Source organism: Emydura macquarii, unplaced genomic scaffold, assembly GCF_026122565.2.
Source record: "Emydura macquarii macquarii isolate MOO-44397 ecotype Brisbane River unplaced genomic scaffold, CSIRO-AGI_Emac_v2 contig_1363, whole genome shotgun sequence".
In the NCBI taxonomy this organism is placed as follows: Eukaryota; Metazoa; Chordata; order Testudines; family Chelidae; genus Emydura; species Emydura macquarii.
The window spans coordinates 2,087,876-2,376,233 of NW_027131500.1; the positions used below are offsets into that span (position 1 = coordinate 2,087,876).

General features: G+C 40.4%; 3 protein-coding genes and 2 long non-coding RNA genes across 19 annotated transcripts; 2 read left to right on the forward strand and 3 right to left on the reverse strand.

Moving 5' to 3' along the window:
* Positions 1-24,863: 24,863 nt before the first annotated feature.
* Positions 24,864-154,558, reverse strand: LOC137155422 (storkhead-box protein 1-like). Of its 9 annotated transcripts, none has more exons than XM_067551670.1 (3): positions 154,205-154,558; positions 153,443-153,827; positions 24,864-25,374 (listed from the first exon to the last, which is right to left on the reverse strand). In XM_067551670.1, the coding sequence occupies exons 2-3, from the start codon at positions 153,789-153,791 to the stop codon at positions 25,307-25,309; spliced, it is 417 nt and encodes a 138-aa protein (XP_067407771.1). In that variant the 5' UTR covers positions 153,792-153,827; positions 154,205-154,558; the 3' UTR covers positions 24,864-25,306. The 9 variants fall into 9 exon arrangements, with proteins under 9 accessions (XP_067407771.1, XP_067407768.1, XP_067407774.1 ...); XM_067551673.1 differs by lacking the exon at positions 24,864-25,374 and adding an exon at positions 38,390-38,801; XM_067551671.1 differs by lacking the exon at positions 24,864-25,374 and adding an exon at positions 40,340-40,591.
* On the forward strand, positions 53,760-56,537 carry LOC137155423 (uncharacterized). The gene is made up of 3 exons (XR_010920457.1): positions 53,760-53,807; positions 54,151-54,301; positions 56,443-56,537. It is a non-coding gene; the product is annotated as an uncharacterized lncRNA (long non-coding RNA).
* A 19,423-nt stretch (positions 154,559-173,981) lies between the features above and the next one.
* TRAPPC11 (trafficking protein particle complex subunit 11) lies at positions 173,982-217,324 on the reverse strand. 2 transcript variants are annotated; one of them, XM_067551678.1, is made up of 30 exons: positions 217,250-217,324; positions 215,523-215,746; positions 214,187-214,356; positions 213,655-213,725; positions 212,364-212,478; positions 209,176-209,275; positions 208,091-208,164; positions 206,275-206,371; positions 205,226-205,359; positions 204,006-204,153; positions 199,690-199,783; positions 197,955-198,034; positions 197,783-197,861; positions 197,635-197,689; positions 195,605-195,750; positions 194,435-194,496; positions 194,207-194,339; positions 193,310-193,440; positions 192,551-192,706; positions 191,833-192,020; positions 190,985-191,133; positions 188,971-189,092; positions 187,694-187,813; positions 186,238-186,303; positions 185,973-186,129; positions 181,121-181,232; positions 180,387-180,478; positions 179,694-179,827; positions 178,617-178,784; positions 173,982-174,974 (listed from the first exon to the last, which is right to left on the reverse strand). In XM_067551678.1, exons 2-30 carry the CDS (start codon positions 215,724-215,726, stop codon positions 174,930-174,932), a joined length of 3,402 nt encoding a protein of 1,133 aa, XP_067407779.1. In that variant the 5' UTR covers positions 215,727-215,746; positions 217,250-217,324; the 3' UTR covers positions 173,982-174,929. The 2 variants fall into 2 exon arrangements, with proteins under 2 accessions (XP_067407779.1, XP_067407778.1); XM_067551677.1 differs by lacking the exon at positions 217,250-217,324 and adding an exon at positions 217,186-217,244.
* A 149-nt stretch (positions 217,325-217,473) lies between these two features.
* On the forward strand, positions 217,474-227,402 carry RWDD4 (RWD domain containing 4). 6 transcript variants are annotated; one of them, XM_067551687.1, is made up of 8 exons: positions 217,474-217,736; positions 219,527-219,607; positions 221,765-221,874; positions 221,979-222,123; positions 224,059-224,176; positions 224,362-224,474; positions 224,633-224,838; positions 226,233-227,402. In XM_067551687.1, the coding sequence occupies exons 1-6, from the start codon at positions 217,578-217,580 to the stop codon at positions 224,379-224,381; spliced, it is 633 nt and encodes a 210-aa protein (XP_067407788.1). In that variant the 5' UTR covers positions 217,474-217,577; the 3' UTR covers positions 224,382-224,474; positions 224,633-224,838; positions 226,233-227,402. The 6 variants fall into 6 exon arrangements, with proteins under 6 accessions (XP_067407788.1, XP_067407787.1, XP_067407786.1 ...); XM_067551688.1 differs by lacking the exon at positions 224,362-224,474 and adding an exon at positions 219,732-219,954 and having other exon boundaries at positions 217,478-217,736; XM_067551686.1 differs by having other exon boundaries at positions 217,475-217,736; positions 224,059-224,474.
* On the reverse strand, positions 224,031-255,953 carry LOC137155430 (uncharacterized). Its single transcript, XR_010920458.1, has 3 exons — positions 255,797-255,953; positions 229,180-229,372; positions 224,031-224,535 (listed from the first exon to the last, which is right to left on the reverse strand). It is a non-coding gene; the product is annotated as an uncharacterized lncRNA (long non-coding RNA).
* Between the last annotated feature and the right edge of the window lie 32,405 nt (positions 255,954-288,358).

Here is a 288,358-nt window from a genome sequence, read left to right on the forward strand (position 1 = left end):
TGACGTGGGTTTACAAAAGAGTGTAGACTTATCCAAAGAATCCTCATGTTCCCAGAGTGTCATGGTGACTAGCTCCTGTGCAGGACAAAATGTGTGTGTGGAGGGAAAATTTCTTGTGCTCTTGCCCGTCTGCTTAGGCTTTGTCATAATCTAGCCCATAACTTCTTGGGAAGAAAATACATATATATCTTCTAGACACTATTTTTTTCTAACTGTTTCAAAGAATTTAAATCATCAATGCATAGAAGAGATGACAAAATAAAGAGGTTAATTTCATTAGGTACTGGGGATGATCTCCATCTAAACCAAAACCAAAACCAAAACAAGTGGCTGGAAACAAGAGAGGTTTTTGGGTGATTATTTGAACTATATGCTGAGAGAACAGCTATAGGTGTGGAGGAGCACTCAGTTCAAAATGTGCTAGGGATGGAAGTAAACTACTGTACACATCCACTAGGAACGAAGAAGAGTGATCAAATAATGAGTTTTAGTAAACGATGAGTATATAAAAGTGGCATAATATTATAAATACAAATGCCAATGTGGGAACCTTCAAAGCAAAAAATGGGTGCTCAGAATGCCTGGCATTAAGAGGAGAGCAACATGAAAATAACATTTCTCCTGGGAAGAATCAGTTGCATATAGTAAGTCCTGCCTATCAGCTTGTGGTGGGGCTTCTGTCCCGCACTGGCCAGGAAGGGGTTAAGAGGGCCTTGGGGAAGCAGCCAATGAGAAGGGGCTGCAGGATAACCAATCTGGGCCCAGGAGCCCGGTATAAAAGGGAGTTGCAAGCAGAGCAGAGGCAGTCAATCTCAGGAGCTCTGGGAGGGAAGGCTGGCTGCCCTGCAGGCTATAGGAAGGCTGTGGCTGACTGTTGCGGGCTCTGCGTGAGCTGGAGGCCCTGATACAAGGGCAGAAGAGGTACTGGGGCTGCGGGGAAGTGGCCCAGGGAAGACTGTTATGGAGCTGGGGGAAGAGGCGGTGCAAAGTTGTTGCATTCAGGGTGCCTGGGCCGGGGCCCGGAGAAGCGGGCAGGCCCAGGTCCCTCCTCGCCTGCCCCAGACCACCAGTGGAGTGGTGGCAGACTGCGGTGGCCACTGAAGTAAGTGGTAGAGCCAGGACTGTCGAATCCCCCGGAAGTGGGGGAGGGGAGAGACAGAGACTGCAGCTTGGCCAGAGGGCTGGGTCAGGAAGAGGACACTGTGGGTTCTGACGGCGGCGAGAAGGACTACTGATGAACCCCGGGGAAGAGTAACAGAGCAAAGGCCACGGACGGGGGAGAGGGAGAGGAGCTGCTTGAGCTAATTCCAAGACCACCAGCAGGAGGCACCAGTCCAGCGGTGAGTGCTGCGAGTCCATCACACAGCTATACAGAAAAGATAGATTATTCATACTAGTGTGGGAATAGTGCTATAAAAAACAGTTACTAGCCTTCCGTAACCGTTGTTCTTCAAGATGTGTTGCTCATATCCATTCTAAGTTGGTGTGTGCACATCCTCATGCATGGCTGCCTTAGTGGTATCCGAAAGACTAGCGCTGGCGTCCTCTGGAGCCTCACGTTCATGCCACGGTATATGAGGTGCCACCAGTCCTGAGCCCCCTGACTTCCTTCTTGCTGTCAAGTATGACGGTGGGGATGGAGGGCGGGTTATGGAATGGACATGAGCAACATCTCGAAGGACAACAGTCATGGAAAGTTAGTAACCATCTTTTCTTCTTCAAGTGCTTGCTCATGACGATTCCATGTTAGGTGACTCACAAGCAGTATCCCTGGAGGTGAGCTCAGAGTTCATGGATGTGACGCTTGCAATACTGCTCTACCAAAACTGGCATCGGCCCAGGCCTGCTGAGTAACAGCATAATGGGACGGGAAAGCATAAAGGGAAGACCATGTAGCAGCTCTGCAGATGTCTTGGATCAGCACCTGCACCAGGAAGGCTGTTGATGAGGCTTGTGCTCTGGTTGAGTGAGTTGTTACAATCACTGGCACTTTTGCTTGTTCATAACAGAGCTTGACACAGGCGGCTATCCATGACGAGAGCCTCTGGGAGCAGACTGGCTGACTTTTCATCCTTTCTGCCACTGCGACGAAGAGTTGCATTGACCTTCGGAAAGGTTTATTCCTTTCAATGTAGAAGGCCAAGACCTGACTAACGTGAGTCTAGGGTGTGCAACCTACACTCCTCACTGGATCTGGTGAACGCCATTGAGAAGGGCCTGGTGTCAGTGGGGCGCTCTGCACCGATGCTGAAACACTTGGCACCAAATCCGAGCAGGAGGGTTCAGAGGCCATTCTCAGTGCTACCTCCATTAACAGGGCTTTCAAGCGAATGTCCCTGTCTTTCTTAGTCCATGGCCTGAAGTCCCTGCAAATCTTGCACTTATCCCTCCTGTGTGTTTCCCCTAAATACTTTAAGCAACTGTCATGAGGGTCAGTAAGCAAGAAAGGCTTGTGTCAAACACAACATGGTTTGAAGCCCGGGGACCGGGGCATGCCCCCTTTGCTGGACGAATGTCCCCTATGGGACCACTGTCTCTAACTTACTAGCTAACCAATTACAAACTATTTATAAGAACCATCAACTAGCAATAAAAGAACCAGTAGGCACTTGCAAACGAAAGAGAGAAAGCCGTTCCAACAACCATCATAGGCGGAAAGAAGGAACAGAGGGGGCGCAGCAGACACCAGAGGCAGCCCTACGGATACCACTAAGGCAAAAAAATCTCCTGCAGCTGTGCACGAGGGTGTGCACACATGTAACATAGAATTGACATGAGTAAGCACTTGAAGAGGAAAAAACATTCCATAGTCTGTCAAGAGAATATTTCTGGGTGGAAAACACCATCACACAGAGCCTGTATGATACAAATACCAGCTCATGAGAACAAAAATAAAGTCATGAGGGTTATATAATTGGCCCACTGGATCAGTAAGATCACAGTGAAGGCAGAATGCTGAGAAGGATCAGATAACAAATACAATACAATGTAAACCAAAGCAATAATAATGAGCACCTCCAGCTAATATAAAGTAGTTGTATGCCATGGCAGGACATAGTTAGAAGAACAATCTCTCGATCTAAAAAAAATATTCTCGAACATCTTCTTCTTGAGCATAAAGCAGGAGAGACTACTGATCATTTATGCCTAAGTAACACATAAGATCAGGAAGTAGTGTGTGGAACCACTAAGAAATAGTAACCACAGCAGTAACCATATAATTAAGATGATCGACATTCTCACAATGGAACATACCCAGTGGCAGTGTTTATCCCCCGAATTTGATTGTATCTTTCAGACTCAATCCGCACTGGGGATAGTAGTAGTGTCACGCTGCCAGACCAGGAGCTCCAGAATGCACAGTGCCTTTCAGCAGCTCATTACAGCATTGATTATATACAACCGTGTTTCAGGGTGCAATATATGTACCTGGACAGCCCTTTTGAGACGCTAGAACTGCTGTGGGTGCTAGCCTTCTGAAAGTTCTGGGACTGGCTCTAGCCCTGATGCTGGGGTGCAAATGAACTGGTGAAATTTCCTTGTACCATCTATCACCTTACTAGTGCAACACCCAATAATACTCTGGCCTGTAGAATTACACTGGAGGTTGCTTAAAAAGAACTTATTTGTAATTCAGAACATACAAATGAGATAAAAGAAAGAAAACATGAAAAAATATGGTGGTGTGGCTAACCGGTAAAGTAGAAGGGCTTATTTGGGCCAAATTAATTCATTTTAAAAATGGGAAATCCAGCATACATCATGCTAATAGACTGGAAGACAGACCAGTAAGAACAACAATTAAAGAAGGCGAAGAGGGAATGTGAAGAATAACCAAATAATAAGAAACCATTTTAGTACCTCAGAAGCAGGAAGGCTGTGAGTCCACTAGATCACTGGGGTTGGTGAAGCAGAAGGAAGGCAGGTTTGAGTAGCTGAATGGAGTAAAGGAAAGAGCAGGAGCAGAGCTACTGTGTGGGGGCAAGAAAGCTAATCTATATGCACTGCCTGTACGTGGAGTGAGTGTTTTTGTTTTGTTTTCTTTTTTGCCCTTATGCACCAGACTGACCTTCACCCTCCAAATAGCTTATGGCAGCATCACTGCCATATAAAAGATTCAATAAAAGCCTCTGTTAAAAGTCTCAGTTAAAAGCCTGACAGAATAAATGTGCCTTGTACCGCACCCGGAAGCTCAAACTCTAGTGCTAATGAACCGTCAGAGGGAGCATTTTCTGTAGGCAAGTCATTCTAATGAAAATGCCCAGCTGCTGCTCCTAGCAAGTATTTGTTCTCCACTGACTTTCAATGAGTTCTTACGAGCGCTGGAAAGGTGTGAGGACAGGATGTTTCAAAAGAAAATATCCAAACTGCTTCCCCAGTGACTTATTCCCAAGCTTTCAGGACACATGATCAAAGCTAGTACAGGAGGATTTTCTAGGAAAAGTAAAGAAATAAACAGCATGCATACTAATAATCACTTGTTCAATGACACTACATTCAGATAGCATGCAAAAGGGTTCATCAGTTTGTACAAACACCCAAAACAGCAAAGGAAAAAACCACGCAAGTTGTATTGTAACAGGACATCACCAAGACTGCCTTTAAAAGTCCACTGATTTGTTTTTATTAAAAACTCTTCCACAGAATGGAGGCATACTCCCAAAGGATCTGAAAGGGCTGGAAACCACAGTAAGATGGAAATTGACCTCAGGACTTGTCCACAAGGGGAAATTTACTGGCATAGTTATACCTGTATAACTCTCTGTGTGAACACATTTTCAGGATTAAGTGTGCCTTTTTTCCCCACTGTTGTTCATATCGCTTTGGAAGCAGTATAAACTAAACTGAAAAAAATATACTCTTATTATTCTGGAATAAGAGTATCCACACAAGGAGTTTTAAACAATATAACTACAGAGATGTAATTGTGTTGGTAAATTTCCTGATGTAGACAAGCCATCAGATGTACATAAAACTGGGAAACCTAATGAGACTCAGAATCCAAAACCATAGTTACATACAACAATATAAATGATACTAAATGTATTAGTGAAGAGAAAATATTTTCACTTGGTATGTTATACCTTCTATCAACATAACAGAAGGGAAAGAATAAAAAAAGTATATAACTATTATTTTCCTCCATTTATACTTTCTCCTGATTCATTGCAACTTCTGTGTAGAGTACTTAGACTTTAACTTTTAAAGTTCAAATTAAGTTCCATTTTTTTGGAATACTTTCACTAAGGCCAAAAGCAAGATATTAAAAGACAGGAGTCTAAAAGGTAGGAACCTATGTCCATAGGCATATGTATACACGACCCTGATTTTCAAAACTACAGACATCTGACAACTCCCATTAATTCTAATGAAAGCTACTGGAGACTCAGCACTTGTGAAAATCAGGTCATTTATTTGGAAGCCTAACTTTAGGCATTCATTTTTGAAAAACTTGCCTAAAATATTCAAGTCTTCAAAGTCAATAGGATTTGAGTCCCTAAGTCACCTAGGCACATCTGGAAAAATCCTACCATGGATGCTTAAAGTGAGGCACCTATGTTCATATTTAGATTTCAAAACATGGATTAAGTGCCTAACTTTAGGTATGCAAGTTTGAACATTTGATCTAAGTTTCTATTACAGAGAGGGGGAAGAGGAGGTTGTCTGATCCTGCGATGTGGATCAGGCCTTCAGTTCACACAGGTGCATTTTAGAAACTATTGGCCTCATTCTGAGAAACAACTGCATTCCCAAAAAAGAAGTCAATGAGAATTGTGGGTGCTTAACTTCTCTCAGGATCAGATCTGCTAAGCAGCATAACCACACCAAAAGTGACCTTAAGAGGTTTTTTCACAATTATTTTATTACTGGTATTTAACCAGGTATCTCAGCAAAAGCCATATCGTCAGGAAAATTAACTGTACATCTTTACAATAATACCTGTTTTAATAACAGACAACTCCGCAAACATGTAGACTAATCAGTTAAGAACCCATGGTGCTGCTTTCTTGGGTGGCAATCAGAAAGTTGACAGATCTGAAAATTCCAGTCAGAGAGACCATAAAAGGTGCTTATGACGTGTTACTGTCTAAAACAGAAAATGAAGTACTAGTTTCGGACTATGATGCCTGTAAATGCGAGCACTGAAAATGCATTGTGCTTGTTCTTAACAAGTCAACACATGGCTGGAAAGTTTCACTGCATGTATGTTATCGCTACCTTTCAGTTAGGCCTCCTTACTAAAGAACAAGTGCCTCAGAGTTTCTCCTGGGATTGTCAACCACTACCACTTGATCAGCATAGTCTTAGTTTCAATTTTGAAGGGACTGAACAATGTACATACAATTATTTTACAATGTAAATTTCCTAAAATACAAAAAATTCTTCAGAAACCCAGTCAGCTCCCCTAAACCTGAAAGGCAAATATGTTCATAATAGGACTTTCATTTATAAGCTGTCAACCTTAGCAGCACATTTTGGCTAAGCAACACCATCCATCAATGTACTAGTTTCATTTGAGGCCACTGGGAATTAAAGCATAATATTACCATACTTGTCACTATCTCCTAGTGACAATGATATACCCAAAAGCATAAGATACTAACATCAATCATAAAAGAATTGATCCACCCTGAAGCAGTAATTTAGCTTATTATTGTGACGTACACAATGAAGCTAGTTGAAACATTTGGTCATTACTTTGGAACTATGTTAAAGGAAAATTTTTCATACTGCTGAAAACTTTTAAATGTAATACATTTCTTAATCTTTTTTGCCATATTTTATAACTATCTGTGATGGGAGAGTTAAGAATAGTGTCTATGTCTCTTTTGTTAATAAATAATAATTTTCTTTATCATTTATTTGATACAGAGGAGTTTAAATTGAACCAAGTTTGTACAGAAAGATTGCACACCTGGGACATATTTCTGAAGGGTATCCTTTATGATTGCACTGATATATTGTGTTTGCACAGTCACTGCAAATCTGGACATTCTGTACCAAGATGCCTGATTTGCATATGCAATCACCCAAGGTAAATGAACATGCAAACAATAACTTTATGAAAAAAGACGTCTTTAAGAATGCATCTCCTGTATAAACACATATGGAATAACAATTTAAGATATCATGAAGAAAATATTTTACTGTCCATGTGCAGCAAAATATGTAACATCTTAATGAGATACCAAGGAGTTTTACTCAGAAAGAAGAGAGAAACAGGGAAGAGAAAAAAGGACTCGCATACATTTTTCAGACATCTCATTTGAACTGGCTCTTCTTGATAGTGTGATCTTTTCCATTCAAGTGAAGGATCAACCTGGTAGTAATAACGACTCACTTCACTCTCTCATGTATATTAGCGATATAAAATGGCATCACTATCCCATTAAGTAAGCCTTCTTGCTGCATAGGAGGAGACTTGAATGGCTCTCTACTGTACCTTAGGAAGAGTCTGCTGGTGGCATAAGGCCTATAGCAGAACATCAGAAATACACAATTTCTCCTCCAATCAGACAGCAGCTTGTCTCCCTCAGCTCACTGCTCCAACCTACAGTGAAGTCACAATACCAGCTCTGTGATATCACTCTATTTTCCATAGCAACAGACTCTGAGGTCACAAATAAAGGATTATGACTTTACTGCAGGATTAAGGAAAATGAGAAGCTGGCGTGTCAGGGAGATGGGTCTTATTCAAAATAACAGGAGCTAAGGGAATGCTGAAAATAAATGGCTTAGTAAACTGTCTTTGTTTGAAACATCCCCCTTTTTCAAGGGCACTGTAGAAATCAAGTGCTGCTTTCATGGAAGGCTTCCTAGGGACCCACTGAATTGGCAGCTGTCTCCAGAGCTCCACATGGAAACTGATTCTGGAGCAACTTGCAGAATTTTTGCCCCCTCTGTCATTTGGTTTTATAAAATGTTTCACGGGTATCAGTCACACTGCTCTCCTAGATTCCTTTGCTGGTTAGTTTATTCACAGGCTTCAATGGCAGTTCAGAGTAGGCAACTAATCTGAGGAAGTGGCCCAAGATTCAGAAAGGAATGGGAAATCTGCAAGCTCTCTGCCTCAACAAACCTTTATATGCGGGAGCAGCTTTGTGACACTGACACTGACACTGACACACACACACACACACACACACACACACACACACACACTTAAAATGCAAGAAACACCGACAATTAGAAGGAAATTGGAGAATGCACTGCACTTTTCCTGCAGTACCAGGAAGCCCTATTATAAGAATTACTGTTAAAGGAATAAAATGCTTATAAGAATCGCTTCATTACATGCCAAATGACTTGATTTACTTTTCAATGATAAATGGTTTGCTGCTCAATAAATACTATTACATATAAATGGTTTTTAAATAAATCACTATTGATTCAGTTCTTAAATTTGTACAAACCCCAACTAAAGATCCTCTCCATCCTGGGGGAGATATAGAGCAGGAGAGTAATAAGCAGACAAGCCAAATTTGGCACTGACTTGTACACTGTGGAAACCTACTCAACTCAGTTTATTAATAGTGATTTTGGCCTATGGCTATATGACAAAACCAAAATATATTACAATAAAAACAAACTAAACCCAGAAATTTAAAATATTAAAATACATATACATACAAATTAAAAGAACATAAACCAATTAAACCACATATAATCACTGTGCCACTTGCCTTCTCCTTATTTTAACAGCTGACCATGCAAATAGGACAACCACTCAAATCATAGATACACTGTCAGTTCCTAATAAATGTTCTATTTTCTAAGAGGGCATAGGAAAAATTCACAGAATCATAGAAGATAAGGGTTAGAAGGGAAAAAGTCATCCAGGACAAAAAACACAGAAAACCATTCTGACCGCAAATGGCAATACAAATGACAATATAATAAATAATGCGACAGGTCTTCCACCTGCGGAAACCTGAAGACTTCCATGGAATTGCACAGACTGCAGGACAGTGAATTTGGTCTTGGGCTTTTAACGGCATCTAGACACCAAATGAATGTTTGATTCCTAGTCATGGTAAAAAGAAAATGGAAGGGAAGGAGGCTAGAAAGACTGGTTTATGAGCAGTGACCTACGTTGTGATGCATTCTTCGTGGAGTTTTATGGTGTGAAAAGGTCTTGCAACTTCCCCAGGATTGGGAGAAAAAGTCTATGGGTTGGTCTACACTACAGAATTTTGTCAACAAAAGTGGAGGTGTACACAATGAAATGCTCCTCCCACCGATGTAGCTCTCCTGCTATGTCAACATAATAAAACCACCTCAATGAGAGGTGTAGGCTTACGATGGTGTAGGGTATAATTAGGGCAACACAGAATCAGTGTAGACACTGCGTTCCTTACATCGGCTGTTGGCTGTCATTCTTTTGACAAGGAAGACAGGCAGGGAGACCCAGCTGCCCCCCACTTCCTTGGAGACCTGAGCAGCTTCCTCCAGCTCCCAGTGGGGAGGGGAGAAGCCACAGAAGCCCCAGGCAGGAAACGGAGGAGCCCCAGGAGGGTTCCCCCAGCTCCTGGCAGGGAAAGAAGGAGGGCAGTCCACCAGAAGCCCGGGAGCAGGTGGGGCAGCCAGGCTCCCAACAGGGAGCTTGCCAGCAGAGCTGATAGACCAAGGTCTCAACTCCCCACACTACCTCTCTTAGGTCAGTGGAAGCATTCCTGGTGAGGACACGCTCCACCAACCCAAGGAGAGTAGTGTGGACAGCAGGCACCGCAGTAAATAATGCAGTAGACAAGGCCTATCCGTAGCTTATTCCTCCTCAAAGGAGTGATTTTTCACCATTACCACTTTAGACACTAGTGCCAATTCCACAACTGCAAGAGGCTGTGGGACTTTGTAGTGTCTAATCAAGACTTCAATGGGAATTCCAGGTATGAAGGGTTAGTTGACTTGGCCCATTAGGTAGTAACTAGCTGATCACCAAATTTCTTCTCTTCACTTCATTCTGTTTGACAAGTTTATTTCATGGTTCTAAATATATTCTGCAATTTTGTAACATGTATCAAAGAACATATTTTGTGCTTTGATCTCCGGCAGTGCATTCAAGGATCCAGAGTACTGCTAACAAGAAGTTCCTAAACTGCATCAGAGTTGCTTATTTCGCCACTGAGACCTAAAACTTTCTAAACCTGCAGACATGCAGACAGGGCTAAAATTCAGCTCTGCTGTAAAGAGGCAAATTTCTGTTGTCTTCAACTACGGGTATGTTTTCACAGCAAAAGCTGTGCACAGGCTAGCTATCCTAACTAGCTTGAATCCAAGTAGTGCAGGTCACAAAAGCAGTGAAGACAGCATAGCACAGACTCTTGGTATATACTCAGGTTGCAAGCCTAATTTGGAGCCAATGCTGCACTGTCTTTATTGATATTGTTACCCAGGCTAGCAAGACTCAAGCTAGCATTGGTATTGTTAGCCCATGCATGGCTTTTGCTGTGTAGACTTATCCTAAGTTGTGTCTGCTTCCTCCAGAGCTGAATTTGGCCCAGAGCATCTACAGTAAACCAACTGTAAAAAAAATCCTCAGCTTTTTACCAAAGGGACTAATACAGGGTTCAAATAATGGACAACAATTAGGAAAGCTAGTGTTAGTGCCAGCCTGCACACAAAAGCAACAGGGTTATTTAAACTTTCCAGTAACAAAGAATAAAGAATTGCCCTGTTCAGTAGTGTCATCATCATCCTATAGGGTGCTGTGCTCCTTTTCAAACCAGCCAACGTGCAAGAATTAAATGAGTAAATTGCGTGACTGCAATTCAAATTCTCCACCCTCCCATAACAATCACTCAAGGCTAGCCTTTTATTATGAGTTAAAAAGGGATTCAGCACCTTAACTTCACTCTCAGTATTACAAGATTATGCTAAAAGCAGCTCATCCAACATCATATCAGTCATTCTGCCTGCAGATACAAGTTAAAATGCTCACCTCTGATTCTTACCTCCTATCACATAAATAGAGACTGTATAAAGCCAGTTATAGTTATAAAACTTCTTAAATATGCTAGAGTGGGTAATTAATTTAAAAAGGTATGAAAACACTCTACGCTGCAGCCTTTCAGAGATCCAGTTCATAATCCCAAAAGATTCAGAAGCATTACCTCACTCCAGCCTTGAGACAAATTGAGCAATCACTCTGGGTCTTACCCAGCATACCCCAGTCTACACAAAGACAAGAGAGGCGTGACCAATCACATTGTGGCTAGCAGGCACAGTTTGAAAGCTCCCTCCCTGCATTGCCCATTGAGGTGCTAGCTGGCAGGCTGCTGAACTTGTTGTCATGGCAACACATCCCAGCTGCTCTCTGTGGAGGCTTGTTACATTACTTTTTTTCCTTTTCACCACTTGCTCTAGCTAATTAAAAATTTAGACCCATGTTTTGCATGTTGGATGCAAACAGAAAAAACACAGTCTCCTTGCCTCAGCAGAGCAGAGCTGAAAAGGCACTGCAAAGAAAGCAATTTGAAGGACAGTCCTATGAAGTCTCATTATAACCAATCAACAGAGAGACAGCTGGGTAGAACTGGCCAGATGGAACTTGTTGCTAAAGCTAGTCTGCTAAAAAACAAAAACATGCATATAGCTGCTTCACCCATAATTCCACAATGTAAACACAATAAAGAAGGAAGATAGATAGATATAGTTTCTATCTATCTAATCTAATCTCCAGATTAGATGGCAAGTGCATCCAAGAGGTTAATTGAGGGAGGGGTGGGGGCATGTTAATTTGCATATGCAACCATCTCAATGGCCAGTTAAATTACACACATTTCTTTTACTGGGAACATTTTGCCTATCAGTTCACTACCTCAGTAAAAACTAAGATCCTAGGTTCCTATGAATCCAGAATCCTTAGAAAAGATGCCAACATTTCTGGACCAAAACAAATACCTAATCCCACATCCCTAATACAAAAATCGAACACAACACATTATAACTTTGCAATTCACAGTTCCATCACTAGTGATAGTGGGCCAGATTGATCCTGGGTGTAACTTGTAAGAAAGTAAAGTAATGTTCTTTGCTAACATTCGGGTGGATTTCTTCATCAGCACTCTACATTCATGAAAACATGCCATTCTCGCTACTTGAGGCAAAGTTTTATGTAGATTCTTCACACTTCAAAATGCAGTAAAGACAGGAAACTTTTCTCCCTGTCTGTATCACTAAACCAAGCAACGTGACAGAACATGCATTGGAGACGCAGCCGATGATGGTTGCCAAACAGTTTTAGTCATAAATCTAAGTGATTACAGAAATCAAAACCACCCCCTCTACCCATTAGCTAAACATAAAATATTTTAATTAAAAATACAGCTGACTTTTTATTCCAATGACTTCTTATTTATTTGGCCTATTTAAAAAAATATTTAAATAAAGTCACAAAATGCTGTCCCTAGCTGCAGTTAAGGTAGGATCAGTGCTTGCATTAACACTGCCTGATTTTCCCTCTTTGTTTATGTTTATGTTTAAAAACAGGCAAACAGAAAAGTAAATATAAATATTTTTACATAAGAAAAGCTGAAACACAAACCTTTGAAAACCAGGTAGACCAAAAAGTTACATCTTTATCTTCAACTGACGTGACTCTGTCCTTAACACACTTGGTAAAAACAGTGGCAAGTATGCACAGTCATCCATTGAAAAGCCTGATGGTATGACAGAACTAACTAGCATGGCAGGACCGCCAACATTCTGGCTGGCATGTTGGAGTCACTTTCCTGCTCAAGCATGCTGTGACAAGTGAAAACAGCATTGAAAAGTTTCAAAAACGAATGTGAGAATGCAAGAGCTGAGGGTTTGAAACTTCTCAGTTCACACGATGCAGATATTTGTAAGTGTCATGAGGGTTCTGCTAGACTATGTCTACACTTAGGGTTTTGTCTACACATGCAGCACCGCAGGGGGTGAGGTGTCAATGTGATAGCACTTCTTTCTTGTCAACTATAATTTTACCCACAACAGTTTATTTTAAATTGCTTTTAAAAAGCCTCACAATGATTTAAGTCAGTTTTTCTGTTTGGCTTCGGTTTCAACAACCTAATATTCCGTTGTTGAACATTCACGCTTTTTTCCCCACTCAGGTGCATAAGGAGGAACCTGGCAAACAACATGAGAGCACAAAATGATTGGCAACAGCTTACAGCTAAATTAACAACTGCTCACCAAAATTGCGTAAGTCCTTGAAGAAAAGCCACAATGGTTAGCTTAAAGATAATGAGCCTACCGTCTGAAAAAATGGTTTTTACTTGGCATCACTTACTGTATTTGAAAAGATAATTAAGGAGGGAATTGTTGCACACGTATTTACGTAATGTCTGAACACAAGACATCTCTTTTTGTCTTTTCACTTTAGGGAGTAGTGCTTTTAAGGTACTCATTGTGTAGCTGGAAACCTAGGACAATCTAACTACTTCTACATAAAGGTCTTGCCCAAAACAACAGTTACTGAAATCTTGGTTCATCTCTGGAGGGTCACACAAATATTCACATTTTTGTTTTGCTTCATGTTCTCTTCTTTCCCCTGTAGAAAGACTATTGCTCTGACAGTTTGACTATTGCTTTGACAGTTTGACTATTGGCAACTGTTCAGTCAAGTACTTCGTTTATTCTCTCTTCTCCATCCCAGCTGGGTCCGGAGATCACAGACGATGGCTCTGATCATTAAGCAATTATCGATGCTGAAATTATTGATGCCGCTGAACCAGTGTTTGAAAACTGTTTAACTACAAGTGTAGACAGGACCAAACCATTTAGCCCCATTTCAGAAAGCATGGCTGAGCCCTGCTCAGGAGACGGTTCAAACCATTCAGCACCAGTTCAGCCACATACCTTGCTGACATCCATTGTCAGTAATGGGTAGATTTCCTAGTGTTGACAAGGCTCTAGACACAAAACCACTCCAGCCTGCCCTACGTTAGAAACAGAGCCATTGCTAACAATTATTTTCAGCAACAGGCTCTCCCTCAATTAATATTGAAGATAGTTTAAACACTATTGTAGACAAGACAAGACAAAAGCAATACCATTTCAGAGGGCATGTTTAAAATTGACTACGGTAGAAACATTTTGCAAAAATCCCCCTTCATTGCTAACACAGTTTTAGCTCCATCACTGTTAGCAACATTGGCAACAGGTCACCCCTTGTCACTGACATTTTAAGCCCAGTGTCATCTAATGTAGCTGCTCACAGCAAGTTTAATCAACACAGTGTTCAACACCCTATGCTCACCTATGCTACAGGTGGAATTTTCAAAGAGGCCTAAAGGAGTTTGTATCTAAAGCCCATTGACTTTCAAACTTTGAAAAGACCCATCCCTAGGTCTTCCAGCATTTGTCTAAGCAATGGTGGGTGGGTAACTTTTGCAAAATCTCCCTATATTGGATAAGGCTAATCATGGTAACAAAACTGTTTATCCTGTCTACCAGGCCATTGAAACTGACTGAATCGAGCACAAGTAGCTCAAATGTACAAGCATGTCAATAGAGAGCCACGCTTTCTGTAAATATGTTTCAACAACTTTATCCTGACTGCACTAGCACATAACCAGCTTCAGTAGTAGTTCAAGGGCATTTGGTGAAAACCAAGACCAGCAATGATCAAATTTCCCAAATATACAAGGTGTTAAATATGTAATATTAAATTATTAAAATGGGGACCAATATCAATTAACAACACACAAAAGAATGAGGAACCAAATCCTGCATTTTTGCTCAATGAGAACTTCCAATGATTTCAGGGCAAGGAATACAGGATCACACTCCTAAATACACAAGACTATAATGGGTCGGAAAACTTTGACAGAAGTTTTCCAGAGGAAATGCAGTTCAGTTGAAATCAAAATGCTTCGTAAAATCATACTGAGTTCATTGAAATTTTTGTTTTGAAGGGAAAAAAGGGAAAGTTTGGACAATGTCAAAAAGTCCCGTTTTGGCATTTTCAGAACCATATGTTTCGATTTTTACTTTCAAAATGTCTTTCTGTTTAGAAATTTTTAAAATTTTGTATTGTATTTTATAAAATGTTAAAAGGCAAAATCAAAACAAAATGTTTAAATTGTGTTGAAACTAAAAGTTTTGAGAGATCCAAAATGAATTTTTGTTTGAAATTTTCTTTCACAGATAATTTAGGTTTTGTTCTGAATTAGAACAGAAACAAATTTTGAAACCTTGAAATCCTCTGCGAAACAGAATTTCTGTTCTCAGGCCAATTCCATACAATCCACAGGTTTTTATGAGACCTAAATTTCAATACATATCTTAACAAAGTAATCTACCACACTATTTCTTGTGTGAGAGGGACAGGCTTAACATTTTAATTCTAAACTTCCATTCTACAAAAATACAATTTGTGGTTTCCCAGTTGTTGCCATATTTCATAGCCACATCATTTGAAGGTTCTTGTCCCATTAACTTTCTCTGTGAACTGAATATTCAATTCATTTGTGTAAGTTTAGAAACGTGTATGCAAGTCATGGAGTAACAAGTCTGTGATAACATCAGATCAACCTAAATAGCTATCTATCGTCTCTCTCCTCATTAATTTCTGAATTCCAAGCTTTATAAGCTTCATTTATTTCTCTATCAATAGCAGAAGTTATTTTAAATATGTTTGACAAATATATTTCCACCATGGCTGCAGCCACAGAGCTTTAATAAAAACAGTGGAAATATCTAACAAATATTCTTTTAATTTTTGTAAAGCCATTTACCCTGCATGCGCATTTGTGTGGAAAATGTTTAAACAGCTCCATTAAAAAAAAACCCCTACAGTCCTAAGGGAGCTTTTACAGTTATATACAAAACAGTTTCACAGAGATCGCGGGCAGTAAGCACCGCATGCGTGCAATAAAAAAAATAAAAAAGCTTGAAGAAATGTTCCAAAAAGAAAGCAGGACTATTTTAAGTTTGAAACAAAGATCTCATACCACACAGTCACACTGAAAACAAACTTAGAAGAAACGAAAGTAAAGTTGATAAACTACAGAGCAGATTATTTCCAAAGCCTTAGTCAATATCTAATATACATGATTGCGATAGGAATTTTGTCTTCTAATCTAAAACGATGGTAACCTGAAAAAAGTAACAAACCACACAACTTCTGCCGTTCTGCATTAAACAGGTTTGTCCGGACCTTTAACAAAGTCGACAATATCATTGTGGGCATTTCACAAAAGTTGTCCAAAACTTGATTTGAAAGTGTTCTTTTTCTACAAGCCAGCAAAATAAGAAAAGAATGAAACTAGTAAAAGTAAATCCATAACAGAGCTGAACACTTCTGTCATGAAGAGAATGGGCTGCCCATTAAGAGTCATTGAGGTAGTCACTCAGGGCAAAACTCGCTGTAGAAAGAGTGGATGTCATGCAGATAACCACAATGAATATCGTTAGGGCACTGCAACAGAGCACTGGGTCTTCAAGTGTATGTATATGGCCGAGTGCTCCCATTATGGCTAAAACTGGGAGCTGTAGTTGTAGGTCACATCCCTGCTTCCAGTCATGTGGACAGGAACTTCCTGCAGAGAAGCAGACAGCAGAAAGACAAACCGTAGGGTGTGTGAATGGGGCGGCTCTCCATATCTGCCACCTGAGGGATACAATTTCAGGGAGCAGGAGCCAGCTGGGAAAGAAGCCTCAAGTAGGGAGAACTGTGAGGTCCTGGAAAAAGGCCTGTAAGAATGGTTAAGACAAGACTCTCGGGAACTTGAGGCTGTTTTCGGTTGCTTCGTTTTGAATCTTGGTTTTAAATTACTAAAGAAAAGCGCTGAGCAAAGGAACTGGAGCTGTGCCATTGTTTGGAGCATGATTTCATCTCTCCCAGATAATGGATCAGCTGAGCAGCTTACAGGAATATTGTGAGGCTAATGGCCCAGACCCACCTCAGGAAGACAGATAGCCTCAGTGGAAGACTGTGGAGCTAACAGGGGTTTCCAGGTTCCAAATGCAGTGGGTGGGGATTGGAACAGGGCTGTGTTTAACAGACAGAGTGAGCAGAAAGAGTCTTTGTGGGTCTCTGGAGAAGCAGAGGCAAAAAGAGAGCTGATTCTTGGGAAAAGGGCTGGCATGCCTTAACTGGGATTACTGCTGAAGAGGGCTGCTTGTATACCGTTTGTTCTTGTTGCTGTTCATGGAATCAGGAAGGGTGTACATTTCTGCAAATAAACAAGTTATGCTAAGAAAACATCCTATGTCACCCATTTCTCATCCAAATAAAAACACCCTGCAAAGACCTGAATTTTGTCTACCCTGTGGACAAAGGGACGATAGATTCCAAGGCCAGAAGGGACCACCATGATCATCTAGTCTGACCTCCTGCATAACACAGGCTATAGGGGCTTCCCTAAAAATTATTCCTAGAGCAGAGCTTTTAGAAAAACATCCAATCTTGATTTTAAAATAGTCAGTGATGGAGGATCCACCAAAACCCTTGATAAACTGTTCCAATGATTAATTACTCTCACCGGTAAAAATTTACACCTTATTTCCAGTCTGATTTTGTCTAGATTCAACTTGCAGCCATTGGATCATAGAGAGCATTTCTCTGCTAGACTGAAGAGCCCATTATTAAATATTTGTTCTCCATGTAGGTACTTATAGTCTGTAATCAAGTCACTTCCTAATCTTCTTTGTTAAACTAAATAGATTGAACTCCTTGAGTCTACCATTATAAAGCATGTTTTCTAATCCTTTAATCATTCTCATTCTCTTCTCTGAACCCTCTCCAATATATCAACATCCTTCTTGAATTGTAGACATCAGAACTGGACACAGTTTTCCAGCATCAGTCGCACCAGTACCAAATACAGACGTAACATAACTTCTCTTCTACTATCCGAGAATTCCCTGTTTATGCATCCCAGGACTGCTTTACCTCTTTTGGCCATAGCGTGACACTGGGAGCTCTTGTTCAGCTGATTATCCACCACAACTCCCAAATCTTTTTCAGTCACTGCTTCCCAGGATAGAGTCCCTCATCCTTTACGTATGGCCTACATTTTTTGTTCACAGATATAGATACGTTTACATTTAGCTGTATTAAAACACATATTGTTAGCTTGGGCTCAGTTTACCAAGCAATTTGAGTCAATGACCTGTCCTCTTTATTATTTACTACTCCCCCAATTTGTGGGTTATTTGCAAACTTTATCAACGATGATATTGTTCTCTTCCCGGTCATTGATAAAGATGTTAAATTAGCATAGGGCCAAGAACCAGTCCCTGTGTGACCCCACTGGAAATGGACTGATTCCCTGTTTCAGTTAATACAGAAATACAAGTGGAAATAGAAAGAGTGTAAAACTATACGAAAGAAAAGTGTATTATAAAAGCAGTCTCAGACCTTCCGAAATACAGTTACACCTCCTGAGTGGCAAAACACACAGGCCCTTTTGGACTGAAGCTTCAATCCATGTGGATATCTAATTGAACCTCACATCTTATAATGTGTTGCTGCTTCTGTAGTTACCACAGAACTACTGAAATCTATAAGGCATCTGTGGAGTTAAAAAGATCATAAGACAAGACCTTTCCAAAGAGCATCTAATGCCACAAACAATTGTCCTCAGGAATGCTCTCTCTAGTCTTGGGATCAAATTCTGTGCTTACCTGTACATTTCCACTAGCTTTCATAGGACTTCATGAGTGAGAGTCAACACCGAATGTGGCCCTAAATTAATTTTGCCAAGGTAAACTGACAACTGTTTAGATACCTTGGCTCCTTCCATTTGTTGATGATATAGCCTGGTTCTCTGACAAGAGGCAAAATTTTGACCAAAAAGAATGAAAGTGTATCAATGTGACTCAGACCCGATACCAAAAGACAGAGTTAAATATGTTTGAACAATGCATTTAATACCCACATCCCATTTGCTTTCCTATTCAACTAAACTTCACAAACAAGTTCAAAAGGTAAGTATGTGAAACTTACAAAGGGGGCCAGAGCTTTCTAATTCACAAGAGATAATGAATCAAAAAAAGTTAACTTTTGGCTTTCAAGAGGCCAATTCTGAACTGTTGCTTCAGTGAGTCTGCTTTCAGTCTCACTCTGTCCCAATCCTGGCACATACTGCCACAGAACACACATGGAGATCAGAAAGGGTTCACTTAAGATTCAGAAAAGGAGATGAAAAGTAAGGATGATTAACAGTGTTTTCTATCAAGCTTGAAGAGAAAAACAGGGAGTGGAGGAGGTAGGGGGAACAGGCATGAGAGAAGGCCAAGAACTACAAAACAAAGGAAAAAAGAGAGTAGACGGTACCACGAGAAAGGGAAAATGTTGTTCCAAAATGAGAAGGGAAGATGAAGAGAAGAAAAAGAGATCTGAAGGACTATGAAGAAAGGAAAGAGAAGTGGCAGCTTTTGAATTTCTATGAGAAAAGCAGCTAGATTATTAGGGAAATAGAAAAGGTATAAAAAAAATTAAGCTAACGGCGGAAAAGGAAAAGAAAGAATTACAGAAGGAAGTAAGGGATTCAAGCAAAGTTTTTGTTGAAAAAATTCTTAGCTGCGCCATTGACCCCCATGCTTTTTTTCCCATGGCTGCAGGTAGAGGCCCTGCAGTTTGAGGGGGTGGAAATGTCTGGGAAGACTAGGAAATATGGGGAACCTAACAACAAACAAAATAATAACTGTCCATTTACTTACATGGATCTTCACATTTAGGAAAGTGACATAATTGTTTAGATCTGCATTTGAATGCACCACTGGCGCAATGGCAGGACTGCACTCACCAGAAGCTCCTGTAGGACTTCTCCCAGCGCAGCCTTGCTGGGCTTGCCAGTGTGCAGCAGGACTGGAGCCATGATCTCTCTCACCTGCCCACACCCATCTTTATCTGGGCTACGGAACACTAATGGCTGCACTAGCCAGCTCCCATTGTGCTCAGGTGGTGCAAGTAGCCAAATTATAACTGCCCCCTGCATGGGACCCCCTGGAGGAAGGGGGAGAGAAAGAATCTTCTTGTACTCGCAGAGTGTTTTCCTGTGCAGAGATGCTCTGTGCTCGTGCACGCAGGACTGCCTCATGTATAGTGCACAATCTATGCTGGGTCAGCCATAATTTGTCCGTATGCTTCTAGAACAGAATCCTGTTTAGTGTGGGTGCTGGGTAGATTAATACGAAGCCATTAGAGAAAGAAAAGTTGACCTAATGCTAAAAACACACAGACAATTCTTGCTACAAATAGGACAATACATTCCACATTTTATTTGTTTTAAATAGTGTTTCTTCATTAAAACATGGGCTTTCATGGTCAGGACAAAGATTTAATACTGAGACACAAGAATCTTTCCTTGCACATTTCTTCTTTTAATATTTTTTTTTATTGGCGAACAAAATGGTTTGAATTTCATCTGAGTATATCTGCTCTGCAATTGAAGGCATGACTGCAGCATATGTAGACCCTGAGCTTTTATCTAGCTAATATGAGCACCAAGAGTAGTGACTCCATGGCAGCTCAGACTTCAGTAAGGACTAGCTGCCTTGTCATGTCCCGGGCAGGTTTGTATGGCCCATGCTGCTATGGTTTCACTGCTATCAATACTCCTGCTAGCTTAGAGCTAACACAGGTGTGTCTACATGTTCTGCAAGGAACCTTTGACAGCGGCGCAGACATAACTAAAATGCCACCCTCTCAACTGCCTAGAGAAGAGTTTCACAAGAAAGGATTTGTAATGGCCCATTTGCAAACAAAGGAGGGAAGTTTTAAGGTCTCGATTCTTCATTCCTGGGCAATCAAAATTCTGAGTGAAGGTCTCTCATTTGAATTTTATTCAGTGTTCTGGGTTTTTCCTCTCCTTTGGTGTATTATTTCACTAACAAAACGTACTAGCACTACATATGAAAAGCTGACAGGAGATCCCAACATCTACATACTAACTGTAGAAACAAGACATTTTTTAAAAAAGCGACTGGTGCCCATTAAACACAGGACTCTTTGTGCCTACTGCAGGACTGCAATTCCAGTTACTCCAGAGTCAGGACAAGAAACCTATCTTAAAGAAATCATGGAAAATATTAAAAATGAGGGGATAAATTACCAAAAAATACTCCGACTTCACTAAACAGCAAAATCAGATTGCTATTTACTAGAGTGACTAACATGGACCAAAAGGTGAATGGAATGGAAGGGTACCTGAGAAACACCAGAGAGGTGACAAAGAATGTAATCTCCTTAAAAGAAAACAGTAACATAGACTTGTACATTTGTCACTTCAAGGTTGTAGGGTGGTTATACACTGTATCGGGGACTGGCCCAAGAAGCTACCCAGAAGCTGTAACTTGTGCAGTATACAACAGCTCATCAGCTGAACAGGACAGACCAATGGGAACATACTGCCCCTGTGCTTTCTACATTGCCAAATCAATTCTAGTCTATTCTGCAGGTCCTCATCCTTATTTTCAGTGTCCTAAATGGATTAGAGATATTCTATCCCCCCCCGGGAAGTACTAGGACTGATATGGCATCCCGCTCCTCAACTCTCTGAACCGTGTGGGCTTGGGAGAGAAAGAAATTCCAGGGAGGCGCCAGCCCCAGAGAAACTTGAGCTAACAAAAGCAACAGCAACGAACAGCCTCCGCAGGTATCTCCGCAAGGACAAGCAGATCCTGATAATGTCATAAAAAGTGCTTTCTGCAGTTTACTCTCGGGACATTATCTCTCTAAATCTCATCTCTCCACCTCAGCCTCATTCACCTGCCCTTCCTGCTCCACTCCCTATTCTCCCTTCCCCCACCATCCTTTCCCCTGCCTTTCCAATTACAGAATCCCGCCCTGACAAAACCCACCCCAGGGTTTGTATTTATGTATTTAACAAAAAGAGGGTGAGGTTCGGCGTGTTTTGCTTATATGTCGCTCTTGTCTATTGAGATAGCAAGCTCTTCAGAGCAGGGATTGTCTATTATTCTGGGTACCTAGAACAATGGGGTCCTGATCTTGATTGGCCACCTAAGCACGACTGAAATACAATAAATAAATAAATAAATAATCATCTCTGCTCCACACACGCCAGGCCTGCTAAGCTCAATTGGAACCCCTTCCGCTTCTGGAACCACGTGGTCATGGCCAGGTCCTACTCAGTGAAGGGTCACAGTCAGTTTGTGGCACTCACTCCACCAGAGGTTAGGCTGAGCCCACATCTCACCATCATTAGATAAACTGCAAGTTTAACTTGTTTTGGTGTTTTTCCCCGTAGATACCCAAGCTGGCTCTTCTGGAAATTACCCACCACCATCTGATCACTTTAAGCAAGTGTTTTAAGATGCAGACGAGAATAGTTTTTTTTTTCCTTTAAAGCATAAATGAGGTATCTTTACATTCTGTAGGGCACCCGGATGCTATGGTACAGGCTCATTATATGTTTAATAAAATAAAGGTCCTAGTTGCAAGGTCCTTATTCAGCGAACTCCCACTGGAGATCTTTACAGCTGCAAGGAGCCGTGGCCAGTGCTGGGAGCCCAGAGCAAAGGCTGCTTTGGCCCTGCAGGCCGCGAGTGACTCCAGGGTGGGTGGAGGGGAAGCATGGGGCCGAAACATGGGCAGGGTGGACAGACTCTTGCTGAGAGGAGCAGGGGCCTGTCTGCCTGGTTTGCCTTCTGCCCCGGGTCCCTGAGAGGCACAGAGCCAGAGAGGCGGCTGGCCAGGACTGCAGGGGCAAGGGCTAGCGAGTGTCTCAGACTGCCAAGAAGAGCAGCCCCTGCTCCACTGTTGGTGTGACTGAACCAGGGAGAGGCTAGGCTCAGAGACCTGCAGGCAAGGGCTAGAGCCCAGCTAGCTTGGAGTCCAGGCGGAGCCCTGAGAGTGAGTGGATGGTCACAGCTGGGGACGGTGTATCTGGCAGGGTTCAGAGCTCGGGCTCTGGCATGAGAAGAATGTCTAGAGCTGGGATTATGGGGCTGCTTGTGTTTCGGGGGGAGTGGAAGGGGGAAATTTGAAGCTGGGACTTTGGGGTGTGTGGAGGGATTCAGAACTGGGAGGCTTGGGGGAGTACTTGGTTTGGGAGATCCATGTTCAGATCCAGCAGCTTGGGTATGTTGGACTTTGGTGCTGGGAAATAAAGGAATATCTGAAGCTGGTTGTTTGAGTTGCGGGTGGGGCTAAGATATGTTTGGATCTGAGAGTCTGGCGCTGTACCTGTGTCACTTCACCCTGGGGCCCTGGGTTTTCTCTGGAAGACCTGGTCCCCCTTTCACCATGCCCCTCTATTTGGTACTGGTGCAATCGTTGATTGAATACAGTCTCCAGTTCGGATGCCTACAATTCAAGAAGGATGTTGAGAAACAGGAGAGGGTTCAGAGAAGAGCCGTGAGAGCAAGTAAAGGATTAAAAACAATGCCTTATAGTGATAGACTCAAGAAACTCCATCTATTCAGTTTAACAAAGAGAAAGTTAAGAGGTGACGAGGTTACAGTCTATAAATACCTACATGGGGAACAAACATTTAATAAGGGGCCCTTTCTAGCACAGAAAGGTATAACATGATCCAATGGCTAGAAGCTGAAGCTAGACAAATTCAGATGGGAAAGAAGGTGTAAATTCTTAATGGTGAGAGTAATTAAGCATTGGAACAATTCACCAAGGGTTGTGGTGGATTCTCCATCACTGACCATTTTTAAATCAAGACTGAATGTTTTTCTAAAAAATCGCTCTAGAATTTTTTTGGGGGGGGAAGTTCTATGGACTGTGTTATGCAGTAGGTCAGACTAGATGACCACAATGGTCCCTTGTGGCCTTGGAATCTATTACTGGAAAAGAAATAATTCATGAAAACAACGAAGAGGAGGAACTTTTTTAATGACAGAATGATGAGAACTGAGCTGCTTCAGGAATGAGTCAGCGTGTGGGGGGTACCTGCTGGATCAGAGGACTCAGACCCAGTAGTAAAGTTGCCAACAAAAATACGGAGACTATATACAGTACCAAAAATTGCAGTAGATCTACAGGCATACCAGAGGGTTTTTTCCTATAGTGTGCAACAAGATAAGAGAGATAACCTAACTTCAAAGAACACAACGTACTTATTATCCTGATTTTGAACACCCTCACAGAGGCTCAAATCAAGGAAGTGACACAAAGAAAGTTTTTAGCAATCTAAATGTGTAAATCTTATTTACATACCATACCCCAAGTTTAAGTTGTTTAGAAAACCAGCTCATGTGTTTTCTGGGACACTGCCTCAGTCAAACACCTACTACAAAAAGTGTGAGAGAAAAATGAAGTGGCTGACTCAGTCTTTGAAGAATTCAGTACTAGTATTGGAGAAAAAATACTGTGAAAGCATTTGCAAGCATTCATTTGAATAAAAATGCAAATTTTCTTTTCTAATATTCACATCCCACTTTATTAGATTTCCGAGAAAATTAGTGACTAGATTTTGTTCACAAAAATGTTTGCAGAAAGAGAAAATGTGGTGAACACCTGTGCAGATATGTATTTGCATGAGTATTCATAATGGAAGTGCTCACAGGCCCATCATGAAAGATTTTGTGGATTTGGGAGTCACTGGCAAGGAAGCCAAAACATATACTGGTCAATTTTTTGGGCCAGTCAGCACAAAAAGCAAAATAAAGAGGTGTGAATATTCAAAGCAAGTCATGGAGATAATTAATGAGCTAGTTACAGGCTGAAATATGCCTGCAGAAGCCATTCATATTTATTTACATACTTATTTAGAAAAAGGTGCCTATCCAGGCTACCAGCACCTCTCACGTAAAACTGTGAAATCCAATGAAACCTAACAAGCTAGTCCACATTTAGCAGCCTATCTATACCACAAGGCTCAAAAGAAAGACACCTAACCAACCACAATGCTAAAAGAAATTAAATTATTTAGAATAAACATTTAATAAAAATCAGAAGTCTGTGAGTGGTTCATTCACTAACAGAAAAAAAAAAAATGAATTACATTTGTTGAATAAGTGTTCATTGGAGACAGCTCAACCAGGTATCTCCAGTCAATGTTGAGGTTTTTTGCGAGGGCCAGAAGGATGCCACACAGATACTTTGTTCTGTACCATTTCTAACAATGGCTAACAATATAGTGCCTGAATATAATGCTAATGATGTCGCGCCCAGTAATTTACAGCTTTGGGTGTGATAAAAAAGCGATGGCATATATGACAATAATGCTAACATGACAGCTTAGCAATACATTTCACTGTGAGATACATTATAATCAGTATAGTCATTATATACAGTAGTTACCTTAGTTATGCAATGAAGCGAATTGCCTTGGCTTTTTTATATGAAGGTTACAAGTCCAACATGGTATCTACATTCTTGCCCTTTTTGCTTTAATGTCTAAAGAGTTTCCCATAGGAGCAGTGACATCTGGCATCTTGGGAGATGCTCCTTTTTCTTCTCCCTGCCTGCAAATGGAGAATGGTTAATATTTATACGGGCTGAGATTCTGTGCTGCACCTCTAAGAGACTGCACAAAACTCACAGCACAGGAGGAGGTGGGCTAAGCTGGGCTTTAAGCCCTTCAGCCACCTTTGCATCCTCCCAACCTCAGGCTGTTCTGTGGCCCCCAGCGTATGGTTTCTGCACTGAAGGAATCCTCCCCCAGGCAGATCTGGGGATTTTAGAGCCCCTTGACACCACTCCAGTCTCTTTGCTCTATATCAGAGTCAGGATGAGGACCTCTCTGCTGTATTTAAAGGATAATTAGAAATGACTTAAGTATTAGAGGTCTTAACATTCACACCTTGATATTTTCTATCCATGTATTTATTTGATTGGAGATTGTTTGAAAGTGTTGACTGTCTGGATATGTGATCTATCAAAAAAAAAAAAAAAAAAAAAAAAAGTATTGACTTCAAGGGCAATTTATAAAATAAGAATGTAAACAGCCAAAGGTCCAGGACTACGGCTGCATTATTAGATATCCCTATAATAAATAAATGAAACATCGTATTCACTAAAATGTATTATGTCCTTCAAGTCTTGGGGAGGTAAAAACACCCATGCCTTACATGTAAAAGATGTTATTGGGGTGCTACATTTAATTGCCTCACAACTCCATCCCATCATTTTTAACATGCAATCCTTCCTTCAGCTATAGAAATGACCCTATGTAACACCTTAGAGATCAAAATATCCAGTCACAGTTTGCATTTATGTAGCAGCCATTTGCAGCTGTAACAGTGTAAGGGATGGTAATACAGAGAGCAAAAGAAGCTGTGGACTGATTGGTGATTTTTTTTTTTTTTTTTTTTTTTTGAAAACAGGTAATTTTTATAATGAATTACCACACCATAGAAAACAATATTAACAAATTTGCCGTAACAGTCATAGGTATGTGCTTTTAAGAACTGCATAAGCATCATTCTCTTTATGAAAAATGTTTCTTCCTGTCTCTACCATCCATGGCCTTGTACAAGCGAAGCTGGAATGTTGTCTCCTAAAAATGTAGTACTTTAAAGACGATGCTGCACAACTCAGTCTCATTTATGTTTTGAGACAAGGAGCCCTCTTTTTGCTATGGTTTCTACAGCTAGATAGGGGATGGAGATGTAAGCACTACTGTTTCTCTCACAATGCCTCTCTGCAAAATAAGCAAGAACGCAGCAAGGTGACTGAAAATTCTCTTGTGACCTGAAAACAATCTATTAAAACTTGCAGCAAAGTTGATAGGGAAACATGTAAGACTGAGATACCAAAATGAGATAGAAATCACACCCCTTCTACAGACACGCCCCATTCCACCTGGGAGCATATCAACAATTTTACTCCTGTCTGGTATGTCAGACACCCTTGTTCCATCTCGTATCTGGTGATTAATTACTCTCAATAGAGCAACTCATCCAAGACCAATCTTGGATACAAAAAAACCACAGAGGGAATCTTACACCTAACTGGGAAATTCTTTGCCCTATCTGTGAAACTGAAAGTAACGCAACAAATTGAGTGGAAACGCAAGGCAACATTTCTAATTTTTGAAAGTTTGCGCAGGTATCTAAGGATTTGTAGCAGGGTAAAAGAAAAAACGAAAAAACTATTATGCTGGTTATATTAACTATTTAAACAGCACTGAGTACACTTTTTGCATCATATAAATTATACAATAAAAGCAATTCTGATGGAAATGAAACTTCTTTTGAAATCAAATACACAAAGTGTTCTATGAACAACATGGTATACTGTGACACACAGTTTTGCTATCCAAGCTTAGTCAACATAATATGAACGGGCCCCTCCACTGTTCTATTAGTTTAAGTTGATAGAGTCTGTAATTTGTTGCACTGCTGTTATCACTATGTTGTTGTCTTACTTCACACTATTTGTGACAGCTATGATTAAAAACTAGCCATGCTGTAATTCTAATTTAGAAGACTAAATTATCAAGCTAACACCAGATATGAATGTAATCACCAAACATCTCTTGGTAAGATCAATTAAATGTACTGTAGTAATAAAATAATGAGAAGCATTCTATCAGGCATATGCAAAGTCTGGGAATGGTTCTGATATATAGAAAAATTTAGTACTAAGTTATGGATATATGGATATGTTCAGTACTATTTCACCTCTAGAAGAAAAAAATAGGATTTGGGACTGTTTTTCAAAAAGCAACATTTCCTTCTGCTTCTCTCATTCCTGATAATTGAGATATTTCTTTTCTTTACATATTTTATTAATTGGACACAGAATCCTACACAGATAATAGGAGTAATAGTACAAAAGAATAAAACAACAACATTAGAGCCATTATTAAAATAATAAAATAGAGGAACTGAATGGTTCAGAGGGCTGCTAATGAGATACATTTCTAGATGACCTATTCAAATTTGGCCAAAATCAGTAGTGTCTGAAAGATGGGTGGACTCTATGAATTAAGTTGGCAGTTCACACCAATAAGTGGCCCAAAGAGCCCTAACTCATGGCCATATGTCATTTGCACAACACAGCCCTTGATATGCACCAAGACTAATGTACTGCTAAGGAGAAAAAATTTCTGGTAACCATGCATGGAGGTGCGCACACACCTAGAATGAAATCGACATGAGCAAGCACTCAAAGAACTTCCTTTTTTCCAGTGGGCAGTCATGGAGTTGAGGGAGTTAAAAAAAACAACCAACCAAACCAAACCAAATGTATCAGTGGTTCAGATTTTCAACTGGATTTAGATTCTGGGGTAACATTTCTTTGTTGTCTTCTGTGTAAACTTATTTAAACAATGCAAAGAATACCACGATGAATTGGCCACCAGCTCTCTCTGATGTGTTACACTGTCAAGTACATTTTTTAATCTAAACTTTTAAAATGCGACTTTGGAGAAATCTGTTTATATCACGTGAAGCCAGCATATCATGTTGCATTTGGAGGACATGAGTGATCATTAATACTAAACCTACTAAAAACAATTATTATTGGACTGAGGTTCTATTTACTAGGCCAGTGGTTCTCAACAAGGGGTATGCATATCCCTGGGGGTATGCAGAGGTCTTCCAGAGATATATCAACTCATCTAGATATTGGCCTAGTTTTACAACAGGCTATATAAAACACTAACAAAATCAGTATAAACTAAAATTTCATACAAACAATGACTTGTTTATACTGCTCTATATACGATATCAGTATTTCTCAACTTGGGGGTTGCGGGATGCTTTTAAGGAGGTTGCAAGTGCTGGGTTGGCGTTAGAGGGTGACAAGCAGGGCAAATGCCTAGGCCCCACACCACAGGGTGCCCCATAAAGCTAAGTGACATGCTTCAACCACTCCATCTGGAGCTCCAGCCCTGCCACCAAGGCTGAAATAAGACTGCTGAAAGGGGTACAACAGTCTGGAAAGGTTGAGTATCACTGTACTAGATATAGCAAAAAGTTCAGAATGGGAATACTGATGGGCACTGGTATATTTCATGTGTGTGGACACACATGCACACATACGTCTACCATGCTGGTGAGAAAAACAAAATCATAAACACTGTTTTTGCAATTTGTAGTATTTTAAAAATAACTACAGTGATCAGATATCTTCTGTAGCCTATAATTTAGCATCTCAACAAATACCTTGCTTCTGCTGTAGAGTTAGGACTGAACTTTGATTTCCATTTTAAGACAAGTTTTGGCTCCCTTTCAAAAATCCTCAAAAAAGTTAATTCCCACTTCAGATTTTGCATATGTGCTGTGATGTCATTAGATAATATTTTGGCAGTAATACAAACATGTTTTTGAGATCTTGGATTTCACTCAAATAGGCTAATCAGGTTTTGGATATTCTTCTAATACCTCTTTTTTTTTTTTTTTTTTTTTTTGGCCATTTATCTCAAAAATTTCCTATGAAATTATTTGAAAGATCTTCCTGAAATGTCAGGAGTTGGGGAAAGGCTTACTTGGGAAATTATTCACTGGTGAGTAAGGAAGATCAATAAAAGCATATTGGACTCCAGTGGTCTTTAAGAACAAAGCCTTTAGCTCTTGTAAATAAAATCTCAGAAATGTAACCTAAGCACCTGGGAGGTTTGCTAGTGAAATTTCTATGGTTAAATAATAAATAAATAAATTGAATCACAGGCTACAAGCCCCCTTCCCCTCAGCAAAAGTCCTTCTGGGTGTTTTCCAATTAGCTTCCTCCTGACTTCTCAGCCTACAAATTCCTTCTCCGCCTCCCCACTTCTCAGCCTCCTACAAGTTCCATAACTCAGTTTCTCTGCCCAGTCTCAGGTCTGCCTCTTTATAAACATGTTGTTAAATAGTTCTTCTAGAACCACAGGCATGATGAGAACTTTTAAAACACCATATTGGGCCCACAATTCTGGCTGACTTACTAAGTAGTCCAATACATTTTAGAAGGTATGCAGAAAAGTGAAGCAGGGAAGGTAGTACAAATCATGGTATGGCGACTGTGCTGGAGCATAGGGAGGCAGAGTAGTAAAGTGGAGCTGATGCATGGAGAACTATGGTCCACAACAAGCATTTAAACTCCACAAAGTTCCCTACCTCCTATCACTCTGCAGAACTAACTGCGCCCCTTGCATCCTCTGATTGCAACATTGATCGAAAGTTAGGAGCTCTGCTATGTATCCTGCTATTTACCTCCCAGTGCACGTGAGGGGAAAAAAAATTCAAGACTAGGAAATTCTCAGACAAAAAAAGAAAAAGAAAAAAGAACTCTGGTAGGTTAGGTTGTGAACCCTAAGAAACAGAGTTGAGTTTAAACTTAAAAGAAACCCAAACATTGGAAAGCATGGATATAAAAACTATATTAAAAGAAGCTAAACATTCATTAAATACTTTCCTAATATTATTTTTCCATGTAAACAACTGGGATGCTGCAAACAGGAGAAGTGTCTGAACAATCATTGATGGGAGGGGGAGGCGCCCATGTGACACATAAGATGCAGTCCACACAATGAAAAAATTTAAGAATCTCTGCCTTGCTAAACCACAAAGTGGTTGCTCCAGTCATGATCTTCTTTATAGCTACACGGAAACTACAGGGGGAAAAGAACCATACTTTACTGTTGTGTCTTTTGTTCTTCACACAACAAAAACAATATGAAGAACTCACATGGGCCTAGCTGGGTCTAAATAACTGGGTTCATTAACTATAGACAAACATGCCGAGCCTCACTACATACATGTAGTGTGAACCTGAGGTATTGTCTGTGACTTGGTATGATCTAAGTGTGGAAGTACACATCTTGGAGGTTGAGGGCTGAGAACCAGTTTCTTTTTTCTAACGCTGAAAAAATCATTGATAATGTGACAATCTTGAACTTGTGAGCCTTGAAAAATTTGTTGAGCACTCTGACGTCTAGTATGGGTCTCCAACTTCCCTTTTTCTTCCATATCACGAAGTAGCAAAAGTAGAAGCCTTTGCCTTTTAGATGTGTGGGCACTGGTTCTATAGCTCCTATGTTGAGGAGATGGTTTATCTCCTGTCATAGTAGGCTCTCATGAGAAGAGGGATGGGAAAGGGTGTTGGGGGAGAGGGGAGAGCTGAAATGGATGGATTATCAGATGATCATCAGCACCCATTTGTCGGAGGTTATCCATTCCCAGGTGCTGTGGAACGAGGTGAGATGGCCTCCGAAAGGATGGGTGAGGTTTTCCAGCATTAGATGATGATGAGGAGGAGAATGATCGATGGGCACCTTGAACAACCTGTTAAAACTGCCGCTTTGAGGTGGAAGGTTGAGAGGAAGTGGGCTGAGATCCTGACGGTTTCCTTCTGGGGAATCTGGGTTTCTTCTTCTGAGGTTCATATGATCTCTGTGATGAATACTGTGATGAGGAAGGTTTGAATGGTGGCTGAGGGCTAAACTTTCTCTTGTACCCAGGTGTATAGATTCTGAGGGATCGAAGAGTGGCCCTGGAGTCTTTTTAAGTGTGGGGGGAGGAGTCAGTCTTTTCCACAAATAATTTTATCACTTCAAAGTGAAGATCTTCCACAATCATTTGAACCTTCTTCAGAAAGCTGGATAGGTGAAACCACCAGGCCCATCTCATCACAATGGCAGTAGACATAGAACATGCCGCTGTGTCCACTGAATCAAGTGCAGACAGGAGGAATGTCTTCGCCACCATTTGGGCCTTCGTTGGCTATGGCCTTGAATTGTTCCTTATGTGAATCAGGAAGATGCTCAATAGAAGAATTGAGTTTTGTGTAGTTCTGGTAATCATATTTTGCCATTAAATCTTGATAGTTCGCAATGCAAAACTGGAGAGTAGCTGAGGAGTATGTTTTCCTGCCAAAAAGATCCAGGTGCTTCCAGTCCCAGTCATAAGAAATGGATTTGAATTGGTGTTGGCGGCCCCTTGAGTTGACTGTGTCCACTGTGACGGAATTTGGAGAAGAGTAACTCCGTGTGTCACTAGCACACAACATTGTGTTGGTGGGACTGACGTGGGGGGTCAGCCATATAATCTTCATAGGGTCCAAGAGTGCCTTGTTAATAGGGAAGGCTACTATGGATTAGGTAAAAGAATGTAAAACATCCACTAGCTTGTGGAATCACTCGGTCCCCTCTTGCAGTGGTATCTGTAAGGCTTCTGCCACTCTCTGTGTCAGGTCCTGGAACAGTTTAAAGTCATCTGCCATAGATGGAAGAGGGGGCATCACCATCTCATCTGGTAATGATGATGAGAAACAGGCTTGAGGGGTAACTTCCTCCTCAACTTCAGCCTCCTGTTCCTCCCTTGCCTGTTCAGGGGGTTCAGAAGCCCCCAAAGCAGCAGCTTAAGGAGAGCATCTCCTTGGTACTTCCTTGCCTATTCCCATCAGGTCCTTAGGCAACCCAACATACTCTTTCAGGATGGTACTGCGCAATCCCTGTTTACCGGATTTAGACAGCTTCCAATGATACTGATTGAGCCAGAGATAATTTTGGGCTTGCTGTGGGGATTCATGACCTTTTCTTAGAAGCCTTACATGAGTGGCTTGTGGGCATCTCCTAGGGCTCACCTCCCTTGGAAGTAGACGATTGTGGTGAAGTTTTCTGCCATGGCTCCGGTAGTTGAAGGGCCGACTCCATAAGGAGGAGTTTGAGCCTCAGTTCTCTGTCCTTTCTGGATCTGGGCTCCAGTTGCTGACACAAGCCACAGTTCTCTGGGATGTGCTTCTCTTCCAGGCAGCGAACGCACTGAGTCACTGTCATCAGTCACTAGCTTAGATTCCTTGCAACTGAGGCACTTCTTGAAGCCTGGGGAACTAGGCGTACCCTATCCAGGTCCCCCCCATCCCCAGCAACAGAGGGTTGACGAAAGTCCTTTTCTTTTTCTTCTCTTTTTTTATTTAGCCAACGATCAAATAAAAATGTAAAGGAAGAAAAAAGGCTTTCTAAGGAAGCTAAGGATTAGCAATTCTAAAAAAGTTAATCTGTGAATGGACAGCTGAAGATCCATTTCTAGACGGGGTAGTTGAGAAGGAACTGAGGAGAGTTGGCCCATGCACGCTGACTAGCTTTATTGCAGAGCACGAGGGGCAGTGCACAGGCTGAATGGACACTGCTCTCAAAGTCCTCCAGTCAGTTGTACAGGGACTCAGACACACCTACAGTGGAGCACCCAGAGGGCCACTACTCAAAGCACCACCTGCCCCTTTGTGCCCCCACACACCTAAATTCATACATTCAATATGTGGATTTTAGAGAGAAAGATATATACATAAATATGAACTTCAACACTTTGGAAACTAAATCTATTAGGTTTTGGCCTTTTCAGTTCTTTTGACTACCTGTTTGTGTGTGTTGTGTCTTCAAAAGTAAAAGTAATCAGAACAACAACAACAAGTCCTGTAATTCTAGGAGCTAACAGTTCAGAACCTCATGCACAGAAAAGCCATCTGCTTAATACATTTCACTCCAACTAGCTTCCAAAAACGCAAAGGAATTTAAACATGTAAACCTCTCAGCTTTAGCTGCAAATATGCACATGCAATAAGACAGGTAAAATAGTTCACAGTAATATCTTAGTGAAATCATTTAATGTAAACATTTGCTAACACTGCACTTTAAATAATACTCCATTTCAGAGTTGTGTAATTTCTACTGAAAGTTCCAACGTTTAGACATTTGCTTGCTTTGTGATTCATTCCTTGAATATTTACACACTCAGGATTATCACTAGTGCTGAATTAATCAAGTTATCCTAACACCCAAAGTATTGACTAGGCAGTTGCACTTCTCCATGGATATCACATCCAAGGAGTTGCTATAGGATACACAAGCTATCCCCTTTCACCACTAAAGAAGTGGGGGGGGGGGGAAATCTCACAGAATGTTCTCACACACAGTTTTTCTGTTGGGATTAATAAAATAAACTTTTTATTTGTAATTATGAGGCTTTGGTTAATATACCACAGTAGTTTTACCACAATCTAATTGTTTAATAAGTTAAATGCCCTAAAGTTAAGGCTCTTAGAAACCTACTTGTGATTTTTTTCTTAACTTTAATAGCTGCATGGGAATAATTATTAGGGAACAAATCCTGTAATCTCTGCTCAGAACAAACTCCCACTGAACACTGGATTTAGCCTTGATGGCCTCCAAAACTACACAGTTACTCTCATTTTACTCATATGTTAATTTCTGGTTCAACCCACCCCTGCAAAAAAATCTCTATTGAAATGAACAGGTAGTTTCATGTACTAAATCAATGGCAGGAAATGGCTCATTCATAAGATGGAAGTGTTACCACTGTATGTACCATCTACTTATTTGAGGCCAGATTATGATTGAATAGTACACTACCCTGACAGCAGTACCATTCAATTTAGTGGTACTACTCCAGGAGCATGGTACTACTCAATGTGAGTAAGGATATCAGAATCTGGCCCTTACACAATTAAGATAAAAAAAGATAAAATCCTACACATCTTTAGCATTAAGAGGCTGATTGCAGTCTGCTGATTTCAGTGTTTACAGTTGATCTTTGATTTTTCATAGCCAAATGGCCATGATCATATGAACTGTGAATTTGCTTTCTGGTACTTTGTCTGGGGAAAATATTCTGCACTTGAAAAGGTATGAACTCAGTGAGCCTCATTCTCTCATCACACTGGTATAAAGTGGGAGCTACTTCATTGCAAGCAATGGCATTAAATTGGTGTGTGAGTACGAGGAGAATCCGAGCCAGTGATCTAATAGGTCTTTTCCATCTTTAACTTCTAATCATAGGGCCATAATAGAAAAGCCAATATGCGGAAATAAAAGATTGAAGTATTAACCCATGTTTGGTCACTTTTAAGGTCAGCTGCTGAATTTATGACTCATTTCACTATCTACAATTACAGAAACTTAAAAAATTATCAGTAAAACACATGTAAGTAAGTTTATGGGTATATTCTTAATAAGAACCAGAGCAGCAAATATATTAAAAAACTTCCAGTATGTATCAGAATGATGCAGACTACAGAATCAGAATACATCTATGTTGGAGTTATTCTGTGTATTTAATTAAGTACATCCTATAAAGACTCTATAAAGAGTTTTAAAAGTAGACAGACCTGAAACAGGAACATACAGAAGTCAGCCTCATGTGATTAATCTACATTTTATCATGGTGGTTAACAGCATATGTACAGGTCAAAGAAACAGCAGCTGATTTTCAGATCTTTGGTTTGAATTCTTGTGTTTTTCAGTTAAGCTTATTTTTATGTAAATCACCTTCATTTTCTGTGCCTTTTTTGTACTTTGTTTTGTACTCTGCGTATGTCATACTACTTTCACTATTTTACTGAATAACATTCATATTTTTCTTTTGCTAGGAAAATATTGCTACAACACTGACTATAATTACTGACAGCAACGATGTCTAAATTAAACACCTGTGCATATGCACAATGCATACATCAACAGAACATATTCATGTCAATACATAAAGATTTCTTTTCCACATACAGTATTTGATACACAGGCGCTCAGATATTACGGTGATGAGCATGATATAAAAAACTAGACAGCCAACATAATGGTGCAAGTTAAAGAGTGGTAGCCTGCAATTTTAACCTTAAAAAAGGATAAAATTATATGTGTATATATAGCATCTTTACCTCTCATATGAACTTGCATTCAATAACACTATTTACTTCTCAACACTGTTGTGTATTTTGTATTTCTCCAAGTTACTCACCATTTTAGTCATACAAGGAAAGTCTGTTTCCATTTGATGTATGGTTGTCCAAAACTAGCAAATTTGAGTTTCCTCAGTGGATTGTGTCCTCAGACCAAAAAATGGCAAGTTCAATTCCCGTGTCCCATGCAGAGTTTGAGTTTTTAGGTTCATGTTTACCAAAGGGGCTTTTTTTTGGACAGGTGCGTGTGGGGGAGGCGGGGGAGCATGTTGAAGACTAGGTAAGGTCATAGCCATGACAGTGTGCTTAGTGCCCAAGACTTCCTGAATACAGGAGGAGATTGGAAGAAGAATTGCAAAATCATGACTGTGCAGGGGTGGGAAGAGCCTGGGAAGGGAGGTTTTATTTTCAGATTATTACTCCCTTATTCCCAAAAAGGCACCTAAAGGTATGAGGGAAGTCCTGGAGCCTGCTGGAGGAAATGAGTCACATTTTTGGGTGCACACTGGGGGAGGGCGTATAAAAAAGAAGAGAAGGAATGTTTAATAATTATTAGCCAGTAGCATTTTTCCATGAACAGATTATGAAGCTTTCTACAATGGTGGGTTTTATTAGCATCTTTTGACAGACTATAACTAAAGCAGAGAGAGAGGTTAAGGCCAAAATCAAATGTAGGCATCCACAGTGAAGCCCCTAAAATTTAAATCTACATCGAGACAAAGGTGCTGGTTTTTTTGAGGTGCAAACACCTGCAGCTCCCAGTGAAGTCAGCCCACCTATTTAAACACATAAACACAGTTCCAGGTGTTCAACCCTAGGGAACCAAGTTCAGCAGTCTGGGCCTAAGTAATATGGTTATGATCACACAGACTCCATGAAGGTGCCAACAATTATTATTATTATTTGTATTCAGGTGTCCTGATTAACCTTTGCCCTCAGCTTACTAGACCATAATGGCCCACTAGCAAAAGTTTTGGACTGATCCAGCACTTTTGTGAAATATATGCAAACCTCACTGTATTTATGATCTCATTAAAAGATAAAGCCAGGTAAAATTCACCGGGGTTTCACTGCAAAGCTTTGGCACAACCCCATAATCAGTTTCAGATTTACTCTCTCATGCATTAGCACAATGTTGTTGTATTTGGGTTGCACCCGCTGTAGGAGAATATTTAAATACTGATATAAAAATCCATCATCACACTATCATCATTTATGCTTTGTAAAAACTTATTTAAAAATAACAAGCCTTATATTCTGGACTTAAGCAACTTGATAGTGTCCCTTTAGCCATTAATCTCTCTGCTTTTGTGGCTTTAAATCAGACATGTGATGTTACTTTAAAAAAAAACTTTTCTTTAAAACAGTGGTGATTTTAAACTATAATTTACAGTATAAAGTTAAAAAAAAAATCAAAATAAGTTTCTGCACCACTAGTCCGTGTACCCAGTGGGGATTTAAAAGTGAGGAAGGCATTTTTGCAGCAATTTTCTAGATGGTATTGGATGTCCCGTTAGACAGGTCTTTGTCTATTTTGGTAGTACCATTGTTTTCTAGGTGCAAGTCATACATGACAGTTCAGGATTTGATGCAATACTTTATGGCAGTCATTGCCAAACCTTAAGACAGGCAGGTATAACAACATAGAAACTTGGTTTTTAAAGATGCAAAGCATGCAGAGTTCTCCCTTTACTTCATCAGAGCTGTGGGAGTTTGACATCAGTCAAAGGCAGGGCACTTTAGGCACATAACACAGCATTAGGTGCCTAACTTTAGACACCAGTGCTGGAAAGTTTTAGTCTATGCGCATTGAGGGGAATAACAGCATCTCTCTAGGGACCCGATCCTGTGAAGTGCTGAGCACCTTCAGCATAATGAAAATGGTTGCTCCAGGGAGGAGAAAGAACACAATCTTCCAATCCTTCAGTCTTTTCCTAAGCTTCCTAATTTTCCTAAAATTTCCTAAGCTTTCGAAGGGAGTTTTGCATGAGGACTGATGAAGAACTGGGAGGAGGTGGAACCTGGTGTCATCCTGACACCAAACCCCATGTCCAATATGAATCAAGAGCAGGCATTATACTTAACTAGGAAACATATGTTTATTTCAAGCCTTCCCTCCAAGATGAGACCCAGGATCCTGAAAGATGGGGAGGGGGAGGATAAGGGAAGAAAATTGGCTGGAGAAGGGGATAGGTGGGAAATGAAATTGGTGATAGAAATAATGAAAATACATGAAAATAGAACATTCCTTTGGCAACGTCACAATCTGCAGTGCAAACGGAGAACGTGTGATGATCTCCATGCTATTAATATGTATTACAAGATTCTGGAATGTTATGTGAAGTATTTGAGCGGGGGGTGATAGCAGGTTATGAGTTTAAGGTGTGTAGAGCCTCAGATCTTCTTCAGCTCTGCATATTTTCCATATCTCTGATGAATGATCTCCAAAGGAGGTGTGGGATGGCAACCAAAGCAAGCAGATTCAACAGAAAGTAACACTTAGAGTTGCCACTCTGATTTTCACAGGATAGTCCCAAATCATGCCAGGCTAGCCCTTCCACTCCCCCCTAATGTACACAAGTGCCACAGAATTTATTTCTGGTAAAAGGGAAAGTCCCTCCTTTAAAGCTATCACATCATCATCACAGAATTCCCTCCTTTGGGTCCTGGGCTTCCACAAAGAAGTCTCCTAGCTCTTAAAATTATGGCCCTCCAAAGGACTAGTAGGTATGTTCCTCCCTCTTCCATTCATTTAACCTGCAGCATTCAGTCCTATTTCAAACCTTCCTGTCAATCCTCCTCTTTGCTTCGAAACACAATTCATGCAGCGATAAAATGTCACAACATTAACTTTCAGGGGGAATAAAAACCAATTTTTTTAATTTAAATTAAATACATTTTTAATGCTAAAGACAAATGTATTTAAAATTAAATATTAAATTATGACAACCTATGTTAAGGCCAAAGCTTATTATATTCTATGAACATCATTTAAATTTAAAAAATTATATATTTAGCTGTACACATTTGCTGCCAAGTTTTAAAGGAAGTCAATCCACTGAACTGGTGGAAGTCACTGGCTGGAAGCACCTGGACCCAGAGTTTATTGGAAGTGCTCAACCAGCTCTGGACAGAAGCGGATTCTTCTACCGATGCAGAGAGAGTATTTTCTTCATTTCAGTTTATTTGAGTACTTTAGTTCCATGACTAGCTCATTCAAAGTTGAGACACTAGCTGGGAGTTGAACAGGCAGGAAGCTCTTTTTCCTCTTCCACTGTATTAGTAAAAACAGGGTGAGAGGATGAGATCTAGTAGATCTCAAATCTTGAAGACCATGGCGACCAGAAATAATCAGTTCAATTCACTAACTTCAGATAATACTTCCTTTGTTTAATAAATCATTTTGTTTTAAACAAAACATATTTTGATAAACTAAACTTTGTTTTCTTATGTAGCCAGCATATTTAAGGTAGCTTTATTTAAGTAATAAAGACCATTTTAAACGGATGCTTTTATGCATGTATAATTAAATTCCAATTTCCACCAAAAGAAGCTGGACACAATTGAGTAAAAAAATTAATCATCTAGTAATTAAGAAATGCATCATTCACTTTTCTTTCAACAGAAGTGCAATAATTAAGAATCTGAATGAATGTATGTTAAGCTATATAGTTGATTAAATAAATGTGTATAGATATAATGTATCCCTCTTGGTTAGCAAAAAGAAATACCAAATTATGCCAGCCAATAAGAACTAACCTCTCTTTAGAAAAATAACTAAAAATTACAAATGAAAAAAAAGATTAAAATCAATTGATTAAAGCAGATAACCTTGATTTTTAATCAAGCCACTGCCTGCTTATGTCGATCCTCATGACAAAATAACAACCCTAATGTTACCCCTCTCCCCTACATTAATATAATACCCATGTTTAATGCCTCTGATCTGAAACGGGCAGATTTGAAGCCAGTGTACTGAGCATAAATTATAACTGAATTTAGGTAGAACATGTTCTTGAGATTCCTCAGGCATGTCACCGACAGGGAGCAGTCTGTCGACACTTGGTTGTATACATCTTTGGTTTAACACCAAGCCAAATGTAAAATGCAGCAGTGAAAGTCATTGTGTGAATTTGTGACATTCCTTGAAAGACTATGGCCCCTTCACCTCATGAACCAATGAATGAATTAGGACGATCCATAAAGACAAAGTGTTTTTTTCTTGAGTTCTTTTAAACTAATTAATTGTCATTTGAATATAAAATTTTGCTTTAAAAATTATCCCAATATAATTGAACACAAGATACGAAATTGAAGCATTTTTCACTTTACTTACTCCCGTGCATTTCTTCAAGACAGAAGAACAATGGAAATTGTTTAAATAAAATGGTGTCATTCATAATGGTTGGGTGTATTGTATTGTCAGGCTATATGTTTCTCTGACTGCAATAATCAACGTTAGGGTACAATTGCTATCCCATCTGTCCATTAGATTGAAGGGTTACATTACTTACCACACTTTATAAAATATTTAGAGATCCTCCGATGAAAGGAGCTATGGCCCTGACACAGAACTGACAAGTGGCCGTGGTTAAATCATTTAGGCTGAAATCTATAGGTGAGCTAGGCAGGCAAGTTTTCCTGGGGCCAGGATGCAAGGCTGCAATGCTGCTCCCACAGCATCATTAATTCTGCTCTGGACACTTCCCTGACCCACTCACATTACAACCCTGCATGCCAGCCTTGTGCCGGCCCTCTACACTAAGGCTGAATATCTCTGCCTTGCTTTCTCTATCTGTCCTCCTCCAAAAACAAGCCTTCTGAATTTGAGAGGAAAGTTACTCAGGCGTTCTGTTCCAAACAGTATTAACACCCCTCAGCAGCTTTTATTACCACCGGGAAGACCGCAAGGTGCATATGCAGAAGAGAAAGCTAAGGTCTATGGGTGAGGCAACAGCAGGGATGCAGTTCGCTTCCTAGCCACAAGTCAGCCAAAAGTTTACTTGCTCGCTCTTCTTATCAAAGAGGAAGAAATTGGTCCTTGGAGGCCTTCACTTATCATTTCTGAAAATGAATCAGAACACATCCACATTTGGCAATGTATGTGATTGAAAACAATTTCTTAAAATATATTTTTAAAATGATAAATAGGTCAGTATGGCAAATTATAGATCTGCTGAACAGCTACTGCACATGGTTTTAAAATTAGCATTATTTACATAGCTATTTCAGTCTCTTGTGTAAACTGATATTTAAGAACATGTCTACAAAATAAATTTCCAAAAGATTTAATATTAGGGACTATGAAATCACATTTTTGCACTAATTTAATTTCTTAGATTGAAGCTAGGCTTGAATCAAATAGAGAAGGAAAAAAGCTAAAGAAAATGTGTTGCTAAACATTTAGTAGAGCTGGTTGGAAAACAGAGAAAAATATTCATGGAAATATTTCCTTTCCTTTTCTGTCAAAATTTTCCAACCACGTCTACTTTTTATGGTGAGCTCCTCTAAAGGAACAAACTCCAGTCCTTCAATCTGATGCAGGAGGGAGCACCCTGCATTTGTGGGCAGTGCCACTGACTTCATGGGACCCCAGTGACATAAGGATCTCTCTGCAAGGATCAAGTCCCAAGTTTAATCAATATAATACATATAATATTGATTTAAAATTGAAATAAATATATATTGCAGGGCTGGTAGCACTACCCACTAATTTTAAATGTATACCCCAAATTAAAAAACACAGTAAGGGGACCAAAAAGTGCCACCATGGCTAAACAAAGTAAAAGAAGCGGTTAGAGGCAAAAAGACATCCTTTAAAAAGTGGAAGTTAAATCCTAATGAGGAAAATAGAAAGGAGCACAAACTTTGGCAAGTGAAGTGTACAAATATAATTAGGAAGGCCAAAAAAGAATTTGAAGAACAGCTAGCCAAAGATTCAAAAAGTAACAGCAAAAAGAATTACATCAGAAGCAGGAAGCCTGCTAAACAACCAGTGGGGCCACTAGACCATTGAGATGCCAAAGGAGCACTCAAGGAAGATAAGGCTATTGCGAATAAACCAAATTAATTCTTTGCCTCGGTCTTCACTGGTGAGGATGTGAGGGAGATTCTCAAACCTGAGCCACTCTTTATTGGTGACAAATCTGAGGAACTGTCCCAGATTGAGGTCTCATTAGAGAAGGTTTTGGAACAAATTGATAAATTAAACAATAATAAAGTTACCAGGATCAGATGTTATTCATCCAAGAGTTCTGAAGGAACTCAAATGTGAAATTGCAGAACTAACAACTGTGGTATGTAACCTATCATTTAAATCAGCTTTTGTACCAGATGACTGGAGGATAGCTAATGTGACACCAATTTTTTAAAAAGGCCCCAGAGGCAATCCCAGTAAACCTAACTTCCGTACCAGGCAAATTGGTTGAAACTATAGCAAAGAACAAAATTATCAGACACATAGATGAATACAATTTATTGTTTTTTGTAGAGGGAAATCATGCCTCACCAATCTACTAGAATTCTTTGAGGGGGGTCAACAAGCACGTGCACAAGGATGATCCAGTGGATATAATGTAATTAGATTTTCAGAAAACCTTTGACAAGGTGCCTCCCCAAAGACTCTTAAGCAAAGTAAGCAGTCATGGGATAAGAGGGAAGGTCCTCTACTGGATTAGTAACTGGTTAAAAGATAGGAAACAAAGGGTAGGAATAAATGGTCAGTTTTCAGAATGGATAGAGGTAAATAGTAGTGTCTCCCAGGGGTCTGTACTGTTCAACATATTTATAAATGATTTGGAAAAAGGGGTAAACAGTGAGGTGGCAAAATTTGCAGATGATACAAAACCACTCAAGATAGTTAAGTCCAAAACAGACTACGAAGAGTTACAAAGGGATCTCACAAAACTGGATGACTGGGCAACAAAATGGCAGATGAATTTCAATGTTGATAAAAGCAAAGTAATGCACATTGGAAAACATAATCCCAATTATATGTATAAAATGATGGGGTCTAAATTAGCTGTTACCATTCAAGAAAAATCTTTGAGTCATTGCAGATAGTTCTCTGAAAACATCCACTCAATGTGCAGTGGCAGTCAAAAAAGCTAACAGAATGTTGGAAATCATTAGAAAAGGGACAGATGATAAGACAAAATATCATAATGCCTCTATATAAATCCAGAGTACGCCCACATCTTGAATACCGTGTGTAGATCTGGTCGCCCCATTTCAAAAAAGATATATTTGAATTGGAAAAGGTACAGAAAAAACAACTAAAATGATTAGGGGTATGGAAAAGCTTCCATATGAGGAGAGAGTAATAAAACTGGAACTTTTCATCTTAGAAAAGAGACAACTAAGAGGGGATATGATAGTGGTCTGTAAAATCATGACTGGTGTGGAGAAAGTAAATAAGGAAGTGTTATTTACTCCTTCTCGTAACACAAAAACTAGGGGTCACCAAATGAAATTAATAGGCAGCAGGTTTAAGACAAACAAAAAGGAAGTATTTCTTCAAACAATGCACAGTCAACATGTGAAACTCCTTGCCAGAAGATGTTGTGAAAGCCAAGACTATAACGGGACTCAAAAAAGAACTAGATAAGTTCATGGAGGATAGGTCCATCAATGGCTATTAGCCAGGATAGGCAGGGACTACTGTTTGCCAGAAGCTGGGAATGGCTGACAGGATGGATCATTTGATGATTACCTGTTCTATTCATTCCCTCTGAAGCACCTGGCATTGGTCACTGTCGGAAGACAGGATACTGGGCTAGATGGACCATTGGAATGACCCCGTATGGCCGCTCTTACGTTCAACTAAGTTTGTCTGACACTTGCCACTATAAGAGCCTGTTCCCAGTTGCTTATAACTTCCAAACTTTAACCGCTTGTCCTGAAATTTTACATGCTTGGTGTTTGCTTCAGGCTGAACTACTGTTTTTTTGTTTTTTTTAAATTTCAGCCAAAACAGTTCATATGTTTCTGAGAACTAAGTTAGGGGGAAATATGTTGCTTTGCCCATAAAACAAAATTTTTGGTGACCTTCTCTTTGAAAAGTTCTAACTTCTAACCTATGCAGGGACTTGAAACTTGACAGGGGTTGGCCTTTGGTCAAGAAAGGGACTTTTGCACTCCCAACTCCAAGGCTCAGGTTGACTTGCAGCATTCCAAGGCCTGTAGCATCATACAGGCTACTGCACAAGAGCCCCTGAGCTCAGACCTTCTTGCTGATCCATCCCCCAGAAGATGGGCTGATGCCAGATCCATGGGAAAGGGCATTTCTGCTTTAGTCTCAGCATATTAAGGGTTATGACAAGGCAGGGAACCTGGTTCTCTCTCATACTTAATTCTTGGTTTGAATCTTTATTTTAATAAAATAAAATTAATACTGATGATAGGACTTTGGCCTGAGTTGTAGTTTAGAACTTTATTATACACCTTTATCAGCTGGTGTATCTACCCACAAACTTCCAAAGGGTAGTCCTTTGGCAGTAAGAATGGCCATACTGGGTCAGCAGAAGCATTGGATTTGAAGCTGGCATTGCAGGTATTTCAGACTTGATATTTAGGCCACTAAATTAGTCTCCGCAGCTTTAATTCCCCTACAGCAATGCAGCCCTCTTCCTTATGATCAGTGTTTAGGTAAGTCTTTTAAAAATACTTCAGTTTCAGCCCAGAGCAAAAAATTATTTATACATACACCATGGATGGTGGAGAAACGTCATCACAATATCCAAGAGTACAAATTCCCAGTCAGTAATCAAGGAAACAGAATTTAGTATATATAGGCTTCGACAGATTAGATTTTTATCTGTAAATGTTGATAAACATTGATTTCACTGTACACACACAGACAAAAATCTATTTGCATTGATGATAATCAAACTTTACAGATAGGCAAAATAAGAAAAATGCTGTTGAGAACTTAAGAGTTTGATTTAAGAATATTTACTTTGTCAACATCACATGTCAAAATACACAATTTGTGTTTTAACAGTTATAAAGCTTTAACTTTTTGAATTTCAACACCTACTGCCATAAAGTAATTATTGTCTGACTCCCCCTATTGTCTGACCCCTCCATAATTTCCTGCAACTGTGAACATTTAAATAAATGCTTAAAAACAATCAATATCTGTCAAAATTATAAAAATAAAAATCAAATTCAGCCAAACCTTACTATAAAAACAAGATTGATATTTCACTCAAATGCTGTAGAAATTTTTGACAGGCAAAATAAGCATCACAACAAAGTTTTGTACATCACTTTTACAAGACAAAGTGAAACAATCCAATTTATGGTATTTGGAATGTTATCTCATATGGTCAGTGGATCACTTTTCTGAAACTAGATCACAGAGCAACAGCAGGAAAATTTTAGGAAAATGGGGGTGGGCAAGGAATGAAAACAACGTAAGTGGGCATGTAAATTAATCTAGATAATACAGCATTCCAACTTCCAAAAGGTGTGTTGTGATGAACTCAGATCTTTGCCTTTTCTATGCTAGCATTAAATCAATACTTATACATTGTCTATTAGTGTCTTTACAACCTCCAATTTTACAGACCAAACTTTTCTACAAAGGTCAGTACCCGAAACAGTATGAGATGCTTCACAGCCAAACAACCAGATCATGTCTCTGCCCTGAGGAACATACCTTCCTGCGGGATATATCAAGAAGAGTTTCAAATTGCTTCACCTTCAGCATCTCAATCAAATCAGTAACTGCACTTGTGAGGTTTGAAAATGGTAAGCAATGGGAGGAAGGAGGTCAGCTTCAAAGAACTTGCTCCACTGATAGTCACACGGATGCGCTCTTGACATAAAATCCAAGGTTATAACAGAGGATTAGAGCTAATTAGGAATAAGGCACTCTTATTCCAGAATAAGAGAGTGTCCACCTGGAGTTAATCAGGAATAGTTAATCCACTATAAATGAACACACTAGTTTACTCCAGATTAATTTTAATGTATAGCCGAGCCCTAAAATGTCCCTCCAAGCTCACCCACTCAGCGGGTCACAAACAAAAATTAACTGAAATAATTTGAAATATACAAAACACCAGATAAAATGGAATTTTCCTGTTTCTTTGGTCTCTGAGACTTATTTTTGTTTTGCAGGACCTTGCTTCTTACTATTCCATTTGGTGGAAAAAAATAGAATAGATATAACAATTCTCACATGCAGGGCCTGATCCCAATCCTATGTTGGTCGATAGGGCCTGATTTTAATGGGAAATGCAGATGCTACATACCCTCCAGAATTTGGCCCTTGAACTCCTATAAAGAAAAAAGAACTCCATAAATAAGAAACTAGGGTTGGTTTGCTATTCAAATACATTCTCTTTTATTTTCAACTTTCAAATCCTCTCATATCCAGCTATAAAACTATCAAGATCTATTTGTTTGATGCTCCTGGAAAATCAACTGCAGATTAAAATTTCAAATAAATTATGAATTTGCAACTATTCCCAGGAGTTAATGTTTCCTGCTGAATTAATAGAAGCCCCTCCCCACTCTTTTCAAATTACCAGAATCACAACTTCTACAACCTGATAAAAAACAGAGCTATTTTTGGTTTGTGAAGAGTTGGTTGACATGGTAAAAGTGATAAAGGTACTTAAGAGTCATTTCACATCATTACTATTGGTATTATGAACAAGTAGGATTCTTTTTCAGCTAGCATGAAGGAGAGATGGAAATTCCTAATGTATGCTACAGAATCCAGAAGTTGTTTGAAGGATTCTATTTGCAGAACCTGGATTTTTCTCTGCACATTAAGAAAAACATTCTGGCTGCTCATTATTATTTATATTACAATATCAGCTATATGACCCAGATGAGAACAGGATCCCTTTGTGGTAAGCACTGTATAAACACATAAGAAGAGTTCTTGCACCCAAGAACATACTTTAATGGACAAACCGAAATGGTAGGGAAGAGAAACAGACACAGACAGGTAAATTTTTTTTGCCCCAAGTTACAAAGCCAGCCAGTGGAACAGACAGAATAGAACCCGATCTCCTGACTTCCAATCCTGTGCACTATCCAATGGACTATGGTGCCTCTAACATGAGGTCTTCAGAGTTAGGGGAAGAGGATAGGCATAATGGCCCTTCTTTTCCGAGTCTCACAATGTCCCTGTGCAGGGGCAGCAAAATCCTAGTGTTTATGCCCAGAGAGCATGAGGTATGGCAAAGTGTTAGTATTCCTAACAGGTTAGACATCCCAAAATGGATATAGATAGAGAGAAAGCTAGCCACGGCCTTATTCCTCTTCCACACCAACTGGTGGCTATTGACAGCCCCGGAGAAGAGTACACACTGGATCTTTTTAAAGGGTGGGTGTGTAGTTGCCATCTTGGAGCGTTCTCCCTCAGAAGAGCTACCTTTGTCTTCAGCCAGCAGAATGCCACCAAAAACTACTTCAAGAGCACATACAGAGGTACATAGCGTTGCTGTAGTTTTAAAAGCCACAACATAACCCCAGTTGTCCCTCCACGTTTCATCTCTCTGTATAAAAACATCCACTACTACAGGAGTTCAGGGTAAGATTGTGGAGAACCAGTTTTCAGTGTCAACTGCACAATTGTTTAGAAAATTAAACCCAGCAAATTACTCCATACAATATTGTTAATCTCTCAACTATTTCTTACAGCAAAAAGGCATCCTTCGTTTCTAGATTTACCTCCACTCCACCCAAACCAGATGTTATCCAACTCTGATTATTTTTAAGTTATTGTAATTAGTAATCCAAAATGATCGTGCCCCCTCCCCCAAGATTTATGTATATTATTCTCTAGGCTGGAGAAGTTAATCTTGTATTATTTTAAATTCCAGGCATGCTTTAGTTTCCTGGTGTCCCTTCACTTTAGGTCTTTGTCCCACACAAGCCCTAAACTAGAACACAGTTTCTCGACAGGCTTTTAATATTGCTTGGCCTCGTCCAGCTAGCCAAAGCATGTTAGATAAGGATTCAGAGGAAGTCAGGTTTGAACTGTATTTAAACATTGCTATCAAAAACTGCTTGCTTCAAACATGGACTGGGCTGCTGTGTCCCAGATTTTGGTATCAGGAGATTGCGATACCTGGAGTGCAATCAGTAGAGGTAAACTGCAGACTTTTACAGACTGAGGAAACCTGCAACTCATCTGTGCCATTCTACAGAATCCCTCCCATAACACTGGAGAAAACAACAACAACAAGGGATGTGTAAGAATGCCACCATCTTAGCAAAGTTCCAGTATTACAACCATACAGAGAATTTTGCAGAAGGTGGTTTAAGCCTCCCTCTGATCCCCTGTGCTTTCTAAATGATTGCATACATGAATTAATTCTCATTGGTGGTGGTAATTAATCAGGGTATTGGGCTGGACCAAGGTTAACAATGGTGAGTCCTCAAACCTCAGCTTCCACCCTCACCATGCAACACATTTTGCAAACAGATGTGATTTACATTCAGTTCAGACTGGCAAGATATTCAACCTCTTTCAGGTTTATCAAATCAACTGCACAGATTTAGTGGGCATTAAAGAGAGAAAAATCTTTATTATGAAGGCAGAGTATACTTTCTACCTGTGACGTATTTGGAGCTGCCTGTAATAATTTATTAATATAATGTGTTCCGTATTTGTGTCCAATTCTTGTGTGTGTGGGTGGGTGGGGGAGTGTCTGTATCTTGACTGGGTTATTGTGATGTTTACTCTGTGCATATATTGAGTTAATTTAATAGCAGGATTGAGAGGAAATGCACTTAGGAGTGGTGTGGAAACAGATATACACTTCCCAGCAAACACTTCAAAAACAATCCCAGAACCATTTATTTGGATGCCCTGGCTCCGAGCCCACCCCCACCCCAACCCTCCACCGGCTCCGACCCCCTGCAGCACTCATTAAAGAGGTTTTGGGGAGTGTGAGCTGGGAGAATGAGAACTTTGGCTGGTTTAAAGAAAGGCCCTCAAGGACAGGGGCAAAGGGAGTTAAGAGAAACAGACTGAGTCCCAAGACCCCCCCCCCCCCCCCAAAGGTTATGGGTGTGGGGTTAGATAGATCTGTCTAGTACCCTAAGCAAGCCAGTCATGCATGTAGACCATTTGTTGCTTTAAAATCCTTTAATCTTAACAATAAAAACAAAGCATACCTTAAAACAACACTTTGGCTTAAGGCGGCTGTTTTCGGTCACTGTATCCACAAATGGTCACAAGCTTCTGAAAGGAAGAGCCACTGATACCCAAATCCAGTCAGACCTGTTGAGCAGGCATGGTTGATACACAGGGTACTATAGACTAGGATCTGGTCTAAGAGTGGGAGAATTCACCCTATCAGAGGTGAAGGCACGAAGTCTGAGATCTGAGAGAATGCACTCAGAGAGACCAGAGAAGGGGTCAAAGATACACAATGTAACAGCGACATTGTGTATCAGTGTTGTAGGATGGTGATGGTGGAGAATTTCCAATAAATGAGCACAGCGGTAAAAATCAATAGAAGGAAAAACTAGAAAAAGGAAGAAACTAGAAAAAAACTAAGCTTTTTCCTTCAGAAGCAAAAAGAAAAATGATCTATGAGCAGCTCAAGAAAGATCAGCTAATGGAGTTATACGAAGAAAGGAATCTTCTCTAAAAGAACTGAAAAAGTTAGAGCTGATGACTATTGTTTGACCAGAGGCAGAACGGGTACCAGGCCAGACAAGACCAGTATCCAGGTCTCTTACAGGGCAGGTGGTTCCCCAAAGGACAGAATGGATGGGTAGGGCCAGGAGCTTTGAGGACAATTTTCAGAGGGAAATGGGAGGAAGTATGACAGGAGTGTAGGCAGTGACTAGAGGAGCAGTTAGGCCCCATCCAGACTGGGTTCACCGATTCAGCAGCAGAGGAGGAAAGACTGTAGTTGGAGAAAAAAGCTGCACCTTGGAGGCCAAGCAGCTTGCTGTTCAGAAACCGGAGAGACCAGAGTTGAGGTCAGAGGTGCACCTGGACCTGCAACCATAACACTACATGGTTCAAGATTTTTACTGGTCCAGTAATGGGCCCAACCTAAATCATTTCAGAATTCACAGAGGTTGGTATACTGCATCACTACAAAGCAGCTGGGCTGGAAAGTGTCTCTTAGCTTCAAGCTGAGACAAAATAGGTGATGTAATGCTGTTTATTTCACTAACAATTACAGTACAGCAACTTTCAAGACAGCACATGTTCCTTCAAATAATCAACTGACGGGAGACACCTAAGCGAGCCCTAAAGCTTTCTGTATAGCTGCAGTTCCTCTGCTACAGTAACTGGTGTATTTTTTGACCACCAAACCTCTGTGGACATCTCCCATATTTTATTAATTTGGGAGGTCAAGTTTAAGAAAAGATCTAGGATTCTCGGATTTTCTCAAATGACTTCCAGGCTCCCTCTGTTAAATGAAGCTGAAGAGCCAGTATTATGCTTTGTGTCAAAATTTAATCCCTCAAAGATGTAAAGAGAGCAGCAGGCTTTTTCCTGCAGAAGCAAAGTTCGCACTTGGTGAAAACTTTGAATTTCTTGTCCAAATGTATTTATTTTTTTGCTTTTTGTAAAGGCAATGGTTCATAATGGAGCAATGATTGGGTTTCACCCAAGCTACATTTCATCCACTATGCCATTATTGTTAACTTTTGAGCTCAGAACTAACTGCAAACTTTTCAGAAAGTAACCTTTCTGTGGCTCCAGAAGGTACTCATTTAAGTCCTTCAGACATGCTCTCATGCTGTTCACATTAGACTGTTTCTTTATGGTGAAAGGGGATAAGTTTTTTCCAACCTCAAATTAGTAAGCTACCTGGAACCCCAACATCTTTAATTAAAACAGCACAATGAGAGTTGGAATGGTATTCATTTATAAGAATATGAAAGCCAACCCAATCCAATTTTGGTAACACAATTTAATAGCTGTGTAGACAGGCCACAGCACATGGATCATCCCTCCTGATTAAATGAAAACCCAACAACCTCTTTCTTTAAATAAAAAAAAATAAAAAATAAAAAATAAAAAAAAAATAAAAGCTTCTGACACTTGATGAAGTATTTATTTTGTCCGGTATGGCTTTTCAGAGCACCTGTTCTGAGTTTAAGTAACTTTCAGTCTGCTTGGGGTTTTATAGGACTTTCTTTATTTTCCCTTCGATTAAGTAATAAGCTATCAAAAATATAAAAAGTACAATTTCTCTTTTTTTGTTGGTGTGCGCAAAATTTATTGCACCCATTTGTTCAAAATCTCTCTCTCATGCGAGGTCAAACACCTTTATTGTTATAGTCTTCTTTTTCAGCAACAGAAAAGCTTTTTTCCTTAGTCAGTCTTCCATTGGGAAATTAATATTCAGCATAAACAATGAGCACATTGCATGGCCTTTGAATCCGGTGGTTGGTTGCTAGGAGGCCTGGAGAAACTCTGGATTATAGCAGATTAGATGGGGTGCATGAAAAGATTATTCAACAGTTAACTGTGAGATTTTTCTAGATTTATATATTTTAACTTCATTCCCCATTGGTCTGCCAATCTCTTCGTGGGCTTCATCTAAATTTCATCCATATTTTACAGTTTACGGGCAGTTTGCCCTGAAGGTAATGAAAATGCTAATGCTAAACATCAATGCTTCTTACTATAAATCAAATTTCAAAACTGGTTCTTATTCATTACTAGTTAAAAGACTGTTTAAAAATGGTGCACCCGTCACCTCTCTAGTACAGAGCTTACACTTTTGCTTTAATAATAAACTAGATTCAGTTTAGAGACCGTATTGTTCCAAAGCTTTACTTGTATGTAACACATGATATTTATTTTCATAACACCACATAGTATTTTGTACTGTTTAAAGGAATAATGTGTACATACTGGATTTTCCGCAACCAATCCAGAGTGTATTTTTACAGTGTTTATTTGTTTAAGATTTTTAGGGCCATACTAAAGAGCCATTTGCTCATTTGCCTATCTCATGTCCCTGAACTAAAGCAGTCAAGCCAGAAGACAAGCTTTCCCTCCCCTTTCCCCAACCCAAACAATGCAGCATTTAATTAAAAATGACTAGAACAATACTAATGGTGATTAGGTTAAACGACTTGACAAATAGAATCAGAAGTCTGAAAAGCCTATGTGTTTCAAGCACTTTCTCTTGTACAACATTTTGGGTGACAAAAAATGTATTTGTAGTCACAGTCACAACTTTTATGCAAGACGACTTCCTATAGATTTCCTGTGAGGAAGAGAGTTTCCTTTAAATAGCTAGAAGTGTTTAGTTAATGTACCCATTTCCTCCCAAAACTAATATTTGGAAGCGCATTGGACTGGGCTCATTTTTAAAACAAAAACAGAAAACAAAACAAGCTACTCACAAAAAGGCCACAATTACATTTCCAATTCTACCTTCTTAATTTTTAAAAATCTTTCTGGTTTTCATTTCCATTTTGTTATGCCTGTAATTACTGCAGTAGATTATTTATACTAGATGTGACACCTGCTTTTCTCCTGCATTGTTATGCAATAACATTATAAATAAGTCTCCTGTATATATTCATACCCGTACCATCACTTTTTGGGATCATTTTATAACATTTATAATGGATGTTACCCTGCCACCCTCCATCACACATGGACACCTACTCTAAAGTACAGACACATTTAATCCTAAAGAGGACACAGATTTGATCATACAGACCCTGTCAAGCTAATGCTTTTGTGAATTCAGACTGTTTCCAGGAAGAATGTATCTGAGTTGCTCCCATGTGTTACAAAAAACAAAACAAAACAAAAAACCCCACCAACTGCCACAAACACTACTGAAAGCTCCTTCTGTTTCACTACTGGTTTCCATACTAAAAGAAAAGCTTAAAAGTATTGTCTGAGCCAAAACTGACATGGTACATCTCAAACTAAAAATATCAGAAAAGTCATAAAGAATAAATGTTTAGATTTTAGAAGTACATGTTGGAGTCGGATTTAGCTTAGATTCTTTTCTAAATCTGCTGCAGCATCAGCATCCAAAAAAAAAAATACCAACCATTATAGCTTTCTTCAGCTGCTTAATCATAAATTATACTTGACATTTTCCCTAAATATGAGCCGACCCATGAAAGAGAAAATCAAAAAGACTATTGCCAAAATAGCACAATATTCTTAAGCAGGCAGATTTGCAATATAACGCACATTATTTCCTTTAGGTTTCGGGGTTAATTACAGAAGAGTCACAAGACATTTTTAAAACATGAGAAACCACTCCTGGCTAAAGAGACATGTTTATTAGGGAGAACAAGAGTAAAGTAAGAATGTAACTGAAAACCACAAGCTTTGGTTCAATCTTTCCAGCATAGATGCGAATGGAAATATTTTCAACTATGCATGGTAAATACCTTCATTTTCTCTCTCCCTCCTCTCTCTTTCCCTTTTAAAGGAATCTGCCTACTCAACCTAAATTAAGTCTTAGAGGAAAAATGTGCCTTCATGATAAATTGGTATTTGACATCATAGTAATGAAATGTTCTGTCTGATCATCACAATAACCAAGCTGTGGAACAACAAAGAAGGTTTGCAGGATTCTTTCCCCCTCACTTCCCCCAGCATTCTCTCAAGTATTCTTCCTATGTTTATTGAATTTTTGAATTACAAGGCTGATAAGATACAATTCAAAAGGGATAGCTTTCATTTAGAAATACTGAGGCTTTTTCTTTTACATAAACACTGATTTGAAGAATAAACCGTTCCCTTATTTTTGCCTCTCTGTGTTTTTACATTTTTGTGATTCTCTTCTGACATGCACAAACATTTTGATGCGGTTTCCATTATTTCCATACAACCCCAGTTTAAAACAATGAATAGATGAATAAACACATGTGATGCGCATGCATGCACACACACTCTTTATACACAAATATTGCATTTATATTCATTTTCACTACGGATACACTTCTCTGTTTAGAAATATGCTTCTGAAACCTGAAGAGGTTGTAACAGGGCAAAAGCATTTAGAATTACAGGTGACACTTCTTTAGCAAATGCAATATAGATATATCCCATTGAGATAATTGTACTTAACTGGATGGAAAGGGAATGTTTGGTTTGGTAGTAAATATTCAGCACATCCTTATTCATAAAGCACAAGAGCAAAGTGGCTGCTCTGATCAGGACTCCCAGGTCATTTTTATCTATCCTCAGCTGAAAATATAGATGTGAAAATTACTTCTTTTCCTTTATTTTATTCTTTTTTTTTTTTCTAATAGGTTTTAAACACCATATTGAGAGGGCCCTGCTGTGAATCTTGCTGAGGTACAAAATGGTGGATGTCTGCCTGTTTTTTTTTTTTTTTTTTTTGCATTATTCATAACAACTTATGCCATCAGTCATAGGATACCCTTTTACCTATCAACACATTATTAGTGAGCCAAATAAACACCCAACATTGAGCATTGTAATAAGCACAAAAATGCTGTTACAAACCTGATGTCATGTAGCCCCGTGATGCCTGGGCAATAAAAGCTGGCGGGAAGTGTTTGTGCAGTCGGTAGTCCTTTTCACTGCGGGACCTCATGCGGTCTGAGGCCCGGTCAGAGAAATCTGAACTAGGCCAGGCTCGCCGTAAGGTTGTACTCCGCGTCTTCTTCATTTTCAGGCTACCTGCAGTCTAATCCTCCAGCAGCAGTGGCATGAGTCAGGCCTCACGGCGTGCTTGAGATGCTTCGTTTCATCAGTCCACTACAGGCACAGCTTGGGTAGAATCTGCAAACATTTTGCCACTACCTCTTCTATGAAGCAAACTGCAGGTCTGTTCCTTTTTTCCCCCTCGAATGATCCAATTTTACACACGTCCCACAATGCATTACACTTCATTTGCAATCAGTCCAGCTTATAGCTTCCAGATTCATGTGGAGGAAAGGCACATTATGTGGCTTCTCAGGCAAGGGGGGTGAGAGAGTAGGGGATTGCAGCGTGAAAAGCTCTGGGATCCCAAACAATAGCTCAATTCAGCATAGGAGAGCTTAGCCAACTGTGAGCCAGAACACAAAAGACCCAAACAAATTAGGAAAACCCCACTGGCTTTGGTTTTGACCCGAAACGCAGAGCACCCAGGAATTGTAGGAAGCAGTGTCAAATCTCCAATGGCACAGGATTAGAATGAAGCTTTGATAACAGTGAAAGTCATTCTTCTTCACCTATCAGAATCCGAGCAAAGAATCAATGGAAGCAGCCTAAACCATTGCAGCAGTAATCATTCAATCAATCTTCCTGTCCCCACAGCTTGTCCATACACACTGGATATGCATGTGTCTCATTCACACATCGAGCACATATGACCTACAAGCAGCAGCAACTGTATTCTTGCAGAATCCAGGAAACACAGATGGTCATAATGGCTGAGGCTTCTCTGTCTTTTGCCCTCCTTCAGCAGTTAGTCAGTTGTTTCTTTTGTGTGTGTGGTGATTTGTTTGAATAAATATATGTATATTCCCCTCTAATGCACTAGCTCCTGCAGGCTTGCGAGGTTAGGTGGCAAATTAATCCAAACATTTGCTTTCAGTGAGTCCACCTTGTACAGTCTGCTCAAGTTGCCACAGCTCCTCTGCTGAACAGTTCTCCGCCTTTGAAAACAGTGAATAGCTATTGAAGGGCAGGAAGCAAGGCAGCCACCCAGTCTCATGCTAATCAAGAAGCTGTCTTAAGTTAGACGCACTGATCCTGTCAAGCTTCACATTTTAATGTGAAACACCCTTGGGCTCACTCAATCCTTGGCTTGTGCCCCAGCCTATAATCAGCTTGCATATATTTACATACAAAGCGGTATGTTTTTAGGATAGTCCAGCCCTGCTGAGAAGGAAGGAAAGAAAATCTTTTGTTTGGAAAGAAAATTTGCTGCAGAACTTCTCCGTCTGCACAAACCCAACGGATTGCAAGTCAAAATGAGGACAGCGGGGATCGGTTCATCTGACAGCTGCAAACGCATTCCAGGGCAGAGGACTCAAGCTGTCTTGAAACTGAAATGGAAACAGCCACTTTGCTCGCTCTTCTCTCTAGTCCTTAACCACTACCAACTGGCTAAACTGCAGGAAGGCCTGCAACCTCTTTACAAATCAAGGCTCAATACAGCTGTTTCTAGTCTGACAGCCAATCATTATAGGACACAATGCATGCAGTGGGGGTGGGGAGCAGAAAGACAAAACAGATACATTTCAGCTTGGGCTACAAATCTGGAAACACCCAGAGCTGCTGCTGCTATGCAAGAGTTAAAAAAACCCAGTTGTGAGTGTTGTGGTCTTCTGCACTGTGCACTTTTTAGCTATCATGCTCAGTGTTAAGAGTTTAACTAAACTTAAAATCTTTTGTAATCAGAGTGAAGGCAGTTATACACACAATTATGGCCCTTCCTAGACTGCTAGGCCAAAAGGGACCATTGTGATCATCCGGTCTGACCTCCTGTATAATACAGGCCACAGAACAGCCCCAAAATAATTCCTAGAGCATATCTTTAAAGAAAAATATCCAACCTTGATTTAAAGCCTGTCGGTGATGCAGAATCCACCACAGCCCTTGGTAAATTGTTTCAGTAGTTAATTACCTTCACTGTTAAAAAATTACACCAGATTTCTAGTCTGAATTTGTCTAGTTTCAATTTCCAGGCACTGGATCATGTTATACCTTTCTCTGCTACGCTGAAGAGCCCATTATCAAATATTTGTTATCTATTGTTGGATTACTCCACCTATATTTTTAAATGAACTTTTATAAACAAATGATTTGCTTATAAACAAACTGAATTCAGATGTTGTTTCTTTTTGAAAGGTAACTTTTTTTGCATGGAACCAAAAGGGTTAACTTCCCACCCCCCTCCTCCCCCTCCACACACACCCCTGCCCCACCTACAGAGTAATCAATCTTTCAAGTTTTCTTTTCTCTGCTGTGCTTGCAGGTCACAAGAAAGAGGCTTCCCAGTCCTGGTGAAGAACTACACTACAACACAGATGGATTCCAAATGATGCACCTTTCCCCTCCCTGCCCCAGTGCTGTTTCCTGTAATGTAACAAAATGATATACATTCACAATTAAAACAATGTATCAAAGAAGCAGGAAATGCTCCAATAGTTTCCTATTTTATACATTACATAATACTCAACAAATAAATGCCAGTTATCTGAATTCCAGATGCCATCTTGAAGAAATATCTAGGCTCAGATTTCCATTTATTTCAATTCAATTCAATTTATAGACTTAAAAAACTATATTAAACACCACAGAATTTCTTCTCAGTGAGGCTTTTATAATGGACATATTTGTAATGGAATAATGTGACGAATCTACGCTATCATTTTAAGTTTATTATAATGCAGTGTTTTAAAACATTACTTAAACTAAACTCAAACTAATAATTTATTATTTCAACTTACATTTATTTCTTTACTATAAGTTACCCTTTCCTGCTAAAACTTATTTCACATTTTCAAAGGGTAGAAAATTGAAGGTCTGTAACTTTGAAAGCAACTCAAATAGTATTTTAATGGTATTAAAACTGTAAATCCTGGAAGAACAAACTGAGCATTGGGAGTCAGTAAATACTGAATTAAAATCCCACTACTGACTTGTGTGGCTTTGGGCAAGTGACTTAATCTCTCTCTCTGCCTCAGTTTCCCTATCTGAGCAATGTGAATAAGAATTATTTGTGGTTATATGCTACACTCCTCTTGACACCAGTAGATATTACATGACTAAAACTCCACATATAGCTTTGAAAATGAAACAGTGAGGGATTCTCTCACATTCACCCTTATTTCCTAACAAATACATGTAAAAATGTAAAGGACTACATTCTGATCATTTTTCTGTACTGCTACAAAGATGCATGTTTCCTTTGACATTTCTCCTTTGTGAATTGAAGGCAACATGAAAATGAAGATCAGCAAAGATATGACAGAGCTCCACTTAAAGAACGATTGAAGAAAAGATTTATTTTAAGTACACAATTTACTAAACAAGCTGGGTTGCATCCCCTATAACTATATATATGATGGTTTTGCTGGCCAGTGTTTTCAACCTAAAACAGAAGCTGTAATAACAGAATCCCAACCTTAACCCGGTCACTTTTCCTAGTTACACAAAGCTTAGGAGTTCTGGGGAGAGTTCCTTTTGAGTTTGCTGGGAGTTAAGGAAGATCAGTAACTTGCAATTTGCATCATGGTTTCAGATGCTTTCATGAGTTGTGTGTTTTGGTCCTCCATGTTTTAAAAAAAATGAGCAAACAAGTATTATTAAGCATTTCTATTGTATTTTTGATCATCAACGTCCATTATAAACATTAAATAATCAATCCTCCTTGACAGAATTAACTATTACTATCTCTGTTTTACAGATAGTGAGACAGAATGAAAAGTGACTTGCCAAAAATCACATAGCATGTCAGCGTCAAAGCTGTGGGGTAGAAATCTAGAGTCCCTGACTTCCAGGTCACAGATACCACCTTTTCCTGATTTATAAAACATGTGATGGCACCAGTATGATCTGGGGTGTCAACGTGTTAGCAAGTTGCAAATTTTGAAGTAACATTATGATCCTCTTTTAAATTTAAAAAGTAACAAACCAGTTTGCAAATAGAAAACTGACAGACCTTTCAAACAGCAGGACAGGGGGGAGCTGCCATTTTAGCATTAGAAACCTAAGGATCAGTTAGGCTCAGATTCTAAATGAAATGAGAGTTTACACTGACAAGAGTCCATCTGGACAGTAAAGTGAAAATGGGGAAATAATCAAGACACATAAGAACAGCAGCTTTACCCCTCATTTTAGGGGAAAATGAACTTCAATCCTAAAATAAAAGTTTCTAGATCTGTGTGCTCAAGGGTTCGTTTCTGCTTCACACCCTCCCTTGCCTATAGTGAGTCAGATGTCTTAAAAGGAGGAAATTAAAGCAGCTTTGCTTTATTACCATTGGCTGAGTTTGGTAGTTGACAAGCTTCCAACATAATCACAGGAATCAATTTTGGTGTGGTGCTTAATTCCCTGCAAAAAAATGTTGAAACTTCAGTCTCTATATTGTTAGCATGTAATGAGAATCCTTTCAAAGACTGTAGAAATAAGCAAGGAAGAATATGAGAGTTTATGTTCATATTTAAGACTAGTAAAGAAATCTTCATCTCAGTGAAGACTGCATTCCTACCAACCAGGTGATATAGAATTAGGGTGACCATGTGTCCTGGAAAACTACGAATAGCTCCAATTTCCAGGGGCAGTCCTGGCCTCCTGGTTGCATTTATAAAACTAGGGACTTCCTAAATATTTCATGCTGGGCTGTGGACTGGGATTGTCCGAGAGTTACTCTGCAGCTGCAGCACAGGAGCTACCCAGGAACCTCTAGCTGGCCATTCCGGGTGCTACCTTTCTTCTATATCTTGGTGGAAATGGAAGAGACATCAGACACACACAACAACAGAGATACCAGGAAGCACGAGGATTGTGGAATGCTCCTTGGGCTGCGATTCCATGTATCCTCTTTAGGCCACTTCTTCCCTTAGGCCCCCAGAAGAAAATAGGCTGCAGCAGGGGGATGTGAAGCAAACACAACATTGAGAAATAGACATGGACAAAAGAGGGAGAAGCAAGGGTGCAGATGAGACAAAAGAAAAAAGGGGATGGAAAGGAGAAGGCTGAAGGATAGGGAGATACAACAAGAGAGGCGAGCAGAGGACAAAATGAGGAAACAAGAGAAATCAGTACAGGCAACTGAAAGCAGAAAAAAGCAAGAAGGAGGAGGGCATAGTTCAGTGACAGAAGAGAAGAAAAAATAAAATAAGATAGGACTAAGAACAGGGGAGAGAAAGTAGTAGAATCATAGGACTGGAAGGGACCTCAAGAGGTCTTCTAGTCCAGTCTCCTGCACTCAAGACAGGATTATTATCTAGACCATCCCTGACAGTTGTTTGTCTAACCTGCTCTTAAAAATCCCAAGTGACAGAGATGCCAGAATCTCCCCAGGCAAGTTGTTCCAATGATTAACTACCCTAACACTTAGGAAGTTTTCCCTAATGTCCAACCTAAACCACCCTTGCTGCAATTGTCCATTGCTTCTTGTCCTATCTTCAGAGGTTAATGAGAACAATTTTTTCTCCCTCCTCCTTGTAACAGCCTTTTATAGTATTTGAAAACTGTTATGTCTCCCACCCTCAGTCTTCTCTTCTCCAGACTAAACAAACCCAATTTTTTCAATCTTCCCTCATTGGTCATGTTTTCTAGACCTTTCATCATTTTTGTTGCTCTTCTCTGGACTTTCTTCAGTTTGCCCACATCTTTGCTGAAATGTGATGCCCAGAACTGAATACAATACTCCAGCTGAGGCCTAGTCAACATGGAGTAGAGTGGATGAATTAGTTCTCGTGTCTTGCTTACAACACTAGTAGAAAAATAATACCATAGATATCTGTGATGCTACCATCCCACTAGCTCTCCAGTTGTACAAACTGCCAGCCAGTGGACAAGACCTGAATTTCCAGTGGGTGGACAAGACCTGAATTTCTAATGTAAATAAACATACAGAAAAACAGTTATTTAAAAAAGAAACTTTTCAGGCTTTACACACACACACACACACACACACACACACACACACACACACACACACACACACACACACACACACACACACACACACACACACACACACACACACACACACACACACACACACACACACACACACACACTTTAAAGATAGTTTTGTGCAATCCCTTCTTACATAAGAAAGTCTGCTAACAGGTTACAATTGTCCTTTGAATTTAGGAAGTAGCCAGGTTTCTCCTTCCATATTTTAGCACTCAGATGCACTAACAAAAGTAAATCAGAAAACATACACTGTAGCATGTCTCCTTTTCACATCACTAAGACTTTCCATTGCTAATGTTCTTAACATGTCACCTTTCACAAGTACTCATCATTCATTCCATATGTGAGGGGTATGGAGGGAGGAAGAAAAGCACACATTTGGCCACCCAGGCTCGTAATCCATATTACAAAATAAGGCAGCTTCTGCTGATGGATTGAACAGCTACAAAGGAGTTTTAATAGCTGTGTTCATTCAAAATATTCTGCTTGGGCAAACTGTTTGAGATGCTTTACCAGAGGGAGAGAAATAATCCAGAAGTTGAATGTGAGAGAGAAGAAACTTTCAAATAGAAGAGGGGAAATATTTCAAGTTTATCACAAGGGAACCCTACAGCCTAAATCCAGAATGATATCAGGTTATATTATGCTATGGTAATAATCCTGGCTTAAATACAGTACCTCTTAAGCTAGTTTCAGATCATATTTCTCTCACTGTTATGTTTTGGGAACATGCGATGACAGGAATGCAGTGCTGCTGCACACATGCTGTATTTCACCAATTAATTTTTCTATGTGTTCGCTTATACAGTCCAGTATTTATTTTAGCAAGCACAGCTTTTAGGTAAATCCTGCCTTCCCTCTTCTCTCTTCTAAGGGAAGAAAGGTCCTCCTATATGTGTTTGCTTTCCAGCCTTTTTGATTGCATTTATAGCTTCCCCTGTACAGAAGACAATTGATAAGGGAGTTTTAATCTGGGTACACAAGGCTACCCAAAAAACACATCTTGGCACCAAAGGAAATACATTTTACAAATTATACTATTCTCTTGATATATATTGTTATCTCCCATTATCACTGAGCTGTGAAGCATGTGAATGAAAGGTAAACAAGATGGGATTATGCCTCTAAATACAAATTGGGCAAGAAAAAACCTGAATACTGCACAAACTTTTAAACAGCCAAGTACTTATTAAACCTCTCATATACAATAAAAATAAAAAACCTGGAAAACTGGAGTTATAACAGTTCAGTTCATTCGTTGACTGCTTGCACAAAAAAAATAGTAGTGAAGGATGTGCCAAAAAAGTTGACCTCAACTTTCTTGTTTTCCACTGATGTCAAATATCTTCAGTACACTGATATTTAAGTAACAAATTGATATGCAGGAGCCAGCTGTATTATAAATTAGACACAACCTAACCGTCTGGTATGGGATGTTTAAAAAAAAAAAAAAAGGAAGATAAAAATAAATATCTAATAAATCTTTACTAGCAGTAAAAGCCATTACACGTTATCTCCGTTTTCCAAAGACTACTATGCATATATCTCTTTGACTTTTTTCCCATTCCCCCATAAAGAAATTTGTTGGCACTTCGAGTTTGTGCTTTCATGTCCTTTTAAACAAAAAAAATTCTGAAATAAAAAAAGCATGAAGCTACACCTGTATTCTGTATTTTTCAGCAGTTACCAGCCATTGGCATGCTTATTTTTAAATTCCAAGCTCCTGTACACAGGAGGGAAGTATTACTCTTCTACACACACAAACCTGAACGAAACACCAAACACACATTTGCAGATGAGCCAACAAATATGTTCGACGAAAGTCTAAAACTTAAACAACGTACTAAGGAAATTGTGTCTTAACAAATAACAGCTAAAACTCCATGAAGCATTTGTTGAACTACCAAGCACCAAATTCACCTTAAAAATTCTTGCTTATAAGCATATACAATATAGTAAGTATAAAGCATATAATTATATATTGCATGTATAAAAAATAGGGGACTTAAAATCTTTAAGAGGATGGAGAAACCTACATGTTTGAAAAAAGGTCTACTACACACTTGCTAAACACCTTCAGTCATGAATGCTCCCAAGTGTACTTGAGGTTCTTCATAGAGTTTTACACATGTAAATACCTCTGTGTAACACTGAAAGTACTTGATTTCCACATAAGATGCTGAAGGAAGAGAGTAGGTATATCCCAGACATAAAAGAATCTCCAGAAAAAAACCCTCCTGTCATCATATCATGAGGGGGTCAGTTAATCCTTGAATATTTCGTCAACGGTTCAGACAAAACATAATTCAATTTAGCATCTCATGCCATTTCTATGTTGGAAAAGAACGATGGGCTGTTTAACACTAGCACAGCCACAATCTTTCTATCAGATTAATTGGTCTCTTATTACACAGCAGAAGGGACTAAGGAAGAAACATCTCCAATATCATGGATTTGCCTCACTTAAGCAACCCTAAGCTATTCTCAATAAAGCACACCAGCCAAGCTTTACCCTCCCATTGATTCTGCTATCACAAAGATGAGAGGAAATGATGAAGCTGTACCAAGCAAAGGGGGAAATAAAGAGAAAGCTACATGCTGAACCCAGCATTTATACTACACACTAATCCTATCATTTTTATTATGGTGGCAGCGTATAGCTTCAAAACGCTGCCTATATACATCAAACACCTGGGGCGAACCAGGAAATGGCCCTAGGCCCAATTGTAAGCTTGAATGTTTCCCTGCTACAGTGGAGATGTTGGAAATTAAAGCAGACTCTTGAAGCCTTAACATACACATCTAGAAGGAGCATGGCCCACAGAAATGAACACTCACTAGTGGTAATCACAGTCCCAGAGATTGTGCAGTTGGTCTATCCCCACATAAATACGTTCGTGCATTGCCTGAAAGTATTACAAAGTACAGGGACAGCAGGCAGGCCACTTACCATGAGCCTGATCCAAAGCCCATTAAAATCAGTGGAAAGATTCCTATTGATTTCAATAGTCTTTGGATCTGGCCCCATGGTTGCACATTTACTACGCCCCCACACTGGCTGATTGGCATTATGTGGCTGTTGTGAGTGCGGCACTGTGATTTCTCTATTACTTTTTGATGCCACAATGGCATTCATGAGGGGGAAGAGGGAGGACCTGTGTATCACTGGAATGGTTATCGTGTGTATTCTCCATTACCCATGGTTTGTTGCCATTCTCCACTGTGTTCTAATTCATTTTGTAGCACTCACATTACCTGCCCATATACCCAGAGATTATTCCTCATGCTGACTGCACTGTTGTGTTTATGGGCTGTGCAGGAGATGCTGGGCACAACTTGTGCTTGCATATTTGAACAAGTTTTTCTGCCTACTTCTCCTCAGTACATATGTTTTGCATTCAAGAAGAGAACAATGGACGGGCATTTACCAAGAGAGCAATGGGGTGTATTCCAAACCTACATCTCCTCTATGCAACATTTTTAAATTCCTCATTTTGAAAATATTTATCCAAAAGAAAGAAAATTGTTTTCATTTTCCATAATGCAAATTGTGACAACAAGTGCGCCAGCCCAGGGAACTCTGCAATACACAATATACAGCTTCTGTTCTTTTTTTAAAAAAACACACCAAGAAAAAGTGTTATCTAGTATATCAGGGTTATCCCCTAACTTGTCTGAAGTCTGCTATGGGATTGTTAACTGCTACCTGGAGTTGAGCAGAAGGAGCCTAGATATGATGCCGTATCTGAAGCATTACACTCCTAGCAGAACAGCACTAAAGTGTCACACTAGGGTAGGAGGACGAAGTCTGGTGTGAATTTTTCAACTTACAATCTTCCAACTAAAATCAAGAGTGAGAACAACAGAAACTTGCCAACACTCTGAAGTGAAAGTCAATTATTACATGAGAATATCATTGCAATAGCCACAGAGAAACAGTGACATTAAAAGCATAAAACTAAAAGGCACTTTTGTTCTGTAAAATAAAATCCTCAATGCTTCCGTGTAAAAGATTACTTACTTCATCCATTGTAGAACAAAGCATATGAACAGGAACAGCAAAGGATCAAGTTTCTTCCAAAGTTAATGCTTTTCACATTACAGTACATTTGTGTGAAGCCCAGGAAACTACTTATACTTAATAGTTCAAGAAATCTAAAACAAATCCTTTAAATAAACAAAACCTAAATGAGGTAATTTTAGAAGAAAGTTCATACCCCGCATTTCTTAGCATAAAAATTCTCACTCAAAAGAATTACACAAACACTGGAGTCCTCATTCAAAACTGACCACTTTTGAACTGAAATCAGTACCTTCATAGACAATTGAGGAGACTCCCATTAGTCATGCTGATCTTCCTATAAACTCTTGAAGGAATATCAAACTCAGCTACTCAAACTTAAATGCTTTTTTCTCCAGTTATTCTAAGATTCAACACACACTCATTCTAAGCCTGTCTTGGGTTCTGTGATAGAGTAAAGGAAATTCCATCAGCATGCGCTCACACCCTTTTTCCTGATCATTTTCTTGATGGGGAGATGCCACCTACCACTTTCCTCTCCCTCCCCCCACCTGTAAGACAGGTCAGGAGATTGGCCTTGAAAACCCATGGATCCTGGAGATGTGTGAGAGTACAAAACCAGTGCAAAGTCTTTCTATTTTCAACAATAGTCTCTAGCACTGTGCTGAATGCTGGAGCCAGTACAAAAAACACAGATAGACCCTGCATTCAGAAATGAAACAAAGGTAAAATGATCAGGAAGACATTTAAATATCTTTGCTTCAACTGTCTGTGGAGTAAGGAGCTGTGAGCCCAAGCACCTGTGTTTTAGTATCCTGATCCCCTAAACATTTCAGCAGTACTTTAAAACCTCTATAGATTTCCACTCACTAGATAGTGATCACTGAAACCAAAATGATAGGGGGAAAAGTATTTCCAAAGGCTGATGCTATTATTGGAAAAATTTCTGTTAACACCCCTTAAATATATCCCTCTGTGTTCCTAATCTGAACACAAAAGGTTGGGCTTAAAAATGCTGAGATTAAAACTGCCTGTAGTTTTCAGCTTCAGGGCCAGTGATGACAATAGTTTAAATCCTTGGCTATTGCTTCTTGGAGGCACAGCCTACACACCGTCCTCCAAAGTTCTTTGAAATGTTAAATACTAAGCTGCAAGAGGTCATAAAGGAAATATTCTTTATAAAAGAACAGATACAATGTACAGCTTTTGAAAATTCATTCCTCAGTTGCTTTGCTTTCAACAACCAGCATGTTCTCAATTTGTTATTGTCTACAACTCTAAATTCTCTTGAAATGAAACTGAAGAATGAAATAGCTGAATTAGAGCTGGAAACAGCTGCCAAAATATGCATGCTTTACTTTTTAGTGCTCACCAGTCTCTAATAAAAAGATATCCTGTTTCTTAGCTGGAAATACTAATTCCTTATCTAATCAACTGTCCTATTCTGATTATCCAAATCCCACCCACTAACCAAAAAAAAGGTTCTATTGTATTCTGGATTCCAGAACCAGACTGCCTGCACCAATACAGACCTATATTGTTGTTCTCTGCTGCTCTGCAAATCCAGATGGTGAATTATCTTTTCACAAACAACTTGATCAATAAAAATGGCAATCTGGAATTATGGGACACCTGCTTATTACCTCCCTTCTTCCCATAAATTAATCAACTCTTTTTTGTTGTATTTGTTGTGGATTAACATGGGTAATAATATACCAAAAAGAAGTATGAGGAGAGCCAATCAATCATCAATAAGGGACTGGAGAAATCACCACTATGACATGTCAACTTTTTCCCCAAAATATATCACCAGCTGAAACGGGTAAAGCCACTTCCTATCTCCTCAGCAGTAAGGCAAAAAAAATAAAATAAAGCAAAATTAAAAACGTTGCTGTGTTAATGAAGTAGTGATATGGGGCCAAGCTGGGGATGTGATGAGCCAGGCTTCACAATCTAAAACCCTATGAAGTAGGCTTCATCACCAACAACAATTCCTCCAAATCAAATAATATTATGTCTGCTTAGGTTCTTGTAACAATTCCCATTACAGTAGAGGTATCTGAGCACATCCTAGGAGTTAATAACCAAAATCACAGTTGACTAGCGACCACATTTTCCTCTGCATTTCCATCACCCCCAAAGCACAGGGATTTTTGGGGAGGTTCTTCCTCCTGCCTCCTCCATTTCATACCTTTCCATCCTCTCTTCTTGCCTTCGCCTATTTTTCTTCTTCTCTTCTTTGCAGTTTTAAAAGCAAAATCTGGGAAAGCTAAGCTGAAAAAGTATGTTTTATACTCATTTGGATAGCTGAGAGATTTGTCGTCACTCTTATCTCCTCCAGTAATGACTTTCAAAGCCATAGCCCTATTACCAAGAAAGCTGCATCTCATGTTCTCACGGAATTCAGTTGCATAGTTCATGAGGAATATGACTACTGGGGGAGGTCAGTGTCATAGAGACACATACACACATTCTTGGAGGTATTGTTGGCCAAGGCCATGATGGGCTGTGAAGATTACCGGAGATCTTGAATTTGATCAGGTATTCTAGAGGGAGCCAGTGCAACAAAAAAAGCACCAGAATATGTGCTCTTGGTTTTCAGTGATTCTAAGGAGCTGAGCTGCTGCATTTTGGACCATGGTGGAGTGTTCATAGATAGTGATAGCCCAGTCCACTGAAACTAGGATTACTGTGCCAAGATCTGTGTTTGATAAGATGGATGCTGTCTTCTGGCAGCCTGAAGATGGAAGACAGCATTCTTTGTGACTGTCACTGCATGTCCAGCCAGGGGTACTCCTAGGTCCTGAGCTGGTTTGACAATCAGAGGTCAGACCTGTTTGACAGAGGGTGAAATGTAAGCGCTTGCTAGATGTTGAACATAGTACCTCATTTCCTACAAACATCATCTCCTTCTTGCGCAAGTTCATCCTATAGCAGCCAGCTGCCTTTCATGTAAGAGGCAGCTCAGAAGAAGTCCTGAAATTTCCTGCAAGCTTGTCCACAGAAATATTCTAGCTGTATACGTTAATACAGAAAAGGCCTGAGTATGTCATCTTACATCTAGAACATTATACTTAGCGAATCCTTTTTTCTTTTTTATAATTGGCAGTTGGCCCATCTAGCATTATTGGTTCTATGAGTCTTGGCCAGTGACACATTTTAAAACATGCCAAACAAGCAGGTGAATGCTTCTTGTCAATCAAGTCAGAGTGATTCGAGGCCTTATTCCTTCAGAGCCTAGAAGCTATTGGCACACTATAGTCTAAGAGCTATTCTAGTGTGGTGTCTTCAGGACTACAGACAAACACAAGCAAAGGCCCTGCCCTGATCCTCTCTTTTAGCACCACTCAAGCAGTGCAAAGGTAGGGGGAAACACTGGAAAGCACCCAGCTAAAGAGTCCTCACTGGGCACAGAGCTGGCTCCTACCATTCCCTCCCTACAGCACGTGGCTCAGAGGCCATGTTGCGCAACAGCCCAGGTTGCCCTAAACTGCACCAAGGCTGGAGCAGAAAATCAGGGTGCCATAGTCAGTGGGTGCAGCAGAGAATCTGCACCACAATCCTAGAACTCTAGTGGTTATTTTTGCTCTATTGTTAGAGCAGGGTCAGATTTGTAGGCTTTGCCTATGAACAAAATCACTGCCCCATAGTCCAAGTTTTAGTGTGTCCTGATATAAGAAGGTATCAATGACGTTCTCCCCTCGTGTTGTAAAAAAAGATTCCATGACCGTTGTAAAATATTTTTGACATTAATAAAAGTATATATTATTTTAAATATTAATTTACTACTGATAATAGAGACTTCTCCTTATGGTCAATTTATATATATTGCTACCATTATATTAGTTGTAATGGATTTCTTTTGAAGAACGGGGCTTACTAAATATACAATTCATTTGCATTTTTGGTATTTCTTCTTGTTTCAGTGTAACTGGTTAGAGAAATTTCACTAGATTTTCATTTTACTTTTTTTAGTTTAAAAAATAATCTAAAATATAAATGCAAAAAGAGAAGCAGATTGGATTGCAAGAATCCAAGAGCATGTCTACTGTTTTCTATATCCACAATTTAGCAAATTCAGATGTTGACCTGTGCTCTTCAAAGTCAGAAGGTCTTGCTTCACAAGATATATGAATATCTTCCCATGCAACTTTAGAAAGCCATATTTCCTTGATTACCGTAAGTGTTAAATGTTAATACAAACTCCAGGGTTTTCAGAATAAATAGTATGCTGGATAGTAAAGCTAGAAACATGAATTTTGCTTTGTTTTATCCATCTTTTAAAACACTGCACAGCGAGACAAACCAGGAATGATCAGATATAATTTAACCCTTCTCATTTCTGAAAGAACAAAACAGAATAATTAAAAAAAAAAAAAAAAAAAAAAAAAAAAAAAAGACATGAGTAATTAACGGAAGTTTACATATTGAGAGAAATTCTAGCAGTCAAACTAATAGGTCCATATGAAAAAACAGGACAATGGGTTAAGTACACCTCAGACATGTCCCACTTATTCTGACTCTCCCAAAACATAGAGGCCACACCATAAGCCCTACAGGAGCTGCAGAGAGGACCTCAGGAAATAAGACTGCACATTTGTACACTGATGCAGAGGTGGAAACTATCCAGATACCCAAATGCATATTATTATATATACACCCAGAATATGAATAATTTGCCGGATAATAGGGAGGGTCAGTTAAGGAGACAGCCAGCTTGTCATGATAGAGGTGCACAACTCTGCTTTTGTAGCATAACAGTGTATCTAGAGTTGAGCCTGTTATCTAACAGGTCAAAATTTACTCATAACGAAAAGGATTAAGATTCCCTTTAAATTCAAAATATTAATACAGATATTCAACCTGTCACCTCAAGAATTTGTGTATTAAACACACACACACACACACACACACACACACACACACAAAGCAGGGAGAAAAATGATGTTTGGGGAACAACAAAACAGATGGCCAATTAGTTATCACTCTTGGTCTGATGATTTACGTGGGCTAAATTTGTTTATTTACTCTCTTATTTGCAAAAAGAAGTATGCTTTATCTTAGCAACAGCCACGTTACGTGGTCCTTAAATTACCTTAGTTACACTGTGCATATTGCTATCCCCAAAATCGAATATCCATGTACATTGCCCACAAACCATTGTATGCCCACCTATGATGAATGGAAAACATGCTATCCAAGATCACAACTTATTTTCTTCTCTCTTCTCCAGGCATGCTTTTTATTATAAAAAGCTTCTTAAAACTATGTTGAAAAGATTGGAATTTTGTGTGCGCATACGCCATGATATTGATCTTTGATCACATTACCATCCTTTCTACAACAGTTCTAAAACAAGAGGTGGCTTCCTTGGTTAATCTGAGTCATCCGCTGAACTCTTCCTACATCTAACTCTGCTACTACATGGTGAAATTGACTCATCAGATTTTCACAAGTAAAATTTACAATCTGTGCCACTGGGAGTAGGATCCATAATGAGAATCATGTTTAAAAAAAAAAAAAAAAAACATTCTCCCGCTCATGTACTACTACATGGACCATGTCCTTTCCCATTTAAAGTTGTGTGTAACACCTCCTCCTGTTTCTGAGCACATTAATCATAGCTACTATGGTCATGCTTAAGGGCCAACCAAGCACTTTTCTGGACAATTTTATATTTTTTTCCAGCAGACAAGGCTGTTCACAAAAACAGCAATATTTCTGTATTGAAACTGAAGTGACTGGAATATTTAAAGTAATTAGTATAGTTTTACTTAGTGGCAAGAGCACTGAAAGTAGATCAAGACATTTTTCATGGTTCAATAACTTTTTCAAATTAGCAGGATTTAAATGCAAGTCAGGAAGTGCTTATCAGAAGCATTACAGACAGAGGCATGGTCTGAAAAGAGGCCAGCAAGGGAAAACAGAATCCTCTTGCTATAGATAGACCTCAATATTGTAGTAACATACGAGTCCTCAGAGATCTAGTACTGGGGGGAAGCCATTTTGGGTAAGTTATAGAACCACAGCACTCCAAATACTAAACCCATTTAAATCAACTTTTTTTCATGTCCCTCAGGACCTACACTTCTACTCCTGGGACAGCTCTTACTACTCTAAGTAGTCCCATTGATTTCAGTGAGACTGCTTGCAAGGCGGAGTACTACATCCAGTAAAAGATGTTTGTAGCTTCATGCTCTAGGTAAGGAGGTAAGTAGCCAGGATGGGAGGGAGAAAAGCCTCTATGTATAAAGATCTCCAGTTTGACCCAAGAGCATCTGTTTGTACTATTGCAGAACTTCTCCATTTTTGTTTGTCAATATAAAGAAGTCTACCCCCATCCCTCCACCCACTTACTGGTGTAGGAAGTGTTATACAAAGAGAGAATCATGAACACCATCTGCTTGCCTGCAGAATTTGATGTTTTTCTGGCAGAGAAGCGATTACAACAGTACAGAGTGCACAATCAGAAATATGCAACACTAAATTTGCTACGTAGTGAACGACCACCACAGATAAATGTACCTACTTTCTCTCACAATATAGTTTGTTTTCCTAGATTAATTTACCTGCAGTATTTCTTTCTAAAAGGAATTTTTGCAGGAGCATGAAGTTTAAAAACATGACTTTTTCCCCCCCAATTAAAATGAATGGATGCATGCACATTATTGATAGGTGTCATTTCTAGACTCAAAGCTGAAATCTACAGTAGAGAACAACTTTTAAATGTCATTTTATTCATTCCACATGTCATATATCAATGCATACAATAATATTGTGTCTGTTTCAATACAATTCAATCCACCAAACAAAAACTCTCTCTCCTTTTGTCACCAAAAATGTGAAATGGGAGAAACTGAGGCAAAAAATAACCCTATTTTTCTAAGCTGTCCAGTGGTTTTGGATGCCTCCATTGTTATGGCATCCAAGCTGAGATACATGCTGATCAGGCCTTAGAGGTACTGGGCACCCACAACTTCAGCTGAAGTCAATGAGAGCTAACTGTGCTTTACACCTCTGAAAAATCAGGTACAAGAAGACTCAAGTAGAGAATCAAAAAATGGAGACACCCACAGTTACTGTTTGTTTTATCTACCCTGTTTCCTGTTGGCTTTAAGCAAGCCTTAAAATAGAAAACAGGGTGGATAAAAAAAAACTCAGACCAATAACATGGTTAAGATCCAATATCTATAATCCATCAGTGCTAGAAACTGGAGGACTAAGTCTTTTGCCATATCACTATATATTCTCTCCATAGATCAGCATTTATTTATGCAATTAATATTTATCTCATGTATACATGATTCTGTGGAATAGTGGTATTTTGCACTTGTTTGAGACGACTATATTTCTCATGAATGGCAAAAGGGATGGAAATCTCTATAAAGACATATTAATCAATGGCTTCAACACTGATCTTGAATTCAAATGCAAGATGCAGAGGCTGGGATGCAAGGTCACCATATGTGCTTCCGTTAGGAAAGAAAGTGTTTCATAGAAATTTAACAATTCTTTGTCTCTTTGTAACAAGAGAATTTTTCCATCTAAAGTGTCTTTTGTTGGTGGATTTGGATGTGTTACATGAACATATAAATGTACCCTGGGCTTATTATCTTTGAGAAAAAGCAGACAACTTTATTGTATCATCTTAATTGCAGACATGAAGATTGGAGCTGGAGGAAAAAAGTTCTGGTGAAAATTTTTCGACATAAAAAAAAGACGTTGTGTTTCATGGTTTTGATTAACATTTCCCTGGGTCCAACCTTTGGCAATTCAGAATCAGAACTTCAACCTGGGTCTCCCACATTCCAGGCTAGAGTCCTCCCCCCCCAGGCTATTGGCTTCAATTGGAGAATCACCCATGAAGACCTCATTGCAGGATCCCAACCCATAGATACCAGTGGTCCTTATATCATTCCCATCACTATAGTGGCCTAAACACTCACTATGAATTGTAACAAGGCCAATCAACAGTACGGGTGAAGTGAGAAAATTAGTACAAAACTACTTTTTTTTTTTAAACACATCTTCTATGGTTTACTTGTCCACATATTTTCTCAGTCTCATGAAGCGATGACTGAAGTGAACCTCGCTACCAAAGCAAAATTGTAAACAATATTTTAGATGGTAACTGAAATAGGAAAAAGTATTTTGAAAGGCAATTTTATAACCGATGAAAATAAAGGAATTCAGTTCTGTTTGTAACTTTTTATACCATACAGTGCCCTCTACTGCATAAACAGACAATAATCAAGAATGCTGCTTGATAGTGGCACTGTTCTATATCAAATAGGAGAATGTTGTGTGTATATCAAGCATTTTCCTCCTTAATTATTAGTATTTTTAAAAATCAGAGTAAATTCTGCAAACATATGCAGTATTGGCTTAAAACAGACTGTTTTACTCTCCCCCTCTTCTAATCCAGCACTCTGTCTGGAGACAATTGTCAATTTGCCACCCACATCTAAAATAGTGGTACATTAATGCCAAAAGCAAGTTTGAGACCCCAGGCTGATCAGACCTAACCAGTACAGGAAAAGGAAGGGGAGACTATTCTGCACAGTTGTAATAAAACAATCACAAGACAATCATTATTGCCAAAGTAATTGAATTAATTAATCCACACATTGCTCTCAACACTCAATCAATAAACCCTGATATTAAGAAACACTTAGGAATCAATTAATACTGGAGATGCATATTTGCATATTCTCAACTAAAAGGGACATAATATGTCTATATTAGGGAGTCAAATATTTAACATTTTTCCTTGCAATGGTCTATGAAAACTCTTATGCTCACAACTTAAAAGAGCTAAACATAGACTGAAGGAACAATGAATCTGAGAATAATGTACTGATTGTGAGACAGAACCAGGGAGGTCTGTCAACATGGAACACAAATATTTAATCTGATTCTGAAATCTTATCTGCTGCCTTTAAGAAGATTAACATATATTCTCTTACAACTGACTATGAATTCTGATTGTCTGATGAACTAGAAATATTTTCAAGATGTAGGACTTGCGTATTTCCCTTAATTTTTTTACTCAAAACTGCAATAATGCGCTCAAGAGTCAAGTCTGTTCAAGACAGTTATGCCACAAAAACATGACATGTTATGATGTGTCAGTATGTACAATAACAACTTATGTGCATACACACAAGAAAACCTATACAAACGTGTGCACAGTCAGCATCCTGGCCACAAATAAAAATATTGTGTATAAATTACACATGCAATAATCTCTCTAAATCACCACACAGTTTTTCCACAATTGGCAGATTCTGCTCTGAACCGAATGAAAAGAAAAGATGATGCAAGGAAGGGGTCAGGGAAGTAGGAATTCCCTTTTTTGCATAGCTTGAAATGGAGACAGATCATGGATATCAGTTAAGATAACAAAAACTTGTTTAGCTAATGAAGCGAGTTTAACCTGAAAATGAAGGTCACAGAGAGAGCACTGCATACACTGAAGGACAAATTCTTGTCCTGCATGCAATGTAGGCCTGGTTTACATTTAAAACTTAGGAAAAGAGAGCTACGACGCTCAGGGATGTACAAAACCCACACCCGAGTGCCACAGCTATGCCACCCTACCTACCTCCCCTCCCCGCCCAGTGGATGAACATGCTTCCATCAATCTAGCTACCATTGCTTGGGGAAATGAAGTTCCTACAGTGATAGAAAAACCCCTTCTGTAACTGTAGTCTACGTCTGCCCTATAGATTCAAGCTGCATAGTAACGGTGCCGGAGCTCTGCCACTATAGCACACATAGCATGACCCGCCTTTCTACCATGCAGTAGAACCTTCCTTCACTCCCTCAGGATTTGCACCCTTATGCTGAGTTGGGTAGACGGATTTGCAGAAGAAAACATGGTTTAAAAAACAGAGTTAACTAACCCCATTTGAATTACCATTTGCAGCTGAGAGAGAGAGAGAGCAGTGAGACAAAAGCTGCTTGATGGTCTGCTCAGCAGACACTACAGGGCATGTCCCTTGGGGCCATGAGCTGTAATTGCAAGAGCCCTCTCTAGCCCAGCTGAATGCAGAACATCCAAGCTGGTATGCAGGAATGCATGCCATGGCTGCCACATTTAAAGCAGGGCTACTTCCTCCTTCAGTCTCGAGAGACCATGGGGATGGCGCCTGAGAGGTAGAAAATGTACTCATTTGGTTTTATGGCAGCCGCTGCTGTGGCTGAAGAGACCCACTCAAGAGAAAGAAAATCTCTACCACATGTGTCACATCTAAAAGGTGGTGTTTCAACCCTTTGGGCTCTGTTTCTGAACTCTTTTTTCCTCTGCTAAGCTGGACTGCTTCCTCTCATAGCTTTGGAGACCTTTATTGAGCTCGTTTCCAAAGGCTGCAGTCCTGAGTGTGGTCTTCCCAGATATCCATATCTCTGCCCATTTCTTTGAGGTCTCGTTTGCACACATCCTTGAAACACAATTTTGGACGCCTGTTAGATCTTTTCCCAGATGGCAATTTGCTGTAGAGGACGTCCTTTAGGATGTGCCCATCATTCATTGGGCACACATGCCCAAGCCAGCAGAAACATCTCTGTTTACGGAGTGTTTGCATGATGAATATGCTGGCTCACTTGAGCACCTCAGTGTTGGTGACCCTGCCCTCCAGGACATCTGAGCAAATCTGCAGGAATGCATGCCACAGCTGCCAAATTTTAAGCAGGGCTACTAAGTGTCGCATATTTCACCACACCCACACATTTGGCAGCCCTGCTTTAAATCCAGGTTAGCTGGCTGGTGTTGACCCTAGAGATAGGGGTTTTAAAGATGCTGAACTATATTTTAACACCAAGTACTAAGAGTTGTTTCAAATGGCAATAGCTAACAAGACTAAGAGCACCAGGAGAAGAGACATCACATATTCTCTCAGTTTAGACAAGGCCTAATATCAAGGATAAACCAATATAACTCCATAAACTCAATCAACACTCAAATATAGAGTTATTTTTGGTTCTGTTACTATGTTAGAAAGTAACAGCGCCTCTGGCACCATGTGCTGGATCTGGTGCGTGGTTGGGGGAGCTGCCCTGGCTCTCTCTCTCTCTTTCCCCTCAGCTAGCAGGTGGGGAGGTTCCTGTCCCATGTGGTGCCCCCAAAGCAGGAAATGGTGCGGTGGGTCATGTATTGGTTCCAGGGGAGCTACCAGTCATTCCTAGTGCTGCTGCTTTGATTACTGCATGAGCCAGGCTTAGAAAAGCCAATGTTATTTCGACAGAATGACAACCTTTTCCTCAGGAACACAAGCCACAGAAAGGAAATGGTCATTTGAAAACAGTTTATCTATCACTAAACCTTGAATAGAATTTCGTGAGACAAAGAAAAGACACTTCTCTAACCCAAGGGCCTTCCCCGCCTCAATTTTAAAGACCTGCTGCAAACCATGCATGTATTAGAGCCTCTCAGAAAAAGAATCTCTTATAATGGAAAGTATTTGGCAAATGATATAAAGGGCTTAATAGCTGCCCTATAATGGTTATCATTATAATTTAAGAGTAAGAGAAAATTATTTGATTTTCATAATAAAGAGCAGCCTGGAGCAATTAATCTGTTAATTGCACTAACACACCTTTCATACTATTAATTGCCAGACACAGGTTTCTACTGGGAAAAGTTTAGCAGCTCAGGACTAGTGAAAGTAAGTTCTCACCTTTACACCTGATGCAATTCACTTGGGAATACAACCGTCTCAAAACATGTGTGCTAAAGATTTAACGCGTTTTCCTAATCTTATGTAGGGACTGCTATGGTGTTGTACCCAGCGTAATTCTGATGGAATTTATGTCCCAGATGGGTAAAAAGGAAAGATTGTTCTACTTTTGCAAATTTGTTGAGTTACTCTGAGAAACATCTCTGTCTCCCTTTGCCAAGCTTCTTGCTTCTCACACTCCACTAATTAACATATAACATTCCTTATCTTCTTTACAAGTGTGGATATATTTTTAATGCTCCATTTAACCTACATCAGGATTTTTAAATACTTACAAGCACTATGTGGGGCTGTCTACCCTTCAATAAAAATTGCCTCTATGTCTACTTTTGACCTTGGAGTGCTCCTTTTCTCCCTCCCTTTTCCTCTACAAACCCACACATGTAAAACAGACATAGATGTTTTTTGTCTGCTGGAGCAGTAAAGGTGCAGACATGCAGGAACAGAGGGGAAATCTGAGTATTGGAGAGGCAGGTATGTTTAAATCAGTTTTCATTAACTTTTCACCTGGGCTGATGGAAGCTGATTGTGGCTGCAGGGGGACTCTGATGCAACAGGGAACAGGCTGGGTTAGCAGGTTTGAGTGTGGCTGGGAACGGAGTGAAATGGTGAATGAGAATATGGACAAATTGGAAGCAAGTGTACAAGGAAGAGAATATTAGAACGGATGGTGTGGTAAGAACTAGACTGGAGGGGAGAAATTACAATTTGGAGAAAACTCTGCATGGCGACAAATATTCTCTCCCACTTTGCCTTTTACAGTAAAGTGGTCCAGTCTTTCATTCTGAGAGGGAGGGGGCATGAGAAGGAACCAGGGTGCCCCTTCCTAGTTCCCCACCAGCTTCTCCTAGGCTCCACCAAAATGCTTCTCTGTGATACCTGTACTCCACTATGGTGTCTCGGATTTTTCACTTTGAAAATATGGTCAACCTGCAGGGGAGACTGTGTCCATGTGTCAGGATTTATATTCCTTGCTACCTGCAGCATCTCCCACTACTGGTACCCCTCCTGGACAAGTTCTCTCTCTTTCTGTTGTAGCCAATATTACTTTCATCAGTACTGCAGCTGCCACAACCACAGAAGTCCTGAGCTTGCCACAACTATTATAATGGTATAAGAAATTCCCAAAAAGCCTGAGGTAAGGCAAATAAAATAAATGCTCTCTGATCTAACCTCCACATTACAATTTCCAAACACCCCCCTCCTGCCAAAAAGAAAAAGAGAAAAGAAGACAACTCTAGCCTGGAATTTTGCCACAGGAGTTTGCATCAGAACATGCCTCTGACTGTAACAATAAAGTTTTATAATTATAGGTTGACTGCAAGCACATAAAATAGATGAATAGCTGTGGATGAAATAAAAAAAATCTTGAAAGTAAAACTGGAGATGGATCAAGACCAGAATCTCAAATCAGACCTCCTTTGAATTTTGAGAAAGAGAATTTAGACTTAAATCCATGGATTCAAACCCAACCAGAGCCCCAGCTTGCTTTTCTGGGCTGGATCCAAAACTGGAAGGGGCTTAAATTTCCAGATGAGATGTAGCTGAAACCTCACAAACTCATTAGAATTCACATAAAATAGTTGGCCCAAGATAACTGAAATCTTGTGAAAACTGCTAATCTTACATAATTAATGGAGCTCAGGGTATTTATTGCATCTTTATCCAAAATATTGCAGGGTCTGCTTGTGAGACTTCAGCGCACCGAACCTCAAAACTATAATTGGGGTAGGCTAAAGGCCTGGTCTACACTGGCGACATAGGTCAACGTAAAGTCACTTATGTCGACCTACGTACACCTGAGTCTACACTGGCACCACTGTTAATTTGAATTAAGTTGCCTCGAAAATCGACTTAAGAAGACCACCTCTGCAAGTGGCGTAGTGCCTAAATCGAATTTGTTCATTCGATTTAGTGTCAGTGTAGACACAGCTTCACTTAAATTGAATTTATTGGCTTCTGGGAGGTATCCCACAATGCCCCGTTTTGACCGCTATGGACAGTCGCACTGTGCTGCTCTGTGGTCACGCTATCAGGAAAAGTCTCCTCCTCTCAAATCCCGGGAAGATTTGAATTTTCATTTCTTGTGCTGCCAGCGTGGAGAGAGCTTTGTCACTGTTCTCCGCATGGCTACTGCAAAGCCCAAACGCACTCCAGCATGGAGTCGACCAGAGGTCTTAGACCTCATCAGTCTCAGGGGCGAGGAGTCCGTTCCGGCTCAGTTCAGAGCCAACAAAAGGAATCTGGACATTTATGGGAAGATATCCCAGGGCATTCTGGAGAAGGGACACAAGAGGGACACTCAGCAGTGCTGAGTGAAGATCAAGGAGCTGCGTCAGTCATATCAGAAAGCCAGGGACGCTAACAGCCATTCTGGCTCCTCGCCCAAAACATGCCGCTTCTATGATGAGGTGCATGCAATTCTCAGTGGTGATCCCACCACAGTGTCGCCCCACAGCACCGATACCTCTGCTAGGTCACAGTCCATGGACAATGATGAGGAATCCATGGACGAAAAGGCGGAGGAGGCTGAGGAGAGCAGGGTGCATGAGAGCGGGGTGTCCGTTCTCCCATAAAGTCAGGACATATTCCTGACCCCAGAGCAGTCCAGCAGCACACAAGACAGCACTACTGATCCTGTGGAAGGCACATCTGGTGAGGTTTTTTTTCCCCTTTTTAGCAGTTCTGTCCTTTTACATTGGTTTGGAGGTGGGGGGGGGCACAAAGGGGATTTCAGGCGTTTCAGTGACTGTACTGGGGGGTTACCCAGGGAACAGTTTATTTATGTGATGAGAAATGCTACGTTTATCACCAGTTGATATCTCAGAGAAACTTTCATATAGTAATCTGTTATCCTTCGCAAAAGTTTTCAGGGGAGGGCTGCCTTGTTCCTCCCTCCACGGTAGGACACTTTGCTGCAATCAAGGGAGCCTGCATCTTGGCGGAACACTACTGTTACCCCGCCGCATCCAGCAAATCTTTGTTTTAAGCAGAGACTTCCCCCCGCTCTCTGCAGCTCCTCTCTGTAAGAGTTTAAGATACCAGCAGAGACTCCCCCCTCCACCAACTGTCTGGTCCGCAGTGCCTCTCTGTAAGAGCACACTGCTCATGTTTAAATACCTGCGCACACACACACACACACACACACACACACACACACACGCGCGCCCCGCCATGGTCTCCGCAGTTCCTCTCTGTAAGGGTTTAAAATACCAGCAGAGAGACCCACCCCACCACCACGCTGTCCTCAGATCCTCTCTGTAAGGGAATAGCGAGCAGACCCTTCTGGGACCCGTCAGGAATGGAATGAGGCTCTGTGTTTGCCTTGTGCACTGCATGGGGATTATCGTCTACATTGTTACATTTGCATCATTTTCTTCACTCTGCTAACAGTGGCTACCTTGTTATTTTTTTTTTCATTCTGTAGAAATGCTGCGGAAAGACTGCCGCAGATTTGAAAGAGGGGGGGAAAAATAACCCATGAGATGACATGTTTGGTGAGCTCATGAACGCCTCAGCGGCCGCAGAGGCAGAGCAAAGAGCGTGGCAGCTCACCTTGTCCCTGAATATGGACATGGACAGGGAGACTTGCAGAGAAATGACGGAGCATGATCGCAGTACCACACAGGAGATGCTGCGAATCATGCGGGACCCGGCAGACATGCCGTGGAGGCTTGTGGAGCTTCAGGAGGAGCAGAGGAAGGACAAAGTCAAGATGGAGCCCCTCCATAATGCTCCTCGACCAAGGGCTTTGATGCCCACCCCCTCCCCCGCCCCCAGCCGGTCTCTGAGGAAACTGGCCAGGCTACAGTATGTGCTCGCCTCCACCCAGTGGAGGTGAGCAGAAAGCAGCATCAGCTACGCTGACAGCTGTCCTGCAAGCTACCACCCTACCCCTTGAGACAGTGAATGAACATTCCCCCCCTTCCCCCATGACTTGAATGTTCATAAATAAAGTTGAGCATCATTCCAAAATGTTTCTTTATTAAATCATATCTTGTTCTGGAGGGATTTGGCGGGTACAGATATCAATTGGGCGACGGGGGGCACGTTCATTAAAGGCAAACAACATACAGGAACAGGAATCACTCCTGCATCTCATTGCAGAACCTGGTTTTCAAAGCTTTCCTAATGCAAAGCGCTCCGCGGTTAACTCTCAGCGTAGTGCTGGCATCTGGCTGCTCATAATTGGTGGCCAGTCTTTCTGCCTCCACTGCTCAACCCTGGGGGAACCTCTCACCCTTCGCTTCACACACATTATGAAGAACACAGCACACAGATATCACAGAAGGGAGGTACTTCTCAGTCATGTCCAGCCTAGTGAGGAGACTCCTCCATCTGCCCTTTAAACGCCCAAAGGCACATTCTACAACCATTCTGCAAGTGCTTAACCTCTTATTAAAACACTCCTTGTTGCTGTCAAGGTACCCGGTGTATGGCTTCATTAGCCAAGGGAGCAAGGGGTGAGCAGGATCCCCCAGTATCACTATGGGCATTTCCACACCCCCAATTTGAATTTTTTGGTCTGGGAAAAAAGTGCCCACCTGCATATTAGAGAACAGCTCCAAATTATGAAATACGCGTGCGTCATGCACCTTCCCAGACCACCCCACATAGATGTCGGTGAAACGACCCCTGTGATCCACAAGCCCCTGCATGGAAAAGTACCCCTTGCGGTTTATGTACTCAGTTGCTAGGTGGACAGGCACTAAGATAGGGATGTGTGTCCCATCAATTGCCCCCCGGCAGTTTGGGAACCCCATCGTGGCAAACCCTTCCACTATGTCCTGCACATCTCCCAAAGTCACTATCCATCGTAGCAGTAGTCTATTGATGGCCCTGCATACTTGAATCACGGCAGTGCCCACTGTAGATTTACCAGCTCCGAATTGATTCCCAACCGAGCAGTAACAGTCGGGGGTTGCCAGCTTCCACAGAGTCATGGCCACTCGCTTCTCCACTGTCAGAGTTTGTCTCAAGTGAGTATTCATGCGCTACAGGGAAGGGGCCAGCTCCGAGTTGCCTTTAGCGTACGAAAGTTTTGCAGCCACTGATCATCATCCCACAGCTGCATAACAATGCGGTCCCACCAGTCTGTGCTCGTTTCCCTGCACCAGAACTGGTGCTCCACGGACTGCAGATGATGCGTTACAGCCTGCAGCAATCGGGAATTGTTCTGCTCGATGGCTTGTAGCAGTGCAGCCTCGGTGGCATCGCTGTTGCCTGTGCTTCGGCTTCTTGCTCTACTTCGAAAATACTCGATGATAAGCCACGACGTATTTGTCATGCTCACAATAACAGTGCAGAGTTGAGCTGGCTCCATGTCTCTGCAGCAATGGTGAGCGCGCGGAGTAAAAAACCGGCATGAAAATACTTTTCCTGTTTGGTGGGGGGGGGGGGAGGAGTAGGGAGGGGGAAGCAACGTTGCATCCTGGGACGATGACACTCATCCCAACAGCCACCGCGGCTAGTTGCACTGTGGGATAACTACCCACATTGCATTGCTTTGCTATTTGAATTAAGAGTGCTCAGTGTAAACGCAGGAGACCTGCGCAAACAGAGTAGTGTATACACGCTGCTGCGACTTCTAAAAATCGGCTGCTGAAAGTTGACAAAGTAAGTTGACTTCACGCGGCAGTGTAGACATGGCCTTAGTCTGAATTGAAATAGTACCTCCGCAGCCCAATTCCAAGTAAACTTAACTTTGCTACAGTCACACCAACTAGATTCATTCTCCAAATCCCAGGATTATTTTACGATGAAGTCTTCAATGTTTGTTTCTGACAAAATCATACGAGGAAAAATATCAGCCCACCTCCAGTTATTTGTGTCTCTGCAAACATCAACAAAAAGCTATACCAGCAGCCTTTGTCCAGTAAAGTGTCTTTTTTCCCCCCCAAACCTATTGAGCATTTTCTTTCCCATGCACTGGCTGGCACAAAATGCCTCCTTAACTTTTGTTTTAACATCTCATCATCTGCCACCTTCACAATCTGGGCAAGAGAATAGCCCACAAAATGCCCCGACATACTATGACCGCCCTCTTTGTTCACATCTCCTCTCCCAAACGTGACATTCCACTTCTCTCAGTAGATTGTTTCTGCCTTTTTGTTTTCTTTGTAAATAGCAGTTTGCCTGAAAGGTACTTAAAGGGAACATGTCACACCCCCATTCTCACTGCTCTCTCCAGCAACATGCAACAGACCAGCCACTGCGCCTTGCATTGCACATAGAGGCATAACTGCAGCTCAGTGTTTGGGACTCAGCTTTCATGTTAATGACTGGCTTATAAGCATGTAGTGCACTGCCTTGCTGTGGGTTGCACAATTCAGGGAATTGCTGGCTGATTTGATATCACTGTGGCTTACACTGTATCTGTGATTCAGGTGCTTTTTACTGGCAAAAGTGTACAACACATTTTGAAGCAAACTGTGTCATTCCTCTTGCAGCTTCTAACTGTGCAGTCTTTCGTGAGTTATTTTGGTGATTTCAGATTACAGATCTTACCCCAGAAACTGATAATTGACATATGAGGTCCACAAATCTAGAGGAGAAACAGCAAATAAGTTTTTAGAAACCTTTCACACCACTTCTTGGTAACAGAAGTATGTTATGGAGTACCTTGCACTACACCTCTACCCACATAGTATCTATTCTGCAGATATATAAGAGGACTTCAGTTTCTTAGCCTGCCAAGTTGCTTTGCTTAACAATTGTGGGATTATGCAAAAAACTTCTACATAATTGCATGTTTATAAACATGTTTTCTGAAACTCCCCAAACCTTAATTCTACTTGGGAATGACTTGCAGATACCTCATCTGGAGGGGAAATGCGCATCCCCTTCTCCCAGCAGTACAGAGGGGCATTGTGATAGTCTGTGACCAAGAAGGGCTTGGGGCACATACTGCAGCTTTTGAAGCCAGGGATCCTTGGCACAATCCCTGCAACCACTGGAGAGTCAGGGGAGGAGCGAGTACAGTAATGACTTCTTGCTCCAGAAACAAGTACCAAGATAAGGAACCAGACCCCTATTAAACTAACTACATTAAAAACTAACTAAGAAACTTATTATTTACAGCAAGAAGCCATATAGCATGAACACTGAAGCGCCATCCTAGACCACGAGCAGTAAGAAGGAATTAAAATGGTGGCAGTCCAACAGCCTGCTTTATTCTCTTGGTGTGGATCATAAGGAGAGCAAGGGCACATGCATGGAACACATGGACATTACGGAAGAAAATTCTCTGATCCTGAATGCATGGAGCATATGCACAACTAGAAGTGCACTATACATAGGGACAGTCACTTGAAGAAGAACTGGATGATTTCTGCAATCTGCCATCAACTGCTATTTTAAAGAAAACACGAGCTATTCCCAATGCCACAGTAAATTGTGTAGGATGCTTGCACTTCTCAAACAGATGGCCGATATATACTATTTTAACATGGCAGATATATACTATTTTAACCAAAATCCTTCTTCAAGAACATTGGTCCATAAAATGACAGTGCTTGACAACCAGCCAGAGAGGCATCAGAACTACCATAATCTCATCTCACATTGCCCTTTTAAACATGTATTAATAAATTATAACAGATGGGCCAGGTAATCAGCCTGGATGACCTCATTACCAAAAGGTAGGTGTTTTTGTTTTTGTTTTTTTTAATAAAAAATAAAAATTAAAACCTTAGTCAAAAACCCATTTTCAAAAGTACAATATACTTTGTAAAAGTGGAAAATAGGCTGTTCTTCTCATGTGTTTCAAGCCAAACTCTCTTTTGAGTCAATCAGAAATAAAGTTGTTCTATAATGGTACCAAGTGATCAATTCATTCTGCTGTACAAATATGCATCAGGAAAAAAATGATCACAGCTAGAATGCATCTTTTTTCAATATGATACAAATAAAGCTATTGAAAAAGAACCCTGTCATGAGAGCAACGTCCACCAATTAACAGATATATTATTTTCATTGTTATTTACATAGCAACAAGAGACCTCTCTCCTGTTCTATTTCATTGACTTCTCTTACAAATAGTTGCAAACAATAGTACAAAGTAAAGATTACTCCTTGCAAGAGCAGAAATAACAATAATAATACTGTCCGTTGAAAGTAGTTCTGCTTTAGTCAGGAAACATTTCCTCTTTTTTCAAATGTAAAACATTTTCTGTACCTGACCAACTACAGCCTCAGCTCTCTCTCATGCACGTTTTCTGGTTCCATACTTACATTCTGTATGAGGGTCCATGAATTCTGATTTTTGCAATTGAGCAAGAAGAGGTATAGACTGCAATGGTCAATTGGCACAGCTTAAATAACCATGGGGATCATTGTTTTTCCTCTTCTCTCTTCAATGACAAAGATTCCCTTATATTCAGAGTTAATCTGAGTGGAACAGAACTGCTCCCAGAACAGTCAAAGATACAAAGTTTCAGAATTCTCAAAAACTATTCCAAATGTTTAAAAGTAACTGCATGTATATTTAATCTGTACTTTTCCCTCTTTCAGGTGTATGTCCACATGTAAAGATATCAGACTCTCTTTACATTTCACATACATATAGAAGTAAATTCTTCCAGAATGCTAAAAAAAAGTTACATACTAGTTCAGCTCCAAATGCTTAACTGCACAATCATTTTTCTCCCTTTGGTTGCTCTGATGGAGTTATTCTCCCACACACTGCTGTTGTGGTGAATGACTTGTCTGGGCAGGTAAGACAATTCTTTGGGCAAGAGATTAAAGACGTACACAGAATCTAGTAAGCACTTACTGGGCTGGGTCCTGACTGGTATGGCATGGCTTTCAAACAACAGTTAACATTAAAAGCAAGCTGAAGGGCAGAGCTATCAAAAATGCTCATATTTTGGAACATGAGCACAATTACAATTTGTAGTCTGTCCCCCTGATAAGGGTTGAAATGGGTTCCCCTTCCCCTCCAGGAGGGTCAGATTGACTTCTGATCTCTGATTACAAGAAAAACTGGGGCTCAGCCCTATCGTTAATTTCAGTTTTATACAGAATGGTCACCAATTCACAACAGACCAATCTAAGGGTATTGTACTGTAGGTTAGCGAGTGGAGAAAAGAGGAAACCTCATCCGTGGCAACCAGGATTTAGATTCCATTTAAAAGGCGTAGAGATACATAAGTATGTATCTGAGACAATCCAAAATATTGAAGAGCTCTGAAAGACCTCTGAGAAATTCAGAGCATGGACAAATGCTTATGCATGCATATGCTAGCATGCACTAACTACAGCTCAGAACGCAGAAGGTAGGTCAGGATCGTTCTGCGGCACCTGATTCGCCACATCCCACCAGACCCAGAGGGACCCACATTGTCTCAATGCCCAAACAGTCTCCCTTCTCCTACCTACCCCTTCTCCTGGTGAACAGCAGCAGCTGGGAGGAATCTTCAGACTCCTGAAATCATTCACTTATATCCAGAGTCCAGTTTCTGGGTTATTTATTCCCCGCATTTGCCTTATTGCCACTTTTGAGTTGTTCACCTCCAACTTGACTGTCTTGCCACTGTGGTCCATCCTCAGTCCCTACCCATTATGCTTTCCACGTCCTCTCCACCACCTGTTTTCCCTCACTTTTTGCACTCCTCTCAATTATTCCAGCATCCTCCCTCTCCTTAAAACAACCTCAAAAAGCAAATAAAAAACCCTACAACTATGTTTTTGTAATACAAATAATATGCCACACAAAAAGATCCCAGAATGGCAGAAGAAAGCAAAATCAAGACCTCAAAGGTTTTTAAATGCCAGATTTAAGGTTTCCCATGCAACCCTAATGGAAAGAGTTTCTAAAAGGAGAGAATAATACTTTCTTGCCTCCTAAGTCAGGGATCAGAGGACATGTGCTACAACGGCTGTGAAATGCACGGAATTTTTTATGTCACTCAGTGGAAGAGGAGGGACAAGAATTCAGTCTAATTCACCATCCTGAAAGCCAAAGGGGTCTCTTGATGGGGGAGAGTGGACAGGCAGGCAGATCAGCAAGGATCAGGAACACGCATTGAGGCGGGAACATTCAGAAAATTAATGGGCAAATATTGAAGAAGTCCTAGTCTGCATGTGCAAGTGGCAATTTTAGTAATAGTTTCACTTACATTTTTTTTTTTTTTTTTTTTTTTACATGCAGAGCTCTGTTCCCTGCAGCCTCAAACATTCACTCATCTCCAGCAATATAATACACCAACACACACTCTCTGAGTTATACCACACCCATCATTGAAGAGCATTGGAGCAGGCAGACTTTTTTTGAGGTAAAGGGACAAGTGATATCCATTTCTGCTACTGTACCTCGTGGGCCTGGAAAGGTCAGAGAGAGGATGGCACATGGGTTCCATTAATAGTTCAAGCACAGCTTGAGAACTCCAGCTATTTAAATCCCTCTGAGATTTAGCACACTGCCCATTCTAGTCACGTACCCCGGAAATGCACTATGTATTGTCCAGTTCTCCTCTCTCTCTCAGCAGCATTCCTTTCGGGTTAACCACAACCAAGTAGTATGTTTTTATATTTGACTGTCTTTGTCTAGACCAGTGGTTTTCAACCTGTGGTTTGCAGACCGCTGGGGGTCCAGAGACAACATCGAAGATTTCCAAAGAGGTCTGCACCTCCGTTCGAAATTTTTTCAGGGGTCCGCAAATGAAAAAAGGTTGAAAACCACTGGTCTACCCTAAATGCTGATTAATGATGCATTAAGCAACATGTTTTAGTTTCTCCCATTCTAGACAAAGCCACTTACAACTTCAAATCAGTGCCCAAATGACCAGTGACTTATCCAGGGCAGTCAGCTCTCACACCTGGGTAGTTCATCTCAGGTCTTTTGTCATCTTAGTCCAAACAGTCTGTGGCTGTCGTCTGAACCTAGATGAAAAGTGCTCTCTCTCTGTTGGATCATCTGCAAGCACAAGAGACTGCCATCAACTCAGGAGGTGGTGGGTGCGTGACAAATGCAGCATTCACTCTTCAAACAAGCCCATCTCACACTCTGGCTGTTCACAGATACTAACAAAATCTCCTCCATTGTCGGCCACTGTCACCATCTCAGATGCCTCATGACTACTCTTCAGTTGTTCCAGCAGAAATGTTTCCTGCTGAGCAAGGAGACAAAACAGAACATTCACCTGGTCTCCGTTCTGATACAAATGACTAGGAACGAGCACCGTCTCCAGGTAATTTATGACGGCTCTCTGGAGAGTTATGGGATTTTGACATCTTCTACTGTAAATCCCCTCTGCTGCTTCTGGGAGCTATGTCAGGAATTTTTGGGAAAGGAACCCAGAGGGCAGTGTGACTGCAATGGTGTAATACAGCACAACCAGGCCACAGAGCAAATTTAAACAGCATGACTAGTGAGAAGGCACTGCACTGTTGGTAGCTAGCCAGTGCTATCCCACTGATCTAGTTTTTAGTGGCTCCTTTGTCTAGGGAAGTGTTTTCACACCAGTGCAAGAGAAAAAGGTGCGGAAGGGGAAGGGAGTTACTGAATATTAACAATTGCACTACCATTTAATTAAAATTGACCCTAAATCTAACTCTGTGTGTGGGTGTATGTATACAGAACAAAGAAAAACCTGTGGCTGGCCCATGCCAGCCAACTTGGGCTTGATGGGCTCCATCTGCAGGGCTGTTTCATTGCTATCTAGACTTTAGGGTCCCAGAGCCCAGGCTCCAGCCCGAGCCCAGAAGTCTAGACAGAAATGAAACAGCTCCGTAGCCTGAGTTGGCTGGCATGGGCCAGCCATGGGTTTTTCTTTGCTGTGTTGGCAAGAAATTCAGATACAAAATGATTGTACTGGGAACAATGATTTTCTGGTATTTTGTCTTCAGTTGCTTCACAGTCTTTATATTTCCGCATTTAAAAAAGTACTGTACAGATCATGACTTTATTTAGAATAACTGTGCAAATTTGTGACTGGAGTTGGAGTGAATTTTACAAGTGACAGTAATGAAACAATGCTACACAGTAACATCCTGACACCTCCGTTTACAGGATCTGGGCTAGAAATTATAATTATCTAGGTACAAAAAAGTAGCTAATTCTGACATTTTCTTTACAAAATTATGTCTTTGTAATAATAATAATAATAATAATAAAAAGCCTATGTCTCTTAGCACTAGAGATGGGCCTGAACCAAAGAGTATGTCTTCAGGGCAGAGTTAGCCTGGGTGATCGAGTTAGCCTGGGTGATCGGCGCCCAGCTCTAAGCACTGGCATTAGCCTGCTTGGGTGTAAGCAGCCATGCTACCATGCCAGAGCAGAGTTACTGGGTCCTCACTGGTGCCACTCTCCCTCTGTGTGTTGCTAGGACTTCTGGGGACACATCCCATGGCTCTTTGTACTGCAGTAAGCTGAGCCACTCTGTGATTCTTTCCCGGTGCACTGTGGGAGAACTCATCTGTCCTTCGGGGCACGTAGGGAGAATTATGGGAAGGCACCGAAGGACTAGCGGGACTTGAGAGATTTAAACTGTGACCTCACTGTAAAGTGAGCCAGTTATCAGCAGAACCCAGGCTATAACCCAGGGATGTCCAACCTTTTCATGTGAGGGGCCGCACTGCAATTTTTTTTTCCACTCAGGGGGCCAGTGAGCTGGAGGGGGCTGGAGGCGAGGGGCTGCTCCTCCACTCAACCAGCTGTGGGGGGGCTGCTATTGCACCAGGCCAGCTTTGCGCTGGAGGGGAGGGGCTGCTCCTCTGCTCCCGCCACTGGGAGGGACGGCTCCTGCTGCACCCAGCTGGGGCTGGAGGGGAGGGGCTTCGCTTTTGCTTAGCGGGCCATAGGTTGTACAATCCAACTATATATACACCCTATACCTCCAGATGGGGCAGCTAGCCTGAGCTGAAAGCATCACTATACCCCAGGGAGAAGAGATTTTGTGTATGGACTGAAGGGGAGATGGCCTAGGTTGTTACCTGGGTGTTGACCCTAACTCTGCAGTGAAGAAATACGCAGTCTTGGATCCAAACTTCCCCAAACTTTGGAAGAATTCAGATCTTTGGAACATACAAACTTTGTATTTTGGGCTCAGTTCTACTTGACACTAACACAGTTGCATCACAACTGTGGCGAGGGGGAGTTACTTTTATCAAGGGGAAGATTTGACTCCCATTTAAAAAATAAAACTACCAATCTGGATCAGACAACTGTGTATCTCCACCCATTCTTCTTAGAGCAAGATTATTAATTTTCTTCTAGTGCCCACCCCAGCACCTCCTATAAGAGGCAGTTTGGTACCTTTAAGCTCCAGAAAAATACTTCTGTGGCAGACAGGAAATTATGAAAAACACCACCAGAGACAGAGGGACATTCCAGATTGCTGGATGTCTACTCAATGACAAAAGCAGAATGCTAAAGAGTCAATCAATCAATAAAACAGTCTTCTCCATTTGTGTTGATTAGATTGTAAAATCTTTGGGACTGAGAGTCATTTTCAGCACCAAGCAGATTATTTGCATTTATCTAGTAAGTATGCAGAACAATAGTGTTCAGTACAAAAATATATAAAATTAAAAATCAAACCAGTTTTCCACAAATACAAACAAACCTTTCCGCCCCCCTCTTGCTGACTAATGCAGATTGAACAGAATGGAATGCCCTCCATAAATTTTTCCAGTGGGACAGAGGTTTTCTACAATCAAAAACATTACTTTTTAAAAATACATGATTTTCCATCAATTCTACAAGCATTGAAAACCTTTCCCATACCACAACCTTTCAGGCCAAGACAGCTAAGCCAGTGACAAGACTGGAAGCTGTGAGACCAGGAGACTCTATGACAAAAACAGCAATGGATAAAGGAAAACCAGATAGAGGAAAATGAAAGGAAAATCCACTCATTTATTTTTTCTGACAATTCTCTCTACAGGGTTTTTCCCCTTCCTTCTGGTCTATGGGAGGGGCAAGTTAAGAGAAAGCCAACAGTCTGATTTACGTCACAGCAAAGACTGTCCATTCTGGCTCCTAACAAAGCTTGTCACTATCAATCAGTATAAGAGAGAATGAGAAAAACACAGTACAGCTATGATAACTAACTTAATATGTTTAATGTAACAATCCTAACAACGGTACTCACTTTTATTTCCTAAGAAAATGTTGATTTCTTGTTATTTTCTTTGATAAAGCTGGGCTACCGGAATGGCCCGTCTGATTCAGGTGAATTTTTTTTTCTTCTGCTACAGCATATTCATCAGCACCCATCAGAAGCAATTACCCGCAAGAAATATTGAAGCGGTAGATGATTTGATTAAGCAGATTAGAAGTAATAAAGCCCCACCATCCATTAATACCATTTGTTATTTTTCAACTACAGTTTGCACAGTTCCTCTTTAAAGTGAGGAGGCCATTATGTCCAACTTCTCAAGCCTGTTTGGAGAAACTACCATTGAGCTGCTTGCATGTTTCTGCCATAAAAGCTCAGCACATGCCCATGCCTCCTGCCCACCCCCCGTCACCCCAGCCATCATAAAGCTATGGCCAAGAGGGCAGTGTTTCCATATAGAAGCTTGTTTCTCCCATCTATTTAATATGAAATTCCTCTCCACTCTTTTCCGACTGACAAAGAAATAAGAGTCCTGTTCCAAGAACAGCCTCCCACCTTCTTCTACACTGACTTCTTCTGTGACTGCTACCATATGGCTACAGGATGTTGAAGGGCTTCTTACATATTCTAGTGCTTGATTCCACATTTGGATGGAGGTCACAGTGTAAACCTGGACCTTAAGTTGTTTAATCACCTTTAAAACAGATATTTCCTCTGTATCATCATTAGTGCTTATTCCTTGAAATGAAGTGGTTGTCCCCTCTCACAGTATTTGACCCTGATTGAGGCAGTCTCTTACAAGCCATTAGTGGAGGGCTGGTTTCCATACCTGCTATACCTCTCCTGTTCCTGCTAAGCCTTAATCCCCCCACTGCATCCAAAGATGTTTTTTGTCTATTTGAAGAAAACAAAATCACAAAGGAAGCGTATTTTCTTTATCAAAAGTAAAGCATCCTTACTCTGCATGTTTGAATACTGCCATTACAAAAATGGGCTTACCTCCTGTAATGTTGGCAATCCTCGGCATTTGATTTACTTGCCTGACACAGGCACATCACAACTATCTCCTACATTCAACAGCCCTGGGAACTTGTAAGGAATAAGTGGAGAGGGACGTTATAGCCATAGGGATTTCATGAAGAACAGACTGAAATTAGTTCTGTGGCTTGATTTCTCCTCCAGGCTCATCACACCAAACTAGCAATGATGTCAGGATTGACACAGATGCTTGCACAGGAGCTGCTGAAACTTCTAAATTTCTTCTTAAAGATTTTGTTTATCTCCATCAATCTAATCTCCTTCAGAAGGAATCACCGTGTCTTTGGCTAGAGAAGAAATGGCTGCGTCACCTTTATGGAACTGTTTGAAACACATCTTATCCTCAAGAACTCTGTAATGTTACCTAGTTTGCCTAGTAAGTCTCCTTCTTTTGTTAGGACATTCCCACGCAGATCTAATAATATTCTCAACAGATGAGTGAATACGGATAACAGTTTCTTTCTTCCTACTTCCAGGAAAACACTTCCCCATTTGTTACTTGTTGTCTTCCTGCTGTGGTTTCAACTCCAAAGTTTAATGACCCATTTAGCCACAGGATAAAACAAATCTGGGAATAACTTGTCCTAGGGCTATGCCACAGGCTGCTCAGAACTGAAATTTGATCATTTGCCCTGTTCAGTAGAAATATTCTGGGAATAAAAAAACCCAATTCAAACTCTTCCCTTGGAGAGTGAAATGAAGAAGCATAGCTGTAACAGGGCGACTCACCTCTTAGTGGCTGGAGGGCCTGGAACTAGCCAAACCTGATTACTAAAGGATGTACATAGGCGTGGGAGAGTAGCTGTTTTCCTATAAAAAGCACCAAGTGGCCACAGTAAGCTGGGGGATGCTCAGAAAACAGAAGCCTGAGAAGATATAGCTGGCTTGAAGCTGCAACAGCAAGCAAGCAAAGCGATTGCAGAGACATTGAACTGTGCTCAGGTCTGAAACAAAAGGGAACTCCCCATGAGAGGAAACACTGAACTAGTGTTGGTCTGGAAGGCCAGTGTATACCTAGAACTGAGTAAAGTGGACCCCAGCTGGGGAATATTCAGTTTCTTTAAAGACTCCTGATGAAGAAAGGGAAAACACAGGCATGGGCCATAGAGTGACCTCTGGCCACAACGGGGTACTCAAGTGGCAGCTGACCCACTACAATACACACAACTACTTTTTTCTAACTCTCTTTTTCACAGATTTGGATGCATTCATTCTCATAATGCTCCAGAGAAGGGGTCCCCAACTGTGGGGCAGGCCCCCTGGAGGAACGCTGGGGAGAGGGGCACACAGCGGGGCCTGGACCAGCCCCCGCAGGGGGGCAGGGAGGGAGTGCCACCCAACTCCGCTTGCCCCCAGTCCAGTTCCTGCCCCAACTGCAGCTTCACTTCGCCCCCAGCCCAGCTCTGGCCACAGCCTGGCTCTGTCCTCATTACCTCTCTGCCTCCAGCCCAGCTCTGCCTCTAACCCCAGTTCCTCTGCCATGCCCAGCTCCACCTTCAGCCCAAGCTCCTTGGCTGAGACAATTGTGCAGTAATGGATTGGGGATGGGGGGCATGGGCAGATTCCACTACTGGTGGGAGGCGGGCGTGACAGGAAAAGTTTGGGCAGCACTGCTCTAGAGGATAAAGATCCCTGGGAATCAGGAGATCTAGGTTCCAGTTCTTGCACCACCTCTGACTTGCTACATGACTTTGCACAAGTTGTACCTTCTCTAGGCCTCAGTTTCTCCTGAGAGATATTTAAACTGACTTCTCATGTAGCTATTCTAAGGCTTAATTCACTTGTTTCGCAAATGCCTAGAGTGCTCCAGTTGAGGGTGCCACAGAAACGCAAAGTATCTTTTTTTGCTTTAGCTTTGTCAATATGAACCTGGTTTAACTCTTTACTCCCACCTGCTGGTCAGTAACATGCTGTTTATCAATCTGAGTTACCTCATCCTGAGATTAATCCCAATTTTCTCCCCATGGTCATAAAATACCAGAACTATGTAAACACTGCAGGATTCAGTTGTGAGGGGTTTGTGAACTGGCCCTGGAGCACTGCAAATCAAAAAGGCTGGGGATGAGACGACCAGGGAGGGCTGCCCTGCTATTGAATGGAATGAGAGGAGGAAACAGACTTCCATCTGCTTTGTGGTGGGCAGCAAGGTGGGAAGAGAACTAGCAGAGGAGGATGAGAAAAGGGTCAGGGCAGTGGGAAAGAACCTGTCACTGAAGAGGATTGACCTCAGAGGGTTAAGAGAAGAGATGGAAGACTGCCACTGATAGATGAGATTCCCAGCTCCCTTTAAGAAAAATGGAGAAAGAAAATCTTCTGCTATAAGGAGAAGTTAGAAAGATCAGCTTAGAAAAGAAGAAACTAAGAGGGGATCTGATAGAGATCTATCAAATCATGAATGGTGTGGAGAAAGTGAATAAGGAAATGTTATTTACCATGACACAAGAACCATGGGTCACCCAAGGAAATTAATAGGCAGCAGGTTTAAAACAAACATAAGGAAGTACTTATTCACACAGCGCATGATCAACCTGTGGAACTCATTGCCAGAGGATGTTGTGAGCACCAAAAGTATACGTGGGTTCAAATAAGAATTAGATAAGTTCATGGAGGATAGGTCCATCAATGGCTATTGGCCAAGATGGTCTGGGACACAACCCCATGCTCTGGGTGGCTCTAAACCTCTGACTGGGACTGGATAACAGGGGGACAGATCACTTGATAATTTCCCTGTTCTATTTATTCCCTCTGATGCATTTGCCACTGTCGGAAGACATGATTCTGGGCTAGATAGACCATTGGTCTGACCCAGTATGGCTATTCTTATCTAGGGGTGTCTGAAAAGACCCAGAAAGGAGAGACCAAGGCAGGAGGGAGAGAATACCTCAGAGCACATGTGGATAAAAGTCCCTGCCAATCCTTGAAGACGGGGTCGGGTGGACGAGCTAGATGGAAAGGAGTTGAAGATATGCCAACTCTCTCAGGCAGAAGAATGTTAAGGTTGTTATTGGCAGGACACAAATAGTGTGGAAGGATTTAAACAAGGAAAGGGAAAAAAGGGATAGATCAAAAGAGAGAAGAAAGAGGGATGTAAGGATGGAGAAAGACAACAGAAGATTCTAGATAAAATAAGAGGAGATTAAATGAGACAGGGAAATTGGGAAAGAGAGAAACATAACAGGGAGCAGAAAAACAAAGACTTGGGAACAAAGAAACAAAAGAAGTGGAAACGGCAGTGTCTGACCAGGGCTGTCACTGGATCCAAAGTAGAAATCCACAACCATATTACCCTTCCACCTCCGCTGTTGTGTATTTTAGTATGTGGGTCAACAGATTCAGCAGTTTCAAAATGAGCACTGTTCCTGCCCTACTACATTCTCCCCCACTCCCATTCTCTCCAGAAATTGTGGTTTGGCCCACCACTCCACTGAAACTGCACTGGAAGACTCTGGCACTGAAGGTAGCACTACATAAACTACCTCCCTCTCATATTTCAGTTTTCACAAGTTACCACTTGACCTCAGACAGACCTCGAAGACTAATTGCAAAGAAGACCAATATGTAAACTTGAAACTAAAATGAACAGAAGTCGGGGAGAAGAAGAGAAAACACATACTCCAAAACCCTTAAAATTGGCCAATGCATATTTCATACAAAGTTTAAGAAATGATACTGCTGTTCAGAATACTTAACTTCAATAATGTTTGCTTATGAAAATTCTTCTTAAGAGGGCAAGCTAATATCTCAAATGTTTTTTTTAATTTTTAAAGTTGTATTTCACTGGGAGGGTGGTGGTTGTTTATTGTTGTTTTATTGTCACTGTTTTCATCACTTAGGGTGACCAGATAGCAAGTGAGAAAAATCAGGACAGGGGGTGGGGGATAATGGGTACCTATATAAGAAAAAGCCCCAAATATTGGGACTGTCCTTATAAAATCAGGACATCTGGTCACCCTATCCTCACCTCAAACTTTCTGCATTAGATTTTCATTGCACCCATTTAGATCTGACATACACTTTTAATTCTGTTTTTTTTAAATATCTGAAGACAGTGTGCAGTTGGGACAGAGACAGCCAGACCTAAACAATATAAAAGAGACACAAGACAGGCAGACAAGTGAGTTTTATAGACAAACATTATATATTATTGCAACATGTTAGCACACAGTGTGCCAGCATCCTCTCTCTAACCCATTATTTTTAAAGGCTTAAAAATTCATCCATAAAAATTCACTTTGAGTCTGAAACTTGGGAGCAAAGGTTTCAGCTAGCAAACATATTCCTGGTTTCACCATATTTAGATTATAAGAGTAATGTCTGTGTATTGAAATAGCTGTGGTTTTGTACTCCTCTAAACGCAAAACCAGCTTACTTTAAAACTGAATTTTAAAGATCTATTTAAAAAAAAGAGAGGGGAAGATATTAGGATATATATTGTACAGTGGATGCATATCACGTTACCTTAAATAATTACTTCACATACTTGCATGTGAACAGGTACTTGTAGCGCACAAGACTGTTTTCCCAAAAATTCAATAAAGATTCTTAACACAGGAAAGTAAGTTTAGGTAGTTCGGATCAATCTACATATTAAAGCTTGGCTTTGTGCGTCTTAATACCAGCAGAGTTTTGAAATAAAAAAATATGTATTTACAGAATAGACTTCAGTAACTACAAAATCCATGTCAAGCATGCTATTCACCTGTAAAGGCCTATGCTTCCCTTTCTAAAAGCACTGACATTGGGAGGGAGGGAGGGTGTGTGTGTGTGTGTGTGCGGGGGGGGGGGCGAGGGGGGTGGAAAGGGCAATGGTTACTAACACATGCAAAATCAAGGTTAGAATTCCTGTCGGACTGAACCCCAGTAGCTCCAGGAGGCCTAGTGGGCCTCATCATGAAGGGCATCCGGTGAAACTACTTTGGCAGCTGCATTCCAACCATGGTGGCTGTAAAAACCAACAGCTTTAAAATGCAGCTCAAAGAAAAAAGCAGTCACAACATTTTTAGTTTCTCTTTATACTGGCACTGCTCATCTCTGCATACTGCATCTTGTGTTCTGAAATAGGCACGGATAAAAAAAAGAGTTAAGTCAAAGTTGTCGCTATTAACTCTGAATTGCTTTGTTTTGACAATTTAGGTAATTAATTAGTGTTCCTCCAAATCTGACTATGAATCACTAATAACTAAGCCATTTTGTCACTTAGCTCTTTTGTAAAATAGTGGAGGGGGGGAGGGGTGTGTGTGTGGGGGGGGGTGTCCTCAAACCTACAGCCTGCTGACTGGACTCAACCCACACAATGCAGTTATGTGGCTTGCATAACATTTTCAGCTTCTCCAAAATCTCACTTGTCATTTGAAAGAAAAAAAAATAAGGTTGTGTTGAAAATCTTCCAGATGCGATGAAAGTGTAAACCAGCACATTGTATCCGCTTGAATATGCAGACAGCCCAATACAATAGATGAGGTATGTGAACTGTCCTGTTCCCCAATTATCTCACGGAAGTGTCAGCTTAAAACCCAATGATACACTTCAGTGTCCACATGAAGTGCAACACTGCTGGTCATTCTAGCAGATGAAATGGGGAGTGAGTGGGAATGAAGCTCTCAGGAAGACAGGAATTGGGAATTGCTGCAGGAAAGGAAACACAAAGGGAAAAAATAGAGGGGACTCACAAATACAAGCAAAGAGGGAGAAAAACAGAGAAAGGGGGAAGGAAGTGAGGAGGCAGAAGTAGCTGTTGCCTAAGGAGGAACAGAATTTCTCATTGAGGGTTGTTGATTGCAACAATAGGGGACTGACTAAATTAAAATGCAGTTATTACATAAAGGCTGTATTTCCTTGACCTCTGTGTGAATCTTCCACTGACATCAGTGAGAGATCCAGTGTGCACTGAAAGGAATATGAAGTTCTGAATGCATATCCCAACCCGCAGATCATAACTGAACATGGAACCTACTCATCGATCTCCACCAAACGAGTTTAATCCCCCTGTTTTAGACATTCCATCTCAGCCGCATTTATCTAGCTTGCCTATAAGAATATCACACTGAACTTCATCAACCATCTTATGAAAGTCAAGATATACTACATCAACGGGATTTTCTTTTCCACTAACGTGTTTTTCTTGTCAAAGAAATAAATGCAAGTGTTTATGAAAAATGTCTGACAATGTCAGAGTTTTGTCTGAATTACTCCATATTAACCTACCAATCCTGCAACATTCAGCTTGAGATCTAAAAGTCAAGTTGGGTCCTTTCTGCATTGCTACCAGTAGTAAAGATTACTCAGTGCCAATTTTACCCTGTGTGTCACCAGTGCAGCCACGCTGTTGGCAAACTCTGCCCTCTGCACACCCATTCCTCTCAAGCCCTTTCAAAGTAGAGGTAGCTGAATGACCTCATGTTCTGCTTTGTGTTTTAAAATTTATTTTGCACCTTTCAGGGAGTCAATGTCAAAGTCATATAGCAAAGTCTCAAATGCCGCAAGAAGTGAATAAACGTATTGATCTTTTTGAATAATTAAAAGCAAATCCACATGTACAAATACTCAGTGCTAACACTTTAGAGGAAATTCCTTCTCACAAATCAGTAGTTTTATCAAAATAGGGAGTGCTGCTCAGCCTGGTACTACAAGCAGATCTTCGTATATACAGAATGGATAGTATTTAATTGTTGCTGCGTCTAATTCATTTGTTTAATCACCACAAAGCATTAAATTGATTTTGAGCTATCCTGAATTTAAAAGCTACCTGCAAACATGCCAAATCTTCAGCAATTTACTACCGCTCACTTACAGTACACTGGTAAAGAAGCTAAATACTGATTAAGTATTACATTCGAAAAGGACTAGAAATTTTTGTAAACGATGTCTGTAGCCACACTGGCTTTTCCTTTGTTTGTACTGACCTCTAGTGGTGTAAAAAGTGCAGTGTGTTTATTTTAAACCAACACTGCAAGGAAATTGTAAAGATTAGCTGCCTTTTTGCACAAGTCCCAGTACCATTTGGAGACAGAAAATACTTTTGCCTCCAAACTGATGTAAGCATGGTCTGAATGAACTCTCCCTTGCCTAGCTGGTATTTGCATGAGCCTATTAACCCTGCTTAGTTGCTCAGCATGATGGGACTGCTTTGCCCAAATGACCCCTTTGGCTGGTGTTGGGTTTCAAATCACTCTAGTGTTAAATGCAGGGGTAATGAAACGTCGTTCTCCTTATTGTTGAGCAAAGGGCAGCAGAACTGTTCTGATACAAGGGTCGCTATCATCTGAACCAAACTAACCGCTTAAGCAAGGGGCTTGGATGCCAAAGCCCTGTGAAGATTGATAGGGGGTGGGAACAGGTATTCCTGCCTGGAAGTGTGGGCTCTGCTTAAGAGCCCCAGACATGGTTTAAACCTCCTCCCCCCCTCCCTTTGCCCTCTGAACCGGCTGCTGGTGCCGGGGCTTCTGCCTCCTTGGCTTCCGCAGGGGAGGACCTCGTGGTGGCAGGGGGACGGACAACTTCTCCTCCTTGATGGAGGAGATCGACGCCCTGAGCCTGACCCTGGCCTGCTCGGGGGCGGACGACCGTCCCCACCTGGAGGGCTTTGCTGGAGGCAGCCCTCAGCCATCTCCCCCTCTCCCATCCCTCCCTCCCCAGATGGCTAGCCCTGCTCCCGTTCCCCGGGCTCCCCTACTGGGCTCCTCTGCCAGGCTGGCCGGTGGCGGTGACCCTGTCGCCGCCACCACAGCCCTCAAGGCGATGGCCCCGTCCCCTGCCGTGGGTCGGCCACCCCCCCTTCCTCCTGAGGGTGCCAGCCCGGCTGCCCGCTTACAGGGCCCCAGAGTTGTGGGCACTGAGACTCCTGAGCCCATCCTCATAGAGGTCACCCCCACCCTGCCTGCCTCTCTAGCTCCCGGCCCCGACCCGGTGGCACTACACCCCCTGACCCCATCACCAAGGCCGTAGATCCCATACTCGATCCCAGCCCTGACCCTTCCCCGCTCCTTGCACTGACCCTTCTCTTGCCCCGACTCCTGCCCCTCCCCCTGCTCCCGACCCCCCTCCAGTTCCCACCCCCAATCCTGACCCTTCCCCTATTCCCCTTGCCACCTGCGCCTCTGCCGCCCCTGGAGTCAGTGCCTTTCCACTTGCGAGCTCCCAGGGAGCGGCCTTTCTCTTCGCCTCTCCCAGTCCGCTCGGGGCTGCTGTCTTCCCTCCGCCGCCACCCCCAGTGCCCGTACCACGCAGCCGCCGTGGAAACGGGCCAGCTTGCCCTGCAGCACTGGGGGGACTTCCACCGTGTCCTCTGGGCCGTGAGGGCCACAATGAAGGATGGGAAAGGGACCGGGCAGCTGGACGCCACAGCCTACCAGCGGGTCCACGCCTTCCCTGATGCCCTGATGGCTTTCGGGACCAGCCACGGATCTGCTTCAGAAAAGCAGACTTTGACGCCTTAAGGGAACTGATGGGCAGGATCCCCTGGGAGGCTAATATGAGGGGAAAGGAGTCGAAGAGAGCTGGCTGTATTTTAAAGAAACCTTATTGAAGGCACAGGAACAAACCATCCCGCTGTGCAGAGAGAATAGCAAATATGGCAGATGACCAGCTTGATTTAACAGAGAAATCTTTGGTGAGCTTAAACACAAAAAGGAAGCTTACAAGAAGTGGAAGCTTGGACAGATGACTAGGGAGGAATATAAAAATACTGCTCGAGCACGCAGAAGTGAAATCAGAAAGGCTAAAGAACAATTGGAGTTGCAGCTAGCAAGGAATATGAAGAGTAACAAGAAGGGTTTCTACAGGCATGTTAGCAACAAGAAGCTGATCAGGGAAAGTGTGGGCCCCTTACAGAATGGGGGCGGCAACCTAGTGACAGATGATGTGGAAAAAGCTGAAATACTCAATGCTTTTTTTTGCTTCTGTCTTCACAGACAAGGTCAGCTCCCAGACTACTGCAGCACAGTATGGGGACGAGGTGAGCAGCCCTCACTGGTGTGAAAGCAGGTTCAGGACTATTTAGAAAAGCTGACCATGCACAAGTCCTTGGGGACGGATGCAATGCACCCAAGGGTGCTGAGGGAGTTGACTGATGTGATTGCAAAACCATTGGCCATTATCTCTGAAAACTCGTGGTAATAGAGGGAGGTTCTGGATGATTGGAAAAAGGCAAATATATGCCCATCTTTAAAAAATGGAAGGAGGAGATTCTGGGGAATTATAGACCGGTCAGCCTCACCTCAGTCCCCAGAAAAATCAAGGATCAGGTCCTCGAGGAATCCATTTTGAGGCACTTGGAAGAGAGGAAGGTGATCAGGAACAGTCAACATGGATTCACCAAGGGCAAGTCATGCCTGACCAATCTGATTGCCTTCTATGATGAGATGACAGGCTCTGTGGATGTGGTGAGAGCGGTGGACATGATATACCTTGACTTTAGCAAAGCTTGAGATATGTTCTCCCAAAGTATTCTTGCCTGCAAGTTACAGACATACGGGGTTGGATGAATAGATTATAAGATGGATAGAAAGCTCAACAGGCTCAATGGGTAGTGATCAATGGTTAGATGTCTGGTTGGCTGCTGGTATCGAGTGGAGTGCCCAGCAGTCAATCATGGGGCAAGTTTTGTTCAACATCTTCATTAATGATCTGGAGGAGGGTATGGATTGCACCCTCAGCAAGTTTGTGGATGACACTAAGCTGGGGGTGGGGTGGTAGATACACTGGAGGGTAGGAATAGGATACAGAGTGACTTAGACAAATTGGAGGATTGGGCCAAAAAAAAATCTGATGAGGTTCAACGAGGACAAGTGCAGAGTCCTGCATTTAGGATGGAGGAATGCCATGCACCACTACAGACTAGGGAGCGACTGGCTAGGCAGCAGTTCTGCAGAAAAGGACCTGGGGATTACAGTGGACAAGAAGCTGGATATGAGTCAGTAGTGTGCCCTTATTGCCAAAAAGGCTAACGACATATTGGACTGCATTAGCAGGAACATTGCCAGCAGATGAAGGGAAGTGATTATTCCCCTCTATTCGGCATTGGTGAGGCCACATCTGGAGTATTGTGTCCAGTTTTGGGCCCCCCACTACAGGAAGGAGGTGGACAAATTGGAGAGAGTTCATTGGAGCACAACAAACACGATTAGGGAACTGGAACACATGACTTATGATGAGAGGATGAGGGAACTAGGCTTGTTTAGTCTGCAGAAGAGAAGAATGAGGGGGGATTTGATAGCTGCCTTCAACTACCTGAAAGGGGGTTCCAGGGAGGATGGAGCTAGGCTGTTCTCAGTGGTGGCAGATGACAGATCAAGGAGCAATGGTCTCATGTTGCAGTGCGGGAGGTCTCAATTGGATATTAGGGAAAACTTTTTCACTAGGAGAGTGGTGAAGCACTGGAATGGGTTACCTAAGGAGGTGGTGAAATCTCCATCCTTAGAGGTTTTTAAGGCTTGGTTTGACAAAGCCCTGGCTGGGATGATTTAGTTGGGGGTGGTCTTGCTTTGAGCAGGGGGTTGGACTAGATGACCTCTTGAGGTCCCTTCCAACCCTAATCGTCTATGATTCTAATGCAAGACATATCAAAGGCTGAGCCAGGGTGCAGGAAGGGGCTTCCATTCACCTGTTGCTATCCTGTGTTGTACCTGGAGCATAAGGAAGAAACAAATAATAAACACACTTGGTGAATGTCACCCAATAGACTGCATCTGCTGTATAATTCGCCAGGAGGGCTTACTAGCCATTGTTTGCAGGAGATGACGGAGACAGGACCTGTTCACAGCCTCCGTTTCAATCTAGAACTGGAATACTGAGAACAGGGATGTAACTTTACATTGTATCACCTTCCATTTAATTCTAAGGACAAAGCACCACTACTTAATGGAAAATGTACTGAAGCATGTTACTGAATGGATTGCAATACTTCCTGGTATTCGATAGGAGCTACCATTAAATGCTGAGATTTTGCTAACTAAACTAAAATAAACCACTCTTCTGGAATGACATACAGCTGTCTGCAGCAACAAAAAAGTTAATATGGCTTCATGTTTAAATGGGAGGCAGATACTGGGGGGGAAATTCTCTGGATGAATGGGCATACACTCTTCAGTGCTGTATGCAATGTGATTGCTCTGTTGGGTCCAGGATATTAGAGGGGGTTGGGGGGAAGGTAATACCTTTTATTGGACCAACTTCTGTTGGTGGGAGAGAACCTCTCAAGATCACCCAGAGGTTGTCTCTCTCACCAACAGAAGTTGGTCCCATAAAGATATTGCCTCACCCACCCCGTCTCTCTAGACATTCTTCAAGGGAGCAAAGAGAATCTAGTTATTGATTTCACAAATCAAGACTCAATATAATACTAACACAAATGTACTTAACTCCTTTAAAACTGAAATTCTTAAAGAGATTCCTGTTTTAGAAAAGAAATGGAAGCTAACTGCTTCAAAGGCAGATTTCTGTAATCAAGGGTGAGGGTGGGGATAAAGTTAATTTTTTGTGTTACAACTTCAAGCTTATTGAATACTAAAATCAGTCTGTTATTCATCCAAAACACTTCCAAAATGCTGCAAAAATATTTTAAATTCTTAAGTCCAATTTGACTTATGATTGCATTCCAATTCACATGACTGTGCCCTTTCTGGTCAAAATGAGTATAGTTACTGATTATTAGCCAGGCTGTTTGAGTTTTCCAGCCTTTGTTCATTTCCATCACAGACTTACTACTTTAGTCTGAATACCTACTAGCATGTATTATAAGACTATTCCTTCGTATCAACTCTTAATGTAAAGGACATTTACTACACTTATGTTCTTTTGTCTGCTATTTGCTGCTTTTTCATTATATTGTACATGACTATATACAAAAAAAACTTGACTCTTCCAGCTTTATGACAATTCAAATACATTCTATTATTACAATGCACTATATCCTTGAGATTACCACCATTTCAATGGATGCTGGTGCCTAAAAGATAAATAGAAGTTTTAACTGAGCAGGAGAGAGAGTCAGAGGTGGAATGCAGTAAATATTTAAAGCTAGGTTTTAATAGTGACATCTATTTCCTGTTTTCACAGCTCAATATTATTTGGGGACTTCAATAATTCAGTCTTAAGTTAGGGGTCTATTACAGGAAAGGGTGGGTGAAGATCTGTGGCCTGCATTTTGCAGGAGGTCAGACTAGATGATCATAATGGTCCCTTCTGATCTTATAGTCTATGAGTCTAATATTTAAGGAAAAGCATGTGTACACACACACACACACGCACACATGCGAGTTTTCATCCAAACATTTTTTGGGAGGTTATTTTTCATTTTTTAAATAACATTCATTGTGGCTTTGGCTTGGCTGACCAATTCTATGCTACCATAACTACCAGATTTTAATTCTCTGACTAGGCTGAGAACTTCTATACACTTGAAATATATATATGCACCGCTGTACCACTTCAGTTCAGACCTTACCTATGCCAATGAGAGGGATTTCCCCATCAGTATAGGTAATCCACCTCCTTGAGAGGTGGTAGTTAGGTCAACAGAAGAATTGTTCCGTTAACCTAGCATTGTCTACACAGAGACTTAGGTCAGGGGGTGGAGCATCATAGCTAGGTTGATCTAGTTTTCTAATATAGACCAGACATTGGTCGCTCCATGGGCCACAACAGAATGATGCCAGGGAAAGCAGTGATGAGGGAAGGAGATGGCCTATAACTGCTATGAAGTGCTTTACTTTCACCATGCAGCATTTTTAGATGCAACTTGCAGTAGGTAATTAGGCCAATCTAGACTGAATATCAGTAGCAAGAAACATTTCCCAAAGGAGAGATCTTCAAGGCTCTGATCCATCAAAGCACTTCAGCACATGCTTAACTTTAAGAACATGAGTAGTCCGCTTGACTTCAAAGGGACTACTCGCATGCTTAACATTAAGGATGTACGTAAGCGCTTTGCTGAATCAGGACCTAAGTCTATGAAATCACCTCCCAAGGGCAACTGTTAAAGCCTCATTGCTAGACAGTTTTAAACCCCAGCTGCAGAGTCACATTATACAAATCCTGTGCACACATACCACATACATAGGTAACAGGATTTATATCGTAGTAGAATCCAAAGTGCACTAGTTGCTATCAAAAACAGATAAATCATCAGCAATGCTTGTGAAGGCCTTGCACTCAATTTGAAAGCACTTTGTTTGCTTGTTTGTATGTATGTATGTGAAATACATTTTGAACACCATGGCCAATCAATTCCAGAATTCCAGGGAATGTTCTAGATATCAGCGGCCAGAAGCCTATTTAGGGTGGAGGGGGGGGAGGGGGACAAATGGGGCCCCTGCCATCTGATTAGCAGAGAGACAGCTTCAAGTACCTCTGCAATTGTCTACAGAGCAAACAACTGGTTGAAGGGGCCCATTAATACCTTCCTGCACATAATACTCCTGTTCATCCTCCCAAGAGAGTTTCACATGTTGACACTGTGAATGATTTATAACCCAGACAAAAAGAAGAATAATTGGGGGAGGGAACAGAGGAACATGGGAAAACAAACACAGCCCCTGGTGTGAGGAAAATGGCAAGCCCAGAGACGGAGAGAATGGAGAGTCACACAAAGCCTCTGGTGGAGATTGGAGGGATCTGGTATAGGGGAGAGGATAGGACTCAGGGCCCCTGGCATGGAGGGCATGGGGGTGCACACAGTCATGCTGATATGGGGGCAGAGAGAATGAGGGAAGTTGCCAGGAGTCCCTGCAAAAGAGGAACAAACAGGAAGTGCACAGGGGGTGGGGGGAGATGGAGGAATGCCAGGAGACCCTAGTGTGTGCAATGAGCTTGGCCTGCACAAGCTGCGGTGTGTGTGTGACTCCCTCCCATTAATACTACTGCCAATGTACATACTGTGTGTGAATGCCAGCATTTTACAGTATATATTATGCAAGCATACACAAAAATTGAATACCACCTTTGTATGTCTATACTTATGCGCGCGCACACACAGAGAACGGAAGGAAGAATCCAGTCCTGGCATGGAAATTATCAGCATGACCTAATAGGAATTTTCCATTCCTAACTTCCATGATCTTTGGTAGCCTTTATTCTACCATTTTATTATGTATTATGTACTTTGGATTTCTTTTTCATCCTGTTTTCAAACATTCATAACAGGAACATGTAAGAAAAAGTTTCCAATATTCTTTCATTCACAGTTAAATGTTTGCAGTTATGTGTGCGTGTGTAAACAGGAGCTCAAAAATGGAAATACATCTATGTTGTACATAGTTGTAGTAATCTGCAATGTATCTATTATTTTCTTTTAAAAACAAACTATTGTACCTTAAAGTTTACAAAAAACTTTCGGCTTTCCAAAAAAAACTAAGAAAAGGAGAAACTCCTCCCTTACCAATATTTCTCACCACTGAAAAAATTGCTAGCATTTAATGTTTTACAACACCATCACCGCAGACATGCATGTCACTTTGCAAAGAGAATCCAGTTTCACCTAATGCATTTGTGGGGGGGCCAGTGGAAAAAGAAAAGGGCAGGTGGCGCTCCTTGCCCCATCGGTGCTTTCATCTGGTAGATTATTCAAGTGCAGAGGGGAGGCTCACTTGAACTCTCTTGTACCAAGGAATAGAAGCTAGGTCACAGCCACCATTCCATCCAATTCCCCTGTACACAGTCTTGTAGCTGGAGAACTTGGCAAGTTGACAGTGCAAAGAGTGGATGATACATTGTTTCCAGAAATATAACAAAGGCAGCCCAGTGAATATCCTTCCCCTTCCAGTTCCTCAGGATCATTATGTCCTGCTCCTGTCTCCCCCATGCATTAGGTCCCCAGACCCCTCCCCCAATATCCTAACATGGCTCCTGATCAAAGAGCCGTAACTAAACTCAGAAGTTTGCAAGGAGTGGTTTAATGGTTTACTCTGTCCACAGAAGTGAAATCAATAAGGCAGGGTAACTGGTTCAACAAATATTTGTTTCAGTAACATTCAAAAGGTATCCAGTGCCTCCCTCTACAGTCATTTTGCCTCTAGGTTCCTGTGTTAGGGCAGTTGTCTTTGAAATATAATCTGTAGCTGAAATAAAACATATGATGTAGTACTTCATCAAGTAGCACCTACCCTGAAAACAAACTGCCGTCAAATACCAGGGCACATCTCCGGAGTCTGTCTAGCCCCATCAAGATGGTCAAACCACTGAAACATCATTTGAAAGTAATTTTTTTTTTTTAAATCAGCTAATTAAATTTATAAATAAATTCTATTCAACCAGAACTCCAAATATATTTTCCCAGTCCTTTCTTGCTCCTTAGTTAAACTCAGCTAAGGGTAAATACTGCTCTTCATTACACCAGAGCAACTCCATTCCCTTTACAATAATGTAAATCAGGACAGTATATTGTACTAAGTCAACACACTATTCTGGAGTGCAAGAAGACTTTTCATTAACCGAATTTTCTTGGTTTCCACACAGTGAGGAGGAAGCGACAACATGCATTTCCCATTGACTGTCAAGAATGTGGACACGTTTTTTAGAACTTCCATGCTGAGGAACCTCAATCTGCAGCAGTCCAACAAGAATTCATTTGAAAGAATGACTATATTCAGCTTTGTCTGCCTCAGGCAAAGCAGCTGAGGTTAGCTACCACATTGTCACTAACTGCAACCTTCTTCCTGGCATAGACATAAGTTTACACCTTCATCCTCAGTTTACCCAGCCATGGTAAAGCCTACAATGTCTTGGCTAACCTTGAGTACTTTTCATGTAGACACAAATAGGGGTGTGTATGCGCAAGGGACTGATCATGGAGCGAAATGGCTGCACCTGGGAGGTTGGGAAGCTCTAGGAGTAACTGCTTCCTCAGGCACAATCCCTCCTACAGTGGCACAGCTCTGCACCACACCCAACATAGCACAGAATGTGGCTCTTTGATAGCTGACTTCACAGCATACCCATTCGTACTCACAAAAATAAATCTCAGCCTTTGCCTTAAGTTTACCAATTTTTTTTCTTTCCTTTATAGAAGTCCTTCAAAGTATTGACAAAGCCAATGCTTCAATGCATTTTTGCTTAACTATCTATTAATAAAACCGATAGGCCCAAATTCTGCTCTTAACTTCCAGAGTACAAAATTGGGAGTAACTTCGTCCAAGACAACAGAGTTATTTATATATTTACACTGAAGTAACAGACAGCAGAGTCTGCTGGCCCATTGTCACTCATTAATATATCCTTCCCTGTGACACTTCAGAACTGTATCTGAATTTCATTTCAGACTTCTCCACTAAGAAACCGCTGACACTAGACAGTCATTATTCACTATTTTTAAATGCTGTCAGAACTAGTTCTAAAGAAATAAAACCTAGCCATAACTTAGGTGTTTGACCATTAATTTAGACATAAAATGCTGCTGGAGGGTTCTGAAGTAGGGTTCTGTTGGTGCAATACATTCACCAATCAACTTTCAGCAATCTAAGAACCTGATACGGTGTTTTGATGTGTCTTTAATTCCTCCCAATGAAGAAAATAAGAATTCTAGAATTTTGAAAATTGTTCTAAACTAAATCCAGAATGCAGAGCCTCAGAAAATGTTCTGACCACCTAACCAGATTATTATGTTTCTTTTTCATTACAAATAGGAAGCTGACCTCATCCCTAATGCTACTTTAGAGAATGGATCTGTAGGCTCACTAAATCGGTCTAAAACAACAAGAGTTCTGTAACACTTTAAAGACTAACAAATTTAATTTCAGCAGGCATAAGCTTTTGTGGGCTTCAGCCCACTTCCTCAGATGCAGTTGGTAGAAATAATACAGCAAATACTGGCAACATATATAGGAGGTAACATATACATATCCAAAGGCATACACAACAATGGGGTAGGTGGATGAAAGCCGGGTACTTGAGGCCTAATGACAACCATTGAGTATTGCTTTGGGTATTACAGATTGTTACTATACTGAAATTACACATTATTGTTGAAATTATCTATGCTGCAATATTTAACTGCCCAGACAAAATCTGTGACGTTGTGTATAAAATAGTCAAAGGGATCAGATGATCAAGTTTCCTGTCATTTCACACTGAGCAATGCAAGCTGAGTGAAAACATTTTTTGTACCCATTTGTTCACCTCTGCTGCCAAAACCCAGAATATATATATTTTGCATGATCTGTTTCACTTTTTCTGGACATTTTTGCCACCTGTTTCCTGGTAGCAGATTAAATTTATCACAGAAAACAGCAGTGTTCAATGTTCAAGGTAACATTAGTGACAAATGAGTTAGTGCAAAACAGCAGAGCCAGTTCTTTTAGTTCTATTCCAGATTTTTCTTTAGTTTGTTACAAACGTGTTTGTTGGGAGGTGGGCAGGGAGAGGAGAGGAAGGAGAGTTCTTTGGTTTGAGATGTCTCATTTCTCCTTCACTCTCCTTTTCAGGGCCCTTACCATGGCCCCACTCTCTCTCCACCAAGAAAAACAGGATGCAATTCCCCCTGAAAGAAGCTGTTTTGAGCATAATTAGGCAAACTAACTCTATGAAAGGGTCCCACCCAACAATTAACTGTCCTAAGAGAAGGAGAGAAAATAAAAAACAAAGAAAAACAAAGAGGGGCTGGCTTTAATGTAATTGGGTAATTATTAGTTATCTTAATCAAATACTGTATGTAACTACAGAATTTTTAGTTTTTCTCCTAATTTCTCATATCTAACTTTTATTACAGGTTATTATCTTCAAAATATTGTTTCAGACACTTAGTCCAGAAGGACATGCTGTAGACTGGAGCTTTGCCAGAACTCTGAGGTAACTCTAGGCATAATCTTACTCCAAAGATCTACCAACAATAAACACAGCAGAAGCAGCACCGGAGCCAGCAGCACAGGAGCCAGCAAATAGAGCTGAAAATAGGGGAGTTTGAGTGGGAGTTTGGGGAGGGAGTGTGTAGTGTGCTGGTATTACTGGGGTGCTCATTGGGGATTGTTTTGGTGGGGGGGGTTGGTTCTGGGTCTCTCACTGACAGGAAGTAGGGGGAAAGGCTATCACAGATACAGAGGCAATAGTGGTAGTCACTCAAGCAGTGGAAGAGACAACGAAGATGACCGGAAGCGGAAGCTGCAGGATGTACATGATCCTAGAGGGGGTACCTCAAAAGAGTTTTGTCTGTATAAAGTGCCGCCTCATAGAGCTGATGGAAGGGTTGGAGATGCAGGTGGAAACTCTGGTTGAGTTTAGAAGAGGGTTTGAGCAGATGATGGAGCAAAGGAATGAGGAGGCTGAAGGGAAAAACCCAGACCTGCAGATGGAAGCAGGATCAACGAACTCTGAGGGGAGAATGCTGAGTGAGGAAAGTGGCCAGTGGAAGTATGTGATTGCAAGAACCCAGCAGAGGAAGAGATGGGCTAGTGAAGGAGAAATAGAGCTCAGAAATAGGTTTGTGGGGTTGGAAAATGAAGAAGGGTCACAGCAGGTAGTTATGAAGATGGGAGGGCAAGGAAGAAAAGAAAAGCAGCTAGTCCTATACAAAGAGTGGATGAGCCAATGGAGATACCACCAAATAAGAGCTCCAGGAAGATACAGGAACGGTTGCAGAGGATTGCAAAGGAGAATAGTAGACGCGATGACTTACAGCCAGAACAAGGGATAGGCTGGAGAATCACACCATCACCAGGAAAAGGCAGGTCTATGTGATTGGGAACTCAGTGCTGAGAAGGACAGACAGGCCTGTAACCAGAGCTGATCCAGAGAACAGAAGGGTGTGCTGTCTGCTGGGTGCTAAGATACAGGATGTGGACCTGAGGCTGAAGAGGATCCTAACGGGAGCGGGAAAGAATCCACTGGTTGTCCTTCATGTGGGTACAAATGATATAGCTAGATTCTCGCTGGAACGTATCAAAGGAAACTATGCCAGGCTGGGGAAGATTCTAAAGGAACTCGAGATGCAGGTGATCTTCGGTGGGATTCTGCCTGTCCCTAGAGGAGGACAACAAAGGTGTGATAAGATTCTGATGATCAACAGATGGCTCAGGCAGTGGTGCTATAAGGAGGGCTTGGACTGAGGACTGTTCTCTTGGGATGGACGTCACCTGAGTTGTGAGGGAAATGCACTTCTAGGATGGAGGCTGGCACAGCTGATTAAGAGAGCTTTAAACTAGGAAGTTTGGGGAGATGGTTGGGAGATGCCCAGGTAATTGCCGCACCTGATTTTAGCATTGAAAGGGAGGAAAATGAAGTAAGAAAGGACACAACAGTGGGAGCAGAATGGACATTAAGAGAAAGGGTAGTGTAGATACCAGTCTAATAGGCAATATTGGCAATAGAATGACTGTGCCAAATCAGGTAAGGAACATGAGTGAAGCCAAACAGCAAAAATTAAGATGTTTGTATACCAATGCGAGGAGCCTGGGTAACAAAATGAAAGAAATAGAACTACTGGTAAAGGAAGTGAAACCAGATATTATAGAAATAACAGAAACATGGTGGAATAGTAGCCACGACTGGTGTACAAGCATTGAAGAGTATGTGCTTTTTAGGAAAGACAGATATAAAGGCAAAGGTGGTGGAATAGCATTGTATGTCAATAATGAGGTAGACTGTAAAGAAATTAGAAGTGATGGAATGGATAAGACAAAATCTCTGGGTAAAAATCACACTGGGGAAGAAAAATACTAGAGTTTCCTCTGGGATAATGCGTGGGGTGTGCTAAAGACCACCGGCATCTGATTTGGATACGGATAGAGACTTCTTTAAGGCTTTTAATTAAGTAAATACTACTGGGACCTGTGTGATTATGGGAGACTAACTTCCCAGATATAGACTGGAAGACAAGTGCTAGTAGTAATAATAGGACCCAGATTTTCCTGGATGTGATAGCTGACAGATTCCTTCACCAAATAGTTACTGAACCAACAAGAGGGGATGCCATTTTAGATTTGGTATTGGTGAGTAATGAGGACTCATAGAAAAGCTGGTGGAAGAGGACAACCTTGGTTCGAACGACCATGAGCTAATGCAGTTCAAACTAAATGGAAAGATAAACAAAAACAGATCTGTGACTAGGGTCTTTGACTTCAAAAGGTCTAACTTTAAAAAATTAAGGGAATTAGTTGGAGAAGTGGACTGGACTGAAGAACTCATGGATCTAAAGATGGAGGTGGCTTGGAATTACTTCAAGTCAAAGTTGCAGGAAGTATCTGAAACCTGCATCCCAAGGAAGGGGAAAAAATTCATAGGCAAGAGTTGTAGATCAAGCTGGATGAGTAAGCATCTCAGACAAGTGATTAAGAGAAAGCAGAAAGCCTACAAGGAGTGGAAGATGGGAGGAATCAGCAAGGAAAGCTATCTCTTGGAGGTCAGAACATGTAAAGATAAAGAGAGAAAGGCCAAAGCCAAGTAGAGTTGGACCTTGCAAAGGGAATTAAAATTAATAGTAAAAGGTTCTATAGCCATATGAATAGGAAGAAAACAAAGAAAGAAGAAGTGGAACCGCTAAGCACTGAAGATGGGGTGGAGGTTAATCTAGGCATGGCCAAATATCTAAACAAATACTTTGCTTCTGTTTTCAATTAGGCTAATGATGATCTTGGGGATAGTGGTAGGATGGCTACGGGAATGAGGATATGGAGGTAGAAATTACTACATCCGAGGTAGAAGCCAAACTCAAACAGCTTAATGGGACTAAATCAGGGGGCCAGATAATCTCCATCCAAGAATATTAAAGGAACTAGCACATGAAATTGCAAGCCCATTAGCAAGGATTTTTAATGAATCTGTAAACTCAAGGGCTGTACTGTATGACTAGAGAATTGCTAACATAGTTCCTATTTTTAAGAAAGGGGGGAAAAAGTGATCCAGGTAACTACAGGCCTGTTAGTTTGACCTCAGTAGTATGCAAGGTCTTGGGAAAATTTTTGAAAGATAAAGTATTTAAGGCTCTCGAGGTTAATAAAATACAACATGGCTTTACAAAAGGTAGATCATGCCAGACCAACCCAATCTCCTTTTTGGAGAAGATAACAGATTTTTTTAGACAAAGGGAATGCAGTGGACCTAATTTACCTAGATTTCTGTAAGCATTTGATACGGTTCCACATGGGGAATTATTAGTTAAATTGGAAAAGATGGGAATTAATATGAAAATTAAAAGGTGAATAAAGAAACTGTCAGGCTGGAAAGAGGTTACTAGTGGAGTTCCTCAGGGATCAGTCTTGGGACCAATCCTATTTAATCTTTTTATTACTGACCTTGGCACAAAAAGTGGGAATGTGCTAATAAAGTTTGGGGATAACACAAAATTGGGAGGTATTGCCAATACAGAGAAGGATTGGGGTATCATACAAGAGGATCCGGATGACCTTGTAAACTGCAGTAATAGAAATAGGATGAAATTTAATAGTGGAAAGTGCAAGGTCATGCATTTAGGGACTAATAACAAGAATTTCTGCTATAAACTGGGGACGCACAGTTGGAAGTGACAGAGGAGGAGAAGGATCTGGGTGTATTGGTTGATCACAGGATGACTATGAGTCGCCAATGTGATGTGTCCGTGAAAAAAGCGAATGCGATCCTAGGACACATCAGACGAGGTATTTCCAGTAGAGATAGGGAGGTGTTAGTACCATTATACAAGGTGCTGGTGAGACCTCATCTGGAATAGTGTGTGCAGTTCTGGTCCCCCATGTTTAAGAAAGATTAATTCAAACTGGAACAGGTACAGAGAAGGGCTAATAGGATGATCCGAGGCATGGAAAACCTGCCTTATGAGAGGAGGCTCAAAGAGCTTGGCTTGTTTAGCCTAACCAAATGAAGTTGAGGGGAGATATGATTGCTCTCTATAAATACATCAGAGGGATAAATACCAGGGAGAGAGAGGAATTATTTAAGTTCAGCGCCAATGTGGACACAAGAACTAATGGATATAAACTGGCCATCAGGAAGTTTAGACTTGAAATTAGAAGCAGATTTCTAACCATCAGAAGAATGAAGTTCTGGAACAGCCTTCCAAGGGGAGCAGAGGGGGCAAAAAAACCTAGCTGGCTTCAAAACTGAGCTTGATAAATTTATGGAGGGGATGGTATGATGGGACTGACTGATCTTTGACTACTGGTGGTAGATATGCCAATGGCCTGTGAAGGAATGTTAGAGGTGTTGGGTTCTACGTTATTACAGAGAATTCTTTCTTGGGTGTCTGGCTGGTGAGTATTGCCCACATGCTCAGGGTTTAACTGATCATCATATTTGGGGTCGGGAAGATATTTTCCCCCAGGACAGATTGACAAAGGCTCTGGGGCTTTTTTGCCTTCCTCTGTAGCGTGGGGCACAGCTCACTTGCTGGTGGAGTCTCTGTACCTTAAAGTCTTTAAACCATGATTTGAGGACTTTAATAACTGAGTCATAGGTTAGAGGTTTATTACAGGAGTGGGTGGGTATGGTTCTGTGGCCTGCATTGAGCAGGAGGTCAGACTAGATGGTCATATTGGTCCCTTCTGACCTTAGAGTCTCAAGCAACAGTCACTTCTAATTTGTTCACTGAAAGGGCAGATTTAGACCTCCTCCTGCACCCGTGCCCCTGCCTCTTGCTGAGTTCTACTTATGTGAGGTTTGTCATGTGGCTCAGCAAGAAAAAGACAAAGGCTTTAGGAGCAATTTTATGGGATGCAACACAGCAAAAATTACACAGAAAACAAATAAACACTAAGGCCAATGTGAGTGAACATGAGAGTGTGTAAAGGAAGGCATGAGGAGACCACTGGGCGGAGAAAGCGGGAGACAGAGAGACTGACAGACATAGTAGAGAGGTAAGTTGTAGAGAATGAGAGGGAGGAAAGAATGGAAAGAGGCAGAGGGAAAGAGACAGAAAAAGAGAAACACTACACACATGCATAAAAGAGACAACATGATCAGTCAACAATAGAGACCAGAACTGGCAGTGGAAACAGGAAAACAAAAAAGGTGAAACGGAAACACAAGACATAGCATGCGTTAAAGTTCATTATACAGAAAGTGATTAAACTGTAAGAGTGTGAAACCCTGTAAACAAACAACACTGTTTATTTGTTTGACTTACAGGCTTTTGAGGAGGATGGCACCAATATTTTCACCTGGTCTAGCAAATTTAGTCCTTGGACTTGTTTTAAAGCAGCTTCCTATAATAAACAGCACTAAAATATGACATACTTCCAGACAGTATTTTGTCATTCTTTTCTCTTCACCTTACAATACTATTTTCTTCTTATTTAAATTAAAGTCATGAAATCGGAAAATGTCACCTCTTCCCTATTCAAAGTAAAAGGTGTTATCTTCATTCTCTGTATAATGTTCCCATAATTTGTGCCCACAGTGCAACCTACCCCACTGGCCCAAAATTATCAAAGGCTATTAGATGCTTGTTAGATGGACAGGTTATGAAGTTTCACTAAGTTGTGTATTCAAGATTTCCAAGTTACCAAAAAACCCCAGTGCACATGAAAAAAAGACACAATACACAGAAAACACAGAAAAAGTTCAAACAGTCAGTACTTTATATATCAGTTATATTCGTAATATTTAGTACATCATAATGTTGAACTATTATTAAAAATGCCTGTAGTCTCATGAAGAAAAACATATAATGGTCCAAACAGACACAAGAAGGGAAGAAATTTTTAAAAAAAGAGAAAGAATAGCAATAAGAGAAATCCAAAGGAAAGATAGATGCACAATACCCCTGCATTCTACCTAACATTTAAACTACAATCTCGTGTTGTTTACATGAATTATTTCTAGGAAGTCTCCTCAAAAGCTGCCATTCACAGGGTGTATTATCTTATAGAGAGAAGCTATTTCATCCATTTGCTCAGGTCCTGATCCTGCACTATTAAAGATCCCGGGAGTATTGCCATTGATTGCAATGAACGTAAGCTCAAACCCTTAAAGCAGAATTTCAGGGCTGGTGGAAGTGGGTTTCACCATCTAGACAGCAATAATGGTTTTACACAGAAAATAGCTACTTCCACCAGTTTCTGCAATTCTGAAATATTAATACAGCTGTCAATTATCTAGCAAACTAAATAGTTTTTGCATTTATACTCCTACAATCCTAAAGATAGACTACATTTTATAGTGGTTTCACTTAAGCTTTCTTGACTCAATAGGCCTCTGAAGTTTTCACCAACCTCTTATTCTCAGTTTTAGACCTGCTTTGAAGTGACTAGTTATTAATGTAAGTTTTTAACAGTGTTTTAGGTCATGGGCCAGCCCAGTGACTTGGCTGCATTACTATGGCCTATAACATAGGAAGCACAGGTTTTGCAACAAACAGGGGCGTTCCTGTCTCAAAGACAGGCAGATTTAAAATAAGTAAAAAGGGCCAATTAAGGAAGTGATAAAGCCCAATAATTAAACAACGACACTTAGCTCTTTTATAGTGCTTTTCATCTGTAGATTTCAAAGTGCTTTATAAGTCCCAAAGAGCATCACCATCTTTTTTGAACATGGGGAAACTGAGGCACAGAGCTTAAATGACTTGCTAAAGTTCATATAGCAGGTCCAGGCAAAGCTAGGAAACCTGCTAGCACAAGTATGTACTTAAACAGTAAAGCAAATGAAGTTATTATCTGCATTCCATCAACTGCTGTACCATATAGTTACACGTGGGCACAAGTCAAAACCAAGCACCTAAACCAATTCTCTGGTTGCTCATGAAACAAACATACTACAGAATTCACAACTTTACATTAACTAGTATTATCATTCAAGCCTTGCCTACATTTGTGCTGAAGTTACACTACAAAAACTAGGTTTAAACATAGTTAAAATTATAAGAGATACATACGGAAAAGCTCTATCAGATGAGATCTTTAATGCTTTGGCCCCCTTCCCTCGTATATATAGTAGGAGTTTGTAAAATGATTTATTACATAGTTCAGCTCTGTCCTGGCTGTCTAGAGAAATCACAGACCCAGCTACAAGAACTGTATTTAAAATATGGCTTTTGTTAAGACAGATTCAATCTCTGATTACACTTTACTGAATCAAGCAGATAGGTAGAATCATTAAAATAAAATTAACTTTCAACAATGACAACAGAAAATCTTACAGCTGAAAAGATAGCTGTTTAAATGCCAAGATGCTCTGTTGTTCCTTGGAATCTGAACTGAAAGATACCAAGATTAAACTAAAATCCTGCAGACACCAGCAATTTGATATGTTAAGAAGTGAAAAATGAATTAAAGATATTGATGCTTAGGAAATCAGTGTCTGTACTATGTAAAGGCTTGCACACAAAAAATACTTATTTTGTGTTTGAATATTATGCAGAAAGCTTATGCCCAAATAAATGTGTTAGTCTTTAAGATGCCACAGGACTCTCGCTGTTTTGCTAAAAACAGACTAACACGGCTACTCCTCTGGAATTCAGAAGGTAGCTTGCTCTACCCCTCCCACCCTCTCTGGTGGAAGGTGGCTTTCTTCTTTCATATACTCAAGGGAATGACAGCAGCATTGGAAGAAGCATTGGTTGGAGCCTTCTCCTGGTATCTCCAACTTCTAACAAAGTTAAATGTATCGATAGATTTGGTCTGGCACCTGTATTTTAGGTTCCATTGGGAAGTGCACATATTGCATACCAAAGTTTCCAAGAGTCTCAGAATCACACTGCAAAGACCATAAAATTGCAGGTATCCGCAATGCAGTAGATAAAATATGCATGCGACTTTGTCACCCTCTTGTGGCTGGCCCATGGATGGTAGTATACAGGCTTTTATCCTAATAACTATTAGTTTGGAACTGCAGACCAGCTTTGGGTAGTAGCCAGAATCCTGTTACAGGATTTGAATATAAATATTCTGATTTATATTGATGATTACCTGTTCTGTTCATTCCCTCTGACACTGGCCACTGTCAGAAGACAGGATACTGGGCTAGATGAACCATTGGCCTGACCCAGTATGGCTGTTCTTTTAGGATGGTCTGAAGTCAACTGAGCCATAGTGATACTATCAATATTTGATTCATGTTCATGCAAGGTAAGTGGATATAAGAATTATGTTTTTCTAGCAACATCTAGTTTCTTGCTATGACCTCAATACATTCACACCGGTGTTCCTGTGAGTTTGTTTCCAAATGCAGGGCTTTTTCTGTGCATGGTGCTGCAAGAATTTTAAATGCACTGGCAGGGAATGTAACTGAGTCATAGGAGTTAATAATAAATATTTTACAATGCCCACCTGGATTCTAGGAACCTTACAAGACAACACTGCCCTTAACCTTAACAGCTTTCTTTCCAACTTTAAACAGACAATGCCAGAACTAAGGGAGCAATGAAGCAATAGGATTGATGTGTAGAAGAAGGACAAGGGTTCCCTCTATAAAGATTACAGGGTAATCTTTACAGATTACAGGGTATTCAGAGAAGGCATGTAGATGAAGGTATTTGAATGTGCAGACAGTAATGACCTTGTAGGCCAGCTCAGGAAGGATGTTCCATGCATCGGGGTGGCACAGAGAAGGTTGCAGGAGAGATGGAGAGAAGGAGCAAAGAGGCTGGTATCTTTAGGTGAGCAGAGGGGAGGCAACACTGTGACCAAGCTGGATAAGCAGACAGGAGTGGAGTTATGCAGGGACTCTGAAGGGGAAGACCAGCAGTTTATATTTGAGGAGTGGGAGAGGGAGAGCCAAGAGAGAGTGACAGTCAGTGAGACTGATGGTTATTTCCTATTATATCCTGAAGGAACTTTATTGAATTAAATTAAAAGTAACTGAGTTAGATTTAATGCCTTTTTAATTCACTGGACCGCAAAGTGTGTGTGTGTGTGTGTGTGTGTGTGTGTGTGTGTGTGTGTGTGTGTGTGTGTGTGTGTGTGTGTGTGTGTGTCTATAGGATTGTATGCAATTTTTCTAGGGAGGTGACTAATGTAAATGTTTGGAACGTCAAAGAACTATTTGGGACAATACGTGTGAAGTGGGTTTCCTAGGAGATATTTGAAGCTCACCTGGGGAGAAAAACCCACTGTCTGATTGCCTGCTCCTGGAAACTCCAGATCAAAGACCCTTGAACTGTGTAAAGGAGGGACTACGCATTTCATGAGTGTACTAGTGCTGAGCTGTGGCTGTTATGAACTTGTGACCACCGAAAAGACCCCTTGGGGGTTTGAAGCACTCACCTGCCAGAATCCACATTGGTCACAGTTGGCTGAGGCCGTGGTGGGGACCTCTAGTAAGTCTATTAACATATGTATGCAGGTTCTTTTATATGTTTTTTTCTATAATGCTTATACTCTAAGAATAAATATGCTTGCATAGGAAGTGCTATATGGTAACTTATAACTGTTGCAATTGCACTGTTATCAGTCTCTGAAGGCGAGGGGCGGGAGGGGGGGGAAGCAGGCCTGTTTAAGCAATCTGATTTTGCTGGTGAATTCACAGTACAATCAGGGAACTGTGCAACCTGGAAGTATCCGGGTCAAGAGGAAGCGAGACATGCATCTCCGCCCAAGAGGTGATGGCCAGACGCTTGAGGGTGGGTGCTCTTGCAGGACTACAGAGGGGGGATACAGGTGCAGATGCCCTGAACTGTGATGGCCAGATTCCCAAGGAAGGAAGTTGATCATACAAAACACTGCTGCTAAGAATTAGTAGAGGACTTTGTGTGGGGAAGAAGAAGCTGCAGTAATGAAGAAAGGCGGTGATTGGAGCCTGTACAAAAGTTTGAGCTGTGGAGGCTTGTGGAGGATATAGCAGCAGATCTCAACGTAACTGGATATGTGGGGTGAAAGAGAAGTAGGAACTGAAGAGGAACACCAGAGAAGCCTGAGTGACAGCAAGGATAGTGTTGTCGACAATGAGTGTGAATGGGGCAAGTCAAGAGCGTTTTAAAGGGAAATAATGAGGCTGGTTAGTGAGCCATCAAGAAAGAAGTGCCACAAGCCAGGTTCCCATGAAGGATTACATGGAGGGAAACAAGTCAGGAGTGAAGAGGTAGACTTGTGAGATGTCAGTATGGAAATGGTAGCTGAAACCATGTTAGCGGCAATGTGGTGTAGAGAAAGAAGAGGGACAGCTGATGAGACAGCCAAATGGAACCTTCATGGAAGGCAAGAAATAGCAGGAACATGCCAAACCAGCTGCTGGAGGAACAGCTAGAGAGTACAAGAAGATAGAGGAGGGAGTCTTCAGTGGTAAAAGCAGGGGAGGCCAAAGAGAATGAGAAAGTAGTAAAGATCCCGAGATATGACGACCATAAAAAGGTCATTAAAAAAACTGGTGAGAATGGGTTAAGTGGTCAGAAGCTAGACTGGAGATCAAGGAGAAGAGATTTGCTCACATTTACACGAATGAGTGGGAAGAAGAAAGTAGTGTTGTTGAAAACAAAACCCTGAAGTCAGGTAGCAGGTACGGGAAGGAAGAAGCAAGTTTTAGTTTGGCTTCTTTGCTTTAAGGTGTGAACATAATTGCCTACATATGTTGTGCTAATATCACTAGAGCCTAAAACATTTCAACAAAAACAAACCACACCTTTGCAGTTCATCTTCAAAACTTCATTCACCTTCTCACCCCTCTCAAGAGAAAAATCTTCAGGTTACATCCCTTTTTTTTTGTACCATATTATGATTTCCTCTCTCAATGTGACATTTAATACTGAAGCCTGAAACAGTCTAGTGACCAGATTTATTGTTCATGTTCAACCTTTCCTGCAATTATTACCAGATTTCACACCCCTTCCTCTCAGTTCTGAGAAACTGAACCCTTTCCCTTCCTCACTAATATAAACTTTTCTGCACTCATAGCTGGTTTCCTTCCTTGCTGGAGACATATACAGAACAGATGCTCTTCGGGTTTCTGGTTCTATCTTGAAAATTCCAGTTCTCCACCACATTGCCCAAGGAAAGGTTTTTACGTGTATTTGTGATACAACTTAGTCCAAATCCTTTACTTTTTTTAAGGAAAATAATTCACAGGACGACTGTGGAGTTTTTATGCAGATACTATAACTACACCTCTGTAACATGCCACTTTGTTGAATTGTTGGATCACCATTGAACACAGTAGCAAGGCCCAGAATAGCTAGCCTGCCAAATTATGCAAACAACTGATTAAAGCAACTACCAAATATCAGACAGAGTCCAAAGACACTTCCTGCCTCACATGACTTTTTTCCTCTACACATTAAGTTAGACACAATACCCTGGCCAGAGCTTGCTTAGCAGCTTATAGACACTTGGTATTTTTTAAAATAATTAGTAAAACTCTCTTCTCCTAAAATGTGATCCTAATTTACATATTTACAGACATGTGACCTCATTCAGAGTCAAAGTTTCATTCTTTTCACTAAGTCTTTACTAAATTTTGGCAAAATGCCACTGTTTCCCCATCACATGCAATAGTCTTTACCTTTTTGCGGATACTGAAGGCCCAACTCACACTCTCTCTCTCTCTCTCTCTCTCTCTCTCAATAAAGGAGGTTTTATTTTAATCACTGACTTCTTGATAACTTCAGGATGCTAAAACATTTATCATCCTTTTGATGATAGGACAAGTGATTTTTGCAGGATGAGTAATTTCATCCATGTGGTTTCCATTATTTTAAATCCACTAACCAGAATAGATAGGCTTTTCCACCCCTTTCTTAATACTACTTTGCATTTCTATGGTGCCCAATCAGAGATCTTAAACAAGGAACCACAGAGTGCCACTGATTTTTAATTAGTGCTCCTCATTAACTCCCATGTGGAGTTCTTCTTTTTTTTAAAAAAAAAGAACACAATGATTGAATACAAATGAAAGAATTAAGTACTGTCTCCATTTTACAGATGGGGGCAGATTGCAGCACAGAGAATAAGCGTGCAACCATGAGCATATCAAAAAGTCTGTGGCAGAGCCAGAAGGAATATCCAGTCTCCTGAATTCCAGTCCTTGGTTACAAGACGACCATTTTTCCTCCTTAATAAATCCATCAAACCACAAAAGGGTACATCTACAGGACCAAAGAAAGAAAGAAAGAAAGAAAACCATAGCAGAGAGTCTCAGAGCCCAGGGCAACTGACTCAGGCTCACATGGCTGTGCTATGGGTCTAAAAATAGCAGTGTAGACATTCCCACTCAGGCTGCAGCCTAGGCTCTGAAACCCAGAAAGGGTGGTGGTCTTAGAGCACAGGCTCCAACTCAAGCAGGAAAGTCTACACTCTACACTGCTACATTTAACCCCATGGCATGAGCCCAAGACAGCTGAGCCAGGCTCTGAGACTCACTGCCGCTGGTTGTTTATTGCAGCGTAGACATACCTTCAGGCAACTAAGAGCCCAAAATTTAGTACCCAAGTTGGAACCAACCTTTATGATAATCCCAAGGGAGGACAAAGGTTTCAGAATATTTTAAGGTTTGAGGAGATTCCATCCTGACAAGAACAGCCTTCAGTGGTCTCTTTATGAGACAGAATCTTAGTATAATCCAGAGAACAAAAGGGTTGTCCTAGGGGCAGTAAAACGGAGGGACAACCACTATCTTTGGATAGACAGCAAACCCTGAGAATTTATTTTAAATCTCAAAATTATCTGTTAGAATGTCTTCTAGAAATCCTGGAACAAAAACCCAAGGCTCTGTATCAGAAAAAAGCATTGCCTCCCAACCCCAGTGCCCCCTTCCCCCAAATCTCTAATTTCATGCCTCCCAAGAGTGAAGAGCAGAGGAAACATAATTCAAATGTTCTCCCAAAATAAACACCCCACCCTCCCATCCTCCCTCCCATAAACACACACACTTTTAATGGGAGAGATATTAGCCCTGTGAATGTAACCATAAAATATTTCTGTCCACTACACTGAACAATTAAAACAAAGAAAGAGTGAAGAAAGAAATAATGAGTTCCCCAACAAAAATAAAAGTAAACAAATAAAACATTTGGGGGGGGGGGGTGAGGGGGGGTGGCGCGCACATGCCGGGACACGACACGACACACCAGGTTTAATGCCTTCCTCTTGCTCTGGATGAAAATTTGTGGTCAGCCAAATATGTATCAACAGACAGTAATTACAAACAGCAGAGCTGCAAAAAGTTAGTTACCAGCACATAAGAATCTTTTAAAAGGCCAATATTCTCATTCATGACATCTTTATGCCATGTCTACACTAGCACTTATGTCAGCAAAACTTTTGTTGCTTACGGTTGTGAAAAAAACCACATCCCTGTGCAACATAAATTTTGCCAGCATGAGCGCTCATGCATTATGCCGACTGGAGAGCTCTCCCGTGGACATAATAAAACCAGCTCAACAAGCAGCAGTAGCTATGTTGACAGGAGAGCTCTCTCCCGTAAATACAACACATCTACATGGGTGCTCTTACAGCAGCACAGCTGTGCCGCTGGAAGCTTGTAAGTGTAAGCGGCTTTAGAAAACAGTATCTTCACTAAAGAGGTTAAAAGATTTCCCACAATAATTTCTCACTACAGGGCTGTTTTTGAGTGGGGAAAAAAGATGGCATTGTCCATATACTAGAGGCCCAGAAAGCCTGTGAAAGGGTCCATGAGGAACACTCAAAGGAAGTTATACTATGGGTGTTCTGAGTCAGCTATGGAATGGCAAGACTTTTTCAAACGAAGGCATAAATTGTCTTTGAGGTCAATAAACAGTATTCTTTAGGATAAAGGCACTGTGATTGCTAGCAAATTTTAAATACTATTTTCTTTGCCAGATGTTAACTTTTTCACAGGCCCAAACATATTTGCCTCAGTCTAGTTTCTTAACTCCAGCTTCCTGGCCCGCCTATTTTCACTTGATTCCAGATACTCTAGACAATTATAAAGAGAGAAAATAGCTAATTGGCCACTAGCAGCGGTACTAATGGCAAACATACCTACATCTACACTTTTAGAACATTACATTGAAAATTGTTAGCCTCGCTGAACCTGCTAACCTATCTTCGCCAGGTCTTAAACAGGGTATACATGAAGGGCTTGCTTTCAATAACATTTTAGGGCTTTTACTGTTTGTGGACAGTAGTTATTTCCCGATGTTTTTCATTTTGTTTTTAAATTATGGAATGGGTATCCAGAGTACTGGATGGAAATCTCCAGTTATAAAATCCAATAAATAAAGCCATGGCTCTCCGCCTGTATTTTATTTCCCTTTCCCCTCTTCACTTTGTCTTCTCTATTTATATTGTCATCTCTTCAGAGCAGAGAGTGTCTCTTACTCTATGTTGGTAAAGAGACTTGTACAACGGGAGCCCCATTCTCGGTTGGCTTCCAGACACTACCATAATACAAAGTCTAGAGTATGACCTAGAGTGCCTTTCTAACAGTGCTGCTCTTTATGAACTGATGGGTTATAAGGCCAAAAGAACCCACAATGATCATCTAGTCTGATTTCCTGAATAACACAGAACTTCCGTGAATTAATAATTCCTGTTGGAACAAAAGCATTCATACCCATGTGCATTCCTAGTGCTTCCTACTCACTTTTCACTGTTTTCTGTTTATGTTCTGTACTTCTGCTAGTCCCCCTATCCTTCTACTGTAGCACTGTGGAATTGTTTCAGCTTTTTAAAACTTAGAAATGTATTATACAAAGGTATGTTTTCTCTGTTACTGATTTATCTGGCTGGGCTCATGCTGAGGAATAATAGCTGACATTAGGATTATTTTCTGTAAATTCTAATTTTCTTAAGAATTAAAACCTAAAATAGAAATAATCCTATGGCATGCAGTTCTTGTGTAAATCCTTTTTTATTTTATTTTAATAGGATATCACCTTGCTTTTGTAGGTACCAGTAAAATAAATGCTAATATTTTTTAAATACAGGCATGGCCAAAGTCTCTCTGTTGCATACTATCCTGCAAATCTAAAGATGCAATATCAATGATGAACATACTATTCATGTTAAAAATCTTGAAGTGGGGAGCTGCATTCAGAGTAGTCTGGATAAGCCATCGAGATGGATATAAAAATTTTGAGAACAAGGAGAGTGGCTACAAGAAGGACAAAGTGATGTCACAAACACCACAGCTAGCAAAGGGTAAACCACAAGAGATTCAGAGGGTTGGTTAAGAAGCCAACCATTAGATACTCATCCAAAACCTTTCCCCAACTCCTCAAACCTGCACACACCTACCCATGGGCACAAGCTGTATTCACCCACCACAACGTTAACAACACTATCTCCCTCACACACCCTGCAGAGCTAGAATTTCTGCTGGACCTCAGACCAGCTTCTCCTTTTGTATCTTGCACACCCCAAGATTTCTTCAGAGGTGTCCCAGTCAGGAAGTCCTCAGAGTGTGGTGGAAGGAGATGAGATAGTCCAACGGACAATAGGGACAAGATGAGCTGATGTTTGACTCAAAGGTAAGATAAGATTTGTGGCCTGTGGAGAGAGAATTAAGGGTCTGTCTGCTGCATAGCCTGGAACCAGGCTATGAGGAAGTGAGGAAAGCTTATGGGAATGCTATAAGTTTCAGGTTCAGATCAGAGGTTGAGCCAAAGTTTGTTTTTTTTCAGAAGCAATCAACTCAGTCATCTGTAAAAATTACTTCAGATTAATTCAGTTTCTCGGTAATTTTAGAGTATTAGTAAATTTAAATAAAAATCATTCCGACTTACAGAAATCACTTGATAAAAAAGTTCCCCATATTACAATACACTAGTTAAGTCAAAAGCTCAAGCTCCTAATATGAAATTATTTGTGAAGAAAAACTCGCAAGAAACAGGCATCTTCAAACCACTGCATAATATATTGGAACAAAAAGGCCTCTCACCAAATACTCCCCTTTGTGATGTTCTCTGAATTAGCTACATAAGATTTGGACATTGTTATTATTTACTACACTGAGCATAATACACTATTAAGATTGGCAAATAATTGCAGGGCTGTTTGAACTGAGTGACCATTTTGATTGGTTGATTTTAATATTTACTTGAAGCGACTGACATTACTGCAGATTACCCAACTCCAGCGAAATTGTCACCATTTGATGCCAAGTTATTTTCCAGAACAATTTCCCATTCCATGCTGAATTATTCCAATATAAACAGAAAGAGAGGATGCAAGAGGTTAATAAGAGTCAACTACACTCTTGACTAGACATTGCATTCTTTGTTAGTTCAGCGGGTAGCTTCTCTCTTGCAAACCAGACTAGTATCTGGGTTTATTGGTAGTCTTTAATTTTGTTCCATTTGCATTACACAAACTGGTGAAAAGAAATGTCATCTCAATTTTTACTAGTGAAGTACAATAATAGAGACTCAAATGCTGCCCTGGGTGCTTACATTTTTAAGGCCTTGATTCAGCAAATATTTACATAAGTGCATAACTTTATTCAAGTGAGTAGTTCCACTGACTTTAATCTGACTATTCATGAGTAAAGTTGTAGTAGTTGCATATGTGTATACAAAGATTGGGGCCCATGGGTTCAAAGTCAGTCAGATGTTCAACCAAGGGTATTCTAAGTAAAAATCTTGCAATCTAAATTCAGTTTTTTTAAATCAATATTGCAATAAATAACTCCTTTTGTAACGTGCCTTCAGTTACCACAAATCATTGGCTTCCTGTAAGATCTTGCAAGTTTATAGCTCTTAGGAGGTCTTATTATTTTTCTTTTAGTGACAGATACAACTTTACAGACTCATTTTTCTGGTCCTTGCAACAAAGTATCTGATGGAAAAAAAAGATGGATTGGTAAAAGGAGAGTGAAGGCAGTACAATAGCTGGCATACCAGTCATGACCCCATGAAAACTGACAATGGTGAATTCAAACTACAGCCTCTCAGGGGCAGGGAGAGGGGGAAGCCAACACATCAAGCTAGCTGGATTTCAGTTAGAGTAACTGCTGTACTACCAACTACTTCTGCCCTCCCTACGTAATGAAGTCAAAATGCAGATTGGCACACTTTAATCACTTGTGACCTGGGAAAACTGGTGACATAACCCGCCCCAGGAAAGACATAATTGTATCAAACCTAAGGTTTCAGTGATTCTCTTAGCTATGTGGTGCAACTAAGAATAGATCTCAGAGTCTTCCTGGAAATTCTTGAGGAATTCTTTAGATGTAAAAACTGGTTTCAAATTAGTCATCAGAAGGAGAGCAGTGAAACATCTGGTGAATACAGAGGGAAATTATTTGTATGACAGAACTATACACACACATACACTCCCTCACATATACCTACCCCCATTATTAGACATACTGTAAATTAACCCAAAAAAACCCAATTTTAAATAATATTACATGTGAAGAACAAGCTGGAAAACACTAGAAAGTTGTAATTTAAGGAGGAGGCCATTATTTAAGCTCCTTAGAGGATAATTTGTGCCAGTTTCTGTTTCAGCCCCTCCTCTTCCAGTTTTCATATGTTTGTGTTTCTACCTTTTAGGCTGAAATTTGTGGGTTCTTGGCCTCAGCCTAGAGAAGTCCGAGCAAAGTCCTTCTAGCTACTAGTTATGAAAGAGTAAAAATACATTAATTCCCCATTGTGAAAAATCAGACTTAAAAAAAAAATTATATTATATATATATATATATGCCACAAAGTAACTCAAACCCTTGTACATCAGACATAAGTAATGAACAAGTTTTTTTCAAATATAGCAAAGAAGTTTTGATTTTATTATTAGTTGAGAATGCTCAACACTGTTCAATTATCATTATTACAAAATAATTTATAGAGGCCCTTGCCAAGGAGCTCTGGATGCTGTACAACAGAACAAGACCATAATAAAATGGCACACTTAAAATACAAACATGTAAAACAAATGAGAAAATAGGACAAACTTTTTAAAAAATGAAGGAGACACAAGATTGAAGGGGAGGAAATAAACAAAGGGTCATGAATGTCCCTTTAAAATTATGTTTGCAAGATGTCTTTTTCTTTCCATGGGGTGGATGGCAAATTGAGAAGTATTTGAGGGTGGAAGAGTACCACAGTGAATTCAGGGTTGAAACTTCCATGAAGACAATGTTCCTACTCTACAAGGAGTTAACATCTAACAATGCATGGTGACTTGCCCAGACATTGCTAGCTAATCAGAAAAAAAAAGAGCTCCCAGTGACTTGATCAAAGGGCAGATTCTTCGCTTAATACTATCAGTTATGCCCCTACCAACAAGTTATAAACAAACAGACAGCTGTTGATCCTAGATTTAAGAAGTCTTAGACTTAACTGTCTGGGCTTGCAAATGCTAATGTCTTGTATTGATATGGATACTCTGGGAGACATCTGTTGTATAAGTTATACCGTCAAGAAAAACGCAAAGAGCTGTGTAAATATACTTTTCTCCAGTTCCTCACTCATCATACATTAAACTTTACACATAAAACACACTGATTTTTTCCATGATGTTCTTATAAAAAACTTTTCTACCCAGTTATTTTAAAGATTTGAATAATTGGAAGACATCAGCAGAGGGTTGTTTTGATTCCCCCACACCTTTTATAACCCAGCTGACACAAAGAGCAGGAGCCAAAGCTAACAGCAACCCAAAAGGCGAGACACAGCAGTCCTGCAAGCAAAAAAATCCAATTGTGCTCTTCTTCTAAATATGCATTGTCTGGGAAAGGTGCACTTGGGAATATGCTCTACTTTGCCATCATGTTGCAGCACTTCAAAGAACAAGAGAAACTCCACAAGATGGAGGAAGAGGGCAGGATGCAAACAGGTCAGCCTGCACTCTGACCATTCAGATATTAATTAGTTCTTCTGGAGAAAGCTGATGGAGGTAATTAGCCAACCAGGCTGGCTGCTGAGCCAATTATCCCATAAGCCCAGGACTGATAAGAGATGGCACAGGAAGAAAGCGCAAGGGAAATAGGGAGGACCAGGGCTAGTTGACCTAGCCACACAGAGGTTAAGAGTAGGGAGACCTCTGTTCCCCACAGGCCCTGGTGAGAGGGCCAAAAGCTAGGTTAATATTGTAAATAGACTGTTGCATGGGGATTGTTATGAAAAGGGTGGAGGGAACTTAAAATAAAAGGACACGGTGAAGGCACAACCATGACAGCCTATGTAGTTTCTTCAGGGAAAAGGCAGGAGAGGAGCCACGCCCTGTGACACACCCCTAGGTCTAATGGTGGTCAAGGTTCTGGTTGGAAAACAGAAGTGTTATCCTAAAAACTCCATGCACTTGACACACCAGCATGTTAGGTTACTCCTAGAAAATGTGCAGATATTCATAATATGATCCTTCCTCTTTCTGACATAGTTTTTCAACAGTGAAATAAGTAACAATATTGACATTTAAGATGTCATCGCTGGGCTTCAAAGTTAACACCTCCTGAAGTCGGGCGTGCTAGGTAGGTCACACCTTCCACTATTATTGTCTACAGACTCAAGCCCACATCATTGTACCACTTTTCACCCAGACCATATTTTTAAGATTATTTTCACAACCGTAATGCCCAGGATTTCATGTTTTTTACATGGCAGCTTAGATTCTGGATGTCAAGAGGGATGTCACTAACGAAAAGCATCTCATGGTTTGGCTGTCATAAGCTGGCCCTCTCCACACGCAACACCAAGAAGTGTGGGCAGGGGGAAATCTCAAGCCTTTTTAGCCTATCCTGCACTCTTACTAATGTAAAATAAAAACAAAACAAAACAAAAATAGGTCCTACATTCTTTCCCTCCCCTTCCCCTAAATCTGCTGCATCTTTCCTTCACTTCACTTCCCAATCCAAGTCTGATGGTCACAGTGAAAAAATTCCCCACTGAGTTAAGTTAGAGCTGGATCGCCCCACAGAATGGGGAATTCAGCATGCATCCAGCTTTGCCTCTCCTGCAGCCCACTTTTCAGGGAGCAGCTCCCCGAACACAAAGGCATTCTGGCTAGATGGTTTTGTCCTGTAACTAAAGCCTTTCCAGATTAATCAAGCCATAATGTGGCAAGCTAAGCAGGCAGCTTCTTATCCGTTCTATCCCCAAGTCAAGGGACAGTGAAGAGATATGCTCTATTACAGACTCTATCAACTTGACAAAATTAACAGGTTTAGTTGTCTTTGTGGTTTTTACAGAGTTCCAATACATCCTTATTCATGCAAAAATTCATCTCCAGTTTTTCTTGTTCTTAAGATTAAGTTACTTCCTGCAAATAAATAGTTCAGTTGAGCCAACAGAAGTCTGCAGCAAGACATAAGATCCATATTAAAAGTGTGAATGGTCCTGCCCATCATGAACTGAGATTAACTTCAAGGCATGTATCTTTTTTTTTATATCACCAGCAAACACTTAATAAGGTTTGAACACTGGATAAACAGAAGAGCAAAAAAGAGAGTAGACAAACAAGAAACACTCAGTAACAAGAACAGTTGAGGAGTCTAAAGTCAGATTGAGCCAACGTGATTTAATGAACTGAGTAAATATTGCCGTTGCCTAGAGAGCCGTTCAACTACAGAAAGGACAGAAAAGATACAATGCGCAGGAAAATGAAGTTATGACAGAAATAAGAAATATGCACACTTAGCTGTTAATTTGTTTTCTCCATCTTCCAATTCACCAATTCATTATGACCCAGCCTCTCAATATTTAAAGCAGGGAAAAGTCAGGTTTATTAGTCATTTCCAATGTCTATTCTATTGCAGCTGTTTAAAGAAGCTGTTGTTGGTACACTGAAGCAGAAATTGAAGCTATGGAAGTAACTGTCAGAAGAAAGATGTCTCAGAAAACACCACCAGAGTAAAAGGAAGTCAAAGACCCCTGACAGGTCCTGCCTATATTAAAAATACAACAAAATATGGCTGAGTCAGGGCCCCATGGATGCTCTAAGAAAAGCTACAATGTATCACCAAGCTTGAGAATCCAGACCTTCTGCAATGCCTATCCATATTTGCCTCTGTGCATTTTGGAAAACTATCCCATGTTGTTCAGAAATAAGTGTCCAGAAACCTGCACTAAGAACAGCATGTGGGTGGTGCATGCTGGTTAGTCCTGCTGCACAGAGAAATATAAGGAAAGAGAACCAGTCAGCATGTTACATAGGCAGTCAGGCACAGTTAAGCAGTCCTGTCCACACAGCACAACAAGTATTAAATGAGTTAGACAATCGCCAGTATGAAACTGTTGTTAGTTGCCATAGCTACTAACCAAGTATTAACAAGGTTTAGAGCTTGCTGTACAACTAACAAGTGACAATTGGTTAAAAGCTAAAATGCAGGCAGGACATGGGGGAAAAAAAAACACTGATAAATTCTGAAAGAGATAGAGGAAAAAGAGAAACTGAATAAAATATAAAAACATGAAAAAAAATAAGCAGGTGATAAAAAAGTTTTCTGGAGAAGAGAAGCAACAGACTGCTTTTTACTACTATCTTACTAGGATGTAAAAATACCATTTGAAAATAGACATTTTCCTCTCTTGCACTCAGGTGACACAAAAAAATGGGGGACAGAAAATGGAAGACAGGAACTAGCAAAAACCGTGGGCAGTCATTTTGGTAATACTCCTTGAGAACAACCAAAGGTGGGGTCCATATAAGTAGATAGATTCAAACAGGTAGGAAGACTAACAACAGACAGATAGCAGACTGAAAAAGGATATCCCCAATTATGTAGGGCAAGCATCTTATCTTACATTTCATCAGACTGCAGTGTGGCCCTGGCACAGAGCCACCACTGGAGTGAAGATGAGCCATTACATGTATTAACAGGCTTTTAAGGTAAAACATAAAATTGAAGAAAGGTTTTGTCTTGATCCATAATTAACCTATACTACTTAGCCTCATAGCAAAAAGGTATTTAAGAGGCAGGAGGTTAAAAGGCCCCTGGGGAGTCCCTGTAATAGCAGGAGTTGCAAAGGAGGCTTACTTTCTGAAGTACCACTTCTCAGATGATCCAAGAAAAAGCCAATAGCCTATTGAGGACAGAAATCCGTATCACCTGTAAGATAGCATCTTAGGTTTCAGAAAATACCAACTTTCCTTTTTGCTTTCAGTTTTCCAGGACAGAAGTAGATCTATTTCCTGCATGTGTTAGTAAGGCATAGTCGTGCACACAGAACAGAAATAGGTGCTGTAGTTAGGAATGCACTCTACTGCTGGATACAACACTTTAAGTGAAAGGTGCTTTGTCACCTTGGGGTCCAGATCTCATGCTCTTCCTTCCCTGCCCAATTAGGAAAGGACTGAAATGCATGAGAAGTTACATTCACAGTACTAGACTGAGTCACATCATATAATTATAACTTGCCGTTTAGCAAGAGGAAGGTATGATCCATTACCAGTCCAAGTTCCTTTCTGTAAAGCACTACTGCAATTATTGCTGGTGTCTACGTGACACATGGCCAGCTGCAATAACTCAAACTGAAGTAGTACAACCCAGCTCTCAGCCTCCTGACACAAATCAATCCTGTGGCACTTTTTAAAGAATAGCCGCCCAGAGAGAAAAATAAAAACAGCAATTTGCATTGTATTGGGTGTATAAGGGCTACATACTCAAACTGATGTATACCTGAAAATGCACATGTGCACGCTACGAATATTTCTAAAGAGTCAATTAGAATTATGCATGTAATGTATATTCAATAGGGAAGCTAATTCATGAGTGCAACGTTAAATGACTACTTCAACCTGAGTTCTGAGAAAACAGAAAATGCAAACCTACAGGGCATCTGTGCAAAGATTTAATAAGATTGTCTGGGAGTATGGTTTTTGTTTGTTTTCATTTTTTTGGAACAGCTCTGTCACTATGAAGTAATTTTTTAAAACTAATATATAAACTTAATTTAACTATTTATACTGGGGTAGTATGATATGACCTCAACCGTGGATCAAGAGCCCACTGTGCTAGGCACTGTACAAATACATAACAAAAAAAATGGTGATTTCAAACAGCTTTCGAAACAAATAATAGACAAGAGACAACATGTGTATGAGAAAGACAAATTGGGTGAGGTAATATCGTTTATTGGACCAACTTCTCTTGGTAAAAGAGAACTCTCTGTAAGCTTGAAAGCTTGTCTCTTTCACCAAGAGAAGTTGGTCCAATAAAAGCTATTACTTCACCCAACTTGTCTTTCTAATATCTGGGATCAACACTGCTATAACAACACTGCAAACATCAAGTGGATACGATAGACGGAGAGCACAACAAGCTTACAATGAGGCAATACAGGTCGGCCTGACAGACAATTGTCACAGCAAACCCTCTGCTTTAGTATAATCCGAGAAACATTAGACTAATTTCAATTAGTGAAAATTAACTATTCTAAAAAGCTTTAAAGGTTCTTATTATGGCTATTAGTAAAACAATAAGGTTATAGAACTGCCTAGAAACCAAGAGAGGAAGGGAGTTAGGTACTCTCACTGGTAATTAGAGATAGGGATGTGGCTAGTGGGTGAAATCAACTGTCATAAGAAGATGACTAGAATGGCATGAATTTTTAGAAGACTTGTTTTGCTACAATCTAAAAACTTCTGGAAGGTAAAGAACTGCCTGCAATACCAATTCTACACAGATTTGGCTAGCTCAGTGGTTCTCAACCTTTTTGGCTCGAGGGCCACAGATATATTTTTTACTACCCAAAGGGCCACCAGTCTCTCCAACAGCAACCCCCCTATACCACCCACAGCCAGACAGAAGGAGTTCAGAAAGGAGGCTCTCCCATCCCCATGGCTGCAGCAGGGAAACTGCATGCATCCTGTAGCCCTGTGCTCCACCTGGGTCCCTAGGCAGTGGCTCCCTTCTCTAGCCAGGGGGAGTGGAGATCAGTGCTCTCCTCCCTCGGGCTCCAGCAGGGACCCCAGCTCCTAAAGACCCAGGCAGAGTGCTTTGCTGTGCTCCCTGCTACAGCCAGGGGGAGCAGAGCGCTGATCTCCCATCCCCTTGGCTGCAGCAAGAAGCCTGCACCAGTCTTTTAGCCCCTTGGCAATGCACATCGCCTGGGTCCTTAGGCAGCCCCTCCCTTCTTCAGCCACAGGTAGGGGAGCAGCGGGCCACTTTTAGCTCCCTGACCACAGGTTAGGAACAACGGGGCTAGCTCAGCTTATTTTTCAGTCTTTGCAGTGTTGAATTCACTGGGTGATTATTTCTCATTCTAATGGGAACAAATGCAAAATATGCCGATCCATACCAGAAACAGGTATATAGGCCAGTCATCGGAACCACTGGGACAGGAGAGGTGAACAACACACAGCAGCAGCAGCATTTCAATCCCTTTCATCGGATCTCTCTTTTATTGATTCATGAATAAAGGCAAACCCCTCAGAACGGTGGGTCTCAATTGCCAGAGATCTTTCCAGGTGGAAGGGGAAAGAACACGCACGTCTCCCTTAGCTGCCACTGCAAGAGCCATTTCCCTTTCACTTTATCTGTCCACCCAATCACTCATATGACAAACCAGGGTCTGAGTTAACCCCACATACACTGGAGCTTGCGAATCTACTTTCTACCTTGTCACAAGGTGATTAATGTCTAGTGATCACCAAGCAACAGTGTAGGAGTTTCTCTCTCTGACCTAACATGCCTAAAGTTACAGGAAGATGTAGGAAACAAGGTAGTGAATGGACTAAAATAATTAAAACAATGAATAAGTTGTATAAAGTAAAGATAAAGATTGCCAAAAGTAGCAAGATGGAAAGGGTTCATGCTCATCTCAGAGAGTGCAGGTACAAACTGGTTTTCAGTTCTTGAAGAACAAATATCCCCTTGAATGAAACCATCTATTAAATCAGAAGACTGATGAAATTGCTGATTCTGAAAGCAAAATATTTTCTTCTGCCATGCTGTCTCTGAAATATAATCACAGAGAACATCCTTGCAGGCCTTCCAGCAGTTTTTCAAACTCGGCTTTATTCAGGAGCAGTATCTATTCATCTTTGACACTCAAAAAATTACAAATATCAATTGGTAATTATATTATAGAAACTGAAAGTCAAAGAGTGGACTTGATAAGAAAGTTGCTAAAAATCTTCACTCTTTCACTATAGCACAAAATGAGTAACCAAAAGAAATAATGGAGGCACCTAGTTATGGATATGCACCTCCCTAGAGTTTTCAAATTTGCAGGTCCACTGCAAGTGAAGAAATGCATGAAAAGTTAAAGGAAGAATTTTTTAAAAACCCTGCAATGTTATTAGTGTAAGATGGTTGGCTGAAGGTGAAAAATGACCCAATCATAGCTATAAATAGTCATACAGTGAAAGGATCTGGGATAATTGCAACTGAAGTGGTAACCTTTTATTTACTCCCCCTTCCCGCCATTGTTTGAGTGGAAAGAGCCTCATCACACTTTTCCTCATATTCTTAATGGCATCTTCAGCACCCTGAACACAATATTCTGCTGTTTAATTTTCAGAAATGGAATCAACAGCATTGAGCACATCAGAAATGAAAATATTAGAATACTGGTCCTGATCTAGCAAGTCCTAAATGGTCATGGTTACAGGGCTAACTGCGCTTTGGAGCCTTCTTCCATCTCTCTGAGTGTACTCCCTGAGGTACCAGGCCTTGGACCTTCACCTCTCTTGGAGTAGTTCACCTCTCTTGGAGTGGATTCTCTCCAGGCCGTGAGCTACAATAACCTGTGAACCAGTGCCACTCGCCCAGCAGGTCCAACTGGGTTTGGTATCTGCAGTTCCTCCCTTTGGGAGCCCAGTGGTGAATAAAGACAGCCTTCGGAAATCATAGTATTGTTTAATCTTAACAGTAAGAACAAATAATAATGTATGAGATAAAGGTTTTCTAAACCAGTCTATATATAGATTATCTTACCTAGATACTTGCCATCCCTTGGCAGATGCCTTAGGCCTTGTCTACACTAGAAAGTTTTGTCGACAAAAGTTTTGCCGGCATAGAGCCACCGCTGTAATTAAATCACTGTTGCATATCTTTACTGTCTCCTTCTGTCAGTGGATTGCATTCACCCTATCAGCTCTTCTGTCGACAAAGCGAGCAGTGCACTGTGGGTAGCTATCCCACTCTACAACTGCACGCAGGGTGCTTTGGGAAGGGCTTGCAACACCTCACGGGACAGGCACAGCATCACACGATGGAAGGTTTCTGAATCCCATCGTTCCATGGGCTTCCTACTAGTTTGACAGCTGCTTTTAAACTGCCCTGTCAGCCAAGCTGACACTGCTGAACACAAACACAAGAAGCCCACAGAAGCGGGAAGGGAGGGGGGGAGTGAGTGAATGTGTATGTAAGAGAGAGACACACACAAACAACACACACACCGAGACAGACAGCAAGTGCTGGGGGACAGTGAGTATGTCTGCACTCGTCCTGTCTCTTTAAGTCCAGACAGTAGCAGCTGGAAGCAAACCAATCCCAAGGCACAAGCTGCTACAGACAGCTCATAACTGGCATCCCCTGTTCCCCTATACCCCTCAGTAGAGAAAGGTCCAATACACCTGCAGGGGCGGGGAGAGGGACACAGCCCCCTCCTCCTTCCCTGGCTCTGCACGGCAGGTCAGGAGTTACACTCCTCCCCTGGCAGACAGGACTGTGTTTTCTGTGCTGTGGAGTGAGCTCTCCATGGTGAGTTAACTTGAAAATTTCCTCAGGCTTTGAAAGGGGAGGGGCAGAGGCGACCAGCAGCAGAGCTCAAACCGTTTAGCAGAGTAGCACGCATGCTGGGATAATCAGGAGGCTATTGTCAGTGATTTAACCGAAGGGCAGTGTCTACACATGCGCTTTTTCGCAAAAACTTTGCCAAAAAAGACTCTACGCCTCTCGTCTGGGTGGTTTTATTTTGCCCTGTTTTATTTATACTGCCCTGTTTTGTCGACAAAAGGGTCATTGCAGTGTGTACACCAGGATTGTTTTGTCGACAAAAGGTGACTTTTGTCAACAAAACTCTCTAGCGTAGACCAGGCCTTAGGCAGACCTCCCTTCCTTGTCTCTCCCAAACAGCTGCTCTCTCCCTAGTAAGGGAGTCACTTATTTTTCCCCCTCTCCCCCCCCCCCGCTTTGTCCCCCCCATTCCCCAAGAGTCCTTTGTCTCAGTTCCCAGGCTTCTTTGGTTCTACTGTGTTTACAAACTGGGACACCACCACCACTTGAAAAGATTGTTCAATTAATTCAGCAGGGGACTGGAGGTAGGACATCAAGTGAATGGATCCTGCATTGTCTCTTAAGTGTTGGCAGGTGGATGGCTATCTGAAGCCATTGAACTCTTTCCTGCCTAAGTGCAAACATCCTCTTTTTGAATTAACCCCATCCATTCACACAGTAAACAGACAAACAAAAAGAACATATGGGATTCATAAATGTAAGCATGTGAGTACACCCAAAGTCAAGGCATGCTGAAGTTATACATGTGCTTAACTATGTGGTGATTTAGGGTTGTTGCATCCAAGATGCTGAAAATGTCATCCAAGAGTTCAGGAAATGCATAAGAAGGTCTCTGCTGTTTGCTTGTCTTTAAAGTGACCATGCCAATTTTAAAAAGTCCTTTCTGTCTGAAAGTGTTTTGCCCAATATTGTTACAAGGACTGAAAGATTTCATCCTCTCTATTTTTTCAATTTGTTTACTTTGTGCTTTTGATAGCACTTTTTGCATGGTCTTTCTCATTGTCTCTCCTGGAGCAGAGAGTCGGTTTCCCTTGCTGTTTCTGTGAGTCTTTTCATAAGACACTGGGAAGATTACATAATAAAAAGGAAAATTTGTCAAACCATGAAGTTGGCAGGGGAGCTCCGGGGCAGTGAAGCTAATTTTAAACTCAATTTTGAAAACTAACCTAGTTTAAGTGTCTTTTCTGAGATTTCAGCAGCATGCTAGCAGCTTTAAAACAAACAAACAAAAAACTAACAACTCAGATGTCAGTGATGCTCAATATATTTTGGATGCTGCCTTCCCATTTGCTGTATATATTTAATAAAGACCTTAAAATCGTGGTCTGCAGCTTGTAACCTTGTAGCTAACTAGCATTCCTGTAGAGTTCAGACGGCTAGGTGACCTAATCACAATCTTAACACAACCATAGATCAATGTGCCAAACAACTGAGGAGCATCACCAATAGGCCCATTTTATAGTAATTACATGCCTCCCGTCCTAAGTCATTTTTCTGCTCTTCTTTTTGGCTTAGTGTCTTCCAAGTGCTGTAGAAAAACAACAGGCTATATCAATGATGAATATGGGTATGGTGGCTCATGACCACCCTCCTTTTTTCCCTTTTGCTCAAGACATCCTTCCTGTTCTTTTGGCTGCTCAAGTCTCCTTGATTGTCACTCTAGGCTGTCTGGCTTGTACTTTTCCATTCACAAACACCATCAGGAGCTTCATAATGCTGTGCTTGTTCACTGAAAATGAAAATGAAATTAAATGGCTAATCCAGCCATATGAGTGTTTGGCAGAAGGAGGCAGGAATCCAAACATCTACAGACACTGCATAATAGCATGTCAGGGTCTTCTGTGGTCTCATCCTCTTTAGCAGATGTGGGAAGCCTGCACAGCAATATTGACTTCTGATCATAGCAGATGTAGCTCCTTAACACACAGACATAAGTGAGATGTGTTTCCATGAGAAGAGGGAACTGAGACAAAAGGGTGTTGGAGAGAAGCCCTAGAAACAGGTTAGCTTGGAGGAGAAAGCTTAGGTTGATCTTTATGTTGTGTTATTGTTATGTCAACAGAGAACTCCACAGTGTGTGTGTATATGTGTGTGTTTTCATGCACACGCACACAAGAGCACATCTGGGCTGTACAGGGGAGAGGAAAGAACTCAGACCATTTAAAATGGGCTGGGGTAGTGATGGATGGCCACATTTAAGGGCAAGAATGTAAAACTCTACATTAATGGGAAATAAAGCATGAGAAATCCTTTCAGTGGAAAAAGTCACAGAGACTTGTATCAGGAGCAAGTAGCTTTTATAATATATGGTTACCATTTTTGGAATTTGAGCAAAATAAAGACAGAAATCGTGATAAGAGGTTGACCAATCACAAATCGGTCTTTTTAAAAGAAACATATATAGAGTTTGAAGAATATTTGTATGGAAAGTTTGTTTATATTAAGATAAAATGAGTATAAAAATGTACTATTCTACCTGTAGATGTTAAAGGAAAGCAGACAATAGCAGCCAAAATAAATTTTTCATATTTAAACAGCTCCAAGGAGTTGCATCTCACATAGGAATTAAGAAAAAACTCTTTTGTAAACGAAATGCCCATTTTATCATCCCAATAAGGTATTTCAGATGGTGCTGTTTAAACACACACCTTGAATGTATTGGAAGCACTTAGCATCTAACGCTTCACTACATATTTGAGGTTTGCAATAGTTAGTGTTAAACCACGGTCATAAGCATTTCATTGCACACTCATTTGATTCCATAATTTATGGTTTATTAAATTGTTTGGTTTAACGTTACAGTACACGAACATTCAAGTAAACCATATGAGCTACACTGGCACCTTGCAATCTGCCCTGGGGGAAGGGGTGTTGCACAGTTGCACTGCCCCAGAAGCACAACAGGGACCAAATAGTTACTTAGCCACAATTTGGTTCCTGGCTCCCCCTTGCTCCAGGAAGGAGAAGTAATCCGCAGCAGCACTTATCTTGAAGCAGTTTACTCCCTGCTCTTCACCAGCCTAGTTGGGCTGGCATGCACATTTTTGGAGGGAATGGGGGGGAAGATGAGGGCGGAAGGGGAATGATAGGGAGTTGAGTTAAAATCTTTTGGCAGCGCTAGCTGGTCTCCCCACTTTTGTTGTGACCAATGGGATATGATAGCCTGCATAGGAGCCTTACTCCCTTGAACAGATGCATAAGCCAGCTCATGACTGAGCCCTCAAGTGTTATGTGCAGTAAGAAATTAATTTAAAAGTCTACGTTAATGAAATCACAGAAACAAAGGTAAACTACTGAAATAAGAATAGCGTATGGATATTTCTTTGTCTTGACATATAACTCAATTATCTAAGCTTTGTAAAAGAAAAGTAGATGTGTCCTGGATACAGTTTATAAGAGCAGCAAACTTCTATACAGGAAGTGTTCTCTGTGTTAATCAATTGCTAGCAGAATTCAAGGTTAAGCTAAAAGGATACAGTGTTTGAGTTGTGTGCTTGGAATTTTGCTGTGTTTTATGATAAGAAGCAAATAAAAATAATTTCTCCATAGGTTGTACTTTGGGAATAAATAATTGCATGGCATGGCTCAAAGAGGTATCTTCATAACAAACAGCTTTTATACTAAAACCTTGACAAACCACTTATCCTTCTTGAAATACATCCAAAGACAACTCAAGTTCGCTTTACAAAGATTTAGCGTACTGTGTACACTCAGGCACACTATGTTTATAATCCAAATTCAAACACAGGCTCACTAGAAGCCCAGAGGCATAACTAGAATCCTGATTCTAAAAAAAAAAAAAAAAAGAGGGCAAGAAATGGATTATCCAGATTCTTTTAATATTTTTTACCTTTTGAGAGTACAGCAGTTGGGTCAGAATCATTTATTGTTATAGTACGTATACATATTATGAATGATCTGGCCAACCATCATCAGGACAGTATTTATTATCTTTTATTTTCTACATGTATAAGATGTGCCAACCAACCATCTGCAGGTGAACTAACAAACAAAACAAACATATATGCCACCAGCCTAGATCTCATATTGAATTCCATATCATAGGCTGATGGATAGAGTGCACTGTGTAGAGGACAATGCAATTACATTTGGGGTGAAGAAAAAAAGTGTAATATATTTAAATATATTCTCAAACCTGGCCCATCCAGGGAGCATGTTCAACATGGAAACTGGATACTGTGGTAATACTGTAGTAGCCAATATCCATGCTCAGTAAAGAGGAAATGGTTTAAAAAAATAAAGAAGATAAAATGTAAAGCTCAATCTAATCTTATATACTTGCAAAGCAGCATTTAGCCTTAATTGCTGTTTAAATTGCCCCTCAGTCCATATGTGTTTACAGCCCCGGTTGCCCATACACTCACCACCACCTATTGCTAGTATTTTCCTTTCTGTAAGCAGTGACTTTTAACTCACTTCAAATAAGGGCCTCATCCTTCATCACTCAAAGCTCTCACTGAAGTCAGTGGAAGCTGTGGGTGTAGAAGGAATGCAGGGCTGAGCTCAAAGTGTGTTTACTGGAAAGACAGCTGCAATTTCTGAGTTGCATCTTCTGTGTTTCTGCTTCTAAACTGCTATCCTCAGTGCACACAATAATGTGGTTAAAGCTTTGGAGTTCCCTGCAACTGAAGCAAACTAATTCTTCTGGCCAGTATAAAACCGGAGAGAGTTATAGTCTGTATGAATAACCTGAGGTGATAACATTGTAGCGCCTCAGAAAGGATCCCTATTAAAATAAATAAAAGTACTTATACTTCGGTATGATTTGTGTTACCAAGAAAACACTTATTCAAGAGCCCCCAGCTCAGTTCCTAGTAGAACAGTGCTTTCATGAACTCCCCTACCTACACAGAGCCCCTCTAGTAGATTATAAACCAGGGAAAGAAAACGAATGGAAGTTCAGTAGATCTATAAAGAAAAAGTATAGACTTTACTTCTTTCTATAGCTTCTTCCTCCTATTGCATTGAATGGATTGGGTACGGACAACAAACAATCAAAGCTGTAGACCAAAAAGCAGGAATTCTAGCATACTTTAGCGGAATACATACATGGTAACAAACATCCCTGCATTCCTATGCAGCACAGAGAGATACCATACTTATACATGATTATGCTGAATGAAAATTCACTCTGCTTCCTAGAGGTACGTTTATGTTTAGAATTGGCAGAATTTGATTTTATTTTTAAGATTTGTTTTCATTTTAACTTTATTTTTACACATGCTGAAAATTAAAGGGGGTGTGTGTGTGGAGGACTGGGGTTAGAGTTAGAGTAGTGCAGACAGCAGGGGCTCTTAGCACTGACAGCGGGGCTCCTGGCATGGCCAAGGAGCCTGAGTCACCAGGGCGCAAGGTTCAGGGGAAGCTGCAGTCGTGGCCCAAGGGAGCAGAGACTCCCGTCAGGACTGCAAAGAGGAGGATGAGCCCCCAGCTGCAGGGTGCTGCTGAATAGCTGCTGCCTGGTGATGGCTCTCACATGCTGACTAGTGAGTGAGAGAGCAGGGCTGTGACAGAGGATCTGCGTGAGGCACCCTGCATGGTCGTGGGGCCAGAGACACACCATCGCCCCAGGCACAAAGCATGGGGAAGGCTGCAGTCCTGGTGCGGCAGACCACAGATCCCTGGCCAGGGCTCCAAAGAGGATGGGTCCCTGGCTGTGGCGGAGGCCACCCACAGCTGAATAGTTCCTTCCCTCACAGCCAGGGGCTTGTCCTTCTCTTCCTCCCATTCCTGGCTGGAGGTCTCTGCTCCACCCCGCCAAGACCGCAGCCTCTCCCCACACCTTGTGCCTTCAAGGATCAGGTGCCACCAGCCCTGTGACAGCCCAGTGAGCCCTCTGCAGCCCTACAGTGCACGGTAGAGGGAAGGGGGACCAGAGGAAGTCCATGACAGCAGCAGGGCTGCAGAGGGTTGGCTGGGCTGCCACAAGGCTGGTAACACCTTGCCCCTGCAGGCGTGAGGGCGGGCGGGAGGGAGGAGGGGAGGAGGCTGCACTCCTGCAGTCTGTTCCTGATCTATTTCTTTCCCCCCACCAATCAATTTCAGGGTCAGCTGAAATCAACATTTACACACCTCTCTCAATTTAAATTGAATTCTCCCAAGCCTGTTTATCTTCTATGCACAGTTACAGAATTACTAACTGTAGTTTGATAAAAGCAAAAAGCTTAATTATAGGAGGGGAAGTACAATCTTAAAAACAAGTTTTAACAAAACCAACTGTTCAGTGTAATCACTCTGCAATGCCTACAGTAGGCCAAGAAAACAGGAGTCACTTCATACGTTAATTATTTTGAAGTAACCATGAGTTAGAATACTAGTGCTTCCCTCCTTCCAATATTGCCCACCTACTGTTTGCACAGATACACAGAAAAGACCAATAGGTCCCCCAATTCTTGTGACCTCTTATGCCACAGGAAGTGTCAGGAGCTAGTACGCATCTAGAAATAGCAGTAACCACAGAATACAGACACATATATGCCAGTCCTTGTGGGAGGGGGTATGTAATAATAATATTAAAATATATACAATAATAAATAAATACTAATACTATTATAACTGCCATACTTATCTGATGAATCCCTGCCTCATTGGTCACACACACTCCAACTTCAGCAGTGAAATAGGCAGAGGTATAGACAGAGAATCAGTCAGGGATTCATGGTGTCATGCAGGGTGGAAGCTGAATGGCGTATCATAAATAAGGCAGAGGAGCCCACACTAAACAGTGAGAACAATACTCGACAGTTTCTTCATTTATTGTGCACCATCCAACTAGGGATGTAAGCAGCTAAACATTTAAATGGTAAGCAGCGGTCTTTCCGTTTAGTAATTCGTTTAAACGTTGCCCTGGGGAGAGCAGCGTGGACTCTAGGCTAGAAGAATTCAGCAGTGCCCACTCCCTGCACAGCATTGCACCTGCCTGCGTTTGAGCTGGTGCAGGGGACTGGCTGCCCAAGTGCTGGGCTCAGCGCCTCCCCGCCGAGCGAAAGCTGCCCAGCTGTGGCTGACAGCAACCTTGAGGTAGCTGCGTGGAGGCTGGGGCCGGGCCAGAAGGAAGTCAGCAGCACGGGGAGGCTGTGCACATGGGAGGCGAGTGGGACTGGGGATGGGGTGTTGCAGGGAGGGACAATGGGTGAGGGGCTGGAGGGGGGCTGGGACTCGCGCATGCGCAGGGGAGAGCCCTGGCAGCTCAGGGGTTTAGCGGTGGCGCCAGCTGAGCTGAGCAGGCAACAGTGAGTGAGCCAAGACCCTCGGGCGGCAGCAGCTGAGGTACACCCACGTGAAGAGTCTGGGAGGTCAGGCGGGCACAGGGGGCGTCCCTGGTTCCGAGGCAGGGCCAGGAGCACGTTGGGGGGTGGATGGGCTCGGGGGGTGGGCAGGGCACGGAGTTGCTTTATTGCCCCACCCCCACGGGCTGGGGGGCAGTAGGCCCCACGCACCCGAGGTGAAGTATGACTGGAAAGCCAGAGCAGAGGCACCTCCCCACTCCAGCCAGAGCATCCATGGCCCCGTCCTCCCTGCCCCCAGCACCCACCTCACCAGACAAAGCCTGCACCAGCTGCCGGAGCATCCCCATCTCCCCGCAGCCATGCTACCGTGAGGACCCCCGCACCCTCCCCATTCACCCAGGTGGTGCAGCCACCGCTGAGCACATGCAGTGGGGGGTGTGCCGGTGTCCTCCTCCCCACGCTGCGCCCCGGGCTGGCGCCACTCACCAGGGAACCACACAGCATACTGGTATTAGATTGTTTAAATGACCATTTTATTTTATCATTTAAATGTTTGTTTAGTTAAGTTTAGGTATTTTATATCCCTGCATCCAACCTGCAAACTGAAAAGACATGAGGCCAGAGGAGATTTATGAATTATGGGGATAAAGAACTACGGTGGGAAAGTGTTAAGGCTGCCTGTGCAACTTGCACTTTGGCATATCCTGACCTTTGAGTGCTTCACTTGGCAATGTTAACTCTCTTTTGATGTCATTTTTTCTTTAGAATATAAAGAACATTTGCTTAACTAAAAGCTTGGACAGTATAGAAAGAGTTTACTACTAAATTTGTTATTGCCACCAAGTATTCTTTAACATACAATGGTGTTCTTTGTAGGGGGAAGAGAGGTGGGGAAGGGAGAGAGATACAGTGCTAGCTGTCTATTAACCTTCTAAATCCTTTATTCATGTTGCACAACGAATACAATGCACCAGTGTATTTGGCTTTGCTTCTGCATCAGGAGCTGCTTTGAGTGAGAGAAGAAAAATGAGGTTGTATTTATTTTTCATTCATGCTTTTTATTTTCCCAGTGAAGTTTAGAAAAAGTATTGAAAACCAAGATTAACTATACACACCTTCTGTAGTTGCTTACTGTAAGTGGGGGGGACGGGACAAAGACCTAATTTGTATTTGTATTACTTGGCTCAAGGAGGATTCCAGGGCCAGGTGATCAAAATATTAGCGTATGGAACTGTTTCTGACAAGTGATACATAGCAAACACCTGTAAATCTTTCTTCTTCCTCTTCCTCCCCCACTCTCACTAGCTACTATTTCAAGATACATTAAATATCAGATCCTGCACTTCTTCGTAGAAGTATCGTTTGAGTGAGGAGAATCTTACTTTCTACAAATTTATAAGCATCTGCATCATACTGTCAGTTTAAAAGTTCACCCTAATGTGTTCCTCTTTTGTTATATTCTTTTTTTTTAAGACTCCTAATAAATGCTTAATGGAAATAAAAATTATTTGGGGATCACTACTCAGTTCAGAGGAGTGAGGGAAGGGAAAAGGTTGCCAAAATCCCCTTAGTTCCCATGGCAATATCAAGAGGCATAGAAAAGGTGCCTATATGTGTAGTAACCTCCTCCTCAGGAGGTTTTATTACTATGAAATCCAACCCAACCCTCACTGAAGGAAGTTTTCACAGTTTAAAGAAGATAGTTAGAAAAAGAAAATACATGTTTTATGACTGGGTATAAATCAATAGCATTTAATGCCCAATAGTCTACACATCTCTACAGTCAATGACTAGAAAACGACCGTGAAAGAATTTCTAAAGCGAAATTAGTGGAGTGTTAATTTTTTTTTGTTGGGAGGAGGGAAAAGCACAGTGGGAAGAGAAGAGAATGGGAGCACTTAGCTTCAACTCAAAAAGCTGCATAATAACCTCTTCTCTGTTATGCCTGGTAGCATATAAACAATGGACAATACTCCAGTAGAGCTGACTGTGCAAATCAATAATAATTGGTGCTATTTAGTTTAATTAGTTCACAAACAATCTTGAAAATTAAGTTTCAAATATTAGCTTCTAAGTGGGGAGAGACTACTTTGAGGCATGACCACAAAAGTTATTGTGAAGTTTGGTAACTTCTTTTTAACCCACTATTAATATAGTGCTTATAAAAAGGCATGGCCTTTCCATAAAACATATGGAAACCTTTCAAGCATGTCTAATATCTAGGACCCAAAGATCAAGCATGAGCAATAAAGGAGGAAGTTACAGACAGGGAATGCAAGAGGAGATGAAGACATGAAAAGATGTGTGCGGAGGTGGAAACACCCACAAACAGCATTGCTGAGGTAGCAACAGGCTGATTTGTGTTGGCACAAACGACATGAAAGGAGAGGTCAGTGTCAATGATGACAAAGATTAGACAGTGGAGGCAACTGAAAGGTGTGTCAAATGGAGTGTTATTCTATCGTTAATTTTATAACATTCATTAAAGACTTCAAGTTACAGAACATTGCAAAGTTACAAGAAAGCTTGCAATCAATTCTACCAAACATGATTAACTCCATGCCCCAGTACCTATTGGTTTACATAAGGTAACCATTCTCCCCATCAGCACCCGTAGTAGGCCAGCCCTCAGTTTGGTCCAAGTCTTCAAATGTTTTCCAAAATTTTTTCTCCAGCCACGGCAGAAATTTAGACACACCCTACAATTTCATAACACCAGAGTAACTCATCATTAGAAGCTTCAAAATGGAAGCATGACAAACTTTTACAATATAATCATTTAGTATAAAAAAGCTACAACAGAAGCTGAAGCTGAATGTGAAAGGCCACACTCCTAAGAGACAAACATTGCAAGTATTTAGCCATCTCTACCTTTTGCTATTTGTTCTCATCCCACCTGCACTACACTAGAGTAGGCTAGGATCCTACATTACCACACAGACTAAAATACTTGGATATTACAATCTTACACACCTTAAACCCATTTACTTTCTGGTTCACATGCACCAAGCACAGCAATGACAATATTACAGTCACTCCCAACTCTTGAACTGGATACTGTGTTTTCAGAAACACGTGAAAGTTATTTCGTTTTAAATCTGGGTGAGTTAAAGGAATTATTTGGACATTATAAATATCTCCTCCTGTTCTGTGCATTTTCTGTTAATTTTATTTACACAGACACACACACAGTTTCTGGTGAATCATGGTCTCCAATCCCTGATACCTTATGCCACAAGCCAGTCCTGGACCTCAGACCACCACCACAAATCTAATCAACATCACCTAAACCCTAAAAACAAGGGTGCATCTATAATTACTACATAATGTTAGCACTTACCATTATACAAGAGAAGGTAAGTCTGTTCACCTGTCTGGGCCTCTCCAGCCTCACACACACACCTGTGCATGCCATTCATGTGAGCACAGAGGTGAAAGAAAGGAGACACTTCCCGCACATGGTAGCAAAGGAAGTGAGGGAGGGAATGGGGAGACACTTCCCCTCCTACTGGGACAGGAAGGATATAGCTCCAACATTGCTCCCCCCCACCCTCCGAACCCTCGCACACACATACACCAATCTTGGTGTGGGGCAGAAAGTTATAACCCTCCTCAAGTGTCCAGACATGCAAAAAAAGTAAAACTACTACTACTATAATACAGCTAGCAGGAACTGAATCCAGTGTTCCCCACAGCACTACCTGGCTATCCTGCCTACCTGATTTGGCACAGAGAGAAGTAACTGACAGCACAGACATCAACCACAGCAATAGCGTTCAGTGCTATTACTGTATCATAGTAGCAGCACCAGTAGCTGCTCAGCCTGCTGTTCTTATGATGGTCTCTGCACTATCAACATTTCTAAAATAATAGACTAGCTGTAGCCTCAGACCCAAAAGCCACTGAAGTTCCAGCTAGAGTCTTCCATTCAGTTCCCAAATATCCACTCACCAATTATATAATATATTATTTGTTATGTTTATTCTGCCATTGTTTTAGAGTATGTAAAAATACAAACACATTAAAATTTAAATATTTTCAGTTTCAAATCTACTTATAAGTGCTTTGATGTGTAAAAATGGAGAACAAAGCATCAGAGTTCTTTTAAATAAATTGCAATCATTTACACTTTAGGCACCTAATTATGCTGAAAATGAAATTACACATTTAAACAGATGATCATGTCCCAGGGCTAGTCCAGTTGATTTGCCTCTTCTTTAGCAGTATAGCTTCTTTGCTCTCAAACTTCTAAAAGCATTACAGTACATGCAAGTGTGAATCTATGTACAAATGGTCTGAAATGTTTACATACATGCACTGGGTGAACATTTAGCCCTTCCCATCTTATTTACTACAACTAAAAACATAGCCTAATGCAAGCAGCCTTATGCATGCCAGTTGTAGCATCATAGTTTATATCAAATGCTGAGTTACGTTTTGTTGGTAGGGGGTTTTTTTTGTTTGTTTGTTTTTTTAATCAAATGCAAACTTTAGGTTCTGGTATTTTGTAAATGCAAAAGAACATCAGCTAAAGCCATGAAATACATGTTATTTACACTTCAGCAAGGCTATTTGTTATCAAACTTTTGAACCAGAGTTATATTTCTATATTATGGGAAGGATACAATTACCGTTTTACATTCCCTTTCTCATTCTGTGTAACCATAGCATCAAGTTAGAGTCATAGGACACCATCCAACAACCCTTGGTGCTATGCAGGCTGAAGTTCCAGACACCCCAAAATAGGATAGGATTGTACAAGCACCCCAAAATAAAAAGGAAGATGCCATCATTACCCCTCCTGTACACAAGCCCCATTAATCCCTAGACTTTGCTGCCTTAGGTAAGAGGGAATTTCTGTCCAATATGAAGTCAAAAAATTGACTTTTAAGATGTAAAGCTTGCCAGAGGCTTAGTTCTCAGCAACAATCAGTGATTTTGCCATGTCTGAAAAAGTTCACTCCATCATTATTTGTAAGCCAAAGTGTTTTAAAATTACACAGGGCAAGACTCTACATGCACACACACAACATGTATATATTATATAAACCCACACAAAAGCCATGCACTCTTGATCTTTCCCTTCCTCAATCACTGTGCACAACCCCATCATCCTGCCCATAGCCTGGGCATCAACTTCGGCCTGGACATCTCTCTAGGTCCTCACATCCAGGCTATGGCTAAACCTTGCCAATGCTGTCTGCATAACACCTTTTAGAAATGACCTTTGTTATCCATCCACACGGTTAAAATTCTCATCCAGGCCCTCATCTCTGTCACTGAATTCTCAGCCCTTGACAAATGCAGTCTTGCATTGCTCATATCCATTCAGAATGCTGCTGCCAAGATAATTTTCCTAGCCCATTGGTTCTCAGCCAGGGGTATGCATACCCCGATGTACGCAGACGTCTTCCAGGGGATACATCAACTCATCTAGATATTTACCTAGGTTTACAACAGACTACCTTAAAAAGCACTAGCAAAGTCAGTACAAACTAAAATTTTATACAATGACTTGTTTATACTGCAATGAAATGTAAGTACAATATTTCTATTCCAATGGACTTATTTTACAATTACATGATAAAAATGAGAAAGCAAGCCATTCTTCAGTAACAGAGTGCTGTGACACTTTTGTATTTTTATGTCGGATTTTGTAAGCAAGTGGTTTTTAAGTGGGTACAAAAGACAAACCAAACTCCAGAAAGGGGTACAGTAGTCTGGAAAGGTTGACCACCACTGTCTTAGCCCATCGCTTTGACCATGCCACCACTCTCTCATCATCCCTCCACTGGATCCCCTTTCTCTATCACATCAAATATAAGATGCTCATCTTCACTTTCTGAAGGTCCTTCACAGTCAATGCCCATCTTGCATCTCTCATTTGCTATTGAGTGGATGACACTTGCCTGCAATCAGTCCATGATGCCAGCCTCCACTTCCGACTTGTTACATTTTCAAACAAGCACCTTCGTGCTATCTCCCATGCTGACCCTGATGCTTGTGAGGAGCTCCCACTAAAAATCTGCAAAACTGACTCATTTTCCTTAAAACTCTCCTTTGCCATGATGCCTACAAAAAGATTGGCAGCGAACAGCGAGGCTGCTGGTGTGCTGAGACCACTGCCTGTCATGTGATCAGTATTGTTTCCTTGTACTCCCCCATCTGACTGAATCCATCTGTTGTCTTATACTTAGATTGTAGGCTCTTCGGGGCAGGGGACCATCTTTCGTTCTGTGTTGTACAGTGACTAGTACAGTAGGGTCCTAATCTATGATTAGGGCTACTAAGTGTTACAATAATAAATAACCACCACAATTAAACACTCTAAAAAGGGGGAGGAAAGGCATTAAACTAAACATTATATTAAATCAGAATTGAGGTTGAGATTTTAAGCAATAAAAAACAAGATATTTAAACTTTGTTCCCCACAGTAACTTTACTGCAACTGAAGAAAAGAAAAGAAATGTCCTATTTTAAAAGATACACAGTTTTTAACCTGACAGCATCCCCATAACTCTGTAAGCTGGTTGGGGGGAGACCACCTGTAAAAAGCACAAGAGGTAAAGAATTCCGAAACAAAAGAAAAAGTAGTTTGTTTCACAGTCAACCATATAAACCATGCAAACTGATAGAACATTTACACCTGTAAATAAAACCCTGAAACTAGGTCTTCCCTTTGGAAGTGAAATTGTGAGAGCTACAGTTTGTAAATTACCCTACGTGGTAGGTACCCATCAGAATTTCAGTTCGAGTCCTTTTTCACTCCCGCAACACACAGTGGCAAGTCACAGTTTATAATTCCTCGTACTTTAGCAAGTTAGAACAAACACTAAAAACAAAATGCTCTCTTTTTAAACTCAGGATAATTCCTATCATACAGGCAGAAATACTGCATGAATGCAGGATTTTTCTTTTGGGAAAGGCACTATTATTTCAATCTTCACTCATCAAAACATGATACACATGGCCTTTGAAAGAAACAATAACTGATGTCTTGAATTGCAAAAGAAATTCACTTCTAGGCAAACCCTTTTTGTTTCTTTACCATGAAAATATCTATCCTGGCACACACAAGTTCAAGCCACCAAGAACACTCAAATTACAATGGGTTTTTTTTGTGGAGGTGCAGATTATAAAACCCTGGAATATTTCTGTTGTAATTAACTGACTACTACTCTAGCAGGATAATTAAAGGTCAATCCTTAATTCAAGTGCCACTACTCACATTTAATAATGTTCTATGGGAGCATCTGGAAACTTGTCTTTTCAGAAGTTCCCATCAATGTGTTCATCTTTGTGTTGTAAAGCTATAATATAAGTGAACCTGAGGGATGGGTGGAAGAAAAGACTAAGCGTAACTGATGTTTCAAACAGGAATGGGCATTTTAAAAATATGTCTAATTTACTGTTTTAATTTCACTCTCTAAAGAGAAAGATACTCAAGAAATGTGATCCTGTTCCAGTTACTGGATTAACTAGGCGGCCTTTTGGCCTACTTTAGAACCCAAATTATTTAAAATGATAACTCATATTTCCAGAACTGCATAACTTACATGTTTATTCATTTTTCTGTTGAGGCGAATATTTTGAGAATTTGAACAGACTATTGAACATACTGCTTTCAAATAGTTAGCCCTTTAAAAGTACTGAGATCATATAGATAAAATGGAATATCATAATGAAATATCCATAGTTTCTACTGCTTACCAGACTCAAACTCACTAAAATCCAAGTTCAAACACAAACCTTGCACTTAAGCACAATGTTTAAGTTCACACTAAACAAGAACTTGTTGGACAGTGATCAATCAATATGTTGAAAGCAAAATTATAAAAACTGTCTTCATTTTCAGTGCACAGCAGCACAGAATAAAGAATATACACAGAAAGTTTTACATTGTTAGCTAGCATGGATTTGAACTGATGCAACTTATCCAGTAAGAAGTGTAATAGAGACACCTTGAAATAGAGCTCAGCCTGCAAGATAGACTCAGTGAGCCCTGCAAGTTTTACAATCTATTTATCATTGCTCAGTACGGGTTTGGCATTGTACAGAGATTTGTGCAATTTAAGGAATGGCAAATGCATTAAAGTTTATCCATTATGTCAGAAGGAAGAGCCTGGTACTGGGAATCCTTCCATTGAACCTGGGGGGAGATAAGAGGACAATGAGGTAGGGAGGGAGGGCTGTGCCTAAATTATACCAAGGAACTTATGTCCTACTTGAACTTTTGACCCCAAGTCTTAAAGAAAAGATCATGAACTGCTGATTAAAACTAAATATAATTGATTTAGATATTGATTTGGATATTTAGCCAGAGAACTAAAAGCACAGTTGAAGAATGTGTAAACTTGAGGGAAAACTAACCAGAAAAAGGAGTGGTCAACAACAAAGAGAACAGCTCACTTTTGTTGACAAAACAGTGAAGGTGTATACACTGAAATACTCCTCCCACCGATGTAACTACTCTGTCATGTCAACATAATAAAACCACCTGAATTCAAGGTGTATGGCTTATGTTGGTGTAGTTAGGGTGTTGCAGTGTCAGTGTACACACCGCCTTCTACATTGGCTGCTGGCTGTCATTCTTGTCAATGTCAGGGCTCTGCTGGAGCTGTGAAATTGACAAGAAAGCCAGACAGCAAGAGCCCAGCTGCCCCCCACTCCCCTGGAGAACTGAGTGGCTGCATCCCACTCCCATTTGGGAGTGGGGCGAGAAGCCCCAGGCGGCTTCTCGGGTCCCTAGTGGGGAACAGGGAGGGGAGAAACCCAGGGCAGCTTCCCCCGGCCAGGAATGGAGAGGCGAGAAGCCCCAGGTGGCTTCCCCGGGTCCCTGGTGGGGAACAGGGAGGGGAGAAACCCAGGGCAGCTTCCCCCGGCCAGGAATGGAGAGGCAAGAAGCCTCAGGCAGCTTCCCCCAGCTCCCCTTGGAAAATGGGGAGTGGGGGGGAGCAGCCCACTGGGAGCTCTGGAGCCTGTGGAGCAGCTGGGCTCCCGCCAGGGAGCTGCCAGTGGACCTGAGAGATGGGGCTCTCAGCTCCCCACACTGCCCCTCTTAGGTCAGTGGAAGCACTCCTGGTGAGGACACACACCACTGACCAAAGGACGGTAGTGCGGACATCAGTCACCGCAGTCATTAATGCGGTGGCTGTAAGTTGTCCTAACACAGGTCAACTTATCTTGGTAGTGTAGATGAGGCCTAAATGTCAAGCTCAGTCATAATTCAGGATCAACATCATTCCAGCTGTCTTTCAGCCCTTCCCTCTCACTTGTTGAGTCTCACATGTCCCACACACAAACACATACATTTTGGCCTTATCTACACTACAATTTTTTACCCAGAATTTCCTACCTTTGCTACCCCTGGGTGAGGTCCCTGGCAGAAGCAACAATGAGAGTACCTGTAGGGAAGAGTCACCAAAGACTGCCAGCTTTTTAAGCACCATGTTATGTAGACTTGTTCTGTGTAGAGTTGGATGACACAGTGTCTAAAACACCAGTGGTGCCAGCCTGGAAACTTGTCTACCGTAGTGCACCTTGTGTTTTCTACCACAGGGTAGAAGTATTGTACAGAGCTGAAGCTGTACATTGTATAAAGCACAGCTGGAAACAGGAACAATGGAAAATGTGGAATAAACACACTACATACCCCCACAAAACACACTGAAAAAGAAAAGTACATTTTAAACTAATGTGATACAAATCCCATTCAAAAACCAGCAGGTGTACAGAAATCTTTAAAACAACAACAAAACCCAACAACTCTGTATTTGGTAGAGCTTGTCCAAACCAGACATCAACAGATTTCCCGCATGGCTATTTCTGATTTTAGTCAGACAAGTGCTTAAAAATTGGATTATCTTACCTGACTTATTTGCTCCCATTTGAGTTATTTAAAAGATTCCCATTGAGTTTAATGGGCTTTGGATCAGCCCCTGAGTATTCGGACTGGTGTGTGCTCATTTTACTGACAAAGACAAGTATTTTCTCCTCTTAGAACCAATACCATTATGAAGAGGACAGCTGGATTCTGTTCTGCCTTGTGCCTATGCGTCTTTCATCATATGCACCAGTGATGTATATCCTACTCTATGTAAAGTATATAAATAGTGATGTATATACTCAGTTTTTAGGTATGGCCTATGGTTGAAGGTAAGGTTGTTTGTTATCTGTGAATTTACACACAGCCCTGCTGTCATTAATTAAGTGTATAAAAGCATACAGGGGCTGTTCACACATAAGCAGGGGGGTTGGTCCTTAATTTTGTGTGTGTTTGTTAGGGGGGGGGGGGGAAGCAACAACAATCTGTAAAGTTACTCATGGACAGCCCCATGCTTAGGGTTTTGTTTCTTAAACCGTAATAAAGATTCTGTGGCCCGAGTTTTATTTGGGTGGGGAAGGAATGAGAGTTTACCTCAGAGCCGAAGCAGTTCATGTGCTCTTCGAGTAAAAGTCTGTAATTAAAGCCACCTTCCTGCACCTACTTAACAGACTTGAGTAAAGCGCAGCGGGCCTCCTCCCGTGCGTCAAGTCCGTTACTCTAGCCCCGAACCGGCGAGTCTGCGAGAGGCTGAAAAATCCCCGCAGAGGCGCGTTGTGAAGTGCACAAGGCGGAGGCGGGGGTGACTCTGCCACAGACTATCCAGCCCCGCTCCCGGCCACGTCTCCCGCTCTGCGCCCGCGGGGGGCAGTGACAGCGGCCGGCGCGGGGCTTGTGGAGTCTCGGCACAAACTTCGCCCCAGCCCCGCCGGGCAGGGAAGCCGGCACTTACCCAGGCACTGGATGCGGAAGCCGGCGGGCGGCTTGAGGGAGCGGCGCGTCCAGCCCTCCCGCAGCACCTCCAGGTGCTCCTCCTTGCCCTGGATCAGCATCACCTGCCCGTCCAGCCAGCCCAGGAAGAAGGTCTCGGCCACGGCCGCCGTCACGCGCGGGTTCCAGAAGTGCTGCATGTTCGCCTGCTTGAAGTCGGCGAAGATCTCGTAGCCGAGCTGGTGGCGCCCGAGCGGCGGCGGCTCCTGGCCCGGCTGCCGCTCGCCGGCCTCCCGCCTCGCGTCCGCCTGCAGGACGATGGCCAGCGAGTGCGGGGCGATCTGCAGAAACTTCTCCGCCTTGCGCGGCATCGCGGCGGCGGCTGTGACTAGCGGGCGCCGCAGCCTCTGCACGAAAGAGCCCCCCCCGGGCTCCCATCAGGGCGGAGCTGGGTGCCGGCCTGCTCACAGCTCCCCCACCTGCACCGGCCGGGCTCTGACCCTGGCGCTGCCCTTTTCCCTGCAGGCCGGCCGGCCCCTCTCCCCTCGCATAGGACAGGGCGGTCCCCTGACCCCCGCTGCAAGGGTGTGGCGCGGTGCGCCCCACCCACCTGCCTGCTGCTGCCCCGGGACGCGGCTGCACCGCGGCGCTAGGCGTTGGGCTCCGCCTGCACAACCTGCCCGCCGCCGCCGCTTCCCCGCCCAGCCAGCACCTCTGCGAGCCCCGGCCTCGTGCTCCCCAGCGAGCCTGCGCCCTGGGGGGGGGCCCTGTAGACACACGTTACCTCCTCTTCCAGGCTCCGCGCCCAGCTCCAGGCATGCTCTACCCGGGCTCCAAACCGGGCACCTCGGGGCGCCGAGTCCCCTGCTCCGGCTTCTTGCTGAGGGGCAGGCGGCGAGGTCTCGGCTGGAGCTAACACGGGGAAATGAACCGTCCTAGGAAGAGAGGAGGCACAAGGGGAGGGGGATCGTGCCTGAACTAAACGGCGATCGCTCGCTCGAGCTGCCCCTGAGGTTTGCTAAGGGAGGAGGGGTAAGTGCAGCCACTAGAGCCTGCCTCTCTCGGTCTCTAATACTGATCACTTTGCTGCTCCTCCTCCCACGGCTTAGCTCCGCTGCTCCTGCTCCTGTATCTATTACCCCCTTAGCCCAAGGGCCCAGGAAACTCAATGCGAGCTCTTTCTTGGCCTGACAAGCTGTGCAAGTGTTGCCACAGCTACCCTGTCTGGTTGCGTTAAAAACAAAATTCCTTACCTCCCTTGGAAGTGACACCTCAGATGATTACGATGGAAAGACGGTGTGTTTAGCCAGTTTTCATACCCAACTGCAAGCCCCATGGCGGTTTGTAGACAGGTGAAGTACATTGCTCCTGGTCCAAAAAGTTTGCATAAAACTCTCACTGACTTTTTACCATTTATGCTGGTTTTGTCCTTTTTTACCTTTCTCTTGGCTTGGACAATAAAAGCCAAAGGAGCTAGTGCCTGAAAACCTACATGAAACTCACATTTAGCGTTTCTTTTTCACCTTCCAACTGAGAATCTCAAAGCACTTTACAAACATTAATGAATCAACTCTCACCATCCTCACAAGGGTGTTGTATTGTCCCTTTTTCACAGCTGGGAAAACGGAGGCATAGAGAGAGGCCTGATGTTCAGAGGACTTAGTACCCGCAATACCTACGAAATTCAATGCACTGCTCCTCTGACGATCAGGCGCTAATTGGTTTGCCACAGGTTATGCAAATGTCCATAGGAGAGCCCAGATTTCCAAACCTCGGGGAAGTCTACAGTGGCACAACTATGGCACTGCAGTTGTGCTGATGTAGCGCCATAGTGTCGACATTTGCTACAGTGACAGAAGAGGTTTTCCTGTCAGTGTAGTTTAATTCACCTTTCCAAGAGGTGGTAGCTTGGTTGGTGGAAAAATTCTTCCATCGACTTAGCCATGTCTACACCAGCGGTTAGGTCAACCTAAATATGGCACTCAGGGTGTGAAGTTTTTCACAGCCCTGAGTGATGTAATGAGGTGGATCTAATTTTTAAGTTTAGACCAAGCCTTTTAGTTGAGAGCTTTTACCACAAGACCATCCTTCCTCCCCAGGTTCTTCATTACCCTAAGGCTTGAGTTGAAGACACTACCAGGGGTTATTTATTTTTTGTAAACTTTCATTTTTAAAAATCATGGAAACACTGGTTTCCTATTAATCTTCAGTTTTGTAAGTTTTTTGCCACCTTCCCAGATGCAAAGAAGGAGAAGGTTGTGCCCAAAGCCCAGCCTCACCAAATTGATCCCAATGAGTCCAAAATTAATTGACAGTATGCTTTCTATAATAGTTATATCTGGTCTACATGGGCTAAGCAGACGGTATTTAAACTAAATTAGCATGAGCTGGGTTGCAGCCTGTACAACTATCATGTCGTCTTCGATTTCATTTTCAGCAATACTGAACTAATTTGTGTCCTTGGGTTTTAGAGATGGCCTTATAGGAAACTAAATAAAACATTTTTTGTCACCTATTTGGGATTGCACTCATTCCGTCAATTAGAGAGCACACCGCTTTTCTATTTGTAGTAGCTCTTTTCCAATGGCTTAATATTTTATCTTATATCAGTGTTTCCAAGCTGAAGGGGCTCTCTTGAGGTACCACACTGTATCAGGGGGATAGGCAACAGAGGAGAGGGTCAATGTGCTTGCAGAAACTGAAGCCTTGTTGACCTAATAAGACTTCAAGTAAAATTTTCAAATGTGCTAAGTGACTTAGTAGCTTAAGTGAAAATGGGAGTTAGGTGCCTAAATACCTTGAGATTCGGGGCCTTAGGAGCTTAAATCCTATTGACTTTCAATGAGACTGAAACCTTGCACTATACTATACTAGCACTTATGCCAGCAAAGCTTTTGTCGCTCAGGGATGTGGGAAAAACACCCCCCTGGGTGACATAAGTTTTGCTGGCATAAGGGCTTATATCGTGCTCTCCCACCAACATAATAAAACCACCTACATGAGTGGTGGTAGCTATGTCGGCGGTGGAGTGTCTTCCACCAACATAGCGCTGTCCACACAAGTGCTTATGTCGGCAAAGCTTATGTAGCTCAGAGGAGTGTTTTTCCCCACACCCCTGAGTGACAAAAGTTTTGCTGGCATAAGTGATAGCATAGACAAGGCCTTAGGCTCCAAAGTGCCTAACTCACTTGAAAACAGCACTTAAGACTCCAAGGTCAGTTAGGTGCTTTCGAAATTTTTATCCTACATCTCGCTCTCATTGTGCCCCCAGTGTAGCTGGCTGTGAGTGCAGCTAACATAATACAGGGCGGAGGGCCAGACAGCAACTTACCAGCCCATTCAAGATTCACATCTCTGCTCCCATAGCACTCAGGTTATCCTGGGTGTGCCAAATGGATGGCTCTTGCCCCAGCAGCAATAGCCTTTTGGAGAATGAAGAAGGGGAACTGGAGCTATAAGGAAGAAGAGTCAGCACAAAAGTGTAAATGAGCTAAAAAGAAGAAAAAGAAAAACAGTAGAGAAAAAAAAGATGAGAGAAGGGGGAAAAAAAAGAAACAAGAAAGAAAAATGGACAGGAGAGAGGAGATATGGCAGCTACAATATCAGGGTGTCATATGATGGCACATGTTGAATAGACCTACCCATTAATCCATCCTAAGGGTTGGGGGGCTCCAATGAAAGAGGTTGGGGACCAGTTCCTTCTATGTAGTTCACCTATTAAATGGTACATTTATTTTCCTATTTCTCCTGAATTCCCTGTCCCTGTTACCAACATCCCTTTCTCACCTTTATACATATTTTTGTTTTCTTACTCCTCTGTTTGGTATTTAAAAACCAACTCTTCTCTGATATCCACCCACTCATCTATTTACCCTTTCACATAATTCTTTGCATTTGATTTGATGCTCTAAGAGCACTTTACCAACATCAGTCAAATTTCACAACATCCATTTGAGGCAAACAAGCATTATGATAATAATTTTACAGCTGGGCAAAATGAAAGGTGAAATAATTTGTTCAAATGCATACAATGAGTCACTGGCAAAGTCTGGAACAAAACCTGTGAATTCTGACTCCCAGTTCCATAAACCATTCTCTAGCAGCCAAGCTGGCAAGACATAGATTCCTGACTCTGCTCTGGCAATTATGACATTCTTGATAGCCCAGTTGTCACATTTTCTAACAAGCACCTTTGCATTTTATCCTGTGCTATCCTTTATTCATGGAAGGAGCTTACTGTCAGCATCCATGAAACCATCTTGTTGTCCCTCAGATCCCTCCTTAAAACTCTCCTCTGCCCTGATGCCAGGAAAAAGCCTCAACTATTGTCAGGCAGCTGATGTGCTGCAATCACTGCTTATGACTCCATTCATACTCATCTCATTGTTTCCTTGTACTCCCACTCCTCACTCTATTGTATCCATTTGTTGTCTCTCATCTTAGACTTACTGTAAATTCTTCAAGATAGGGACTGCCTTTGTTTTTGTACATCATCCATTCTAGCACATCATCTCGATCTCTGAGGCCCCAAGTTGCTACTGCAATACAAATGAACAATGATAATCAGTCTTCATCTCCACTAGCTAGGTCTACTTTTTCTTCAAATGTTTCTGAAGCAAGTCTCATGATAAAACTATTTCATCTAACTTCCCCCCTGCATCTGAGATGTACTCGAGCAACTCTTCTTTTTCAAGTTCTATGTTGTTGGAGTTATTCCCACCCCTTCCCATAGTTTAGGATTGTCGTCAGCTACCACAGTTAACTTTGCAATATTTGTATGATCCTCTGAACCCTCTCTCGTTAATATTCTCTTCCTCTCCACCTCCCTCTTTTAGCTTCATACGTTCTATCATCCTGCTCTCTGTGATACTCCTACTTCCTATCTACCAACCATCCTCCCACTTCCTCATAAAACCCACTTTATTTCCAGGAACCCTTCCACTATTGGTCCCCCTCACAATCTCTCTCTCCACCATTACCTAAACTTTTGTTTTGTGTTCTCTCTTGTCTGGCTTAGTCTGTAAGCCCTTCCAGGCAGGGAGGTGTCACTGTTCATGGCAATTGTACCTGTATTCCCCCTCAAGGGCACCCACTCTAAGCTCCTGGTTCCTCAGCCATCACCCACTCTTGGGCAGACATCCACATCTCTTGCCCTCCTGAACGGGAGTTTTCCAGGCTGCACAGTTCCCTATCTACATTATGATATCCCCAGCAAGGCCAACTGCCTAAAAGGGTCAGCGTCTGTCCTTTGCTTTCTCTTTGGAGGCTATAAACAGCAGTAATTGCTAAACAGTCTCTATTTACCACACAGCTCTTTGTAAGCAAACACATTTATTCTTAAGGTGAAAGCATTACAGATAAAACATATAAAAACAATAGAAGTTCTTATACGCATGCTAAAAGATTACCAGAGGTGACCCATCAGTCTTATGCGGCCTCAGTAGGCCAAAGTCCTTCCAACTCTTCTCAGGAAGGATTGGGGCCTTGCTTGTTCAGCAGGTCCTGTCCATCTACTGGATCAAAAAGAAGGCACTGAGTCAGTTTAAACTCAAGCTATTTATCCAAGAGTCCTTTCTTTGTCATTTGGTCTCTGGATAATCCAGTCTGAACGGGTGTAAGCGAGCCCCTCCAGGTGGTGGTACTTCCTTCTCTGGAGGTATTACACCCTGAGTGAGTGTGCCTTATCACCTCCCACTGTTCTTAGTTCCTGGAAGAGCTGTGATCACCCACCCCATAGAATTACAAACAATCCTTGGACCACAATAATACATAAACGTAATACAGTAAGATCTCCCATTGATATTGCAGGAAATTACCATATCTGTCACAGGAGGCAAAAACACATCTGTTATTCTGTGTTGTAAAGCACTATGAACAGTATGTTTGTTAGTAAATATTTAGTATTAAAAGTGACACGAAAGTTAGCTATTTTGTACAATCATACCTTGTTTTTTTACTTATACAACACATATGAAAAAGAAACACTTTTTTTCTGTATTTACGGTCCCTACTCTATTGTTCACTAATGAGATAGAAAAGAAATGACAGGTGCTGATGATTACTAAGATCTGTTTAAACTGGTCTAAACACATTTATACACACGTGCAAGCGAGAAACATAACAAGGTAAATGAAAAGATAATGGGTGATAATTTGTCCAACGGGTGTCTGGTTGAGTATAGTAACTCTGGCATGGTAGAAGTATATCATACTTCCAGGACCAGATCCAATTCACGTTAAAGTCATCATAAAGACTCACATTTACTTCAGGATGAATTAAATTGGACCCTTGGGCCTTGATTCAGAGTATATTGAAGTCAATGGAAAGATTCCAGTTGACTTCAAGAATTTTGGATCAGAGCCTTGGAATTTTAAACTAAATACATTATTTATCAATCTCTATTCCCTTCTTTTTTCTCATTCTATCATTGATTGATTCTATCTGTCCCTATGTCATTTTTTCTTATTGCTCATTTTGGTTTATTTTCAGTTTATTGCTCTCTCCTGCTATTAAAAACAGTATCTCCTTTCCTCACATTCACTGTTTAACTCTCACTTCAGTGGACCTCTTTCAAATATACAAGATCTGTAGAACTTTAACTGAAATTTATAAATACCTCTGAAGTATTTAGAAGGGGTGGAGGTTTTCCTTGCGACTGGCATGAAACCCCTCAAGATTTAGACAAATCTCTTTGGAAGGAGCCTGCAGCATATTGTATTTATTTCTTGTAGCTAAGAGCAGAAAGCCAAACAAACCCAATAGAACTGTATTCAGAAGCTTGTTCATGTTGTTTGATCCAGAGCTTAGGTGTCTCAAGCCTGTCTGGGGGCAAACATCTTAATGAGTTTTAAGAGAGAATGGGACACATTTATGAGTGCAATTATATGAGGGGGTTGCTTCTGATGGTAGGGGGCAGGGCTCTGGGGCTCACCCAGTTTATGTTTTATGTTCCTAAAAGCTCATGCTTCGGGGCTTCAGCCAGCCACCAGCAGGAGTTGGAGGGGATTGAGGGTTGGTCTCCTTACTCTGAAACATCATAGATGGTCACGGCTGGAGATGGGGCACTGGACAGGGATCACTCAGCATCTGAGGTCACATTGAGCATTCTCCCTCTCCGCTGCATGTCTGGCTGGTTCTTGTTCACATCCACAGAGTCTAACTGATCACTATATGTGGGGTCGGCAAGGAATTTTCTACCAGGTCAGATCTGGCAGGGACCTTGTGGATTTTTATCTTCCTCTGCAGCATGGAGTGTGGTCACTTGCTGGGATTATCTCATTTAATCAATTCCCTGCTGTGACCCGTCCGTGCCTAGGGTAGACACCTGAAAATGCCAAGGTCAGGGCAGGCTGTAAAAGGAGAGCAGATTCTCCCAGGACTGGTGGGTGACACTGAAGTCAAACTTCCCAGTCAGTCACAAACAGTGCTTCTGATTCCCCACACTGGTTATCGAGAAGCCAAAATAAAAATATAAACAACCCCCTTTACTGCATTTCAGTCTCTGGCTCCCAATCGGCCACTAGGTCCAGTAAAGAGATCAGTTACTTAAATCTCTATGCTATTTACCAAAAAGGTTTCTCTTGACCCCAAAGGGTCAGCCACAGTACCAGATCAATATAAGTTTGGATCTTACCCAAAATACCACACTGCCAGCCAATCCTTTAGTAACTAAACCTAAAGGTTTATTATAAAAAGAAAGAAAACAAACTATAAGAGAAATGTTTAAAGGATTAAAGCAATCAGACACATACAATTGATTTGAAAGTCCATATATATCAGGTTTCTAATAGAATTGTGGAGTTTGCAGGCTTGTATAGTCCCTCTGGTGTACATCCAGTACCTGGATGGGTCTCAGTTCTTTGTTTCACAGCTTCAGTTCAGTTGTAGATGAGTTGATCCGGAGGTAGGTAGGTGGCTGAAAGCTGGAGACGACTGAAGACAAAATGGATGTCGTGCAGCTGCCTTTTATGTCCTTTGGCCTTTGCCATGCTGCTTGTGGAATTTTACAGGAATAAGATGGCGTCCAGGGTCACATGAGTGACTGGTGACTCATCAGGTATATCCCTGGCTTTTCCCCGTGGGCCCATTGTACCTGTGAATTTCTTTAATGGGCCATTAAGATATATCAACCATATCCATAACTTCCATTACACATATAACACATGAACATAAACATTATCATCTTACTTAGCACATTATAGACGTTCTAACAGTACCCGACACGGCATATCTCATATGAATTATTATGATTTTGACATACTGATGTTAAATAATATAATAAATGTCCCCTACCCACCATCCCCAATCCAGACAGTGTGACACCTGCCACCTGCAGGGGCTTTGGGTACTGGTGACCTTGGTCCCTCCTACCTTTCACTGTTTCACACAATAGTTTAGTCTCTTATGGGCTGCAATACTTTGGTCTCATTTTGGTTGTTGGGTTTAGTGTGCAGATGCTGTGTAGTGTGGCCTGTGATAACTAGGAGGTCAGACTAGATGATCTGGTGAGGGTTTTTTCGGGGCTGACACTCTGTGATATAAATGTATTTTTCTTTTCAATGGAATGGCAGGAAGGGAATATCCCACTAAAATCAAGCACTGCCTCACGATGGGGACACCCGGTAGTTTATATTAAGAGCCAGGTATTGCTGGATTCGGTCTTGCCTGGACATCTTCAATCCAGGGGACCTGATCAAAACTCTGAACTCAGGTAAAGTTCCCACACAAATCACTGGGCGTCTTCCCTGAGTAAGAAGCAATGAAGTGGTTCTAAATTAAACAGCAATGGTAATAAAGAGCCCAAGCACAGGGAATTGCTGACTCTGCACTTTCACCTGACTCATACTTCCTGGCATCAGGAACAATCCTGGGGGCAAGGAATAAAGCAGGACACACCAAAGAGGACAGAAGGTTGCTTGTTACAGCGGGTGTGCTTGTGTTCCTTTGGAGGCAAAACATTGGCACCACAATATTGAGTTTTTGCAATGGGATTAATGCTGTTTCGCCGGATTAGCGTTTGGAGTCAGATAGCCGTCTTTATGCTTGAGGCATTTCAGAATTAGTTGGAAAGTGGCACACCCCTGACTAAGGAAATGTGGGATCCCTGGTAAGCTCAGCAATAGCTCACAGGCAAGATTGGCCGTTAGAACTTGTTTCACTGGGAGAGTGCATGTTGACCCGAACATCAGAGTTTTCACATCCTGACAGCCCTGGAGAGTGACATTCACTAACAGGTATAATATATGATATGAGACCATTATATTCTAACTTGGATGCCTGGATTTACCCACTTAAATCAGTGGAACTAACATCTCTTGCTGTGGATGACTTGGAGGACCCTTTATGTATGAAATTCCAAGGACATGGATGAAAGGGCAGAGACATGAAAAGGACTTGAAGCTATAGAGTGATGTAAATTGTGCATCATATTTTTACATATAGTGCAAACAGAGGCGGCTACAAATGGATTCACCATATGGGTAGCTATTGCTGTTTAGAGCCAGAAAGAAGATGGTTTAGAAGGGGACATTTCCCTGTCTTTCCAACATTGAAATAATTTGCTAGGCAGAAAAAAACATAGACATACTTGCGCTAGCTCTCATTAAGCTAGGGCACTAAAAATAGTAGTGTAGCTATGGTAGCGCAAGCAGTGGCATCACAGGCAAACTTTCCTGAGTACAAACCTGCCCAGATCCCCACGCCCCCAGCTCCGAGTGTAGATGTAGCGATAGATAGGATTTTGTTTTGAACTATGCAGCTTTGTCCCATTAGAAGTTAAAAAGGATTTGATACTTTAGCGTACTATATTATTTTAAAATAAACATACTTAATTATGTAAATGACACACCGATTCACGGAAAGTATGTACTTGTTACAATTACCTTGCAAGAGCCTTTGAAAACAGCTCGAAGCAGATCATGTGCTGAGACACAGAACCAACTGCATTTTTTAGGATACCACCTCTAGCAATTACAAGAAATTGTAAATGACATGGAGGTGTGAAATAACAAATCTGGCCATTAATTTTTATGATCACCAAGGAAGAAAGAGCAATAAAATCTTCTCTTTTTTAATCTCATTTTCTTTTGTGGCATGTGGTCAAAGACATTAGCAAGTGGGCGCCTCTCATGATTCGGCTCAGCCAAGCAAGGGCATGTTCCATGCACCTGAAGGCGCTCACATGGTTGAGCTGAAGACTCAGAAGTCATTCTAGGTGAGATCAGAAGGTTGTAAGAACCCTTGTCATTTAATGCTGGTTTTTTTTTTTTCTTTTTCTTTAGGTTCACTTTCCCCCTGCTGCCCCTTCTCAACCACTGCAGCAGCTGCTGCCCCACAGCCAAGGTGCTTGGCCTCATACTGAACTGCTGAGACATTCCATCTCTTCTTGGGCTTTGAAGGGGAAGTCCTGAATATAATTGCTGTGCACAGTGGTAGCACTATTGCCCCATTCAGGAAAATTATATCCCAATAAAATACACGCATCTTCTTTAAATACATTTTTCCACTGCTGTCCCTTCACATGATTCTTTATGATTTGGATTACAGCAGTACCTCACATGCTGCCATATTCCAAATCATGAATACTAATATTAGCGCTACACAGAATGGAAATCAATGGAGTTACACCAGTGTAAAACTGAAATGACATAGTGGTGAATAAGGCTTACAATGTGCTAAGTGCTTTCTAAATATAAGACAGTCCCTGGCCCAAACAGCTCACAATATAAGAAAGCAAGCACCTACAAAGGATGGAGGATGTCTCTAAAACAAGTAACCATGTATAATTGTCAGTTTTCCTCACTAGCCCTAGATCTAGCCCTAAATCTATAATAGTTGGGAATTCCTTGTAGACATCGAAGTAGAAATGAGGCTCGAGGAGGGATTTGAAGGAGGAGAAGGTCATGACCTAGTTCAGGGAAGATGTTCCTTGCATAAGGGAAGACATGGAAGAAAGGGCAGAGCAGTACATTTAATTGAACAGTGGTTCCATCGTTCAGCTGAAGGATCCAAGCAGTGGCTGCTGTTGCAGTACCAAGGGCTGAAGAACATATTTTTGAGAAGTAGCTGCAGAAGGATTTCAAAATGGACATTCCCCTTTTGCTGAATGACCTAGTAGCTTCAGCAGAGGTCTGATGTATATTTGAAAACAATGCTGATAATTAATGAGTGCATGAGCAATGTGGAGCTAAGGAAAGCTACAGTGCTTCTCTAAAAATGTTAGCCAAGCGCTACTGGGGCTTTGTGGACGAATGCTGCAAAAGTTCTATCCACCACTTAAGGCCCACTTATACACTATTCTGAGGACTTAAATTGTTTGCTGTGGCTAATTCACTGCATTCTAACTACTGTATGTGCATCTGCTTTTGGAAACTGAAGGAAGAGGCACATACAGGACACGAGCCTCCTGAGAGGGTGCTAAGGCTGCTCCACACCCGCAGAGTCCAAACTGGACTCAGTGCGAGTTGTGAGTGCTCACAACTTTCAGGAGATACTCTAACTCTTGGAGGAACACACCGTAAAAGTGTCAAAGGTCACACTTTCTGTATAGATACCAACGTAATAAGTGCCTTAGAAATACCTACAATATATAGAGATGTTGGAAATCCCGTAAAAGATCATTACATTTAAAAAAAAATAAAATCCTGATACTGGTTGCAACATGATACTACCCATCTCCCATTGTCATGCCTTTAAAATGGGGATTGACACTGGAATATCCAAGTGAATGATCATTTGTAGAGATACAGAGATAATTTGCTGGCTTCACAAAGCAGTGTTGATTGAAGTTATTCCAGTATTGGTTCTTGTTGGATGACTTCCAAGAATTCACGAACATGAGGATTACCTTGTCTGTCAGAACTTCTTTAATTTTCCCACTCCTGTGTTATCATCTGTTCACCCAAAACAAAGCATCAAGTATAAAAATATAAAGGGTCTGGTTCTTATTTATAAGTCCCCTTTGAATCACTGTGGCAGTGTAAAGGGGTGTTAAAATATAATTTATAATTTAATATATATATTATTTATTTAATATATATATAATTTAATCCCACTTTAATACCTCTTTTGCACTACCAGAGCTGTATAAAGGGACCTTAGTGTAAAAGAATACCAGGTCCCTCATCTTCTCTACACCATCTTGCCATAACACATTACCAGTGCTTGGAACGCAGGTTAATCGTTAATAAGAGCAATAAAGAGGTAAAACTGGATTTGTTCTATTCACAAATGCACTTTTTCTTTAAGAGGTGCATCCACTGCATAAAAATATTGAGACAGATTCTCAGCTGGTGTAAATCAGCATAATCCCATTGAAATCAGGGGAGCTACCCCAATTGATTACATAATTAAGCCAAGAATCTGGCCTAAATATGCAATGAAAAAGAGAAAGGTATATATTGAAATCAAAGCATGACATTCTGTGGAATCTACTCATCTGGAATGTAACAAATACAATTCCTTTCTTACTACCTAAAAAACTTATTCACTGAATTCATCAATCATTCTTATCAGCATTCCTTTAGCTCTTGTGCAATAAACATTTGAATAAAAACTTCCCAAGTTCAATTCCACCATCAAGATCAGTGGTTCCCAACCCATGGCCCACGGGGTCCTTCAAAGTGGCCCGCCATTCCTCTCCCGTTGAATGAAGAACGGAGCTGCTGCCTAAGGACCCAGGTGGAGCTACAAAACCAGTGCAGATTCCTTGCTGCAGCCAAGGGGATGGGAGATCAGTGCTCCCCGCCCCTGGCTCCAGCAGAGAGCAGGGAAAAGCACTTCACTTGGGTCCATAGGCACTGGGGTCCCTGCTGGAGCCAGAAGGAGGGGAGCACTGATCTCCAGTCCCCCTGGCTGCAGAAGGGAGCCACTGCCTAGGGACCCAGCTGGAGCACACAGGTCTACAGGATGCATTCGGTTTCCCTGCTGCAACCAGGGGGACAGGAGATCAGCGAGGAGGCAGCTTCCTTGCTGAACTCCTTCCGTCTAGCTGCAGGTGGCCCTTCAGGGTTGGTTGTAAAAATGATATCTATGGCCCTCGAGCCAAAAAGTTTGGGAACCACTGATCAAGATAATAAACTAAGGTAAGTAACTGAGATCCTATCCTTTTGACTTTCATGTTTAGCATTGTGTTAGCCTTAACGGTAGGAGACTTTTTTTTTTTTTTTTTTTTAAGACACATTCTGCTGAATTGGTTGAATGGATCCTCTGAATCAGGGTCATACAATGAGGCACCAAACAGAAATGCAGAGCCCAAAGCAGGTTTTCGTGGCTGATATGGATGAGGATAAATGACATCTCTTCGTTATAAAGACCCTGGTGGGTCAAAAATTGTATTAAAATAAATTTATTTGCCCATTTTGCTCTTAGAAACTTAAGCCCTGAGCCGGCAAATATGCATAGCTTTTTCCTGACTTACATTAGTAATATATTTGAAATCAGTCTTTATTTTGTAGCATAATAGACTAGGGCTCAATAAATCAACTTTACAAGAGATCTTCATTGATTTATTTGATGGAAAGACATTTGCATACATAGCATTTTTCATTCATTCCAGGAAGAGTCATTAAATCACTTTTATTAATAGAAGAAACATCTGAAACTGAGCAGACAGTATGTTGTAAGATCTTGAGTCGTTAAATGATATTTCAGAATATAATATAGTACCAAAACAAAATGAGCATATGCAATTACCACATTTTAAGTGTTCTTTAATATGGGTTATAAAGGTTAGGTAATGCAAGCATCCTGCACCTTTTGTACAATAGGGCTATAAAGCACATTTTGGCAAACCTTTATGCAATGTTTGGTAGGGCTATAAAGCATGAATGAGCAATACTTTTTAAAACCCATTTAAGAGCATGATAGCTGTTGTGTTTAATTTCAGAATGCAAGGCTGTTTAAAAATGTTGTTTAATTCAGGGCTCTAATTCTGCCCCCTCTCCTTCCCTCCCTCCTCCCCCAAAAGTAAAAATTGACCAATCGACGTGACCTTTCAGTTTCTGGCCTTTAGCTCTGGCTATACATTGATACCTGTGCATGACATATGACTTGTGCAAAAGAATGTTTTAATTATTTTTTAAAAACGTCATATGGGAAAGTAGGATAGGAAAGCATCCTCCTCTATTAAATATTGTGGTTTGCTGCTTACAATATTTGCTCATTTTGCAAACAGACCGAATTTTGCTCCATGAACCTCCACAACAGTGGTGCTCCTGTGGGAAAATGCCGATCCCGAAGCATGAGGTTGCTGGGGACAAAGCATTCCTGGTGAAGGGGATCCAGCTATGGAACAAACTTCCAGAAGGGAAGACAAATCCAGCGCTGTCTTTAGAAAACATTGCAAAAAAACCCTTCCCTCTTCAAAAAGGCCTTTTCCATCATAAGACTGGCACTCACAATGACACCTCCTTATACTCAAAACAACTAACCAACCACAAAAAAAGAGAAATTAATAAACTTCAAAAAGAAAAAACCAAATCCAACTATCCCAATCAGAGCTTTTACCCCCAAAACGGAGAAGTGCCAGAGACTCCATGAAGCCCATTAGGGACTTTGCTAATGCTATTGATGTGGAAGGGGCTCAGATGCTATGGTTAAAGGCAGCAGTATATAACAGATTAGACAGTGACTTTAATTGGCTATGTTTGGCCCCTCTCTGATAATCATGTTCTTTCTGATTTCACTTTAAGAATTGCTTTTCAGTGTGGTTGTTGCTGGGACCTAAGAGCTGTTGAATACACACAGAGGAAGGAAGATTAACAATAAAATATTCCAGCACAATACTTAGAACAATTATTGATTATTCATGTCTGAAATACAAGCTTTGAGTGATGCTATTGGGCATGTTAGCTTTACTCCAGTGCTGACACCAGAAACCCAGATAAAATAGGCATTACTATGATAGCACTTGGAACCCTACAGAAGAATTATTCTAAACATGTTCCTGTGATCTATTTGCACAAATGATAAACCATTGTATTCTAAAAGGAACAAGTCTTCGTCATTCTTCACCAACCAAAGAAAATCCTACTTCTCTTCATTTGAGTTCCAAATGTACATTGAGTTATCACTGTCGTTGCTGTATCCACTTTAATCTTTTTCCTCAAGTCTTTTTCCAAAGGGGAATTCAGGCTCAGTGAGCTTGTAGCCACTTTCCCTTTCCTCTTTGTTACTTATCAGTAGCCAGCCAGTACGCATGCAAGTCTGTATCAGTCTTGTACTGATTAGATGGGACCTTAATGCCTGCTGGCAGAGGGTGTGATGCTGTCTGGAATATGTGACCATTTATAATATTATTTAATACCAATATGACAAAATTGCAATGATTCTTACAAAACATGCCATGTTAGGTACTATTGGAAAGGTTATAATTTGCTAAGTATTATAATATTGTTTGTTTATGTGCTGTCTTTGTACTGCAAGTTGTGGATGTGTGTGATATCTGTATCCAAAACCTTGTGCTGTGTTTTTGGGTTATACACCCTAGGCAGATTAGCATCAGCATTGCTGTCTCATCAAGGGCCATCACCTATACAATGAGCCCAGGGAGAGAAACCAAGGCTGCACCTATGAGTTATCAGGACATGGAGGGACAAGCCTGTGGTCATCAGGGGGACTGCAAGTGCTTTTCCCTGTCCATGTGTTGTGAGCTTCTGCTTGAAACACAGGAGCTACAAGCCACATGGCAGAAACTATAAAATGCAGTATCACCATCTCCATTTTGCTTCATTCCTGTTTGCTACCTCTGGATCAACTATTCTACATCTGAAGCTGTGAAACAAAGGACAGACCCATCCAGATACTGGATGTACTCCAGAGGAACTGTACAAGTCTGCAAACTCCAGAACTGCTCAGAATCAGATATATATGGACTTTGAAGTCATTTATATGTATCTGATGGCTTTGATCTTTTAACATCTCTCATCTTGTTTCTTTCCTTTTATAATAAACCTTTAGTTTTAGTTACTGAAGGATTGGCTGGCAGAGTGATATTTTGGGTAAGAACCAAACCTATATTGATCTAGTAATGTGGCTGACCCTTTGGGGATCAGGAGAACATTTTGGTAAAGGGAATAGAGTTTTAAATAACTTATCTCTTTACTGGACCTAGTTGCTGATTGGGAGCCAGAGACTGACATGAAATAAAGGAGGCTCTGTATTTTTGGGGGGCTTCTTGAGAAGCAGTGTGGGAAATCAGGAGCTCTATTTGGTGAATCTAACTTCAATGTTAGCCACCAGTTTGGGAGAACCTGCTCTCCCTTTTGCAGCTTGCCCTGACTTTGGCATTTTCAGGTGGGCTACCCTAGGTACAGATGCGGCACAGAGGGCATAAGGAATGCATAGGGGTTTACATGGATCCCCCAGCATCTGATGTCTACATAACAGTGCATCAAAGGCTGGCATGTAAGGTCTCTACCCCCAGCCAGTAATACAATGGTCATCCCCATAATTGCAAAATATACATATGGAAGAGATTTAAGGAGTTATGTGTCCATACTAAAAATTATGTTCTTAAGTTAAGTAAAGGGCACCCAAAGGTCATAAACAGGTTCTGTTCATGTAGGGGATAGGATTGTAAGATATACTTGACTCTGGCTGGTCATTGTGTATTTGTATAGGGAGACACCAGATAATTAAGACTGCAAAGTTGACAAGAACCCACAAAATCTACAGGAAGGAACATGCAGAAGGAAGGTGTCATGTTTATGACTAAGATCAAAGAATTAGTCTGCTGTATCAGGAGAATACAAGAACATCCAGGCTATCTTTACGTAGGAGACAGGCTCCCAAACATGCGCTTGTCTTATGAATGAAGGGTCACAGCCATCCTGGCTGTTTAGTGCTTCATGAGACAAGAGAGTGTCTTGTTAGCTAAAGATCTAGAAAGCAATCTATGAATTTGTTTTAGATTAAATCAGCTGTTTTCTAATACTACGGGCCTTCTTTCCCTGTAAATAACCCTATGTCTACATGCTGTTGGTGCCCGAACCACACATCATGACAATCCATGTAGTAATATTGGGACCTATCTTTTTTCAAAAGCAACCCAATTAATTGTTAACTTATATAAGCTACATTTTTGTAAGTCATTAAGTCAGACAATACACACTAAAAAATAAAGACTACACATTACACAGTACAGTGGCAGTTTCAATTTCTAATCTGTGATGCTGCTGAAGTTCCTATAGGAAAGATCTGATTTTCTATCAGCAGTTAACAGAATCTGAAGGAATACTAGAGCTACATACTTTGTTGTTTTTGATTCCCAGATTTTCTCACCCTATCAACAAGTTCAGACTACATTAATTGGTATGCATAGTCAACATAGTTTCATGTTGATACACTGAGTCCCGTAGGCACAGACCATTCAAAGTTGATTTCCCTTGCATAATATTTATGTAAAGCTAGATGCTTGTTGGTGCTATAGAAGCCTCTTAGCACCACTCAAATTTTTCTTAAAAATTGAAACACTGGAATAAGGAGGAGAATTGAATCTTTTTACCGGAAAATTAACTGGCTCTTCATCAGTGCCAGAGCTCCATGTATTAACTCATTACTTCCCAGCCTTAAGGTCCCAGAGACTCAGACTTTAGGGCCAGAAAGGACTACCATGATCATCTAGTCAGATCTCCTGCACATAGCAGACTACAGACCCTCACCCACCTACTCCTATAATTGGTAACTCAGCCAAAAGGTTATGGGCCTAAATCCACAAATCTTGATTTAAAGCTTTCAGGTTACAGAGAATTCACCACTGATGCCCTCAGAATCAGACACCTAACAATGTGCACCACCTTCTTGTCCATGGAGAAGTTGATAGGAATGCCCTGGGAGCTCAATGCTGCTCCTTAGTCATCCAGAAAGGTCATGAGTGAGCAACCTGAAATTATTCCTCTGCCTCTCCATTATTCTCAATTCCTATTGACAAAGTAAGAAATCATAAAAGCTGATGTTGGTAAACTGGGCAAACAAACAATGTGTGTTTTAATACGGGTAAATGTATATATCTAGGTACAAAAGAATGCAAACCATACTTACAGGTGGAGGATTCTATCCTGGGAAGCAGTGACTCTGAAAAAGATTTGGGGGTCGTGGATAGTCAGCTCAATATAAGCTCCCAGTGCAATGCTGCAGCCAAAAGAACTGGGATGCATTAACAGGCGAATTTTCAGTAGGAGTAGAGAGGTTATTTTACACCTCTATGCATGGCACTGGTGTGACCACTACTGGAATACTATGTCCACTTCTGATTAGCACAATTCAAGAAGGATTTTGATACATTCGAGAGGGTCCAAAGAAGAGACATGAGAATGATTAAAATATTAGATATGCCTTATAGTGAAAGACTCAAAGACCTTAATCTATTTAGTTTAACAAAGTAAGGGGGTGACTTGATTACAGTCTATAGGTGCCTACATGGGGAACAAATATTTAATAATAGATTCTTCAATCTAACTGAGAAATGTCTAACATGATCCAATGCTGAAAGCTGAGAAGACAAATTCAGACTGGAAATAAGGTGTAAATTTTTAATCATGAGAGTAATTAACCATTGAACAATTTACAAAGGTGTGGTGCATTCTCCATCACTGACCATTTTAAAATCAAAATTTGATGTTTTTCTACAAGATCTGCTGTAAGAATTATTCTGGGGAAGTTCCACAGCTTGTGTTATACAGGAGGTCAGACTAGATAACCAATGGTCCCTTCTGGCCTTGGAATCTATGAACATGGTACCTTGTGTATACATTGATTTTCAAAGGCTCCTATGGGATGCGAGTGTATATAATCCCATATACACAAACAGAGCCCTCAGCATTCTAGAGTCCCATGACTCAGTAATAGTCACCATTAATCACTTAGATACCCTTAGCGTGCCTGTTCTCCCATGCTGAATTAATTTTATTCATTCTTATTTTTGTAGTGCAACAGGCATGCCAGGCACCATATAGAGAAATAAAACAAGGTCCCTGATCTGTAGTGTTTATTCTGAGTAGGATTACACTGAAACCAAAGTGATAACTTTTATGGGGGGCATGAGAGGGCAAAGAGAAAAGAGAATAAAAAATATGAACAATGGGACAGGAAATACAGTAAAATTCTTGAGTAGCTTTTCCTACACAGCATATATTATAAGTTCATATTTCTGGTTAGTTTATATTTTGCTGCTTTTAACTACATAATGTTCATTATATGTTGTACTTTTGATCTTCAGTACACCGTTCCTATAATTATGCCTCGTTTATTTGATTTTATAAGAGATATGGTAATCTGCACTGTTCCTAGACACATTTCAAATTGTTGGAATTGAGAAAAGATGTTTATATACCCATGCACGCTCCCACACACAAAGGCTTTGCATCCTTTCAAAAAGGCAAGTCATCATAATTTACTATTAAAATGTTACATGGGAAAGATCCCAATTCTCTATTTTTATAGCTGTATAAACACTTGCAGAAAAGGTAGCATAGCACAGCGAAGTTTCTTTCAGCCTGAACTGCAGTTTGAACAAAAAATGTTGTTGGAAACCAAGGATAATCCGAGAGGGCAAAATATGTTTAACTTCTATTTTAAAAAGTGTTGAAAGGTGCACTTCTGGGGGCAAATGTTGGGTTTAGGCATTTTAAGTCTCTCCATTAGACTACAGGATAAAACTCAACTGAAAGCATTTGGAAGAGACGAATGAAAGACAGCAATAGGGTTTTCAACCCTCTTTTCCTTCATGCCAATAACCAACAAGCTCCCTCTGGCTGCATGTGTGCGCCACAGAAATGCTGTAGCTAGCTCTGGGAAATAGGTGGTACATAATTTCCTTCAAGCTCCTACTGCCACTCTAAAAATCAGCCATCTACGGCTAAGACCCTGAAGTCCTTAGAAGCAAAAACTTTTACTGTATACACACTATAGTTTTTGCCTGAGTAGCGCAAAGGTTGGTCCCCTAAAGCAGAGGTTCCCAAACTGTGGTACATGTGCCCCTGGAAGTACACAAGACATCTCTGGGGGGTAGGTGGGAGAAATTGTGTAATAGTGGATTGTATTTATTATTTTATTTATTGCATTTTCAAAATAGGGTACTCAGACGAAGCTTTAACTCTGTGGGAATTTGTTATATATAATACGGTAGTTAATTTACTTCGAGATGTACCAAGAACACAGAGTGCTGACGTACAGAGCCCTCACCTCCAATCACCTTACAGCACAGGTTCAGCTGTCCAGCAACCGTCCAGTCTAACTGAGCTCAGAAATTAGACAGGGTTTTTTCTTTTGGCAACACTATAACTATCTCTGTATGTAACAGTGAAATATGGACAGATAGCTGAAGACAAATAGTGTTAAGAACACACAAAACATCAATAATGAGAAGGTAGGGGTATGCAGGCAGCTGGTAGCTCTGGAATGGGGTATGCAATAAGAAAAGTTTGGGAACATCTGCCCTAAAGGATGCTGAAAACAGACATAAAAGAGAATTAAGTCCAGAATCTTATCCACTGGACAGTTATCCATTACATACAAATCAATATAATTAAGAAATGAACACATTCAGCTCAGTTTCACAAATATTCAGTTACAATAAGTTGTTTAATATAACTTCATTTGGATAATAAATAAAGATAATTTGATCAATATTCAGTTGTTTAATTTAACTATTTAGAAAGTTAAACAATGAAAGATTTCACAACACAATTTTTATTTACATGATTTACTGTGAATATTTTAAATACCAGTTTCTGAAGCTACACAAACTAGGATGTACCTCTAAACGCTAACAGAAGACAGTCAAAACATTTCTTTAACCTGGAAGCAGTGCATTTAAAAAAACAAAACAAATTTAAACCATTTCAGGTTAATGTTGGATGTACGACTGTAATTAATGAAGCTACTCATAAAGGCTCCATATTTTACTGACTAGTCACTGCTGCGTGAGACATTCTGAACTACAGCTCATCTGGTAGAAGGAGAGCCTTTTAAATGAATGACTCTGCTTCCATCAGTAATAGTCACTTACAGATCTCAGAGTCCAGGCTGCTGCATACTGTTCTACCCTCTAAATATAAACTGCACAAAAATAAGTTTCTATCAGATATGATCACTTTCAATGCTGTAAATCTTGGTAACAAAAAGCACAGACATTGCACCTCAATCCATCATTAATGAAGAAAGTGGCACTTCTTTTTGGTCAAGTGAAATTGGGTTTCTTCATTTTCATTTTCAAGACATTCCATAAATATATAATAATACTTTTTAAAGTATTTAACATTCATGAAATTAACTTCAAGAGAAAGAATGTTTATGTTAAACAGAGCACCAACTTATTCCATATATTTATTCATTAGTGAAAGTTTATGAAAAACTAAATGCTTAAACATTAGTTCTGCTGATAGCTGTTATAATTTAAAAATAAAAATTTAATTCATAAAGTTTGATCAAAGCTGTGGTTCAAAAAAATTGTTTTTATACATTCTGTGCAACATCCCATTTCCTTTAAGTGCATAAGTCCATGTCTGCAGTTATGCAGCTGCAATAGAGGTATCATCAGCTTGTCGACCTTGTGGCTTTAAAGAAAAAGAAGAGTCAATATAAAGGTTATATATTGTTATGAAATTCATCTAGCAACATATCTATAAATGAACAGGATGCTACAATGCATAATCAATGCTATGTCTTTCCTAGCTTCCAAGTATTTCTAATGGCAGCACGAAACATTGTGATTTTATCCACATTCAAGTGTTCTAAGTCTCCCCCAACTGCTTCCATAAGCTTTTCAGGGCAGGGGCCATAAAAACATAAAAAAGTGTAGAACTGGAAAGGACCTTGAGAGGTCTTCTAGTCCAGTCCCCTGCACTCAAGGCAGAACTAAGTATTACCTAGACCATCCCTGACAGGTGATTGCTTGATCTGCTCTTAAAAATCTCTAATGATGGCTATTCCACAACCTCCATAGGTAATTTATTCCAATACTTAACTATCCTGACTGTAAGGAAGTTTTTCCTGAAGTCCAATCTAAACCACCCTGGCTGCAATTTAAGCCTTCTTGTCCTATACGCAGAGGTTAAAGTGAACAATTTTTCTCTCTCTTCCTTGTAACAACCTTTTATGTACTTGAAAATTGTTATGTCCCCTCTCAGTCTTCTCTTCTCCAGACTAAACAAATACAATTTTTTTCAATCTTCCCTCATGGGTCATGTTTTCTAGACCTTTAATCATTTTTGCTGCTCTTCTCTGGACTTCCTCCAATTTGTCACATCTTTCCTGAAATGTGCTACCCAGAACTGGACACAATATTCCAGGTGAGGCCTACCATCATAGAGTAGAGCAGAATTATTACTCCTGTCTTTCTTACAACACTCCTGCTAATACATCCCAGAATTATGTTTGCTTTTTTTTGCAACAGTGTTACACTGTTGACTCATATTTAGCTTGTGATCCACTATGACCCCCAGATCGCTTTCCTCAGTATTCCTTCCCAGGCAGTCATTTCCCATTTTGTGTACGTGCAACTGATTGTTCCTTCCTAAGTGGAGTACTTTGCATTTGTCCTTATTGAATTTCATCCTATTTACTTCAGACCATTTCTCCAGTTTGTCCTGATTATTTTGAATTTTAATCCTACCCTCCAAAGGACTTGCAACCCCTACCAGCTTGGTATCATCCACAAATTTTATAAGTGTACTCACTCTCTATGCCACTACCTAATTTGTTGATGAATATATTGAACAGAACTGGACCCAGAACTGATCCTTGCAGGACCCCACTCAATATGCCTTCCAGCTTGACTGGGAACCACTGATAACTACTCTCTGGGAACAGTTTTCCAACCAGTTATGCACCCACCTCATAGTAGCTCTATCTATGTTGTATTTCCTTAGTTTGTTTATGAGAAGGTCACACAAGACAGTATCAAAAGCCTTACTAAAGTCAAGATATATCACATCTATCACTCCCTCTCTCCCCCATCCACAAGGCGTGTTACTCTGTCAAAGAAAGCTGTTAGGCTGGTTTGACATGATTTGTTCTTGACAAATCCATGCTGACTGTTACTTATCACCTTATTATCTTCTAGGTGTTTGCAAATTGATTGCTTAATTATTTGCTCATTATCTTTAGAGGCACTGAAATTAAGATGACTTGTCTGTAATTCCCTGGGTTGATTTGATTCCCCTTCTCATAGAATGACACTATATTTGCCCTTTTCCAGTCCTCTGGAATCTCTCCCATCTCCATGACTTTTTGAAGATAATCACTAATGACTCCGATATCTTCTCAGTTAGCTCGAGTATTCGAGGAGGTATTTCATCAGGCCTTGGTGACTTGAAGACATCTAACTTGTCTAAGTAATTTTTAACTTGTTCTTTCCCATTCCGGCTTATGATCCTACCTCATTTTCACTGGCATTGATTAAGTTAGATGTCCAATTGCTACTAAACGTTTTGGTGAAAAACAAACAAAAAAAGTCATTTAGCACTTCTGCCATTTCCATATTTTCTATTATTGTTTCCCCCCCTCATTAAGTAATGGGCCTACCATGTTCTTTATCTTCCTTTTGCTTTTAATGTATTTGTAGAATGTTTTCTTGTTACCCTTTATGTCTCTAGTTAGTTTCATCTCGCTTTGTGTTATGACCTTTCTAATTTTGTCTCTATATACTTGTTTATATTCATTCTTTGTAATTTGACCTAGTTTTGTAGGACTCTTTTTTGAGTTTCAGATCATTGAAGATCTCCTGGCTAAGTGAAGGAAGTCTCTTGCCATACTTCCTGTCTTTCCTTTCCTTATACATGTTTGTATAGCACCTAGTATAAGGCCTGACCCAGATTCAAATCTCTGGATACAACTGCAACACAAATGTTACATTGATAGTGATTCTGATGTTAAATAAATGTATGAAGCAGGAACTGCCTGGTAAGTACTAGGGTAAGTCTGAAGTGGAGTCCCTCAGGAAAAGGGATATTTTAAGAGGAAAAGCGTGACTGTGCACAGGAGCATACAACAAAGAAGCTTGGGATTCTGATAACTCCAGAAAAGAGAAGAAGGGAATTAAAAACCTTGGGAGGTTCCCTTGTAAGTGCTCAGAACTCCATTCCCTGGGGGAAGCAGACCTTTGCATTGATCTAGCAGCAAGGCTTGATGACTGATCTAGGAGAGACATTGATTGACAGTGTGTATAAATAATAAATTCTACCAGCCCTCAGCTGCAGTAAAATTGGAGGAATGCAAAGCCTGTTTGCAGGGAACAGAGGATTATAGATGTTAGAACAAGCCTTTCTCAAAGACACAAAGGAACACTTAAGGCCCCTCACTCACTGCTTACACTCCAATACGAAAAGTTAACACAAGATCCTGCAGAGGAAAGACACAGGGCTAGCTAGGTAAAAGGCTTTAAAATAACTGGGAAAGGGCCAGAAAGATTGCATGAAACCTGTTTGCCATGCTGGGATGAAATGCAATTTTCAGTCATAAGGTTTTCATAATATCTGAGTAGCTGCAACATTGTAAAAAAATTGTTTAGTATCATAAATGCGATTTGTGCTTAAGATCTTCAATCTCTAATGGTAACTTAGGGTCGGAAACATTCTGGAACCCCACCAAACCCTAAAACACAACTCATGCTGAACACTCACCCTTCACTTTATGCAATCGATTCTCACTTTCAGGAATGATATAATAAATATAATAGAAGGTGCATATAGTAAATGAAACTTGGAAATATTCTAACCAAATGTAGGCCCACCCACACTCAAAATGCAGACAGAATTTTAACTGAAGCTTTAATCATTGAATTACTATTATCCTTCTAGTCGCAAGATACTATCCAAACAGGATGTTATTTGGAATACAAATGGTCTGCAAAATGGATAGAATTTTGTGACTAGGAGGATAACAGTAGTTCAGTCTAGTTTGAAGAGCAAGGTGCCTGATGTTCATATAGAGCCCAGTCCAGCACTGCGTAGCATCTGAGCTGATTGCTGCATCCACACAGAACTCCAACGAAGTCAATGAGTCTCCATGTACACACAGCCATTCTGCCTACATTTTAAAGTTGAGTCAAGTCTGCTCTCTAGTTAATTGTCTATTCAGTTAATCTACTCTCAGTAGGGCTGCGGTTGCTGACCTCAAAAGCAAAATAAATCCCAAGTAAGTTCTGAAAGAATTCATTCATTATAAAGAGGCCAAAAAAGCCTCTATTGGAATCTTACCTTTACAAAAATGTGCGTTGGTATGAATCGCCTGAGTAACTGATTAGTAAAGTTTGGGAACCGCAGCAAATTGATATTGAGAGATGGTAACTGTTGATATCCAGCCATGAGAGGGTAGAAGTTATATAACATTTCCTGCTGTGTGCCAGGAAGGATTCGTAATCGTATCTAAAATCATAAATAATTCCACGAAGGAAAGCTGTTTTACATGTGTTAAACATTTGCACACTTTAAAGTTAGAAATAATTCTCTTAAATATTCTCTTTAATCAGGTTGACTAAAAAACTTTATACAAAATATTACTAACCTTTCTTTTCTACCCAACTGCGCACTACCATATGATCAACAAGAATTTCCTTAGCTTGTCCAAAAAGACATAACTAGACACTCCTAAGATGACTTATTTTTAGTTCTCCTAAAACTAAAAAAGGTTTGGATGTGTGTGTTCCTCCAGATGTAGTACTCATTTTTCAATTCACCAGATTTTATGGATGAGTATTTACTAAATAACTCTAGGGTAATTTGATCAGATTATAGCAGAGTTGATAGTAAACTAACAAGCTATCACAAGGTAGCTTCTGAAAGTTTACCACTCACTTAGGGTAGGCCCAGATATTTGTTACAGTGTACTGCGTTTCTTTCTATGCCACCTGATTCGAAGTGAGAGAAAAAAAATATGAATTTCACGAGCCTTAGTCTGGTAGAACCTGAGCTGGGAGACAGATTTGTCCTGAATACTTGAAATTAATTTGCTTTTATTATTTTATTTCCTGTTTTATAGTAAAGCTACATTAAAAACAGTATTTAATTTTAAATACAATTTCTATAATCTAAAGCAGTGGTTTTCAACCTGTGATCTGCAGACCTCCGGGGGTCCATAGACCATGTCTAAGATTTTCAAAGGGGTCCACACTTCCATTTGAAATTTTTTAGGGTCTGCAAATGAAAAAAAAGTTGAAAAACACTGCTCTAAAGAGTATGTTGAAGTCTATGAGAATAGATTAACAGTGGTGTGAATCAAGGCATTCTTCAGTATCAGGTTAAACACACTGTAGTGACAAAGAGGACAATTTGTACCTGCTTAAGACCAGAAAACATGAAGGCATCACTGGGCTCCACTGATATTTCCACATCCTGGACTAAATTGGTCTTGTTTTGCAGGTGATATTTAACTGGTAAGGATTCTCTGACTCGACCAAATGATGGCAGATCTTTGGAGACAATGGGAATGAATACAAAGGTTACGTAACCTGATATGTAAATAAGTTTCTCAATTTTACATACAAAAACCAAGTTTGACTCAACAAAATTAGAAAGGTCTGCAAAAAGTGGTACAAAACTAAATATCTATAGGATACGTGATCAGATGATTCAGGAACAGGTTATTAAAATATAAAGTTTTCAAATATAATAAAAGAATCAGCTTTATCATTAGAATGCACTGAAAGCAATTTCTGATATTTCTTACAAGACTAGTTCTATGTATCACAATATTACTAATCTGCACTAGTAGAGGGGGCGGAGAAGGAGTCCAAGTATGGATTAGAATAAATTAGAGAGAAGGCAGGGTCCCCTCCCCAGCCCTATTCTCACAGCAGATATATGGTTATCCCAAATCTGTGGCAATAAAGGAGAAATGTGTGCCTATGAGCAAATTCTGATCTGAGATGCTAAAAATGTATAGGGCTTCCAACAGCCTTTAGTGAGCATTCTGTGCATGCAGTCCAGGGCAGAATTTGATACTAAATATTTCATGCATGTTACTATTACCTGCATTAACGTGGAGTGGGATGCCCTCTACAATCACATGTGGTAGAGTGATCACAGTACAAACAACAGGTACACTGTCCACAGCTGAACTCCTACCAAAGAAAATTATACATGTTGACCCACCGCATTTATATTCTTGATGTCAAATCACTAAACCAACAGAATTATCAAGCAGCAAACTAACAAGCAACATTTACAGCTGTCTTAACAGTTCAAAAAGAAGAAAAGTGTTAGACAGGTGAATGGTTACAATAAACCTGCAAAAAACATGCAAAATCTGGAGAAGACAGATGTACCTTATAACATCTGCTCTAAAAACAAACCTACATATAGAAACTCATGACTGAGGTGGGAAAAAAATAGTTAGGTTCATTAATTTTTTCAGTTTGTCCATTTAAACAGCACTTTTGTTACAGCTTAAGTGTTCTTTAACTTGTCTTTCTTCTCCCCCCCCCCCACATTTGAAATACTCTTTGGCTTTAGAAAACGTAAGAATTAGCATAAGAGATCATATAGATGAAATACTTAATACAAATTTAAATATCACCATTTAGATGCAATTTCAGCAGCATGTGCCATTTTTTAAAATGATTCCTACTGCGTTCACCAGAAAGATTCCACTCTGAGGACCAGTAAGGGAGGAAGAGAAAGCAAAATATATCATCCCTACCACCCCAACCCTCACCCCCCAAAAAAGTTATGGACTGCTTTAAAAACAGACAAGGGGTCCCTACCTCTTCCAGGAGATCATGTAACGTCCAGTAGCCACTCCACCTTGACCATTAGTAACTGGCGGACACCGCAGGCAGAAGCATTCACTAGCACTCTCGCCTGTCTGTAAAACAACTATCAACAACATTCTATTTAATTTTAAAGTGAATATTGGTACAGAAACCATTCAGATCTGAAAAACTAAAATTACTAATACATATGGATTATGTATACATTTTAGGAATAAAGGTGTATATATGCAATATAGCCAGTCTAAAGGATCCCCAAGTGACTCACAAATGATATACAAAAACATTAAGAGATAGTGAGGTGCTCAGACAGTACAGTAATGGGGGCCTGTCACATTACCTGGTCCTTGTGAGGAGAGCTGGACCCAGCGCTCCTGTGTCAGAGCAGGTGAGCCCAATCCAGCCAATTTAAAGGGGCTGAGCTATACCTGGGCCTATAAAGGACAGGAAATGAGAGGAGGTAGGAAAGAGTGATTGAGACAAGATGTGCCTGGGAAAGGGAAGCCACAGTGGAATGGAACTAACTCTGGTTGTGGGTCTCTGACACAAAGGTCCGGTGCTCAGGGAAGCTCCAGGAAGAGAGCAGAACTAAGGCCTGGTCTACTTCACAAAGTTAGGGTGACGTAAGCTGTCTTGCTTCGACACAGTTGTGCACATGTCTATACTTAAATTTGTCTCCCACTGATGTAAGTGGCCTGTTATGCCGACATACTACCATCACCTCCCCAAGCAACACTGTGCCAAGATTAACATAAGTAGGTCAATGCAGTGCACGTAGACACTGCGTTACCTATGCTGACCTTAGCAATGCTCCAGCAGCTGTCTCACAATGCTTCACACTGACTGCTCTGGTCACCATTGCGAACTCTACTGCCCAGGAAACACGTAGACCAGAAAGCCCCCCACTCTCCTTTAAGTCCCCATGGATTGCAATTCCTTTTCCTGATTGCCTGGCTTCATGAGCAGCTCTCCATTCCTGAGCGCAATTGCCCAGCTGATCAGGCCGGCTACATGTTCCAGACACACTCCGGCCAAGAGTAGACAAGAGAGATTGAATCTCCTGGGCCTGCAGGGAAAAGAGGCTGTTGCAGGCACATCTCTGAACCAGCCATAGAAACATTCATGTTTATGAGCAGATAGCCCTTCTCCTGCGTCCTCTGAGCTATGACAGGGACCAACAGCACTGCGGCATGAAAGCCCAGGAGCTGCAGCAAATATACCAGAAGGCCAAGAAGCAAACAATCAATCTGGTGCGGACCTGCCACAGACCTTCCACTTTTACAATGAGCTGCATGCCACACTCGGCAGAGGCCCCACCACGCTGCATACCACAGTCAATACTTCCGAGAAGCCAGAGTCACAAACGCCTGCCATGAACAGCGAGGACAAGGAGGTGGTTGAGGAAAGAGGATGGGGACAGGCAACCAGGGGAATCCAGTTGCACAGCGAGCCAGGACAGGACTCCACCACAGTCCCGCCAGTCAAGCATAGGTGAGCCTGAGGCAGGGGAAGGAACCTTAAGTAAGTGTGACTTTTCATTAATTTACTCATGCTAGAAGAGGTAGTGACACAACAAGAGAGGTAGAGTTGCCATCCGCTTTTCCACCCCTTCTAGAATTAGGTGGGTTCAGGGGGAGAGCATGCAGAGCCATTTATGTACACAAGGATGTCCCTTGAATCCTCTTGGAAGATCTCGAAACTTTCATGGAAGTGCTCTGCAATCTTCTGTCGAAGATTTCTAAGGATGGCTGTCTTAAATCTTCCTCCATGGTAGGACACTTTCCCACATCTCAGCAATAACTTCAGCAGGCAACATTGCAATATGAAATCTAGCAGCATACGGGCCCAGGCAGCTTTGGGATGGCACCTGTTTTCTCTCTGCCTTTCTTACCCTCAGAGTGAGATATCGGCTGAAATCACCACCGCCTGTGGAAAATGGTGTCATTACTCCATGCAGATCCTCTCTGTTACTAGTTTCATGCAATTCAACTATACCTTCCTCATTTCCCTAACCCCCAGGGGGCCATACTCCCCATGGCCGGTGCTGACTCACTGGCGTCGTGCACAAGCAATCCCAAGCAGAAGTGAGAAGGAGCAGCACATAGTGCTTAAAACTTTAAGGGAGCAAAGGAGAGTGAGTTCGGCATCTTAACTTTAGCTTTATGTAGCGAATATATGACAATGGTATCTCTGAGTGTTTTGGTATCTGAGATGTCCTCTGCAGCAGTTGCCATTGGGGCCTTGAGGGTCTCCTCCTCTGCACCCACAGAACGCCTGACCCAGATAAGGAGGAGAAAGAAGAGGACTCGGGATAACATGTTCAGTGAGATCCTGCAAGCCAGTGCTGCATCGGACTGGGAGCACTGGGCCTGAAGGGACATAGAAAAATAGCCCTTTCTATTGATGTATTCTGTGGCAAGGTGGTTTTGTGCCAAAATAGGGATATGCGTGCCATCTATTGCTCCACCACAGTTCAAGAACCCCACTGCTGCAAATCCATCCACTGTGTCCTGCACATTACTGAGTCTCAGTTCTGCATAGCAGGAGGCGATTACTGGCCCTGCACATGTTCATGACAGTGGCCCACAGTGGATTTCCCGATTCCAAATTGATTCCTGACTGACCAATAGCGATCTGGTATTTCAGGTTTCCCCACTGTGATCCCACTTGCTTCTCCATTATCAGCACAGTTCTCATTTTCGGTCCCTGCACTGAAGGGCTGGGGCGGACTCAGCCCACAGATCCAGGGACATTGCCTTGTGCATCTGAAAATTCTGCAGCCACTGCTCGTCCTCCCAAGCCTGCATGACAATGTGATCCCATCAGTCAGTGCTTCTTCCTCCGGCCCACAAGTGGCATTCCACCATCTGCAGCTGCTCCATGAATGCCACCAGCAACCTTGAGTTGGTTCTCAATATGTCCTACAGCAATCTGTCCTACAAGAAACCATTATGTTCCCTATTGATTCAGTTCTTCTTGTGGTTCTGCAAACACTGCAGGATCACGTGCCCTGTGCTTGCAGTGCTCATGACAATAGTGCAGAGCTGTGCAAGCTCCAGGCATTGGTTGCACATGGCAAAGAGCGAGAAGGGTCCCATGGGTTTGTGAAAAAAGACAAAAATTATGGGATACAGATGACATTAGGGAGATGGAGACAGTTGCAAACTGGGATTTTGACCCCACAGTCCCAGTCACCCCTGCGCAACTCGTTTCAGCCCCACCATGCATTGGGAAGACTTCCCAAAAGACTGTCTGCTAGACAGGATAGCCACCCACGATGCACCACACTGTACATCGATACAAGCACTCCTGGTGAGCACGCACACCACTGATACAAGGAGCCAAGAACACATGCACAAAAGCAATGTACTAACTGTGGCAGCTTTATACCGACATAACTTGCATCAATGTAAGTTTGTAGTGTAGACATGGCCTAAGACTGGGAAGCTGCCAAGAGTGCCACAGATCCCCGGCAAGAGTGACCCTGAAGTCTGGGGCAAAGCAGTGAGTTAAAAAACTGCTCACTGTTTATGTTCTTGAATGTTTTAAGAAAAACAACCATCTTAAAGGAGACTGGGCGTGTTTGGAAGTTGAGAAGCCTCGCCCTGTCACAGGGACACAAATATGATGATTTGACAGATGACAGAGAACCTTCTGAACAGAACCATGGAATCTCTAATACCCACACAGAACAAACACAATCTCAGAGTCACATTCAAAAGGGTAAACTGCACAGTTCAGCTGACAGACTCAGGATTCCCCTTCTGCAGTAATTTCCAAACATTTAAAATGTTTTTGTCCTGTTTCAGAACAAAAAGAAATTTTGATATTTGCTGCTGAAGGTAAATTGTTCCAAAAAAAAAAAAAAAAAATCAAACCAGTTTGTTTTGGAAGTTTCTCACCTAAATTTTTTTAAATGAAATTGGCTTTTTTCATAATTCCTCTTATTTTATTTTTAAATCTAGGTTTTTTTTAATTTAGTTCAGTTTTATTTTAAAAATTATTAACAACAGCTGCTACTTAGAGCGCTTATTGTATTTTCTCATTTAAAGAAAGAGATGCACTCAGGACATTAAAAAAAAAAAAAAAAAAGAGCTGCTACTTAGAGTATTTATTTTAAAATTATAAAGCCACAGGAGCTGGGGCTGTCGGGCTTCCAGGGAAGCCGGCACTCTGAACTACCTTAGGAGTCATGAAGCCTGGGGAGGGGAGCCATCCAGGGAGTCCTGGCTGAGCTGTGAGCCTCGTTGCCCAGGAAGCCATCGCTCTCCAGCAGCCAGCCAGATGGGCTGTCGGGGAGCCTGGGAAACTGGTTGGCAGGTGGGCTAAAACATCAGCCTAGTTTCTGTTGAAAGTTTCAACAGAATTGGCATGTTCCTGCGGACCATTCCACAAAATCACCATTTTCCAACCAAAAACTGCTGTCAGAAAGTTTTTGACTGCTCTACTGCACAGGCCTCAGAGACTAACTTGCAAATAACATTTAGAATTTATAAAATTTCTGAGAAGTCAGTCACCACAATCACTTTCAGAAAGCCGTGCTAAGCAAAATTCTACCAAACGCTGTAGTGGTTTCGACTCCTATTCAGACCCGCCACTGTTTACGTTAGATTTTCCATGCGTCTCCATGCCAAATAGCAAGGCACAGCTGAATAAGGTACAAATGGAGTTTCAGCTTTAATTTTTTTCCTTTTGTGAGTTCAGCTCAAAATGCTAACATTATTTCAAAAAATTTAAGAGAAACGCCAAATGAATTTGTCAATAAACTATTAAAATGTGTTTCTTCCCAATTCCCACTCCTCCTCAAAAATCTTATTTAAGAAGCAAGAATAATATAAATTCTCACCATTCTCCACATAGGATTCCAGCTGGTCTACTGGTATCATGGAAGTGGAAAGTTGTAGCTGGCTAGTTATAATAGTGAGAGCCCAAGGTGAAGCACTCAGAATGTCTGTCATCAGCAAAAAGGGTATGTCTGCAAAGACTCTGTCTAAGTGTTCAAACTATCAAGAGACGAGACAAAGAATGTGTCAATATTTCAGTGGGTCACATTTTGTCTACTCAATTTTTTGTGATTCCAAGGTATGTCAATCAATTTTCAAAACACATACCTTTGAAGAAACAAATTTAACAGCAACATCAAATGGAAATACAGTTTCTATAGTTACTGTTTCATCCTGCATGGGGGGGAAATAATGTATTAAATTTTAAGTTTAGATATTGACATCAGATTACAGGTAAGAAGTTAATATTACAGGGGACTGAATTCATCATCACTGCCCCAGCCCTACCCAGAGCATCATCTGCTTTGGTACTCTCCTGAATAACAACAGACAAAGCAACTACGGATACTGGTGACTATAGAAGTCAATACTTTTCCCTTTCTTGGATATATTTGTGAAGCTGCTCACTCAACTGGAGAGAAAAAATGCCTGAGTATTTTTCCCTTATAAGCTAGTTATATTTTAACGCTGTATGGGTCTAAGAAAAATTTACACTGATTATTAATTCAGTAAGTGTCATGTTTGAAACTGAATTCAATAAAGAGTGTAAAATAAAATGTTGATACCTGTTCTCAATAAAATTCCCTAAAATAATTTTAACATGAAGGCTCACCGTCAACTTAAACAAAAGAAAAATACCACACTTCTGTCCAAACATTCCTCCTTCACATACAGTAATTATGACAATCTGTTACAAGTAACATTTAAGAGATGAGAGAAACTAATTTATTTTCTTCATTTGTGCAGTTTTACTCTATACACTTAAGACACCAACATGGGGGAAAAAAGCTTTTCAGAAGTAGGAAAATTTGATTTTAAAACAAAAATTGGCAGGTGACTATGGAATAAGAAGCTACTGTTCACTTTTTCCTGAATTAAAAAAAATTTCAGTTTGACAGTGTCCCTCTAAGTTTCAGTGATAGCACCAGTACATGGAACACCATTATTCCAGATATAGTTCTTGGCTGCTGCAAGATTAAATTTAAGGAATAAACACATGATTTTATATTCCTCCACACTTGCCAGAAGTTGGATCACCTCAAAAATATTGTTTCTTGTGTCCATTTACTTTTCTCTACCTCTTCAATCCTGCCCCTTAATCCTTTCCTCTTTCAACAGCAGTTTCGGAAAAGCAACATTTCCTCAAGATGGCCCACGTAGGCTCCTGGTTTTGTATGGGGAATTACCTGTCAAGGCGACATGGTGTAACTTTCTCTCCCCTTAGAAAGCAACCATTTCACCTCTGTTAAGCATTTTCTCTACAGTGGAAGCTGAATTGGGGGTTTCTCTTTTACACAATCTCATATGACAGCACTATGTACTGCATTTCCATCTTATTTTGGAAATTTTGTACATTTTATGAGTACGAAAGTGAATACATTTTAAATATGTTTGGCAATGTTATCCAATTAATCCATTTAGTACTATTCTACTACAGATACCCTTGAAATTAGGCTTGCTCTTAAAAATCACAAACAAGTCATCCAAATCCCTTAATCATTTCGTACACGAACGAACAAGAAATGAAGAGTCATTCCAAACTGCTGAACTCAACGTATCATACCCTGTGGCACTTGCAGATGATCTCTTTTTCCTCAACAGTAGCACTGATTAAATAGGAAACATAGACCAGAAACATCCTGGTACCAACTGTTCCACAACGAATGTATACGGCTTTTTCCAGCTGTAAGATATAAAGATAAATTAGTAAAATAGTACTCAAAATGCAACCAGCAAGTCCAGAGTTGCCCTTTCATTCATGTAATGTACCTCAGTTAATACAGACTAGGAGAACCGCAATGGGCAACAATTGCTGGTCTTCAGTTCTGGTTACTGGCAGCATAAAGTGTGACATCAATACAAGGGCAGCATAGCTCTGGCCATTCCACTACTGATGTTCACCTGCTATTTACAGTAGTAGGCTGGAGCCATTTGATGTAACAAGCCTAGGACTTACTAGTTATTAGTTCAAACTGCATGAGTTTTACCATATTGCTATCTGTGTAGAATATTTAGGAAGACAAATACTCTTCGTAGCAGACATTAACCGCTGTCCATTTCACGAACCCAACCCTCCTCCCCATCCTGCCACCGCCACCATAAAATAAATAAATAAATAAATAAATACATACATACATAATCAGTATGTGTCACTCCACTCTGTATCCTTATGAGATTTAGCACTCATGCTGTTAGCAAATTATCAGTGTAGCGCACAGTGCTGTTGGTGTGCACTTTTAAAAGATGGCAAATACTACAGAATCACTCTATCTCCGACCTAAATTATATGTAGCCCATCAAAGTCAACCCCTCAATCAGAAGAACTAGTGCATCCTGAATTCATTCTTCCCTTTCACAGTGAGGAATGAAAACTGAGCATTGTCTTTTCCCCCTTCCTTCTTTTTAGCTTCATATCACAATATGAAATCCCTCTAATGTTCACCCTCGGCCAAGCACCTTAACAATGCTGTGAGACTCTTCAGTATGCTCAGGTGCTTAAACTTAACACTAAGGTGGAAAGAGTAAAATCTTCTCTCTGTCAAAGTTATCTCAACTGTGCATTTGTGTTAAAAGAGTCACAGTTCAGATCAGCCTCCATGGATTACACTAATTGGTACCCCACACAACCCCTCAAACCCACCCCATAGAACTAAAATGTAAGGAAGTCAAAGGCTCATCCCTTGAATAAAACTGCTGCTGCATTAGACAGAAGTCCAGATACCAGACATCGTTACATCTGAAACTAAATTCTGGTCCTTCTGATTTCTGTATGAGTCATTTTCAGTTTAGCTATTAAACATTTTCCTAATCAGAGTGGGGGCAGTAATTAGAGAGATTCACCTTTTCTCCTGGCTGTAAATCTCCTACAGGGATATCAGGAAGTAATGCAGGATAAGAATCATCACACATTTCTGTTCCATGAAGAGTCACATGTGTTTTCTGAGTCAGATTGGCATCTTGCCCTAGAATACAAATATTCTGTTTCTGTACCCACAAAATTATTATTAATTTGTATGTTGCTTATAACTGGCAAGTAGGCACTCTCTAAGCATATTAAAGTATTCATCACAAAAAATAAAATCACCACTACCAGAAATATACCTCAACCAAAATGAACAGCAACAGCAAGACAGAAAACAACAACATGAATGCATCACAGAAGTTTTTTTTTTTTTTTTTTTTTTTTTTGTGGTAAACAGAGTGATGGCCTTTCAGCAATCTATGCCAAATCGGTGGAGGGGGTTGGTGGGAAATGTACAATTCATAGTTATAGGGGGTCATGATGTGAACAGGGTATCCTTTATTTTGCAATAAAAATATTTTAAAAGAACAGGTCCTTCCATACTTTACTACACTGAACTTACGTAAGACAAAATTTGTAAAAATTCATGGGAATCTTGCTCAATTATGGGCTGACTGGGGTTACAAAGACCATGACTGGCTATGAAAAAAATCCCAGAAATCAAATCTTGTCACATGGTCATGGAAAAGAGTCTTTCCTATAATAGAAGTGTTAAATTTTGATCATTCTTTTTAAGTAATCAGCAAGCCCATAATGACATTGTGTATCAAATGTTGAGACTCTCATTGAAGGGGAACATAGATATGGTGTCAGACACCTCATTATGAATCTGATGCAAAAACTCAATGAAGTCAAATCAGTGGGAAGGCTCCCGTTTCTATGGCCTTTGGATTAGACCAGCGGTTCTCAACCTTTTTTTCCCCCGAGTACCACTCGGGTGAGGTACAGTCAGGTCAAGTACCGCTTCGCCTAACTGTGCCTGGCCAGAGTGGAACACGGTGAATAGGTCGAGTTCCGTGGAGGGATCAATACCCTCCACCGAAGCCTTGCCGCCATTTGACCATTTTCGGCGGCAGGGTGTTTGGGGCTTTTCGGCGGCATTGGTCTTTTTCGCCGGCGGTGCGGGGGGATTCGGCGAGGGGGGGGAACCATTCGGCGGCGGCAGGGGGGGGGGGGGTTCTGCGGCGGCGACCTTTTTCGGCGGCAGCGGGGAGGGGGACACGGACATTGGGGGCGGCGAGCTGGGGGGATTCGGCGGCGGCGAGCTTTTTCGGCGGCGGCAGGGGGGGGGGGCAATTCGGCGGTGGAACCGAGCCGTCTTCCGCGTACCACTGGTGGTACGCGTACCACCGGTTGAGAACCCCTGGATTAGACTCTACATGAGCCTGTATTATAATACAGGTAGACAAATGCATTTTAGCAGTTATCCATACAAAGCGAAGTGTATTTCTCAACCACCGTCATCGTCAATAGTATAACATCAAGAATACAAATTCCAAATTAATGGCATGTAACTACATGAAGCTACCTGGAATGTAATTCTTATCCTGTGAGGAACACAGGCCATGATCCTGCTCCCATAAATGTCAAATGGGTCAGGATTGGGCCCCTGCAGTCCAATGGAAAAATATAAGTGTATTTGAAATATTACTTTTAAATCTAGTTCTGTAACAAACTTGCTAGTAGCTCAGCAAGAAAAATCTACCATCTGTTTGTTATCAAAAATAACTTTACAGTGCACAGCATGAGAAAATTCTCTTTAAAACCTGCTTTTTTGTTGATGCCTACAAAACACTGCTGTCTAGTTTTAGGTAAGCTGGCAACCACCTGCAAATGAGACCTTTGTTACCACTCATTTCTTCATACACATCTGTCTCCACTATAACCCTGTCCACTCCTTAACCCCCATCTTGTTTAGCTGTTAATTGACCTGTCATGATTTGTGTAAATCCTAGATTTAGACTGTGAGTTCTCTGTGGCTGTGTGTTAACTCTTTGTACAGTAACTAGGACAATAAGACCCTTAAGCTGCTACCGTGACAGAAATAAATACCTGGTTTTAAACCTGCTGTGAGCTTCACATCTTTGGCAACTGTCTTCTCATGGGATTGGACTGTCACCACCAAACAATACATTTCATTAGTCAGAGCAGGAGGTTCATGCTGGAGTTGAACAGAAATATTTGGCACTCTAGAAATGATCCTTGAATCAAAAAAAGAAAACTGGTTAGTTACTCCACATTTCTTTGATAGCTCAATTTTTAGTCCATTTTAATTAGGGTTACAGTTGCCTATTGCTCAAATGAGAGCTCCCGGGGAGGTAGACTAGTGAAATAGGATATATGCCTGAAAACCAGTGGCACAGATCCTATTAGAAATGACTGGGGGTCCAGTAAGAGTTGGGAGCTCACATTTCTGAAACCAGAGATACAAAATCCCACATCGAACAGCAAATGTTGTGAAAGTGAGGATTTAATTCTTCTGAAAATGTCCAGTTAGTATTAAAGTTAGTAAATACACTAAAAAAATTATTTCCTTGTATAGCATTTTCAGGCCTCTTTGTGTATTTATATACTGCTGTAAATAACTCTTCCTTGTTTGCTTTACCTGGAAAAACAATCAGACAGGACAAATAAAAGGGGACTAAAGCCTGCTTGGTTTACCTTTGGCAATGACAAATGAGATACAGAAGAGGGTGATCTCAGTGAGCTCAAGCTCTGTTCTAAAAAAAATAAAGAACTGACTGGGGTTGGGCAATAGGTAAGTCAGAAAATAAATCCTCACAAGCTACTCATTTTTCTTTGAAAACTTACATTTTAATTTTTATTTATTTTACAAAGATCCAATACATATGGGAGATCTTTTTGATATGCACTATTATGCATTTTAAGCTTTTACTTACATAGTGTTTGCCTGAATAGTCAAGCTGTCCCAATGAACCTCATTATCTGGAAGTTTAGGTCGCCGTTTGAAGGAGCGAGCTGCCTGCAATGCTTCTTGAGATGAAGCAGCGTCTCCCCCTCCTCCCCGCCAATTCAAAATCACACATCTGCCTGTTTCAGTGCCCAGGATTAAATCCACAGAAGTGATCTGAAACATGTTTATTCAAATACAGTGTTATTTTTTTCCCCTCCTCCAGTCATTTTGCAGTACACACAGCCATTTTATATATAACATATACCACTAAAACTACTTGCAGCTCAGGAGATTACAGTCTCAATACACTGGCACTGCCGTTCAAGCAGTTGCACTTAAGCAACTATGGCAGTACTGAGATACATATATGCAGACATATATATTTCTGTGTACACATACACACACACCCCTTTAATGAAGTTCTTGGTATTTCCCACTCCCTCCTGTCCCTTTTTTTATTCAAGTTTTTGAAGTGGGTACAATGAAATCTAAGTTTCTGTGATATGCTATGGAGAAACAGTTTTACAAACATTATTTCAATTGTTAAGTACCAAAAGCAAGCAATTCAATCTTACTCTCAGCCTTGTAAACAGCTTTACATTTAAATATAGACAATACTGTCACATTACTAACTACTAAAGAATTGCAGTCAGCCTTGCAATGTTGAGCTTTAAGAGCCAAACTTGTCAATCTAGATAACAAACCTCAATTTTTTTCCCCACATCTTCACTTTTTGCAACAAATTTGAAAGTGAACTTTCTCGTTTTACCAGGGACTAGGCACACTGGTCCCTGGGATGAATATTCCAAAATATCACTTTTCTGATATGCTTCTTCCACCACACAGTACTGATTGTATTCCTATAGCAAGTGAGAGAAAATTAAGTTAATATATTATCAGCAATAGCATAGCTATATAGTGGATGCTGACAATCTGTGTTACTGGACGAAAATGGAAATCCTGCTAGAACTCTCTGCTTCTCATACTAGTGAACAATTTGTGTTATGGATGATAAACCTAATTTATTTAACTCATTGATCATATAGAAGTTTATTTAGGGTAACAAGTTTCCTCTAACAACTATTCTCAATAATATTGCATAATTGCCCTTTGATGTATTTAAAGTGCAATTATTCTAATTAATTTAACATAAAGAAACCCTCATTTGTAATTCTAGATGATTTTAAATAAAATGTTTAATTTCAGAAGTGTTGTTTTACAAGTACCACAAGGAGACAAAAGTTGTATTGTTGTCTATATTAAACCACTGATGTTTTGGAGAACTTATTAAATCAGTATACTCCTCAATAGAAGAGAACACTAACCGTATAATAAAGGTAAAGGTGACCCTTTTCCAATATTCAAATTGGAAAAAGTAAATGAAGCTGCCAAGTTACAGTAAGACCCATTCTGAGAAACTAGCCTTATCCTAACAGATGATCACGCATATAAAACATAGTTACCTGGTTATTGAAGCCGACACATAGCTTAGAAAACCTGATTGGGTGAGGACAATCAGCTTTCAAGTAAATATCGAACTGAACAGGAACATCAACATGAAAACTTGGAGCAAGAAACTTTGCTTTGCATTGCACTAGAATTTAACACAAAAAGGTCTTTGTTAAATTGATAAGACTGTCAAACTGGAACACTGAACTCCACCGTAAACTCCTTCTTCCTGTGTACACCTTGTACAGTATATGACTTCTATACAGAATGATTTTTAGCCCCACCTATTCATAAATATACCAAGGTTAAAATACTGCACACTCCTGCAGAATAAAGCTCTGCACTCCACGAAGCTAAGAAACACTGGGGACCTACACAGGGGTTTGGGAAACACAAGGGGACAGAAGTTCAGCAGAATACAGCATACTTGCATTGTAATCATGCAGCTGCTAATGCCTCCCACATATCCCCTTGTATTTGTGGGGTTTAAGCTAGTCCATATCCTCGTTCCCATTCCTGGGGAGTTCTGTTTCAGAGGGACAGCATCTCTCTCAGCAGAAATCTCTCTCTTCCACTGTATTTTAGGCCTTCTGTGGGCCAACTGCAGTTCAGAGGATTCTTCCTCAGACAGACTCTCAAATGGTTTTTGTACCAACTACATTTATCCACATCACATTTGGGAGAAGGAGAAAAGGGGAAAATATAATTTGGTTTTTCTCACCATCCTCCCAGCCCAGTAATGTAGATAGAGAATAAATGGATTTGTTGCCACAAGCTCTAAATGCTGGCAGTTAGAACATGTTTTACATCTTTAGTCCTCCTCAAATGGCATCTACAGCAAATGACTGCAATTTACAACATCAAAGTATCATTTATTGGGACGAAACTATGGATTAAGCTTTGTTACTTACCAAATGGTACAAAATCTTGAACTTCTATTGTAAAAATATTGCTGCCTGCGAGGGAAACGCGGTCAGTCCACAGCTTCTGTGAAGCTTTCACAGCAGAAGCATCACAATCAGGTTCAGGGTCTGGGTTCTCATTCTATACCCAGATAGAAGATTATAAAAGAAAGAATTAATCAGATATTGAAAAATCTTTTGAGAATGTTTCAAGCAAGCTAAATCATACTTCCTTACCATAAGAACTTTAATCAGGTTCTTTTCTATCCGAGACTTCTGGTCCTCTTTTAGAGTGGATGCTAATGAACAGAATGAAGGAAAGCAAACTAGACTACAAAACCAGCAGAAAAGGTAAGTCATCCTCCCAATCTTTCATAAGCATTAAAAGGAAGGTTGTCCCTGAACTAAGACAATTAAAGCATTACTCTTCAGAAAACGACAACTTCCATACAGCTCTTTCCATGAGAACTTCGGTATTTCCAAACATAAATTCCATTACTTAATATTTTCTATCTATTTTAAGTCTTTCCTCTTATTCTGAGTACAGCCAATGGGAAGACACCAAACTGTGGCAAAATAAAATTCTGTGTCTAAACTCTGGCTAGGTGAAGTATATGATAGTTTACAAAGAAGGAAAATTTTCAAAGAGAACAATGTAATATTCTATGAAGGGAGCAATTTGCTCTCCAACCATTGCCAATGGCTACATGTAGTTTCTGCTTGTAAGTACAAGCAGAATGGTTTGGGGAAGCAACATGCTCTGATAAGACTGAAAATGGCAGGTGAGAAGAGATATAGAACAAGTCCATTGACAGCAGCAAGATATCCTTGAAGCAGAGGAAAAGATAGGGAACAGTTAATGAAATCAATTTAACATGAAGCAGGAAAACTGGAGACAAAATAAAAACAAAGAAATGATCCAAGAGACTAAAACTACAACAGTGTTTGGATTATTACAGTGTAGCCACCAGGAATAGTTGGATAGAAGTAACATTTATACGTTTTGTTATCGATAGTCTTTAAAAATTCAAGTGCTCACTTAACACTCTTGGAGGAGATTGTGTTACCTTGTTTTTTTGCGGTCAGTGAATCAAGAAAGTGGTGTTAGCTAGGCAAGAGGAATACGCCTCTCTCTATGGATATATTTTTCTAAGTTTTCCCCCCAAATAGTTAACATATTACTGATATTTTATTATATGCCCTATTTTAGTTATTAGCCTCAGCATCTTTTTGCCTCAGGTTATAAAAGTTATCTGCATTACATCTTCTCCAATCCCAATTCACTCTTCACTGGGATGCATCTGACCTAATATAAGGTATATGAGTGGCACAATGATTTGTGACATGGCTAAAGACTCAAATACTGTAATAACTAATAGGAATGAGATGCACTTCTTAAAAGGATACCTCTACCCAACAGCTCTAGAGAGTAAGTAATGTAATCTTTTAACTGTGCCATGAGGTAAGAACATTTGAGAGCTGTGGTCAATATGGAAGTAAGGAGAGTCCACCATCCTTCACTACGGTATTCACACATGACATAATCCAACAGCCTGGAAAAGGAAAAAAGTGGAACAAGTGTATAATTTAAGTAAAGCTATGGGTTATGTATTTGATATCTTCTTGTATTGTGAACAATACTAAAGCCAACTCAAATCCACTTCTCTCCCACAAAAAAACCCCCAAAAATCTCAAAGAGCTTATCAACTATAGACTTACCACTAGAGACTCAGATAAAAAAAAATTTTTTTTTTAAAGCTAATCAAGAACCTTCTCTAATAACCTTCTCTGGACAATGAGCACCATTTTTAAAAAAGGATGTTTATTTCACTGTGTTTACTTTTGTCTAGACACAAAATAGTAAATGTTATGGTAAATTTAATGCCTGTAGGTAGTATTGTTTTGGTTTTTTAAATGGCACTTACTGCACAATCGTAAACCAATAGAGAAATGTGTGTGTGTCTTGCTGGAATGAAGCAAACACTTAGAACAAAACATTCTCCGATCTCAGTTATCACGCTGTTGCTAGAACAACTTGCATGAAAGAAACTAACCAACAGTAAAAGTCCTCACATTTCCTCCCTTAACATTAAGTACAGAATTAAAAACAGCAGCTGGAAAGGAATCACAGTTTATGTTATTTTAGGGTCTGGCTGAAATGTTGTTGGGTATCTTGAAATTCAAAGTTTTCTTTAAAAGAAAAAGGAAGTATGCTTAATTGTATTTTTCTGCTACTAAAATACAGTCACTACAGGCTTTGGCTGTACTATGGATATTGTGCAAAAGCTTCTCACTATTGTAACACTAATTCATCCTCACACGTAGTGAAGCTTTAACAATGGTGAGAAGTTATTGCAAAATGTTTGTAAAATTTCCCTAATTTACACATGGCACTATATAAACAGATGGGCTGCCACTCTATTAAATCGGCCTTAAACTTTCCCATGTAGACAAAGCTTAAGTATAACCAAAGGTGTACATTTAACAGCTATAGTTATATCAGTATAAACATTCTGTGTAGACACCCACATTCTAGGATAAAAGAGTGCCTTTTTGGTTTACTTTATTTTGCTTGAGAAAGAGTGTAAGCAAAAATGGAAAAAACTAATTATACCAGTAAAACTTGTAAAACTTTCCTGCGTAGACAAGGCCTTACAGAAAATTGTTTCTAGCCAGCAGCAAAAGCAAAGTTAGGACAATGTCGCTCCCACCCAACCCATATACCCATGTCAATACAACAGAATGTGATCTTCAAATCCTAACAGAGTATTAAAATGCTTAACTTTAAGGAGCACAGGCATTAACCCCTCCCATTTAGAAACACAAAATTAAGGCATTAAATGCACAACATCGATTCAGTTATATATTTAACTTTAGCACACCCAGAACTCAGCTTCCAAGAGCTTCCTGGATTTTAAATTGTTAATGCAAAGTTTAAAGTTACACGGTTAAAAGTTTATTTTTTTATCTTTTAATATTAAATAGCAATATTTAAATAATTAGAGAAGGTAGTTAAGTATAGACAAGACATTACGAAATTTTCTTTTAAGCTTTAGATTTAACTTTTTTCCCCCCCCTTATGTGTTGAATGCCATAGTATCTGAGAGGAGTATGAGTGGTAATTAATTTCTCTTTGCAACTATAAGATACTAACTTCCTAATTTTAGGCTGTTCTTGTTTGTCCCACTGGGTAATCTTTTATTTGTGGATTATTGGCTGGGAATTACTTTTTCGTTCAGGAGTAACTTCTGAAGTGGACCATACAGCCAGCAGGAATCAACAAACTCTGAAGTTCATTCCCAGAACTCCACATGCATCACATAAAGGTACCAGCAGTCTCTTAAATGAATTTCTAACACCATCCCACAAATCGATAAGATCTATGTTCCAGACGAGAAAAATAATGCACTAAGGAATCATTCATAAACAGTACTTACTTCAGAGCTTTGGTGTAATCTTTAGCATAATAATATTCTTCACCCATCTGAACCACTGAAAAGAAAAAGTTGTCAGACTGTCTACAATGCAATACTTAAAATATTTTTCCAAAGATTTTCAAAGGGTTATTTGGTAAATGATACTTACTCAAGTGACTCTTCATCCTTGGACATTTGTATTTCTTGAACTGTGCTACGGCATTACTCAGCAAAGTGATTATTAGCTCCTAACAGATAAATCAGCAGTAATGATACAGCAATATGTATATTTCAAAATAGAAATAATTTCCATATTGTTCTAACACTAAGATAAAACTTACAGAATGAGGAACATTTTTCTCTTTTAGTTGGAGGGCTAGAATTCCCACCTTCTCTTTTTCAGGATCAGAAAGATCAAAGCCTGCAAATGATAATGAAAAGTTCATTGAACTAGAATTTTATCCAGTCCCAAAAGGAATCACAGTAACAAGATAAGTGAATGCAAAGCCAGTTCTGACTCAGGCATATTTAGATTCTTAACACTGCCATCTCTTAGGAGAAAGAATGTTTATGTTTGGAGAACTCTGCAGTATTCTCTCTTCTATAAAGAGAATTTTGGAACAATCATTCTTTCAAGCCAGTGTATTATTAACAGCAATTTAAAAACGAACTTAAATGTTTTAAAACCAGAATTTTCAAAGATGCTCAGATCATTGGCTAGAATACACCAAAATTTACAATTTACAAATATATTACATGACAAACTATTTGCTGGCTTCCAAGTAATTACTTCACAGTTGTGTTTCTCTACCAATAGCTGACAAACATCAACACTTAAGAAATGTAAGGAATGCTGCTTTCTGCTTTATTTTATGCATCATTTAGGCTATCAACTGTTGCAGGAAGACAGAATCCTGCATTCACACCTTAGCAGGAAACAAAGTTTTATTCACTTTTAAACTCCACTGATATTTATAATTTTTATTCAAAACTCAACATTTTAAATCACACAGTTAACCGACCAATTATATTCTCAAAATGATATCACTGCATTATTACCAGTAGCACCAGAAGGAGGATGTTTCAAGGATATTAAAAGTTGCTATGCCTAAAGGTGCATCCAAGTGATCAATGAGAGAAACAGGCTGGAATCAACAATGTGAGAATTGCAAAGTCACATACATATACATGCATAAACTCAGAGCTATGTCAGGAGTCTGAGAGGAATAATGCTCCATTGATGGTGAAAATATAACATATAGCCTTCCTTACTTTACATCTAGTGATTCAGTTTTTCCCTCTAAATCTATTTTGATACTTGAAAAGGTGTTGCTGGAAGTGGCAGTTCTTGTCTGCCAAAAAGAGGTACTATTTACAATGGGATGAGTTTTCCAGGCCTGATTCTCGTTTACAGTAAGGCCTCTTTATGACATTCTGGCCCCTCGGTCTCTCGTGTGTGTGTGTGTGTGTGTGTGTCTCTCTCTCTCTTCCCCCGCCCCATTATTTGCTTCTTACTCTGTTGTCTAACCTCTTACTTTTAGTTCATGAGAATTTCTGGGGATATTAGGAGGACTTCATTCTCTCACCTCTAACTATGTCCATCATAATTGCCACAGTTTTAGGAAAGATAATATTAACAAACAAACAAACAAACAAAAACCCATCAACACATATACAACCAGCAAAATAAAATGAACTGTAGAACTTTTATCACTATTTTGTGCACTATTTATTTTGTATTACACCAGTAACTAGTTTAAAAACATCTCTAGTTAGGTACAAGATATATTCATCTACAGAAAAACAGAAAAAAACGTATAGAAATCAGATTCTAGATGTACACCTTCCTGCCTTACACCTCAGATTTATACTACTTTACCAACTAAAATGACAAATTAAGGCCCCAGTCCCACAACTAGTTCTGCAGGGCAGACCACTGCCACCTACTTAGTCTTACTGATGTCAATTGGTTGTGCATAGGTGCAGGGAGTCTGCCAATCCAGAGCTAATTATGGGATCAGGACCTCAATCCCTTTTGTCTGACCTCTACAGAAATTATAAACAAAAATTATTTACTTAGTATTCCCTGACGCCATGATCTTTGTCCATAAAAGTCAAGCACTCCAGTTTGAGTTTCCAGTGGATCCGGATTGGGATAGATGACAGAAGACTGAAAGGTAAGAGTGTTGAAGTACATAAGCAAAAACATACACACTCGAAGAGCAAAACGAGGACTGTCAAGTTCTTAATGTATTTAAACTTTTTCAACCATTTATGTAAAATATTATTTACCAGGAAACCAGATAAGCAATTGAAGAGTGGACTACTAGCATGTACAATTGAAAAAGTCGAGAAGATTTTTTTAAAGTAAAGGGTGAGAAAAGCTGACAAGTAAGGAGGAGCACATGGTTTGGACAGAGACATCCCTTAGGATGATTTATTGAAGGGGTTTCTCTATATCCTAGCAAACAGAAGAGGATAGAAGTTTATAAAGTAAAGGTAGAAACTCAACAGACAAAAGGAAAACAGTCCTATTCAATTACACTACATGAATGCAGACAACTAAATATTGATTAAATATTAATGAGTGGTTGCATTCAAATACTAGAAGTCTAAATACTAAGATGTGTGAACTTGAATGCCTGGTATTAAATGAGGATATTGATATTATAGGCATCATAGAAATTGGTAGAACAGTGATAATCAAATGGGACATGGTAATACCCAGGTGCAAAATATATAGGAATGACAGAGTAGGTCATGCTGGTTGGAAAGTGGCACTATATGTGAAAGCAAGCATAGAGTCAAATATAGTAAAAATCCTAAATGACTCAAACTATACAATAGAATAGCTATGGATAGAAATTCCATGCTTGAATAATAAAAGTGTAGCAGTAGGAATATACTCTACTAACTACCCGACCAGGATGGCAATAGTTGAAATCCCCTATTATTATAGGGGATTCTGTGGTTTGGTTTTCTCTGTATCTCTTAGCATTTCACTATCTCCATATTGACTGGGTACATGCCACCTCAGAATGGGATATAGAGATCAATTTCTAGACATCATTAATGATTGCTTTTTGGAGCAGCTATAGTCCTGGAACCCATAAGGGGAAAGGCAATTCTTGATTTAGTCCTAAGTGGAACACAGGTTCTGTTCCAAGAGGTGAATAGTGAATATAGCTGAACTGCTCAGTAAAATATAATTACATTATGCTTGCTATAATATCTTTGTAGACAGCAAAATAGCAAAGAAACCCTTTTTTAAACGCTACTGTAATGGAAACAGAAAAAGGAGGAAGCTAGTTAAATGGACATTAAAAGGAATAGTCACAAGAGTGAAATGTCTGTAAGCAGCATGTAAACTATTCAAATCATCATAATAGAGGCTCAAATTAAATGTATACCCCAAATAAAAAAACTAGTAAGGACTAAAAAAAATGCCATCATGTCTAAACCATGTAAGTTAGAGGTTAGAGGCAAAAAAGGCATCTTTAAAAACTGGAAGTCAAATCCTACTGAGGAAAACAGAAGCATAAACTCTGGCAAGTCAAGTGTAAAAGTATAATTAGCCACAGCAAGAATCTGAAGAGTAATAAGCCAAAGACTCAAAAACTAAGAGCAGATTTTTTAAGAAGCAGACAGACTTCTGAACAATCATTGAGGCCACTGGAAAACACAAGTGCTAAAGGAGCACTGAAGGAAGACATGGCTGTTGCGGAGAAGCAACAGGAATTCTTTGCATTGAGGATGTGAGGAAGATTCCTACTTTTTTTTTTTTTTTTTTTTTTTTTTTTTTTTAAAAAGATGACAGATTTGAGGAACTGTCCCCGCTTGAGGTGTCAATAGAGAAGGTTTAGGAACGAATTATAATTTAAACAGTAATAAGTCACCAGGATCTGATAATATTCACGCAAGAGTTCAGAAGGAACTCAGATACGAAAAGAAGAACTACTAAAGCTATGTACACACTGACGGGGGCAAATTCGCCACCATCAGATAGATTCTTCCGGTTCAATTGAGCGGCAGTGAAGACACGCTCAATCGATCCAGAAGTCAATCTAATAAAACCATCTCCAAAAAAAAGCATAGCACTGGATTGATGGGAACACGTTTCCCATCGGCATAGTGCAGTGGAGACAGCGCGCTAAAGGGAAGTTACGAAGTTGACAGGAGTTGCGCAAGCTACTCCGTGTAGCTTGAGAAACTCCCATCAACGGCCACTGAATTTTGCGAGCAGTGTAGACCTGCCCTAAGTTGTGGTTGAACCTATCACTTAAATTAGCTTGCGTATCAGATGATTGGAGAATAACTAATGTAATGCCAATTTTTTAAGACGACTCCAGAGGCAATCCTGATCATTACAGACCACTAAGCCAAACTTCAGTACTGTGCAAACTACTTGAAACTATGGTAAAGAACAGAATTATCACACACACAGATGAACACGATACATTTGGGAAGAGTCAACCTGGCTTTTGTAAAGGGAAATTATGCCTCACCAATCTATTAGAATTCTTTGAGAGTGTCATCAGGCACATGGATAAGGGTGATCCAGCTGATATAGTGTACTTGGACTTTCAGAAAACCTTTGACAAGGTCCCTCACCAAAGGCTCTTAAGCAAACTAAGTAGTCATGGAATAAGAGGGAAGGTCCTCTGATGGATCAATAACTGGTTCAAAGAGAGGAAACAAAGGGTAGGAATAAATGGTCAGTTTTCACAATGGAGAGATAAATTGTAGGGTCCTCCAAGGATCTTTACTGGGATCAGTACTGTTCAAAATATTCATAAATGATCCGGAAAAAGGGGTGAACAGTGAGGGGCAAACTTTGCAGACAATACAAAATTACTCAAGATAGTTAAGTCCAAAGCTGACTCTGAAGAGTTACAAAGAGTTACAAAACTGGGTGATTGGGCAGTAAAATGGCAGATAAAATTCAGTGTTGGTAAATGCAAAGAAATGCACCCTGGAAAATATAATCCCAGCTATACAATGATGGGGTCAAAATTAACCATTATCACACAGGAAAGAGATTTTTGAGTAATTGTGGATAGTACTCCAAAAACAACTGCTCAGTGTGCAGCGGCAGTCAAAAAAGCTAACAGAATATTGGGAACCACTAGGAAAGAGATAGATAAGATGACAGAAACATAATAATGCCACTATATTAGATCCATGGTACACCCACACCTTGAGTGCTGCATGTATTCTGGTCACCCCATCTCAAAAAAGATGTATTAGAATTGGAAAAGGTACAGAGAAGGGCAACAAAATTGATTAGGGATATGGAACAGCCTCCATATGAGGGGAAATTAAAATGACCGGAACTGTTTAATTTAGAAAAAAAGATGACTAAGGGGGAGATATAATAGAGGTCTATAAAAATCATGAATGGTGTAGAGAAAGTGAATAAGGAAGTGTTATTTACCTCTTCACATAATGCAAGAACCAGGGGTCACCCACCCAATGACATTAATAGGCAGCAGGTTTAAAACAAACATAAGGAAGTATTTATTCACTTAATCCACAGTCAACCTGAGGAACTCATTGTGAGGGGATGTTGTGAAGGCAGAAGTATAACTGAGTTAAAAAAAAGAATTAGATAAGTTCACAGAGGATAGGTCCATCAATGGCTATTAGCCAAGATGGTCAGGGATGCAATCCCATGCTCTGGGTGTCTCTAAGCCTCTGACTGACAGAAGCTGGGACTGGACGATGGGATGGATCACTTAATAATTGTGCTGTTGTATTCATTCTCTCTGAAGCATTTGGCACAAGCCACTGTCAAATGACAGAATACTGGGCTAGTACTGCACCATTCACTGTACTGGGTCAGACTATTCTTATGTTCTCACTTCTCACAAATTCAGTCTAACACCACAGCCTATTTACTTTCATTTGCTTTTAGTATAACTAATTGGTATAATTAGTGTAAACTAATTACTTTTTCTGCACAGTTATAGATAGTAGGAACCGGTTAAAAAGGATAAAACTAAGATTACCCAGCAGTGACAGGTAAGTATCATATTTTAAATGATTGACACATGAGTGTGAAAGTAGAGTTAGGTATAATTATACATGAGTGTTCATAGAGTACAATGAAGCTCCTTTTCCAGACTTTTTGTGCCAGATAAGTGCTGAACAATTTATAAACAGCTAGAAAATATTTTACATAAATTCTGCTACATAACTAAGAAATCGGTTTTACAGTTGAGGACATTTGAGATCAAGTGATGACTAATTTATTAATTCATGATCAATCCTTCTAAATACAACTTTAAGTATTTCTGTTCCTAGGTTTGGCTTCAGCTATACTGGAGTAAAGTTTTCATAAATAAATATTTAGAACAAAACGTTAGCTGATTGACAAACTGTTTGCAACTTACATCATGGTTACAGAGTGTGTTCGCTAGTTGCTTCCGTTCCTGTGAATAGTATGCTGCCTGCTGGTAATAGAAACCTGGATTCTGTGTCTGAATTGCTGTCAACCCTAGTTTAATAGCCTCATCAAACAAGTCTCCAAAGGCCTGAAATCTTTAAAAAAAAAAAAAAAAAAAAAAATTTACCACCGGAATATTTATTTACTATGAAACATAAGATTAAGACTTAAAGATATGACATGTGACTATAGTTAAGTACAACACACAGGAAATTTGAACTAAAGTGTTATTTTTAATTAAATTAAAGTTCCAGTGGGACACAGCTCACTTGCTGGTGGATTCTCTGTACCTTAAAGTCTTTAAACCATGATCAGATGACTTTAATAACTCAGTCATAGGTTAGAGGTTTATTACAGGTGTGGATGGGTGAGATTCTATGACCTGCATTGTGCAGAGGTCAGACAAGATGATCATATTGGTCCCTTCTGACCTTAGGGTCTATGAGTTTATGAGTTCATCCAAGGCTTTCAGAGGTTTTTGAACCCTAATGATCCATTCCTACAACTGCATCCACTTGGGCACAGCTATTTTGAAATAATTGTGTCAGGTTTTATAAAATTTGTAATATTTCCATATGGTTAATTTCCACATGCATTCAATGCTCATGAGTGTTGCTGACTGACAGCCCTTGAGACTGAAGTCCTCCGTTTACATGTAGAACAAATAAAGACCGGGCAATGACAACGAAAGCCTCCTAACTCCTCCCCCACTAACTTGTGGCAATCCTGATATGCAGAAACCACCTCACAGGAGAGCAATCTTTTACAGCTATGGCCTGCTGCCTATTGTATGTTTAAAGCATAATGTTACAAGACCATAAATCTTTGTCAGCCGGCGTACATTATGAAGTTTCAGATCCAATCCGACAGTCCTTGCTCAGATTTAATTCCCACTGAAGTCAGCTAGACAAAGCTTTCAGTAACTGTGGGATCAGATTCTAAATCTCACAATAGGTACCCACATGTTGATTTCCCTCCAGTTAGGAATTACTGTCCGTTATTAATGCAGAGCACACTGACACAGGACAATTAAACTTGTAATATCTATTGCATCTCTTTCAGGGAAGAAATTTGAGAATTTCATTGCTTCGCTAAACATAAAACAATTAACTTTGTGAAATGCTTATACATGAGCTACAAGGGAAGTATTACTTCGCAAAAACATACTGTTTAGACATCCAGGCAGCATGTTCAAAAGCCAGCTCTGCGCTCCCTATTTTTTTCTTGCACAAGTCAATGTGTTTCCTAAATTGAGCAATTGCATCCAATGGGGTGTTGTGCTGAAAACAGAGGCGACATATCTACAAGAATCAAAATAAATAAAAGACAGACTTTAAAACGCAACAGTCTAATCAAAGTTCAAATTTTTAAAGGTAAATCTAACACTAGGAATGTAGGAGGTAAATAAGATCTCAGACAATTTAGAAGTGAAAAAAATATAAAAATGAAGATTAGACATAACACCTGAAAGCATTTTATATGAAGCAAACAGGGTTCAGGGCAACATATTATTCACACAGCCATCCTAGCTACATAAATTATGGCAAAAACTGAAAGATTAATCCTCCCCAGGAAAAAAAAAAAAACCAAACAAACACCAAAGGCATAGATCAAACCCACCACAGAAGCAAGTGAACATCACACACACTCCCTGATCCAGCATGGAATTGCTAAGTGATTTGGGAGAGGAGAGACGGACAGTGCTAGATGTCCTTTGGAGCCAGTGGTCTTCCCCACAGAGGCTATGAAGCCTGCAGTAGTCCAAACCGTCCGGATCTCCCTTTCAAGGACCTTGATAAGGACCAACTCCAGCAACGTGGGTTTTTTTTTAAACTGGTAGTTAGGAAGACTGACGCAAGGTCCTCTACAATCTGTTCTTCCAAAGAAAGAGCCATCCTTTCCTCAGGATTGCTTTTCCTTCTCCACTTTCTAAAATGGGGATGAATAATCTATAGACTACACAAGATTGTTACTATAAAATGCTGTTATTACTTCAAATGGGAATTGAGGAGTGCTCAGCTCTTCATGGGATTGAGCAGCATGTAAGCTGCAGCCTCTTAAAAAAACCAAACAATCTAAACACCTGAACAAGAGACTTCTACTGAGGAGGTATTTTCTCCTTAGAACTGGAAATTTTCTCTTTGGATTTGGAAAAATTGGGAATCTTCATATTTTTAAATTTACAAGTTTGCTAAAAGTTACAATGGATTTGTTACCTTGTAGTTTATAAATCCTGCCATGGTCTTGATTTCCAACATGTTCGTTTCATGCGCCCTCAGTTCATGTACAAGATTATATGCAGTTCTGTAATTTCTAAATATGAATGTTTATAAATTGGGTGGGTTGGCATACCAAAACAATTATTCATGAACAAACTATTGGAAGAGTATCTGCATTCAATGAAAAATATTTTTTCTGGTGAAAAGCTCATTGGCAACAGTGTAACATACAAATTTAATTTATTCTGCACTCAACACCCTTAAGCAAACTTTTATGTCTATTTATTGGACATGACAAAATTTTCCTTACTTTTTCCATCTGCAGTTTAGGGGTGATTTTAAAAGAAAAGCAAAAAACCATCAAACACCCTGTGCTTTTCTGCTTCATTAATCTCTGCCAGCAAGCAGACTGAACACAAACTGCAATAAGTCAAAAGAACACTAGGGTTATTTGTTCCCAAAAGAATGTTAAAAACATTTCAGAAATATTAGTAAATCTTTGGATTTTATAAATAGTAGCACATATTCAAGAATCTAGCATAGATGTCAGAATCCAGTTGTTAAGCAACAAAACAGTCAATTAGAATATTGAGAAGTTTGGCTTTAGCCTTTGGTTTTAAAGATACATCTAAAAATATCCAAAAGTGAAATTCAGAAATCTTCCCAGAAAGTATCCATGGAAGTGCTTTTCCTTAGCAAGATATGCAAAGTAATACCACCCCCTCAGGGTTAGCTTCAAGGATGCACCAAGCATAAAGTCTATGTTCTGATCCAACAAAGCACTTAAACACGTGCTTAATTTTAAACATGAGTAATCCACCAGTTGACTGGTTTCTTTTTTTTGTTTGTTTGTTTTGTTTTTGTTTATTACAAAGATACTTACAAACACTAACAGTAAATGTTTCGAGCTTATCTTTTCTATAACCCATTCACCTTACTAGAAATATGACCTTTAGAGCCCAATTGAGACTATTTAAATGCTGACATTAAGAATAGGCAAATACTTGTCTCTCCAAATTTTTATTAAAGGAAGTAACAAATAAACATTTAATTAGATGCAAAAGTCATTCTAATGCAACATTAGGGTTGCACAGCTGCACATTGTTAAGGAAACAAGAATTTAAGCTCTAAGAGCAATGGGGGGGAGGCAGGGGAGGAAGAGGGAGAGAGAGGGAGTGAGCGCGCGCATGTGCCTGTAGAGTATTTTCTATGCCCTTTGTCTTAAAGGTAGAATTCAATTCACTGCTATTTAGGTCTTAACATACTCCATAAGACATATAGGATGTACAACACATCAATTAGTGTTGAAGTTGGAACCCTAATTTTTGTATTTCCTGACTGTGATTTTAGCCTTAACAGGTTGGGGTTTTTTTTGTGGGTCGTTTTTTTTTGGGGAGTGGGAAGAGGGGGGAGAAGAGGAAAGGAAGGATGGGGACTGTCTTAAGGCAGCCATGTTATTTTCATTCATTCAAGTGAACTGACTGAAAAACTGTTCAAATAAGTTTAAAAATGATAACACCTGTTTGGCTTTTATTCTAAAAGTCATTTTATGTCAATGTAAATTTAGAAATATATTTGAAGTATGAAGTTGAACACAAACTCAAGAAAATTCTTTGTATCAACATTTACTTTGAACAAAACACAACAGACTTAAACAAATGCATAATTCCTTACACTGTGGAATGAGCTCAAAAGTATTGACTGCTTGATTTGTTCTTACTTCCCAAGTACAAATTTAAGTTTTACATTTCACTAACCCTGAAGCTGTCATAATAGTAAGAGATATCACTGAGAAAAAAGGAATTTTACTTACTTTAGAGCATTCTGTGTATCCTGTTTCAGCTCACTGAAGAATGCTATTTTGAACTGATGTCTAACAAATAAAAGCTGCAAAAAAACCCATATTTTAATGGTGTCAATAATCTGAACTGAATACAACATTTACAAAATTGGAATATATTTAATACTCAAAGAAACAACAGATCACTCAGTTAAAAGTTTCAGAATATAAGGAAGTACATAGACATCACAGAAAACAATTACAAGAGTATTGTTTAATAGCATGAAACAGCTCTTTTGCTGAACCTAATTTATTGTTCCCATCCCGAAAAAGAACGGATAATAGCTTTGTACCGTCCATCATTGATCTTGAATACACACTGTTAAGGACACAGCTTGCGGCTCTGAAGGCAATCTTGTCCTGTTTTCCAAAATGGAGGCTAGTTGGTGATTGCAACACAAGTTCGTGTCAAAACCAGTATTTGGTGAATTAAAAAGCAACAAATGAGAACCACGTTAAACTCAGAAGTCTGTAGTAAGTGCTCTCTACAGCCTGAATTAGAACACTTCACAGAAAAACACCAACCCACTTTCTTAAAATTCTCCCCTCTTGCAAAGTTTTAAAAATCTGATTGAAACACTTCCTGATTCACAGAAGATAGCCCAAAATACCTCAGTCTGTGACATCCCAAATATCAATGATTACAAAGATTTCAGCAAGACATGTGGAATTTGGTGTGTGGTTTTCTGGAATACACTAAATCAGGCAGAAGTACCAAAAGAATTTCAGCAGAGAAATTTTATTTTCAAAGAGTTAGTTGAAAACTTGTTTCTATGCTGACAAACAATCCTCCCATAAGTCTGACAAGTGGGAGCTTCCAGCATATAACTCTAGATTTAATTCCATTTTCATTTTGTATTTGAAGTTCACCTTTAAAAGGTGAATTTAACCTTCATTGCTGTAAGAGAAGAAAAGGACCCTAACTAGGAAAAAAGTAAAAACTAAAAGCATGAAAATAATTTTGTTTTGTTTAAACATAATATATCCGGAGTATCGTACACAGGATGTGTCAAATATATTTTTGGAATTATCTCATTTTAAAAAAGGAGTAGCATTACCTGATGTGTTGTTTTATTCAAGAATTCTTTATGAGATTTTACCCTTCTTATTTCAGTGTAGTAGTAGGTCTGCGCATGCTCATAAAAAGCATTCTCTAATCTGTAAGAGAAAATTACTAATTTTTTAAAAATCAATAAATAAGTTCTTTCAGTATATACAGAATCGAATGTACTTTAAATTAGGCTATTTTTGAGCACTATTCCCACTACAATCACTAAAGATAAGATTATATCATGGATGCAGCGACTTTCAGAGATCTCCGTGACATTTTCTGTTTCAGCCGCCAAGGGTGGCTGGGGGACCTGGAGCTCTGAGCCACTGCGGATGGCAGGGAGACCTAGAGCTCCAAGCTACCACAGACTTCCCTGAATTTTTGTTTATTTATTGTGACATGTCCATTACTTTTACTAAAAATAACCAGGACAAAATCTTAATCTTAACAATCACTGTAAACTGGGGGGGGAAACCCAAAAACATACAAACTTAAGTTATTGGTACCAACAGGAAAGCATTCAATTTAAAGTTCTTGTGATATTTGTTTTAACCTACGTTATCTACCTAGAATATTTTTGAAACAAGGTGGGTGAGGTAATATCTTTTTTTGGACCAACTCCTCCTGGTGAAAGAAACCTGCTTTTGAACTACACAGAGCTCTTCTTCAGGTTGGGAAAGTGCAGCAGCAGGGGGTTGGCAGCTGAAGCCCTGAAACTGATAAGAATGTCAATTTCACTGCTGGTAGGCTCCCTGCTGTGAAACTGATCCCAAGCAGGGCTCACAGCTAGGGCTGTCACCCTGGAGCAGGTAAGGGCTCCAGCTTTGAGTTCCAGGTGGCTGTTAGTGTCCCACAATGCCCCACTTCAGTCAGTGCAGGAGCTCCTGGTGAGAAGTGCACCACCGGCAGCAGGAGGGTAGTATGGACACCAACGGCCTATTGGATTACTGAGGTGGCTGTAGGTCAACCTAAATTAAGTTGACCTAATTCTGTAGTGTAGACAAGCCCTCAGTGTGTCAGAGATAAATACAAGGGGCAACTGATTGTTTAGCATAAGTGGTTAACACATATTCTGAGACCATTCAAGGTGAAGTGGCCTGCTAACACATTTACAGCCATAGGACAAAGTGTTGGGGGGAACACTAGAGGGTTACAGATTATTGTCATAAGCCAGTGTCTTTATTAAGACCATAATTTTTAGTGACTGGAAACTTACATCGGCACAGCTCTCAGAAGGAGTGAAAAATCCACCCCGAGAGATGTAGCTATGCCAACCTTACGCCTGGTGTAGACAGCACTAGGTTGATAGAAGAATTCTTCCAATGTCTACACTACCGTTTATGACAGCAAAAAGTATGTCGTTCAAGGGTGTTTTTTTTTCCCCACACTCCCTGAGCAACATAAATTTTGCCAGCATAAATGCTTGTGTGGACAGCACTATGTCGGCAGGAGACTCTCTCCTGGTTTTCTTATGTCGGTGGGAGAGCTCTCTCCTGTCGACACAACATGGCTACACAAGCGCTCTTACAGTAGTACAGCTGTACTGCTTCTTGGGGAGGTTGATTAACTATAGAAATGGGAGAACCCCTCTCCCATAGCTGCAGTAAATATCTAGAAGATATTCTGGAAGAGCTACAGTGGCACAGTTGCAGAGTAGCTGTGCCACTGTAGAATTTTCAGGGTAGACATAGCCGGAGACCATAATTTTTAGTGTCTAGTGAAATTATGGATTTAAGCTCCCAGGATCATTTTTAAGGTGTTTTGCAGATTTCCTTTGAAAATGAGAACTGAGAGGTCAGATACAGAGTGATCGTTTTGGGGAAAGTGTTCACCCACAGGATATAACACTACCACACTGTTAAGAACAGGAGACGCAAGCCAGCTCGAAGAGAGAAATAAGGCTGGATAATGATATATTCCACTCTTTACTGAGCAGTCTCTACTATTATGAAAGGTAGACAGAACACTAGATAAATATTTGGCATTTCTATATGTTCAAAGCAATTTAAAATTAACAAATATTGATACTTAATGGTATATTCTCATCTGTATGTGCAGGAAAGGACAGTTGCTAATCCTCATACACAGAATGCAACTATATGTAGAATGCATTACAGAGAGTATGAAGTATACTGAGCTAGAGGCAATTTATTTTTGAAGACACTAAACATATGGCAGCCTAGCACTAATTTAGAAATTTAAGAAACAAGAAAGTTTTACTTTATGAACATCAAGCAATTTCTCTCAAATATAAGGGGCGTTTTTCAATGACTCCTTCCACTCCAAATTTTCCAAATAGCCCCTTAGGCTAATTTTGCCAAGTTTAGTACAAACTAAACGAGTTTAGCTTAGTAGTTTTTGAGTCACTAACCCATGAAAATAGTCTATGATAGAAATGCTAACCTGCCTGTATGTATGTGAAGGTTGTATCAGTGTTTTATTAGAGCTTTTTTTTAAAATGAATACTTCTGAAAACTTTAAATAAAAACCAAATATTAATAAACTCTGATTTAACTAGAGTTTCTGACTTATAAACCAAGAAGGAGGAACTTATATTCCTCTCTCCTTTTTATTATTCACATATCTTAAAGCACACTCTTTGAGCGTCTATGTTCATTGGCTAGTAAAGCAAATCCACAAGGAATATGGATGCACAAGAGGCCAACGGCACTGTATCCATAATAAAAGAAAAGTTAAATATACTTGGCATATACAAAAAAGAGAGACACAAAATGAAGGCAGACAAGGAAAAAGCAAACCTTTCCCAAGGTCTACACAAGATCTCTATCTTAACATTATGGGAAAATAGGTTAGAAATAACCTAGGAGTAGCTTTAGTCACCCTTAAGCAATAGAGCTAGAAGTTCTATACAAGTGGGTAAAAAAACCCAGAGTGACGCAAAGGCAGTCTTTGGGTTTCCTGACACTATCTTCCAGAAGTCCATTTAGTAGCAGGTTTTATGGCCTACTTAGATGGAAGGGGACAGTCATAACAGAACATAATGAAAAAAACTGATTGGATTCAGCAGGATTCAGCATGATGTAGAGGGTTCCAACGAAGGAATAAAATAGGAGTAATGTAAGTTTGCAACTGCTCTACAATGGATGTACTGGAGAGTTGACATCTGCATATCAACTGTCCCTTAATACACTGGAAAAATGCACTAGAGGAAAAGTATTTTACCAATTCACTTACCTTATAATATAACCAACCAGATGATCAGTGTGTGGCAGCACAAACAAGGATTTTCCAGAGAGGTCACAAGCATTACATAAAGCTGCAGCTCTTTCTGAAGCAATAACATCTTCCCCTAATGAAATCAAAAGAGCATGCAAGCAAGCATCAATTGGCAGAGCAGAGTCAAACTGCACTCTTCTCATAGCTTGAGCATAACAAGCTACAGAAAAAGTGATACATCTCAAAAGACAGACACCCTCTCAGTTCATCTGAAACACCAAGGCTTTGATTAGCAGAATACCTTTGTGGCTGAATAACCCTCAGAAGACCTGGGTAACAAGCTGAGCACTCACATAGCACTTTACAGTGAATTTATAGTACTAGTCACGTGATTTAAAAAAAACCCAAATTAGCTTGCTTGGCAAGCCAACCTATCCCAGGAGAACAAGAATGACTTGCCACTGAGACAAAACTCATACTCCTGGAGCTCTGTACCAGTGACTTTTAGAGGTGTTAACAGGTAAAAAACAAACAAGCTCAGTCTTCAACGACTTCATGTAGTTGCAGCCTGGGATACACAGATTCAGGATGCAACCCCTTCAAATTTCTTGACTGGATAACAAGTCAGCCAAAGAACTTGTCTCTTGCAGAAGTTTGGCAAGGGTTAAAAACATACTCAGTGTACACTTCATAACAAACACCTCTCACCTCCATTCAAAATGGGGGTCTCATAGCTGTTTGATTAGGCAGAAAGACATACTGAGAACGGTGGAATGCATGAGCTTAATGAAGAGCCTTAAGCACTACATGTTCCAATATGACATTTTAATAAGGGAAATATTTAAATGACATTTGAATATTTCACACTAAAATGCTTATGCAGTTACCAAATGCTGCAGCTTCAATGTAGCTTTTAAATTAGCTGCAATTATAGTTTATTCTTAACTGATCTCAGGTAAGCATTAATTGACAACTGGTTTGTAGGATAGATTACAGTCATTATATTTGCACTAGGTTTGACGCACAGTATCTGAAGCTGGACATAAACAAAATTACAGTTCTAAGGAACTGAAATTGGTAAAAAAAAGGTAATGGAAAAATACACGGAATTTTAGGGCCATTTTTTAAGCGCAAAGCTTCCATTGTGCGTGTGCATGAAGTGGCGAGTGCATTTTTGTGTGCACAAAACATTGTGCTGTGAACTGTGCAAGGAAAGTTGCAAGTGCACAAATGATGACCAGGTTAAAGCCCCTCTGAAAATGTGGTCCTCATATTTGTGTACAGTGAAGTTTGATTAGCCTTTTAGTACCTGGAGGTAAGGGTGTTTTCTTCTGAATCAAAACCACAGCAACTTTTGTGTTTCTTCCCTGCAAACTTTGCCTGAAAATAGAAGAATTGCAATGACAAGCTCACATTTCGTATTTGTACAATGACTTTCAGTCTGCTTTTAAAGGTATTAAGAAATTGCATATAAAAAGCACATGCACCATCCACAAGAGGATACATATTCTCTCTCCTTTTTTCAGATTGAAACAGTTGCATTCTTAATCTATCTCACTGAGTTTAGAAAACAGGAAATAAAGGTAATTCCCAAGCAACTTTGCTAATTTACATTCTAAAATAAGACTTCTTTAAAGCATCTTAAATATATATCAAATATTCAAAGCAAAATTTTCAATTATAATTTATTTATAAAGAAGCCCTATCAGCCCAGTGCAAAATTATGTTTTTAAAACAAACAAAAAAAGATGAAATTGCTCTAGGGTACGTACAGGTATTTTGCAACCTACACTTAACACAAATACAAGTTAATACTTATAACGCAATTGAAACAACTGTACCTGACAATTTCAACTCTAGTAGCACATTCTGACTGTTTTTCTTTCCATTGTGACTCATCCCAGTCCAGTTCGTAAAACACCACAACAAGAGCTGGCACCAGATTCAGATGTTTGTTCATCCAACCAGTCTTCAGTATCCCTTTTGGAATGTACCATTCATAGGATGTTCTCTGAAAACATTAATTTAACATATTAAAGAGAGCTATAAACCCTGTTTATTTTTGCTTTGGCACATGCATAGGAAATTCCATGTGTCCATCTCAATCTTGAGGATATTTTATCTTTCCTCCAACAATCTTGCTCTCAAGTTTCTGCTAGAAAATGGAGAAGTTGTAGTGTGATTTTTTTTTTCCAGCACACCCCACTGTTGGCACAAAAGCCAAGTGTATGCCATTATCATTATCAAAACATCAAAAACAGATGTATATAGGTGGGAGTGAGAGTGGGTGGTAGAAGAAGGAGAGATTATGACACTAAAGAAAAGACAACTTCAGGAAAAATAGAATACTTTGCACTTATGTAGAACCTGTCATGCAAAGATCACAACATGCTTTATAAAGTTAAGTAAGTATTATACCAATTCTACAAAGAAGGAAACTGACAAAGAGACAAATTACTTGTCCTAAATCATAGTCAATTAAAAGCAAAAATTAGGGAATAGAATCCAGGTTTCTTGATTTCCAGCTCTCCACCGTAACCACTAGACTATGCTGATCAAGTGTCACACCAGTTGACACTATCTCAGCTTCACTACAAGAGCTGCAAGTAGACTGCACATATTGTATTTTGTTGTGTGTCACTCAAACAGCAGCTTTAAATTTTTTCCAGAATATCTAAAAAATCGGATATGTGAAATAAAAACATTGTCCAAATTATTGACTTAAGACTGACAGTGCCTTTACCATACGTTTCTAGATTTCAATTAACTTTCTGCTAAATAGTTAATTCAGGGCTCGACAAACCCCGGGCGCCAGGTCGCCATGGTGCCTAGAAATTTAAGTATTTCTCTGGGGAGAGCGGCTGCTGCGCTCCGGCCAGGGCAGCACTGTGCCCATGTGGTAGGGCTGGGAGGGGGAAGTGCGGTGGCAGCTGCTGCGCTCTGGCCAGGGCACCCCACCACTGAGCCCATGTTGTCTGGCTCCTTAATTTTTGGGCTGGCTCCTAGCTCCAAAACAAATTTGTCAAGCCCTGAGTTAATTTATTATGACTGAAGATTTACACAGAATAATCACAAACAGCAAATGCTTTACAGTAAGCCATTTTATAGTTTACATAATACATATGATTTATTTTAAGTTTTTATAAAAAAAAAAAAAAAAAAACCCACAGACTATACCTTTGTTCTGCATTTGGGATACTCATGGTCACCAGCGAGCACTTTGAAAGAAATCGGTACTCTGTCAGCTCTTCTGTTTGCACAAAAGGCATCCCAAACTGCACGATGAACAGCGTTATATACTACATCCAAGCCAGTAAGAGTTACAAAGGCCATAGGCCGACAACATAGTTCCACAGGGAAGTCCCACTGCGTTGGGCTCATCTTGAGGTTTTAGAGAAGACCTGAAAAACAAAAGTACCCCATATGTCAAATCCCTTTTCAAAACATACGATTTCCTATTTGTTAAAAAAGGTATCTTTTTAAGAAAACACAATTAAACCAGTCCTTTTATTTAAAATGCAATTAAATCAAGTCTACTCACTCAAATTAAAATGAACACGTGCAAAAGAATAGAGATAATTTTAAGATGCAGGGTTTAAAAAAAAAAAAAAAAAAGAGTCAGAGTAAGAATCAGCCAACAATTTTTTGGTGGATAAGGGAGAACCGTAAGTGAGAAAAACCCCTAATCAGTGCACTCTCAAACAAGATAAAATGTTTCTGTTTTTATTCATACTGCTCAAACGCTAACACTATTAGCAAAACTGTGAGCCAAAGGGGCCCTAACTATAGGCATACAAATAAGCTCATCAAGTTTCCCCTTTACCCCTAGAAGTGGAAGGTGCTGCAACTGGAAGTTGAGGAGTTAAGAGCTGGCTTCAGAACTCTGATGGTCCCAATCCTGCTGTTGAATCTGCTTAAATGAACCTATGAGCTTGCAGAGCCCAGGTTCTACTCAGGCCGAGTCAATTACAGGATACAGCTTGTATCTGTTATTACTGCAGGAAGCAGACCCCTTAAATAAGGTATGTATAGACCAGATACTGTATATAACAGTCAACATATTCTTCCCCACTGTGACATTATCATTATTTTTTAGCACCAACGTCATGTTTGATGCTGTACACTATACAAAGATGGTCCCTGCTCTGAAAAGTCTGGTGCTTATAGACATGGTGCACTGGAAAAACTAGAGATGGAACAACGCTGCAGATTGTTGTTTTATTTATCAAACCGTATTAAAGAATCATTTCTGTTTTCATTAAGGGAAAAGTGTATTTTTTGTAAGTGGGGTTTGACCACGAGCCCAGCCCAACCTGCCAGGAACGGACACAAAGAGGAGAGCCGGGGAGAACAAAGGCTTTCTTTAAAACTAGCGCTAGGTGCCAAAAGCGCAGAGATCGAGCGATGAGCAGGAGCACCTGGCTGGGAGACAATCACCAGGCGCTACCCCTACAAAGGCCAACCTCAGCATCCACAGCTACAGCTACAGCTACTCCTCCCCCGCCCGCCCGCACACTACAGCCAGCCCCACCCCCACCCAGCGCCCACGGTCAGCCCCACCGCCTACCCCCCCAGCCAGCCCGATCCACGCCCCACTACCAGCCTCAGCCTCAGCCTCGACCTCCTTCCCTCCCTCGCCGGACGAGGCTGCTACACAGCTACGGCCCCTCGCCGCCGGCGCGGCCACTCCAGCAGCGTCTCCTGCCACCTGCAGGGAGGCAGGACAAAGCCACGCACCCAGAGCCGACCCGACCCGACCCGACCCGAGCCCAGCTGGCTGCAGGCTACACACACACACACACACACACACACACACACACACTCTCACTCACTCACTCACTCATTGGGGCAGCGGCGAGCACCACCTAGGCTCTTCTGCTGGGCAGCGGGAGAGGGTAGCTCACCTCCGGAAGCGAAAGCAAGGGGTAGGGTCGGAGTAACAGCCCATTTCACCAATCAGCGTTGCCTGCTCAACGACAAAGTCAGCTATTGGGTCTCGAGAACGGGCGAAGGAACCAATGAGAGAAAGAGAACAAAGGCGTGGCCCTAAGGGTTAGCCAATTGATGAGCGGGAGTGATGACGAAGGGGAAGACGAGCCCAATCAGGGAGAGAGATAGGGGATCAACACAGCAGCAGCGCAGGCCAGGGATTGGCATTACGAATAGTGAGGGAGGGGAAACTAATGGAGTCCTCCGGGACCTGAGGTGTCTGTTGCTGCTGCTCTGCTGCGCATGCGCGCTCAGGCGTTGCCGCGTGTGGTTCCATCCTTCCTGGTCACGGGACCCCGGTACCGGCTGCTGCGGCCTGTGACAAGAGCAGCCCGGCCGAGGCAGGGAGCGGGAGAGGCGGGGGCTGCTCCCCCGGCCATGGCGGCGAACGAGGACCAGGAGGTGAGATACCGACTCTGCCTCCCTGACGCCGGGTTGTGGTTGTAATGGGCGGCGCGGGCCCCCCTTCTCCAGACGTCGGCGGGCGGCGGGGTTAGGCGCGCGGCGTAGGAGACCCGGGGGGGGTGGTGCGGCTCAGCGGGGGAGGGGCTGGCTCCGCTTGAGGCCGTTGGCTGGGCGAGAACCTGTGAGGCAGGCGCAGGAGCAGCGCGCTTCCGCTCTCCAGCGGCGCCCACCTGGAACCTCTCTGGAACACACGTGGGGTCGCTTCCGGGGGCCCAGAGCCCATGGCTACCACTGAGCCTGGGGGAGGGGGGGCGGCCAGAGAACCCAGCCCGGCCCAGCTGTAGGAAAGACCAAGAGTAACAAGTCAGTTGCCAGCTCTCAACCCTAGGGCCAAGCGTACATTTGCAGGGTTCGATCTGCAACAGGAGGGGAAGAAACGTCCTTATAAAGGAATGCTAATAGTAGCGTCGACGTGTATAGGTACAGAAACTGGGGGGGGCGGGGGGGAAGACGGTAGAATGTGAAGCCAGGAGGTTCAAGGTTGGCTCAGACTGTCCGTCTGTGATCAATCACTATTGTTGTCATTTGCTCATGTTGCTTTTCTAGTTAATGTTTCAGATCTCGGGTTTAAAAACATCTGTTGCCCCTTGCCCTTACTTTGTAATTTCTCTGACTCTCTGTTCTGCATTAATTATGGTTGTAACTCTTACTTAAAAGAACTTCCAGGTAGAATTTTCAAAAGTGATTTCAGCACTTAGCAGCCTAAATCTCAATAATCTAAATGCATAACTCACCTTTGAAAATGGGTCTTAAAGTACCTAAACTTTTGACTTTGACAAAGGATACATATGTCAGAAGTGCCAAATTTTGCCCAAAATGGAGGTGTATATGCATTTAAAAACAAGCTTTTGCAAAACTTAAGTGTTTTTTTAATCCAAATAAACCTAACTTGGAAGTATTTGGGTAGATGATGCTAAATAAATAAAGTTAGCAGAAATCACACCTATCTAATGCCAAAGTTTTGGCCAGAGCCAGGAGCTAATAAGCTCCACAAAAAGTAAGCCAGCTGGTCTGATACTTGAGGTCCAAAAACTTATGGCATGCAATTTTTCCTTACTCTTTTATATGAAAAGACATTTGGTCCGCTATGGAGCATTTAAAGTTTAAGTGAATGCTACATCAATCCAATTGTTTCTTGGATGGCATAATCCTATATTAGTTATCTTTGTATTTGATAAATTCTTTACAATATTTTAATAATTGTATTCAGCCAGCAGCGTGTTGGATTCTATTAACAGCAAACACCATGCAGAAAGTCATTGTGATAGTTATTACGGGATTAATAGATATTCTGGACCCTTCTCACTTATGAAATCCCTTTGCTGTAGTTTTACAAAAAGCCATATGGGGAGGCTGGAAACGTTCTTTAAACAGATGTTTGGTATTTTCATATTGGACATTTAATTTAAAAAAACCTGTCTTCTGGAGTTCAGTAAAATATGGCAAAAAGGGGAGTGAGGTAGTAGAAGGTAAACTTAATTCAGCCTGGTAGGCCAGGTTTTTTGAACTTGCATTCTACAAACCTAAAATAGGATTGTCTGGTGCGTCTATAAGATAATATCTAGACCAATTATTTCCTAAATTTTAATTTTTTTAAAAAAGAGAAACAGAAAATGTGGATTTCTGTATATTATGCTGACACTCATCTGTTCTTACAAAGTTCTTAACAGAGTTTAAGTTCAGTATCAGATCGAAATTGCTAACCTTTTCCTCTTTGTTCTTTTCAGATGGAGCTAGAAGCATTACGTTCAATTTATGAAGGAGATGAGTGTTTTAGAGAAATTAGTCCTGTTTCCTTTCAGTATAGGGTAAGACTACATGAAGCTTTAATTAGATGTAATATTCATTTATGGTTATTCTGCACATTGTCCATTACTGCTCCTGGGGGAATTCTGTACCACTGCACAATGCAGAATTTCATTTTCCCTGCAGAATTGGTGTTGCAGAGCCATTGGACCCAGCAGAGCCCAGCTCTCCAGCTTGCAAATACCGGACAGTAGGGGATAGGGAGGAGGAAAGGAGATCTGGAGGGTTCCTGGCAGCTGCAGTTCCCAGCCTGTCCTGAAAGGAGATGGTGGCATGCAGGAAACTCCATACAAGCCTGGAACTCTGCATCAGGCTGTTTATCTCTCTGGATCCCTGGGCAGTAGGAGGTGTGAGTTTCTGGGCTGGGAGGATTCCCTGCGGCTGGGTTCTGGGGTAAGGAGTGCAAGTATCTGGGCCAGGCTGCGCCTAAGGGGTGACAAGGGTGTCTGAGACAGGAGGGGCAGAGTTTTCCTTCAAGATGTGCCCAGCTGGCATGTGTGACATACCCAGACTGATGGGCCCAAGAGAAGCATAACAGAGAAACAGGAACTGGGTTGTCGGAGTTTCCTTTACCTTTCTACTCCTGGAGGAATCTTTTTGTTGTCTGTAACAATACAGGTATTTTGAAATAAATTACCAAAATAATTGAAACTGGTGTGATTGTATTTTGACAAAATATGCAGAATTTTTAATTTTTTGGTGCAAAATTTCTCCCCAGAAGTTCATTACAAAACATTTTCTTGAAACAGAGGGATAGTCACCTTCTTAGCAATAAAGGCTGTAGCTTCCATTTTACATAATTTCAAAACAACTTGTCATGAGAAACTTAAATGTAATGAAAGTTACCTCTTTGAACAGAAGCAAGCATTACAATAGCAATTATCGTAGTAGTAGGAGAACAAGTAAAATAAAACTTGTCATGAAAAAACATGAGCAACTGTAATTGAACTTGTAGGGACCTACTAGAGAGGGACTAAGTAAATAACTTATGCTCCAATCCTGCCAACATAGAATTCCTTCATTTTACTCACAAGAATAGTCCTCCTGACTTTTTCTCACAAGAGTTAAGTAACTTACATTTGTAAGTGTTTGCATATTTGGGTCCTTAACTAATTATTATCATAGACACACAAGGTATATTTAAAATAGATCAGAAAAGTTTCAAAGAGAATCTTAAAATAGCATCATGTAACTTTAACAAGTGGAACTGTCAAGTGAATGCAATAATATTGCTGAATCTTTACTGAAAGGCAAAGAAAACCAATCCTTGGTGAATGGAAGAATAATACATCTGACAGCATCAGATTTGGTGATACTGTCATTAGGTAGAAAGTCAGTGGAATGGAGTTGAAAGGATTAGTCTGCCATTCTCCTGAGCCTAATTAGCATACAGCACATTGATTAGTTAGCTATAAAATAAGACCAAAAGATGACATGACAAAGATTTCTGAAATAGTGGCAACATGCAGCATTTAGAACACTGCTGCTCAATTTGTGGGCTACACTTCCATGAAGATTGTGGCTAGTTGACTTTTTCCAGAGTAGATTTACTCGGCCACATCCAGCCAGTGCTTTTCTAACAGCAGCTCATAAACCATTGTACCTCTTTTCCTTCTTAGTCTTGTCTAGACTACAAAATTAAGTCAGCGTACAGCCACCAGAGTAATTAAAGCAATAATTCAGGTCCACACTTGCTCCTTCTGTTGGTGCTGCATGTCCTCAGCAGGACCACTTCCACCAATGGAAGTGGGGCATTGTGGGAAACTGTCAGCTGGAGCCTGACAGCCTCAGCTGTAGGCACAGGACTCTCAGATGTGAGCTAATCCTCCTCCTCCCAAGCCCTTTCATCTGGTTGTGGGCTCACAACTGTGAGGCACCCACCTCCCTCCCCCCACAGTCCCAGCTGTGAACCTGATTGGGGCTCAGTTTCACTGCTGATAGGCTCCCACCTGTGAAATTGAGCCCTGCACCAGGCTCACAGTTAGGCTTTTGATCTACACAGAAGCTCTTCCTCTCAGATCTAAGAGCTCTGGGTAGGTCAAAATCTTCTCTCATCAACAGAAGTTGGTCCAATAAAAGATAATACTTCACCCACCTTGTTTCTAAGGTTTGATAACCGACTAAGGCTTCCCATTTTAAAGTGTTTCATCTCCTTTCAGATAGGTGAAAATGGTGATCCCAGAGCCTTCCTAATAGAAATTTCATGGCCAGAAACATACCCACAGACAGCTCCAGTCATATCCATGAATGCTTTCTTCAACAACACCATGTAAGTATTTCAGTTAGACCGTATATAAAACTAAAGAGGAACTTTCTCTTACAATATTCTTGAATTCTTTTGAGCCTGTAATTGGATTTTATGATCTCTTCTAGATCTTTAGCTGTAAAACAAAATATATTAGATAAATTAATGGAAGAAGTTGAAGTTAATCTTGGAACTGCCATGACGTATACACTTTTTGAATATGCCAAAGATAATAAAGAATTGTTCATGGAAAATCAACCTGTTCATATTGTGGTAAGTCTGTAACTTGGGTTTTGATCTATTTTAGTTTTATAAAATTTCTTTATGAATTTTTATACAATAGAAACGGAATAGAATGGTTAGTTACTATACATCTAAACCTGTCACATTGCTACAGAAACTTCTGGAGCATGTCTATGGGGTGCAAGCCAATGTGCTAATTCGCCAAGATAATGGCTAGAAAAAAGTAGATGGAAGGAAATGTAGCACTGCTCTATGGCTGTAACCTGTGTGTTTATTTGGTGTTCAGCCACCTTACCAAAAAGTTTCTGGGAGAGAAATGAGAGAAACAGTGATTAGAAAGACTCCCTAATCTGACACAGCCAATGGCAGACACAAAGTTAATGAGAGCTGAAGTGGGTTTTGAGGAGTCTAGTCAAATTTTACACGTTCCTTGTTAATCCTCTTTCGTATTAGAGAAGCATCAAGGCTGGGGCTCTGTTGATTTTCTCTGTACAGGGCCTGGGAAAGCAAGAAGCTAAATGTAGGTAGTTTGAGTCAAGGACTAGTGTCTAATGGTACTGGTAATGAGATATTGAACTTTAGCTGATAGATGGCTAGATTTAAATCAACATACTTTAGTAGTGGCCAGAAGGTATGAGTTTGTGGTCTCATGCTCAATCCTATAGGACAAGTGTCAATATTGTCAGTACAACTACCACCAACTGGAAGTAATTCAAATCTTTTATCTACCTTACTAAAGAGGCCAAGGATCAAATGGGCATGGGAACTAAACAGTGCTTTTGTACTTATACTGTATCTGAGGATTTTATGTGTGTGTAAATAGGAATTCACGCTCCATTACTCAGTTTGTTTTCTTCGTGATGAGTGGTAAATACACTTTTAGGCAGCCCAAGAGCCTTGAATTTAACAGAGTTTAAACTCTTAAGGTCTGGTCTACACTACAGACTTAAATCAGCATAACTGTCACTCAGGGTGTGAAAAATCCACTCCCCCACTGACATAATGACATCAGCCTCACCCTCAGTGTAGACAGCGCTGTGTCAGAGGGCAAGCTTCTCCCAGTGACATAGTTACTGCCTCTCAGGGAGGTGGATTAACTATGCCAATTGAAGAACTCTCTCCCATCAACAGAGAGTCTTCATTAAAGTGCTGCGTCGGTGCACCAGTGCAGCATTTTAAGTGTAGACCTGCTTTCATTTAGGAAAAAAACTGACACTGTTAATGGTGGGGATGGGAAGAGACAGTTTTTGCAGAACTGGTTCATGTTTGACTTTGAAGTTGGCATTTTAGCTTTGATTAAAGTGACGAGTGATTTGCTCAAACACATTCCTGAAACCTTCCTTGGAAGTGCATGTGTAATCACACTGTCTTTGAGTGCTAGAATCACGCAGGTTCCTTCTGTGGACTCTACCTTTCCGTTTTGGCTCTACTGTACAAGCAGCATTATAAATAGCCCTTGTGGCATTGCTAAGGTTAAGATTTTGTCACTTATTTTTAGTAAAAGTGACGTCATTCGGGTCATATACGGGTCACATATCCTTAAGCGTTGCTGTAAATAAAGAATTGCATGAGCATGCAGGGAGTCAGATTCCCACTTTTAACTCATTTCACTGATCTTTTAAACTGTTTTTGTTGGTGAGTGGTACTGGCAACACTGGGGGCCACTTCTATCCCCACTAAAACAGAAGTCAGGGCATAAGCAATTGCCGGGGTTATGGATGTAATTAGTTTAACTGTCACAGTGAGCACAGTAGTAGTATATAGTACTACTTTTAAACTACTGATAATGAGGATCATGGTTGTTGTATAATAAGGCACAGACATTTTTCAGTACTAATGTAATTAAACATTTGGGATGTTTCAAAATCAGATCAACGTGTAGTTTGCCCATCAGGCAATATCAGTTGCCCGTTCAGTCACTGTTAGAGGGTGAGACATTTAAATTATACTTTTTATTCTTTGCAGACATCTGTAGGCAATAACATCTCAGTTGGAACTCCTGAAATAGCCCCATCAAGTAAGAAAAAAGACAAAAAGGAACAGTTGTCCAAAACCCAGAAACGAAAGCTAGCAGACAAAACAGGTTTGTTCAATATAGCCTACTCCTTTTCCAGACTTGAGGAAATGGTGCAGGGTTAGGGCTAGTTTTGTGCCTTCCAAGACATAAATTCAGATATACCTTGGGTCACTGTTGAGAATGAATTGGGTCTCATCCCAGTCTTCTCGTTTTGCTCATAAAACTATCAAACAATTTTTCACCAATGACAGTTTCTGCTTCATGCGGCTGAATGGTGTAGCAGTGACGTGGCAGTTAGCTCTGCTTATTGACCTCAGTTCCTGAGTGGGGAAGTTTGCACAGTTGCACATTACATCTGCCTCAAGTTAGTACTTTGAGTTTCTTGTTTTCCATGCATTCACTTGTTGGATATTGTGTTGGCCAACCTGTAATATGAAAGTTCAGACCTTAAAGATATGACATTTTGCTAGAGTCTAGCTGTTTTAATCTGACAACAGAAAGTAAACACTGCTTCTCCGATAGATCACAAAGGGGAACTTCCTCGAGGATGGAACTGGGTGGATGTAATTAAGGTAATATGACTGTTACAACTGTGAAACTATTACATAAGAATATTTGTTTTTTCATAGGTGTAACTAAAAATTATATTTAACCTGCCTTTTTGCTTTTCTTCCTAACAACTTTCGGATTTGACTGGTCTCTGATTAATTTCTGTATACATCCAGCATGTAAGTATTTTCAAGTTTTGGAAATTGTTTTCTTACAATATTGAAAAAAATCTGTGAGAATTAGTGACTGTTACCCATTTCACTACAGATGCTAAGGATAATTTCTTACAAGGCTTTAAAAATACGTATTTCTTCTGAAACTTAAGATGTATCTACTGCAAAAGCATTAGCTGTCTTAAATCTTGAGTTTAAAGGAGGAATGCATCTTTTGAGTATTTCAAATGCATTTTTTGAGGAGAGAACTTTTAGGTAATTGAGCTATGAATTCCAGAAAGCACTGAATGTGCTGTCTTCCCATTGGCAACAGGTTGCAAAAGTAATAGGGATTTAGCCAGGATTTACAGGGCCTTGGATAAGTAGAAGCCACTACAGTAACTATTTCTCCTAAGCAACAGCTCCACATTGTCTTCTGCGCCCTCTGCTTTCCTCTCCCTACAAATAACTCTTCCCCTGCCCACTTATTAATTATTAATTTGTATTACTATAGCACATAGGAGCCGTAGTCCTTGATCAGGATCCCACTGTGGGAAGAACTGCATTAACAGAACAGTTTACAATCTATAAGACAATCTATAAGACAAGAGACAGATGGATACAGACAAATGGGGAGTACAAGGAAACAATGAGACAATACTGATCTGTTTAGTTCCTCCATTTGCCGTTTCCACTCCATCTCTTCCGTCATTAGAATAGAAATTGATATTGCTGTTTTTAATAAGTTCCACTTCATAACAAAACATATTTGGTTGTATACTGGTGTAACCTATTGTCAGCATATCTGAGAATAGTGTTAAAACTGAAGCAAATGAGATACAAAATATTTTTTGTTTGGTATGGGAGCTTCAGAAGTAAAAGTAGCTATTTAGAACAGATGCCTTGGATTACAAAGAACTTTCCTGATAGGACTAGAACTGTTAGAAACCTGGGCAATGCCCACCACATTTGATATTTAAATGTAAGTGGGCACTGTCAAGGTTTAAACTCTCTAAATAATCCACTCATGATGATTGTTGCAGAAATGTGTGGGATGCAGATCTTAAGAAGTATCTGTTTGACTCTCAGATGTGTTTGTGGACCAGTATCAGCCTTTTCTTATTAAATGAAAACATTAATAGCTTCACGTAATCTCTTTAACAAAGTTTAAACTTGATCTAAGCCTAACTGTACAATGTTATTTTTGGACATAACTAATAAAAATATGGGAAAGCAGAGTTTTAAGTTCAGGAGACAATGAAGCATAAAAGTATAAGCTATAAAGGATTAGTTTTTTGAGTCATCTGAACTTTTTGATGCATGAGGTCGAGTTTGTATGAATAACAAAATGCCTGTATTTAGCATAAGTTATTAATTCATAATATGCAATAAGTCAACTTTTTTTTCTTTGTCTTTTATAGTTGAGCAAAACTGGTTCTAAAGATGATGAATAATGGACTTTGATACAAGGAAACTTCACCTTTTAATACAGTGCAGTTTGGGTCAACGTCTTTCTCTGAATAGCTTTTTCCTGTTGTCAAAGTAGAACATTTTATAAATGGACAATTTCTTAATTATTAAAAATGACCACAGATGTTTATCCAGAGATTATTCTGGTATTACATTTTTCTTCACAAACAAAAATTTGACTTAAAGGGAGGACATAAGTGTTAGTTTATATTGAACTTTTAGAAAGCCTGTTTTGGTTTCTAACTGTTGATAATGGGGGGAAAAAAGTGATATGCAGTGTTAATTTATATTGTTTTACTCTGTAGTAAGAATATAGTAAAATTCTGTTACAGTGACTCCTCTGATACTATGAGCATTTCCTGAAGTTCTCATTCCAATGGAATAAAAACACTAACAGTGATTAATCACTTGACAGTATAGTTGATTAAAATATATTCCCTTTAAACAAAGCCACTTGATTTGTTCCTCTACAAATGCAGAAAGAGAACACAGGTATATCAAAGGATTTGTCTAGACTGAAGCTTTTGGTTCTGTTTTAACTCAAGTTGAACTTCCTGCATGGGATAGTGATATAGCTGAGTACCTATAGGCTTGCCAATAACACCATTTCCTGAAATCAGAGCAAGTTTCTGGCTTCCTGTGAATTTGACTAACAACTAGATCAAAGTTTCAGCTAGAAAAGGGTAGAGAAGGTAGCAATACATGACTCTTGTAATTGCTAGTTCAAAAAAGACCACACACCCTAGTCTAGACAAATTCAAAGTAAAAGAACAAGTGGTTACAATACCAGTGTGTGTTGCAGGCTCATGTCTCTTTACAGGAGGCCAGGGTGTGTGTAGAGCTCTTTTGCTCTGATAGTGAATTTCTGAATGTTATGTTTTGGTGGCTTTTTCCATTGGATAATCAGTGGCTTACCATGAGGATTTTATTGTGTAAATTACAGGATGCTGGCAAAAAGTAACCACTCTCTCAAGTGTTGGGAAAACGTTTTTTGCACAGGTTTGCTGTCCTGTATCAAAAAAATCCTCTTTACTGTATAAACAGTAACTGAATACAAAATGCCTTAATGTCATTTAATTTTATTATGAGATTTTGATCTTAATAAATACCTATATATCTGCCACAGTGTGAAGTTTCTTCCATAATGCTTTTTTGTGCATATAGTAGTATATTTAGGTTTGCATCAAATTTCTCCCATTATGAAGAAAAGAATTATTAAAGTTGTCAAGAGAATCCTTTTTGCTTCAGTATGTGCATTGTATACTTTTCAGGATAACTGTTGCAATTTCCTTATTGAGGACTCAGTCACACGTTTGGATGTGCAGCAATCAGATACGCATCTGCTGAGCTGTGTATCATGCTTAGAAAGTATGCATGCAGCAACCATACAGTTCATTTGAAAAAGTAATATGCATGACATTTAGTGAAGAAAGTGGTGTTAAGGGCACAGACTGATTGCCCTTGGAAGACTTGTGCTGAGTCATGCCTCTACTATCTTTAGTTTCAGCCAATGGGCTTGTTTGATTATTGGAAAGTAGGCTATTGATATACCACTAGAGGGATTCTAACAGGAATGCAGTTGCCAGTTCCAACAAGATACTTACACCCTCCTGGGAGTGGGGGAGGGATATTAAATTCACTTCAAAATTACAGCTGTTTTTTCTTCTGAAAAAGTAGTGGTATGAAACACCATTAAGTCTGCAGAAGAAAAGTCTGCAGAAAGTGCATCATTGCGTGCTTACAAGCTCTTCTGAAGAGAAGGGGTCCAGAAGAGCTATAAAACTGGGATCTAACAAGTTCCTGTTCAACTAATGAATTAGGTGTGCACTTCTTATTGGGATGATATAGGTCAGTGTAAACCAAAAGTGAACAGAATTTGAATGTGCAGGCTCTTAAAGGAACCACCAAGCATTAGTTTGATAGAATTTTAATAATGAGAAAATGTGTTGTTTCAGCTTTGACCACATTTACCAAAAATTAACAATCACTTGATATTACATGATCTGGAGAAAGCTGAATGTTTGATAAACTAGATATTTACAACTGCAAGCATATGGGTTGGCCTCTTAAACTAAAAGTACTTTTGTATAAGAAATCAAGATAACACAAGGAAGGCAATAAAATCTTAGAAAGTCTCTTAGGTGGGCTGGTGTATTTCTTCCAGGGGAGGAAAAAATACTGCAGCTTTAATCTCTCCCAGCCTCAGAAGGTGTTGGGCTTTTTCTATTCAAAAGCTCCCTACTGGCTTTCTTGGTGTATGAATTTAGTTGCCATGACAATCTGAATAGATCAGTGGGGGGGGGAACAAAACAGAAACCACCAGCAGCCCCTTTCCTATTGCTCAGAAAGACAAGTAAATGTATGAGGCTTTTGAACAGCCTGATCATCAGCTGCCTGTGCTGACTTCTAGCGTGGGTGCTGTTCCGCAGTTATCCTGGCACTTCAGACCCCAAGGTGATCTGCTGCTGCAAAACAGCCTACCTTTTAGCTCTGTTCTATATCTACTGATTTAGAAGATGTAGCAGGCTTGTCCCCAAGACAGTAGTCTGGATAAGGAACAATTCAGCCCTGAACACTTTGTGGTTTCTCTGGGAGAAATTGATAGATACTCTCTTGGGTGGAAAGGTTAGTGTTCTGTAAGTACCACATTTGTATGAGTTAGAGAAAAAATACTCCAAATGAAAATTGTTTTCTGAACACTAAAACATGCATCCATACTTCGGTGATTTGCTTGGTGAGCCACCTTTGTCCATGATAAACGCTTAGAATAATCCCATTTATCCCAAAGTACTATGTCAAATTATTTTAGCTGACGCACAAACTTTGAACAGCTATATAAATTAAAACTACTATATTTTCTAACTAGAAAAATAAGCAAGACATCTAAGCATCGGGTACCTTTTTTTCTTCTCTGCCACATTCTGTGGTCCCTTTTTCTTACTTCATCACGTGCCTCATTGCTAGGTAGTGTGATTCCCAGGCTCTCCATAGCAGCAGGGATCAGCACAGCTCATGTATAGCCTTTGCTTTAGGGTGGTTGCATCTTGACAAATCCAGAACATCCACTTTTTCCAGATCTGTCCAAGTGTTCCTGTCAGTTAGATAAGCAATGTTTTGTCCTGGATTTTTGTAAACTGTACAGCCAAGGTACCTGCACTAGCAGCCAAGAAGCAGAACTGGAAAAACTGTACAGCCGCATGACTAAGTGCATATACCTTGCAAAGTATTACCATCGCTGGAAGACCTGTCACGTGTTACTACCCTCCTGCCCTCCCTTTTCTAGATTAGTCAAATTCACATGGAGTCAGAGACTTACTCTGATTTCAGGTACTAGTAGTGTTACTGGCAAGTCTGCAGGAACTCAGCTGCAACACCACCACATGTGGCCATGCTTCTCACATTAGCATTTGGTGAGACACAGGAGAATGGGAAACAATACGCGGCCAGGTGTGGAAAGGACTGAGGCCATGTGTGCACTACAGGGGCACAACTACAACCGTGTAGTGCCATAGCTTAGACACTTCCAGAAGCAGGCACTAGGTCAACAGAAGCATTCTTTCATCAGCCTAGCTGTGTCTACACTGGAGGTTAGGTTGGCATAACTACAGCACGAAGAGCTGTGGGTTTTTCCACACCTCTGAGCCATGTAGCTATGTCAATCTAAATTTCAAGTTTAGACCAGGCCTGAAACAATGAGACAGAATGAATGGGAGTAGCAGAGAGAGTGAGGAAGCGATATTTGTACAGCCTGTAAAGCGTATAAATGTTAAATAGCTAAATATTGGAAAGGTGAGAATTAGGGATGGAAGAAAGGGAGCATTAGAGAAGATGAGAGTAGAAAATGAGCGAAAGACAAATGCATAGAATATAGCATAGCACTTGGAAGCAGTACAAGAAAAAAAAAATCTGCATTGCTTCAGAATCTTAAAATAAAAGCTGGGCCTCCAGCTCCAAAGCTGGAAATTCAGTGATGACGCTGGAACAAAAGACTGAAGGGTAGAGACTGTTTCCTACCATTCTACTATTCCTTTGCTATATAGCATGGCTTCAGCTTTATTTTGAAATGGGAGAGGATTTGTGGTGAAGGGAGGTTTGGGTGTTAGATAGCTGCATAAGGACAAGTGGGCACCCTTTACACTGCTTTCTCCCTGTTGCAAACACTCTTGTGCTGGCCTTCCTGTCCCCACCAAAACAGTCTCTGTCCTGGCTGTTGGTTTCCCAGTTTGAAAATGTAGTCTCCTACACTCAGCAATACACTCTCTAAACCCCACAACAGCAGATCTAGGGAGCATTCATTTGGGCTGGGACACTGGTAAGCATGTTAAGAGATTTAATGAGAATGACAAATGACAAACAACAAACTGCTTCCACACTGTACCAGTGCCCAGAGCAGAGTGAGGAATGGCCCAAAAAATGGCTGAACAGGTCACATGACTGTCTAAATCCAGTCAGTGATTGGCTCAGATGCTATTTGTATAATTCAAAGGGTTTCCTCCACCCCCCCATATACTTTATGGCTATATGTTGCTGCCCATCACCATAGTATTGGAGCATCTATGGTGGTAGCATGTGTGATTTAAGTGCTTGATGGACAAATTTGTCCAATCCCCAATTTTCTGGACAGGTTTGGATCTCTCTCCCCTGGGTTATGGATCCCAAGCAGCTTGGATTGTGATGCCTGATAAGGTCACAGCATTAGCAGATAGGGTAGCAATAGCAGAGACAGCAGGCCAAATTATAACTGCACACCCTTATTGGAGACTAATAGGATTGTGCAGGTGTCTGAGGGCATAATTTTGTCTGTGGTCTCAATTATTGGTAATTATCAGTGAAGAGTTCAACATGACTTTCAGAACCCAGGATGAGTTTGCAGAATAATCATTCAGATTGCATCATCTTTTTCTCATAAGCCACTTATTTGATATGGTGTCATTGAAAAACAAACCCTATGATACATCTTAGAGACTCACTTTCAAGGGTAGACTTTTAGTTTAAATGAAATAAGTATCTTTGTGTCAATAATACATTTTTATGATTTCCTGCAAGGAAAATGAGAATGAGAAAAAACATTTTCATCTAGTGAGATACAGTCTCCAGGATAGGGAGCCATTTACTCTCTACTAATTGGACGATTGTTTTTCCCTTGACCTTGAAGAGGTATTATCATCACAAAGGGGAACATAACCCACTTGTGAAAATCTAATGTTAAAGTCAATGGACTCTGCAGCTGCCTCACAAGATCAGTTTTATTTTTTTCTCCAATGAATATTGGCACAAGAGTACTACAAGTCTTCCGCTAAACTACTGCTGCTATCCACCATGATTTTGTTTGTAACTTCCCCCCCATCCTATATCTTTTCGTTATAACATCCCATATAATTCTACCAAAAAAAAAAAAAAAAATCTAAGTTAAAATATTGCTAAGGTTGCAATGTCAGTCACTCAGAAGTTAGGAAATGCCAGAATGAAGGTTGCCCTCTTGTGCAGGTGCCTTGTGATAGTCTTTGATTATATGATCACATACTATTTTTCCCCTTCCCCCACAGGATTCCTGCCTCATTCTGTGCGAAGGATGGATGGTGCAAGGCAAATGAACTAGGGTCATGTAGTGAATGAGGTTGTTTATAGAATTGGGTTGAATATAGTCCCTCAGGGCAAGTACCACATCAAGTAAAGAGGGTAGCACATTTTACAAATACTGAATTTCACTTTTTTTAAAAAATAATTTTTTCAAAACAGTTTAGATTTTCTAAGAACAATAAACACTGCAAATAGTCACTTATCTCCAGTACACAACTAAATGTTGTAATTAATGTGTGTGTTTTGTAAATATTGACACAGATTCTAGTAAATTAATGAACCTGTGTGACCTCTTTACTTCTCCTTGAAAGAAATACCAGTTGAAAGAAAGTTCAGAGTATAGAATCTATGCCGAGAACATCTACAGCAGACTTCGCTGGAGGGAGAAACCTCAAAACAGATCTTTTGCAAGAGTGCTGCAATGGCTTGATGAGCAGAAATGACAATTGGTTTGCAAGAGTCAAAAAGGTATTATTTTAAATTAGAAACATTGTGTTGTATTCCTTGTACTTCTGTACACTTTTGATTTTCGGCAATTCCAAGATCATATTTCCATTATTTTATTGTTTAAAAAAATTCAGCATCACGATGAGCTGCTTGTGATACAAGCAGACCTGAGATCTAATTTGTATGTATGTTTGCAGTAAATGCTCAAAGAGGCCAATTCAGAAGCCTCATTTGGGAAATGTACACGCTATCAATTGACAAGACAATACCTTGGGATAAATTTTTGACAAGGATTTTGGAACAAGTAAAAAAGATACTGGTCCCAGTTACTTGTGTCCTAACATAGGACTATGGTTTGCACCAAGCTCAGTACATGCTGGAATAGAAGTCTGGCCAGTGCTATGAGGATACTCAAGCAGTACAGTCATAAGTGATGCTTGTAGTTGTGTACTTCAATATAGAGTCTCAGTACGCTGGTTTAATGAGTTCCCAGTAACCAGGGATACTGCTTTTCACTTTAAATTTAGATCTAAAATTCTGCTGTTTCCTGTGAGATTTAAGGGAGGCCAGCAGTCATATTCCTATAAGAGATTAAATCAAGGTTTGGTTCTGAATGTTGCAGCTAATCTCTATGCAATGTAATGCCCCTGAGTTGTCAGCAATGGGGACTGGACCTGGGACCTCTGGATCTAAAAGCCTGATCCTCTACTGCTCAAGTAAAGAAAGATCCAGCTCTATTAGGTCAGATTCCATAGTGGACTCAATCCTCCATGTGGTTCAGCCCCTAGAAGGAAACAGACTCACTTTAACTGTGTGTTCTTTGAGAGAGAGATTGTCCATATGGATTCCACTTCGGGACTGTGCTTCCCCCTAGCTATCCTTCTGCCCCCCAGGGACACTCTTGGCCCAATTAATTTGGTGGCATATACATAAGCCACATGTGCACCAAGAGCGAAATGCATATGTTGTCCCCATATCAAAGAGCCACAGTTACTGTAAGGAAGTAATCAGTCTTTACATCTGTATCCTCTACATTCTTTAATGACCAAAAGTACTGAGCTGCACTCCTTCAGCATGATGATAGTGGAAGAAAATATTGAGAGCCAAGGCTGCTTGGTAAAACAGGAGCAGTCCGTGGTCTGCTTGATTATGCCTCCACACCACTCTAGTGCTTGTTAGTACAATTCATTCCTTTCACACTAGTGTCCATAAACCCATCAAAACCTGTTGTAAAATTGGAAATTTTACAAAAAAATACACATTATACAAAGAGAATGGTTAGTTTAATAAACTAAACCAGATGTGGCGTTCCAAGAAAAGGTTAGTGTAAACATGTGTACACTGTCAGCATGAAACAGTACAGGCTACTTGCCAAGCAGTTTGCCCATTTTATCTTTCATATGCTCGGTGTCACACTGAGGTTCCTTACCACATAGAACGAACTACATTTTATTGTGCCCTGCTACACCTAGTTGGTTGATACTTCACTTATCGGTTGTCACTCAATTTCTTCTTCCCCTTCCCAAAAATCAGTAACGAGAACAGGAGTGAATTGAGAAGTTTAAAATCACAGACATAAAGGCGTGACCCTAGAAATATCGGAGTCCATCTGAATGGTAGTTAAACATCCTGAGAAAGCAAAATCTTGTTGAAACTTTTTGAAAATATGTGGTCCATTGCCACTTGGTTCCTGGGAACAGAACACATGCAGCAAGACTCATAAGGCTAAATTCTGGTTTACATCACTGCTTCTGAAGAGATAGATCTCTTGTTAGAACAAACTAATGTCTGCAGATACAAAGCCATGGAGCCTTTGCTGGCTGGTGGCCAGAGGCAACTTTGTACTGTACTCTAAAAATTGGAGTAAGAACAAAAAATCTGCCTGTTTGGGATATTACATTTTAATTATGCTTCTGTGAAACAATTGCACAAAACATTTGTAGCTGTTTTGGTGCTGAGATGACAAGCACCTTATACATACCTAATAGAGATTGTCCTAAACAAAGTAGATGTTTTATCAGAAAAACAAAATACGCAAACTCTTAACCAAAAAAGTCTGTCTCTCAAAGGAAAAGGGGAATTGTGAAGTTAAGAGTTGTAATATAAAATATTGCTTTTCTAACCCCTCTCCCCACCTGGAGAAATAACTCAGGAGTTATTTTCCTATTGAGCAATTGAACGGTTTGTTATGAATCCTGGCAGCAGTAATGTTTGCTTGTGAGCTGTGTGTGCTGAAAGTGTGGATATAATTAGCAGAGAAACTGCATGTGTGCGGAAGGCACAACCACCCAAACAGGTAGAGCAAGAGGACGTTGCTATGGGCGAGAGCTTTGGAGCCAGTAAACGCAACCTCCTAAAGGGTCCGAAGGACTTGAGGGGAAATGGATGAATATTTTCTCTTTGCTGCTTGAAAAGACTCTATGAGGGGGGGCAACGCCACCTGCTCATTTCATGGGCACTTTGGACAGAAGTGCTGCTGCTCCTGTTTTCTGGGGAAAATTCAGGACAGTGGAACCTTGAAAGGCTAGAAGACACCAACACTCATTTACTTAAATAAGAGGACCTTGACTGTGTTTTGTGAACTGCCTGTACTATTACCCTGTTACTGATTTTCTTTTCTTGGAGGTTGTTTAAGAAGCTGCTCAGAAGAGTGTTTTGCCTGGAACCGTGTAATTTCCTAGTTGAAAATAGCTAGCGAAACCGTGACAATACAATAAGAACTGGAACATCACCCTCTTTTTCATAATTTAATTTAAGTTAATGTATTGAAAATCTGTGCAGAAAAGTCATGTGGGCAGTTTATGCAAAGGGGATTTTTCCTCAGAAACCTCAGCACACAGTAAGCAATATTTGAACTTTGATATGAACATTTAATCACTTCAATTTTTAACTGTTTTCAGCTTATGTTTCCTATTAATTCTAACGTGGAAACCTTCGTTCTTATATCAATCACTGAGGGGCCTTAGCTAAGGACTTTCTTTTCACTGTCTCAGTGTAATTGTTTTATTGTATACATGTGTTCACATTTATGCTAAAAGTAGGTGAGCACATTATTGCACAAGAGTCAGAGAAAGAACAAATCAGCCTCGTTAAAAGGACATGAACGTTTTCCAAACCAGGCACAAAATCCACTTGCCTAGTTGTATCACAATGATGGGGAAAATATTTTACTTGCCTCAGGTGAATACGATGTTGCAAGGCTGGGATATAACATTTTATATTGTACTGTTTTCCTTCAGGGATATAAAGAACCAACTGCTTTCCCTTCAATTTTCAAGAAGTCCCGGGAAAACACAATCAGTGTAAGTATTTGAATAATGTATTTGTCAGGCTCTCTCCTAAAGCAGTTTATGATGCTCCTACAAGGGTTATACCCAGAACATAATTTTATGCATAGTTACTAAAGTGCAACTAAAATTAACACAAGGAAAAAGTTATCTGACTCTTTGGACCAAGCTTTGCTTTGGTACATTTTCACATGGCGTCAGTTCATTTGTATTTGCCTTGAGTAAGGAATTTGGCCCATTCAGTTCAAATCTGTCATAGGTACTTATTTCCCCCATTACCATAGCATCGGAGTGCATCTCAGTTTTTAAATGTATTTATCATCATGATGTCCCTGAGAGATAAGGAAGTACTATTAGCTTCATTTTTCAGATGGACAACTGAGGCACCAAGATTAAAATATCTTATTTCTTATCAAACACGTTTACTTTCACCAAAGTGTATAAAAACTGTTTTAAGAATTGCCCATGGTCATCCAGGCAATCTGTGGAGAAGCAGGGAATTGGTCACCCAAGTTCCAGACTAGCATCCGGAAGCCTGGCCCAGATCACTGAAAGATCTGATCTTTTATGCATAAAAAGTATGACACATCAGCTGGCTCACCCTCTTGTGGCTGGGCAGGCATCACAAGCTCACTTCCATTGGTGCTCCCTGCTGTAGTCTGCTTTTTCTAATGACTCACTGGCCAGGTCATTTTGGGTATAGCTACACTGCAGCTGGGAGTGAGTGTCCTAGCCCGGATAAGCAAACTTGCACTAGCATATATGGGACTCAAGCTTGTTTGCTAAAAATAGCAGTGTAGACATTGCAGCTCAGGCACTCAAGCCACCAGCCCCCTCGGCTAGACAGCCCAAGCCACAATGCCCACATTATTATTTTTAGTACACTAGTTTGAGCTGCCCCCCCGTGAGTCTGGTTACCTGGCCTGGGAGGCAAGGCTCATTCCCAGCAGTAGCGCAGACACGCCCATATGATCCCCATCCTTTCCTTTCCATTGGGTTCCAGGCCAGGGACCCTTGAATAGGCAGTCGAGGCATGTCTGTAGAGACCCATTGCTGCCTCCCTGGACCACTTCCTACCTTACCTTGTCATAGGCCTTTCTCACAGCCTCTTCCTCTCCAGACTCATTGCAGAGTTTCTTGGCACATTCAGCCATCCAACCCCCTCACAAGTCCCTGAACCTGCAGAAATCTTCCTGCTCCACAAAGAACCTGGGCAGACTCTCCCCAGCTTTCCTTCACAACTGCCTGGCATCCCCTATTGCAGGCTTACCTTTCCTTCAGGGAAGTTCTGTCTGCTAGCCAGCCAACTCAGCTACCTGACTCCAGGCAGTCTTCTCTCAGAGAGAGAGAGCTAGCCAGCCAGCCATCTGCCCTCCTTCCTGATCAGCCCCCAGCTGAGCCATGTTCAGCCGTTTTAATTCCACTCTCCAAGCTTGACACTTGTAGCAGAGTGAGGCTGATTGAGCCCACAGGCTCTCATTAACCCCCTTCGGACTCTTGTGGGGTTTGTACACCCCATTATATATCTACTCAGACATTACAAAGCTACTTTCCTATACAAATTAACAAGAAAGATGATGTATCAAACACTCAGCTTCAACAAATCAATTTTCAACTTCTTTCATTGTGGTGTCACATTGTAGTAGTATCTCTAGTAGGTAGAATTTGGTTGTAGGCAGAGCTTAGAAGAGTACTTCTATTTTTCCTCCCCCAAGACCCCTGACCACTGTTCATAAATGCATGTTTCTTTGGTACTTAGCATTTTGATACTCTACATAGTATAAAGACAAATGGTGTTGTGCTCTGAAATTATTATTTTACTTTAATAGAAGGTCCATAGTAACAGTTTATTCTAACTCAATGAACCAAATCATGTACTCAAATTTAAAGTCTGGAGGAAATTAAAAAAAAAAAAAAAAGTTTCTCTGTATTTTCACAGCACAGTAATTTGAACATCCAGACATCCAAAACCCTTCAGGAATTGTTCTTCCCCCCACAGATATCATGTTCGCAGCAATCTCTGTACAAAGCTGTCAGCTCTAAGTTGACTGGGGTGAGTTAACTTCTTGAGTTATGGAAACAAATCTAAAGTATTTCAGAAAAATAGAGAATAAAGACAGTGAAAACATTTTAACTGTAGGAACATGTTTTCTGCTGGGGTCAATTTAAAATAGTATAATTTCAAGAAGTGTAACTAACTAAATAACACAATTAAGCAACTGAAAATATAGCTAGAGCCCAGTCTTGCTTGCTTTAGTCATGTAAGTATTTCCATTGCTGTAGATTGAGAGTTCTCAGTCTGGGACCTGTGAGCCCCAGAGGAAGGGTGTACGATGTGTGAACCATACTATAGTTCACATATTCATGCTAGTCTTTCTATTGACTTCAGTGGAACTATTCATGTAAGTAAGGCAATCAGGATTTGGCCCTTAGTATGTATTAATTAATAAAAAATATACAGTACTGCTAGAGGTACCTATCCAAGAAATGGGTTTCTCAAGAAAAGCTCAATTATCATGATTTGAAGGTCACTTGTCAAAGGTTGCAGGTCACTTGTCAAAGCTGATATCTTATTGCAAATCTTCAGAAATTACCTTTGCAATGTGACTCTTCAGAAGGAGACTTGAATTTAGGAGATGAATTTAGCTCACTGACTATTTTTTTTGGTATTATCTATGGATATAGCATTTCATGATATACCTAATCACTGCCACCCACCTTCTGACTGAGGACTGGACAGAACTCTCTTAAGAAGCATTCTTGATGATCTTAGAGTTTTGCAAATATGGTACCAAAACTTTCTGGATGAAGTGTGAATGTATTGTTAAGGAATTTAATACATTTTGTTTGTGACATTTAGAGACAATATTGGCATTGGCATGTACCCAGTACAAAAATAAGTGGAGAAACGGACATACACGTGAAGTCCCATTTAAAGGTATGTGTGAACTTCCCTTGTTTTCAGACTGTTTGGGATAGCTGAAAATTAAAGTTTGCTAATTCATTTCTTACACGTTTCTAGCATCATATGGAGCATCGCCTTGCTCGAAGGCTGAAGCAGGCTGTTGGATGTCAGGCAGCACTTGAGAATGAAAGTCCATCTGCCTCGAGAAGTACTGAGGCTTTTATTCTGAAGGTAAGAATCAGTGAAAAACATCAAGCCAGTTGTCCAGCCATAGACCTACAAGTAGAACTCTACTTGTCAGTAAGGTTTCAAATGACAGCAGGCTGCATTTGATTCTGCTGGTGAATGATGGGAGCCCAAAAAGTGTGTGCAGGGAGTGAGGTCTTCAGCTGCTGCTCCTCCCCCATCACATGTAGAGAAGGGAGTTTTCCATCAGGTCCTTCTATCGGCATCAACATGGGTAGGGCATTTTCTCAATGGCTTTTTTTTGTCTTTCCCACCCCATGTGGGCAAATTATTGACATCATTGAGTTCTTCCATACAAGGTGGGATTAACAGGATTAATACCACTGAGTATGGAAAAGAGATGTGGAAGAAGAGAAAGCACAAAGATCACAAATGGTACAGAGGAGACAAATCTGGCACGGATTTAAACATTGTAGGTTACACTTTGTTTTAGTGTGGTACACAATAGGTTTTTTGGAGAGGAGGGGATTAGACTCTGTCTTCCTACCCAGTATCTTCTGCTTCACTCCCCACCATCAGGATCCCTAATCACTGCCACCAACCTTCTGACTGAGGACGACTGGACAGAACTCTCTTAAGAAGCATCCTTCATTATCTTAGTGTTTTGCAAATATGGTGCCAACTACCAGTGGAGTCAATGGGAGTTAAGGGTGAACAGCACCTTGCAGGATCAAGCCTATAGAAAAGACATTCTCTGCCCTGAAAAGCTTCCACATAAGACATCGACATCATTTCAAGGGAGAGAGGGTGTGAGAATTATTGACTGGCTGTTTCTTGCTCATATGCTCAGTGTCAAACTGATCACCATATCTAAGGTTGGGAAGGAATTTTACCCCAGGTCAGATTGACAATGATCTTGGGTTTTTTTGCCTTCCTCTAAAGCATTCGGGCACAGGTCTCCTGGCAGGATCATCATGTCATTGCGGGCACTCAGGTGCTGATGCGCTTCAGTTCCTCGGATTCTCTGCCTATGGCACAAAATAGTCTAATCTCCTATGGGCTGTAATACTTTGGTCTAATTTCAGCTGCTGGGTTTAACGTACAGATGCTGGGTGATGGTGGTGGTCTGTGGTCTACGAGGGGTCAGACAGGAGACCTTCTGGCCTAAAAACTCTATGACTCAGAGGAGAAAAAGGCCAAGGGGGTTGGGAAATGACATGGGACGCAGAAGGAAATGAAAACTGCTATCCTGAATGGGTGGAGGGGAGAAGGTTATGTAGAACCCTGCAGATGAGGAACAGAAGCTTAAATTTGATGTAAGAAGATATAAGAGGGAATCTAGAGGATTTTCCATTTAGCAACACAAGGCCCTCCCTTTTCCACATACGTTTTATGTGCTGTCTTTGCACCACTCCCACAAGAGACCAAGCCTCAAAATTTAGGTCTTTCACATGTCAATGCAGAACTCTACCACTAAGCCGTTAGTTCACCCCCTGCTGTCCATACCGATATGTAACTCCCACTGAAGTTGATGACAATTGTGTGTGCATTTGGGTTGCAGTATTTGGCCCTAGTCGGTACATGGTACAATAAGGTTACTTATGTGAAAATTTTATTTCTCTTCAGGGCAAAGAAAAAGCTACAGATCAGGCCAGAGGTCACCAGGCAAATTCTAGTGCACTTTCAGATGGATGTCAACAGGGAGATAAAACCCATTTATCAGAAGAGTTATTCCTCAAAAGGCACACGACAGCAATGCAGACAGAGCTAAATATAAATAATTGGATCCTGCCAACACGGAGAACAGATGGAATACCTTGCTTGAAGAGCCCGGAGATTAATGATAAGGAAAACAGAGTGATGACAAATTCATTGAAAAGTGCTTTGTTAGAAACTGTTGCTTTAGCTGGAAATAAGCATTCCAGTAAGGATAATGGACCAGACAGACCTGTCTACAGTGAATCCTCATCTCAAAGTACACCTCAGCTGGAGCCTCCCTCTGCAAGCAGGGCTGAAAAAACAAAGTCTTTTATGCCTTTGTTACCGCGGAGCTGGGGTATGCCAGCTAATCTGGAAGAAGATAAAAAACACAACCCTCCTGAGAGTGACACACTCACTATCATTAAGGGACACATCAATATACCGTATTCAGCCAGAAAGAAAGTCTTTATGGTCTACATTTGTGGAGGCTATCAAGGTATAGCAATTGTAATCCAGCCCCATTCCCACCACAGATACTCCCACACCCTGAGGTTCCTGAACTATCATGTATCACACCTGGACTAATTATTATTATTCATTATTTATATAGTACCCAGAATTCTGCTAGGAAGTCTGGTTTGGGGGAAAGAGCATAAGACTGGGAGTCAGGAGATTGTGGTTTTAATCCAAATTGCCTTTGACTCACTGTATGGCCTGGGCAAGTTGCTTCATTTATTGTCTCAGTTTCCTCATCTGGAAAGTAGGAATAATAATAATATCAACTTCTTTGGATTAATGTGTGATTGTCTGTACAGTGCTTTGAACCTATGAAGTGCTATATACATGTCAAATGGGGGAAGAGGAAAGAAAGACAGGTACCTGCACTGAAAAGCTTGCCATCTAAATAGACATCATTTAGGCAAAAAAGTGTGTGTTGGGGAAATGGTAGACATCAGACTTTTTTACATTTAAATAAGAGTTCCAGGATCCTAGTGTGTGAAAAAAATCAAATGAGTATGAACAAGTCAGTCTATTAAAAAAACCCATATAATAAACTTTTCCCATAATATCAGCACTAAAATACTCCCAATCTTCCATACACAACCCATCCCTTCAGAAAAAGTCTGGGTACATTTCCTTTTTCCTGACAGGGGTATAGAGGTTCCAGTAACTGTGCATTTGGGCTGTTTATATAAAAGGTAGGAATTCTCCCATGACCTTTTAAAAACACACCTGTCAAGCATGCTGCATTTCTATATTTAATACATTTAAAAGATGACAAAATAGTTTAAGAATGTGAATGATAAAATGCATGTAAAAATAGGATGGGTAACTACCCCACAAGAGTTGCACACAGGAACAAATCTGCAGTAATGTTCGTGTGCCTCTGGCAAGTGCAATTTTCAGCATATGAAGAGATGGAGATGGATTCCCAAAATTTGCCTTCAGATTTCTATCCAAATTTTGACTATCCTAATATTCAAGGGTGCTATAGCCTTGGGGTTTGGCTGTCCTATTTTAGAGAAAGGAGCACTTACAAAATTTGCATCTGGATTGTGAACATCCAAAGGATTGGAAGTATTTAAATCTCTAGTTACAGTGTACACCCTGTGAGCAGAACTGCTAGAATGTGATTGGAGGATGTGTGCAGATGGTTATCATAAATAGCACACCTAAGGTGATTGTATTATATGTAATACCATCTGGTCATGAATGAAAAAGCATATAAAAACATGAAATAATCTCTAAACACCTCTTTTACTTTGGAAATCTTTATCCCATTGACTCATTTAAATTTTTGTGTTAGCATGAAATGCTACAAAGCTATATTTTATACCAATATACAAATTTAGCCTCAGTATGCTTGTTTTTGAGCCAGATTCAAAGGCAGAAAGAAATGCATTAATGGAAAAGTCATACCCTCATCTGTACAATTACTGTAAAGAAAGAGGTTACACATTCCGGATGCTGGACCTAAGATGGGGGATAAAAGATGGTGTCAGCAATGAGCACCACATGGTTTTACTTCACTTGAAAATGCTGAAGAAGTGCCAGGAGTTGGGACAGCAAACATTTTTTGTAAGTTTTGGCTTAATTTGCTATGATTAATTTCTAGTATATTTTCTAATGATTGTTTATTTATTTAGCTTGTTTTACTTTCTGAACAATGCACATTTTACAAATCTAGTGCATGGAAGAATAGAGATAATTGGTAAATACTCCACTGATTTATAACATGTGGAATCTTGACTTTTGCACAAGGTATATTCTGAGCTGTATTTGTCCCCTTTGTATGGCTGTTTTTACTCCATTTTCTCATTATTCTGTTCTCAGGTTTTCACTGGGCAAAAACATGATGATCCTGTCATACCAGAAATCATATCAAAGGAAAACTTAGAAGCAATTAAAGGCACAATTGAAAGCATAAAGCTGGTTGCAATAAAGCAAAAGCAGAATATATCAAGTGATGTATTACATGGTGGATCAAAAGAGACAGCTCTGAGTGAGAAAACAGAGCAGGCAGATGATAATCAGACTGGTGTTACGGAAAATTTTCTGGGAACTGACAAGTCATCAAAAGAAAAGACAGTTGAGACCAACCCAAATCAAGAACCAGAATCAAATATTTCAGAACAGGATTTGCCTAATGCATCTCCATTCACACAACATAAATCTACCATCAAATATGAGAAAGAACTGCAGCTACTTAATCAGTGGTACAAATTGGATGAAAATTACTTCCCAAGTGTTTACAGGCTTCTACCTCTTAGGTTAGTGTTTTATTACTTTTGTTTGGAAGTCATTTGTTTAAGGAATATAAATGTTCTTCATTCCAAACCATTTAAGAGATTCATTTGTTCTCTATTAATTTTAAATGGAAACAATGAAAAAAAATAATCAATGAAAAGGTTCATTTCTAAGCAATTATATAGAAGAAACATTCCAGCCTGCAGAGTTGCAGGGGGAGAGACGGGGGTGGATTCAGTGATCCAGGCAGTTCCATTCAACACTATCATCAACAAACTAAAGATATCTGTGTTTAAATGAACAACGTGTCTCCCTTTTTAGTATAAAATGCATCAGCAGAAGGTGTTGCTTAATAATGATGCTAATAATTCTGTCATCTTCAAATCTCGACTGCAGATAGGTACTTTGTTATCCCCTGTTTCAGACGTGGGGTAGCTGAGGCTTGATGACCAGTCAGAAAGTCAGTGGCAGAGTCAGGACTGGAACCAATGTCTGCTGACTCCCAGCCACATGCTCATTTCACTAGGCCCCTGCTGCCTTCTCCTGAAGTAATTAAATTGTTTCTCTAATCACATTTTGTGGTTAGAGCAACTTCTTAGTTTTCACACATCTTTTCCTCACACATCTGTGGGTCTCTGATTCTTCTACACAGCACCTTTTACCAGGATATTTTCAGCAAGGATCCTGTACGCAGACAACAAGCTAAGAGCAAATGGCTGAGCTGTTTCCACAAACTGCATAAGATATTTCAGGAATATGCTCCAATTGCTCTCAACCAAGAGACCGCAACCGCGCTACTTAAAACAGGTGAGACTGGAATCCAGAAGTGAAAAACATGTCAGTTAATTGGAGTGATCAACAACACATTGTTTTCAGGAGAAACAAATTATACAGTTTGTTCCAGTAGGTAGAGATGGACAAATCAATTGCAGGAGCTGAAAACTTCTACATACCTAGCACGGTTTAGAAGCCTGTGAGTGCCTGGATACTATGGTTATTAGTGCACTGTAGATAACTAAGAGAAAAAATTACTTTACCTCAATAATAACCCTAAATGCCTCTCTCTGTTCAACGTACTGTTTAACTGATACAGTTATTATATGTAACTCCTTCGGCAAGTTTATTATTTGGGGCCTACTAGAGGAGCAAGCTGCCTGGTTTCGGCCAAGCAAAATAAAATATGCACTGTGAAATACTGTTAACACTCAATGCAAAGTACAAAATGATTATCTGACTTTTGCTGCTGGATTGGTGTAATAATTTAGCATTAATGCAGCACTTCTCACTGATTGTAAACAACTTTCTGATCTAAGGTAGGGAAATGATGGGCATCCCTATTTTTCAGATGGAGAAACACAAGGAGATTAAATGATTTCCCCAAGGCTCAGAATACACCCCAACGCTCTAATTCTCAGTCTAGTAATTTCTCCACAGTATAGCATTTGTGTAAACAGTTGAGTCATTTAGAAAGAATAATGCAATTAGAATACAATCCAACAGACAGAGTCAGGCTCTGCCACTTAAGAAAATGGAAAATCCCATACTATGACTGGTATTCTTTCTTCCGACTAAGGAAGTTAGCGTCTCATGCTTCGTGAGTCTCTCGAAGATTTTCTCCCTTCAAACTACACTGGATTTTTTCTCTAAGGGTCTTATTTAAAAGCTTTAGTGTGTAGGTGCTTCCTTCATTTAAATAAACCCTCAAGTTAGCAAAGAAAAATCCACAGGCATAAATGTGTTTTGGGAGGAATTATACCTTACTTATCAAAACTCAGCAAGTAAAAATGCTCTTGCCAATCACATATCCAGAAGTTTTCCCTTATGTTCAACCTAAATGTTCACCATCTTGGTCTTAACTATTCCCCATTTATCACATTGAAATCCTCTACATCCTTGGCATTAATATCCTTTGATATATTTTCAGACTATCACCATGTCCCCAGTAGGTTATTGTTTAGTCATGTTGTATGAATTAAGCTCTTCATCATCACTCCTATGTCAATCCTTCTAGTCCCCCATTCTGTTTTGTTGCTCTTCTCTGAACTCCCTCCAGTTTGTCAATATCTTTCTGTTAAAGTTCTAGAATTGGGTGCAGTATGCCAGGTGTGGTCACACCAGAACCACATGGAGACAGGCTATTACTATCTTGCTCCAGAAGATGGGACCTTTGAGCTTGCAACCCAAAATTGCATGGGCCTTTTATTACATCCATCTCACTTTGCAAATTCTTGGATGATTTGCCATCCAATATCACTTCTAGGTCTCTCTCACTTCTAGATTTCTCCCTGCCATTTGGTATGTGTTACCCATGCAATTTACAGAAGACAAATTCAGAAAATAAATCAGTATGTGCAATTCAGCACTGTTCACTAGTTCTCATTGGGATCTACAGAGTTTGTGATGCTGACAAAACATAATGCTCATATCTTTATTGCTGTCCTAGTACCTATCATATTCTCTAAGCCATTCTTCAGCATGCCATTTCTGTAAGTGTTCTAAGAGTAAGTTTTAAAAAATGCAGTAAGAATCAGAACATATATTCTCTTTATAAGTTTTGCAGCAAGAGGTGGATCAAGGATTCCAGGTCCAGGGCTCTCCAGAAGATCACTGTCACTGCTTCAAGAGAAACATCAGTGACATACAGTACAACCTGTCAAGCAAACAGGCTTCAAAATATATTGATATCCACCACCAAAGACCAGAGGTCAACAAAAGAATGTACGATGCACACCAGAACTTCATAGACAGCATACATGCCAGGGTATGCAAATAGTCAGTTTCCATTATTTTTGTTCTTATCACCATGTCAGAGGACCTCTTACATCATACATTAGTCCAGTGGCCAGGGGAAGATGAAGAAAACCATAGAGTTTTTTCATCTTCACTTGCACTCACCTTTGTGCCTTTTTACACTGCTCCTTACATCTGCAACAACATCCCCATTCCTAAAAGCCAAGTGTCTGCTCTTCCTTTAAAACCCTTCTCCAAACCCACTTCTTTCACCTTGCTTATCCCCCATTGACCTTCATTCCTGTGTTATTTACTTCTTTCTTGCCCTAGTTCACTAGCTAATATAACTAACTCCCGTTTATTTTAACCTTTGTGCCTCTTTTCCCTAACACTTTGCTTTGTCTGTTATCTTTATGTTCAGTATTCATGGTAAGCTCTGTAGGGGAGAATTCATATCTTTTTACAATCCTTAAAGTGCAAAATTATGATGCTATAATAAACTCAAATTATGCCACTCTTAATTAATCTTGAATAGTGTCCTACTCCACAAGTAGTTCTATTGAAATCACTGGGTCTACTCATGGAGTAATATACTACTCATTGTGAGTTGAGAATCTGAACCGTAATGTTTAATACTAGTATTAACAGTTAATAAATGACCATATACTGTTGATGATTAAATATTAATTATCAATTTCTTGTACCAGAGGCACTCAAAACATGCTGTGAGGGCCAAAAGAAGCATTAAAAACTGGCCTATGGCAACTCTTCTTCTGATAACTGTAGCATAAGAACTAGGTTGACTAATTCTGATTTACTTTTCTTTTGGCCAGTTAACTCTCGAGCAATTTGTATTCATCTGTCAGAAAATAAAGTACAAATACACACATTACATGCACATAATTATTTTTGGCTTCTCTCTACCTTGCATTTTCTCCTTAAAATGTTTTTCCAACTTCCCCTTCCTCTGCACAGAATTGTGCAAATTTTAAAAACAAAATTAATATTACCAATCAAGAACCTGCTTTCTCTGTCTTTCCCTTCTCCACCACTAGTTCTCTACTTCCACTCCTTCATCTCAGTCTGACTTCTTTATTTATCTGTCTAATCCTTCAACTTGTCCCTTTGATGATTTCCCTTCTTCCACTTTCTGGCATCTTCCTCCCCATTTCCATTATCTTTAGCCACTCTTTCGTTTGTCTCCCTTTTCTCTACAAGCCTAAAACTATAAAGGTAAAAACATTAAAGTACAAATTATCTTCTAGGGCTGTTATAACTCAAAGCTTACAATATCTTGTGTCAAAAAGTCAAACTCAGTGACAATGTTATTGCACAATTTATAATCCAGAAATGATTTTATTATGAGAACAGTCATCCTGGGATCCTTTCCAAGATTTGTTTATTAAGCTAACTTTAGTGGTTATGTATACACATACTATAGATTTGTTCTGTCTTTACAGCTTCGTCACACCAATATCTATGAGACCGGCGTTTGCTGGGGAAAGGATGGAATCAGCCCTATCAGCAACAGATCCCATGCCTACTACCTTGAACGCCTATGCAATGACTTTCAGAAAATTGTCATCACCCACTTCACCAGGTCAGTTACACAGTGATGTCTATGAAGATGACCTCACAAGAGGGGAAGGAATAAGTAGCACAGAGAGTCAGAGTTACTGCCATTAGCCTGGACTCTAGCTGCACTGAAAAGTTACAGTGAAGAATCCTCTTGTATTGGGGTTAGTCCCAAACCAGGCTTTCGTTAACAAAAGCTGGAGCAAATTGGGATAAAGCAGATGAGTTTCTGGTCAGTTGACAGATTACTTTTGTTCAAAGATTGCTCATTGCTTAGCATGTCAGAGCTGCAAATGCATCAAGTTCTGATGTATTAGTAAAAGTTCTGATCTAAAACAATTCTAAAGAATGTGGAAATAATGCAGTTCAACAGAATACAAGATTTTGAGGATACAAGGACTTCAGGCCAAATTCTGCCCTCAGTGATAATTTTGAAGGCCCATTGTCGACATGTGACATGTAAAAACCTTATCTTGTACTGTAAAAAAATTCATATCTAATGGAGTCTAGGTTAAATGTAATATTAGGGACTTAAAGCATATAAAATTGCACATGTGAAAGCATGGAGTTTTTTTCAGAAATGCTCATTGAGTTGGCAAATTCAAACTGAAGATCATTCTAAGTTTTGCACAGACTTATGAAGGCCCACTTCTATTTCTCAAAATATGCATTCAGTCAGCTATGTCTAGGAGCACAATTTTCACACAAAATAACTTTCAAGCATTCTTTATACATCTTCATGAAGCAAAACAAAAGTTCACCTTTAAAGGAAAACTATTCAGTTCCTGGTAACAAGAGTACTAGTATCTTTTCATACAAAAACCCCTTTGTTTAACTCTATCAAAGGCTTTTTCTCTGCTCTTCTTTTACTAGAATGACCAGTTCAAAGAATTGCCCTGAAAGGCTGGATGCAAGGAAAAGAAAACAAGTGTATAGAATTCATGAGGAGATTCTGGAGCACGTCCAGCATTGTCAGTCACTGTGAGTTCAGCAATGAACTGCTGCTTAATTAACATAATTCATGCTTCTACACAAAGACAAATAGCACACAGTGTGGTGAAGATTTAGAGTAGTTCAACGGATTTAAATATTGCTGCGGTTTTTCCTTTCAAGTATGGGTATCACCTTATTTTCTCTCAAGCCATGTTAAAAGGTTTCTTCAGTATCACACTAATCTTTTTAAAAATAGTTTACAAGTAAACTTTTAGATCAAATTCTCATTCCCTTCCTTTATCCCCATCTGTCTCCATTTTACAGATGAGGCAGAGTGTACCAGTCAGGGTACTGCTTGGATGAACTGAAAGGCCTGTAAGATGAGATCCCAGGATACAAATACTGGGACTCAGTGTGGCTAAGGTTTACCTTTGCCTTCCTCCTTCTGAGTCTTTAGTATAGAGGGGTGTTGTCTTCTTCTGGGAGTGGGGGTGGGTCACCTGAAATCAGCCATTTGTGGGGGAGGGAATGGAATAGAGGAGGAGAAAAAGCTTTGTCTCTGATAGGCGAGGGCCAGGTCTTTTCTGAAGTATGATAATGTTCATTATGATCTGGTCTAAATTCATGATCATACATTATCTTAGTTATACGCTAGAATTTAGGGTCTCAAAAGAAATTATATGATATTATTGAATTATTCCAGAAATAACACATGGTCAAGTAATGAAAGAGTGGGTTATAATAAATGCTCACAAGGGGACAGAGTTAATGTTGCAATAGTATGTGAATAAACTGAGAAAGAGGTTCATATTTCTACCAGTAGGACTGCAGTATAAAAATTAATTGAGAAAAGGAACAAGGTAGAAGTAGCAGATAGGAAGAGGGTTGACTTATCGCTGTCACAATGCCTCTATAACCAGAAATGCACTACTCATAAGGTGGCAGAGCCTTAGGATTAGAAGAAGGGATGAGAGCACAACTGTATCTCTGCTAGCACAGTTCTAACTAACAGTTCTAGCAAACTTGGAATCTTTCATAGTTTCCAGCAAAGTGGATGCCAGAATGTTTGTTGTCATTGTTGCATTTCACATGTATGTTTGGGAGTTAGTGTGTGTAGTGACTGTAGCACCACACTGGACGTCTATTCTTCTCTTCACTCTGGGCTCACTCACTGAGTGACCTTGGGCTAGAGACATTTAACCACTTTGTGCCTCTGCTTCCCCAGCTATAAAATTAGGATAATAGCATGTACACTTCTATAAGGCACTTTGAGAACTACACATAAAAAGTGCTGTATTGTAAGGGACAGGGGCATAGGCAGTCTGACCTAGCGATTATAGCTGGGTGGGGATCCACACGTCAGGGACGGTAGTTGGTGAGTAGGGGTTAGAGGAATCACTAGAGCTGGGTTCAATAAGCAAGAGTTGGGGTCAAAGTCAGGCTGGGGGTCAGAGACCAGAGCTCAGAGGTAGTACCAGGCTGGAATCAGTGTCAGAGTCAGGTGAGCGTTAGAGACCAGAAATAGTATCAGGCCAGAATTAGGCAGGGTCAGAGTCAGGCTGGGATCAGAGGTCAGGAGACCAGGTGAAGTCTGGAGTCACAGCAAGCGCACAGTCTGTGTGGTAACCCAGACAACTTCTGGGGCACCCTACAGGGTTAAATAGGGTACTTGGCCAATCAGAGGACCTCAGGGTACTGTCACTCCAGCTCTCTTGGGCAGTACTTCTTGTGGCACCTACTCTCCACAGTACTCCCTGGGCATGGCTCTGCATGGCCTCCTTGTGGCACTGTGGGAACAATCGGCTGTCCCAGGCTCTGCAGACATGGGTTATAGTCCTGGGATCCTTACATGTATCAGTATATGTATACCAATTCTCTATCTTTGTTTATTCCTGGGCTTCACCTCAAGTTCTGTCCACTCCACTTAGTTAAGTTAAGGCATAATAAAAACTGCTTTTCAACACTGTTAACCCTTCCTCCCCTTCACCTGGGCAGCTATGACTAGTCAGGCCCAAAGAAATTTAAAACAATTGCCCACCTAAGCTGATGATGTTCAAGATATTGTGAGCAAGTGGATTCCACCCTTCTTGTCCTGTCAGCTAACAATTTGGTCATCTGTTAATGTGGATGCTGAGATAAAGAAAAGGCAAATACTGCTTCCTGCAGGGCTTGTTGTTTTATCACCTTCTAGTCCAACAGCATACTAAACTCCTTGGCCCAGGGAATATCAATATTCAGATCACGCAGCTGTCAGATGCAGTATCAGGGGGCACAGCTGATGCAGGTTACAGACACCCTGCTGGGTTGTCTGCTGCCCCCTCATGACACATACTAGAGTAGCATACAGTTACCTCTATGTAAACAATCCACAGTTACCAACCTGCAACTGCTGCTGCCATCGGTCCTTCTCACTGAACACAAGAAAATACCGATTCTCTGACTGAAAATGTAGGGTCTGTCAGTGAGCAACATTTAACTAGCAAGTTTCAGGGGGTAGAAGTGAGTAGTGACTTTGGAAATTAAATGAAACCACAGCACATTTTCGTATGTCTCTCCTATATAGTCACCCTCTGAGTGACCTCCTGAATGTGCTTCCTCAGGCTATCTAAATGGGAAGCAAATGAGAGCTTGCAACAGTAATTCACTGGATTTGTCCAGAAAAACAACCGCGAGACTTGTCGCTGAGGAATAGGGAAAGTGAGACTTCAATGGAATATCAATTAGTGAGGAAAGAGGCTGGTTTGATCTGGTAGTGTCAATTCAGAAATAACTTTTCACTGAGATATTTGAAAAGTTAACTGAGTAACAAATAGTTACATGATTGACACATCAGCCTAGAAAGATTCCTTGTACTTGATATAAGGACAGACACCTTCATGCAAAAAGATTAAGTAATGAAAAAAATAATACATATAAAAATGAAGTTAAAGCCAAGAAAGAGTGTAAAGGGGGATTTCAGGGAGGGATTATTTTAGCATGGATAAAGTTGTATCTTTGATTTGTCATACTCTATAGCAAACATGGTGGGAGTTTTTGGTCTGATATAGAAAATACACCTGAGTGTGGTGAGAAATTGCACTCTTTAGTCTTCTGTCAGACACGTGTTCTTCGGTATGGTAGAATAGATTATCTTGACGGTCTTCTCCAAACTTTTATCAGTACTTCTCTTCCTCTCTCCATTTCCTTCCCCAATATAGGGTTACCTGCGTTGTAGGAAGAGAAACTTTTCTGTGTGCCCTGAAGAATCAGCTGCTGTGTTTCAAAAGAAAACTGCTTATAGTACATGGTGAGGCTGGCTGTGGAAAAAGTGTCATCATGGCAAAGGCAGCATCCTTAGCTTCTAACTGGATCACAAGGTAAGGATCGCTCAGATGTATTAAGGAGAAGGAATTTATATAGTTAAGGGGAAGGAAGTTCTCTCTCTCTCTGAGTCACCCGAAGCAATAACTAATGCCATCTGATGGAAACAGCTAACATCACTAATGCCTCCTTTTTAGCTTTGCTACTTTGTTCACTTGAAATATTTAAGATTGCTACTTAGTTAATGTTGCCGTTGGAACCTTATTTTTTTTATTTTCGGACTTTAATTTGGATATGCAATCTTAATGTTTAATTTGTGTAGGGGATTTTTGCATTCAGATAAACTATATATTGTACAATTTAATGCAAAAAATCCCTTATGGTAATTTATATGAGGGATAAATATGTGGACGTGTGGAATGACCAGAGGTAGATATGGGAAGTGGGGGATAGAGGAATGTTGTGGAATATTTTTGAAATTCAAAGAAAGAAAAAAGTGGAAGTCAGTGAAAGTTCCACATGGAGGGCTTACAAGATGACATTTGTAATTTGTACATGAAGTCTGGATAAAGAATTCACTATGAGGAGAAACATTAATTTAAAAGAAGTGCCTTTTATAAGTTTGCCAGGTCCTTTCAAAAGAAAAATAGAGGTGTAAGACATATACTGTTGCAATTTAACCTGCATGAATGGGTTTGTCTTTGAGGTTATATTGATGATATCAAACAAACAATTTAATGAATGAACAAATTACAAACTTATTTCAATTGGCACGGTGTGAGAACAATGTGGAATCAGTCAATTTAAGGACTTTAGTTCACACACATTAATGGAACACCTTGAACTTTCATACCCCATACTATCTTGAGATGATCACTATTTGGGAAAAAGAATGTTGTCATTCTGCCAACAAACCAATTACCAGCTCCTACTTAAGATCAACAATTAATCTTCTGAACAAAAAAGTATTTACATTATTTCTTTTATCCCAGGGACCTCAGAGTTATTATTCGATTTATTGGCATCACTGGTGAAAGCAGAAATATTCGGTTGGTTCTCTTGAGCCTTTGCTACCAGATTGCTGATATTTACAATGTCTCCATCAATTTATCAGAGGTAACAAAAACAAATTTCAGTCCTGCTTTTTCAGTTCAGGGATTAATTATCTATATGCTGACCCCACAATATCACCACCAAATCACACAGGGCACTGCACAATTAAAGTAGAACACGACTGTCAGCGTATACTATTGATGTGTGAGCAATGGATTTTTGTGCTGAAGTGTATGAATATAAAGGATTCCTTAATTTTCACAGTCCTCTTTTTATTGATAATCCTGTACAGATGTAATTTTATAAGTATAAAAGGAGAGATTTAGAAGTATTCTTCATTTCTCCACTGCAAGTATGTTTCTTCTACTTGTGGTTTTAGCAACTTGTTACCCTTTATTGTATCAGTCTTAAAAATCCTTCATGAAAGCGTACTACTCCAACCCAAAATATACTTGTCCACTGCACAGTTGTATGTGCCATAGCAAGATCCAGGCAAGCAGGGCCTAGGTAAAGTTCTAGACAGAAGCACTACAGTGAAACAGATTGGAACAGATTCTCAGCTGGTGTAGACTGCCATTCAGCTGACAGAGCTATGCCAATCTATACCAGTGAGGATCTGCCCCAGTGCCTTTAGGGATAATAACTCTCTCTTTATTTGGATAAAGTTATTTGTTTAGTGTTAGAAGAACAACAATTCTTCAGCACAGTCATATGACCAGAACCCTTACTATAATCAAGATGATGATGAAATAGATGATTCTGTTTTGCTTGTTCATTTTAAAAAATGCCACTCCCCAGAGAAATGGGCAAGTCAAGTTATTTTTATTGTTAATACTAATATTTTCATAATGTGCTGTAACTATAACAGCACTTCACAAAACAACCTGGTAAATATAAAGCAATGCCCCTTCCCTGAAGGGCTTAAAATCCAGAAGAATCAATAGAGGTACCTGTAATGAACAAGCAGTGTGTGTGCAATGTATTTATGGAATGAAGACATTGTCTTATGCTGCAAAAATGCATCGAGAAGAAACAATCTTCAGGCTTCAAAGTGCATGTTAAGAATGGAAAAGTTGCTGTCTTTTAAAATAATTATTGTTTAATCAGTTCTTTACATTTTGTTTTAACCACTGCTAAGTATTGTAAATAGAGAGGAGTTTGAACCAAAAACCCAGCTCTGAATACCTGCTCCTGAATTTCGGGGAACTTCAGCTCTGCACCTGAACCTTGCAGCTTAGGCCCATCTTTACTTCTAAAGGGTCTTTGTCAAAAAGTTTAAGACAAAAATTTGATCAAAATTCCTAAACTGAGAATAGTTTCTGAATTTTAGGTATGTACTTTTAAAAATTCAGTCTCACTATTTCTTTTAAAGACACATTACCTGCTGTTTTCTGTGGTGTGCTGCTGCATAACCAGCAGAGGAAACTGATTAAGTACTAATGAACAGGCTAACCCTGCAAGCCTGCCACATGCAGAATTCCTATTGACTTCAATGGGAACTGTCCATGAGGGGCTTTCTGGATCTCTTTGTTTGTACTTAATAGTCAATTTCAATTTTCCTTGCTTGTTCTGCTGCAGAACGCTCATTGGCTTAGTTTTCAGATAGACTCTTTGGGCCCTGTGGTGCAAGCTTTTTGAGTGGCGATGCTGGCACGCAAATAAGGATTCATAGAGTCCCAGGCCAGAAGGGATCAATGTGATTGTAGACATAAACCTAAAATGATATGTCAGTTTCATGCTGTTAGAAACATGGAAGGAGAAATCAATATTTACCCAGTAGAAAAGGCCAAGATTGAGAAGGAAAGACATTATGTTTTAAAACACTTTCCAAATGCTGGAAATGTAAAAGAAAACTGCCTTTAAACAAGTTCTGGAGAGTAACCCTTTAACATGGAAGGGGCTAAATCATGCCTGTTCCTCTTCCTGGACCCTACAGAGTATGTAGGACTCACGCTTGAATCTCTCCATAGTGCTAACAACATTTGTCACAGGAGCAGATGCGTGGTCTCACAGACCACCTCCCCAGAGTTCATCTGGACTGTATGTTGTACACCTGTGGTCTGTACCAGGAGCAAGGTGAAAGTCATGTGAAAGGCATTCAGCAGGCTCTGGGCTTGTCTCTGTTCTGCCAAGAGGGTGTTGCCCAGCTGTGGCTCTGCAACCTTGGGCAACACCGAAACCTCCACATCAGGGACCTCGGGACCAAGGGTCGGCTCACTCCTCTAAGGGAAGCAGGAGCATCTGGTTGCTGGGTTCAGAAGTGCAGGCCCAGGCCCCCCACATTGTAGTTTTGCTCCTGGGCCCCTGGGGCCACCTACAGATTCTCCTTCCGACCTGTGCTAGGTGTCCCTGCAACTGCAGGACATACTGTAGAAGTCCCATGGAGAGCAATGAATTATGCTCCCAGGCCTTTCTGATTAGATCCAGCAGCTTGCAGGGTTGCTGGCCATACAGGAGCTCAAAAGGGGAAAATTTGGAAGACAATTGGGGTACCTCCCTGATGGCTAACAGTAGTGGCAGGATCAGCTGGTCCCACTGTCATAGCTCTTGGGGGAGGAAACTTCTTAAGAATGTTTTTTAGGGTCCAGTTGAAGCATTCTACCAGTCCATCTGTGTGTGGGTGATACACAGAGGGCTGTAGAGTCTTGATACCCAACAGGGTACACACACCCAGCAGATCAGCCACAAAATGAAGCTAGTTCCTTGCTCAGGCAGGGCAGAGCACCAAACAGTCAAAGAGGCTTTGGCCTTGTGGCAGGGCAGAGCAGTAAGGAATCTGTGTGCCCAAGCCCTCAGGCAGGGCAGGGCACCAAACAGGCTAAGGGGGCAGGGGGGTCTCTAGCTTTGTGCAGGGCAGAGCCAGCAAGTATACCTCCTGGCCTTATGGAGGTAGGGAGACCCAAGCCCTCCCTATTCCACCAGGGCCCAGCCCAGCCCAGCCCAGGGCCCTAACAGTGGCAGAGGGTTCCATCACTGAATCTACCAGGTTCCAGCCAAAACACACAGACCTAGTTTCAGGACCCAACACATCCAGACTAGGATTGGCTCCGCTCCCCTCCCCTCTGGGTACCTGGGTCTTTGGCTGTCCTCCATTTCCCTGGGGTAGATAGGCAGTGGTAGTCCCAGCCAGCACCTCAGTCAACTGTTGGCTCTAAAAGAGCAGGCCAACTTTCAGCATGGCAGGGATCTTCTCCAGACTCCAGCCCCAGGAGCAAGCACAGAGCATCTGTCCCCTCCAGCAACTCCCACTGAACTGAGCTACAGGGCCTTGTCTTTATACTTCTTGTCCCGCCCCTTGACTTCTGGTGGAAGGGGAGAGCCTGGCCTGGCTCCACCCACCCAGGCTCAAAGAGTGATCCCTCCCCCTCTGGGTCAGTGGGATGCCACTCCTTAGATACTACAGTGATGGGAGCTTCAGAAATCCTCTAAAATAGGTATATTGTGTCAGCATCAAGCTTACCAGTAACAGGTAGGGACATACTTTACTATTGCTCAGAGAAGCAGCACAATGCACTCAACTGCTCAGGCCAGCTGCTATTAGCAATCTGTGCAGATTAGCAGATCTTTTGCAGAGGATACAATGGGCAGCATATTTGTTCCTTCTCACTACAATAAGCAGGGTGGGATTTAGCCCAAAATCTATTTATATTTAGTTCTAAAAACCATCCATGACTATCCTTTAACAAATGTAGAGAAACTGTGCTGCAATCAGGTATGTGACTTTTATGCTTTTGATATTCAGTTGGCTTCCCAAATGGAAAACAGGCTAGCCAAGGTTTGCAAACAGCAACAAAAATCTTCACCTTTGTCCTCCCTGAGTAACGCTGAGTGCTGATCATAATCCAACCACTTCTTTCAGTACTTGTTTAAAGTTTGTAGCATAATTCAGTGCAGGCCTTGTGGCAGAACAAGATCTGGGGCTGCCAATGTATTTTGAAAGCAGAACCAAGCTGTCCCAGGAGTATCCTGCTGAAGTTTGAACAGGTATCTGAATCTAATCGGCTCCCTTGCAGTGACCAGCGCAACATTTGTCTAGCAGACACAAGGGTAGGATTTGCCTTCTTCTTCTCTCACCATCAGGTCCCAATATCTCCCATGGGAACCAGAGTCTTTTAATGGTGGTTACTTATTCTTGTGTTCTCCACTGTTTCTGCTGAATCACTTTCTCTAAGCAAACTCTTATTCCTTATATTATACTAATAAATAATGCACTACAAAAGTACAAAATACAACAAATAGATTATGTGAAACTATTTTCATGTGGCTACAATTATTCTTTTTTTAAATAAGGATTTTGAAGCACTGGTTAAGGAGTTTGCCTCATTGCTGGAATTCGCTACAGAGGATAAAGCGCTATTGATAAGTCTGGATGGTGTAGATGAGTTGTCGGAGGAGTATGGAGCTGACTTTTCCTGGATCCCTGCTGAACTACCTGAAAATGTGTATTTTATTGTTTCTACATCCACAGAATCAAACAGCTCATCCTTAAAAACACTGAAAGTAAAGTAATGTGTCTAATAATGGATTTAATGGCATTAATATTTAACATGTGATATGACTTGTTTTTACATTTTTGTTGTAAGTATTTGTTATTTATTAAGGGAATAATGGGATGTGGTTAGAAAAGTTTCAAACAATTATAATCAAACACAAACAATCCAAAAAAAAAAAAAAAAAAAGAAAGATTATACTAACCTTCTAGACCACAAGCACGAACCATTTCTATTCTGATCCCCACACCATTAAAGAAAGAACTCCAATGTATTTGAACAACATTATGCTTGAAAATTAGGGCTGGATCCTATAGTCCTTGCTCATGTTAATAGTCTTTACTCACAAGCCTAGTTCCAATGGCTTCAATGGAAATAGACTTATAAACAAGGTTTTGCTGGATCATGTCCTTAATCTGTAAAGGTTAAATTCTGTAATGACCTGAGAGTCCTCAACTCCTGTTGATTTAGGCTCCAGTACTGGAATCAGATCCAGGTAGATCAGACCTCTTGCATTGTTAATAGTGCCACTGGAGATTTATGTGGGCCCACAGGCCTGCCAGAGAAAACCTATTGCAGGATTGGAACAATAGGCATTAGTGTTGTCACAAGGGTAGCAGGAGAAACCCAGAATTCAGAGGGTCTCAATTCTCAACTCAGCTGGTAAGTGAAAGAGACAATGATTTTAAACAGCTTTTTAAAAATATATTTGATTTGTAATTTTTAAGTCTACACATAACAAACAGAATATTGAATATCTAGATTGCTAAACAGGTAATACCAATATATGACCGTTACAAAACAATTTTATCAGGTATTTTATGTTTGTAATATACTAAAAGTACATGTGATATAAAAATATTAATATGCAATGTAGATTTTTTTATTACACATTTAATATGTTTATAGAGTATAGCAGTGAACAAGTCAGAATAATAATTAGATTAAATGTAGTGTATTTCTATTGTTTGCCATGTCAATGCTGCAATGCAGATGTTGTGAATCAAGTTCATCTTTGGTATTTTGATTTGACACAGAGTATGCAACCCAAATATATTGATTTGCTTCTTATTGAAGATGAACTGCAGCGTAAAAATAAAAGTGGAGTTAAGCAAAGATTGCATGCCATCCCAAATTAGGTAGTGGTAGGCATTCAGCATAGAAGTAAATTTCAGCTTAATTACTCTTTAAATAAATAAAAAAGCCCTCTGTGAAAATATCTTGGTTTTCCTGATTTATTGAAGATATCTAGAATGTCACACTACAAATGCCAGAAGTCTTACTAATTGCAAATACAGAAGTCTTAGTAATTCATTGAAACCACAATATTTGTAATGTCATAGAATTATGAATTCTGGAATATTTTCAATTAATCTAGAAATACCAAAAGAATTAATGCAGGGTTAGCTAAAATTTGTTTTGGTGCTGAATTCTCCTTCATGGCCACTTTGGTGAGGACATGCAATACATAAATTTGGGCTAGATTAGGGTGCTACGCACAGCATTATGTAAGGGGTAGCACGTAGGAAAAAGTGAAACCACCTAAGTTGATTAGGATCAGTTTTTGGAGAGGACATGACCACTGAAATCTCTCTCACACAATCTGTTTTGTTTTAATTAATTAAGAATTATTTAATTTCTGCAGAAAATTACAGTGGAACAAAATATTTTACAAATACCTCATCTTACACCTATCGAAATAAATGAAATGATCGCTTACTGGTTGGAAAGTGATCAACGAAGACTCTCAAGTTACCAGCAGCAACTTTTAATCGAGGCTTGTGCAGCCTGCCCATTACCACTCTATGTGTTTTGTGCTTATAAAGAGTCATATTTATGGGCATCCTTCAGTGCAGAGACAGAGGTGTATCTCCCTCCAAGCCTTTCTAAAATGTACTCATGGTTACTGGACAGAATGGAAAAAAACCACGGTGAGCAAGTTGTCAAAAGAATGGCAGCTTACATCACTCTGTCAAGAAACGGTATCGTATTGGAAGAATTGCTAGATCTTTTGTCTCTGGATGATGCTGTAATTCAGGAAATAACAAAATACCACAAGGTGTCCATTTCGGTATTCCCCCTAGTGTTATGGATGAAACTTCAGGATGATCTCGGAGAACATCTGATAGAACAAAGGACTGATGACACTTATGTTTTCAACTGGGCTCATTCATCTCTGAAGCATGTCTGTATGGAGAGATATCTGAAAGCATATGATTCACAGCTGTCTTTTCATGCTGCCTTTGCAGATTACTACCTAGGGCACAGGCTTCCTCGTGGTCCTGGGAAGTACGGTGAAGTAATCACTTCCCAGCCTCTGGCCTGGGTTTTGAAGAAAGAATTCAAAGTCAATTATGTTTTCAATCTTCATAAACTTCTTGGAACTTCATATCACCTGATCAGATCTAATAATATCCCTTTGCTAATAACAGAATGTCTGTTTAATTATGAATTTCTCTTGCATAAAGCATGGGCTTCATCAGTGATCAGTATAGAAGAGGATTTAAAAGCAGCTGCCAGTGCTGGGAGGTGAGTTCATACCTAATAAAAGCAATAATGGATCTGGAAAACTATTGAATCCTGAACCTCCTTTTTCTTCCATCTCCATCCAGGATTCCAGCCTCACATATAGTATGTCTGTACACCAATATGGCACGTTAGCATGGCCCAGCCTATTTCACTTTAACAAATTCATTTTTTTATCACTATAACTGGTCTTTCACAATTTGAAATTTTGATAACACACTAAGTATTTCAGTAACTCTGGATTTGTACTACATTCTACTTTTCCAATTAACAGTTTTTAAAATATGTATCAGTAGTAATTAATATTTATTTAGCACCTGTTATCTCAAAGCATTTCAGAAACCATATGCACTATTATGCAGTCGCCTCTAGGGAGACAACCAGCAGGTGCAGAGGATCACTGCACAACACTGGGGAGGAGATAGTTTGGTCAATGACACTTAACTCTTATTTAACATGGGATCTCCACTGTCTTCACACAGCAGGCAGTTTGTAAGATACTTCATTGATCAGATCATTTAATATATGTATACTCTGGTTATTTATGAAGAGGGATTATTTGGGTATATAATGTTACAAGTGGGATGAATAAAAATGTCACCATATTGTATGATGACCCGGGAAATAATGCTTATCCCAGGCTCAAAAATCTACTTGCCCACTTTTGCCGTGGTGATTGATGGTAATGAAAAAAAAATAACAATATTTTACCCATTTAAAAAAAAGATTTGTCATGGGTGAGTAGAATTAGCAAAGCTGCTGCCTGCATAACATACCTCCAAAATCTATTGTTCAGAGAACCTAAAGCCAATAAAGAAAGCTATCATGGCACTATGAGACTAGATTGTTAGGAATTTTTTTTTCCAAATCACACCAGAATTCAGAATAATAATGACCAGCTCTAGAATTAGTAAACTAAAAGGAACAACATTTTATTTTCAGATAAAGCCATTTCTTCTGACACCTAGTTTCAAAATACCCAAAAGCTAAAGGTCTCTCTAAATCTACCTAATTTGAAGGAATTGAGCCAATTCATATCCTAAAATAAAGGAGCTAGGCTAGAAATGTTACTGCGTTGAACACACTGCCAGGGTGAAAAAAAATGAAAGTGATCTGCTGGATTTTGTTTTTATTAGGCTTTCTAGCCTCTTGAACTTCCAGACCAGCAGGCAAATGGCTGGAAAGACATTGTATTACAATCATAGTTATTGAATGACAGCAAAGGGAATAGGAGCACTCCTCAGGGTTCACCCTAGGCACCACTATTACCTACAACCACATACACCCCCACTCTTCATTTCCAAGACCCCCTCTATGGAAGTAGGTCTTATAATGGGCATAATTTTCATAATCTTCAAGATAGTTTGAGGTCCCTATTTCAGTTTATTATGGGAGCCCAAACGATTCCAAGTAAGTAGGGATGGTTGAAAATGTTCAGGCATAATTATTTTTCTGTGGAAAACTGGCATTTTGACAAGTAATTTTTGTATGAAAATGTGTCTGCTTTTTGCTGAAAGTTTTGATTAACAACAACAAAACCTTAAAATCCAAAAGGTTTTGGGCAAAAACCAAAAATTGTGATTCAGAAATGGCAGCACCACAGGGCTTTGCTGGAGTCCGGGTGCCTTGCTCTCATCTATAGGCCAAGTTCTCCAGCTCTATCACTGCAGTGGCTCAGCAGGAAGGGAGATTGTGGTGTCCCATGGAAGATACAGTCCCAGGGAGCCTGGCCCATAGAAGAGAATAGGGACATGAGGCACCCAAACAACAGCGCCTTTGAGAAAATGCAGTGGCATTTCTGAACTGAAATTTTCAGTTTTCAACCAAAAGTTTCCAGTTTTATTTTTTCCTTGGCTTTGTTTATTTTTTGCCATAAAGTTAAAATTTTCCACAGGAAAAAAAAATCTGACCAGCTTACAAATAAGCCATTATTCTCATAGTTATAAATAATATGATATTGCATGCAGTTAATAAATAATAAAGACTAGATTGTGATACCTTACTCCTCAGATAGTCCCACTGAAATCAGTATCTAGCTCTAAGGGCCAGACTGACATATCCTTATTCATATTAAGTGGCACCTCACTCCATGAGTGGTCCCATTGAGTCCAGTGGAGCTGTTTGTGAAGTAAAGCTGTACTCACGGTGAGTAAGGAGATCAGAGACTGGCTTTAAGTGTGTATTAGTTCCTGTGCTTATGATTTTAGCATAAACTTTATTTGAAAGCACTGTCAAGATGAATGTTCTCAGATTTGGTTGCGGGTTTTGTTTTTGTTTTTAATAGTTCATTATTTAATAAAAATCATAATCTCTGATGGGCACTTGGTTAAGTAGGAAAAATAATTATTCATCCCATTTGCAGTTATAGAGGTGTTGTCTTTTTGTCTCATGATTTTGTTGAGAGAACTGCAAAGCTGAGTGCAGCTCTGACACCAGAAGGACAGGTGTTTCAGCCTCCATCCAACTTTATTCTCAGCAAATAGTGAGAATGGAAAGCAATGAAAACTGACATCTTTCAGTGAAACACTAGAAGTGCCTATGCCCCATACTGACTTTGTATATAAAAGCAATATGTTATTTGGTATGTTTTCATCCACAGGACAATATTTGATTTGAATCTATTAAGTGAAACTCTCAAGTTATCCAAGGAAGTTTTATTGAAGGACCCTTGTCAGCTGGCGTCACAGCTTATAGGTCGTCTACATCAAATTGTAGCTGCAGATAAGCCAGTGGCACCAGGTACCATATATATATAATTTTTTTTTCAGTTTAACTTTCGTGACTATTGTATCTGAATTTGGCATTCTCTGTAGAGGAAGTGGATTTTAAACTGCTTATATTTAAAAAATGGGTTTCAAAAATTGAATTTAAAAAAATTAAACATCAAACTAACTTTGAGACAATAAGGACAGTTTTGAACAAGCTGTGATTAAGTGAATAACAATATACAGTGTGGCTAAATATCTTCCCTGACCATTCATCTGGAGTTCTAGCGGTGGTGATAAAATGTAGTTATTACTGGTTATTGTCTCACTGAAAGTATACTATTGAAAGATGTTAGGACACTATTGAAAGATGTTAGGAAAGATGTTAGGACCCCGTACACTAGAAGACTTGACTCATTCTCAGCAATATAGCTTCTAATAGATTGCAGCATGATAAACCAGACATTGATATTTCCATTGTTTCTATAAAGCATGTTTCTATATTGCATACTATTAAAAACAATCTTTTATGTTAATTAAGGTGATCCTAAAAAATACCTCCACCTGCCAGTCCTGCTATCCCAGTGCCAAGTGTCTTCCATCCCTGTTCTTTTGCCTTCAACATCGTGCCTTCTAGCCCCTAGTGGCCTTCTCTGTGACCTTCTGTCAGGTAGGAAGGAACAACATTTGTAAAAAAAAAAAAAAAAAAACTTTGTAAAGACTTTAGGGCTAAAATATACAGTCCTTACTCAATGGCCTGATTTCAGTAAGAGTTTCGCCTAAGTAAAAACTGTAGGATTGAGACCCTTGTCGCCACTCTGAGGTTCTGAAAATAGTTATAGGCTGTGATTCCCACACAAAACATCACTGAAAATTTTATAGCTTAAAATAATATAACTGAAATCTTTCCCCACCATCCCCTCTTTCCCAACTTAGCAAAAGGATTCTATTCCTCAAAGTGAGGACTGTGAACAAAGAAATGTGACATTTTTAGACTTTGACTTTAAAAAACAAGTTTCATTTTGGCTGCTGTTTGATAAAAGATAGCAAATCCAACAGCTGCAGAGCAAGTCTCTACTTTGGATATTCATGAGTTACTCTGTGTAATGCTTAATTTGTGCAAGGGCTTGCCAGGGCTGAACCCTGGCACCTCTAGGCTTGGCACTTCATAGGCCTGGCACCTTTAGGCTTGCTGCATCTGTTATGAATGTAAAAAAACCAAAAAACTGCTTGAGCCCCAGCTCCTCTTTCTTTACAAATTAAGCACTGCCTCTCTGCAATCAGCATCAACAATTTCCTTTTTCATGTAATGTGTTGAGATAAAAAGAAATACATTTGCCAACAGTTCTGTTTTACTGGGTAGTATAATAAAACAAAATGGCCATCTCTGCCTGTTGAGCTCTCCACAGGCAAACAGCTTGGAAACTGTGAGGAAAGCAAGGACAAAAAAGCTTGGGGAAGATGAAGAAAAAGAACATCGAAAACAGGCACTGGATATCATATCTCTCAACCTGCCCAAGACCCAAAGGGTGGGAGGTAACGTGGGACAAAAATCCAAAATGAGAGGAACAAAAAATGTTTACATAGGAAACTTAAAATCCTCTGGGAGTAATTTGAAATAACTCTTTCTAGAATCTCCATTTCACAATTCCTTGTCTCTGAGGTGAATAATTTTTAACCATAAAAGTGAGGGGACACTAGAATTGTGTAAAAGGTATGTGAATTTGGGACTAAAAAAAAGAGGCATAGAAAAGAGGAAGAGTGGGTAGTCTATCCTACTCTCCTCATCTTAGAAGAGGCTATTTCTAATTAGAGGCTATTAGACATATTAGAGGCTATTTCTGTTATACCTTCAGAACAAATCTTTTATTTATCGCTACAAATACAAATACAAATACAGAATTTTTTTTTTTAAATGGAAAATGCAGTTTCTGCAAAATGGATATATTTTGATCCAGTTCAGTACATCAAAATGAAGTGTTTGGATCTGGGAATGTTGAAAGCATTGTTTTGACTGAAAATGTTGAAACAAAATGTTTTGACATATCTAAATCTCAGGCAAAAACATTTGGTATTTTGATTTTTTTTTTTTGGTCCCAATTCGGGATGAAAACAAATGTTGAAATACCAGAATTTCCCACAGGCTGTGATTTCCAGTTTTCACTCAGCTCTGCTTATTATAGTTATGATATGGTTTAGATTCTTTTCAAGAAGGATCATGAGCCCTTTTTGAACTAATCAACAAAAGGCTGCTAAAGCTCAAGCAATTTTTTGAAATATTTGTAACAAAATAAAGGTCTGTAGAAAGCTTTAAAACTGTAATTTTCAATGCTATATTGAATTGGCCAAAGAGCCTGAGAAATCACATTAATAAACAGCTCTTTTTAATTACTGAAGTATAAAAGAGTCTTTGAGGATTTATGCCTTTAGCTCCCATTAGCACTATTACTCATGTAATTTTTTGCCACATTAATGAGAAAATAGATCCCAAAGGGTATAAAGCCTGCAAGTACACTTTAATAGCCCGACTAAGCCATCACATATTGAACACAATGATGTGTCTTTCATTAATGTGAGGAATGAATAAGTACAATAAAATTTTAACAGAGGAACCCCTAGAGCAGACTAGTCTGAAAGGAAGTTCATATATGGAGCAGAGCTAATGGGTTTTCTTTGTTGTTTCCATGAGACCTGACCTCAGACCAATAATTAATTGTAGGCCTCAACTACTCTAACTGAATGGACTTTGCTTATACCTACCTTCCCCATTGTTGTTCCTTACCCTTGAATGTATATATATACACCTCCTATCTAATTTCTGTTCCTTACATCTGACGAAGTGGGTTACAGCCCACGAAAGCTCATGTTAGTCTTTAAAGTGCAACAGAACTCTCATTGTTTTTCCTATTAACCTGTATTTACTCCAGTATAACTGGGAGTAGAATTTGGCCCCCTCCTATTTTGTCTTGACCATGATTAAAACAAAACAAAATATCTAAGTTGTGTAGTTAATCTAAGGTTGACAGCTTTACTTATTTAAAGTGTTGCCCAGTTGAGATAAAACAATGAGTTTATTATATTAGAGTGGACAAGGGCAATGTATGCTACAGGTTGAATTCTAACTTTTATTCCGATCCTTTTCAGTTGCTCATAACTCTTAAATTACTTTTGGATTGAAATGTACCGTGCTTAGTTGCAGACCAGAGATGACTACTTTTGAAAAGTTTGAGCAAAATCATTGATCCAATTCAGTGTTATAAACATGAGGGAGAGAGGGAAGGGGCAGTCACATTTACAGTCAGAAACTGTATGGCTGACAAGTAACTGCAGCTAGAAAGTTCATATCACATCATTATTTTATACATCTTATGGAGTGTTAGGTAATGAGCCTGGTTTGAAGAAAGTTGTTTGAGTAGTTTTGAAATTATGATTTACTCCTCAAATTTTAAAATTGAAACATAATAGAATTTTGCTATCTGATTTTTGATTAAACAGAAATTTGAGGCAGCCCATAGTTTAAGGTTAACTAATTTTTTGAATCTGTAACTTACTATATGCATGGCTATATCAGTCATTCCAGTTTGTATTACCTATTTTATGTATTTATTGTATTAGTTGACAGATACGTAACCCTCCTTCCAGATGATATCATGGTATCTTCTTGCACTGCAGATACCCTTCCAGGGGAATGGACCCCACTTATTAGGAAGAGAGAGGTAATAGTAATGGGGGATTCGATTATTAGAAATATAGATAGTTGGGTTTGTGATGACCAAGAGAACCGTATGGTGACTTGCCTGCCAGGTGTGAAGGTTTTGGATCTCTCAAGATATCTAGAGAGATTTATGTGTAGTACTGGGGAGGAACTGGTGGTTGTGGTACATGTAGGTACCAATTACATAGGGAAAGGTAGGAGAGAGATAGATAGGAGGAGGCTAAATTTAGGCTGCTAAGTAAGAGATTGAAGTCCAGGACCTCCATGGTAGCATTCTCTGAAATGCTTCCAGTTCCACATGCAGGGCCAGTTAAACAGGTAAAACTACAGGGTCTCAATTCATGGCTGAGATGGTGTTTGGAGGCGGGATGTAGATAGATTAGAAATTGGGGAAACATTTGGGAAAGGAGGAACCTTTACAGGAAGGATAGGCTTCACCTAAAGCAAAATGGAACCAGATTTCTGGCATGTAAAATTAAAAAGATCATAGAGGATATTTTAAACAAAGGACTGGGGAAAGCCGACAGTTACAGAGGAAGCACACAGTTCAGAGACATCCCTTGGGGAGGATTTATTAAAGGGGTTTCTCTATATTCTAGTAAAGAGGAGAGGATTAAAGTTGATAAAGTACAGGTAGCAACTGAAGAGAAACAATCAAAAGAAAGTCCCATTAAATTACATCATTTGAAGGCAGACAACTAAATACTGACAAATTTTATAAGTGCTTGTATACAAATGCTAGAAGTCTAAATACTAAGATGCATGAACTTGAGTGTCTGGCATTAAATGAGGATATTGATATAGGAGGAATCATGAGAGTCAATGGGACTGGGCAATACCAGGTGCAAAAATATATAGGAATGAGAGTAGGTCATGCTGCTGGAGAAGTGGCACTATGTGTGAAAGAAAGCATAGAGTCAAATATAGTAAAAATCTTAAATGAATCAAACTGTACCATAGAATCTCTATGGATAGAAATTCCATGCTTAATAATGAGTATAGCAGTAGGAATATACTACCAACTACCCGACCAGGATGGTAATTGTAATTGTGAAATGCTGAGGGACATTAGAGAGACTACAAAAAGAGGAAACTCAATAATAATGTGAAATTTCAAGTATTCCCTTATTACCAGAGTATATGTCAACCCAGGATGGGATAGAGATAAAAATTTCTGGGCACCATTAATGACTGCTTCTTGGAGAAACTAGTCCTGGAACCCAGAAGAGGAGAGGCAATTTTTGATTTAGTCCTAAGTGGAGCACAGGATCTGGTCCAAGAAGTGAATATAGTTGAACCGCTCAGTAATAGCTACTGTAATGTAATTGAATTTACCATTTGGGGGAGAGGGGGGAGGAATACAAAAGAAACCCACCACAGTAGCATTTAACTTCCAAAAGAAGGACTACATAAAAATGAGGAAGCTAGTTAAATAGAAATAGAAAGGGACTATCACAGGAGTGAAATGCCCGTGAGCTTCATGGAAACTTTTTAAAAACACCATAAAAGAGGCTGAAACTAAGTGTATACCCCAAATACTGCTTTTATTTATTTAGGTCGGAGGAAGAAAAAAATGTCAACATGGCTAAACAACAGAGAAAAGAGGCAGTTAGATACTGTGACAGGGGTCCATTCACCTCGCTGTCACTTCCTGTTGGCTGTCTTGGGGATTAGCTCTGCAGGTTGATATACTCTCTCCCAATGGTGCCTGGCCCGCCATCAGTTCTGCTCCCAGATCCATGTCACTCCAAGGACCGCAGCATTCTCTTCATGACACAGACCTCCAGCCATGTCATGATCTACTGTTCCCCCACTTCCAGGGACCTGCACTCCACACCTTCTCACTCTCCTGTTCCTGCCCAGCACTGCTCTATCCAGGGTGCTAACATCCTTCTGCCTGCAGGGCATCCAGTCCTCCCTCCTTGAGCTCCAGGGAGTAACTGATCATGCTCTGCCCTGCAGCTCTTCTTATATGGGCCTGCTGGGACCTAATTGGTTGCTCCTAGCAGGCCCTCTCCTATTGGCTGCTTTCTGTGCAGCCTCCCTAAGGCTCTATTTTCCCCTTAGAGGCCAGTGTGGGGGTAATACCTCCACCACAGAAACAAAAAGACATCCTTTAAAAATTGATGTGAAGAAAGTGAATAAGGAAATGTTATTCACCCCTTCCCATACCCCAAAAACCTATTAATGAAATTAATAGGCAGCAGGTTTAAAACAAACAAAAGGAAGTACTACTTCGCACAATGCACAGTCAACTGGCGGAACTTCTTGCCAGGGATGTTGTGAAGGCCAAAAGTATAACTGGGTTCAAAAAAGAATTACATAAATTCATAGAGAATAGGTCCATCAATTGCAACCTCATGCTCTGGGTGTTCCTAAACCTCCGATTGTCAGAAGGTAGGACTGGACAATGAGATAGATCACTCAACACATTGCCCTGTTCTATCATGCTCTCTGATGCATCTGTCAATGGCTACTGTTGAAAGACAGGATACTGGGCTAGTTGGACCATTGGTCTAACCCAACATGGCCATTTTTTATTTCTTACTGAACTTTTCAGCCCTAAATCTGCATTTCCTGGATTCTGAGAAGTTGATTTCTCAATCCTAATGTTGAAATGGTGGTAGTTTTTTACCAAGAATATTCATATATTTTAGCAGAAATCATGAGGTAACACAAACATAGTTAAGAATGGCAATCTCATCATGATCTAATGTACTGCAAATACAAAATGAGCTATAGTTACTAATAAAATAATAAATAATCATTTTGATCCATTGGAATTTACACTACTAATTCAGTCATTTTGAACCTGTACTGCATGAATTTTTAGGTCACATGGACAAAATCACAGCAGTTGCAGAAACACAGAAGGATCTCACAATTGTGACAGCATCTGAGGATGGTACTTTGAAAGTCTGGGATTTGACTGCTGGCAAAGCCACCTTTACTCTGCATGGGGTTGGGAAAAATATTGACTCAATTGCTGTATGTCTGAAGAATAGGTTGGTGGCAGTGACTGAAAACAAGTCCTTTACAGTCTGGGATCTTTCCTTGGAAAAAGTGATCTATACAGCTGGTGGTTTTCTGGACACTCCAATACTGACATCGGCAATGAATGGACAACTGCTTTTGGTTTTTTTTGATGGCAGCCAGTTGGTCCAGGTGAGATTTTTGTTAATGTTCTTTGAATGAAAGATAAGGGCAGCTTGTTTTTCAGCAATACTTAACAGACATTCCCCAGGCATTTTACAGAAAGTATTTATTCAGGCAGTAACAAAGAGCATTAACATTTTTAAATAACACACCAGTGATTTTCTAGCTGTTGTCCGTGGACCATCAATCATCTAGCTGAGCCTTTCCTGGTGGTCCAGAACATGAAACATTTTGAGAGTGGTGACGGATTGGCACGTCTGCAAGTAATGTGAGCATGAGACTGTTACCCTAGAATTTGACATTCTTGTGTGTATCCCAGAATTTGACAGTAATGCAGTCAGCCATTTTGTATGTTCAACCACTGCCAGCTGAAAAGCAAGCATCACATAGCTAGAATAATTTTAGGCCCTGAGAGGCAAGGCCAAATAACTGCATGTTTGCCGTTTTGCTTTCAGAATGGGAGGTTGGGACAGGGAGTTAAGGTTCCATGAAAACAGAAGGTATGTTTGGATAGCCTTGGTTTTAGGTGCCTCTAACATGTAAGTTTTATTGTTGTTATGAGTAGAAATGCTTTGTTGATAAGAAGAATAATTAATTGTTATTGGCTGTTACTAGGGAAATTGTTAGCCTATCAGAGGCTATTATGAGTTATGTGTTTTGTCCAGAGAAAATTATAAAAAGTTAGTTAGAAAGTGTGCTTTGGAGCAGTCCGAGGAGGTTTTCTTTGGGCAAGGATCTGGTCTCTAAGCTTTCCAGCAGTCAACTGTAAGGGAGGGTCCCGCCTGAGCCTGGCTGCTGATTCCTCAAAATTTCTTAACTCTAGGTAAATATAAATGTTTTGAAATGCTCTAACCCTACTGCAACATTACTTGTGTGTGTGCTTGAGATCTAATAAAAAAAAGTAGTTTTAGATTAAAGTTCCTGCTTACGTCAATTACTTATCAGATGGATGAACTGTGCCCCCATTGATTTATTCCTGACGTGTGGAGGGAAAATTACCACGGCTTTGGGTTCTGAGAAACCCTGGGTAACAAGACCATCTTTTTCTTATTAAGTGGTCCACAGAATGAAAAATCTGAACACCTGTAACAGATGAGCTATAGTTTTTAAAAAAATAAAAGCTAAAAATAGGTATACCAAACTTTCAGTTGTATATGGCTGTATGTGTTCTAGAAAGTGAGATCTCCTTGAAAGGCTTTAGAAGGCACTTTGAATATCCTCTTGAAAACTTGTAGGTTTTCTGAGAAGTTATAATATTTATTCAGAACATACAAGTCAATGGAAAATATGAATGCTGTGATGACAAAGTGTGCATATTTTTATAACTTTGACTGTCGTACAAATGTTGGGGTGCGTATTAACTCTAGTTAAAAGTAGATTTGAATAAAATAGACATATTGCGCTTGGATTGGAAGACGGAAGGAAACTGTAAGCCCCTGTAGTTCAGACAAAATGTAAGTTTGAAAGGTGTAGGAATCTGTATTAATAGGTTCTCTGAAGTAGCTCTTGATAGGCACAGGTAAATGTTGGAATGACAGTGTAATAATACCTCTTATCATTATCATGCCACTATTTATCAGCAACACAACTTAAATTATTAGCTAAAGTAATCTTCCCAATATTCCTATGAAGTAAAGGAAACTGAGATAGAGAAGTTTAGTGACTTGCCCAGACAGGACCTATATATACTTGCTACAATAACCCTGATCATAGGAAAAGAGCTGAACAAACCTTCTGCAACATGTATTATAGAATTCAAAATCCCTACATAAGAACATAAAAATGGCCATACTCTAGCCCAGTATCCTGTCTTTAAACAGTGGCTGTTGCCAGATGCATCAGAGGGAATGACTGAACAGGGCAATTTGTTGAGTGATCTAGCCTCTGTTGTTCAGTCCTAGCTTCAGACAGTCGGAGGTTTAGAGACAACCAGAGCATAGGGTTGCGTCTCTGGCCGTCTTAATTGATGGACCTGTTCTTGAGAAACTTATCTAATTCTTTTTTGAACCCAGTTATGCTTTTGGCCTTCACAACATCCCTGGCAACAAGTTTCAAAGGTTAACTGAGTGTTGTGTGAAGAATTACTTCCTTTTGTTTGTTTTAAATCTGCTGCCTATTAATTTCATTGAGTGAGCCCCGTTCTTGTGTTATGGGAAGGGGTGAATAACACTTCCTTTTTACCTTCTCCATGAGATTAATGCTTTTTTAGACCCTTATCAACTGGATCACATTTGTTGACTCCCTGCACATGGGAACACAGTCATTGCCGTAGGTTTACGAACAGGAGTATATGATAGGGTTGCCTGTAATTGGCAGAGGATTGGATTTAGTGACTCAGGAGGTCCTTTCCATTCCTATGTTCCAGACAAGTGACCAATCTAGTCTAGTATCATGTCTCTGACAGCAGCCAGTGCCAGATGCTTTAGAGGAAGGTGCAAGAATCCCCATAATGGAATAACTTGCTCATAGGTGAAGTTCCTCCCTAATCCCCCTATCAGTTAGTAGTTGTCTTATATTTGGATGCATAAGGTTTTAATATCCCTTATAAATGTTTTATCCTATCTAATGGAATCCTATAGATGTTCTCAGTATCTATATTTCAAAATTTTAAGGAGGCAGATTTATTTCTGAATTTAGTTTTACTATCAATCCAGTTAACAGCCCCAGTTAAGTAAAGGGTTAGTGAATAGTCAGTAGAACTTGTCTATTTTTTTTCCTTGTGGAAAATTTTCAGCAAAAACGTTTAAATGGTAAATGGTCTACCAGGTGTAGTGGTGAGAAAGAAAAATGTACAAAATGCAGAAAGGTTGTGAAGAGACTCTTATTTAGAATTTTTTTTTTAAATACCCACAGTCAAAAAGCTTACAATAGCACCTCGCAACCAATTGGTGTTAAATAATAATAGCGATATTGCTATGTTCTGAACAATTTCTGTAATGTACTGTACTGTAGTATTCTTTAGTAAAGGGAAAAGGAACAAGGAGAAAAAGTGAACCACCTAATTTTTTTGAAAGGGAAATTAGATTACATTTTAATTTCTCTTAATTACCAGTTAACTAACAAAACCATCTCTCTCACTATGAATGTTGTTTTAATTTTTTCTTCCCTCCTAATTATTGCAGCCAGTTTCTCACATCTCTTCAGACTGTGGATTTCTTCACATTTTCATTTCAATCTTTCTGTCGTCCCCCCCCCCCCTTTTTTTTTTTTTTTTTTCCAGTTTCTATTTATTGTTTGAAGTTCCTTCTCCCCTCTCACTTTTTGGGGTCGTATTGCAGCATTCCTATTTTTCTCTTTTTATGTCCTCCCAACCCCCTCAGAACATCAGTTGTTTTGTTCAGAGGATGGGAAAGGAATATAGCCATGCTGGAAGCTAGGGAGATGTATTCATTTGTGTGTCTCACTATACACTTTTTTGTGTCATATAATTTCAGGTTTTTGATCTGACTGACTCATGCCAGCTGCTCCATCAAGTACACATTTCGTCAGAGGATATTCCTATACACAAGGATCACTCCATTTTGGTATCAAAGAATTCAGTGAAAGATTATGTTCTCTTTGCTTATAGGTTAGTAGAAAGTATTTTAGCACATGAATATGACTGACTGAAATTCCTCCTCAAAATTCAGTGTTCTTGCTCTGCCTTCCATCACTACTTTTCTGCTTCAGTCCTGTCTGCTCCGGCTCTCCTTATACTTGTTGTCATTTATTGTCATTAAACGGTTTGAATTGTACTGGGAATGAATAAATAAATACCTTTTGTAGGTATGGCCTCCCATCTTGCACATTATCATCCCCTCAACAGTGGGAATTGTATATTCCTCCACTAAGAAGATGTTGTAAGAACCCCCTCCAAAAATAACTTGACATGCTTTAGTATATGAGGATGCACTTTCTTCTGGTTTGAATATCTCAGTATAGCATACATCTTTTCACGGATGCCTGGGTCAGCTAGAGTGCCAATGCCAAGCTGAAAACTTGGAGTAGAGCTTATACATCCAAGAACAGGATTTGTGTAAAGCTAGACAGAAGCATTCTTGCCATTTAGAAGCTGTATGCTAAATGTTCCACATCAATATTGTATTCATTGATCTGATGTATTCACTGAAAAATGATAGGTTTCCCAAGCATGCTTCAGTGCACTTCTCGAACATACACCCATATTAAAACTGAAATGAGATAGCACAGACTCAGGCAGGGAAAACCAAAGTTAACTAATTTGAGAGCATTCTTTGACAGTAGTGTAGTCATGAAGGATAAGAGAAAGCCAGTGAAAGTCACCTACTTAGATTTTTAAACAGCATTGGAAAATATTCTACATCAAAAGACTTAAGGCTAAGGTACAGATATACAATATAGGGTAAAATAAAATGTTGAACAGAAGACTGGTTTAAGACTAGGGGATACATGCTGGCTAGGGATAAAGAGCTTACAAATAGAATGTCCCAAAGTGCAATTTGAGGAGCTGAATTGGTCACATTTTGTTATCAGTGATTTGGCTAAGGGTGTTAAAAAGCAAGATTTGCTGATGGTAATGACATTGAAAGACCATCAAAGTGCAGTGCAACAGATTCAAATGAATTCAGCTGCATTAGGAGACAATGGCAATAGTATTTCAACACAAGCAAAAGTAAAGCACAGTAAAACCTTAATATCTTGCATGTCAGTCATTTTCAAGCCCAAAAATGTGGACTGATGTTTGATCTCCACATCTCAGATATATCTATCAGTTACATACCCCAAGACTGCCATCAGCTGATCTTCCTCAGGTGATGAAAAAGCATTTTTCAGCAACAAGATTGCCTTCCTCCCCACTCTCTCCCAATACATGCTTCTTAGCATAATTAGTATTGGAAAAACCCCAGATCAACATGCCCCAGAACTTTCAGGTTTTGTTCTGTATCTTTACATCTAGTTCAGTCAGGCTGGCAAACCACAAGTAGCTCTTTGCAGCACATGATAATAAAACACTGTGTGATTTAATTATTAGCCAGTCTAAGTTATTAACCAATCAGGATGCTTTTACTATGTTATTAACCAAGTGTACTTGATAAAATAATACTTCGTCAGTCATTTTGCTGTGAGAATAATATATATGTATATATATATATATATATATATATATATCAACTAAATATGAATATATAGCACTATAGTAAATGAAACAATGAATTCACACTACTGTGGCTCTTTTGGATAATGTTGATTGCTAATTTGGCTCCTGAACCACTGAGGTCTGAGTATCCTGATCTAGTTTGTTTTTAAAATATAGGCCCACATCTTCTCTCATTCAGCTGTGTGCCTCTCCTACTGAGTTGCACGTGCACATCTGTGGGCAGAATTTGCTCCTATGTGCGCCAGGCCTTTGTCTGCGGGTTTTACTTTATGGTGTGGCAGAGTGAGGCTGCTGACATAGCTTCTTTAGTTCAATTTCTTCTTCTCTTTTACAGAAATGGAAAAGAAGCCATGGTGTTCAGTGCCAGAAAGGGAGAACTTGTTGCTAAACTGACAAGCCAAGAGCCAGTCGCTGCGATTCAAGGAGTAGCTGTAACTAAGGAATACTTCCTTGTGATCTTCAGGTAGAGAATGTGTATAAAATCATACTCTATGTCCAGAGAAGGAACTCAGGGTCAGATTTGTATAGATATTTAGGTGTCTAAACAGGCAGATAGGTACTTCAAAAATCCCACTAGGCGCCTATCTGCATTTTTAGGCACGTAAATAGCTTTACAAATCTGAGCCTCTGTCCCTGTCCCCTCACCCAGATGGTTCCCTCCTTCTGACCCATTTTATTTCAAGAACTTTCAGTCTTTCCTTCATTGCTTAGCCTTTCAAACTCTGGATTGTACATACTCCTATGCCTAATGACAGCTTGAGGGCCTAATTCAGCACTATATTAACAAACCTATTTGAGTTGCAGTTACTTCACACTAGGGTGAATTTGGACTCCATATTTTTTCAGTGGTCACACTATTTTTTCATGTACATTTTTTGTTGCTTTTATAAAACAGATTTTCTGACAGCATAGGTCTCAGGGTTGTTTTTTATTTTTTGGTATTTGTGTACACCACATTATCTGCACAACCCCTCCATTTACTGTAGGTGTCCCTTCATGAGACAGCAGGATATTCTGCATATAGAGCTCTTCAATGCTTCTACCTTCATCTACACCCACACTCTGAAGGGTTGCTGCAATGACTTTATCTCCACCTTCTTCATTAATCAACTGGGCTCTCATCTTGTGGCATTCAGCCCCATTCCCAACACCAACACCACTGAGATAGTACTGTGGAATTTGGAGTCAGAAGACCATAAACATCTGGCCAAAATACCTTCAGTCCCTGTTGGAGGTGAGTGATTCCATTTCCATTGAGGTTCTTATAGAGAAATAGTATTATTTTATGGTTTGACTGTTTTACACAGGAATTGTGTAAATCAGATGCTTCAAACTGTCACTATCGTTGTTGCTTCCTATTACCACACTAAACTCCTGTAGGTAGATTTGTACAGTCTACTTTTTGTTAGAAACCATAATACATTATGTGGCTGCATATTACTTAGAACATGTGTAGCAAAGACTGTGATACAAAACTTTACAGCATATGGTAGAAGGATGACCTGAGTGCTGTGAAATAAATCATGCAACAAAAGAGGATCTTTTTAAATGCCATGCAAATGCTTTCCATCCTTTTAAAAAATAGACAGGTTCAAAGCCGAACACTCCAAAACGTAGTGGAAATTTGGAATGAGATCCAAATTGAATGACTGGCCCTTGTCTTTAAAGTGTTCTAAGCCAATCCCAAATCCAAACATTTCGAAACTTGGGGAAAATCTGAATATCAAATTTTATGTATTTATTTTGTACTAAATTCAGGCTTGCTATAGCTAGCTCTTTGCCAGTAAAATTAATATTACTGAAGATCTAATTTTGAGTTTTCTTAACTTACGTGTTTACAGTATGACATTAAAACAACTGTCTCTCACTTCTGCTCACATCAGCTTCCCTGCAAGAATGTAAGACAAGAGACAGCAGCCAATATAGTACATGTCAGGGCCTTCATTTAGTAGAGTGGACAAAGAGGATAGATGCTACCCTTTGTTGTATATGAGGCCAAGGTGGGGTCCCAATGTACATTTGATGGGATCACAGTCAAAGATAAGGGTCTTTTACAAAGAATGTCCAGTCCCCAACTCCCATGAACCTTACTATAGAGACATAGTCAAAGTATTCCTTCTGAGCTCAGTTGGCATGATAAGGCAGGCATAGAGAGAGAGCTAGTTTCCAAGGTATCCAGGGCACAAACCATTAGTATTTTATAACTCGTAATCAGCACTTTGCATTTCACCTAGAACAGTGTTTCTCAACCTTTTAAGTAGCAACTTAAACTTCTGAATATTTTAATAAGTACCCCAACACTCAATTTTCCACTCTGAGAAATATAATCTTTTTCCCCTTTACCACTGGACAACTGTATTTCTCATAAAGCAGGGGAGTTCTGAGTTCTGCAGTGCTATGTGGCTGTGGCAGATCACAAAACTCCCTGCTGTTTCTCCCCTCCTTCCCTTCCTCCATATAGGAGCAAAAGTCAACCAGCCAGTCACATGGTGTTCTCCTCACACAGGCGGGAACTTGTGAGGTATGAGCAGGCACTAGTGGCCCACCAGAGTGGATAGCAGCACTCCCCATGGCCATCCCTAGGGGGATGTGGGCCTGGGGCAAATCACACTGTGTGGGCCCCTCTTAAGATTTTTATACTGGTAAAATCTGAGGCTGTCATAGTTGTCAATTTCACTGTTCAGCTAGAGCAGTGAAATTGACAAGTAAACCTGTGGGGAGAGCCCAGCTCCAGGACTGGACAAGCTGCTGGGCTCTCCACCTGGCTTTCCTGGCTTTGAGCCGGGTGGGGGAGCTGCCGCCTGGCTGCCAGCCCGGGAGGTGGGCGACTGCCACCTGCTCTGAGCTGGGGCAGAGGAGGCTTCCACGCAGGCTGGGACCTGGGGATGTGCTGCTGTCCATCTTCAAGCCAGGGCGCGGGAGGCTGTCTCTCGGCTCAGAGCCGAGGCACGGGTGGCAGCCACCCAGCTGTGAGCCCAGCTCGCAAGGCTCAGGAGGCTGCTGCCGGACTTCCACCTGGGAGCTGGGACTGGGCAGGACGTGGGTGGCTGCTGCCTGGCGTCCCAAGAAGCCAGCGGCTGCCACCCAAGCCGGCGGCTGCCACCCAGCGTCCCAAGAAACCAGCGGCTGCCGTCCAGCTTCCCAGAACTGGGACAGCTGCCATCTACATCCCAGCTAGGAGGTGGGACTGGGCAGGAAGCCGGTGTTTGCTACCCACCTCCCTTCACCGGTTTTGCCGTGTGCCTCCTGCCTGTGTCTCACGTACCCCCAGGGGTACGCGTACCACAGGTTGAGAAACTATGATTTAGAAGATGAACTAACGGCTAGTGCAGAGCAGAGCACACAGGTGTAATAGGTTGTATTTGGCCTGTTTTCACTAAAATGTGGGCAACTAAATTCAGCTAGACCTTCTAAGTGGCCTTCAAGGTGAGCCCCATGTAGGCCACAGCAGACACCCTATATTACCTACATCGTATTCTATTCCCATGCTATAACATTTCATTTTTCTCCCCAATTTACTCTTAAATGTGTAGGTGTTTGCTCTGACCTTCATTATTGCTTAGCATTTTGCAATGGAGAGAACTACCTGCGATCGTGGAACTTGGCTTCCAAGATCAATGACCAGTCTTTGACTGCTGCTGCAAACAAAGGAAAGAAAACAAATGGAATTCAGGATATTGTGACTATGCAAAACTATCCCAGGCAAGTGCAAATAAGACAGTTTTTTTTTATTTAAAGCACTCATCACTGTTTTAGATTAGGCATGCAGCAGATAGCATTTAAAGCAAGCTGCTGGATTAAGCATTTTAAAGGAGCATCTACCTCTCTCCATGCCCCCAAAATCTCTGCTATGTTGAGATGGAACCTATGTATCATTTGTGTCTGAATTGCCTGTCTGATTTAGATTATACATTGCTTGGGGCAGGGATCATGCCTGCCTCTATGTTTGTACAATACTGAGCACACAGGTTTTTAATGAAAAAAGAAAAAGTAAGTCAACATACAACTGCTTTCTCACTGTACGCTGCCACGGATGTGCCTTGAGCTCACAATACCTTTATGTAGTATAACTTTTTGTTCTCATAACAAGCTTGTCAGTCCTAATCATTTACTATATATTCTCATCTGACAACTGTTTGGTGAAATGAATTGCTGGTCGCAATCTAGTTCCCATTGTTAATGACAGCCTTAGATGAATTGCCAAGGACTGTATGGGCATGGAAACCAAACTATCCTCTCCTCTCTAGAAGTGGTCCCTCCAGTTCAGGTCCGAGACACATTGGCAGAGCAGTGTGGAGAAGCTTTCACTGCTGCCACTCATGCTGTCTATTGTCTGGATAAACAGAGAACTTCACTCTCTATGACTGAATCCTGTTACTTTCACAAGCAGTAAATTCTTTTTAAATAAAGAGGTTATAACCCAAAGTCTCTTTAACAAAGCTTCTAGACTTTAATATCTTCTCTTCCGAAAGAATGCAGGATTAACCTCTGAATCAGCAGTCTAGAAGGGCAGGGGAAGGGGCCCTGCTATGTACAAAGGGAAAGCTCTACTAGGATTCCTGTTTAATATTGTATCTACCAAAAGTGGTGCTACTAACTCATCTAATTTTTCTGATGTTCTCCTAACTAGTCCACGAAAAGAGACTGAATATTGCAATTACTTACTTAAGTTTTCATTGACAGCAATGTGAGAGGTTTTGATTACACTGTTGTCCCAAACATGATTTCAGCTGTGATCTGGAATGACGGCCCAGATTCTCCTCATGAATTCTCATTTGGTCTCTATGCAGGCTTTTTGTGTGCACAGACTGCCATGCAATCTAAATTGCTGTTATTTATGTCTCAGCTCATCATGTGAGATCACAACATGAAGCAACATAATGTGCCACAGCTCTGTGCAAACCAAGTTGCACTTAGTAATGCACCAAAAATTGGAAGATGAAACAGTTTGAAATGTACGATCAAAGCATGTAGGGTGAGATCCTAGGTCCCATTGAAGTCAATGCCAAAACTTCCCTTTAAGTTCAGCGGGGGCCAGGATTTCCCCACTGGTGAATATCTGCTTGTCTGAATGGCTGAGAAAGATTGAAGGCTCTGTAGGTCGATGTTTATGAACTGTAAGTTTATTTTGAATGCTTTCATTTTATTTTAAAGGTATGTTGTATGCAGAAGTCTGAGTTCTGGGGTCATTACAGTGTGGAACATAGTGAAATCAAAGTGCAAAGGCAGTGCAGTAACCGTGGAGAGAGGACTGGTGGAGAACACAGACATTGTGCTGGTTAGAGATATGAAACTCTTTGTCCTTACAGACAAAGGGATGGCCTTGTTTACAGATGCGCCAAGACCAATTTTTCAGGTACTAAATGTAGCTTTATGCAGAAAGAATAACTTGTGTGAGTGCATGTGTACGTCTTTCAGTTATTTGCATTACATCCAATGCTAGCATGCACAAGAAGATATTTACATATATTAATCATTATACAAAGCAGTTTCTTTTATGATTTTCCAGACCCTGCTAACTTATGACCTTCTGAAAAAGAAGTATATAAAGAAAAAGACAGGCCTTTACATTATTCCCTGCCAAAATAACGAGTACAAGATTCTTGAGGGAGGTCTGTTACTTGGCCTCTCAGAGAATAGGTAAGAGTTTATTTCTCTTACTGAGCAGATAATATATGAAGCTTTAAACAAAAGCATAATTTCATGCTCTGTACAGTTAACTAAACATTAATAGAATAATTGTGGGTTTCATAGTTCAGTCAACTCTTGCTTTTTTTTGTAAGATGCAATTATGAAATATTGTCATTAGCATAGGGCATTAATACACATCTCCTTAAAAACCACCAGAAGCTTAGACTCATCGATATCATAGACATACTTGTTTCTGGCCTCATTGAAACCTGTATAATCTCATTGACATCAGAGAGACTGCAGGGTTTAACAGATGACAGAATTTGGCCTGATTGATTTTGCTGTCTTTTTCCAGGTATTTAATAAATAAATAAATAAAAACTTGGAAAACCTCCTGCCATGCAGCGCTTACAGATTCAAAATGTATTCTGGATCAAGACCCATCCCCTATGATAGCTTGAGAGAATTCAGAGAGCTTGGAGGCTTCTGTCCTTTCAGTCTGAACCTGCTCTATTCTACAACGTAGAAGCAACTCCCCAGAAGAATAAGGGGCCAACTTTGATCCTTCTCTGAGGGGGGAAAAGGTGGAAGTCTAGTGAAATGTGCCTCAAAGTAAAGCTGAAAATGAACATGAACAATTCTTTCCATATACACTGCATCTGAGGTGAAATCTTGGTTCCCCAAAACTCAGTGGCAAAACTCCCATTGACCTCAGTGTGAACACAATTTTACCCCATCTTTGTGATGCCAGCCAACATTGTTTTAAAAGATTCCTTAAGGGGAATTGTATATCCTGGCCAGTGTAAACACTGACAGACAGCCCCTGAGGCAAGAAATCTGCAGGGAGTAGATTGCAGGAATAGAAAGTGGTCAAAACCTCTCTTCTCTTGTGTAGGGGATCATTGCAGGCCAAAGAATTGGAGCTGGGGGTGTAGGGCACCTGGAGGTTGAATCCATGCATCCCCTCAGCAGCCTCACCTGCATGGCTGCTATGGAGCCCCACATGAAAGGAAACACCTCCCTTGAGGTAAATTCCTATTGCGGAACCAGGGTCCTCAATGGAGCAGAAAAGTACAACTTCTGTTTGGCTGAATCAGGCCCTTCTGGTTTTTGTGAGAGAACGGTTCTGCTAACCTCTGTTACTACTGGTTCATGTGAGGTGAAAGCATATTCTGATCTTTTCAGAGACCATTTTGTCATTTGGAACATGGAAACTGGGTTTATAAAGGATCGGATGAGGCCAGAGTACAAAGACAAGGCTCCCTTGCAACCCATTCTGCTTGGCCATCTCATGTCTAAGGACACCAGGACCCTGTACAAGGAGATTCTGCCCAAAAGAAAAAAAGGGAAGAGAGCAACAGGTTACAAATGCCTTATTTTAACTTAAGGCTGTAGAGTACAATTGAAATTACCATTGTCGATAGGGTTAGAGTCATGAATTTGGCACTGAAATTTGGATTATTCAGATCAAGTCAGGGCCCCATAACATTCAGATGCAAATTTCTTTTTTTGGCTAATACCCTTAGGGTCAGGCTATGGCTAAGGTACATCTACACTGCAGTGAAAAACCATGGCAGGCTCTGTTCAGGCAAAATTAACCTGCCGCATTGCTGATGTGTGGGTGGGTTTGGAGATTGCCTGGGTGAAGCCTAAGCTAAAGAGATCAAAAAGAGTTTGTGTCATGGCATCAGATGCTGTCTGGGTGGATGCTGATCTATCCCACCACCATGAGACTTCTTGAACTTGGCTACAGCATCTGCAACAGCTCTTTGAGGAAGCCCTGAAGTTGATATTGATGAGCTAGTCATAGGCATGGCATGGATCATAGCTGGGCTCCTGGGAACGACACCCAGGATATCTAAGCGATCTGTTGCTATTGTGGCACGGTGCTTCCTTGGCTAACTACACATCATTCAGCTAAGAAAGATAATTGCAAAAGGCCTGCGCATCTCAAAGAAAAGATGGGTGAGGCCGTATCTTTTATTAGACCAACTTCTGAGAAAGACAAGCTTTCGAGTTTACATGGAACTCTTACTCAGCTTGTCTCTCTGACCATCAGAATTTGGTTCAATAAAAGATATTACCTCACCCACCTTGTCTTTTGAATATCCTGATATCAACACAGCTGCAATGCTGCATGCACCTCTCAAAGCAGTTTCTCTCTGACCACAAGATTTTTTAGCCAGAGAGATGAAGAATAATCATAAAATCCAAACATTTCTGTTTTGACTTCTGAGTAAATACAGAGGATTAATCTTGAATCCACCATGGCTAGTGCATAGCAATTACCGAAGAGCCAAATTACTAAAACCTACTTAAATGGCCATAGTGAGGAGCACAGGCTAGATTAGATAGAAGCCTTAAGGCTGTAGTGACTCCATGTTACTGAGTTGTGCTGCTTCCCCGGTGGGGGATTTTGCTTTAGTAAAACAGATTGTAAAACAGCAGACTTACCTCTTCTCTTTTAATAAGATTTCTCCCATAGCAGCCCTAGCCCTGCTCCTCCCATCAATCCTGTTATTTTAGTACTTCAGATTCCCTGGGAAAGACGTAATGAAACCAAGACTGGAAAGAAAAGGAAGCTGGAGAATGAGGTAAAACAGGAGCTGGAAAAGCTACAGCAACTTGCTAATGAGAAGGGCAATGCTATTGATCAGTACCTGCTCAGTGGAAATGAAAAGGTGAGGAATAATATCATAGCACATTATTTTCTATTTTAATTGTAATACTTGGCCCTTATATAATTCCTTAATACGCTGTAGGTCCTAATCTGCTAAACATGCGCATAGGTAACTTTACACACATGAATTGTTCCATTGAGGTTAAATAAGGATTCTTAGAATTACGGCTTAGAACTTTAAACTCTTTGGGCTGAGATTGTGTCTTCCTAGATCTGCATGATGTCTTGCACATTGTTGGCACAAGAATACAACTAATCAATTTTGTCATCATGCAAATTAACAAAAATGGCATCACAGTGCAGCACAAATTATTTCCTCATTTGATATGATTGTTATGTGACAACACAATACTACATTCACAACATAACAATTGTTCTTAAACACCAAGACTTGGTTCTGGCTACTGACCTGCATTTTGTAATACTCATGAGAGGGTCATAATCACCACAAACATTTGAACAAATGCTTTTGTCTTGCTTTGCATTTTCAATTTTCTTGGATGGCCCTTCTATTTTATGTTCATTCCATTGGTTCCATCATGATCTGCTTCTCAAGAAGAGCTTGAAATAGGCAAGTGTTTTTAGGGGAGAACGTGCATAGGCAGTGGAGTGTCTCTAATTGCTGAAGGTTAAAATGCAAGGATAATTTATTTAAATGGCAGCCATATATATTTTTTCTCCTTTTAGGAATTCTAAGAAGTTTTTAACTTGTAGCAAGCAAGATGTTGCAGTTCTGAAGTACTGCCGTCTGAATGCCTTTCTTTAAAGCCTGTATAAATATTCAGGTTGTTATGCATCCTTTTTCGACACTGTGTACATAACAGAGTTAATGTTGAAGAATTTCCCAGTCTAGCTTTTGATACCCATCCACCTCAAATGCGTTAATATTGTTCAGTCATTGTAATACTAAGCCTACAGTGAGGGTGACTGGCCTCTTTTCTTCAGAGAAGGTGGTCACTAAGATAAGCCCATACGTGTAGCCATATGCAAAGGTTAATGTTTAAGCTACAGAATGCTACTGCAGGTCATTAGAGCTTCTCGATTCCATTCTTTTTGACCAACATCAATACTACTAATTGCTTGTGGGAGAAAAATGCATTAAGAATTATTTCTAAAAAAAACAGATGAATTTCTGTGGAAGTGTCTATGTTTCATAAAATCTTGTTTGGTTAAATCTAAATAAGTTAAAAAGAGAAAAAAATGGAATAAATCTGAATGCAGACAAGTACTGTTGACTGAAATGGCAGAGGTCTTCTTCTCCTAGGTAATAGTGTGTTCATACTATGCACACCATCTTTCTGTGTTCAGTTTGCAAACCCTGTCCCATCTCCACACTCTTGAAAGTAGAACATCCATGCTATTCTTACACAATGCTGCCTTGACCTATACTGGAAGCCATCTGGTGCTTTGCAACTACTGTGATGATGAGAAAATCAGCTATGTAACATTATGGAACTTAGAAACTGGAAAGGTAACCTTGGTTTTTTTTTGCAACTTTGAACACAGTTTCATGCGAGAAGTCTTGTTCATGAACAAAATGTGAAACGATGAAAAAATAATACAATCTAGTTTATGGGATCTTGTTACAATAGTTAAGATTCTTAGGACAGCATTGAGGTTTAGTCCAAAGCTGCTTAACATCTTAATGTGCATCAGATCTTTCTACGAGCAGAAATATTAAACCATATAAAATGGAATATTGGGGGGGGAAGGGTTCATACCCAATTCTCTTAAATACTCATTTAGAAACATGATTTAAGACAAAATGAGTGGCAATGTTTAGCAGATACTGAAAGTGCATGTTTTTCTAAATTTGTAGGTTAAGAAGCGATTAAAAAATGAGCCAAATGTGTGTTGTGTGGCCATTACAGATGATGCCAGTCGCATTGTTTTTGGTGTCATGATAGAAAACAGGTAAAGGAAACTCCCAAACATGTTACTGCTTTTGTATACTTATAGTGCATTGTCCAGCTATTAGCCCCCATTCTCTCCTTTACCAAGATCTGCTCAGTGCACAGTACAGACCACTTTCTCTTATCCACAAAAACCAAAAGCACTGTGTGTTTGGTGCCTGGGTTTCATGAGATGTTTCCCATTCACTGTGAGTTGGGTGTTCTATTAAGAATGATGGTATGCTCTGTGATGTAACATCATGATGGTATTTCAAGTCACATGATAAAATTGCAAGAGTGGGCAATACTATGATACTCTAATCATCATGAAAGTTTTTAAGACATTTCAGATCAAATTTAATCACAAACCACCAACACTCCAGAGGCTGATTTAGTTCTGTTCTCACATTAGTCAATTATTAGTTCATGTTTAATATGTGTCCATTATAGATAGTGTCCTCACAGTGTCATTATAAATCTCCTGGCTAATCTTGAATAGTACACTTAAATTTGACTTGCAAACGAATGTTTTCACTTTAATATGCTTAGAATACCAGAAAGATGACAGGGATGATGTTAAACTGCAATATTTTGGAACCTCTTTACTTTGTTCAATTCTCCCCTCAGGCATCAGGGGAGCCAGGGTCTCCCACCTCTCAGGAGTGCACTGAGCACTGACTTATGGGATATTCTAATGTGGGGCTCCCTCAGTCTCTCCTGCTGAAGCTGTTCCACTGTGGATAAATAATGAAATAGGGATTGGAGCAGGGAGACCAGACCCTGGGTCTCCCACCTGAGGGCCCCAACCATTTCACTACACAGTCATTGTCATGTTCTTTGAGGGAGCCCCCACACCAGAATAGCTCAGTGGTTAGAGCACTAGGAGACCCCTGTTGAAACCTTCTCTCCTCCCTTCTGCCTGGGGGGAGGGGAGGAATGGAACCTAGGTATCCCACAGGCCACGTGAACACTTTATCCACAGGTCTAAGTTATCTTCCTCTTCCTCTAGGCATTTTGCATGGAGCAAGGCAGACACGTAACTTATTTCCACAAGAAACGCCTTAGGTGCCTAAGGAGATAGGCACCTCCCTGCAGTCCAGACTTAGGCCCCTATCTCTGCTTAGCCAGTCACAAACGAACCTATCTCCAAGAAGGGCCAGGGTTAGTCCACAGCCGTCGTTGGCATTTCCCATTGCTTAGGCAGTGAGTTGCCAAAGGTCGGGTGCAGGCTTTTGTGGATTGCATTTTGAGGTAACTCTTTTTTCCCATTTATTGTACAGGGAGCCTAGGCACCTAACTCAGACCTGTTGATCAGTGTCATTCCTGTGATTTTTCTAGGCACCTAAAGGTAAGGTGCAGCAATGCCAAAGTCCCTGTGGGGATCTGGGCCAAGATTATTTGTGGAGGGTTTTTAAAATTAAATAAAATTAGCTATTTAAAAATTTAACAGCTAGCTTGATATTTGTTTCCAATAGCTCTATGGTAGAAGCAGCTAATTGTGACAAAATACAATTAATTTAAACTTACAGCTCACTTTTAACCATCTATGCTGAAAAACAAATAGAGCACTGAGTGATATAACTAATGAAGCCCATAGAGCGCAAGGGAAAAGGAGGAAACAAAGTCTGTCCAGTAATTTTGGGGAAAGAGTTGAAGTCATCAGAAGAAGCTAGTTGTGTTTATATCAGCTAGAAAAGAAAGTAGGAAACATTTAACAGCGCCATCAGGCTCTAGGGAGAATACAGTTTGAGGAAAGCATGTCTGTCAATTTAGTCTTTACTAGATGGTTCTATTCCCGAATCTGTGATTAATTTAGGTAGAGGTGGCCTGGTCACTGGAGATCTGCGTCTAGCTCTGTCACTGCTATGACACTGAACACTACTGGTCTACTTCGGTTATAAGATAATAGGGACAGAGACTCTCTTACCACATGTTTATTTAGTGCCTAGAACAAAGGCATCCTGATCTTAGTTGGGGCCTCTAGGTGCTATTAGCAATAGTTAATCAATACTCTACTGTTGCAGTTCCTGCATAAAGGACTTATCCATAAACATCAATCTTGTTATCTTGCATTACCCAGAACTTTGCCAGGAAGAGGTTAGAGATCCTTCCTCAATAAACTACGTTCAGTAGGGTTTTTTTTTTGTTGAACTGCCAGACTTACATTAGGAGAGGTTTTCAGTTTAATTAACACTGCAAATGGCAGTAGTCTTTTAAAGGTAAGGTTAATAAAGCAGTAGTTCAAATGCTCTCGACCTTTGCAGAGCAGAGCTTTTGAAATCTTCAGGTGTTCTCACTACTGTCCCTGTAACTCATGCCAACAAGCACAGATGACAGGTCAGTTTTTAGAGTCATTTAATAAAGAGACTTTTTGTTTCCATGATAGCAAACGCACTATAGTCGGAACACTTCTAAATTCATCTGCAGAGAAACAAACACTTGAAGTGTAGCTTCTGAAGCATCAGATTGCATCTTCTAAGCACGCTTAAAAGGCTGTAGCACATTTGTAGTAAGGCAGGTTTGAAGGGAGGTTTGAAGGGAGGTTTGAAAAGCTATTTTTAAATTCCTTAATTTTGTAATAAATTAGCTAGGGTGCATGGGTACCACTGCCCTCTGCTGGACAAAAACACTTATGGGCCTTATGAGTCAGAGCTGTGACAGGACAACTAACAGATTCTTTTAGCTTAAGCTGTCTGAGCAAAGGAAATCTCAGTTCTGTCCCATAATTCAGCAATATGACAATCACTAAGTCCAATTTTACTATCGATTTATTATATTCTTTACCAATAATCTCCCAGAGGTCATTAAATTTGCGATGCAAGAGTTGGGCGGTGTAGTTACTATAGGGAAAAGCCTCAAAATAGTTTACATTTAATCAACTATTTTATACAGTCAGCATTATCTAAATGTAGCTGCTCTTTCATGTGGGTGACAGTTGGAGAGGAGGGAATAAATTACACCAAATATTTCCAAATGTAATCAGTTAACTGAATGTCCTGAACAGATTGTGAGTTGCTCAGATTTGTTATTTCTCGTTACTGTTTTAATGATGGAATGACTCTCTGTAGATACAGAGAAATCAGTTATCTAAATTTTAGGATTTCTGAAATTCAGAAGTCCTCTCAAAAAATCAAAATTTTAATTTTCCAGTTTTCAGAGATGCCCCACAACCCATTTTGATAAGATGATTAAACCTGTATTTAATATCTGAGCTATGCTACCTAATCTGGTTGGTCATTGACTTCCATGGAAGCCTCTAGTGTTCCTCACTCTCAACATTAGGTCACCAGAAAAGTGTCACTTGTGTTTTATGAGTGGCTTTTCTTAAAAAATTGACCAAGTGTATTTTTTTTGTTGACTGTTCCTAGGATTAAAGTTTGGGATACATTTCACCATAGGCACAAGATTATTCCAGGTTATGAAAGTCTTCAACTCACTATAAAGAGCAAACTGCATGTACTAGAAGGAGGGGAAAAAGCAGTACTACTTGCAGGTTTGTGAAACTTAATATTCCACTGTTAAACCTTCTACAATTCTATTCTCCATCCTTCTCTGAAAAGTACCATCAAGGCTGAATGATAAATATGAAGAGAAACTTTACTGTAACCCTTTAATTGTATTTGTTTTAGTGGTATTAGAGCCAAGAACTCCTTAAAGCTAGTGAGATTGCTAGAGGTCTGAGTGGTAAGAAAAGAGCAAGGCCCTTCTAAGCCTCTGAACC

Excerpts from the sequence above, each read along its gene's own strand:
- LOC137155422 (XM_067551667.1), bottom strand. The coding sequence starts at position 153,858 with ATGGGAGCCCGGGGGGGGCTCTTTCGTGCAGAGGCTGCGGCGCCCGCT. Across the intron at positions 25,375-153,442 it reads CTTCCGCATCCAGTGCCTGG|GCAGGGAGAAGAAAAAGGAG; the intron begins GTAAGTGCCGGC and ends CTCCATTTGCAG.
- TRAPPC11 (XM_067551678.1), bottom strand. The coding sequence starts at position 215,726 with ATGAGCCCAACGCAGTGGGACTTCCCTGTGGAACTATGTTGTCGGCCT. Across the intron at positions 187,814-188,970 it reads ATTTACAGCCAGGAGAAAAG|CTGGAAAAAGCCGTATACAT; the intron begins GTGAATCTCTCT and ends TATATCTTACAG. Across the intron at positions 180,479-181,120 it reads TACATGATCTCCTGGAAGAG|GAGTTCAGCTGTGGACAGTG; the intron begins GTAGGGACCCCT and ends TTTCTTTGGTAG.
- RWDD4 (XM_067551685.1), top strand. The coding sequence starts at position 217,578 with ATGCGCGCTCAGGCGTTGCCGCGTGTGGTTCCATCCTTCCTGGTCACG. Across the intron at positions 219,608-221,764 it reads CTGTTTCCTTTCAGTATAGG|ATAGGTGAAAATGGTGATCC; the intron begins GTAAGACTACAT and ends ATCTCCTTTCAG. Across the intron at positions 221,875-221,978 it reads GCTTTCTTCAACAACACCAT|ATCTTTAGCTGTAAAACAAA; the intron begins GTAAGTATTTCA and ends GATCTCTTCTAG.